We start from the raw sequence: 288,358 nt of genomic DNA, 5'->3' as shown, positions 1-288,358 counted from the left end.
GACGTGCATTGTCCTGTTGGAACAGCAAGTTCCTTTGCCGGTCTAGGAATGGTAGAACGATGGGTTCGATGACGGTTCGGATGTACCGTGCACTATTCAGTGTCCCCTTGACGATCACCAGTGGTGTACGGCCAGTGTAGGAGATCGCTCCCCACACCATGATGCCGGGTGTTGGCCCTGTGTGCCTCGGTCGTATGCAGTCCTGATTGTGGCGCTCACCTGCACGGCGCCAAACACGCATACGACCATCATTGGCACCAAGGCAGAAGCGACTCTCATCGCTGAAGACGACACGTCTCCATTCGTCCCTCCATTCACGCCTGTCGCGACACCACTGGAGGCGGGCTGCACAATGTTGGGGCGTGAGCGGAAGACGGCCTAATGGTGTGCGGAACCGTAGCCCAGCTTCATGGACCTCACGCCCCACGTGTTGAGCAATTCGGCGGTACGTCCACCCGGCCTCCCGCATGTCCACTATACGCCCTCGCTCAAAGTCCGTCAACTGCACATACGGTTCACGTCCACGCTGTCGCGGCATGCTACCAGTGTTAAAGACTGTGATGGAGCTCCGTATGCCACGGCAAACTGGCTGACACTGACGGCGGCGGTGCACAAATGCTGCGCAGCTAGCGCCATTCGACGGCCAACACCGCGGTTCCTGGTGTGTCCGCTGTGCCGTGCGTGTGATCATTGCTTGTACAGCCCTCTCGCAGTGTCCGGAGCAAGTATGGTGGGTCTGACACACCGGTGTCAATGTGTTCTTTTTTCCATTTCCAGGAGTGTACATGTGTACACTTTGACTGAAGAGCAGTTTTGTCCGCTGACAGCCTGTCCCTTTGTGGGGAACTGAAATAATAACAATAAAGAAACAAAAGCTCCCTAGGGACCAGCTCCTATCTGAAACAATCACTCCTGTTCCGTTCCTGTGAAAATAATGGGAGAGATTCACAGAACCACTATTTCATCTAGCAGCAATTAACCACCACAAGATAAGATATTTCTTGTGCCTTACATCATTCGGAGAGAGTCCTCCTTGCTGGTAAATATGACAGCATCATCAGTCGCCCCTGTCTGTTGCTGAGCATCTGAAGGAGTACAGGTGAGACAGATATATGTCCCAAGGAACTGAAATACTATTGTGAAAGTTAGTATGAGATTAGGGCCGACTCTTGAACAAAGAGCCCATTGTTCTCTTCATGTAATCAAACCATGTAATTTATGGCCCTAATGTAAAGAAACTGCTCAATTGTGCTCTTAGTTTTGTTTACACAAATGTTATTTAATTGCCAAAAGGCTTTCAGCCTAATCTCCATAACTGTTATCTTAATTACTGTGGTTTATGACCCAAAATGGCCACCACCGTCCAAAGTTATGTTTATGCTAGTCTGATCTTAATTACCATTATTTCTGATCCTAAATGGCTATCTCGCCTTTCTCATTTCTGTAGGACACTCCTATTGGTGCCCCCACCACCACTCTTTGGGATACAAAGCATCATGAGGTGGAGTTAGCATTCACCCTCCGTGTGTTGGTCAATCAAAACCATGAAGCATCAGCATCAAATTCATGTAATATTTATTTTTTTAGGACATTTTTAAAGGACATCCTTTTTGCCATTGACTGCTGAAATTCTTTATTTCACAATTGAAATTTGAGCCTGAAGGCCATTATCAAGCGGTATTTCAAAAGATTTTGCATCAACATGTGTTAAACTTTACAATCCTCCAATATGTTTACATTTCACAATTGGAAATGAGCCTTTTCACTGTAAAAATACAGTAGCATTGAATGAGTGTGAAGCTCCACAATAATGTAAATTATTTGAACTATTTCTAATATTAATATCATTAACAGTAATTGCAGTAAACTGATGTTGTTATGCACTGTTTACGTGTGAACTGAGGTAGGTTTTTTACCAACTGACAAATGTTGAACATGTGCCACCACACTGGAACAAAAAAGATTAACAATTAACACTTTGCAGCAAAATATGCTCATGCTAGTTCATCATTATCACTGTTTTAGAAAACATTGGCTACTCTGACACTGTAAAATTATAGTAAATAATGGCTGGAACATTCCTACATTGGGATAGGAGATCTATGCACTTAATTATAAACAGACATCTTTCATGATCCGCATCAGCATTGCTCCTGGCCAGGGTGGGGGCAGTCCCTCTCTCTCCTCCATCCATACTAATACTTCTATAGTGAAAGTCTCAATCAGCTGGCCCAGGAGGTGTGATAATGCGCCACACTTTATTACCGACTTCATCTTCCCCCTCCCAATTACCATCTGCTGGAGCTGTAATGACCATACATTTTTATGTGAAAGAAGAAAAGAATAACATGTATAAACCAATTATTTTATTTGTTCCCTTTACAGCCTTCACAGCACACGTTAATAAGAGGTGGTCCATGTTGCTGATGTTCTCCATCTGACTGAAAATGTTTATCACAATAGTCATATTTGGAAATAAACAGATCACTTTGAAACACTGGTGGTATCTTGTCAAATCTGTGAATAATGTTCCATAAATCAGGCATGAGTTGTTTATGATACAGATAACTGTATTGTACATATTGTATGTTAACCGGAGGCCTAGAAATGATGGAGAGGCTACGTACCCACCACAGCAGCAGTGGTCCACAACCCCACAATGACTACCGCAGTCCACTTCACCCCTCCGCTGCCCCACACTGAACCACTCTTTCAGGGTTATTGTGCAGTTCGGCCCCCGTTGTCAGACACTGACAGTGTAACATAACATACGCAACATACAGAAAAATCAGTGATATCTCACCACCTGAAAAAGTAAAGCCTAACAATCTCATTATATTTGAACATCTTTCAAACAGACAATATAAATTTAAAATGTGTTTATTGGGCATGTATAGGAACTGGCGTGAAATTCAATGAATTTATAATTTTATGTGGGGATTGCTGGAATCACACACAGTACAGGTTCCTGGTCATTGATAGAAGAAGAAAATTGAATGATGGGTGATATAGATAAAATTTCTGAAGTTTCTGTTTGAAAGATAGTATACGGAGTCTGCCAGAAAAATGCATACACTCTTTGTCAGGCTCTATCGAGATATCGCTATTATCATTAAAATTGAGTTATGAGTGTGTTGTAGTATGGTCTTTGACTCAAAAGATGTTAGTACTTTCATCTCAGTATTGAGAACACAAGATGGCTGGAGCACGCTTGACATTCGAGCAACAAAAATGTGTTGTGAAGTGGTTTTTCAAGTTTGATAATCCCATTGAAGTGCAACATCAGTGGAAGCAGGAGTTTGAAACAGAACTGCCAACCTGCTTAACAATTAAATGTATCATTGACAAGTTTGAATTGCATGGAATGATTTGTGATATTTACAAAGGAATATCAGGAAGACAGCATACAGCTACAAGTCCTGCTTCATTGGCTCTCATATTGGAAATGTTTGTTAATTCTCCACAGAAGTCTGCTATGCAATGTGCACAGGAAGTGGGGGGATAGCAGTACAAGTGTATGAAGAATTCTGAAAGCTGCAAAGTGGAAAGTTTACATTCCATGATTACTGCACAGAATTAATGATGATGATCCTGATTGCCGAATGCAATTTCGCGAATTATATCAGCAAATGGTACCTTATGATGAACAATTTGTGATGAAGTTAGTGTGGAGTGATGAGACACAATTTAAACTTAATGGAACCGTGAATCAGCATAACTGTGTACTGGGCACCAGAAAATCTGCATGTTTATGTGGATAAAGCAGTCAATCTACCAGGGGTTCATGTGTGGTGTGGACTATTATCTAGGGGCTTAGTAGGACCCTCTATCGTTGATGCTACTGTCACCAGAGAAGTATACCTGGAAATGTTTCACACATCAATTTTGCCAGGTATATGTGTGCTTTATGGAGCTGATGAAGAGGTCTTCTACCAACAGGATGCGGCGCCACCACACTACCACCTAGCCGTACAAGCTATCCTGGTTGACAATTTTCCGGGGCATTGGATTGGACTAAGAGGGCCCATTGAGTTCCCTCCGTGGTCAACAGATCTAACACCTATAGACTTTTACTTGTGGGGAACTGTGAAAGATAATGTCTATCAACATAAGCCGTGCATGCTGGAGGAACTTCGCCAGGAGATTACACTGACATGTGCAGCAATCTCCACTGTAACATTGACTGACGTAGTTGCAGTGACCGCTCATCATTCTGTTATGTGTATAGCTGCCAATGGTGAACATTTTGAATATTTAAAGTAACCATGTGCTAAACTGAAGGTTGTACAACATGTGTGATCAATTATTAAATGCAAAATAAACACATAAGTAGTACTTTTCGTTCCTTAAAGTGTGTATACATTTTTTTTGTGGGCTCTGTATGTAACTGTGTCAGTATATTGCATACTACAGCTAAGTTTGCACACATCATGCACTCATTCAGAGGGGGCAATGCATAGGCCAAACATCCATTTATACATTGATAATAGAAAATTGAAGCAATAAATGAAAGTCTTAAAAGCTGTACTATGGAAATGTCAAATATGAAGAAAATTCCTAAATGTCATACTGTGGAAACACAATCTTAGGGAGAGGACATCAAATGGGAAAAAAATATTAGAAGATATTTAAAGAAAGCCTCCTGTAAATATTAAATAAAAAAATGCACAGGAAGAAAGCACTAGAACCATTCAGAGGTTAATCGATATAGTAAACGCAAAGGTTGAGGAGAGTGAACAAGTTTGATGTATTAAAAGAAAGCCCAATTCATTAGTAGCTAGAGTACATAATTTGTGTACTACATTGAAGTCATTTTAGTACACAACAGCTTGATGATAAAATACACAGTTGTCAAGGTGCACCCACCTGGATAATCATGTATGTTAACATGACTGCTTCTGGGTCAGGGAAGTATGCTGGCCCTGGATTGAATTCACCCAGTGGATTAATGGTGAGGAGTCAGTGTACCATTTGTTTTACTGACACTCCAAATCATGTGATACAGTTGCTTCTCAGTTTAGAGAAAACTTAAGTCTCGTTTCAAATAGGTACCCCGCTCATACAATTATAGTTGGTTGTGACTTCAATCTACCAGCATTATGTTGGTAAACAACATCCAAATCATACTGAAAGCTTTCTAAAAAAATTATTAACAATTAGTTCAGGAGCTCTCTCGAATCATGAGTGACTGTGAAAACATACTTGACCTCTTAGGGGCAAATAATCTGGCACAAATAGGGAGCATCATGGTGGATACATTGAAAGGTTGAAGATGATAATATTCAAATCCATCAAAAATAAATGAAAATATATCTATTTAGAAAAGCAGATAAAAATGCACTTTACACTTTCCTAAGAGACAGTCTCCATTCCTTATAATCTGATACACAAGTACAGACCACATGTGGTTTAAATTAAAAAAAAAAAAAAAAAAAAAAAAAAAAAAAAAAAAAAAAAAAAAAAAAAATTGACAGCAGTCGGCAGATATGTACAAAATAAATTAATAGTAGATGGTCCTGAAGCTACAAGAAAAGTATGACAAATTTGAAAGAATGCAAAATCTCCAGGATTTGTGATCTTTCACTGAAGCTTGAAATTTATTGCAGATTCCAATGCAAGATGCTTTTAATAGTTTCCACAGTGAAACTCTGTCTCGAAATTTGGCAGAAAATCCAAAGAGATTCTGGTTGTATGTAAAGTACACCAGTGGCAAGGCACGGTCAGTACCTCCACTGTGCAATAACAATGATGTTGTTACTTATGACAGTGCCACAAAAGCAGAATTACTGAACACAGTGTTCTGAAATCCCTTCCCCATAGAAGATGAAGTAAATATCCCAGAATTCAAATTAAGGACAACTGCCAACATGAGTAACTTAGAAGTAGATGTCCTTGGTGTAGCAAAGCAGCTTGAATGACTTAATAAATGAAAGGCCTCTAGACCATATTGTATACAAGTTAGGTGCCTTTCAAAGTGTACTGATACAACAATAGCTCAGTACTCATAGGTGTCACCACCACTAAATTATTGAGGGGGGAGGGGGCAATTCAATAGATAGGGTACAGAGCATAAGGGATCTGAATGGGAGATTCCCTTGAAAAAAATTCAAAAATTAGGACCTAAAACAATTTTTTGGGCATTCTGGGTGCCTCAGACCATATATTTCAATGGCACTTAAAACTGCTAAAGCATGACAAAATAAACCTCGATTAAAAAAAGTTACATAATATAAACATTTAAATTTATCGACCGTGTGTGTATAACTATTATGTATTGTATGCTAAACAACTGTTGAAACCATTTTGGATTGATTAGTTTTTGAAACTAAATTCCACTTGATTTATACTGTCAACAAATAGCCTATTACATACATAATTTTCTTTATTTTATTTTTCAGATATTAAAAATACGTTTAAAAACACCAACAGGAAACTATGAAAATTAGGAATAAATATGTAAACAGTGAAAAATTTGCAAACAATACTTAAATATGGTGTCAAGAGCATAAGGTAAAAAAATCTTACAAGGTTCATCCTATAGTGATCCTGTTGTCAAAATTGTCAATAAATAATCTAGCAACATTTTTTAAAGTATTTTTCATTCAAAAGTCATGGAGTTGAGCCTCTGCTGTGTCACTGTTGAACACAGATATTTCTTCTGCATTCTGCTTCACAGCTTGAAGCTGAATGCATAAGAATGAGTCTTACCAATGCTTCAACATTTGCAAATAATTCTCAAACTTCTATTTTCATAGAAATAAAAACACCTTTAGTGCCTTTCAGGTATTTTATGTTGTTTCATAGAGGAAAGAGTTCAAGTTCTGTTTTCAAAGACTGAACATCAGTTGCCATATGTTGAGCTACCACATCAGGTCTTTTTTACTCCAACAACACTTTTCCAAGAAAACTTGTTTCTTCTTGCCAGGTTGGTCAAGTATTAAATATCTAAGCTCTTGGGCAGCCACATCTGAGATTTCAAAATTTTTCTGCCTGTAAAGTTCTTCAAGCAGTACAAATTCTTGTAGATCAGTACCCTCAGACAACCACGTAGGAACTCTCTCTTTTTTTTTTTTTTTTTTTTTTCAAATGATGAATTAATTCCTGAGGCTTTTTCTCCTTGGCAATTCTAAAAACACTAAGTAGGCCAATGGCTCATTTGCATCCCTTTTCTGTTAATTCACCCAGTGTCTTGAGAATGGAAGTATGTATATTTTTTTAATTTCGTTGATTTGTGACTGCTGGTATAGCCATTTAGTAGGACATAAAGACTTGATCTTGGCAACATTACTGCAGGTCCTTCAGCTGTGTAGTCAGTCTTCTGTAATACCCACTGTCCATTGAACCCCCTCATGGTGATGCCCATATCCACACTTAGAAATCAGAAACAACTGCTCACTTTATGAAAGATCCATACCTAAAGACAAGAAAGTAGCACAGATTACACCAATCTCAAGAAAGGAAATAGGATTAATCTGCTGAATTACAGACACAGATCACTAACATTGATTTGCATTAGGATTTTGGAATATTACTGTGTTTGAACATTACAAATTACCTCAAAGAAAGTGATTTATTGGTAAATTGCCAACACAGATCAGAAAATATTGTTCTTGTGAAAAGCAACTAGTTATTTATTCACATGAAGCAACACACTATTTCTCCAAGCAACTTCTAATCAAATTGTGTGCCTATGGAGTTATCTCAGGCACATGACTGGATTCATTATTTCCTGTAAGAAAGATCGCAGTTCATAGTAATTTACAGAAAGTTATTGAGTGAAACAGAAGTGACATCTGCCAGTCCCAAAGGAAGTAAAATACACCATCTGCTGCCCCTGATCAGCATCAATGATTTAGGAGATATCTGAGCAGTCCTCTTTGAGAGTCTGCAGATGATGCTGCTATTTACCATCTTATAAATGGAAACCAATTGGAAAATAATTTAGACAAGATATCTGTATGGTACTAAAGGTTGCAGTTGACTCTAAATAATGAAAAGTGTGAAATCATCCATGTGAGTACTAAAAGGAATTCGCTAAATTTCAATTACATTATAAATCACACAAATCTAAGGGCTGTGAATTTAACTACAGTAATTACTTAGAGATTACAATCACAAATAACTTAAACAGGAACAGTCACATACCATAGATAGGTTTGGGGGGAAAGGGAACTGAAGACTGTGATTTGTTGGCAGAACACTTAAAAAATGCAACAAGTCTACTAAAGAGACAGCATACACTACACTTATCCCTCCTCTTCTGAAGTACTGCTGCATGGCGTGGTATCTGCATCAGATAGCATTGATGGAGGACATTGAAAAATTACAAAGATAGGTTGCTTGTTTTGTATCATTATAAAGTAGGGAAGCAAGTTCCATGGATCTGATACATTAATTGTGGTGGCAATCATTAAAACAAAGACTTTTTTGCTGTGGCAAGATCTTCTCCTGAAATTTCAATCACCAGATTTCACCTCCAATTGTGAAAATATTTTGTTGGCACCCGCATAGTGAGACATGATCATTGTAATAAAATAAGAAAAATCAGAGATCACTCAGAAAGATTTAAGTGTCTGTTTTTCCTGCATGCTGTTTGAGAAAGGAGTGGTAGAGAAATAGCTTGAAGGTGGCTTGATGAACCTTCTGCCAGGCACTTAATTGCAGAGTATTCATATGGATGTATATGTAGGTTTTAGACTGTTTCCCACATTCCATTACACAAATATTGGACTGGTTCCCAAAAGAATTTACTCCATACACATACAGGCTGGGTACAGTGCTTCTTTCCCGGTGGGTGAATGGGATGTTAATGACCTTAGCTGTTTGGTCTTGTCAAAAACATTTACTCAGAATCAGCATTGGGACATGGAGGGCTATTCATTATATGTTACATGTTTATTTATCATCTGTTCAGCATTTTTATCATGCAACTGGCTTCATCAAAATAAATTTTATGGAAATTACAAATGCTACAATTAGGATAGTTTGAGCAAGACCATTCTCTCTCGGGAACATTTAAGCCAGTAACTGAAAGCCTTAAACAGCTCTCACACATGATGTACAGAGGATGAGGAGGATGGGGATGATGAGGATGAGGAGGATAGGGATGAAGAGGATGGGGAAGAGGTGACGGGGAGATGGGGACAGGGGGAGATGGGGACGGGGCAAGACGGGGATGGGGGGAGGGGATGGGGGCGACAGGGATGGGGGGGGGGGGACGGGTGGCTGGGGGGATGGGGGGGACTGGGGGATAGGAGGATGGGGAGGTGGGGGGGGGGGGGTGAGTGGGAGGGAAGACTATACTATACTGATTACATTATCCATACAGTGTTAACAAAATAGATTTAACATACGGAGTCAGTGAGGATCAACCACATATGTAAGGAAATCATCCTGTATGTTTAACCAGGCATATAATACAGGTTGGGGATGAGTAATTTGGAAAAAATGCATGGTTTAGCAGCTCTAATATTCTCAAAAACTTTGGATCCTGACAAGTAATTGCCAAAATAGGTACAATCATATGCTGAAATATTACGTATCACTAATGCACATTGGCAAAACAACATACCATGTGGAGAAATAAAATGCCCAAATATTAGGAAATACAAGAATATTGCTAAATCTGTGTTAGCTGCCGCACACAGCACAGCTGAAGGTACTGACATTCAGAATAAAAGAATGAACAAGTGACCTCTGGTGTGTGTCTCTACAGGGTGAAAAGTATTTAAACCGGCAAACTCTGGGAGGTTGGAGGGGACACCAAAACAAATATTTTCCCCTAATGTCATTTTTCCTATGAGGAATATTTAAACTGGTAGAGGAAGATTTCTCTGGCGGCATATTAATTAAACCAACAAACACTTTTCCATTTTTTTATGACCAGGAGACAACACATTAACACAACCCAATTTCAATTACAGTAGATTTTCAAAAATGCCTCCATTGACACGTAAACAAATGTTACACCGTCGGCTCATGTTCTGTCTGACACTGGCAAAAACCCCAGGAGTATCCTGAATTGTTCCTGTTGCTGCTACTATCCGGGCAACTAGATCCTCTTCTAATGCAACAGGAGTTGTGTAAACAAGGTTGTGCATCTCTCCCCTGTAAAAAAGTCCAGAGGGGACATATCTGGGGATTGAGCATGTCATGGTACAGGACCACCTCTGCCAATCCACGTTTCTGGGAACCGTTGGTCCAGGAATTGATGCACACGATGACTGAAATGTGCTGGTGCCCCGTCATGTTTGAACCACTTGCGTTATCTTGTAGGGAGCGAGATGTCTTCCAGCAATTCTGTCGATGCTCTGGTGAGAAAATTGTAGTAGTGCCCGCCATTTAATGGCCTAGGTAGCAGATATGGCCCAGTTAAACAGTCCCCAACAACACCATCCCACACATTAATGAAGAACTGCACTTGATGAGCGCTAGTAACTGTGGCATGGCCAGCCGAAGTGGTCAAGCAGTTCTAGGCACTACAGTCTGGAACCACGAGACGACTACGCTCGCAGGTTTGAATCCTGCCTTGGGCATGGATGTGTGTGATTTCCTTAGGTCAGTTAGGTTTAAGTAATTCTAAGTTCTAGGGGACTGATGACCTCAGAAGTTAAGTCCCATAGTGCTCAGAGCCATTTGAACCATTTGAACTGTGGCATGTGGATTATCCTCACTCCAAACATGTGAATTGTGCATGTTGAAAACTCCATCACGCCCAAATGTTGCTTCATCGGTAAACAACACAGAGGATGGAAATGTAGGATTCATTTCACACTGTTCCAGGTACCACTGCAAAAACTGTGCTCTGGCTGGATAATTGACTGGTTCCAGGTTATGGAAACGCTGTAAGTGACATGGATGCAACAATTGCTCTCAAAGGACTGTTCTTACATTCGTCTGATTCGTCCCCATGTTATGTGCAATAGCACGAGAGTTGATTGAAGGATCCCGCTCCATGTGCTGCAAGACAGCTTCCTCAAATTGCAGCGTTCTTAGCGTGTGACAGTGTGTCTGTCTAGGTAATCTGCTAAATGACCTGGTCTCATGCAGACGTTGGTACACAGCAGCAAAGGTCGTATGATGCGGGATACAGCAATTGGGATATTGTTGTTGATACACCCGCTGTGCAGCTCGTCCGTTGTGGTGTGCTACATAGTATGCACCAACCATATCAGTGTACTCACTCCACGTGTATCGCTCCATTAGTAAACAGAGACAATGCACTACTACACTGGTGGACAGCAGTTGCCTACAACTGGAGAGAGTAATACGGCCTCTAACAACTGAAGAGCGTAATATGGGCTCCACCGGTTTAAATAATCCTCATAGGAAAAAATGACATTAGGGGAAAATATTTGTTTTGATGTCCCCTACAACCTCCCAGAGTTTGTCAGTTTAAACACTTTTCACCCTGTATACAAAATGAGTCATTAACTATTGCAACCAGAATAACTCCGAAAGTGTGATAGGAGCTGAATAGTTTATGGGACAAATGTTGCATGGCAAAACAGCGGCCATAATATGACATTGCTTTTTTGTTGCTTGGTGGTGTCGCGTCAGAGATATAAAAGTCAACTTCGTTTTTTTAAATGGGGTGCTATAGTTTGGTACTTATTTTCTGACAGCGGGTATTGAGACACATCCAATGATGTGTAACAATAAGGCTTTTGAAGGTCAACAAAGGTCAAAAAGGTGACATGAATCTCCGTTTACGGAAGGTGTTTGAAGTGATGACCATTGGTATCAATGCAGTGCTGCAATCTTCTTATCATGGATTGAGTGGTGTTCCTTATCACTTCGGCACTTATCAAAGCACATGCCCTGACAATTCTCTCTTGTATATCGGGCAGATAGTAAATATTAGCTGAATACAGCATATCCATCTAACATGCCATTGACATATAAACTCCATTCAACATTTTCTCAATACAACATTAATAGGAATGGTAAGACTAGTATCGTCAAATCAAACGAATGTGAATGCTGTATTCCTTTAAAGAACAAGTTGATATGCTTCTCATTTACAGAGAATGCCAACGAAATTCAGTGAGAGCTAGAGACTTATATGCTGAAAGATATCGTCAACATATTCACCCAACATGTGGTACATTTAAATATTTGTATGATTAATTGAGAACAAATGGGTTTTTAACACATCGGAAACATATTCAGCAGAGGAAAGTTACTAACAAGCAAACAGAAATTGGTACTCTTGCCACTGTGGTTTGAGATCCTTGTGTTAGTTCATGTCAAATCGCAATGAATCTGTCATGAGCCAGGGTAGTGTTGTTCATGTTCTGCATCACCTTAAATCCACCAAAAATTAACTGGTATGGATTGTGTGTGTTATATTGAATTCTGCTGATGGGCTCAACTTCAGATTCAGAGGGATGACACATTTATTGATTTGATTTTGTTTACTGACAAGGCTACATTCACAAACCATGGAAATGTTAATTTGCATAACATGCATTATTGAGCAACTGAAAACCCATGTCGACTGTGGCTAGCTGCATACCAAAAACTGTGGTTGGTGAATGTATGGTGTGGGATTCTGGAGGACAGAATTATAGTCCCCTATTTCACTGAAGGAAATCTTAATGGTAGGAAGTCCACCACATTCCTGGAAGAAACATCAGGGCTGTTATTGGAAGAAATACCTTTAGAAATAAGGAGCAGAATGTGGTATCAACATGATCAGCATCCAGTACATTTTTTTGCTGATGACTATGACTGAGTTGCAGAGACAATTTACAGATCATTGGATTGGATGCGGAGGAGATATGTGATGGCCAGCTCATTTGCCAGACTATACGCCTCTGGATTTTTTCTTGTGGGGATTTGTAAAAGACATTGTTTATAAAGGATTTCCAACTACACCTGAAGATATGCGAGAGAGAATTGTCAGAGCATGTGCTTAGATAAGTGCCAAAGTGACAAGGAATAACATTCAATCCATGATAAGAAGATTGCAGCACTGCATTGATACCAATGGTCATCACTTCAAACACCTTCTGTAAATGGATGTTAATGCTACCTTTTCTACCTTTGTTGACCTTCTAAGACCTTACTGTTACACATCATTGGATTCATCTCGATAGCCGCTATCAGAAAATAAGTACCAAACTATAGCATCCCATTTAATAAAAAAAAAAGTTGACCTTCATATCTCTGACGCAACCCCACCTAGCAACAAAAATCCAGCATCATATTATGACCCCTGTTGTCCCATGAAACTTTTGTCCCACAAACTTTTCAGCTCCTATCATACTTTTGGAGTTACTCTTAGTGGCAATAGTTAGTGATGCACCCTGTATATTATGTTGACCCAATGGAAGAATACAACAGCAGCAACTGCTCATGCCACCACTCACCACAGGACATAATGCTCATGTGAATGAAATCGTATTAATTGTTTCAGAGCTTTGAGAAAAATGCATTATTGAATAATGATGGAGACAGTGTTCTGAGAACTCCACAAACCAGTGTGCAAAATATTCCTGTGTAGACATGTTATTGTACAGGGTTTGGATGATTTAGGGCAGATGGGTCTCATACATATGAGGTAATAATCACTACTGAATAAAAGTTACAAATATATTTTAGCAGTTATAGATATATATTCTTAAGTTGCCTGAGCCCTATCTGTGATCGTGCAAGGTGGCACAGTGGTTAGCACACTGGACTCACATTTGGGAGGATGACAGTTTAAACCCGCATCCAGCCATCCCGATTTAGGTTTTCCATGATTTCCCTAAATCACTTCAGGCAAATACTGCGATGGTTCCTTTGACAGGGCATGGGTGATTTCCTTCCCCATCCTTTCCTAATCCAATCACACTGATGACCTCACTGTTTGGTCTCCTCCCTAAAACCCACCAACCTACCTGTGAAAGCAAAAATGGGAATGGAAGTTGCATTGGTTATTTAAATAGTTGCTGCAGACACAGACATTATCCAGATAACCTTCAAACTGACCATGGAGGTTAATTTTACAATAGGTATTTCAAAACAGTAATGGATTGTTATGGAATACACTACTCGACATTCTCCCACATGAAAGCGAATATGTGGAGCATTTCAACAGAACAATAAAAAAATTGTATGTGGATGCATTTTAATCTTCAAGGATCATATTAATGACTAGATAGTCTCTCATAAATAATTGGGCATCATACAACCAAAATGAAACTGATAGATGTCCATTATAATGAGCTTCTTAATACAGTATACATTTTTATGAAAATGTATCCATGCAAGCAGCAATTTAATCTAGGTGATTTGGTACCTATTTCAAATTACAAGGCTTCATTTTTAAAATCTTACCTACTGACCAGAGATATTTACATTTCCCAAAGTCAGTGAACAAACCCAAGAAGTTCCATTTAAAGTGACAGTGAAGGTAAAGAAACTTGTGGAAGTTTTTCTGCAGAAGAATTACACAGAAGTTCTAAACCTGATGTGTTTTTCATTGAGTGTGTCATAAGATGTCAAGGGAACAAGACTTTAGTCAATTGGCTTGGCTTGCTGTCATCCCATAACAGCTGTGTGATACTTAAGATGTAGTATACAGGTTGATTCAAAAGTAACTGTACACACTTCATGGGTGTAATGTACACATCAAAATAAGAGTAAAAAGTGAAATAGTTTTGTTTGAAATTGCTTTATTTCAGAGTTATGAAGTAAAGCAGGGGTCACAATTGCAACACAAACAAAATGAAATTAACTCTTCTCAGAATGAAATTAGATGAAGGGACCCAAAATTCTACACAATTATGCTGTTACCCCAGAACATGTTCAAAACAATTTGTAGGCAAAGATAGTGATGTGCTTGACAGCTTACAACTCTTGGAATGTCCATCCATCTCATTCTGCACAGGTTCACAGCCATTTACAATTCACTGCTGTAGTTGTGCTACATTCCCAATTGCAGCACAATACACGAACTCCTTGAGATGGCCCTTAAAAGGGTTAAGATTTGGAAATCTGGTGGGCCAAGCAACTGGCCCTGCATGACCTATCCATCTACTGGAATAAGCAGCATTGAGATACTCTCATGTCTTGTGACTGAAATGTGCATGGGAACCATCGTGCACAAACCATAAGTTGGTTCGTGTAGCAAGTGGGACATCATGAAGCAGACTATCCAGTTTGTGTTGCAGAAACAGTCTATACACTCCATCAGTCAGATGCTGTGGAATAACACGCAGTCTGAGTAACTGCATGATACCCACATGGGTAAACAGTATGCAGTGATTGAACAGCGGACCAGCAGCAGAGCACCTGAGTAACCATTGACAGAAATTCTAATGTTTAGGATAGTCTACAGGTATCAGCTCCTGAACCATCTGCAGCCAAAATGGGTGGAGTTGCTGTCTCCAAAGCAGGCACCATTCAGTTGATTGAGGAAACCATATTTATACGGCAGGTACTTATGGTCAGATCTTCACCTATCGTTTCCAGGATGTTCTCAACACCCACTCCTTCCAGTTAAGGCTGACCTAACAGTGGTGCATCAAAAATGCTATATTGGCTTAAATGCCTGTCCACAGCTGTGAAAGTCTGATGGTTTGGAACTCTTCTATTTGAAAACATTTCAATATACTGTCATCTTGCTGTGCATGCATTGCCTTCGGCTGCGCTGTAAAGAAGATGCATATCCACGTATTCACCACTTGACTACTGTACTGTGCACAATGATTGCAGTCTATGAACTATTAACAGCATGAATGTATGAAGTACGTCTGTGCTGCTACACTACAGCAGCACCATAGAGTACAATGAACCACACAAAGTCAGGCAACCAAAGGCATTTCTTGCCAGAATGTATGCAACTGAACACGACACACCAAAGCCTGTACTGGCCCACGATGTAATGCCTACTACAACTGATGTTATGCATCATAACTTGCAAATAAGGTGGTTTCAGACAAAACTTTATCTAACATTTTACTCTTACTTTGATTCATACATTACTCACATGAAGTATGTACAGTTACTTTTGAATCACCTTGTATAATAAGGCAGGCAAACTCTCCAAGTGTGCAGTAACATAACGTTTCTGAAAGGTCATGCAGTATTCTCAACAAATTACCAGTTGAATGACATGCCACTGGATATAATTATTTTTGATCTGGTACAAAGATGCAAAAGCAGCAAGGACCTGGTGATAAGGGGATTAATTTCTTGGATGAGGCCTGCAGGGAACATGCAAATAAAAGATTGGCAGAGCATCATGCTGCAGCTTGCATTTTAACTGACAAAAGCCAAATAAATACATGGAAAAGGGGCAGCTGCATAGGGCATCATATAAAGGAATTTGAAGTTGACAAGGCAATGTACACCAAATTTAAACTGGGTGCCACGATAAATTACCAATTTATGAGTGCCTCTCATTGCTCACTAAAGAAGCTAAAGAGACCTGTAGGATGTTTATAAAATTTTCGTCCACAGCTAGAAGTGTCCTGAAGTGGAAAAGAGTAAGAAGATGCTGACTTAAAGGTCTAGGATTCTACTAACGCCTAAAACATCAATTGGAATTAGCCCATTGCTAATTGCAGCACTGGCCAGATTACCAGCTATTGGCTCTTTAGCTGGAGGGGTGACAGCCATAGCTCAGACACTGAAGAATGCACAAAGTGCACAGGGGCAACTACAGGAGATGAAAAGACATAATAGGATGATGGAGTTATCCACTATCAGAGATGGAATTTATTTTAAACCACACAGAAAATGGCTTGGGCTATTCATAAAAAAAATCTCATATGTGTACTACCAAATAGACCACTTATAAATACAGATCTGCTTAAATTCATCAAAAGATTCCATAAGCCAAGATTTCATGGAATTGACATACAGGTCATGATAGACTCATTAATTGTATTGATGTGTAAAACACTTCTCATTTTTCCTTTGTTTCAGTTGCATGTTTTTAATTAGTGACAAGTTTTGATATCTCTGGATCTTCTTCAGATCTAAAATGAGGTAAAACTAAACATGTACCATCTAATATTTTACAACAAGTAGAAAATAATTGTACAAAAATGTAGAATTTATCAGAGTAGTTGTACCAGCAATCTGTTTTGTCTGTCAGAACTTCATATCAGAGTACTGTGTTTTGCTGCTGTAGTCAGTGTTTTAAATGGATATCTGGTGGGGGCAGATGAGAGGGTTGAGGGGAACAGGGAATGAGAAGCAAAGGGGAAGAATGGAATGAGAGTGATTGAGAGAGGGGAAAGGAAGCATGGAGGGAGAGTGGTAAGGGTGTGATGAGTTTAACAAGGGAGGGTCATATGCTAAAATTATAAAAAGCATATTATATAAAAATTCTTGTTAAAATATTAATAGTGTACAACACTGGGTGTGTAAACTGCAAATGGCACAAGACAGTGAAATTATCTCTATTTCTCCACTGTTCTCTACTGTTCCACTCTCAAACAACGCATGGGAAAAACAAACTCTTAAATCTTTCTGTGTGAGCTCTGATTTCTCTTTTTATGGTGATCATTTCTCCCTATGTAGGTGGGCACCAACAAAGTGTTTTCACACTATGAGGAGACAGCTGGTGATTGAAATTTCTTGAAAAGATCCTGCCTCAATGAAAAACACCTTTGTTTTAATGACTGCCACCCTATATGCATGTCATATCCATGGTGCTCTCTCCCCTATTTTGCGATAGTACAGAACAAGCTACCCTTCTTTGAACTTTGTTGGTGTCCTTCATTGATCCTATTTAATGTGGATCCAAGACCATACAGCAGTACTCCAGAAGAGGAGGTACATGTGTAGTGTAGGCAGCTCTGGTTTGCTTTACCCACAACATTATCTACGTAATTGTTCCAATTTATATTATTTGCAATTGTAAACTCTAAGTACTTATTTGAATTTACAGCCTTTAGATTTGTGTGATTTACTGCATGACCAAAATTTAGCAGAGTCCTTTTGGTACTCATGTATATGATTTCACACTTTTTATTATTTAGAGTTAGTTACCACTTTCACACCATACAGATATCTTGTCTAAACCTTTTTGCAATTTTAAAAGTGGAAATTAAATAACTAAAACTCATTTACTGTCTTAAAATGTTCAAAGTGTGAAACACTCAATGTATAAAAGGATCTTGCTCTGAAAGTGTAAAAAGTATTGTGTAAAAATTTAAAAGTGTATAAAAATGGATGTATAAATAATAAAAGACACCAGTCTAGCAAAATTATATAAATGGAATTATGTAGAGTACCTGAATTAAGTGTAATTAAATATTAAAGATTTTAAAACATTGAAAGTATAAAACTATGAAAAGTAAAAAACAATAAATTATAGAAGAGAAACTATGTGCAGCGACTGAAGTTACAGGGAAGAGGTTTTGACAGTAATGCTTCTTTCTTGCGGCATTGTACAGCATACAGTTTTTGGTATGTATGGAAGCCAGTCTGCTGCTTGGATAGTGTGTGAGCTGATGAGCCATCATTGTCTCTTCTTGGTGAGTGGGGCTCGACTGAGCACAGCTTTGCCAGTGCCATTTAGCAGTGAATGACCAAACTCGAAACATTTAGGGTTTGTCTGAAAAGGCATCTGAATTGAAAGCACACAATTAATTTCATGACATCTGAGGAATTATTAATATCTTATTAGAATGGCAATGTCATGAGAAGTTTCATTTATGGAAACATATGTAGGTGATTCAGTCACTAAATTCTCAACCCTCTCTTTGATTACATGTGGAGTAGGTAAAGAAGTCTGATTAAATTGCTTTTTTTGGTTGTTGTACAAATACTAGATTTGATGTATAATGCTGCATTAGGAAATAAGTACCACAAGTTCTCCTCCCCCCTTTATTTAATTTTTAGCTGTAATGATTCAGAAATGAATTAATTGAAGGATATTTACTTTTGGTATTACTGAAAATCAGTGAGTGAATGAAACTTTTGCTATATTGTTGAACTATCTAATCTGTTTGTCAAGTTAGAATTATGTCTAATAAGGTGGAAAGTATTAAAATATTTTTTCAATAAGTAGAAACAATTGGTTTTGATAACTATTAATTACAATCTCTATTTCAAAAATGATTGCAGTAGAACTCCAATTATCTGAGCTCCATATCTCGATCACTTTCAGGAAAATTAAATTTGTACTGTACGACTAAAATTGTCGGTTTTGTTCAATAGGTATTACAGTATATGACATTCTACACATTTTGTTATCATTCTAAAATGAATCCACAGTGAATGTACTAAAAGACAGAATCTTCCAGTGAACAATGAACACACTATGCAGGCAATATACCAATCGCCATGTTGTGGTGCCCATCATTCAGTGTGGCCCATATCAGTCTGCGTTGTGACATTAACATAGGCCTACACACTGACTTGTTGTTGTACATTCCATCTCCTGTATCCTTTGTTTTGTTTTGTGTGTGTGTGTGTGTGTGGGGGGGGGGGGGGGGGTGTCTTTTACTGTAATTTACTGTGTGGCATATGTCTTCTAAAAGGAAATGCATTGTCTAATTGCTGGCAGACAAAATAAAAGTCCTTAGGCAATTATGCAAAGGTGTGAGTGGTAGGCAGGTAGCAGAGATATTTAGTTTGGGAAGATCAAGAATTTCAGGCATAAAAAAGTTCTCAATTTTAAACTTTGTGTCTGTCTTTGAGAATGAAGCTGGGCGTTCATTGAGAAAAGCAATGAGAGCAGTGGACACAATGGGCTGAAGTGAGCAGATTCAAGTGGTTTTTGCAGCTGTAAGCATTGGGAAACTCTGTCTCAGGGCTGATTGTTTGCGAAAAAGTAAAACTTTTAGCCAAGAAACTCAACAGAAACGTATGTCTTCATTTAAGACAAACAGTGGCTGCCTACCAAATTTCAAGGCAAGGCACAATATTCATGAGTTGGATTTAAGTGAACTATCGGCAGACCTGAAAGCAGCAGGAAATTTTATTGAAAAATTCTAAATTGAAGCAGACTCTTATGACCCTGAATTTCTGTACAATGCAAATGAGACTGGCCTTATTTGGAAGGCTCTGCCTGAAACAACTTCATCTGCAAAATAGGAAACTAATGCTTCTCGTTATAAGGATAGTAAAGACTGTGTTACCCTGCTGAACTGTGCTAACTCTACAGGAAACCATAAAACACCCCTTCTGTTGACAGGAAAATTGAAAAATCCCTGGATTTAAAAAATGTTAAAAACTTCCCACCATTTACAAGAATTAGCCAAAGGCCTGGATGACTGCTATTTTGTTTTTTGAGTGATATGATTCAATTTTCATATCTGGAGCAAAAAACAAAAGCCAAAAGGCAATAGTGAAAGAAGTCAATGTTAATTCTGGACAGTGCACCTACCTACCTCAGAGAAAGCGTTCTTAGTACAGAAGATGGACCATTCAGAACACTCTTTCTGCCACAAACTGTAATGATTTTGCTGCAGCCAATGGACAGATCAGTTACTGTAACTATGAGGTGAAATTACAGAAGACAGTTGTTGAGGAAGTTTTTGATAGCAGATGGAAATGGAAAAGGTATTATTACTCATCATCAAAAACTGAATTTAAAGGACTACTCTTACATGGTAGTAGAAGCATGGAATTTGGTGAAGATAACCACATTAAAAAGAGCTGTATTGTGCTGTATTCGTATTTAGCTCATAATAAACATTTTACAGATAATCTGATCATATTCTGCAGGAGAGACATCAATTTTTGACTTATGATATATATAGCCACATAATTTGTTAACACTAATTTTACCCATGCAGGTTTATGTTGAACACATTATTAAACTGTTTTTCTCATGATGTACAGTACTTAGCATCCAAATTTTCAGACATTATTTTATACATACAATATTATACACAACACTATGATATTAAATACTCACACTGTTCAAATTATCATCTCACCATTCATAAATTCCTCATTCAAATAGCAGTAGTTTTCAGTCAAGAAATCATATAGTTTTCACTTCAGTGAACCTGTCTCCATGCTCAGTATATCTGTACCCTTGACTTTATTTTAGACTTTCATTCCCATGTGCTTGGGTGTCTGTTCGTGGAGTTTTAGGTGATGTATTGGAAACATGAAATTTTCTTCATGTTTAGTGTAGTATGCATGTTTGAAATGGTTTTCTTCAATTACTTCAGGATTGGTGTGTACAAAGATGATAATCTCAAATATGTACAATGCAGGGGTAGGGGTAGGTAATATTTTTAGGTAATTGAAGAGTGGGTGACAGGATGTTCTTGGAGAGGCAGCACATAGTTTTCTAACAAATCTTTTCTGAAGTAGTAGGATTCTTGACAAACATCAATGTTTCCAAACACAAGATGTTTGTAACACAAAGTTTGTCTAAAAATATTGATGGTTTTCTCTAATTCGTTTGGACCATTAGTCCCAGACATGCTTGAGACAAGCCATGTCAGGCAAATGTGCTGGCCATGGAAGCAGTGATATTTATTTATTTTAATGCTTCCTTTAGACCTACTCTCTCTGTTTATGTAATAGATCATGCTGACAACATTTTGTAAAGCTGTTACATGTTTTGATTGATTACAAAGTTGTGTCTCAGCACAATAACAATAATAATGATTTTATTCAGAGGTGTTACTTCCTCAGCAATTGTAGTATATATTTCAGAATAAAGTTCAATTGTCAGTCATTTTTGTTTTGCTTTACAGATTAATCTGTCACCTTCAGAAACACTATAGCGTTGGTTTAGCAAATGTCAGTATGTTCTTCACAGAAGCATAATGTCATGACATCTACAAAAATGCTCTTATCATGTATAATAGTTATAAATAGAGATTGATAGACTGATAATAATTTACAGTACACATACATGTGATTAAATGTGATTTAAAATTATCAGCCTTTCAACCTGTGTTTAGAATTATTACATACAATGTGTGCATTTTTGGAGATGTCATGGCATTATGCTTCTGTGAGGAAGATATTAATATCTGCCAAACCAATATTAAGCTTCCGAAGATGACAGATTAATCAGTTGAAATTGGTAAAGTGAAATAAAATTACTGTGCAACTTACGACTTATCCTGAAATAATAATAATAATAATAGTAATAATTACAATAGTATTACCCGTGGAGGCCCAGGAAATGAATAGGCCTCCGGTATGTTCTGCCAGTCATAAAAGGTGACGAAAAGAACAAACCACTAATAGGGCTAACCCCCCTTTTAGTGTGATTAAATGGTTCAGGACAGAACTAATGAAGCCTCGGACAAGCGCTGTCATGGTCGGGGACGACGCTTGAACCCTATGCCCGTCCACAATGGTAACGACACTGCTAGCCACACGGAAAATGATTTAAATCCAAATAGAGGTGATTTGCAAGATATGCTTCCTGCAACCACTCTAGAAGGAAAACAAAGAGAGAGATGAAGTTAACCGACACCTCATGTTCTGTCAGAATTAGAAAACATCAAACAACAAGTACAACAAATACTGGAACAAAATAATGTGCAATCAGAAGAACCAAGGAACAAACTTAGGAACCAACACAACTGGATACAGATCACAAGTATACACAACATTTATTACCAAGGAACAAACTTAGGAAGCAACACAACTGGATACAGATCACAAGTATACACAACATTTATTACCAGATACCCAGAATTAAAATTTTTAACAGATGAATGACTAGCTGATCAGATCTGTGTAATTATCAAAAATAACAGGATACCCCAGTCAGAATTAGAAAACATCAAACAACAAGTACAACAAATACTGGAACAAAATACTGTGCAATCAGAAGAATCAGAAAATACAGTAAGGGACTCAAACATCCCAGAGCAAACAAACAAAGAACAACACGCATCAATTAAACAATCAGAGGAAAATGAAATCTTAAGACAGCCACCAGAACAAGCACAACTAGAACACGAAGTGACACACATGTTAGATACGGAAGAAAAATTTCAGCTGACATATATAAAATATAAAGACACAAACACAGACATTAGACCATTCTTGCATAGACCACCAAATAAGCCACAAGTCGAAACAACAATAAAAACTATCAACACAATCATTCACAACAAAATAAATGAAAACACAACTATGGAAGATTTACAACTACTGGTTTATATAGGAGCACTCACTACAATAAATATACACACTAGGCAGAGATCAGAACCAACCAACACACAGAAGAAACCCACAAAACCAGCATGGCAACACAGGCTACAGATCAGAATAGAAAAACTGAGAAAAGACATCAGACAGCTAACACAATTTATAAGAAATGAAATATCAGACAAAAAATGGAAAAGGCTAGGTAAAATCTCACAACAAGAAGCGATAGAGCAATTAGATGAAAAGAAGCAGAAATTACAAGCATTGGCCAAACGACTTAGAAGATACAAAAGAACTGAAAATAGAAGGAAACAAAACCAAACATTCAACACAAACCAAAAGAAATTTTACCAGACAATAGATAACACACACATTAAAATAGACAGTCCATCAGACATAACAGACATGGAACACTTCTGGAGCAACTTATGGTCAAACCTGGTACAGCATAACAGGCATGCACGGTGGATACAAGCAGAAACAGGCACATACAAGATGATACCACAAATGCCTGAAGTGATAATTTTGCAACGTGAAGTCACCCAAGCAATTAATTCTACTCACAATTGGAAAGCCCCGGGAAAAGATAAAATAGCAAATTTCTGGCTAAAGAAGTTCACCTCAACACATTTACATTTAACTAAATTATTTAACAGTTACATTGCAGATACATACACATTCCCTGATACACTTACACATGAAATAAGTTATCTGAAGCCAAAATATCAAGCAGACACAGCAAAACCCAGCTAAATATCGCCCCATAACATGCCTACCAACAATATACAAAATATTAACTTCAGTCATTACACAGAAATTAATGACACATACAACACAGAACAAAACTATAAATGAAGAACAAAAAGACTGCTGCAAAGGAGCACGAGGATGTAAAGAGCAACTGATAATAGATGCAGAGGTAACATATCAAGCTAAAACTAAACAATGGTCACTACACTGCGCATACATTGATTACCGAAAAGCTTTTGATAGTGTACCCCACTCATGGTCACTACAAATATTGGAAATATACAAAGTAGATCCTAAATTGATACAGTTCCTAAACATAGTAATGAAAAATTGGAAAACCACACTTAATATCCAAACAAATTCAAATAATATCACATCACAGCCAATACAGATTAAGCGTGGAATATACCAAGGAGGCTCATTAAGTCCTTTCTGGTTCTGCCTTGCTCTGAACCCACTATCCAACATGCTAAATAATACAGATTATGGATACAATATTACTGGAACATACCAACACAAAATCACACATTTGCTATACATGGATGATCTAAAACTACTGGCAGCAACAAATCAACAACTCAACCAATTACTAAAGATAACAGAAGTATTCAGCAATGATATAAATATGGCTTTTGGAACAGACAAATGTAAGAAAAATAGCATAGTCAAGGGAAAACACACTAAACAAGAAGATTACATATTGGATAACCACAGCAACTGCATAGAAGCGATGGAAAAAACAGATGTCTATAAATATCTAGGATACAGACAAAAAAATAGGAATAGATAATACAGATATTAAATAAGAACTAAAAGAAAAATATAGACAAAGACTAACAAAAATACTGAAAACAGAATTGACAGCAAGAACAAGACAAAAGCTATAAATACTTATGCTATACCAATATTGACCTAGTCATTTGGAGTAGTGAAATGGAGTAACACAGACCTAGAAGCACTCAATACACTTACACCATCACAATGCCACAAATATAGAATACATCACATACATTCAGCAACAGAAAGATTCACATTAAGCAGAAAGGAAGGAGGAAGGGCATTTATAGACATAAAAAACCTACATCATGGACAGGTAGACAATTTAAGAAAATTCTTTATAGAACGAGCAGAAACTGGCAAAATACACAAAGCAATCACTCATATAAATACACTCATATATATACACCACTTCAATTTCATAACCACTTCTACAACCCTTTAGATCACATAACATCAACAGATACGAAGAAAGTAAATTGGGAAAAGAAAACACTGCATGGGAAGCACCCGTATCATCTAACACAGGCACACATTGATCAAGATGCATCCAACACATGGCTAAGAAAAGGCAATATATACAGTGAGATGGAAGGATTCATGATTGAAATACAGGATCAAACAATAAACAACAGATATTACAGCAAGCATATTATTAAAGATCCCAATACCACAACAGATAAATGCAGACTTTGCAAACGACAAATAGAAACAGTAGATCACATCACAAGTGGATGTACAATACTAGCAAATACAGAATACACCAGAAGACATGACAATGTAGCAAAAATTATACATCAACAACTTGCCATACAACATAAACTAATAAAACAACACATTCCCACATACAAGTATGCACCACAAAATGTACTGGAGAATGATGAGTACAAATTATATTGGAACAGAACCATTATAACAGATAAAACAACACCACATAACAAACCTGACATCATACTCACCAATAAAAAGAAGAAATTAACACAACTAATCGAAATATCCATACCCAATACAACAAATATACAGAAGAAAACAGGAGAAAAAATTGAAAAATACATCCAACTGGCTGAGGATAGTCAAAGACATGTGGCATCAGGATAATAAGATTAACAGAATGCACAAATTCCATTATTGACCAAATATTCATCTCAGAAACAACTTACAGATTCACAAGCAGAGTACTGAGCATGGGTTATAGTGATCATGAGGCACAGCTGCTGTGTATAGAAATGCCAACAAGTAGTAGCAGTTCCAGAAAAGTAGTTGAAAAAAGAACCTTTTCTGAAAATAACATTAGAATTTTTAATCTCATACTGGCGAAGGAAAACTGGGAAAGCATCGCCACTCAGAACAATGTTGATAGCATGTACATGAGTTTTCAGAGCATCTTTCTTCACTATTTTAATGTAGCATTTCCAAAAGTAGTAAAAACAGTAAAACCTAACAATAATAAGCAATGGGTAACTAAAGGCATAAAAATTTCCAGTGAGAGAAACAGATTTCTGCAGTACTCTTGTAAGAAATATACAGTAACCCAAGAATTCGCAGATTATTCAAAAGCCTACAAAAGAATCTATGGCAGAGTAGTCAAAGAGGCAAAAATTATGTGGAATAACAATTTGATAAGAAACTCATCTAACAAAATGAGATCCACATGGAGAGTTATAAAGAAAGAAACTTGTAGCTCAGTGCCAAAGAAAAAGAATGTATCATTAACACTAGAAGGCTCAAAAGTCACAGACCCAAATTCAGTTGTGGAAAAATTCAATGAATACTTCACCTCACTAGCTGAAGACCTCAATCAAGTACACTGTCAAGGACCAGTCCCAAGTTTCTCCAGCAAGTCAGTGATCTCGACTGCTTCTATGTATGTGTATGAAACAAACCCCAATGAAATTATAAGTAAAATTAAATCATTAAGCAATAAAATGTCAAGTGGTCTTGATGAACTACTTGATATTATATTAAAAGCATGTGCTCACCACATAGCAAACCCCTTGGCAAAAATTTTCAACCTCTCTTTAAAAACTGGTGTATTCCTATATATTTTTAAAATAGCAAAAGTTTCACCAATGCTAAAAAAATGTTCTTCTGAAAAAATACTGACCCGTGTCACAGTTAAGTTCCTTCTCAAAAATTCTAGAAAAACTCTTCTATGACAGGCTTTTAAGTTCCATAAATAAATATGAAGTTCTTACAGTACAACAACATGGTTTTAGAAAGTCTACACAGACAGTAATTTTCGAATTCTTAGACTGCATTTTAAAATCCCTTGATCAACATAAATTAGCTGCAGGTATTTTTCTAGATCTATCAAAAGCCTTCGATGACCTGGACCATAATATTCTGCTCGAAAAATTAGAAAGACGAGGAGTAAGAGGTGTAGCACATAGCTGGTTCTGTTCATACCTAAAAAACCGCAGGCAGAAAGTATCACTTAAGTATGAATTCAACAAAATGAATAAAGCAAGAGACAACTCCTTTCTTTCTAGGGAATTACCAATAAAATATGGTGTACCACAGGGCTCAATCTTAGGTCCACTACTCTTCTTGATTTATGTGGATGACTTAGTTGAATATATGAGATCCACAAAAACTATCCTGTTTGCCGATGACACCGGCATATTGCTCACCAGATCCAGTCCAGAAACTTTGCGGTCCACAGCAGAAAGTTCTATGAAAAGACTTTCTGAGTGGTTCACAAAAACACTCATTATAAATACTGAAAAAACTGTGTGTGTCTATTTTCATTTAAATCCTCCAACTAATCAAATGTCTATTCAAGCCCAATTAAAAATTGATCCCCTAGAAAATGTAAGTGTCACAAAATTCTTGGGTCTTTGGGTTCACCAAGACTTAAAGTGGGACACACATATAAATAACTTGTGTAGAAAACTGTCATCTGTGTGCTATGGCCTAAGAATTTTAAAGGCTACAACAAGCAAAACAACAGTACTGCAGGCATACTATGCACAGTTCCACTCACTAATCAGAAAAGGGATCATTTTCTGGGGATGCTCAACTCACAGTGTAAAGGTTTTTAGAATGCAAAAAAGAGCTTTAAGAATAATTTGTGGCCTTAAAAAGATGGAGTCCTGTAAATCCCATTTTACTGAGCTTGGTGCCCTAAATGCTCCAAGTTTATTCATTTATGAAACTATCTTGTTCACTAGGGACTACCTCCTGAAAACAGGCAAACTGCTACAGAACAAAAGTGTACACAACTATAGTACCAGAAGGGAATCAAATATACATCAAAAATATCACAGAACAACCACCTATCAGAGGAGCATAATTAACATTGGTGTAATACTACACAATAAGATACCAGAGGAAATAAAAAATATTACTTATCCAATATTTAAAGCTAAACTAAAGGCATTTCTAATAAAGCACTGTTTCTATTCTGTCAGAGAATTTCTGAATAAGTAACAAAATTAATTGTAGTAGGTACCTAATTTTAATTGCTAATACTATGTATTATTGTAACTTATCTTTGACCTGTCCAATATCAATTGCACAATTTGTGCTATATAATAAAACTGGACCAAATCAAATCAAATCAAATCAAAGTTGACATTATACCAATTATGCTATCAACTACAGGAGTCATACCACACAATATCCACCAGTACATCAATGCAATGCAGCTACATCCAAACTTATATATACAACTACAGAAATCTGTAATTATTGATACATGTTCAATTACCCAAAAATTCCTAAATGCAATGTAACATATACCATACAGTTAAAAGGAAGTCACGCTTGATCAAGGTCCATGTCACTTTCCATTTTTAACCAGACATAATGTCTGAGAAAGGGAAAGAGTAATAATTAGTAAATATAATAATGGTTAAGGAAAGGTGTACACACACACACACACACACACACACACACACACACATTATGAAACGGTAATAAATTTAGTTGAGACTATATGCATATGTGTTGAATAAAAGTGGAGAAAATGAAATTTTAAAAAGAAGATTGGCTACTAGCCAGACAATATTTGATAGAGAAATCCATTTTTCACAAGGTTCTAAATAATGGTGCTATAGACAAAGGGAACCAGTTAGAGTTATAACGTCACCTGGAGCAAGGTGGGGCTGCTATGAGCCAGGATTGTGCGAGCAGGTGGCGGAGATGAGGTGGGAGAGCAGGAGGCTCCAGAGAAAGGGAGCTGCAAATGTAACAATGGTGTGGCCCATTGTGCTGTGTCACTAAGTCTGAGGATGAGCTTGGAATGTAGAGCTGCTGCCCTGCCATGGCCTTGAACTGGTGACTTCTACTGGGGAGTTCCATGTCGCATCCTTGTTGGGCACAGCCCCATCATTCTGGGTGGGCTGCAATACTCAGAATAATCATATTACAAAAATGACTAGTACCTACAGATTGCTGCAGTATGCTAGTGCAGATGTGTCACTACCAGTTATGTGTCCTAAAATGCCACTGCCACTGTCAATGTGGAAATCTCCCTTGACCCTGGCTGCACTAGTATGTGTAGTACTGATGAGATTGCTGTTTGAGCTAGCTAACCTACCTCGCAACATTGCAAGGGACTTGTCGAATTATTGAGTGACAACATTCTGTGCTTGCCTGCTGACAATACTGCTCCACACTGCTCAGGTTCACCCTAATGTGCCCATGTATGTTTGTTATGCTACATTACCCCTCTCTATGAACAAGACCCGGTCCCTCAGATTGACCCTAACACCAGTTTCATATTCTACTGGATGTTTGTACAAAATGCAGAGAAATTTTAACCAAAACAACAGGAGGCTTGCCTAAGGGGGTTATATACTGCATCCAACCTTACTTACTGTGTTGCTTATTGTTATTTGTTTATGAGTTTACTTAACATAATTATTTCTGCTTTTGGCAATTTAAACATTCATGGCTTACCCCATTTCTTCCTTTTCTCTTAACCCTAAATTTGCATCTAGTCTGGATTCACACTGAAAGATTGCACCCTCAATCCTTCCTATGCTGTATGGATGCGTAGCAAAGTAAGAGCCACTATGACACATGGTATCATGGCAATCAGAATTGCTGTCGCACTTCAATGTCCTTGTCTGAACTGCTACACATGTTGACTTAACTGCTCAGGTGAAACGCGCCCTTCCATGTGGCAACAAATTGATACAGGTGATGGATTAGGTCAAGTTCTAGAGTTTGATTTAGGAATGTTATATTCAGTACTGGGAATAATTCCAAAGATGCATCTGGCCAATACAACTGTGGTTGTTAAATGTTCACTTGTCCGATTCCCATTACCATGGCTGGTAGATGGAAGGTTTGCCCTGTTATGTTGCATGTAGTCCCACTCAGTAATAATCCATTTCCCTTCTATTCATTCCATCTGGCCTCGGTGAGCCTCCCCTGCTTGTAACAACTTGTCACTATTACTAAGTCATCATATGTGGAGTAAATCCAACAAAACCATTTTTTTGGAAATGCATTCTGGGTTCCATGATATCCCTCAGACAATCCAACCCATTCAGTCTAACTAAGAACACCTGTACTGCGCATGTGCACTTGCTGGTATTTACAATGAGGTGACAAAAGTCATGGGATAGTGATATGCACATATACAGAAACTGGTAGTATCATGTACACTAGGTATAAAAGGGCTGTTTATAGGGGGAGCTTTCATTTGTAATTAGGTGATTGATTTGAAAAATTTTCTGACATAATTATGGCCACGTGATGTAAATTAACAGATTTTGAACATGGATTGGTAATTGGAACTAGGCACATGGGACATTCCATTTCAGAAAGTGTCAGGGAGTTCAATATTCCAACATCCAGGGTGTCAAGAATGCACCAAGAATACAAAATTTCAGAGATTACCTCTCACCAATGACAATGTGGTGGTGGATAGCTTTCATTAATGACCGACAGCAATAGTGTTTGCGTTTAGTTGTCAGCACTAACAGACAAGCCACACTGTGTGAAATAAATGCGTCTGTTAGGACAGTGTGGAAAAATTTTGCTTTAATATGCTATGACAGCTGACAACTGATGCAAAAGTGTTTGCTAACAGCACAACATCACCTGCAGTGCCTCTCTTGGGCTCGTGGCCATATCGGTTGGTAAACTGTGGCCTGGTCGGATGAGTCCCTACTTCAGTTGTTTAGAGCTGATGGTAAGCCCTGAGTGTGGTGCAGACCCCACAAAACCATGGAGGCAGGTTGTCAACAAGGCATTGTCCAAGCTGGTGGAGGCTCCATAGTGGAGTGGTCTATGTTTGTGTGGAACTGAACTGATCATTGAATGGAAATGATTATTTTTGGTTATTTAGGCAACATCATGGACTTTATGTTCCCAAACAATCATGTAATTTTTATGGATGACAATGTGCCATGTCACTGGGCCACAGTAGTTCACGATTGGTTTAAAGAACATTCTGGACATTTCGAGCAAATGATTTGGCCACCCAGTTCACCCAACATGAATCCCATAGAACATTTATAGGACATAATCAAGGGGTCATTTTTTGCACAGAGTCCTGTACCACCAACATTTTTGCTATTATGGATGGCTATAGAGGCAGCATGGCTCAGTATTTATGCAGGGGCATCCATCAACTTTTTGAGTCTACGCCACATCTAGTTACTACACTACACCAGGCAGAAGAAGGTCCAACATGATACTAGGAGGTATCCAATAACCTTTGTCACCTCAGTGTATCGCCCTGGTTAGACACACTGTTGTGTAACTCCTGTTGTTGTAACTCCTCTTCAGTCATTACTACATGCCTACTACCATCTTCAGAAATTATTAACTCCCTGCAGATCCTCACCTACATGAATTTTCCGAGAACTCCCCATTTCACTGTGCACATGAACTGCACAACACTTGAACTCTGCATGTCTTCCTGTTACCTGTAATTGAATTAAAATATACAATCATGTTCAGTCAGTTTTCACTTCTACTGATGCTGTGTCATAGTAGAAGGGTAGGTTTTGTTTGTCAGGTTATGTAATTAGGCTTGACTCAGGCAGGAGCTCACACCATGGTTTCAATAACCCTGACAAGTACTGTTCAGGCAATAAAATGAAATACCCCTGTGGCTCATATTCCTTCCGCTCTTGCCCTTGATGTCTCACAACTGGAGGACAGGGATAAATGTCATCCTTCCTCCCTTCTCAGGATGCTTCCATTATCAAGCTCATTCACAAATAACAAAAACAACAACAAAAAATTTCACTAATGTAACTTATTCACTACAATCCTATACATACACAAACATATTAACAAAGAAATCCTTGACAAACATCCCTCATCTTCTTGATTTTAACATATATGGTACTTTATGTACAGGCTAAAATGCATCTACTTGTGTCTTCCTCTCCAACTTCTCTTCCTTCCATTCTTCTCCAGCTCCATGATTGATACTCCTGCAATTGACTCTGGAATACCTCAAAAAGACTATAGATGCTCTACATGTACAGTTCTTGTAATTGTTGGCAACTGAAGTTTCATGTTGCATGGCAAAGTAGTCTCCACCATCTGATAAGATCCTTGATACCTTGTGATGAACTACTTTGTCTTCTCTTTTGGAGTGTAATGAGTAGATAACATCACCCATTGCCCTACTTTATATTGTGGTAAACCTGTTGTATGTTTCACTGATTACTCCTGCTTCTCTAATGCTTTTGTATTGGCCTTCTATACTTCTTTTCACACTTGCTGTTCTATTTTTGCAAACTTATGTACTGACTCCTCACCTTTACCTTTTGTTACCTTCATCAAATTGAATGGTATGGCATTTTGTGACCATAAACCATGTCATATGGGGACAACGCAGTATTAGTGTGCTTTTCATTAAAACACTGACATAACATACCTTTGATTTGTATCCCAGTCTCCATGATGTTCATTCACATAGTAAATTAGCATTTTCCTTACTATTCTATGTACCCATTCCATTCTACTGTTGCCTGTGGATGAAGAGTAACAGTTCTTAACTTCTTCACACAGCTCCTTCAATAAGTGTAACATGAAATTTGTACCTTGGTCCATAATTAAAATATCTGGTCTCCAAACTTCAATATCCAGTTTGTAAAGTGACACCATCCTCTAGCATTAACTTTCTTTAACAGAAGTAGTCGATACCAGGAATATTTTTGAGTCTTGTAAGGTGAACATTATCTCAGCTGTTTAACTAAATGAATTTCATATGATTTTGCATGTGATGTATTATATTTCAGGCTAAAATGTACAGAAAGAAATTACTTTATTACAACAGATATGTATTAACTCTGTATGTACAGTTAAAATTACTCTTCTTTTAGAAACATTTGAAATTACAAAATATCTGGCATACCTAAAATTTCTATTATTAATTGCACAATCTGACAATATTTATTAAATTTATTTCTGGACTCAGTTATGAAATAATGGTATAACTTGGTGAAGAGTCTTCTTTTGTCAAGAAAGTCTGTAAACTCTTTTTGTTTTGTGAACTCTTTGGAATATTGTCAGTACCACAGAAGGAGTAATAGTGGGCATGCTTCTGATAAAATAAGACGTGTTTTTATGTCAGGCAATAACAATGCAATTATTGGTTTGATGAAAGTGGAAATTGTAAAGACAGTGTGATATAGAGGAATGTGACATAATAAAAAAGGAAACAAAACAAAAATTTTGCAGCAGACTTACTTAACAGTTATCAAGTGATGTGGAACCCACAAAGCCAAAAATTTCAGCCACAAGAATCTACCCCTAGACGTGACTAACTGCAGCCAACAACAAGAAAATGAAGATAAGTAAAAAAGTTTATTTGTAAATCTTACTCCTCTCAAAGCTTGATAAAAGAAGTTAAATTTTATGAAGAGACTGAAAATCTACTGGTGATGTGTGGGAGGGTAAGATTACAATTTGTTAACAATTGCTTGTGCGACTGTCATTGCTTGCTGGTTCGTCAGAGCAACCATCTCCATGTACCAAGAAAAGTGAACTATTATTGTTAATACGAAGTGGTTTCCTGCTGCTGTACAACCGAACGATACTAATACCCCAATCCCAAGCATTTCAAACAGTTTTGATGCTTCTGGCAACCTCTGCAATGGTACTTCTTTACAATTCAAGTCCGCTCTCTGTGCACACTATATGCAATTTCTCATGTATTGATCCACATCAATTTCTTTCCTTTCCAGCAGTGCCTCTCAGTGGCTCTCCAGTTTTTTGCTCTGTACCCTCCATGACCAGACAACATGTGATCGTATGCTTCCTCCAAAATCTCCTCCTTAAACTTTGCTGGTGGTTCTACTACCTCTGGCTGTAGCCCCATTCCCTTGTACAATAGTCTGTCACATGTACTAAACTGCAACTGTGTCCTACACTGTTTACAGTCATTGTTAGCTCTCTGCACTGCCTGCCACTTTGCAAGACCATGACCCACAACTTTTAGCTCTACTCCCTTCCTGCTTAATGTGTCTCCATTCATGTGCTTATTCCCTGACTTGAGTACTGCTTCATAGTTGAATATGGTAAGTCTCAGGGCCCATCTTGTCACCTGGCTAGATGGGTCCTTCAGTCCCAATAACCACTTCAAAGTGGCATGGTTGTTCACTACCTGAAAATTTTTCCCTATAAGATAACATCTAAAATATGTGACAACATATATGAGGCTCAACATCTCCTCCTTTGTCACTGAATAGTTCTTCTTTGCTGGATCCAGCTGTCTCAACCCTTAGACTACAGGATGCTCTTCACTGTTAATCTAGTGGCTTAACATACACCCCAAAGCATGATCAGATGCATCACATGAATGGATAAAATCCTTCTGAAAATCTGAAAGTACTAAAATCAGGCAAAACTCTCTTTAATTCATCAGACACACGCTGATACTCTTCTGTCCATATGAGTTTACCATCTTTCCTCGGCAACTGCATGAGTGATTATGCTATGACAGCAAACCCTATCATGAATTTTCTATAGTAAATTGAGCTTCCCAGAAAATTATGCAGCTTCTTAATTGACTTAGGCAATGGGAACTTTCATACAGTTTCCACTAACCTTGTGGGCAGGGCTATCCTTACTTCTACTAATTACATGACCTGAATAACCTAACCCTTTTAATGTGAAATGGCACTTTTCTGTACTTAGTGTCAGATGCACAGCCCTTATTCTGTTAAACATTTCCTTCAGATATTGTCTGTGCTATTCGATGCTGGAAGCCAGTGAGGGCACTCCAAGGCATAAAAACTGTAACATAATGCAGAGATCAGGCAAAGTGTCGGCATTTAGGTCACCAGAGGTAATTGCAGACACTCTGGACAGCTGTTCCAGAGTAGAAATTTAACTTCAGAGAATTTAATGATAACTTCATGCACTGCATAGATACTATTGTAAGGCGTCACAGTAGAAAATGGTCACAAACAGACATGTATTAGCACAAGCATCAGTATATTTATACAGGTTAGAGTGAGACGCCAAATGGGTAAACCCGCTGCAACAATGGTCCTCACTTACTAGAGTGCTCAGGGCGGTGAGAACACTTTTGTTGCTAGCCATAAAAGGAAGGACAGTGACACTTAGCTTTGAGCTAAATGCTGTTGCTACCACATATGGAGTTTGTTAATGTAAGGCAAGAGACACCCCTACCTAGAAAGTAGGAGAAGGGGTGGAATCTGAATTTTGCTGGCTAGAGATACTGTGGAGTTGCAGGGGCACAAGTCATATTGGTTGAAGCCCATAAAGTGCCAGTGGATTGCTGCGCCAACTATAGGAAGGGAGAAATAGTGTGCCACCACAATTCTGTAAAAACCCAAGTCCTTCATATTAGAGGGAGTTCTCAGTCAGATGATTGGGATGCCAACCACCATTCACACTAAATGACTTCCTGGTGCCTCCTGGCACACAGTCATGCAAATAAAGCCTTAGTACAATTGTATGCAGTTCATATGGATTGTCCAATATGCTAATCACATCTCACAACAGTTTTACCATTGGCAACAGCTCCATTAGCTGGATTGTCATTCCATTAATTTCTACTGTACAATGTACAGTTTTAAAACAATGTTGATACAAAAAGCCTAACCCCAGGATAATGCTGTAGCACCCGCTTACATGTGGTACTACTTCTATATACTGCTTAAATCGAACAGACCCTAAACGAAAATCTGTGTCCACCAACCCCAATGGTCTTACATCATTATCCCAGACCCCATGTAACCTACAGTATGTCGGGATCCACTGCCTTTGATCCACTAAGTCTCTGCACCGGCCGGAGGGGCTGAGCGGTTCTAGGCACTACAGTCTGGAACCGCACGATCGCTACGGTCGCAGGTTCGAATCCTGCCTCAGGCATGGATGTGTGTGATGTCCATAGGTTAGTTAGGTTTAAGTAGTTCTAAGTTCTAAGGGACTGATGACCTCAGAAGTTAAGTCTCATAGTGCTCAGAGCCATTTGAACCAACTAAATCTCTACTGACAGCTGACACATATGCCCATGTGTCCATCAAAATCTTGTGCGCCTTATGTCTTACAACACCTATTACTGCACACTCAAACCTCTGCATGTATATTTGTTGCAACTAATTTTAATGGGAACGCCTTTAGGTGGACTTTGGGTTCACTCCTGTGTTTAACAGCTGTTTACCACTCCTTCATCCACCCCTATGTCCATTACTAAAATTCTGCTGCTGATACTTTTCCACATTTTCTCTATTCCCCTGTGGATGACACTACTATCTTTGTAAAAGCCCCTTCTGTCCACACCCGTAATACTTAATGTTCACAGAAAATATCTGACATCTATTTCATACCCTGTTGATACGTCAATTAGAAAATATCTGACATCTATTTCATACCCTGTTGATACGTCAATTTCTTTGCATTCCATCGCATTCCATTCTTGTATGCACCCTTGTTGAGATGTCTGACGGTACTCCCATCAGAAAGGCATCGAGCAACCGCTGCTCAGCTTCTTGCAACAAAACTGCATTTTCTGCATGAATTTGGCCTAACTTGTGTGTGTGTGTGTTCGTTACATTTCCATATCCTGTCCACAACATTTTCTACAGTTTCCCCATGTCTCTTCACAACAGTGCTCAACTGCTCCCGAAAATACCTTGCACTATTCTATATTTGCAAAATCCCTTTCTCCAACTGTTCAAAGCCTGCTGGATTTTTTAGTGCTTCCATACATCTAACGAACTGTTTTGCTTCCCCAACAAGCCGTATTTTTGCTACCCACAACAACTGACAATCAGTCCAACCACTCAACTCCACCTACGTCTTACGGTCCTCTAAGAATGACCGTACATCCTCGAATTATTTTTCAGAACGGGGAACAGTTAATCTTGCGGCAGATGGATCCACCTGATCCTGCAGTACCTGAAGCAATTCTAGCAGTTCGATGCTAGCTGTCAACTGCCCACGTAGCTGCGTCTTTCCGTTGTTAGCTGCGCTACCATTTCCAACGTAATCTGTACTGTTTCCTGAAACAGCAAACTTTTCGTCTCTGACTCTGCCTTTGTGATACTCTTACTCTATAAATTTAAGCTACCATGGATCACTATAAATTAATCTTTACATCTTATAGTGAGCCACCTACTCTCTACACTGCCTAGCAACATCATCGTATTGGCGATATGTATAAAATGCTACAGGTACTGACTTGGTGCATGGCGCAGTATGCCCAAGTAAGTCACACTGTATACACCTTATAGGCACCAAATATGCTCTCTGCAATCACCCTGAAACTCAGATAAGTCAAACGGCACTACCGGTCCAAACAAGGTAACCTTTACATTATGTTGACAGTCAGCTGTGTGCATATACTGTATACAGCTGTCTAAGGCGTGTGACCTTGAGCGGGACTTAGCCACTGGACGAGGCTGCCGGGCAACACGGGCCCTAGTATTACTAGGCCCGTGTTGCTGGAAAACTCAGCTTCCGGTTGCGCAATCGGGACTTGCTTCCAAGTCTATTACACCCTCCAAAACATAACCAAATGGTTCATCACTCACAGCACCATGTTGACACCATTGGTCGTGGCTGAGTGAAGACAATGCTGCAAATTCCTGCACCAAACTATATAGCCTCCCGGTGCAGGGTGGGGCAGTTATGAGTCACGACTACGCGAGCAGGTGGTGGTGGCTAGGTGAGAGCGCAGGAGACTCCAGAGAAAGGCAGCTACAAATGTAACAAAATCTTTCATTGACGCAATTGTACCGCTTGATATCTGAGTCAGTGGCCGGCTCGCTGCTGAATTCTGGTTGGCTGGCTGCCTGTACGCCCCGCGATTCTCACGCAGTACTCCACCGCGCTAGTGGCCAAGCCGACTGTTTGGTTTCCACGTCAGCGGCGTGTTTTCGACTCTAAATGTGGTGTATCTGCCACGGCCCCTGTCGACGCCCGGCTGTGTCATGGTGGGGGCTGCCCGCCGCACTGAGGCGCACATCTGGCAATGGCGAATGGTGACTGATGTACACGGGGTGCAGCCCACTGACCCCTAGGCTGGAGTCGGCCGTGCCGGTGGAGATGACCAGGCATGGCGCGCTGCGTTGTGTCATTAAGTTGTTGGAGGTAATTAGTCCGTAGAGCTGTTGCCCTGCTATGGCTCAAACCGGTGACCTCTACTGGCAGGTCAGTGTGGCACCCTCGTCTGGCACAGCCTCGTCGTCCTGGGTAAGCTGCGAGACTCAGAATAATTCTGTTAGAAAAATTACCAATACTTATAGCCGACAGCGGCGCGCTTGAGGGATTTTGAAATTGCCGCAGTCTGGCAAACAGATCTTTTTCATGCACGAAATGGTGTCCACCATTTCTAATTTCTTAGAAGTTCGTACAGTGGTACGTTAGTCTCTATCGGTTCCCTAATTTCATCACAGGCGTCACAGTTAAAAATAATGTGTCTGAGACCTCTCGTATGACCACAGTGACAGATGACATTGTCTTTCCTATTGAACCTATACTCGGCAAGCCACCTCATGGTGTGTGGCGGAGGGTACTTCTGGTACCACTAACTGATCTCTCCTACCCTGTTCTACTTGCGAATGGCGCGTGGGAACAATGGTTGTCGATAACCTCTGTATTGGCTCTAATTTCTTCAATTTTCTCGTCGTGGTCATTACGTGAGATGTGTGTGGGAGGAAGTAACATGTTGTCTAACTCTTTCCGCAAGGTGCTCACTCTCCGTGATGCACAACGCCTCTCTTGTAACGTCTGCCAGTGCAGTTTGTTGGGCATCTCGGTAACGCTCTCGCACCGACTAAGCGATCCCGTGACGAATCATGCTGCTCTTCGTCTGATCTCTCTCTCTCGCTCTCTCTCTCTCTCTTCTATCAGTTCTACCTGGTAAGGATCCCATATTGATGAACAGTACTCAGGTATCGGTCGAACAAGCGCCTTGTATGCCATTTCCGTCGTGGTGAATTGCATTTCCTTAAGATTCTTCCTATGAATCTCAGTCTGGCATCTTCTTTCCCTACTAATTGCTTTATGTGGTCATTCCGTTTAATGTCGGTCGGGATAGTTACTCCCACATATTTTACGGTAGATATGGCTTCCAGCAGTTTCTCACCAATAATGTAGTTGCACAGTCGTGGCTTTCTTTTCCTATGGGTGCGCAATATGTTACATTTATTTACGTTCAGGGTCAGCTGCAAGAGCCAGCACCATTCATCAATCTTCTGCAGGTCATTCTGAAGGCAAAAGTGAAGCTGTGAGGACGGGGCGTCAGTCGTGCTTGGGTAGCTCAGTTGGTAGAGCACTTGCCCGCGAAAGGCAAAGGTCCGGAGTTCGAGTCTCGGTCCAGCACACAGTTTTAATCTGCCAGGAAGTTTCATTCTGAAAATTGATACTGTCTTCTGGCGTTGCTACCTTCTTACATACACCTGCATCATCTGCAAACAGTCTTAAAGAGCATGCGACGCTTTATACTACCCTACCACACTTCCTTTGAGTACTCCGGAAATTACCTTTACATCTGTCGGTTTTGTTCCGTTAAGAGTGACGTGTTAAGCTTTGTCTGCAGGGAAATCTTGAATCCAGTTGCAAATCTGGTCAGATACTAGATAAGCTCGTATTTTTTTTTTTTTTCACTAAACGGCAGTGCGGGACGGTGTTAAATGCCTTCCTGAAGTCAAGGTACACGATATCAATCTGAGCGCCACTGTATACAGCGCTATGACTCTTGTAGAGGAACAGCTGAGTTTCGCAAGATCTCTGTTTACGGAATACATGTTGATATTTTTATAGTGGAGACTTTTTTCTCCAAAAACGCTATAATTCTTGAGCGTAAAACATGTTCCACAATCCTTCGACAGATTGATGTCAGTGATATAGGTCTATAATTGTGTGCATCTGTCCTATGGCCCTTTTTGGAAACGGGAATGATCTGCGCCTTTTCCCGTCGCTTGATACCCATTCTTGCTCCAGCAATTTATAATAAACTGCTGCTACAAGGGAGTAAGTTCTTTCGAATACTCTTTGCACAAGTGTATAGTTATCTCAGCTGGTTCTGACGCCTTTGCTTGACTAAGCGAAACAGATAAACTGGATATAGGCCGTGTCTCGTTAGGTAATGTGCCATTCCCTGCCTGGGGTTTACATGGCCAACGCCTAGGCATTCTCGAATGAACGGGAAAAGTTGGTTGACTCTTCAGCTCATTCCACAGTTGTCACGCCCGTTCTGCCATGTACTCAATTTCCAATTCAGGAGTTGGCCTTCGGTTTAAGATTCGTTGGATTTTTGTGAATTCCTTTTACGTAACCAGTAGATGGCTGCATTACTCGTTACCATAATGTCTCTTGGGTAGATTCCGAGGGTCACATGTAAAGCGTTGGTTGGCGTGCTGCCAAAGGCCCCTGTGAGTCCGAGCAGCACATCCCTCTGTGTATGCCGCAAGATTAGCCTGTTCCACTCTTACTGCGAAGCCTACGATGGACGTAAAAATGGCATCGTGATAGGTCCTCACCACATGAGCGGTAGTTTGCAATTAGCTGTAGAGTGCATAGTATTGCTTGCTCTGTGTGCGATTGTCAGACTGTGGTGTGTGATGTTATACTTTTCGTCCAATTGGACTCCAATGCATCAGGTGACTGTTTGTCTGGTGATGGAGATGTTTTCTAATTTAACTGTAGGATATCTGCTTAATGAAACTAACCTGCAAACTACAGTCTGGAACCGCGCGACTGCTACGGTCACAGGTTCGAATCCTGCCTCGGGCATCGATGTGTGTGATGTCCTTAGGTTAGTTAGGTTTAAGTAGTTCTAAGTTCTAGGGGACTGATGACCTCAGAAGTTAAGTCCCATAGTGCTCAGAGCCATTTGAACCATTAACCTGTAAATGTTAGGGTGAGTTTGTTCAAACAACGAGTTAAAACGAGATTGAAAACTCTCTCACGCATATTTTCAAAAGCGCAGAGGACTCTTCAGCCCAAATACGAGGTCAGGTAGACTCTTCAGCCCAAATACCAGATGAGAAAGATGCATTTTCGTCACCAATATAGTTTTCTATGAGGCGGTCAGCAAACTGTTGTGTAGGTGATGCCAGGAGAGAGGGGGAGCTGAGAATCTTTTGCCCCCCATCCCAGCAGCACATGCACGAAGCAAAGTAGCCCACGTCTCTGCATCTTTTCATATATTTGGCAGAGTTGCAACTTAACGATAATCAGTCTACCTGACTACAAACCCCAGTCAGCTAGCCACTTCGAAACGAGACGATCAGTGAGAGAGCGAAGGGACGGCGACCAGTCACACTTTGCAGTAATGCTAGTCCCTAAATTTCGTCTCTTTTAAACTGGCGTTTATTTGATAATAAATATGCAATCAGTCGCTTTTTACGACATGACTATCTCCACTCACAATAACAAGCATACCTTCCAAATAAACAGAGAACCCACTACCAGTGACATTACCATTAACAATACCTCACGCCAGCTGAACCAACATAAAACTGATTTCTTCAGATCATCAGTAAACCGCATGCTCCACACCCCTATCAGTGAAGAAGATGCATGTAAAAAAATGAACATACTTAAATCTATAGCCCAAAATAATGGTTAAACTGCCTCTTTGATAAACACCCTATACGAAAAAATCCAAAGTAAACTCAAGCAACCACAATCTTCCATTCCTTGGCAAAGTGTCATATAAACTTGCAAATCTTTTCAGATCACACAACATAAAAATATCCTTCCACACTGCAATAAACTACAAAATAAAAATGTTCACAACGATAAATCCACTAGAGATTGGCACAAAAATTCCGCCATATACAAACTCACATGCTCCTGTTTTTCCTTGTACAAAGACCAAACAGGGAGAAACTTTGCAACCCACTACAAAGAACATATGGATGCCCTTCGACTCAAAAACTTAGGTAAGTCCAGTTTTGCATCACATGTTGCTCATCATGAACACTCTGTTGATGACAGTCTTTCCATGCTACACATTGCTGAGAAAGGACTACAGATGGACCTTCTTGACAATTAGAAATTTTCATCCACAAACTAAAATCACCCCAAAAAATCCTGAATGAACAGACTGAGTCAACGCAAAATCTTTTCTTCCAGAATTTCCAGGATATCCTGACACCAAAAAAACAACAAAATGACAATAATTCATCTTCCTGCATAAATAATGTTCTTGGTGTGTAACGACTATGGTATTCTGTAACTCACAAAAAGTTTGTAATTATGTATTAAATATTCACATCTAGCTGTTTATCTTTTGCATGCAGCAAGCAACATTTACTGAAATGTAAAACCTGTATTAGTAATATTGGTATCATAAGACAACGCATCTCTTGCTAAAGACTATTATGTAGTAAAAGTGCAGTATCTGTCATATCCGTATTCTTTGTAAAAATATCAAATGTTTGCATCCTGTAAGCCAGTGTAAAGCCAAGTGTAGCTACATACTGTGTTTATTTGTGTACATAGCGTAATAATGCACGTTATAAGAAGCAATCTGATGTGAATTCCACAAGACAGTGCACTGTAAGCACCTAAAACATAAAAAACTTTCGGATTCGTAAATGTTTCGTCACCGATTACTAAATTTCCGCCAGCAACACCAGCACTGCATCTAGCTACACTTGGTCCACAAGATAACGTTTCTGTAACACCTCCATCTGAAGATGAGCCTGTAGTGGCTCGAAAACATGTTCATCGTTGAATAAAGCGTGAAAAGCGACTGGCTGCATATTTATTACCAAATAAACGCCAGTTTAAATCACAGTCGCAGTTCGTCGTCCACAATGGATATACTGAAATTCATCTCTTTTGTTCGTACTATGTTGTCACAGCAGAGCAAAAATACATAGAATGCAAAAGGATATGAGAAACAAACATTGCTAGAGGAGGTAGACAAATCTCCTCTTTCGAGAATGCTTGGACAAACGTTTTAAAATTTACCCTGACGCGAGAGAATTCGGCATATATTTCGAAACGTTTTGTAAAGTGCCAACATTTAGCTGAGCATATTTTAACCGGATACAAGCCGGAAGTAATACGAATATTTACCCTGAGCGCAATCTTGGTACTCTACGTTATGCAGCACACAGTTCATGGTATCACTATTGTGTGTACTGTCTCTAAGGCAGTCTCTGAGAAAATTACTGCAAAAGATGTCGCTCGATCTTAATGAGAGTGCTATACAAGTCAATAACACGATTTCTATAGCCGGTCGTCGGGGGAAAATGTGGACGTTAGTTCTAACAACGTCTGGCATCGTGCGGAAAATCTAGCCAATCAACTGTGCGTCGATCTCAACGTTCCTCGTACGTCTTTCAGCTATCATATTTATCCTAGGGAATTTTGTTAAAAACTCTCGAAGTGAAAACGTCAGAGTTACGGAGTCCCTCCTCGACCAATTCCGATTGTTTCATGATGTCGTTAAGGGTACTGCTTCCGTTCTGATAAAAGCTGAAATGTTGCAGGCGGCAAGAGAAATTGATTCAACAAAAAGAATGGAAAAAGAGATTCCCATAATTAGTCTAGATATATTGGGTAGGTGCGGCAAGGATGCATTTCCTATAATGTATGAGCTCGTACAGATTCCTGCAACGCTTCCAGTGACAAATGCAGCCGCCGAGAGACTATTGTCGCCGTTGCGGCGTCTTAAGACATATTAAAGAGCAACCATGACTGAAAACTGCGTTCTCGGTCTTGCTCTTATGCGCATGCATCAGCATATCCCCGTTGACATTGAAAAAGTAATTACAAGATTTGAAAAAAACCGGCTGTAGAAGTAGAATGGAGTTACTTACTTCATATTAAATATTTTCTCTATATTTCTGAGTTTTCATTTGATAGTACGAGGGCTTTTCGGTAAGTAAGAAACGATAGGTCGCGAAATGGAAACCATAGTGAAAATCAAAACTGTTTTATTTGCAACAGTTAGCTACAACTTCCAGCTACATACCCCTATAGTCGCCGATGCGACTTATTCGTTTGTCGTAGCGTTGTACCAACTTTCCAATACCCACGTTATAGAAGGCAGCCGCCAGTGCTTTCAGCCAATTCTCTACGCTGGCCTTCCGCTCGTTGTCTGTGCCAAAATGTTGTCTCCATAGCCAACGGTTCATGTGGGGAGAGATGAAACTCAGAGGGAGACAATTACGGGCTGTATTGTGGGTAATCAAACATTTCAAACTGAAAATGATGCATGAGCATCTTCATTGCCCCTGCAGAATGCGGCTGAGAATTGTCTTGAAGAAGAAAACGCATGACAATTATGTAATGTTGGCTGCCTAGCTTCAGGCGAAATATCTCACCAGGCCCTCGTACTTGGCGGGAGACACTACAGTCCTAGGTATCTTTATGTGCTCCCTGTGCGCTCAGAACTAAAAAGAACGACGTAACGCGATCGACAGGCATACTAAAGACACTGTCCAACACACCTGTGCAAAACTACATCGGATTTTCACTGTGGTTTCCATTTCGCGACCCGTCGTTCCTTACATTCCGAATAACCCTCGTATTTGAAAGTTAGTCAATCTGAGTATAATTCAAGTACAAGTATTGTATATATAATAAACTTAAAATTTTGTGAATATTGTTGTTTTGAATTACTTTTTTGGGAGATAGGCAGTGGATGCAAAAATTGCTCACCCCTAAGAGAAATCATGGATCCATGTCCAGGTTGAACGAATGGAGTTTTGATTTAGTGTGTCAGTTTATTTCCGGTTTATGCCACACATCGGCCTGTTCGTGGCGATCAAGCAATTCTCTGTACTGGGGCGTAAGATTTCTGTATTGGGTCAGTCGGGCTGCTTTGGTGGTCGCAGTGGAGGACCTCTGGTATCCCCATCTAGCTCGCTTTTGTCCGTCAGGTCAAGAGTTCAAGGCCTATTCTTTAATGATGTAATGGCAGTTTTCAGGATACAGTTGCGCATTTGGTATTATTTCTTGTAATACTTGAGCCCTTAGACCTACACGGCCTGATATTTGGTTGACATTGGATACTATTTCGCCCTACTTGTTACAGTTTGCTTTCTTAAAGATAAATCTTTCTACCGTAATTAGGTTTCGCTCGGTATTGCTTCTACCGTTAATCGTTAATGTAATTCTGTCGTTATCACTGCTGGTCTATCCAGAGTGGACTGCCCACTAGGAAATTTTGTTTACGACTTTCCTATTTATTATTGAGATGTCTTTGTTGGTAGCTGCACCGGCTCTGTTGTGATTGAAGTCTCTCGAGCACGCCACGCCCCGCTATTGCGTTTTCTAGTATGAATGCTCAGAGCGGGCAGGCTGTGCTCGAACGAGGCGCCAGTGATTTTGGGGGTGGGGGGACCATCTGGTACGAACGTTGCGGTAGCTCTGTGTCTACAGGCTGGCGTCCCCCCCCCCCCCCCCCCCAGCTGATGGAACTACCTCAAGATCAGTTTAGTTATGCTGCAGACGTATGCTCCTGCATGACAGCGTCTAATCGCAACACCATTATGACGCCTGAGAGAGAAGACAGCTTGCTTTGCACAATAGCAAGCTTTGGAAACAGTTAAAAGTTTGAAAGAAAAACTGAGGACCTACTAACTTTTGTAACGATGGCCGATCTCGGAGTGACAAAGACACCTTTGTTCTTTTTATAACATCATCTGTTTATTGGTTCAAATTTATATGTATGAAAGTTACCACATAAAAAATTAGAAATCTAGAAACAAATTGTCTCCTAACTATTCTTCGTTAGAATTTTAATTGCAATGAATTGTTTGAATATCATCGACTCGTTTCTCATCAAGTCTGCTTTGTCCGTCTGAGGTAACATTCTCTGCAGCACTGAAATTTCTTTCACTAGCTACATTTGACGCTGATACACAAAACACTCTTTTCGCTGAAATAGCTAGCTTTGGATAAAGGCTATTGTTACGCTTTCACCAGTCAAACGGATCGTCATCACCACCATCCATTCGCGTTAAATATAGATCAACCTCATCCGTGGATTGAGCATCAGCTGGCCGACAGTCCAGCCACTCCGTAAACATGGACTTAATTTTTTTGGCTGGTAAGCGTGGATGACATTCTCCAGACGCCCCTAAATAAATATATAGCAAGTATCACAAAAACAGAATGAGCAGGGTAACATCTTACAGTTGGGTAAATGGAAGAACTGTAATAAGTAAACTTAAAATAGCTATAGGCTATATGAGCATTATATCAGTATATACCCGGGAAGAAGAAAGAGAGTATTTGAAAAATTTCACAAGAGCCTGCAAAATTTCTTTGATTCTGTAAATAAGAAAGACTATATTGTCAAAGGAGAAGATATGAATCCTAGAATAGGAAAATAGTCCAGTAAGGTTCTAATCGGAATAAATAGAGAACTAGCAGTTAATCAGAATGGATAAATGTTACGACACTTCGTGAACTTAAACTCACTGTGAATAGAAAATAACTTTTTCGAACATAGAGAGATTCGCAAATTTACCTGGGCATCTCGCGGATGTAGATCAATAACAGATTATTTAATTGATACAAAATGAAAAACTGTTCTCTAAAAGTCGGTGGCCGGAGGAAGAAGATAAATTGGAAGTAAAAGAAATCAGCTGCTGTCTTCCGGAAATCGATAAAATTGACTTTAAGGAACTTGAAGACGCCTTACAGAGTTGCAAAATCCGAAGAGCTCCTGGAATGGATAATCTAAATATGGAACTTCCTAAATACCTACGAAAAGGACTTAAGTATAAGCTTTAGATTTTGTAAATAAATGTTTGCAGTCAGAAAATTTCCATTGTAATCGTGGAAAGCAATAGCAATACCCATTTTCAAAAGAAGATCAATAAGGTACTGTAGAAATTAGATATGTAAGTCTCTTAACTACGGCATATGCTACATATGTGACGATAGAAATACAATGACAGTATATTACTCAAACAACAAATTGCTTTTCGGAAAGGAAGGTCCTGCTAGGATAACACTTTCTGATTAAAACGACTGATAGAAAAAAGAAGAGAATGCGATTCACTAACCTGCGTAGTCTTTACAGGCTATAGGAAAGCTTTTTGCATAATGTAGAAAGGAAAACTACGGAATGTTATGGAAGAATAGGAATACCACTACATCTCATCGAAGTTATACGAAGTACATATATACCGGAACGCACATAAATTTAATGCTAGCTTGGTAATATCGCCCAAGGAAACAATAAAGGGCTCAGATTGGAGTGTATTTCTCCGATACATTTTCAGTTTAGACGACGTTGTGAGGGAATGGACACAACGAATTATAAAAATTTGAAGACAACTTCAAAGAAAGAAATTTTATGAAAACTTTATATTTTACGATGACGAAGATAATTTACAGAGAGCGTTGTATGAATTACACAGAATAGTAAAGCAACATATTTTGAGTACCTCGACAAATAAAACGAAGTCCATGACATGCCAAGGCTCACAACCTTTAAGATGTATATTCATATTGGAAAACAAAACTATTGAACAACTTAACATCTTCAGATTCTTGAGATGCGGATATAGCCCGGTGAAGTGGATATTGCAAAAAAAGGTTTAGACATTTAATATGATGTGTGGCACGATCAAAACAACTCTCAAGGAAAAAGTGCGAATGGACCAATGCTAAAATTTTGTTAATTATGGCAGTTTCCTGTGGACTATGTCGAAGTGAAAACTGGACTGTGAACTCTATAGCACATAACAGACTCCAACAGCCGAGATGAAAGTTTAGAGATCAGACCAGAAGAGAGATTAAAAGTGAGACCATGCGGAATAATGTAGGAATTTAGAACTTAATTGTAAAGGTTAGGGAATACAGCAAAGAATAGAAAGAATATATACAAAGAATGGGTGATAAACGTATTCCAAAATAACTGTTACGGTACATCTCGAAACTCAAGACAAGCTGGACTCATTCAGATTTCGCAGTGGCCAAGTGGTATAATACTTCAGGGGATGAAGGAGATAAAAACAGAATGGCATATTACTGTCAAGTTACAATTTTATTCTTGTTTACTTGGCACTGATATTTCGTCACAAATTTCACGCACAGCATTCAAAGTCTCGTCTCTATTACCAACTAACATAATTTACAGTAGTCGGAGGGGTAGTCACAGAAATGTTACTATTCTGCGCAAAGTCTGAATTTCTACTTTGTCATCCATGAGAGGGAGACAACGCTCTTTCAGCGTACATATTAAATACAGTTAACATAAAATAATGCGACATTCGCACTGCACTGTCAAGTACCACTGACGCTGAAACTGGTGTTTTGCAACTACATTAAATAGTTTGTAGTTTCTAAACGCGCAGCGTGTGATCAAACGACAAAAAGTGGATCTACAGTAATTTAATGAAACCTGTCTCCGTATCGTTGTGCCCTGCGTAGCATTGACTTTTCAGTTTATGAACCCATAGGAAAACAAATTGAACTGTAGGAAATTTCTAGCCCTCGAGCATTTCTGTTGCATCCTTGAGGCCTCCAAAAAGTCACGAATTCTTTCGCAGTTTCGTTATTGTAACCACTAAATTTTTCAGGTACTTCCTTCTCAGCAAGTACCTCAATGTTTTTGTCGTATTGGATACCTACAGACTGTAGTATTGCAAATAAATTATTCCACCTAGTCTCCGTTTCATGCTTCAAGCTCGTCTGTGACGTATTCACATCACCTGTCTTCTTCATGTAATGAGCAGTGTCTAGGCAGAATAAATAAACCGCTGCTAGCTCATTTTTCAAATAATCGTCATCGAAAACGTGTTTTAGGACTATATTCAAAAGATGAGCAATACATGCGTAATGTGGAATTTATTTCTGTGCCTTGCATATATTAGCGCCTCGGTCGGTGGCAAACGAATTCTTATTGAGGTGCTGGGGATTTACTCCTAAATTAAATAATGTTTCCTCAGTATCGTTCTTAATAAATTTCCCAGATTTTTTCTTCTCAGAAAAGTGAGTTGTTGCCAATACCATGTTCTTAAGTGTCCAATGTAGATCGACGAATTGTGCATGGCGTGGACAATGTTTGGCGTCATACTAGCCCGTATTTCATTGGCTTGTGTTTCAATATTTCGTGCCATCATCGTATTATGAGGCAGAATGTTGGAGACATCCGCCTGTTCAAATTCAGAACCGACATTTCCAAGTTTCTGACAAAGAGCGAAATCCTCCTCCCAATTTTAAAGTAATTGGACGAATGTACCTAGCACAAAATTTCTATGCACTTTTTAGTTACAGAGTCTTTCAGTTAAGCCGGTAATGCTTCATAATTCTGCAGACATGTGTCTTCAGATACGGCGTAGGTAATGTCTAAGAGATGAGAGCAGAGAACCTACCACAGTACATGTAACCAACACGATTTCCATCCTTATTAGTAACCAATGAAAATCTCTCCCAAACATTGCTGCGAGCATCTACTTTCACTCAGGATATATTCTTTCAGATTAAGCTTCCTTCAGACACGCTCCTTCACCTCACGTTCAAACGACGTAATGCTGCAGAAGGTGAATGGGCGGCGATCGGGTAAGAGTAGACAGCTGCCGAACTTTCCTGTGACTACATGCACACCTATTATCGTATGTTTTCTAAACCAGAGTTCACTTTTCTGCGTTTATGTCTGCTGTTATCAACAGGTTTTTACCGTGAGCTAAGTTGACAGCTTCCTAATTTTTTTCAGTGTATGATTCTATGTGACCCTTCTGTTCTTTTTGTAAATTCAGCCATTACAAAGGAACTTTCCATTGCATTAATCGGCAGAATTTTTAAGACCCATCATAGGAAGTGTGTTCTTATGTAGTACTTTAGCACTCTAGAGAGGGGGGGGGGGGGTGTTGGGAGTAGGGACTGGAATTCATGTCGCCCATGGTCATGTCGCCCATGGGCGTTTACAAGGTCTCTGGACACGTTGTGTAGATCCAGAGGTTCCGATATTTTTGTGCGGACTTGACGTCGCCGGTCACATAATTCTTTAAAATCTGTGGACAGATTGTCTTCATTATTAGTCAGTCTGCTGCCTTGTGGGGACAGTGACTGATTTCCCCTTTGCATGCCCTATTCTTGTTATGCATCGGAGGACGTTGTGTATAATTATTTCGTCCTCTAGGTTACTAAGTTTCGCGTTGATGTCTATATTCTTATAAATATGAGTAGGTTTCACTGTTCCTAAATGTTGTCTAGTGCGTGTACTTGTTAATGTGCTCACTTTGTTTCGTATTTTTGACGCTTTCTCTACGGCGCTGTTCATTTCGTTGCGATACCTATACATTTCTCATTACACGTCTCTAAACATTGTCCTGTCGAAATATGGCATGCTGCGTTGATAGAATAGAGGCAGAATCTCGGAGGGGCATATTTCTTGTGTAGTGGCATGCACAGGATAGTTTGCCATCAGTCCGCGCAGAGATGAATAAAACATTCCTAAATTGAAACGCGAATTTGCTTCGTATTTGTTTTCATTCCTGCAAAATAATTATATTACTGAGTATATCTTATAGGCTAGTATTATTCTCCGTCAAAAGACAGAATACCTTTTAGTTGATGTCATCTCGATCTCATTAGTTAACAAAGCTGCAAACCTTATTTTCTCCTTTGCTCCATCAGTCATTATTTTATGAGCATGTTGTGACTATTGATATTGACTGAAATATATTACCAGCGTCTTTCGCGTGTCAAAGCTATCTGAGAACTAGTGTTAGCAAGAAGGAGACGGAGAGAGATAGGGAGAGAGGGAGAAGTAGCAAAAACTATTTTTAGGATACGCGCTAATAACCCCCGTAAACTGAAGTGATGGAATTAGTGAAGTGATTTGCATGTTCTTCGGCTTCTATACAGTATGAAAACATTCCTCATATCAAATACCAAAGAAGGATGAGATAATGTTGGCCACTGTATATGAAGGACATCTATTTCGCAAGAGCAATATGCTTAATTTTCTTCAAATCACCAGGCCCATTATGCAAAGGCGGTATGAAATTATTGCAAGGCACAGGAACAGAAACTTCTCTCGCAGCATCATACTGTTCCTCGTGTTAAGGATCCAATTTATGCACACGAACGCCTGCCCCTTCACTTAAATTATGATTTACCGCGTTTAATCCCACGAAATAGGTAGAATATATTACGTAAAGTTAATTCGTAGTAAACTTATTTGTGGCCGAGAGCGTCAACTACATTTTGTGCAAAACGCTTCAGGGGTTCACCGTTTCTTTAAGTACGCAGCGCCGCGTGCTGTAAGACGGACGCGCTGCTGGCAGTAGCGACGAGGTTGGCAGCACTGGAGCGCCTCCTTTCCGGAGGCAAGCGTTGCGCGATCAGTCTTGCGGTGGGAGTATCTGCGGCAAGTCCGAAGCCGAGGTGGTAGATAGCGGCACTGACGACTCTGACAGAGAGCTATCGCCAAATCGACTGGAATCTCGCGAACCGTCACCGCCGCCCAACATTTCTAAACAGCAGCACCCAAGGGAAGTTCGACGCCAAATGTCGCCACAACCGGGTACTTCAAAACAACAGCAACCAAGAGGAGCTCGACGCCAAATGTCGCCACAACCTGGTACTTCCAAACAACACCAACCAAGAGGAGCTCGACGCCATCTGTCGCCGCAACCTGGTACTTCCAAACAACAGCAACGAAGAGGAGCTCGACGCCAAATGTCGCCACAACTGGGTACTGCTAAACAACAGCAACTAAGAGGAGCTCGACGCCAAATGTCGCCACAACCTGGTACTTCCAAACAACAGCAACCAAGAGGAGTAAGACGCCAAATGTCGCCACAACCTGGTACTTTCAAACAACAGCAACCAAGAGGATCTCGACGCCAACCGTCACCGCAACTGGGTACTTCCAAACAACAGCAACCAAGAGGAGCTCGACGCCAAATGTCGTCACAACCAAGTACATCCAAACAACAGCAACCAAGAGGAACTCGATGCCAAATGTCGCCACAACCGGGTACTTCCAAACAAGAGCAACCAAGAGGAGCTCGACGCCAAATGTCGCCACAACCTGGTACTTCCAGACAACAGCAACCAAGTGGAGCTCGACGCCAAATGTCGCCACAACCTGGTACTTCCAAACAACAGCAACCAAGAGGAGCTCGACGCCAAATGTCGCCACAACCTGGTACTTCCAAACAGCAGCGACCAAGAGGAGTTCGACGCCAACTGTTGCCACAGCTGGGTACTGCCAAACAGCAGCAGGTATCGGAGTATCAGGAATTTCATACACAGAGCAGTCCGGAGCCTGATGAACCTCCTCCAGCATATGAAGCGCCACAGAACGAGAACGTACTTCCTGAACGGCCAGAAACTGCTCAGAAGCCTCCAGAAAGTGCGCGTTCAGAACAAGAGCAAGAGTCGCAGCTGTCGAAGCTTCACACAGACAGGCTGTCGGATAGCCCACGTTGGTGGCTAGAGAAGAAAGACCGCTTGACACGTGTTCGCTACTGGCGAGTTCTCACCCGTTTTTGCAACATTCTTGGTGAGTATTCTACAGATATAAGATTTGGAATTTCACATTGACGGGGTTGTCCTTTGACTCACGATTGTGTCCTTTTGCGGGAGGCCACCTCAGTGAGTGAGGTTCGTGGCGTACCAGTATCGGCGCTCGACATTTTAATTCATTACGTTTTCTTTTCTGAAAATAAGCAATAGAAAAAATAGGATTTTGTGTGTTGTGTGGTCTCTGTTCAAACAATTAGCTAGGCTGTTTCAGTGCTTCTGTTACCGGTTATTACGTTTAAGGTTTGTTTCCTTATCCTTTTTGCTTTTCGTTTTATGGTGGATCAGCCTCTGATTTCTGAGGGATGTTGGAAGGAAATCGCACGTGTCCTTTACAAAGGAATCATCCCAACATTTGCCCTAAGTGATTTAGGGAAACTACGAAAAACCCATATCTGGACGATCGGACGGAGATCGGAACCACCGTCCCTCCGAATTAGAGTCTAGGGTATTAACAAATGTGCCACTTTACTCAGTGCTTTTTATATATATCTTTAACAAAGTCTTAATTCTCATAATTATACTACTTAAGCACTTGCATATTGAACAGCGCGCATCTGTATCATTACATATTTAACAACCATCAGTCACAGGAAAAAAGCAGATAAACAATTCAGGTGCTAATGAACTGCCTGTCGCGTGATCAGGAGACAAAACCATCGTAACCATCTTCGTTAAGATGTGAAGGCTTGTGGATATTTTAATTGTTGGAAAAACTCTAAGAAGTAACGTGAAAGATCACACAGTTGTTGTAGAGGCTAGAGCTATAGCATCCTAAATCGTAAACTATAGCGAACTGAATGTGCTTTGTCCGTATTCAATCCAGTCTCCGAGAGCTGAATGTATTGCATGAATTACGTGCGTTTTCACGCTTACTGTACTGAAAATAATCCACTACTACCGTGTAAGAGTTATTGAATTATCGAAATTAGGTAAGAATTACAAACATATAAAGTTTATTTCATATGTTTCTCATCTACTCCGTGTCCGCAGCTCGTGGTCTAGTGACTAGCGTTTCAACCTCTGGATCACGGGGTCCCGGTTCAAATGGCTCTGAGCACTATGCGACTTAACTTCTGAGGTCATCAATCGCCTAGAACTTAGAACTAATTAAACCTAACTAACCTAAGGACATCACACACATCCATGCCCGAGGCAGGATTCGAACCTGCGGGGTCCCGGGTTCGACTCCCGGCCGGGTTGGGGATTTTCTCTGCCCGGGGGCTGGGTGTTTGTGTAGTCTTCATCATCATCCTCATCATTCGTGACAGTGGCGGGATTGGACTGCGAAAAAAATTGGACTGTGAAAAAGTTGGGACTTTGTACGGGCGCTGATGAACGCGCAGTTAAGCGCCCCACAAACCAAACATCACCATCATCATTTACTCCGCTGCTACTTGATAGTTTATGCAAACGTGAAGAAACATATTCCTCGAAACACCACGTTCGACTTATATTTTTGCAGAATTCTCTCTTTTCATTGTGTTTATCAACCTATTTCCTTAATTTATACCTTTAATTAGATGAAAAACCCTTTGATCTGTGGCTTGCACCTGTTATTTAAAGTAAAAGTACATGTTTCATATTAAGAATTGATAGTTCAAGTGGGATATAAAAGGCAGAAAAAGAGAGAATGGAGAGAAAGAGATCCAGTGCACTGCAGCTGAAAGCAGCGAATATTTTCCATTGCTACAATCTACAGTATTCGCATTAAAACTGTAATTGTCACAGAAAGTGCCCCTACCAAAAAATTCGTCTTCGCTCCCTCTTGTTTGCTTTATTGGTTCCTAACTACAAATTTGCCCAGTTATATCCATTTACATTTTATCTGAATCTTACCTATACAAATAATAAAGCTTCTCAGTATCGTGCATCTGTACATTAACTTCCCTTCATGCGTTTAGTTTCATTAGCCATTTTCGGTAGCACTTATTGCAATAACTGTTAAAAATATGGTTGCAGATTTCCTCCATGTTATGGAAAAACAGTTTGCACCCAAAAAAATATCGCCACTGTTACTGCAGTCTTAGTAGGTTATCTTTATTTTTTCCTTACGTTGATGTAAATATTTATTACAACTAATGCCATACTGATTTTTCCATAACACATGTTTCTGCTTGTTTTTACCTGACGTATTAAGTACGTTACAGGTTTGTAACTTGCATATGCGTACAGTACATTATTTTCAACACAAGCATGAAGGTCATAAAAAATCTTTAAAGCATTTTTGCGTTATTTGCAGTATAAGAATCATAACCGTCCTCTGTTTGCTTATTCCAAGTGGGATCCTTAATATAACTTATTTTCTCTTTTTTTCTCTTTTTGTGATAGCCCATAATAGAATGGTTTGTTAAAAAGGCCAATCATGTCTCTCATTCTTCTCCAGCTTTTTTAATTTAATTTTATCGGGTTTTTGCTGGAATCAAGACAGCCATTAGAATGGCTTATTAAGGTTAGTGAAGAAGTTAAATCTGAAGTTTACCACTGTTTTATAGAAATACGTGAGAGACTTATATCCGCTTTTTGCAGCTAACGTTGTTATCACTCATTAGTGCTTTAATATTTACTGTCAAGTGAATCCACATTTTTGCAGTGATTCCATACAGTTTATTTTGATGTGGGGCATATTTAGAGCATCTCAAAGTGACGTGGTTAAGATCTTTGTCGTCTCTTGGAAGATCGCTGCAAGCAGGAACGTCTATCAAAATGGTTCAAACGGTTCTGAGCACTATGGGACTTAACATCGGAGGTCATCAGTCCCCTAGACGTAGAACTACCTAAACCTAACTAACCTAAGGACATCACACACGTCCATGTCCGAGGCAGGATTCGAACCTGCGACCGTAGCAGTCGCGCTGTTCCGGACTGAAGCGCCTAGAACCGCTCGGCCACCGCGGCCGGCGAACGTCTATCACTCCAGTCCCCTAGAGGTGTGCAGGGAACCATGTGGGTCCCAACCTTTTTCGAATAAGTGATATCACGTATCTCCGCGGAAGATTCTTCTGGCTGTACAACGGATTTGCTGGAATAGTGTCTTTGACTGAAGCAAACGAAAACCCCTTCCTCTGCTGCTATATTTGGCACTCTTGTTCCCATTGCTCGCATGCCTCATTTCTTGAAAAATGGAGAAAGTAGGAAAATAGAAGCTGCGCAAATAGTCGATCGCCTTCTTTGATGTTGTCTTTTGCAAGACCATCTGCCACTTTTTTGCGCCGAATACCGGAGTGCCCCTTTAACCACATTAGATGAACGATCTTTTTATCTGTTAACTGTCATTATTAATTCCTCCACGTCATAAATACAGTAATTATCAGATTTTCACTTCGAGTGCTCTAATTGCTCCAGAGTACTTCTAGAGTCGATTAGAATAAATATTTTGTTCTCTTTTCCTGCTCCAAACATAATACTTCTTTCATTGCGGCTACTTCTGCAGCATAAACAAGACTTCCGTGCGGTAATGAAAAATTTTACGCTATCCACAACGCAAGACAACAATATCCACAACCGACTCCATCATGTGTTTTAAATTCGTCGATATATACGAATATAGCTATATCACACCAAAAACACTTTCCATTTCCGCAATATTTACGGTGCAAGTCTTAGGTGACTGCTATTGAAGTGCGGTTTTCACAGAATGTGTTGGTAGTAAGGGGCTCGTATTGTTAGCCAATCAACAGAATGCAATAACGCTTAGAAAGTTTATTTTTGTGCAAACATACACTTTTTAAATGTAACAATGCCTATTGTCATTAACAGACTAATAAGTATGGTAAATTAGAATGTCGGTGGTGTTTGTTGCCGGATTCTAGTGCGAGTCGTTTACGAGATATCGTATTTTGAAAACTTCCCACACCGAGACTTGTTTGTGCCATTCAACCCGGATGTCAGGTAGCAACAATCGGTACATACTTTGTTGTATCTTTTGTCTAAACAGCACGAATGAGGCAGTCACTCCCTTCGTTTGACAAAGTAATAACGGTTAACTCATGACAGGTCGCCTATTAATGTCGTCACACGCTATTATTCTTCATGTGGCACTGAATACACAATCCTCAATGCAATCCAAATCATGGGTGCCCGGCGTGGTTGTCACGTAATCACAGTGTACAAATGAACCCTTAAACACATCAATAAATCACTCATTTAATGCCATTTAGGTATTTGCTGGAGGTCAGGCCCACAGCGTTGTGTGACCTTGTGCGACGTTGTTGCTACCTGACATCCTAATTAGCTTTGTTGCATTTGATACGACGTTGTTATGTTTGCTTACAGTGTGCTTGTGTGTTCTTTGACTGCATTGCGACTTGCGAGTCAGTGCCTGACAGTCCAAGCAGTAGGTCGTGAGTGGACGATGAGATTTACTGTTGCAGAAAAAGCCGACATTCTCGTGGTGTATGAAGCAGTCACCTGCCTTGATATCGTGTATATGTTTGCCATCTGCAACCACCGTATAATTTGATAAATTGGCTGTCTTTTTAATAGCCTGTCGCTGTGGCCGAGCGGTTCTAGTCGCTTCAGTCCGAAACCGCGTTGCTGCTACGGTCGCTGGTTCCAATCCTGCCTCGGGCATGGATGAGTGTGATGTCCTTAGGTTAGTTAGGTTTAACTAGTTCTAAGTCTAGGGGACTGATGACCTCAGATGTTAAGTCCCATAGTGCTTAGAGCCATTTGCCAATCTTTTTAGTAAGCATTTAATAACTTTTCCTTCGGGAAATAGCTACTATTAAATTACCTGTTTTTCATTTTCTTATTCGCTAAGAGAAATAAAAGAGAGGCACCCTGCTCATCACTCCATGACTGAGCCAGAAACACGGAGACGCGGCAGCAGCAGCAGATTAAAGCTGCGGCAAAGGAGCAACTTCTCTTTGCAGTAGCGCCGCGCAGCGCCGTTCGGCCCGGTGCGCTGTAGATGCGCTTCTCAGTGGCTACTGTAACAAACAGTGGAAACATTTTTACGACCTTACGGTTTGATGCATCCATCACTACTGAAATAAAATTAGCTTTGTGTAAACCAGTTTCTAGTTGAGAAGTGGCAAATGAGGTTAAAACGTTTAATATAACTGTCTCGGTTTTGCTACGGCCAGAAGTAAATTTTGGGTCAATAATACAATGGATAAGGGATAAGCTTAGCAGTACAGTCCGCTGATCTGAAAGATTGTTTGTGCTGGACAGTATGGTAAGCGAACGCTCCTTCAACAGCTGAAAAAAAAGAAGAAAAGTGCTAGAAGAAGCACTTGCTCGCACCGCACCCCACCATTCTTTTATGTTTATCGCGGATTGTATGTTGTTGTGATATATCCAATCAGCGCTAGCCCCCCTCCCCCCTCACCTCAGAGTGGCTTAAGTTGAAAGTAGATGCACACTCGTTGCATCGGATATATGAGTCGGAATTTTTTTTTCACCTTTTGTTGGTCACTATTTAAAAAACTCTTCCATTTCGGCGGAGGCATATTACTAATTTCAAATGTTGTAGCGCTCGCAGTTTACAAAAGTTCTCTGTCTTTTATTATTGTATAATTTTAATTAATATTGTGTTTATACTGGTTGCTGGTGAGGAGGAAAATTAGTTATTAGTATTTTTTTAATGATCTCATTCATGGGCAGCCGTATCACAGTCATCACAGTCGCTCAATAAAGTTATAATTAAGCTTTACTTGTTTAATCAGAATTGGACGATGACTCTCCTTGTCCGCAATCTCGATGATTCGAAGCGATATGCAAACCTGTGTAAATAAATAAATAAATAAATATATATATATATATATATATATATATATATATATATATTCTCTAATTGGAAATTTGCACGGAGGGGTCGTTTCGTTGGTAATCAGAAGGGAACTTCCGATGAATTGGAAACGAACCTGCAATTATTAGATCCAAGAGCTTCATTATTTCATTGGATGATTAAACTCTATCAGAACAAACTTTCCGCTTGATCTGAGGTTTCCCGACTGACTACGCAACGCAAGAAAACCAAGACATTTTATTTACACAGGTTTGCATATCGCTTCGAATCATCGAGATTATATATATATATATATATATATATATATATATATATATATATATATATATATATATATAATTCCTTACACACCCTTGATCTTGATGTAAATGCTCAGTATATATTTTCTTGAGTAGCATACAATATATTTTCAATCTCTTTCTTCCAGCAATCTCAATAGCAAAATTACAATTATTAAATGCGGCTATTCGGCACGGAGAAGATCCTATAAGTCCTCTCAACACACACCAGAGAGAATATTACAAAGAGTAGTTATGCGCTCATGGAATAGTAATAGTACTATACTACTTTGCGCATCGATTCTGCGAGTATATAGATGGTTAAGTAGGAAACGTAATTCATTCATAGAATTGTGCACGGATAATTAGTAGAATATAAAGAGATATTACAATCGCACAAGTGCAGAACACAGGACTGCACATTCACGTGAACGAACGTTAAAGTTAATGTTTGGGGTTATATGTTTCAGGTAAATGACTTCGTTGCTTCTGATGTTTCTTAAGATACTACGAGAGCATTATATTACGTGGGTAACTATTACAGTGTGAGCTACTCCCTTTCTTCACTATTTGTTTCTTCACTTGTAGAATATGAGGGTGACAAAATGTACTTGGCATACGACTGGTTATTGTATCATCATCGTAGATAATTGTTTCTTTCTTCGGGGGGGGGGGGGGGTGGGGGTGGGGGGGGGGGGTGGAAGGGTTTGATTCTGTTCAAGGACAAGATGTCCATTCAGATCAGTATCGCAAAATATCAGCAAGTAAACTGTCATAAACTGTTTCGCCCTATGTAATTGGAGCACAGGTTGCATCTACTGAAAATTCTGATATTTTGGCGATAGGAGTGGTGCTGCCAGGTTGAGCGGTGTGCAACAACATTCAGGAAACATATAACATCTTAACCGACAAGTCAAAATCAAGACACACCCCTTCCCGGCCCTCCCCACACTTAACCATATAATACAATACACCGCATATAGAGACCTCAAAACACGTCCACCAAAAGAAAATACCGAAGAAAACTACTTATACAGAATCTGTCAAAATTAATTATCACACTAGCCAGTTTGAAATTCCAAAATTAAAAAAATCCTAAAAGTATCAGCTTTGTGGCGGCATGTACACTTGTCTTTTTAAAACAATTATATAGCGTGCATCATAATTTCAAATCCAGTTAGATGCTTTAAAAAGGAAAACAATATCAAATAGTAATCGCCAGAGGTTAAGGAAACACAGTGTAGTTAAAATAGGGCCTCCAAAAATACTCCATACTCACAACGTTAGGAACAAGGATGATTCCAGTTACCACAAATGGGTTTTAAAAAGAAAAACACTTCTACTGCCATTTAAATGATAACGTACGTTAACATGAAACTTCATAATGTCAGTAATGAATAGAAAACATTTGTGGAAACAAACAACACAGCCACCTTTAAACTTGTCAGTAGCGAAGTTTATAGAACGTTCGTAACCATGTGCCTCCGACACTAAAGTTCTTAGTGTGCCATTTCATACACGCCAATCTGAGCAGAAACCAACCCAAATCTTGTTGGTAAGTGCAGCTCGTTGCCATGTCGAGGCACATGGCACACTCAACCCAGGGGTCGACGCTATGATGATAGACGATGTTTTTTTCTTGCTGATAGCTAGACAGGGGAGACCACGCTCGCTCCGTCAATAGTTGCGGCGAGCGTGTGTATTTCTCCGGCGGCGCGCGCAGGACACGACAGTCGTTCGGCGGTCGTTCAGAAGTCATGGAATTGAGCCGTCAAAGATACAAACGAATGTAGATGAAAGCACTGTAGTAGAAAAACTGCTATGCGTATTGATGTTGACGCGTAACGTGAGTATTTAGCGCCTATAAACTGCATGTTACGCAACACTCCACTTAAAATTATTTCTTTCTCATTATAGTCGATCTCGAAAGAAAGCACTTAACATCGACACCGGGAAATAACAAGCATCTTCTCTATAATGACATATTAAGTTCCTTCTTTCTCTTTGCGAGGTTATCTCCTTCCATTGGTGTAACAGATACTGAACGAAGAATGGACAAGAGGGCTAATCCATTTAGTATTCTCTGAAAGGATAAAACACAATTATTAACGTAATTCAACTGATACAGCAGCATAAATTATTTATTTTTAGAACGTGTAAATTTTAACAAACGATAATCTAATAACTGTTATGTGGCTTAATGTGTGACAATAATCTTCAAGACTCGCCTGTCCTGTTGAATTTCACAGGTATGTCTTGATTCTCTTTAAAGTGAAAATGACCTCTCTGCTGCAGATGTAGCTACAGGAAGTGCGACCAATGTCTTCAGAAGGTTGCTGATATTTTGAATCATGTCGTTGTTGCTTAACTGCAGTGATGTCATGGCAGATGAAGGTCTAGAATCTTCTTTAACAGGTTTCCTTCGCGATAAATCTAATTCAGCAAGAACGTCTTCAACTCCGCATTCCCTATCTTCAATGCGGAATTCGATCAGAGCCTTGGCCTCTTTTCGTACTTCACAACTGAACAGTACTTCACTGGTAGAAATCGTGAACAGAGAAGAAAATCCAGACGACAGTTTCTTATGTTCTGAAAACTTTAACTCTGTTATAAAACAATCTAAAAATGGAATAAAGACCGCTCCTAAGTAGTACTGATCAAGACCACGCATAAAGTAGTTTGATCTTTTCTTTTGGATCTTAACGACCCGGGAAATCCAGATTGAGATGTCCAGCTGTTGCCAAATTTCAGTGGCTCTCTCAAAAAGTCCCGAAAGTTTTTATAGCATCAGACCTCAGAATTTCCAGTTCTTCTGGGGTGTCTTCAACTACTTCCGTAATTTCTCTAAAACACAGTTTGGTTTTCTGAAGTAACATTTCCACGCTTAAAGTGCTTTATACCCAATGGGTCTATCTTATGGGACATTACAGTTATTTTACTGCATTTAAAAAATATTTATGGTTTATTTAAATGATGACCCCATAACCTTAATACTGAATGGGTGGTAAGAAAGTTGCATTTAATGTCATGTACCGTTAGCGTGATTAAATTAACGCAATTATTTAGTAGAATCTCAATCTTCCAAAATATAAATAATAAACTTACCCTGAAGTATCACTTCATATGAACTAGGGAAGCAACACAGTCTCGCCGCTCGGGGTAGCCGCGCGGTCTGGGGCATCTTGTCACGGTCCGCGCGGCTCCCTCCGTCGGAGGTTCGAGTCCTCCCTCGGGCATTGGTGTGTGTGTTATCCTTAGCGTAAGTTAGTTTAAGTTAGATTAACTAGTGTGTAAGCTTAGGGACCGATGACCTCAGCAGTTTGGTCCCATAACACCTTATCACAAATTTTCAAAAAACACAATCTCAATCACGCAAAGTACTGCAATTCCCTTGTTGCTATCAGTTTGACGAACGTTTTAAAACTTCCACAGACTCTATTCGCCGTTTAACCCTCATGTAAACAAACACGCTCTCAGTGATTGGTTAGTGTTCCTAGGACACAGTTTCCGGGTGCTGCTACGCCACTGGAAATAGGTCCAGCCTGTGCATTGGGTATGTCATAAACTCACCAGAAAAACAATTAGGCTGTCCTAGAGACATCATTACAAGCATCATTTACTACCGTTTAATTCCGCCCCTGGTTTGGATTCGCTGCTTAGGAAGTGAGTCCACAAGGTTGTGCAGGTAAGCATCCAGGTTAAGCCACCCGCTAAGGCTTTAAAAGATCACACAGTTCCAACAAATCGCGGGGATGCTAATGCTGGCGTTTTACCCGCTGTTCCTACATGTCTCACAGATTTTATAGGGGATTCACGTCAGGTGATCTTGTAGGCCAATCGAGATGTAATAGAGCGGAGAAGTGCTCAGAAAACCAGTCACATAGTTTTCTAGCCCCATGAATTTTGCTGTTGTCGTCTTTATGTGCCAGTAGGAGCAATACCCTCCTGTGAGGTGACCGACTCCAAATGTTCATTGCATGCAGTTCCCGTCGCAATGTTCTCTCGTTAACGCGTTGGGATGTACCTTCGTTCACCACCTGCAGCAGTTCCTGTCGGGCTTGGATGCGATTTTGATTCACAAGCTGCGAAACGCGTCTCCGGTCCCGCCCAGTCAGGATCTTTTCCGACCACAATTCTGACGTCATGTTTGGTGGCCACATGTGTTCCACCACTGCTTGTACATACGTTAAACAGTCCGCCGCGAAACACCAACAAATCCAACAACTTCGCACACTGTATGGACATGAGCACTGCCGAACCCGATTGCCACTTCTTGCCATTTTGTCACATCCCTACATTTGCTCACGTTTACGTACAATTTCGCTTGTAACATTAGTAACTCACTGATCGCTACTGCCTTATACAGTACTTACGTAGAGGCAGTCATCTGTAAAGACCTCATGCTTCAGCTGCGCGTGCGCACTTGGATGTGTATTTTCTTGTCTGGTGAGTTTAGTTACATCACTACCAATGAAACTCTAACACGCTCTAAGGTTGAAGGCATTACAAGTCTTCACTTTTTTGTAGCCACTATGTTGTTTAAGCCATGTTTCTCTTATCTGAGGTTTCAATGAAGTCAGACACAGTGGTTCCACTCTCTAGGTATCGATAAAGTCTATGTAAGATGTCCGTGCTGAATTAAGCTTCGACGGTGAAGTGTGAGGTGTGGAGAAAGCAGGAAGAACTTTGTCGCTACGGAAGGACATGGCATGGGGACATGGGAATTTTGTCTCTTTGCTAAAAAACGATGCAGCTTCAGACAGAAAACAGCTATTTTTAGCAGCTAGAGATTGTGTGCTGTATTATTGGAATGTATTGAAGAAGAGAATATTTTCCATGATTAAATCTTCCCTGAAGCAATGATTACTGTTGAGGATGAACACATTTCGCAAAATTCGTGTTTGTCAGTGATAATCAGTATTCTCCGTTGGCATCATGCCCACTATTCGTCCAGTTGTAATCACTGAAATGTTTTTGGAACATAATCCCAGATGCTTCAGGATGCTTCAGGATGATGTGCATCCATATTTAGTCACTAAAGAATGTGTTGTCAGAGAAGCTTTCCTTACATGTTATGATGATGACCCTTACAAAGTCGATTTGATTCTGCGATCTGTTCCGAGCATCATTTTAAGGATTGGCACTCCTGATGCTGTCGGATACTTTGAGATGTTTTCACATTAGCTGGTACATCCGATGATTTGTATAGTACAGTCACTAGGTTATATACCGGGATGACAATGTCCCATTACCGTTCCCAAGAGTGTTTATGTCTTCAGCGCTGTGTTTATGTTTATGGCGTGGGACATAAGCTAAGTCTAGGGAATCAGAAAGGCTTTCTTCATTCATATTCATTGAGCAGGTTTTTTTAGTTACGCGTCAATAATGTGTCTCAAAAATGACTCTTAGGTATGGGTGACTGTGGAATTTTGGAGTGTAATGTCAGATTAAAGGAAGAGCATGAAAACACATAGCCTACACTACAGTAGCACAGATGGGGGATGGGGCCATGGGGCCGCAGTGTTGAGAAATTTAGAATTTATTCCAGGATATTGGGAGAAAGTCTGGTGATTAGGAACATTGTGAGACAAAGTGATCTCCATTGCTGTGCCAATGCTAAGGGTGACAACAAGCTCTGTCACCAAGATTCTAGCAGATTATCCCCGAATCAAGTACCACTGCATAAGCTATCTCGACACGGATGCTACAGTAACACGTGAATAATTTATAATATGTGCTGTTATTCGAAACGGATTAATAACTACACCCATAGAAGTACTAGGAATGGCCGTCTACACATATTGACCTGAACATTGTTCCCTGCTGCGTATCTTACAATTTTGTTAAGACACCTCACATACACATTAAGAGTCATAGTTTTGCACATTTTTTATTAAGTCTGCATCAGTATATGTAATAGTTTTTTTCTCTTTCTAGCACCACGGCGACAAGTAACTCCACAGGCCGGCAATGATGATCAGGGAGCGCAAGGTAACGTGTGCAGAGACTTTTGTTGCCTACAGTTTTAAATTCTAGAAATAACAATTTCCTGTGTGAGATGCCGTGATTTACCTATCTATTCTAGTTCCAAAAGATGTTTTTCTTTTTCTAGCTGCCCAGCAACAAGTAATTGTACAACCCAACGCGGCTGCACCAGGACAGCAAGGTATGGTCTGCAGACTCTTTTATTGTGTTTAAAGTTTCGTAAGACATAAATAATATAGCTTCTTATATGCAATATAATTTTCACGTAATCCGTGCTAGTTCCAAAATATGGTTTTTTCCTCTTGTTTCTAGTAGGCCCACAGCTAGCAGCTGTAGAAGAAATGGCTGCGCTACCAGGTCAAGGTAAGATGCACAGGAAACTTTGTTGCGTAAGCAACTCTTAGATTCTGGACAAACGCAGTTTGTAAATGCATTGTCCTCTTTCGCGTTAGTAAACACGATCTGTACGATGTCCAGATAGTTCTGATTCTCTCTCATTGCTCGTCTAGTAGCTCTCCTTTCATGTAACGTCTTTTAATATTAGTGCAGCTTTCCTTTGGGCACCTTTCACAACTTTCTTATCAGTTCTCCTTTGAAACGCCTTGTAACGTAAATCATTCGTTTTTTTCTCGTGCTGTTGATGAGTATTTTTATGAAAAAATAAAAAGGCTACAGTGTATATTAAACAGTGGCAGAATTAGCACAACTACTCGTTGGTAAGACTTTAAGCGTTCCTCACAGTGACGTGGCAGAAATTGCGTCGCTACCTCCGGAGCATTTAAATTTGAATCCGAATTTTGTGTCAGTTGGCGTGTAATGGGCTTGCCTACACCGACGACTGCTTAACAACGTTTCCTACCTTGCGATCGCTGTATACAGTTTATTTTCCGGTGTGGATGTGTTCATAATGTGCACAAGGGACCTAAAACTTTCTCGAACTGTTTGGACGAAACTGTTCCTTTAAAACAGTTGATAATTTCTCGTCTTATTGTCCCACACCGATACTTGACAATGGGCTAGTTATGTTTCGAGCATTCGTCATAGTTATTCCAATGTTTCGAAAGTAAGTAACCCAGTCATAGGTTCCGCATTGGAAACGTAGTCACTAGTTACATTGGACTTGGTTCACTTTAGGTCACATATTGCTGCATCAAAACTGTGACTAACACCTCAAACTTACTTTTCAAGCTGAAAGCAGAATCATATATTGATAATGTAGATGAAATAGATTTTAAGTAGTGGAAGTATGCCACACACTGCTGTGCTCGAGACTACACTCATAGATTATCATATATTCGGCTGTATATGTATCTATACAAAAGCGTTACCGATCGAGGTGGCGCAATGGTTAGCACACTGGACTCGCATTCTGGAGGAGGACGGTTCAAATCCGCGTCCGGCCATCCTGATTTAAGTTTTCCGTGATTTCCCTATCGCTCCAGGAAAAATGCCGGGATGGTTCCTTTGAAGGGGCACGTCCGACTTCTTTCCTCACCCTTCCCTAATCCGATGGGACAGATGACATCGCTGTCTGGATCCCTCCCCCAAATCAACCAACCAACAAAAGTGTTCATTCCATTTTGGTGCTGCAGTGTCAAAGTTCTATTCATAAAATAACATCTAGAAATTGTTACCGCAAGTAACACATTAACAGCAATTTAAAGAAACAGTAAGAACACACGAATTTAATAATGTTCGATACACGCACTATATAAGGGGAAATGATAAAAGATAAGAGCATGTAGGACTGTTCGGGTCTATTGCTGGTGTTATTTTCATAGTATCAGTCCAGTTTGTACTGAAGTGATGGGACAGAAATTTAATATGATATAATTTCATAGCCAGTGATTGTTTGGAGGCTGTTGATTCATTATAATTCGTTATATGTTTTCAGCACGATTAGCGAATACCTAAATTAAAGTAAAGTAATCACAGATCATTCTAAATCAAACATAAAAACTACGTAATGGATTCACATTTTGTGAATTCAGCTGTTTGTGATAAATAAAAAATTGTGCCGGACGGGGACTCGAATCCTGTTTTCCCACTTATTGTGAGAGGTCGCCTTAACCATTTCGCTTATCCGAACATGCTTTCAGCACTGACCTAAGCTTCCACATGTCATGGAATCCACAACCCTTACGCTTTCACACTGTGTGATTCCCGTACAGGAAGAGAGAAATATTATATCGTCATACATGCAAGCATATCTGACGGAACACCGTTCTGACGCTTATAGCTGTGATAAACACTACAAAATGGAAACGCATTTTACGAATCCAGATTGACATTAGCTGTTTGTGACAAATGAAAGTTCGTGCTGGACCACGTCATGAAACCAGATTTCCCGCTCATCGCGAGCGGTCGCCTTAACCACTACAGCTATCCGAGCATGCTTCCAGGACCGACCCAAACATCCATATGTCCTGGAGTCCACCACTCTTTGCTCGCGCATTTCGTGATTCCCGCACAGGGAGAGACAAATATCTTATTGTCATTTTAGCCCCTTAAGGCAACCCTACAACACTGAAAATCCAATTAACCATCAATTATGTATCCACGCCTCAACAGGCTAAACTGACGATAAAATATTGGTCTTTCTCTGTGCTGGAATCACGAATTGTGCGAGTTTAATGGTTATTCACACCTAGACATGTGGAAGTTTGGGTTGGCCTGGAAGCGTGCTGGGATAAGCAAAGTGGTCAAAAATTTTGGTTCGTCAGAGTATATACTGCAGAATTATGGACGCACTTCCATGTTCCAAATTCAAATAAACCCCAGACTACGCTACAGCTCAGTCTGGTACGACAATGACTTCATCTTTTAAGCAAAGAGTCCCCTTCCAACCTAGCCTAGAACTCGAACTACTCTACAGATCAGTCATTCACCACAACCTAGATTTAATTTTCACATTCGTTGCCTTCGCCGACTCACTACCCAACTGCCACCTTCCACCCTAATCAAGACCTTGGGCTAGGCTACAAATCAGTTTGTTATCACAAATGAGATAATATTTTCATAGATGTTGACTGCACCAATTCACAACCAAACTGTCACCTTCCAAACTAACTTAGACCATTGTCTACACTACAGACCAGTCCGTCACCACAATCTACATTTCACGTTCAAAATCGTTGACTTCTCCAAATCATAGCAAACCTAGCACCTTTCAATGCTCCCTTGTACAAGGGCTAATCTGTAGATTAGTCTTTCACCACAACCTAAATGTTGTGTTCGCCAACTCATGACCACCCTATCGTCCTCCAATCTAACCTATATCTCTGGCTACTTTACGCGTCAGTCTGTCACAACCCAGATTCCAGTTTCATATTCATTGTGTTCCAGAATTCAGAACCGAACTTTCTCCTTCCAGTCTAATCTAGTGCTTAGGGTCCGCTACAGATTACACATTTATACTTTCACCTTCGAATCTATCTAGAACTCAATTAAGTTAGAGATCAGTGTCACCACAACCTTGATTTCACTTCTACATTTCTTAGCATCACCAACTCACTACCAAACTATCACCTTCCAACCTAACCCACACCTCGGGCTACACTACAGATCATTCTGCCACAATTATGTAATTTTCACATACTGTACACATTCGTTGGCTTTGTCATTCACTCTGTCACCACATCGCAGATTGTACATTTCAAATGGAAAAGTTAATATTTCAAAACAGATAGTGCATGAGATCTGTATACATCAATAAAAGAGACGCCCGTCCATATAACGTGACTAATTTGTATCAATTTGTCACCACAGCCAAGTTTTGTATTTCACACGAAAGCATTAATAATAGTTCATCAGTGAAGATGCAAATATGCTATATAGGTTTTTTTTATATAGAAATAATAGAAATGTTTCGATGTAACGGAGAAACAGTTCCCAAAACAGTATTGATTCGTATGTTAGCGGCATATATACACTCAAAAAAGTTACTACAGCAAAAAATAATTGAAGTAGAATAATGACATTTCGCGAATACATTCGTGTAGGTAACATATTTAAGTGATTAAAAGTGTAAGATCACAAGTTAATATACGCGCGAGATAAGCCATTGCAAATGTGAAATGCTGGTACATTAATAACTGGTGTAACCTCCAGAATGCTGAATGCAAGCATGCAAACGTGCATGCATTGAGTTGTGCAGGTGCCGGATGTCAGTTTGTGGGATGGAGTTCCATGTCTGTTCCACTTTGTCGGTCAATATAGAGAAGGTTAATGTTATTTGTGGATGATGCTGGAGTTGTCGTCGATGATGTCCCTTATGTGCTCGATTGGATCTGGTGATCGCGAAGGTCAAGGCAACATGACAACTTTCTGTAGGGCAGGTTGGCTCCAACAGCGGTTATGTGGGTGAGCGTTATCCTGCTGGAAGACACCCCCTGGGATGCTGTTCATGAATGACGGCCGAAGTGGAATCACCATATTGACCTACAGATCTGCAGACGGATTGCATGGGATAACCACGAGAGTGCTCCTGCTGTCATGCTAAATCGCGCCGCAGACCATAACTCCAGGTGTATGTCAAGTGTGTCTAACACGCAGAAAGGTTGGTTGCAGACCCTCAACTGGCGTCCTTCTAACCTACACACGCCAATCATTGGCACTGTGGCAAAACGGCATTCGTCAGAAAACACAACAGACCTACACACTGCCCTCCAATGAGCTCGCGCTTGACACCACTTAAGTCGCAAATGGTGGTTGTTTGAGCTCAGTGGAGTGCACACTACAGAGATTCTGGCTCGGAGCTGTCCTTGAAATAATCGGTTTGTAACAGTTCATTCTGAGACTGTGATGCCAAGTGCTGCTCAAATAGCTGCTGCAGGTGCAGTACGATGCGCGAGAGCCATGTGCCGAACACTATGGTCCTCCCTCTTGGTAGTGCCACGTGGCCGTCTGCAGCCTGGTCTGCAGAAAGACGTTTACCAACTTTCGGTTATGTTGTGCAACTACTTCTTGGTGTTGCGATTTTTTCCGTCGGTGTATATATAGAGTTAACAGATATTCATTGGCAAGCACGTAACATCTTTCTACTGGATGACTCAGCTTGACACAGAGATGCATTGCCAGTTTTATTCTGTACCACAAATTTCAATTAATTATCATTTATCCTAGAAAAGTTGCACGGTCATCAATGATATCTGTTCTTTCGAGAACAGCTACTATTTTCATACAAATAATTGCATTGTGTGGCTGATCCTTTATAAAGTTTAGCCTCATTCATCTAACTTCCCGGTAACATTTGTCTTCTCACGTCATTTCCGTTTAGCGTTAGGTTTAAGGTCATAGACTGCTCGGGTCTGTAATTCATAATATGTATAGTGCCCGAACTTTGACTTCCATAGAAATGTACCACGGAAGCATGCAAGAGAGAGTGTTGTACCTTGGTGCACTTTTCAACTTTTGCCTCTGCGAGCCCTGTAAGAGAAATTTAATATCTTTTCTTATTCCATGTTTAAATGAAGGTACGCAGTCTTGGTCTGAAATTAAGAAAATTACCTCGGAAAATTAAGGTTTTTCCAAACGTGAAAACATGTACTAAGGTCATGAACCGAGGAACAAATATTCCAGTGAAATTTAAAAGCATAACTGTTAATACTATATTTAATAGTATATATGTTACATTACTACTCTCCTACACATCAATAATCAGCAAGTGAAATCAAATTAAGCAGAAGTTTCATTAAAAACTAGTTACAAGTTAAATACATTTTGAAATAGAAGTTATCGGAAACTAACACAAATTTCTATTTTCTAGACGTGAAAAATTGATAATAGATTAAAGAAACTCGGTTCATTTGCGACTATCACATGTTTCAAGGTACAAGACGGTGCACGACCGACGAAATCTGGCTTAACCGTTCACATGTTATATAAATACTTATAAGGATATATAGCATTTTACTCATCGTAAAATTCTGTGCCTGAAGAATTAGCAATAAATCTCAAGTAGCTTTAATCTATTACTGAACACTTAAACGTGTCGAACGGGAAATATTTACAAACGTAGGCTGAACGCGAAATATTTACAAACGCAGGGCATAACACAACCTCATGTCTAACAACAACAAACACTGTAGAAAATGGCGGAAACTGCTTATGGCTGTCTGTAGTGCGCATTCCGTCATGTGATTCTAAAATCAGTCGCTAAACTGAAATACCGACCAAAGAACATCCTGTATTCCTAGAAACACTTTCCTTTAGGTACAACTCTTTCCCCTACATGTGAAAGCAGTCTCTTACATTATCCTTTAGCAAGCGTGCATTTGTTAGTCAGTTTCTGCATCTGCAGAATGAAGTGTGTAATTTTGTCTGTTTCTAACTGTTGACTGTGGTGGTCTCTGTCAAATCAGGCAAGCTGTCAGCACGTAGTATTTCTTCACACCAAATGATTTCATGTGTTACTACACTTTGTCCATCGTTGACGAAGAAACTCCTGGACTCTACTGAGTTACAGTTTGTATTGGCCTGACAGGAACCAGTTACATGTGTTGGAAGGACTTTATTTCTTTAATCAGTTCATCACCTACGGATTACAGAGTGCTCCTTTCGCACGAAAGGTGTTTATAGCACGTGCTCAATTAACCTGCTAATACACAAATGACATTAAAATACAGAAGTTCATACCGGAACCGTTCTAAGCACCATTCACAATAAAAAGATCCACGTTATTGTAAATCCCCAGAAAATGAGCACGGCAGCGCCGAAAACTTCACGTTTGGAAAAAAAATTTAAGCTATTCCAAGACATGTGACTGGTAACAGCTATTCCAATACAGCTTCCATTCTGTGTAGGTCATTATACATCTACCAAATGCAAGCGATGGTTGTTTGTAGGTCCTGAAAATCATCTGTTATAAATGCAGTTGGAGATATTTGCTGAAATGGTTCTCAGATACAATGGCTGGGGCGCAGATTAAGAAACTTTCCAGTTTTCAGATTCATATGTGCAATGGAAATTAAGAGTAGTCTGATAAAGGATAATCGGAATGGCAGTCTGAAAAATTCCTTTCTATGGAGTTAGGTTACTTTTTAGTGTTGTTATGTTCTAAATCTGTTGCGGCAAAGATTACTTCAAATTTGTTGACTGTGGTTGTGTGTTAAGTGCAGATCGACAGACTTATCTATTATAAGAGTATGTATGATTTTTTGTCATTGTAGGTGCAGCACAAGCCGTTGATGGAGCTGAAGGTGGACCTGCTGCAGCTCTGCCGTGGATGTAAATGTAAGCTACAGCTAAGCAAATAGCCGCAACTCTCCGTTTCGTCATACACGACGTTTGAAATACTCAAAGCTCGTCAGAGCATATGCTTCATAAAATGTGTAAAATTTTCATGTAGCTTAACATTACGTCGGAAGTGTTCATACTAAAACTTTTCTTGGGTCAACAAAGATAAACAGTCAGTCGTCAGCGGCAGAAGGAAACCTTTATTTGGTTCACTTTCCAGTGTCGACAGTTTAAACTATCATCTTCGGTTTATGTTCAAAGTTTGGTGGCGGACTTTTCTCGCACATACTATGTACGATGCGAAATTTGACATTTAATTGTTTGCTACTCATCGCAGGTATCATATACTTTTAGAGATGTCACTCTGTCTTATTGACTCTGTAGCAAAGTACACTACCGCCTAATTCTTATTTTGACGCTGGCTTACCAATGATCTGAGCTTATTTTACTTCTGAAGATGACAGTTTAAACTGTCAAAACCCGTAAAGTGAACCAAATGAAGATTTTTTTGTGCAGCTGACGGCTGACTTTTTAACATTTTGGAAATATTCTGCAGCTGCCGAAGTACAGTTGAGAACAAAGTCACTTTTCTTGGTATTTGCTAGAAAACAAGTAGTTTCATTGCTCTTACCTCTGTTTCGTATTCCAAGGAGTATAATGTGCACAAATATTCTTTCAAAAATGGTAACTTCAGAACGAAATAATTTAGGAATAATTCGAATTCCGGAGTTTCCCTAATTATACAGTAAAACGGGATTACTGAAGCCTGTTTTCAACTTGAAACATCAGCAGTTCAAAAACTGTTTACTGAATTCAGAGAGCAACTGACTGAGTTAAAATTGGAGCTACTACTCTACTTCATATTACACTAGTTGCAGTAACCGGCGTTGCCCTGGATGTTTAATATCTGCCACACAAGGTGAATGGCACCGTGCCCTCTTGACAAGCATAAAGAATGCAAGCCGCATGCAAGACTGCACTCTGTTTAAATCGAAGGGCATATTTAAATCACTGGGTATCAACGGAATGCAAGGAATGATTACGTCTTCGCCTGCCACATACCCAGTGATGTTGGTACCATTTATTAGGTTCGGCAATAGGTTCTTCACGATTAGCATTGTTCCGCTGAATATGTAACAACGGCATCTAATCAGTAAATGAGACCATACAGTGCAAGCTTTTATGGTTGGTAATGGCATCACTTAAAACTTCCCGGCTAATACACCGTGGTCGATGTATTTGAAGAAGTCTCCTGCAATCGGAGAGGAAACGTTAGGGGAGTTTTATACATCGACCACGGCCTGTTAGCCCGGAAGTTTTAAGTGATGTCAGTAAATAAGAGTCTGCAATCATGTTTCTGTCAAATTCTCGAGCTTTCGCTCGTCCCGCGATCTAGTGACGTCTGATGGTACAATCTCCAAGGCGGGTATTGCCACTGTAAATTATTCACGATAGAAATGATAGTTAGTTCACCACGATATATTTCGTTTGTTAGGCCATTAATTTTCATTAATTTTCTTAATTGTTTCATCTGAATGTAGAAAATGGAAGTAAATCGTCCAAGAACATAACAATCTTTCCCCTTTATATATTACGCAGATAGATGTTTCAAGACAGATTACGAAAACTCTGTAGGCAAGTCATCTTCTTCTTGTCTTGAAGGTAAAGTGTCCAAAATTTTATCAAGACATAAGCTGTGATGTGGCGTGTCGCGAAAAGTGTCGAATTCATATCGGTGCATTACCCCGTAAACATTAGCGTCATGGGAGCTATAGTTTTGACTATATGCGCTAGGAGCTCTGCTACTGTGTTACGTGACAAGGCGGCCCGAGAGCTTCAGTATGTGAATCAAGCCCACGGGTAACCAAAGGTTGCCCATATTTGGTGTAAATAGAGGATGACTCAAGCAGAAATGACAATCAATCTTACCCTTGTCCCGCATAATTCTCTGTTGATATTAGGTCTCCCGTTGTTTCCTTGACATTCTCCAGAAGCAAAGTGCATTTATTTCCCCATCGAAGCCAAAGATAATGAAATAACCAATTTTGTCACATTTTACAGAACACTAGTACGGTAGTGCACAAACAACTGCAACCTAATTATGTTCCATAAATGCATACATCTTTTGTTAACAGCCGGCCGCGGTGGCCGAGCGGTTCTAGGCGCTTCAGTCCTGAACCGCGCTGCTGCTACGGTCGCAGGTTCGAATCCTGCCTCGGCCATGGATGTGTATTTCCTCATTAAAATCAGCATTGCTACCACAAAATTGTAGTACTCTGCAGTTGTGTTTAAGTCTTGGCTCTGGATAAGTAAACAAACAAAATACTTTAAGAAAAGATTATTTGAGTGTTTTTCCTTTACATACTGTTTGTTTCTGAACACTCCTGAGTTCATTCTTTATGTTGTGGATTTGCGTTTTGGTTTTTTATGATATCTTACGCAGGTTCTTTCTTTTTAATTTCAGGTACTGAATGCAGTGGCTGTGATAATAAAGGACAAATTTGCCAGATGGACCTATATGACTGTCCTGCTTTTAGTTCATTTAAATATTGTTAAAAACAAATCTATTTTTGGAAATTTATTTTGTCTAACTAAATTTATCTACCCAAAATGTTACTAGTCTTTCATGTTTTGTGATGGATAAGTAGTCTGTGCTTTACTGTGTGCTTCAGATGTATTTTTAATTATGTGTGTTTAATGTAAGAAGAGTGGTAATAAATATTGAAACCAAAAATGCCAAAATAATGTGACTCAGTGAAATGAACTTTAGTGTTTTATAGACTGATTGTGGAAGGAATGTATAACACATCGAAATTTTATTTTTATTCAGTTGAGCTCTGTCTCTCTCATACATGATCCAGATGCAGATAACGAAAACTGAAAAATATGGAATACAAAAAAACAATACATATTTAGGTTGATTTTTGTTGAATGCTGAAAATAAAAAAAATGACAGATAATACTGAAAGGCATCGAAAAGTTACGTAACATCTTTCACATGTATAAATATTTATGGAGCTTTCATTATTTTACTGTAATTCATACACAACAACTTGTAAGAAAATAAAACTTAACAATGTACCCATACTACTGTTTGTCCTCATAATTACAGAGCATGGCTGCCTGTTGGGGCCACAGTCACTTTCTGAAGGTTGTTCCTAGAAACAAAATACCTTTATACTGACTATTGATTAAACAAAATTGGACTAGGAATTCTCATCAGCAAATTACCTGTACTTTCTGCGTGCAAACATTTCCATACATACTGAAAAGTCAACCTGCACATACACACACACACACACACACACACACACACACACACACACACTGACAAATATATATGTGCCTGTATGTGTGTGTCTGAGTAAGGAACAGGTATTACCTTCAAAATATGCAAGCAGAATGTACTTCATTGGTTTTTTCATTTTTTTTCTACAGAGGTTAACAATCTTATGTCATGAAAAGGATAGACTGCTACTTACCACGTAGCTGAGATGCTGAGTCACAGATAGGCACAAGAAAAGGTGGTCAAAGAAGCAAGCTTTCGGCCAGAAAGACCTTGATCCGAATTAGACAACACACACTCACTCACACACACACACACACACACACACACACACACACACACACGCACGCAACTCACACGACCACATCCTCTGACCTCAGACGCCAGAGGCTGTGTGTGTGTGTGTGTGTGTGTGTGTGTGTGTGTGTGTTTCTAATTCAGGTTAAGGCCTCTCTGACCAAAAGCTTACTTGTTTGACCATCTTTTTCTTGTGCCTATCTGCGACTCAATATCTCTACTATTTGGTGAGTAGCAATCTATCCCTATCATAATATTGCCATTATATATTTATATAGTTTGGTGACTTCTGTAGAAAAAAATGAAAAACCAGAGAAGAAAGAGATACATTCTACTTACACCCTGTGAAGGTAATACCAGTTCCTTACCTTGTACTCAGAATACATAAAATATTATTTTAGTGGGATGATATGAAGTGGTATTCGTGGAGTTGCAATCACATAAAGATAATGATAATAAGATATGCGTAAAAGCTATGAAAAAGAAAACTAATTCTGTTTCACTGTAGTTGTAATATTTTCATATTGCTAAGCTATTAATGTGCCCATTCAGCTACTCATTCCTATATATGTGTAAGGATAATATTCTGAAGAAGTCATAACTCGAAAGTAAAACAAAGAGAAAGAGTCGGGGGGGGGGGGGGGGGTCCTATATACATCTAAAAAGTCGACAGTTTCTCTAATCAAACTGTTGATATTGTTTTTGTAAAAGTAACAATGATATATGAAATTACTAATTTATGCAATTTCAATGGTCATTATAGTATACCACTGAGGAAACATCTGTCTCAAATTCAAAGATTGAGATGATTGGAAAACACTCATGCTGTAATTACATGAAGGTATGAAACTGATACGAAGATGCTAGTAAGATACCATAAGTGCATATCTAACAAATAATAATATAAAGGATAGTTAGTGGAGGAGAGAAAGGAGGGAGGACAGTTTTACGACATGTCATATATTATGTTATGTTATGAAGTAGATGATTGCATTAACTCTGCATAGTTCGAGGCTGTCCTATTGATAATTATTAATGATGTAGGCAAAATGCCAGTTAGTGCACATCTGTGGTGTTTTTAATCATCAAGCTTATGAAAGAATCCTAAGAATACTATTTGTAGAGGTAACTTTTACAGAAAATTCATCAGACTTACATGTAATCAGATTCCAGAAATAGGAAACAGGTATTTAAACTGATTCTCACTAGCCATACAGTCAGGGAACCTGTTGACGATACACGGTAAATGTTAATAGTTCATAACTGGGGTTTGAATGTTATTGTATTTGTTCGACACTGCTGGGTATCTATCAGACTGAACGTTTGTTTCGTAACTTACAAATACAGCACTTAAATTTTTTGATAACATTAACACATTAAATGTTGGATTAAAAAGATAGAAAGCTAATGCAATGAAAAACTGTAAACTGACATGTCATTTCGGTGAAGTAGAATGGCTCACTGCAATATTATGTGCATAGGCCTTCACAAGAATACTACTACGGGCCATTATTCGTGTCATAGTCTCAAAACTGTCCATAACATCTTTTATAGGCTTAGAAGTACTTATCACACGTGGAATGAATGTGGAAATAAAAAGTTAACGAATTCTTTAATGTACACAAGTTACAATAAAAAGTACAGTGAAATCCCGTCAACTTACACTCTAAAACTAAAAAAATAAAAGGAAGGAAGGAGGTAGATGTGTTGTACATGTATAAACAAAGAAATGATAACAACTTTAGAAAAACTGAATAATTTGTTCAAGAGAAAGAGCTTTAAAAATTGAGCAGGTCACTAACACAGTGGTCCAGTTCTGGTCCTTATTCGAGTACTTATTCCGCTTCGCACTGGCTATCACGATTTCCCTCAGGAGCACATCCAACAACAACTCTGTCAATCACGCCAAGCCGAATAACTGCTTTCATAAGAACCAGAGGTAAACGAACATAGTATGTACCTGTTAAATTTGTGAAGCTTTTCCTCTTGAATAAATGATCCATTTTTTCTGAAAATGCAATAATTTGTTTGTTGACGGATCATGGGATCTTTCGCAGATATATTCTGGGATAGTATGGTTTAAATGAAAAGAATTAGTCATGCACCTAATGAAGATTTGTACCCCCAAACGTGGTAGCTAAAAGAGACTGGCCTTTTCTAAGGTCTCATCCACAATGTAAAAAGAGAATACCACAAATGATGGCCAAGACTGCTGAAAACAGAATGACCCACCACGACAGTGAAAGTGGCGAAAAGCCAGAACAAATGCAAGCAGCATTACGCTAAAGTAGATTAGTTGCGATCCACGGATCCCGTGGATCGTGGTCTCTGGGCTGTGCCTTATTTAATATACATGCGACACAATAAAATGACTTAACATTACGAAAGACTACTATGAGGCATGTTTTTATAAGTAATTATCATTTTGAAATAAAAATAAAGCATGTAGATTTTTCTTGGCAATATCATTTTTGCACGAAAGCCTGTACTTTAATTACTTTCCGCCTAACTCCCACCAATATTGAGGCAATTATCGTATCGTACAACAAGAGTTGAATACCATCCTTGTAGAAATCTGTCGCCTGAGGATAGCTTTCGATAATTTAAACTTCAGTAACAATTGCATAAAGCACATTTCTCGACACTTATGAGCGATGAGCAGTGGGGTTCGGAAATGGGTGAGAGCTTTTAAAGATGCCAGTACTAATGTGCGTAATGAGGAACGAAGTGGACGACCTTTAGTCATTACTGCCGATCTGGTGCAGAAAGTTGATGAAAAAGAAAAAGAGAACAGAAGCTTTACGTTTCCGAATTCATGTGATGAGTTTCCCCAAGTGTCAAGAAATGTGCTTTATGCAATAGTAACATAAAGTTTAAATGATCGAAATTTTTGTTCAGACAGTAGATATCTACGAAGATGGTATTCAAAGCTAGTACGATAAGGTAAGTGCCTGAATATTGGTGAGAATTTTGTAGAAAAGTGGATTAAAGTACGGACCTTCATGTAAAAATGAAATTGCTAAGGAGAGTCTACTCACTTAATTTTTTTTTCGAAACTGTGTTTACTTAAAAAGCACACCTCGTACATTATAGTGCAAATTCTGCTTATGAAATGAGTTGCAACACTGAATTTTAGTTTCTGTTCAAACAGGGAACCGTGCAGCAGCCGCCTGAAAAGGTATAGAAGCAAGTGGTATAAAAGAAATGTGGCAAAAGCAGGCTACTCTGTAGCAAACTAGAAATGGAAGAGTCTTATGCTTGGACGATGAGCAGTCAGGTGACAGCCTTCTTGTACGAACTGACGTGTACTGTTTGTCTGTGAAGACAAAGCTTGTTTTATTCTGTTATGCAAGCGGGATCACAAGATATTCGTGCCCGTAGAGCCATAATATCCTGGTAACAGGAAGTCAGATTTTGCAAATAAAGACTCAAGTCAAAGGCTGCCTGTGTTGGTTAAACACAGTCCCACAGCTTCTCTGGCCCCACGATGTGTGCATGAATGGATCTGAACTAGCTCTAACGTGCCATGAATAGCTTCGAATTTGGATGTGTTACATAAGTGTTAGGGTTTAAGGGAAAAAAGGATGAGGAAACCCGAGAAAGACATGGGAAAATGGAATATAAGAGGTAATGCAGGAGAGGAACCTGTCGGTGAGAGGCATTAAGCATGGCTGCAGACAGGGAGAGAGGGAGATCTCTCTTATCCTCTGTACTGTGAGGTAGACCAGCACCGGATTAAGTATGTATATTTATTTTACAGGCTTTGGCAAAATAATTAGTAATTTTTGTTAAAGAACTAGTCTGTCCATGGACAATTGATCACCTAAGTTATTACTATGAGGATTAGCTCACAATGTGTAAGCCAACATTTGAAATACACACATGACTATCCGGCTGGGTCGAAACAACTAAAATAGTGATTGGCACAAACTCCTAGAATAAATTAATAAAGCACCAGAGCAGACATTAGGATTGGCCACGAATAAAAAAAAGACATGTTGCAACAAGGAGTGTGATGAAATACTAGAAAAAAGAGTTGAATATGGAGAAACTGGGTGCCTGAAAAAGACCTACATCAGTTCAAACAACCAAGAAATGAAGCATCAAAAATAACCTGGAAAATCAAAATAACTTCTGAACAGTCTCAACTTATAGAAATACAAGAAAACTGCACAAGAAATGTTACTACAAATTTTTATCAAAATATGTAAAAGGTATTAGGTGCCACATACCTTTTTCAAATTTGAAAGTTGAAAAAATTGGATTAAATAAGAAGGAAAATTATGAACTATTAGCAAATTTTTGATAGACTCGTAAACTTTTTAGTTCCAATGATTAGTTTAGAATTATCAACAATGCCAGAAAACCTTGACGAAGATTTTCCATCATCTGAGCTAGATCCCATCGAAGCTAATAAAGTAAGTGGTGAATATTCAGTGACAGCAGAAGTATTGAAATGGCCATAACTGAAAATTATAAATGATCTACACTTGGTATTTGAGAACATTTGGAAAAGAATACAGAACAGTGAAAAATAGCACTAACCCACTCACTGTATAAAATATTACACAAACCAAATGTTGACAGTTACAAAATTTTGTCACTTCTACCAGTGAAATACAAAATATTATCAAAAATTATCTTGAACACAGTTGAGAAACCCAAAGAAAAAAACTGAAAGAATATCATGTTGGTTTTTTAAAGGGAAGATGCATTTAAGAACAGATTTTTAACTTAAAATGAATAAAATGAAATGACATGACATTATTGTCCAGAAGACCCCATCTGGAGTTGTTCAGCCACCTGGTGCAAGTCTTTCTATTTTATATCACCTCGGTGACTTGAACGTTGATGAAGATGAGATGAAACGATGAGCACAACACAGACACCCAGTCTCCGATCAAAGAAAATCTCTGACCCAGCCGGAAATCAAACCCAGGACCCCGTGATCTTGGGACAGCAGTGCTAACCAGTAGACCATAAACTGTGGACAGTTCAGCATAGAATGTCAAACAGAATACTTGAAATAAAACTAAACTGATTCATAGACAGAAAATCAATAGATGAAGTCATTAGAGGATTAGTTGTTGAAGCAAAATTAGAAAAAAAATATTCCATTAAATACAGCAAAGACGATATCTAACGAGAAATTTACGGGATCTCTTAGCCATCTGAAAAGAAATATGATTTAAAACAACGGGTCAGCTTACCACCTTCACTTTTCAACTGTGTTTTAGAATAGAGGTCCTTGGATTTGGAGCCAAAAAAAAGTCACAAAATTTAACCAATAAGTCTACGAAGGAGGTAAAATGGAATTAAGGTGAACTACCCACATTTTGCAGACGAATTTCCAATGCTTCCAAAAAATATAACAGGAACAGTCACTTTAAAAAATCTCTTGGAAAGAATAGACAATAGAACTGGTCTCAGAATTACAACTGATAAACGTAACTTATGAAATTTTTTTAAAAATGCACCAGAATATTTGGAAAAACAAACAAGTATAACAGAGTCAGTAAATATAAATACCATGGTGAAATCGTCCAGCAGAATGGACTAGAACAATTTGCTCTTTATGTAAGAGATGTATCATCATCGATTTGTTGTAGAATCTTAGAACATCTTGTGATCTCAAACATAATGAGGTATCTGGAACAAAATGAGCTTCTACATGCCAACCACCGTGGATTCCGAAAACAAAGGTCATGTGAAACCCAACTCCCACTTTTCTCAGATGATGTTCTGAAAGCTTTCGATCAAGTCAGTTACTTACGTGGAGTATTTCTTGATTTCCGAAAATCATTTTTACTCAGTACTTATCAAAAGTACTGTCGTACATGGTATCAAGCGAAATTTATAACTGGATTGAGAATTTTTTGGTGGGGAGGACACAGCAAGTTATCTTGGAAGAAGAGTCATCGACAGATGTAGAAGTAGCTTCGTGGTTGCCCCAGGAAAGTGTGCCGGGACCCTGGCTGTTCATACTGTATACTAATGATCTTGCAGACATTATTAATAGTAACCTCAAACTTTTTGCAGATGATGCATTTACCTGTAGTGAAGTACTGTAGGAAACAAGGTGCACAAATGTTCAGTCATACCTTGATAAGATTTCGAAGTAGTGCAAAGAGTGACAACTTACTTTAAATGTTCATAAATGTAAAATTCTGCACTTCACAAAAAGAAAACTTTTTTTTTTTTTTTTTTTTTTTTTTTTTTTTTTTTTTTTTTTTTTTTTTTTACTGTAACTTAGAACTTAGTTGGAACCGGTCAGCTCATAGAAATGTATGGGTGTTACACATTGTGGCGATATGAAATGGAATGATCACATAGGTTCAATCGTGGGTAAAGCAGGTGATAGACTTTGGATTATTAGTAGAATACTGGCGAGATGCAATCATTCTGCAAATGAGATTGCTTACAAATAACTCATGCAACCCATCCTAGAATATTGCTGAAGTGTGTGGAACTCGTACCAAGAAGTACTAACAGGGGCGTATGCAAAGAAGGGCAGAACGAATAATCACAGATTTGTTTGATTGTGGGAGAGTGTCACAGAGATGCTGAAGAAACTGAACTGGCGGACTCCTGAGGATAGCGATAAAGTATCCCGAGAAAGCCTACTTACAAAGTTGCAAGAACCTGCTTTAAATGACGATTCTGGCAATATACTTCAAACCCCTACGTATCGCTCCCATAGTGATCATAAGGACAAGATTAGATTACTTATAGCACTCACGGAGGCAATTAAACGGTGCCATATGTGAGTGGAACGGGAAAAACTTTAATAAATGGTACAATGAGACGTAAGCTATGCAGTGTACTTCACAGTGGCTTGCTGAGTATAGATATAGATGTGTACCTACCAACAGCACTAATTTTGCCGGTTCTCATTAAAAAAGAAGTCGTAGACCACTAAAACAGCAAGACAAGTAATAGTTCAATTATCGAAACCTGTGGGATTCCCATTGTAGTTTCTCCTCGTGCAGTTGATGTGTATCTCTTTTTGCTTTGCTCAAACAGCCTACGGTAACTTCCTGCATTCTGTTTAAAGATTTTACACGGTCCAGTCACATTAATGTACAGTAACCATTCAGAGACGGCAGGTAGCAGCAGTAGCAGTCTAGGGCACATAAAGCGTGTCCAGGGGACGCAGAAAACTGTCAGTCGTTGTCGTAATGCAGAAACGGAGCGATTTATCTTATGTCCAACGATCATTTGTTTTCGGGCCAAGAGTGGAAGCATTTCCGGAACGACTAAGTTTGTGAACTGCTTGCGTGTCACTGTGGTTGAAATATACTGTGCATGGTAAAATGGTGGTGTCCAAAACCGGCCCTGAGGCACTGTGGTTCACTACGGGCCATATATGACAGGGTGAACTACGGCTGCGGAAATGTGTATGGGCGAACAGACGTGCAACTGTTGAGCAGCTTACCGCCCAGATGAACCACGGGACTGCCAACGGTGACTCCTCGACTACCGTTCAGCGAACGTTGCTGCGCATGGGCTCCCACAGCAGGCACCTTGTACATGCATCCATGCTGACTGCTTGTCATCAGCGACGGAGGCTGGAATTTGCACGCCAGTACCGCATCAACAAGTCCACTGAGTGGCGACAGATGGCCTTTTCAGATGAATCACGTTTTATCCACCAGCAGACAGATGGCCCTCGGCGTGTACAGCGTGATGCGTCTGAAAGTACAGGATCCAGGCTGGAGAAGAGAGCTTTATGGTCTGGGGAATGTTTTCGTGGTATTCCCTGGGTGATCTCGTCATTTTGTAACGCACAATGGATCAAGAGAAGAATGCATTTGTCCTTGAGCACCATATCCACCACCACATGCAGATTGTTTCTCCTCAGGACGATGGCATCTACCAGCAGGACAGTGCAAAGTGTCACACAGTTCGCAGCGTACAGGCATGGTTCGAAGAGCGCCAGGATGATTATCTCATGCTCCCCTGCCCACCAAACTTCCCGGATTTAAGGCCAGTCGAGAATCTGCGAGACCACCTCAATGGGCTGTTCGCGCCATGGATCGTCAACCGGGAAATCTTGCGCAGCTGGCCACGACACTGGAGCTGGCGTGGCTCCAAATCCATGTCGGTACCATCCAGAACCTCACGACACCTACATCTACATCTATACTGCGCTGGCGCGCGGTACTTTGTATTCCACGGTCACTTACTCCCTTTCCTATTCGAGTTGCGGATCGTTAGGGGGAAGACCTATTGCCAGTAAGCCTCCGTGTAGGCTCGAATGTCTCTAATTATGATCCCTTCGCGAGATATACATGGGAGGAAGCAATATATTTGTTGACTCTTCTAGGGACCTACGCTCTCGGAACTTTAACAATGAACCTCACCGTCCGAGCGGTTCTAGGCGCTACATTCTGGAACCGCACGACCGCTACGGTCGCAGATTCGAATCCTGCTTCAGGGATGGATGTGTCTGATGTCCTTAGGTTAGTTGGGTTTAAGTAGTTCTAAGTTCTAGGGGACTGATGACCTCAGAAGTTAAGTCCCATGGTGCTCAGAGCCATTTAAACCATTATTTTGAACCACGCCGTAATTCAGAACGCATCTCTTGCAGTGTCTGCCAATAGAGTCGGTTGATCACCTCTGTGACGCTTTGGTTCCTACTAAATGAACCTGTAACGAAACATGCCGCTCTTCTTTGGCTCTTCCCTATTTCCTCTATCAGTCCTATCTGTTATGGATCCCATACTGACGAGGAGTATTCAAGTACTGATCGAACTAATGTTTTGTAAGCCTCATTCTTTTCTGAGGGACCGAATTTTCCTGAGGAGTCTTCCAATGAGTTACAGTCTGGCATCTGCCTTACCAGCGATTAATTTTATTTGGTTGTTCCATTTCAAATCGCTCTGCAGGCATACTCGTAGGTATTATATGGAAATAACTGCTTCCAGTGATTGCTCTGCAATTATGTAATCGTAAAATAAAGAAATTTTTGTCTATGTATTCGCAATACTTAACATTTGTTTGTTTGAGGGTTAATTGCCACTCCCTGCATCAAGCGTCCATCTTCTGCAGGTCTTCCCGCATTTCGCTGTATCATCCTCGAAAACCCTCATGTAAGTTCCGACGTCATCTACTACGTCATTTATATATATCGTGAAAAGTAATGTTCGTATAAAACTCCCCTGGGGCACTCCCGAAGCTACTTTTACACCTGAAAACTTCTCTCCATTCTTAACGATATGCGGTGTTATGTTTGCAGGAATTTTTCAATCCAATCACACTGTTGGTCTGATATTCCGTACGCTCGTATTTTGTTCATTAGGCGACAGTGCGGAACTGTAGAGAATGTCCTTCGGAAGTCAAGGTACGCGTCATAAACCTGTGAACCTGTATCACCCTGGAGCACATTACAATCTTAAAAATGTTAGGAAATGGTGTGAGGAGTGACGTGAGCGATAATTACTGACTTTCATGGCGTCTCCCTTCTTGTGGAGATGGCTAACTATGGCATATTTTAATGATACGTATCTGTTGTGGAGAACATCCTTTTGCTTCGAAAACTCCCCTTAAGAGTAGAAGCTCACCTTGCAGATAGTTCTCGTCACTCTATGGGTAGATTTCATATTTTTGGGAGTCGGTGGTGAAATAAATGGCTAAACTTCGTTTGGTGAAGAATTTAGTTCACAGAGATAGCGACTTAAACATAGAAAAATCATTCAATTTGGCGCTTTCTTTAATAAGCTCTATCGCTTAGCCACAGATTCAACATGTGCATACACTTCTCTGCAATCAGCCTCTCTGGCATGTGTGTATATGTGGTTTAAAAGGACGCAACGAATACTGTAGATTCAGGGAGAAAAGTTAGTTTCACCCAAAGCTTCCTGGGAAGTGACGTCAAAATGTCGTGCACTTGTCTAGCATAATTGTCGAGTTTCGTTGTCGCACATAATTTTACGGGAGTAAGGTGTGTGAGTGAGGAGTCATTCGAAGGTTGGTTGTTACTCGGTAGTGATGACTTTAACGATGCGGCACCGTGAATGTGTTAATACAACGCCAGTATCTAAGGATAGCTTTTGTAACGTCAGCTGTATTTAGTTCCACCGTACTCTAACACTAATGTTGCATCTGGTTTACTTGCTGCATTGTGCCGTGAATGGAAGCAATGTGACTGGTTGCTGTTTCAAATAATAGTGGTAAAAGTCATGTAGTAGACTCTCCTTGCATCACTCCGTCGCCACCATCAACAATCTACACTCTAGCATAGAAATGGAAACACATTTATAAGCTACATACGAGTGAATTCGTCATATCTTTGGTTTTTTAATCAGACTGAAATGTATACTTTGCAACAAATTGCCGTGTCTCTTTTTCTGCCAAAGTAATTACAGCGTTTCTTTTGACATCAGTTCAGCAAGAGAAACGTGTAGTTAATGGTGGATAAATCATGAAGTGTCTTCTGTTGTCATATTCCAATTAATTGTACTGTCTTTGTTGATTCATTAACGGTCCAATATCCATTCTATGTATATCTTCCAGCTACAGTTACAGAATACTAAATGCCCTCTATACCTCAGTAAAGAAATGCAGTATTAATACAGTTACTCTAGAAACAACGTATGTATAATTAAAAATACATGTAATTGGTTTGGCAGGAAAATAAATGAGGCTTCTTTTTGCAAAGTATACACTTCATTCTGATTAAAAAACGAAAGTTGTCACACAACTGTAGCAGATTATCTGTATTCACCAAATGAATATATGAAACTATTTATATCAACGCATCACTTATAACGTTCATTATCACGCTATCTCGACAATTTTCGCAGGTAATATGGATGTGGTTCATCTATATCTACCTCTACATGGATACTCTGCAAATCACACTTAAGTGCCTGGCAAAGGATTTATCGAACAACCTTCACAATAATTCTCTATTATTCCAATCTCGAACAGCTCGCGGTAAAACAAACATCTATATGTATCCGTGCGAGCTTTGTTTACCCTTATTTTATTATGATGATCATTTCTCCCTATGTAGGACAGCGTCAACAAAATATTTTCGCATTCGGGGGAGAATGTTGGCGACTGAAATTTCATGAGAAGATTCCGCCGCAATGAAAAACTCCTTTGTTTTAATGAAGTCCACCCCAAATCCTGTATCGTGATTGTGACGCTCACTCCCCTATTTCTCGTTAATACAAAACCTGCTGCTCTTCTTTGAACTTTCTCGATGTATTCCGTTAAACGTATCTGGTACGGATCCCACACCGCGCAGCAGCACTCCAAAAGAGGCGGACAAGCGTAATGTAGGCAAGTGTGAGGGTAGGCTTCTGCGATTATCAGTGTCAATATAATTCTTCTGTGCTGTTGACCGCATTGCCGATATACAAAACTGTCCGACGTTTCGGCCACTATTGCAAGTGGCCTTCCTCAGAACTTCGTGGTGAGCTGACGGCTGAGTGAGAGACTTTAGATCTTATATAGTAACAGAGGGAGCTGTTTACGTACTTTGATAGAGTATTTGAGGGTAGGAGGAGGTCATTCTTTATTGGTCTTTATATTACTCCTTGTCATTGGTGGATAAAGACGTGCTTGATTGATGTTTACATTATTTCTTACCATTGGTGGTAACAGGTGAATTAGAAACGGGCGGTAGCTATGACGTAGCGCCGTTTACTTGTTGCCAGGTTCAGGCTGCGGCGTGCCTACGCTCTGTGTACGCACGACCACAGCGGTCTCCCGAGCACCTGTGTGATTTATTTTGCGCGCGCTGTCCTCCCGTAGCGTTATCACTGCTGGCAGCCAGGACGCCGGAAGCCTATACTCGTCCTCTCTATTCATGTGGCGGGTCGCTTGGCAATATCTGTCACCTCTCCAATCTCCTCCTCAATGTAAATGGCTGTTTCGCCAGTACTCGGACTTCACGGAATATTATTTCTTTATCGCACTCATCCAGGTGGAACACCGCTAACCTGGTGCGTTGTCCTAGACGGATATATCTTGCGTGCTCTGCAATTCGTTTGATGATCAGCCGCCCCGCCTCGACTACATACACCGGTCCAGATTCGTGACCGATTTCGTAGACTTCTGCGATTTTTAACTTGTCCACCACACCTTTAGTTGGGCCTAGAACATCCTTTATTTTGTTATTGCTCCGAAAGATTGGCTTGATGCTGGCTCGGCAGAGAATTTTGCACACACGTTCAGTGACCCCTTGTACATATGGTAACAGGGCTATGTTCCGTGCTTTCTTCTGCTCTTCCCTGTTGCCTTCACCCTTTGTCGTCATAGTCTTATCTGTCATATTCTTGCCATGACCATTGGCTCCAAAAATAGATCTGAGGTTTCTTAGTTCCGCCTTCAGGTGTTCGTCATAGCTGATCCTGTGGGCCCTCCTGGTTAAATTTGTGAAGGGCGGACTTCTTCTGCACAGGATGATAGCGGGAGGAGGCGTGGTGATACCTGCCCGTGCTGGTACGTTTTATGTATACTCTGTGGCCAAGTTTACCATCAGGCTTTCCGTAGACTTTCCGTCGAGGAAAGGCAGCACCCCATTCTTTTCATTCTCCATAATAAACTGTATTTTGCTATTCTGTTGATTGAGATGTTGGTGGAACTTCTGTAGTTCTTTCTGTCGATGTGGCCAGTTGACGAAGGTGTCATCAACATATCGGAGACAGCAATCAGGGCGTAATGGTGCGGACTGGACAGCTGTTTCTTCAGATGCCTCCATGAAGATGTCTGCTGCAACAGGCGAGAGAGGGGAACCCATAGCTACATCGTCCGTCTGTTCATAAAATTTCCCTTTCCACCTCATATAGGTGGTCGTTAAACAGTGGCGCATTAGATTGCAAATGTCAGTTGCCACACGTTCCTCTAAGATGATGATCATGTCTGACACTGGTACATTCGTGAATAGAGACTTCACTTCAAAACTGACCATCATATCCGTAGCTAAGACGCACTTTTCTTTTAAAAGTGTCACAAAATATGTGGAGTCCTTGACATACGAATCTATGTGGCTCACTAGACGTCGTAGCTTCGGTGCAAGTACTTTTGCTAGTCTGTAGGTCGGTGAATTAATACTATCCGCAATGGGTCTCAAAAGAAAATCCTTTCTGTGGATCTTTGGTACCCCATACATCCTAGGTAACGGTGGAACTTGTGAGATGAGTCTTTTGGCCCTGCTGAAGTTCATTCTAGATTGTTTCAGCAGTGCTTGTGTCGATTTAATTATCTTGGGTGTCGATCACCCTATAAATAGATTCTCTAATGTAGTGCCAAATTCTTACAGCTGACGGCCCGTATAAAATAGAAGAAGGTAAGAATATCTGTTTGCAAGTGCTTTTTTTTTTTTTAATGAGAGGAGGCAGTACATTTGTATTAGCCTCGACAACAACAACAGGAAACTGGGTGAATCGTACCTCTTCCTGACAGGGAAGCTGTAGATGGAAGACTGGGAGAAGGTCGACAGGTCAACCTTTCAACAAACCACAAGATCGAGAGACAATATCACTGTCCGTCAGATGAGGAAGTTCCCCAAACTGCAGCCGAAATCGATGGAAGAAGAACCGATGTTGGACACATGATGGACAGTGGTAAACCTCCCCAGCCACACCTTAAGTGACGCAACCACTCAAATTCTGGCTAAGGAGTGAATTTGGGAATTGCACCACAACAAGTCCCGAAAGAGGATATAATTGAATCTGATGAGACCTCGGTACGTCATCTGCCACAAGCTGAAGTGGAGAAGATCCGACAAGAAACGGTACAAGTCTGACTCAGGCACAGCCACCCAAACAAAACATCAGCAGGGACGAAAGCCATGCTATCGTGGAGCTGAAGAAGAACCCTCATTTAGCAATGATACAGGCAGACAAGGACAATGCCACCATGGTACTGGACACAATAAGTGGGACAACAAGGGCATCAGCAAACGCTGTGGGTTACCTACATCAGGGGCAAGTATACATTCAACCTATTGTTTCTTCGGATTGACAGGTCCTTAATCTATTGTCTGCTAAGAGTATTTTTGATTGAGAGGTCCTTAACCTATTGCTTGGTTAGGTGCTTTTCCAAGAAACCCGCACCCATCCTCCACTCCCTCCTCCTTTCCCTCCCTCTCCTCTCCCCCTCCATCCACCAGGGAACTCCCCCTCGCTCATACAAACAAGCTTTTGATATCAATTTGATTGGCTAGTTAATTAAATCCATCAATTAATGAAGCCCTCCCCATCTGGGAAACCCCACCGCCCCCAGCCCTCCCCATTCCCCACCCACTTGCAAATTGAAGGAAAAAGACTCAGATGATTGGTCATTTGTAGGGAAATCGATTGCACTCTATGGAATATATTGTTCAAACAATTTAGACAATGTGTGAAATATTGTTTATTTAAACAATTTATAGGATATGAGACTGTGTACAGAATATAATTTACTTATTTATGTAAAGAATTTGGCAGGAAATAGATTGAAAATAGATTGCAATGTATGGAATATTGTTTAAATAATTTAGACAATGTGTGGAATATTGTTTATTGATATAATTTACAGAATAAGAGGTGATGTATGGAATATTTATACAGCTGCGATGTTTTTTCATTCTGATCGCATAAGGAAACATGTATTTACACTGTCACACAAAGCTTAAACATATCTGAAAACTTTCTCGTGTCTCACGATGTGTGCAGGCTGCATGGAGTCGGGACGCACCGAAGGGATTTTGGAAACGCCAGTGGGCTCGCCGCACCACTGTCGGCTGCCGGCTGCCATCTCAGGTGGTCTGTATGCATGAACCAAGCTGTCGAATAGCAGCACACGCGAGAGATGCCTTCCTTCCAAAGCAAATATCTAATTGGGAGCGATCCTGAAATACTGCTGAAGCTTACTGGAAGAAATGCTGTCTGTGATTTGGAATCAAGTCTATCCATTCAACCTCATACTTGCGTTGGATCCTATGGAGATGTCTTTTAATGATTACAGCCACTGGTAATCATATTCGTGATACACTCATATCCCAAAAAGAGTCACCTTTTTTCAAACCTATCTGCTACAGCAAAACGAATGGCGGTTTTTAGACAGTCCCTCTGCATCTTGTAACTGTTCCTCAGTCTCTGCCCCACCCTCCCTGCAGCTTTGTGCATGTGATCACTCCAGTTTTTGTCGGAACTGAACAGATGCTGGAAAGAGGTATATTTACCACCTTCTACAACCCATGCAGAAACAGTTCGCGCTGAGTAAATGCGACCACACCATGTTTTGACCACTCAGTGGAAATGGGAACATCTTGTCGTAGATCAGCCAACTGTGTACGATGTGTACGGCCAGCGCCAAATGAAGCTTTCTGCTGCAACGTGAGGTAGTATAAAAAGACAGTATGAGCAGTTATAGTGGTGTTTCTTATTGGGAAAGTAGAAAGACCCCACATCACATAGGAACTGGAAGAAAGAACAGGATTTTGCTACAGCATTGTGATGCATCTCCAAACTACATACAGGTACTGCAGTCTGAAAGAGGTCTGCATCCCTTTGGATGCATTCATGTCTGTCACCCAGACATCCTTCAATCATCGTTATTTTGTACTGTCCAACAGGGATAAACTGCGAACTATAAAAACTCTGCAAACATCATCTAATACAGAACTCGATAAGATATTACCGTGTACCTCTCTTCCAATATATACACTGCTGGCCACCGTAAATGCAACACCCTGAAGGAAGTATCCGAATGAAGTGAAATTTACACCATAGGTTTGCAGCGATGAGATATGCAACTGATTAGAATTTCAGCGCAGACGCACATCACGCGCGCCTGTGGCGCCACCTCATAGCGCCATTTAAGGCTTGGCGATTTCGACGAGTGTACGTTCGGCACGTGCGTTTATCTTGTGGTTGTTTCACAAGACGATCAGTTATGCCTCGTAGACAACAGTGAACATCTTTTGATTAACTATCCGAGTTCGACAGAGGAAGGATAGTGGCTTACCGAGATTGTGGATTATCATACAGAGAAATCGCTCGTCGTGTTGGACGAAACCAAACAACTGTAATGCGGATATGTGACCGTTGGATGCAGGAGGGTACGACGGACCGACGTGGTCGATCGCATTCACCTCGATGCACCACTGCACGTGCTGATAGGCAAATTGTGCGCATGGCAGTGACGGATCGCTCAGTGACATCCCGAACCAAAGCACAGCACATTCCGTCTGTAACGCATTATCCAGTGTCTGTGCGTACCATTCGACGCCGTTTACAACAGAGTGGTCTGTCCGCAAGACGTCCATTGCTTCGTCTACCATTGACGCAGAACCACAGACGTCTCCGTCGCCAATGGTGTGATGACAGACGGATGTGGACGCCAGAATGGAATGACGTTGTCTTTACTGACGAGGCACGCTTCTGTCTGCAGCACCACGATGGTCGGATTCGAGTGTGGAGACACCGTGGAGAGAGGATGCTGGACAGCTGCATTATGCACCGCCACACTGGTCTTGCGCCGGGTATTATGGTATGGGGAAGTATTGGATATTACTCTCGCACACCTCTAGTACGCATTCTACATCTACATCTACATCCATACTCCGCAAGCCACCTGACGGTGTGTGGCGGAGGGTACCTTGAGTACCTCTATCGGTTCTCCCTTCTATTCCAGTCTCGTATTGTTCGTGGAAAGAAGGATTGTCGGTATGCCTCTGTGTGGGCTCTAATCTCTCTGATTTTATCCTCATGGTCTCTTCGCGAGATATACGTAGGAGGGAGCAATATACTGCTTGACTCTTCGGTGAAGGTACGTTCTCGAAACTTTGACAAAAGCCCGTACCGAGCTACTGAGCGTCTCTCCTGCAGAGTCTTCCACTGGAGTTTATCTATCATCTCCGTAACGCTTTCGCGATTACTAAATGATCCTGTAACGAAGCGCGCTGCTCTCCGTTGGATCTTCTCTATATCTTCTATCAACCCTTTACTTTAAATAGCCGGCGCTACATATCAGAGGTGCTGGAGCCAGTTGTCCTTCCTTACCTTCAGGGCTCGGCCACAGACATATTTCAACAGGATAATGCGCGACCACACGTGGCACGCATTGTCCAAAGGTCCTTCGTCAATAACCAGATTGAATTGCTTCCCTGGCCGGCTCGCTCTCCGGATCTTTCGCCGATAGAAAACATGTGGTCCATGGTTGCTCAACGAGTGACCCAGATTACATCCCCAGCTGCCACACCAGATGATCTTTGGCAACGTGTGGAAGCTGCTTGGGCTGCTGTACCCCAGGAACACATCCAACGTCTCTTTGACTCAATGCCGAGACGTGTGGCAGCGGTGATCTCCAACAATGGCGGCTACTCTGGCTACTGATTCTGGCAGGAACCACATGTCACAGACGTCTGTAAACGTAATCATTTGATACTTAGTCAACATGTTATCTACAAAATAAATTTTGTTGTGCTACCTCTTGTCTTTCTTGGTGTTGCATTTACGGTGGCCAGCAGTGTATTTCGAAATCAAATGCTGTCTGCGTGCTGACATCAAGCATACGTGGCGATCCTATTAAATATTCAGGTACTGGTTGATTGGAGCAGGTGACCAGTGATCAAAGTCCATTCCACGGACCAGTGTAAAGTTTCATCACATGTGCTGTAGGAGGACCATATCCCACAGACTATCAGTCGCAAGAGAGAGTCTCTGTGTTGTTGTTTGATACAGTGTTTTTTTCTGCTGTGCCACGTCCAAGTAGTGTATGATTACAGCTACATACACCGCCATCATTTTGTTTTTCCACTACGACTTCAAGGTCTGTGTCAGGTGCCAAACCAACATTAACACATTTTGATCCATTGGCTCTCACAGAAAACTGAACCTCGCTTGGTGTAAATTATGCTGCTGCTGCTTCCACAATACACAGGATGATTGAAATAGAAAGCTAGGGGCAGTGTTTCTTATTGACAAAAAAAATGTGCAAGACATCGCGACGTAGGGAAACTGTAAGTCTTTTGCGGCATTGTGGGGCATTTCCAAACAGCTGCTCGAATGTGATTGATGACCTCTGCATTTAAAGTTGTCTTTCGCAGTGACATGGTAGCAGATATCTAGGTGTCCCATTTTGATTGATCCCCCATTGATGTCCTGTACATTTAAAGTTATCTTTCACAGTTATGTGGTAGCAGATACCTAGGTGTCCCATTTCGATTTATACCCTATACTGCAGTCTCGTATGCGGTCACTGTTTCAGTGCAGGCCCTCCCTGGAGGGTGTCGCTTCCACCAAGACTCTCCATGTCAAACAAGTGATGTCTGTCAACCATTATGTGGCAATCAACAGCATACTAGTGGACGGATGGGATGGAAAACACACCTTCGATGTACTGTAATAAGCACCACAGTTGATAATGCGATCAATTTCAGCAATTTTACCAGTTTCTTCCATAATTTCAATACCAACCAATGACACGGCAACGTGCTTTCCAATTTCTATATCATCGCTAAACCACCCCTCTACTACTTTGCGAGCACCATATACTAGATTGTGAATGTAGATAGATGACAGTGCAGTACGTCCATTCATTATTAATTCTGTAACATATATATATAACAAAGAATACCAGACAATGATCTACGTATTTATAGTACTGTGCTTCGATCATAGTGCATAATTTACGATTACGATTGCCGATCTTTCCCTATGTGGGTGAGAGTCACAGAGCATTCTTGCATTCTTAGGATAAAGTCAGAGATTGAAAGATCTCCCGGCATTTCCTTTGACCAACCCTTCCTGCAACACTGTCACTGATTTAATTTGCAGCTGGCCAGAAATAGGAGGCTACATTCCACGTCTCGTCAAGAAACAGAGCAAGCCGAGTCAGTAATTACTGTTCTGCACCAATCTTCCTCACGGCACCCATCCAAGTGCACAAGATTTCTACAGATGTGCGCATGTCGAGAAGGTCCCAATCTTCCTCATGGCACCCATCCAATTGCACAAGATTTCTACAGATGTGGGCATGTCGAGAAGGTTAGTACTCCTTATCAGCATATAGTAAGTGAGAAAGTGTTTTGATGACATAAAAGATGGTTACGGAGAACAAACGTGTGGTTTTTAGGCTTAATGGAGCTCCAGACGGTCATAGTTTTTAGCATTTTACATAAATCGGCGGCGCTATCAATTCCAAAGTATTATTCTAGTTTCCAGGGTCAGTACCAAGAATATATTGGTAAGAGAAAATTGATCGTGGAACATAAACACATACATTAATAAGGATACACGGTTTTGTACTTAACACGTGCTATAATGCTAGAGCAGTGCGGCTTCCGACCTATTAGTCGTGAGGAATGCGATGGTGTTAATATTCCAGTGTAATAAATATATTCCCAGCGCATGACATACATTCTCCCTGCAAGCTTCTCTACAATAAACTATGATGACAAAGTGATAAAAATACTACCTTTCACACCAAACAACACATCGATTCTATGTAACGCAAACAGTAAATAGCTTTCCAGAGGTGTAGGACGGCTACCGTTTACGAAGTTCAAGAACAATTGTGGTTCAGAATTATGATATGACCACAACAGCACTATAAAATGATAGTCTACAGCCAAAAATGCGTAGGAGGTAACAGTCTTACCACACTTTACCACTATGTCTTTTTCCACAGCTGTTTCAAAGAGGAAGACTGCACTGTAGTTCCTTCTCTAGTTTGTCGCACAGATGAGAAAATGGTAGATATCGAAATAGACGACAGAGGGATAGCGAAACAATTAAAATCGTTCAAAAGAGGAAAGGCCGCTGGACCTGATGGGATACCAGTTCGATTTTACACAGAGTACGCGAAGGAACTTGCCCTCCTTCTTGCAGCGGTGTACCGTAGGTCTCTAGAAGTGCGTAGCGTTCCAAAGGATTGGAAAAGGGCACAGGTCATTCCCCTTTTCAAGAAGGGACGTCGAACAGATGTGCAGAACTATAGACCTATATCTCTAACGTCGATCAGTTGTAGAATTTTGGAACACGTATTATGTTCGAGTATAATGACTTTTCTGGAGACTAGAAATCTACTCTGTAGGAATCAGCATGGGTTTCGAAAAAGACGGTCGTGTGAAACCCAGCTCGCGCTATTCGTCCACGAGACTCAGAGGGCCATAGACACGGGTTCACAGGTAGATGCCGTGTTTCTTGACTTCCGCAAGGCGTTCGATACTGTTCCCACAGTCGTTTAACGAACAAAGTAAGAGCATATGGACTATCAGACCAATTGTGTGATTGGATTGAAGAGTTCCTAGATAGCAGAACGCAGCATGTCATTCTCAATGGAGAGAAGTCTTCCGAAGTAAGAGTGGTTTCAGGTGTGCCGCAGGGGAGTGTCACAGGACCGTTGCTATTCACAATATACATAAATGACCTTGTGGATGACATCTGAAGTCCACTGAGGCTTTTTGCAGATGATGCTGTGGTGTATCGAGAGGTTGTAACAATGGAAAATTGTACTGAAATGCAGGAGGATCTGCAGCGATTTGACGCATGGTGCAGGGAATGGCAATTGAATCTCAATGTAGACAAGTGTAATGTGCTGCGAATACATAGAAAGATAGATCTTTTATCATTTAGCTACAAAATAGCAGGTCAGCAACTGGAAGCAGTTAATTCCATAAATTATCTGGGAGTACGCATTAGGAGTGATTTAAAATTGAATGATCATATAAAGTTGATCGTCGGTAAAGCAGATGCCAGACTGAGATTCATTGGAAGAATCCTAAGGAAATGCAACACGAAAACAAAGGAAGTAGGTTACAGTAGGCTTGGTCGCCATCTGCTTGAATACTGCTGAGCAGTGTGGGATCCGTACCAGATAGGGTTGATAGAAGAGATAGAGAAGATCCAACGGAGAGCAACGCGCTTCGTTACAGGATCATTTGGTAATCGCAGAAGCGTTACGGAGATGATAGATAAACTCCAGTGGAAGACTCTGAAGGAGAGACGCTCAGTAGCTCGGTACGGGCTTTTGTTAAAGTTTCTGGAACATACCTTCACCGAAGAGTCAAGCAGTATATTGCTCCCTCCCACGTATATCTCGCGAAGAGACCATGAGGATAAAATCAGAGAGATTAGAGGCCACACAGAAGCATACCGACAATCCTTCTTTCCACGAACAACACGAGACTGGAATAGAAGGGAGAACCGATAGAGGTACTCAGGGTACCCTCCGCCACACACCGTCAGGTGGCTTGCGGAGTATGGATGTAGATGTAGATGCCCCTGGTAACCTTCTTCTTGCACACAGAAGTCATGACATGATGTTAGACTGTATTGCTCATGTGTGGGATAATATTTCCGTTTTGCCTTGGTGCCACTTCTCTAGAATACCTCCTCTCTCCGCTGTTAAAATCTGTATATGTAGCACCAGTCTACTCTCCTCCTATAGAAGACACAATTTATTGATTTTGCTCAGTGACCATTTCGTGGCATTTGTCTCTAATTTCACGTATTCTCAGTCAATTTCTGTAATTTTATTAGGTTTTCGCGATTTTACATATTCCACGGTATTTACCTCAATTTTTACGTATCTCACATTAATTTTTCGTGATTATACCAGATTTTCCTCGAATTTGACCGATTTTATGTCATTTTCTATATTTTTTCCACACTTTTCCATATATACATGGTCATATTGCTGACGTACGAATGTGCTGTTTGATTTTACACGAGAAATATTTGCACGTTTTATGCACCAACCTACTAAAAAATCCTAAGACTTGCCCTCTCCCTGATAAACCACTTGTATGTATTTAGGATAGCACGAACATGAAAAGTGTAGTAACAGTCGCTTCGTACCTATATGAAACTGAATACTCGATTTACGTCAAAAATGGAGAGAGCAATGGACTGCTTCATATACATCTTCGTTCGTCTAGGGGAGGGTACTGAAACAGTTTTTCCACCGATGGACATGTTTCATCACACATGAGTTTTAAGTCCTTTGATGACTGTGGTTTGGAGAGGTTTGCTGTTGATTATCGCAGATAGATAGTGCTTTAAGTTACACGCAGAACACGCAGTTGTATACGAGTCGATCACAGGTTATACCACACAACTGATACACCCCGACAGAACAATGCAAAAAACGGTTAAATGCGTGACGAATTGCCTGCAGCAACATATCCCTCTCTCCCTCTCAACCGATCAATCCATCTTCTATCTATAGTCCTTTAACGCAGATCCGTATCAGTTTAGCGGCCGATGGCTCTCTTTTCCAGGAAAGCATCAAAGACAGGAGTTGTCTTGTATGTATCACAATTACCTCAACAGACATACAGTAAAATGTTGTTAAAAAACGATATAGCAACTGTTTGTTAGCTGACACCGCAAGGTTGTGATTCGCGGAGAGTACAGAGAAGCACATTGTAAATACTGTTTGTTGGAGTTTAAAACGCCTAATCAGTGCTGCGCAGGGTCAAACACGCGATCTATTCTGTTGTTGTACATTGAAGTCACCCAGCTCGTAATACAACTCTCTCTAGCTAAGGACACTTTATAAAAATCTATAAGGTGTTTACCGATAACTTTGGGGTCACATTTGGCTTGTGATCCGACATATATAAATGTATTACTCTGCATTTGTGGTCAACCACGTTAAACATTCTATTCCAACTGTCTTATCGCTGCCGAAAAAAAAGACTGGTTCCCTGGTTCCCGATGCTTCCATGCCAACTGTCTCGTATTCCTCTTGCTGTCGCATGTTCGATCCCATGTACAAGAATTGTCCTGCACCAAGCACAAGACATGAAAGTATTTCCCCAATTTCCTCGCATTTAGGCGTATTTTCCCTCAATTTACACCTGTTTTCCTTCATTTTTCGTAATTTTACAGATTTTATGTCACTTCTGCCCATGCCATCATGACATGACGTCTCGCTCTGTGTTCTAAAATTGCTTGTAAATGTAGTACAATCGTCAACACCTAGCGCAAATGCACTATTTCTCTGGTCGGACGGCATAATATAGCACTGTACTCGAATGCATCCAGTCACCTCCAACCAGATATTCGACAGTTGCAGTGCGTTTGCTCTGTTTTCTGCATGTCTTTCTGTGCGTGTGATATCAGTGATGTTCCGCCTGGCGGGTGGAAGCGGTGGCTAGGGTACAACTGATATGATTCTTGACTTGGAGCGGTAAACAGACTTTTTTTGTTTCATTGCGGCGATTCCTTTTAGAGATATTTCATTCTGTGACCTACATAGGTAGAGACGACCATCGTAACAAAATCAGATGTATTACCGAATTTGTAAGCGGCCGGCCGCTGTGTTCGAGCGGTTCCAGGCGCTTCAGTCCGGAACCACACGGCTGCTACGGCCGCAGGCTCGAATCCTGCCTGGGGCATGGATGTGTGTGATGTCCTTAGGTTAGTTAGGTTTAAGTAGTTCTAAGTCTAGGGGACTGATGACCTCAGATGTTAAGTCCCATAGTGCTTAGAGCCATTTGAACCATTTTTTTCGAGTTTGTAAAGTGATGCATGGTATAAACCTGATATTTATAGCTTCTCTGTGCTGCTACCTTAAGAGACGTCGTACGTGGCGACGGATTTGGTTACTTTAGGGGAGTTCGAAAGTGAGGAGGCGTCCTGTGATAGAGGTAGATCGTAGCACTTAATCATGAGCCAAAAATAAATTTAATATTCTATTTCTGTGATACATGATGTAACAGATAAGAAAAGATTTTTTTCCTATCTGATGAGAAAATACTTAGAGGAGATGCAGGCTATGCCATACTGTTACAGGATTTTCACAACAAATAACGATACTTCAGCAACGTGAGAACGCGTGTAAGCTTGTCTTCTAAAATAGCCCGTATAAAAGGCAGAAATCTACTTTTCACGTGAGAAATACGAGTTGTATGGTCAACAACAATTGATAACATTCGAACTTGTATCACTGCAATCATCCCCGGATGCCCTCCGTGGCCAGGGGTGGTGCACTCTGGCATAAATGCGCGTCCACGACTGCGGCTGCGACCGCAACGGTAGTTTTCACTGACTATGGACATCGGGAAATGAGTGCGCAGGATGTGCGAGCGTTTCAGTGATCTCCGAGATCAAGCCATGACAGCTACTGCTACAGACTGGAATGTGGTTTAAGTGTGTCGTGTTTAGTGTTTCTCAATACATTTCAATGGACTCTGCCTTCAGCGGTATTTGTTGTTGTCTGTACCCTATCACGCTGTAGTCCCTTCCTTCTTCCCGCCCAGGAAAGACATATTTATTGAGAGTTGACGCCCTGGTACCAGCGAATCCACCTATGTTATTAAGAAGTACGATGTAATGCTCCTTCGGACCTGCATGCAAGCAGGCTCTGCTCTTTCGTACTGTGTTGTTTGTCCAGTCCATGACAGATGATTTTTGACGGCAATTTTTTTGTCTATATTTGGGATGAGTGAAGTGTTACTAATAACTGTGTTAATTTAATAATATACATGACAATAAATGTATCTTTTGTATCGTCCTTTAAACATTAATGTTAGAAGCTTAACATTTAAATAAACCATAAATGGTCTTTTTGTAGTGGCCTTTACCATGCATTAAAAATAAGGATAAATCTCAAGAAGACAGAACCTTTGGAGAAAAACACTTTAAGAGTGAAAATGTGACTTTATACAATGTCTAGTCGCATTACTGTGACCCGGGGTAAAAACTGAGTAACTACTTTTTGCAGCGCGGATCGCTGCGAGACGTGCAGCAAGTGTCAGTGAGGTTCTGCAAGATACCGGAACCATGTCGTCCAGTGTTGAGGTCAGCTGCGCTTGGGTTCTCGGTTGAGGATCTATGGCGCCAACAGCCCGATCGAGATGGTTCCACAGATTCTCGATTGGGTTTAAATCTGGGGAGTTTGGTGGGCAGGGAAGTACCGTAAATTCATCCTGGTACTCTTCGAACCATGCACGTACACAATGAGCTGTGTGATTCGTTGCATTGTCTTGTTCGTACATGCTAAGGAGAAATAGACTGCTTGTAGTGGTGGTCATGGTCCCCGAGGATAGATGCATACTTGTGTTGATACAGTGTGCCTTCCAGAATGACGAGATCACTCAGGAAATTCAACGAAAACATTCCCGAGACCACAACGCTGTCGCCTCCAGTCTGGACCCTTTACTTTCAGGCATTTCAAGCTGTACACGCCAAGGGACACCTGTCCGCACGAACATAAAACCATCTGTCGCCACTCAGTGGACGTCCAGATGCGATATTAGCGTGAAAATTCCAATCTTCGTCCCCGTTGAACAGCAGTCAGCATCGGCGCATAAACCAGGTGCCTGCTGCGGATGCTCATAATAAGCTACGTTAACTGAACAGTCGTTGAGAAGACACTGTTGGTAGCCCCTCGGTTCATCTGGGCGGTCAGTTGCAAGTCTGTTCGGCCGTTCAAATCTCCACACCCGTGACACAGCCCTGTCATATATGGCCCGTGATGCACCACTGGTTTGCCTCGGCACCGGTCTCAGATAGCGCCATTTTGCCATGCACAGTACACTTTAACTACGGTGGCATGTGAACTGTTTACAGACTTAGCCGTTGCGGAAATGTTTCCACCCTTGACCAAAACCCAATGACCACGTCATTTAGACTGCTCTGTTGAAGCATAACGACTGAACTGTTTTCTGCGCTTTTTAGACCCTCCACTGCTGGCGCTGCCACTTGCCGCCAGTGAGTGGTTATTGGATGTTGACGTCCAACATACGTGGTGGTCACATTAATCTCATCTGACCGTGTAATTTTGCTTTAGATTCATATTTCATTTCGGCAGTAGTTCCAAAGGGTTGCCAATCCTTTCCCTGACAGTACACACCTACAAATTATGCCTTAAAACAAGAAATTTTGAGATTATTTTCAAATTATGTTCACCAGGAAACAGCAAAAATTGATAACATTGTGAAGGAAACTGAAAACTGTTGAATATGGCGAAAGCACTCAAAGTCACCACGGCGGACCTTTTTTTCTGCCATAAGGCAATAGCAGTATAACTTGTTCAACGTAATGTTATGGGGTGAAATCTCCCAAATTACTGAAAATATTTGCAGCTCGCGTTACGATCTGACCACTTGCTGTTTTGGAAATGACGCAAAGACATAACAAGGTTTCATGAAAGCGCCTTACAAGTATGTTCATGTTCACATCCAGTACTTATTTGTCGCTGTGAATATGAAATTAAATTATTGCTACAGCTCAAGGCGAAGCAGTTCACTGCGTAATGGCCCCTGCAGTTAGTCAGGCAGCGATCAATGTAAAAATTTGTGACACCATAACATTTGGTATATTGCTTTTCTTTCCAAGGTGAAAGTTAGACATGAAAGAATTCATATTCTGGAGGATGCCACTTTGGCACTCTTGAGCATGAGTTTTTATGTCTTCATATATTTCGTCTTATTACATAATATATGGTGTGGATTATTTACTGACGGTATTGAAATATCACGAAAACCATGCGTTGGATCGAAGAAAGTGAGTCATAAAATGTGTTACACTAGTAGTGGGAAAGAGAATGACAGGAAAAATTTTCCCACCTCGCTCCCTCTTCTCCATTACGAGTGTTATGGGGGTGGCAATTTTAAACTCTTAAATTACACCTTTTATTCTTTTGTTGCAGATTCGGATTCCTCATGAAAATTATATAAAATTTACCGATGGCTGATGTTCCTTTTTTACATATATGTGTTCTCACTATGTTGTCAGACAAAGCACGGCGAAAAGCAGTTAGACGTTTACATATGGTAGTCACAGCTCTCCCTTGCACTTTCTTTCCTACTGATCTCTCTAATACAGATGAACTTCAGATAACTTTGGAGGAAATTAGAAATAATCCTATCAGTAGGTTATGGATGGTATGCTTATTTACCGCGTGATAATTTTCCATCTCCTCATAATATGGCAAAGAGAAGGGGACTGGTTGTTAGAAACGCATTGCATAAACGTATGCATCCATACTTTTTTGCAACCGCTCACTGGAATTATGCTAGCTATATGACAACTCACGTACCAGAAATGGAAAATTTTATACATTGCCAGAAGGTACGAAAATTCTTCTAAGAAAAGGAGCCAACATACGTCGACACAAACCCGAGTTTTGAAATTCTGTACCTCTCGACCAGTTTGGTGAACAGACCTACATCCACTGTGGGAAAGCGAAAGGGCGTCTTGCAGGGATGACGCTGTATACTGATCAGATAGCTGGATGCGTACCTTCGCAACACATAGGCAGTGAAGTATGCTTGTCAGTGGGCCTAATGTTTCGAATATCAAGAGGAGTAGTAGCCATTTCTCATAACGAGACGAGAAGTCGTAGACAAATGTTAGATGCTCACGGCAACAAGATAACACAATTCGCTCTGTCACAATACATGCATCCTTCGTTTGTTGAAGATGATACTGCAGTCAACATTCTGGCCAGAAATCTGGTAAAAGAGTAAATGTTCACGATGCTCTAGATACTGGTGATAGAATGGCCACTGCTCTCAGAAACAGATTACTTGCTCGCTTATAAGACATGATTCACAAAGAGGTAACAACCACGGCTGTAATGAAGAAAACCAATACACTTGGAAAAAAAGAAATTTATGATTCAGGAAAGACATATTGTTAAGTTGTTACATTAATTTGTTATGAAAGCGGTGCTGATATTCAAGACCATAAAAGTGGGTTAAAAGCTGTGAGCTATCTGAGGAAGTTAACCTTGCATTACTGCGCAACTGTTTCACCAGGTATCCAGTCTAGCTTACCAAATTCCCAACCAGACTAACATTAATTATAATCTTTTAGTACTCATCTTACGATAACCGGTGATATATATATATATATATATATATATATATATATGTGAAGACAATTTAAATAAAAAGAAATAAATCAGTTTATTTTTGGACATTTATTTTAACATTGATCATTGTTCCGTTAAAATTTCAGCATATCAAACTTGATTCATAACTAAACTGGTGCCTTATTTAGGATTGTGTAAATGTGAGTTTGTAATCTTATGGAACACGTCAAGTAGGGAGCCAAGATTGGGAGACTACATACAACACTGCATTCATAAAATAACACACGAAGAACGTTGAAACATATGCAAGAGGAAATTAACCACAACCAACCGATTCAATTTTCACCAAAAGAAGTTACGTTCGTAGCGCAATCCTGTCCGTCATGAAATTACCACACACTGGTATACTAAATTCATAATAACTCTGGCCCGCATCTCGTGGTCGTGCGGTAGCGTTCTCGCTTCCCACGCTCGGGTTCCCGGGTTCGATTCCCGGCGGGGTCAGGGATTTTCTCTGCCTCGTGATGGCTGGGTGTTGTGTGCTGTCCTTAGGTTAGTTAGGTTTAAGTAGTTCTAAGTTCTAGGGGACTGATGACCATAGCTGTTAAGTCCCATAGTGCTCAGAGCCATTTGAACCATTTTTTTCATAATAACTCTCTGTGAAATCTTTCCGAAAAGAATAGCTGAGGGCTACTTTGATGCTTACACCACATGCTTCACGTGGTCAACTTGGTTTACACAAAGAGTGTAATTCCACAATAATTTTGATAATTAATATAAATTACATCAAAACGCAATTTACAGAAGGAAAACCTCGAACTGGTTACTATCGTCTCACTATTAACCTGATGGGTCAAACAATTGTATAAGCACGTGGTACTGGTCTCACAAAGTACGCCCCACGTGGGTTGAACATAAAGAAAAGTTGCTATATTGAAAAATATCGTCAAGACAAGACGTTATAATCTCACGCACATTCGCATTTAAGATTGATAATCTTAGTTAGACTTACTGATCAACACATGGTTCCACTTTACTCACAAAGTAGTGACAAAGCAACTACCGGAAGATATTCTGAACTTCACACTCGAATTACACTGTGTTGCAATTTAAGATAACATTAGATATTTTAGAGCTAAACCTGAAATAAAGGTGATTAAATTTTCAGTTAGGCTGAACTTAAGAAATCCATTGTCCTACGGACTTAGCAGACACGCGCTTAGCCGGAGATCTTACCACTTCAGACGCTCGCCGCGGACAGACTGACTTGGGCTCCTACCGAGCGTGCTAACAGATACAAACGGAAGTGACCAGAGAGGCAGCTTCCTATACCAACATGACAAGGAACGGACAGGACCATACTAAGAATAGAAACCTCTCCGCTTTTAGAAAGCGTAGCTACCTGTTCCGACGTTGGTCCTACTGTTCTCTTGCAGACAGGCTTGTCTGCTACCCTCAAGCATGCAACTAGAAATACATTTGCTCATTCATCCTCTCACACAGAAGGGAAGGGGGATGACAGTATCTTATCATATACAGTATATAATAGAAAGCGGATGTAGGTTCCGTATGAGACTGTGTGACATGAATTACATATAAACTGTGTTTTAAAGTGTAGTAGTGTGACAGATCGTTCTTGTTTATGTGTAAAAGTAACACGTTCCACTGCTCAGTCTCCTCCCAGATAGTCAGAAACATCACAGTAAATTTAGAAGAAGAATTTATGCCGTAAATGACAACATATTTAAGACATTAACATGAAAGGAATCCAACAGAGACTTTTCAATATGTTCGTTTATTAATTATCTCCCAACAAAGGAAGTACGTTCTTAAATATGAACAGTGTGCAGTTTCATTGTCAGTGTTTGATGAATACGGCAATATACGAAAAGGACACAAAGCATTTCTGCTAAAGAACTACTTCAGTTACTAATTCTCCATGTGCTCAGCTAATTGATGGCAATGCTTGTATGTATCAGATGAGATCGCCAACTAGTTCTCATGTGTACCTCCTCCACTCCACTGTGAAAGGAGATTACAACACATGTATAGTTTTCGATAGTTATGAGACTCCATCTACTAAAACCATGTACGAGAAAGAGATTCATCCGTCAGCGCTGTTATACAACTGAAAACAGCAATTTCTATCGGAAATATTGTTTTAAACAACATAAAAATGAGGAACACCTTATTGATTTACTATGCTCCATCGAATACTGAGGTAATCAAGCACATTTCGTGAATAAAAAGAAGTCATTATTCTCTCATGAGGAATCTGATGTTACGCTACTTTCCCGTGCTCTACATACGTGTTTCCAATATGGCAAGAATAGCCAAATTGTTAGTGACGTTATAGACGTATTTGTTTTAATACTATACTTGCCAGAATGCCAGTGCCCAGTACCAAAAGGGTTCGAATTGTATCATAACATGTAACAGGGCTGAATATCTCCTTATAATCAGTTCCTTCCGTTTGGGAATGTCCTTTGACCACAAGTCGAACCTTGAAGCGAACATGCCATTTCTTGCCATCTTCTTGCGTAAGACCCATCGATTCCGCAAAATCTGTGCACCAATTTAACACTCAGCTAATACCCAAGAATGGTTCTCTTTTAGGGACTTTAGTTCTTCATGAATGGCCTCCAGCATCTGATTATTATTGCTACACTGCAAATCCTCAGTATGCTAGCTTGGATCCTTTTCCATGATGACAGGAGTTTGAGCTATGTACACATAATCTCCACTGGTCATCCATTCTGTTTCTTCTTTTCGCGTTTTTTTCTCACTTAATCCTTGGTTTCCACCCAAACCTGACAAAGGTGCCACAGCAATTAAAAATAAAAACAAAACAAAAAACATGAAAATAACATCAGTATTATAAAGCAGAACATTACAATGCACAATCCGCAAAAGCAAAAAAATGATAAGAGAAAAAAACATGTTTTGCAAAGAGGTTATCGCAAAAAATTCTATATCTTATAAAACTAATAATTTGTAGAATTAAAATAACTTTTTGGCACTAATTTAATCACTCTGCTATATTTAAGTTAGTTAGCAAACAATGATCACCGTGTCATTACATTGAAACTACAATTAATTATGTGATTGTTACCCTTATGGGGTTCCTCATTGTAAATATGCCCCATGCAAAGGCTAATCGATCACAGTCCAATGAGAATGAATACTTATCTGACTGATAAACGAAGCAATGCCACAGGAATGAATTTATGAAACAAAATATCACAAATCTAATACATCACACAAGAACAAACATTGACCAATAAAATAGCTCTGAAAGTACAGTAGTCGATGTCTAAAGAAAAACACCAATAAATAAAACACCTGCAAAATACAAGAGTCAAAGCCTAAAAAAAAACAATAAATAGAACACCTGCAAAATACAAGAGTCAGTCTAATAAACAACAATAAATCGAACCCCTGCAAAACACAAGAGTCAAAGTTTCTCTGACAGAAACACACGTATATGCATTGGACTAAGAACCGTATAATAACTGTTCACTGGCCCACTCAGTAGTTCCACTGTTCCGAGGCAAAATATAAGGGGGGGGGGGGGGGGGTTCGTCGCCGCAGCTGTCAATAGGGATTTTTGTCCATCTGTTGTGTGCAATCCCGCCGTCTCTGCCCTCTCATGAAGTTTCTCTTGGTGGCCCGTGTCACGTACATCTAGATTTGGTTCCATGTTTGTGTTGTCAAATTCGTTCGGTATCCTCGTTTGACACGCCAGGTTGATATTCCTGGGCAAGGATGACACTTCATGGCTCTTCTTTGTGCCACCCTTAGCAACCAGAGAACACCGAACCATGATTTACTGTCGCTTGACAATGGGCTTCCACCAAGAAATGTTGATTGTCGTCGTTGACATCTGCAAGTTTCTCTGGACAGTACCTGTCAAAAGGCTCCACGCCCCTTTATCCCCTGTCTTCTGTCGTTTCACCGCGGCCGTCTCGTCACGGTCGCGTGCGTGTGGTGCTTTGCCAGCAGATGGATTTCCGCGCGGTGGACCGTTCGGCCATCTCAGGTCATCGCCTCCACGAAGGGTCGCACTGGTGCGGTCGGCCATTAGCTCCGGGTGCAAGGGAGAGTGTTTGCCCCGCAGCCCTTCTTTTGTTGGCGAGCGTGCTCCGGTAGTGGCCCGGCTGACAGTGTGTCCTGCTGGGAAACCCGCCTGTTAACACCTAGTCCTCCTCCTCGCTGCTCCCGCTGTCTCGTAAGAGTTTAGCCGGTTCGTTTTCACGTTCTCAACTGCATTCACTGAAATTGTTCGTCATGGTTATGTGATTACAAAATGTCATACATAATACCGCTTAGTATTGTCTTTCATAATTTTTAAGAACAAAAGTGAAACTTATTCTTTTTTTTAAATAAAAAAGTTACATGAATCGACAATATAAAAATAAAAGTTAAATGACTTGACAATTTAAAAAAATTAAAGTGAAATGATTTGACAGTATAAAAATAAAAATTAAATGAACTGACAATATAATATCTAAATCCACATCACTAATGTGGTTCACTTGCGTTTTAAGAAATCAAATGCTACTTATTAATTCACTAAAATGAATAGGATTATGCCATGTGGAAGTATAGGTCAGGACAGCATAGGGTTCACATGTTATTTACACACACACACACATGCACACCTGTTGTCTATACTACAGACTAACTACCCATAAACATGTATTACTCAAAATTCTACTTCAATCCACTACTAATTAATCCAACAAGCTACTTCAATGCTACGTCAACACAGTGTTTATACCACTACAACATTGTTCTAATTCGTCCTCTTCTTGACGCTTGCGGCATATGTCTTGTCCCATGATAAATATGGAGAAACTTTCCTTAAACATACATAGTAAAAAGAACAATGGTTATTTACACGCCAGAACATTTATACCAGTTGACACACCTGATAAGAGACTCGCAATTATACATTTATAATACTCATATATTCACACATAAAACAGTAAGACAATTTAATCTAAAATTACGTTATCACAAGAATTAATCACACAGATGACTCTGAGAAGGGTAAAAATATTTTCATTATACAGGTTATACTACATTTTCTTACCAATTTCGTTCCTTCTTTAAGTTACCTTTCGCTTCCAAATCAGTTATTTCGCCTGTGGTGGTCATTCTGGATTCATTTCTCATGAATGGCAAAATTGTGGTCACCTCTATTCTGTAAAACAGTTTCATCTTAGCATCCTATTGAACTTACAACTGACACAAAAGATCCGAATCCTCCTGCAGTTTAAATGACAAATGTTTTGCTTCATCCTTATTACATTAAACCAAGCTTTCCTTCGGTCCCATAATCAAAATTATTTAATCTTCCTCTACCTTCAAGAGGGAAATTTCTTCAGTTCAACTCATATAGGCTGCAGTGCATCCCGCACCAGCAAAAACAGTAAACTGTAATGCTCACAGCATCAGCAAAACACATAAACGTCACTTTTCTAGGACAAGTATTAACGCAGAGTAATTTTTCAGGCTCTGGCTCAACATCAATCAAGACTACAAAAAGGATCCATATTTCTGTTCCATTCTCCATTTGCTGGAAAACTGCTCGTCGTTTGACTACCACAACAATATTTCAGGGCCACGTAAATTACACAAACCACAATTCTTCTTTCCCCTCAAGGGAATCAATCCACTTACGAAATCCACAGATAGCACTTTACGTACTCAGCTGTAAAGAACAAAAGAGACATATATCATCAATATTAACGTACATCGGATTTTGGGAAGCCATTGGTTAAACAATCGTATTATTGCATCCTGTTTTTAGAATTCTAAACTTACTCATTTCTTTCTCAGAGTTCTCCTATCTCAAAGTATTCTTACAGCACGCATACTATAGTAAGAGATCCTCATTTATACTGACAGATACAGAATAGCAATACATAGATAGTAGCACTGAAAGCAGAATATCGGAAACAAGGCTACTAACAGCTGGGGACCTGGGTTTGCCAGACCCATAATACCCACAGATCGGATATTCCCCTGGGTTTTGCATTAATTCAACACAGATCTTGCTTCTCTCAGGAGCGACTCCTTTCAATTTACACAAAAAAACCATAAACAGCATTTTACTCGTTGACAAAGAAACCTTTTATCTTTACATTTGAACCAACCTAAATCCTAATTGCACAAGGAAAGAAAGAAAACACAAACATCACTTCAATCAATCACATAGAAACATCTTTATCATTATTTTTACCAACATATTATTCACAATGCATAAATTACAAATGTAAACTAATCAATTCTTTCTCCTCACCGTCCTCTCTACTCCTCACTGTCCTTTCTACTCAATGTATGGTTTTACGTTTGACACATGGTGTAGCCCTTTTGATTTCTTCGATCGAAGAGTTTCAACTTCTATGGCGTTTTCATGGGGAATCTTCTTTATCCGATACGGGCCGTTAAAGAGATTAAAAAATTTCTTGCAGACACCTGACCGTTTGTTAGACAGCTTGTGTGATCTGATAAGAACTTTTTGTCCTACATGAAACACTGTTTTTCTCACGTTTTTCTTATACGTCTTGACTCTGGCTTCTGCTGCACGCTTGATGTTGCGTAAAGCTGAGTCAACAATTGCGTTCCGGCGTAGTCTCGGCTCTAGTGGCCAAGGCACCACCTCTTTGATTTTGCTTGGGGGCTCCTTGTTTTTTAGCACAGTGATTGGCGGAAGCTTTGTTGACGTATTAGGCAACTCATTAATTATGTTCTGAAATCCTTTTAGGTGTATGTCCCACGATCGGTGATCACGACTGCAGTATAACCTACATAATTTTCCTAATTCACGCATAATACGCTCACTGGGGTTCGAGCTGGGGTGAAATAGAGATATATATATAGGTTTAATTCTTCTCCTTCGAAGCATCCGCTGCCAGTATTGCGATCTAAATTGTGGTCCATTATCCGAGATAACCCTTTTCACACGCCCAACTTCATGCAGAAACTGCTTTGGAAATGCAGTTGCCACTGCCCTTCCTGTGGCTCGCCTCAATGGAGTCAGACACACAAACTTGGAGGTTAGCTCCACCGCTACGAAAACATATGCAAAACCTGCTTTAGATCGTATTAGTGGCTCAAATAGATCCACGACCGCGAGGTCACAAAGTTTGCTTGGTATTTTCTTGTGCAATGATGCAGCATACGTCACTGTGGCCGCCTTTGCTCGCTGACAAGGTCCGCACACTCTAAGTACACAACGAATACGCCGTAGCATGTTATTAAAATAGCATGCCTCTTTCAGTTTTTCACAACATTTCTGTGCTCCGAAGTGACCATAACTCAAATGTATGTCCCATATAATTTTGTTTACGAGTTCCTCCGGAATCACCAACACGCATCTGGAGTCGTCCGGGGCTCGTTTCTTGAATAGTATTGTATTGCGCACTAAGTAGTACTGGCGTATTCCTACATTCTCCTTGTCCTCCCACTTCTTCTTTATATCTTTCAACACTGCGTCCTTATCCTGTTCGTCCGCTATACTCCCTAAAGAGGTGGTAACAAAGTTCTCGAACGCTACATTCTGTAAGTATAGGATGCTAAAATTATTTTCACCGAGTTCCCCCTCTTCTGTGTGAACCAAACCTATAGGAATGCGCGATAAAGCGTCAGCAATTACATTTTTCTGTCCAGGAATGTATTCTACAGTTAAATTATATTCCTGTAGGTATAGTGCCCAGCGTCCTAGTCTCCCATGTGTGATTTTTGTGCTTATAAGAAATTGCAGTGCACGATGGTCAGTGTACACCCTGGTGGTCCTCCCAAATAAGAAATACCTAAATTTTGAGAATGCCCAAACTATCGCGAGTGCTTCGAGTTCTGTCACGAAATAATTTTTTTTCACATCGAGAGAGCACCCTGCTCCCAAACGAGATTGTTTTCCAAGTTGTAATATCATCATTTCCTTCCGTTTGAAACAGTACCGCACCTAATCCTGACAAGGAACTGTCCGTCATTAAACAGAACTCTTGTGTCAGGTCGGGATGCCTTTTTCAATTTATAAAATTCATCCTGTGCCTCTTGATCCCAGACCCACAAAGCGTTCTTCCCTGTTAGTCCACATAGACGGGATGTACCAAGTACACTACAATTTATAAATCGCTTATAAAAATTACACATGCCTAAGAATGCTTGCAACTGTTTTTTATTTGTCGGCATTGCACACTCCGCTATCGCCGCAATTTTCTCCGGGTCAGGTTGTATTCCATTTGCTGAGACAATATGGCCTAAGAATTTTATGTTCTCTCGTCCGAACTGTGACTTATCTAAGTTGACTGTTACACCTGCCTTCTCAAAAACATCCAGTAGTCTGTTCAGAACGTCATTATGATCCTCCCACGAGTTTTCCGCAATTAATATGTCATCCACGTAAATTGTCACTCGCTGTTTCAAATCATCAGGCAAAATGCTATTTAACCCCCTTATAAAAGCAGCTGATGAGACGTTTAGTCCGAACGGGAGACGCCGAAATTGGAAACAATTTCCATAACACAAGAACGCTGTATATAACCTGCAAGATGGCTGTAGCACGATTTGCCAAAAACTCGAACGGAGGTCGACAGATGATAGTACCTTTATCCCGTGGAAACGTTATAAGAGTTCCTCAAGGCTCTCAGGCTTGTCCGTTTCCGACATAATAATTGTGTTTATCTGTCTCGAGTCTAGTACCAAACGAACCGAGTTGTCGCGTTTTGGTACGACAAGCAAGGGTGAGTTATACGTGCTTACTGCCCGCTCAATTATTCCTTGTTCTAACATCTTGTTTATTTCCTTCTCCACCAGGGCTTTATACGCCACGGGAATAGGGTATGGTCTAACAGAAAACTTCTGATGGTCACGTACTCTGAATTGGTAAGTAAAACCCTTAATCGCCCCCGGAGTCTCAGAAAATACCCGCTCATGATTCCTAAGTAGGCAATATAATTTCTCCTTTTGCCTGTCCGTGATTCTGACACCCGCGACGCTCTTTCTCAGTGCATCATCAAAAACAACATCTTTCCCCTGCTCACCAGACGTAGAGCACGACTCACTTACATAGTTCACGAGTAGCTCCAGTCTGGGTTGCGACTCGGTTTGAGTTTGAAATTTTAGGCAACTAATTTCTGACTCGGCACGTAATATGCATTCATCAAATACTAAATTAATTGGCTGATCCCCAACTTCAACTGTCATTACTCCTCCACCCATGTCAATTACTGCATGGTGGGCATTCATGAAGTCATTTCCTAAAATCATTGCCACATTCAGCATTGGGAGCACAAAGAAGTTGTACTCAAACTCTCTTCCCTGGCAGGTAAAATTAAGCCGAGTCTGCCTTCGGATTTCTACGCTCTTACCGTAGATTGCGCCCTTCACCTTTATTCCTCGCACTTGAAAAACGGGCCAAGTCCAGTCCCTTCGCATTTTTGAAATGCTGCCTCGCTCACTATCGAGAAAGGGTTTCCAGTGTCAATGACACACTTAAAACATATTTCGTTTACTGCAACTGACACGACTGGATTTATTCCAGAAATTTTAGCACTCGTAGTTTCTTGCAACAAATCCTCTCTGATATCTTCCCTCTCTATATACCCTATGCACTCATTTGTCATGTCGCTCATTTGTTCCGATTGGGCGCCTTCTGCGCTGATCGTTTCTCATTGCCGGTTTTATTCATTTCCATTTGCTGGATTATGTCTAGGGTTAGCCGGTCGAATTCAACATCATGAGGTGCTCCGCCTACAGTCCTATTCCCACCGTGTTCACCGTAGTATCGATTCTGGTTGCCGTAACTGTTACGTTCACGATCCTGTCCACGTCCTCGATCATTTCCGTTGTTCCACCTGTGTTTGCGACTGTTACCCCAGTTTCTATACGGCCGGTCCCGATTATTGTTCCGTTCGCGTCGCGACGACCAGTCACGCCGTTGATTAGTACTACGGCCACGACTGCGATCGCGCTGCTGTGCCCCGTAATAACTTTGTGCCTGATTAGGCGGGCATTCTCCTGTATTATATTCCAACTCTTGGAGAAGTGTCTTAAACGTTTCCACGTCCTCTTTGCATCGTCCCGCAAGAATGACGTGGCGCAAGTGCATTGGCAATTTGGTGATGCATATCCTAATTAGTTCCGCAGGCCCGTATGGGTCGTATAAAAATTGATTTGCCTGCAGCATGTGGTCGAGTAGGCGTGCTGGGCTGCCGAAACCAGACTGGTTCAAATTTGGCAGCATAATTGTGCCATGCTTGACCCTATCTTGTGCCGCTTCCGACCAATAGGCGGACAGAAAGGCTTGTCGAAACTCCCGAGTGGAGTTGCAGTGACGCGCTGCCGACGTCATGCGAATCGCCGGTTCGCCTTCCAAATAGCCACACATATATTCTATCTTATGTGAACCTGCCCAGTCGGGGGGAAGACAGAATTCAAATTGCTCGAGCCATGCTCGTGGATGTATTCCTTTTTGCGAATTTCGAAATATCTCAAACTTTCTCACCGAAGGAAATGTTTGAAATCAAATCCCCGCATTTCCTCCCGGCGAGGCCCTTGAATGTTTCTATTTTTCTCATGTCTGCCCCTCAAAATACATTCTTCCCTGTCATCAATATCTCCCTCGTGGCCGGAGTACCTCTCTGCACTGTTCGTATGACTATTTTTAGTGCTATTGGCGAGTTCGGAATCACACCCCATGCGGCTTTCCAGATGCGCCACGCGTTCTTGTAATTCGCCTGTTACAGCTTCATGTCGCCTGTTCACTTCGAACTGTCCCTTCTGAAATCTAAGAAGCGAACGCACTTCTTCGGTCTCTGCGACCGCTGCCGGTGTATTATTGTTATCGCTCTCCGTCACCTTCATCGTGTCTACGATGTCTGCTAATGCCGCAATCTTATCATGTATTTGTCTGTTGTCCTCCGCCTCAGTCTGCTTCAATTGTTCTACTTGCTGTTCGAGTGGGTGAATCGCTTGACTATTGTACGCTACTGTGTTGCTAACGGACGCGGGACAGTGCCTTTCCACCTCCTGGACCCTGGAGAGTACCTGCTGGCGTTCCCTTTGGCATTCTTCTCTCAGCGCTTGGAAATTCCTAAGTAGCTGTCCTTCTCTCTCTTTCTATTCCGCATCGCGACTCGGCTTGCCCTGTTCTAAGACGATCATCGATTTGTTCAAATGTACGGCCTAATTCTTTCATAATATCACTTTTTATTTCACTTGCCAGATTGTTTATTCTTTGTGAGATATCATCGGACTCTCTCTGCATCGACTTGTCGACTTTATTTGTCTGCTGGATTAGTTTTTCGTCTATTTGTTCGCCTAGCTCACGGATCGATTTTTCAGATTTCTGCGTCATTTGTTCGCCTAGCTCACGGATCGATTTTTCAGATTTCTGCGTCATTTGTTCGCCTAGCTCGCGGACCTATTTTTCGGACGATTCTTTTTGTTCTCGGAACGATTTTTCTGATTTCTCTGCGTTTTCTTTATTTTGATGCAATAAGGCTTTTATGTCAATTTAATTAGTTGCAGGCAAATTAATTTCTGGCTCTGCTGTGAGCCCGTTCGTCCTGTTTTGCATTTCCTCTGAAGTATTCCCAATTGCATTTTCGGAACCATCCGACGCGTTAATATTCGAAATCAAATTATCCCCTTGGTCCATGTTGCTTAAGTTGTTGGACCGCCTACTTTTAGCTTGCTTACGTGTCTGCATTAGTTCAATTTATACCCGGTACGCAACACACTAATCAGAATAAATGTATCCCCCAAAAACTTACGACAGTCACACGAAAGGTACCCAACCTAGTACGCACTTTTTCACACGCAAAACAAATTTATATCTTTGACCGAAGTCAGTGCAATTTGCAAGCCAGAAAAAAACACATACATATAAAACCCACAAATATAGAGAACAAAACAAGACAAATAACACAACGCCGCTCAACAACGCCGTGAATCTTTTGAAAGTCTGCTCAGAAACAACGCAGAAGTTGTTTGAGTGCTGCAGGGAAAAAAATTAAGATTATACAATGCTCCAAATCTAACGTTTCAGAGATTCCAGAGTCTAGCGGAATCACAGAACAGGGTCGCCATGTGTAAAGTTGTTACATTAATTTGTTATGAAAGCGGTGCTGATATTCAAGACCATAAAAGTGGGTTAAAAGCTGTGAGCTATCTGAGGAAGTTAACCTTGCATTACTGCGCAACTGTTTCACCAGGTATCCAGTCTAGCTTACCAAATTCCCAACCAGACTAACATTAATTATAATCTTTTAGTACTCATCTTACGATAACCGGTGATATATATATATATATATATATATATATATATATATATATATATATATATATATATATATATATAAAGACAATGTTCATCTGCTCCAAGATGAATTTCACGTGTTGATTGGGTTGATGACCGAATCTATCGTGATAAACTTGCAGCATATGGGAAGACGTCTCCAAATTCTCTTGAACTAGCTGCGAAGGTTTAATGACATGTACGATAAGAGCGCAGAGACCACGGCTGACATGAGCTGACATGAGCATCCATCCTAGTCACTTTGCCTTCGTTCCTGAGACTTTCGTTGTCAAGTCTCGTTCAAAAAGCTTTTAGCACAGCTATTTTTAAGGAGAAAAAGTCAGCACATGCTTCAGAAACATGAAGCACATCTTTCAAATCAGCATTTTTTCTGCCATTATTCAACTGAGTTTAAATTTTGACAGTTCCCTGTCAACGAGCCAACATGATTGCACCTCTTTTCCCACCTGAAATCTTTTCAGGAACAGCAAATTCTGTATAAGAAACAAAATATTGTTTATTCGCAGTGATAGCACCACTGTCGCAGTACCAACTGTCCACTTTAACACAGTTACTGACTGAGGTACGGGTACCGAAAACATGTCACAGAAATGCAACTTTTTTTCAGACAGATTCCTGCGAATGCTATTATCTGTCTTTTTCATTGGACACTCTGTTGCTCAGTAGCCTTCCAGTCCACACTGATGACAATGAAATTTTCGTTTTCCAAGTTCAATATTGTTTTTCGATTTTTCACTGTAGTCACTTTTATTTCGCTGAATTTTCTTCTTAGGACCGCTGCATGCAGCAGACACGCCTGATTCAATCATACTTTAATCAGTTGTGCACAATTTTTCGATCAAAAGGTTCGAACTTTGATTTTACAGCAGAGACGTCTCCCACAGGTCTTTAAAAAGGTCATTTTCTTTGCCTAGCATGAATAAAATTCGACAATTTAAAATTCTTGCCGACAAAAAATTTCCTCATGTTTCTGCAATTCATCGTTCAGATCCACGAAAAACTTCTGCAACTTCATGGCGTGCGTGCTAATGATCTCTTTGTCGTCACCCTGAAGTATGAAAAATTCTTCGATCAACATGTTCAGTTGTTGCGTGCTGCTATGTTTGGATCTTACACATAACTTGTCCCAAATTTTTCTTGTATGAGACATATCAACACGAGCTCGGCTACGAATTTTCCTAGTACACTTGCTAATAAACTTTCCGCTTTTGGGCCGTCTCTTAACCACTGCCAATGTACCGCCATTTTCCGCGATCGCGTCCTCCACCAACTCAGTACACTTATACATACTGTTTGCTGTATCGAGGCTTTGCACTTATTCAGCCAGCATCCGACAACACTGAAGGATTATGTGGGCACGGACCTCGCAAAGGCTGCTCTTCAGATGACACACAAGGAGTGGCCGCACTCCACCCGGTCGCTAGGCAGCAACCCAAGCGCAGCCTGAGGTCACTGGACCAATTTTCTTCTGCAGGCCACGTGACCGGCGGTAGTAGCTGCAGTATCCTTGCGCCCTGGCAGTATTTAAGTCGGCCCTCACGCTACTCTCCATAGATCACGGGGCCCCGCTAGGAAAACCCAAATACAGCACATCCAAGTTTTACAAAAAAAAAAAGTCCTCCGGTGGATACTTAGGACTTCACACAATAAACGTGCAGCCGAACACTGCATGAGGAGCTCAACACAGAACTTTTTGTAGAAATGATCAAACTCAGGTCGACAAAAATTCGTGAGAAATTAGATCAACTCAGACATGGCATACTTCACATTCGAGAAGTAGGTATTACCAGAGCAGAACCCTGGCATCGGTTCAGAGTCCCCAAGGCATTAGTCGAATAGGAAAATTAAAAATGAGACACTACATAGAAAGAAACAAACAGTCAGAGGAGAGGCTTCCGGACCTGTGGCCCTTACAAGTCCTACCCAAGTGAAATAAATTAAGTGGTGAAAAATAAACCTTAACCTGCTAGAAGCGATGGGACATTAAAAAAGGCTACTCTCCGGTAGTTGACTCCGAGTGAGATTCCTCGATTACAGAAGCATTCCCAAAATCAGTATGTCACTCTGGAGCCGCCGCTACAACAACGTTGCTGTCCTCATCGGCATTCGCCTCCAGGAGCTGCCAGCTGCGAACGTACACCATTTGTGGCCTCTACAGTCTGGAACGGCGCGACTGCAACGGTCGCAGGTTCGAATCCTGCCTCGGGCATGGATGTGTGTGATGTCCTTAGGTTAGTTAGGTTTAAGTAGTTCTAAGTTCTAGGGGACTGATGACCTCAGATGTTAAGTCCCATAGTGTTCAGAGCCATTTGAACCAATTCTGGCCTCTACACCGAACAGATTTGGCCTCTGAAGCCTTGACGAGCAACTGGACATTGTAATATTTGTCTTTGTTTTTCCACAGGCAATACGCCAGACTTAACCTTTAGTGCGTTTTTCAGGACTGTAACTTTTGCTCGTCCTCTCGGAACTTTAACTTTTGCACATCCCTTCCGGGCTCTGACTGTGGGACCCTTAGTGTATGGACTTTGTATTTTGAACCTTCCAACTTATCGTGGCATTTTCAGACTTTCAGCCTTTAGATATCTTGATGTTCTATCAGTATTCAAGAACTGACTTGTTTCAATCACTGTGTTCCAAACTAACTCCAATCTGAGAGGATTGTTTATGTCTCACAATAAACTTCATATTCATTTTATACCCGGATATTCTTCCTGCGCCGACTTCTGCGGACACATCACCGTTAATGACGTCTTCAAGTGCATATGGTCGACACATGCCATTTCCATTTTGTGCTGTCTTCGGTGCTTCCAATTTATCTACTTGAAATTAGTAGTCACCAACGCCGGTTGCTATTTTACTCGAACAAAAAAACAACGGGCATGTTCACATTATTTCACGAAAATTTATTCACAATCGAAAATAAATTCTTTGCAGCAGTTCATCCACGACCTGGAACCGTAACCTGCTGAGACTGTTTATTTCAAACAGATTAAAAAGATTTCCTGAGCTCCTCAGTGATACGCTCACAAGAAACACTGTACCAAGCACTTTCCGTCTTGCAAGTTCAAAGATTCCTTTGCATTTGGATAACAAAAATGTGAAAAGTCATCTTACACTGATGTGATAATACACTTCGTATTTTTCTTTTCATTGTTATCATAAGTAGTAGAAAAAAGGAGAACAATGTTCCAGATTTTTACGACTGCTCGAAACACCAGGAAGCACAACTGACAGGTGGCCGCTGTTGCAGACTGTCTCGAAATGGATTATAAATTATTGCAGCCGACGGTAAAAAGTAAACAGCATTAGGTGACACAGTAGTTACCACCCTCTTAGTCGAAAAGGCATCACTGACGGCAAAGTAGAACCTGGTTTCATCACTGAACACAATCATGCGACAATCATCAAACCAGTCACGTCTTCCGCTACACTATTTGAGGTGAGCTGCAGGTCGACCGTTGTGGACGAGCGGTTCTAGGCACTTCATTCTGGAACCGCGTGACCGCTACGGTCGCAGGTTCGAATTCTGCCTCGGGCACGGATGTGTGTGATTTCCTTGGGTTAGTTAGGTTTAAGTAGTTCTAAGTTCCAGGGGACTGATGACCTCAGATGTTAAGTCCCATTGTCCTCAGAGCCATTTGAACCATTTGTGCATTATACTCTGAATGTACTGAGTAAAAGACACTTGTTCTCCTTTGTTATTTGGTAATTTCCAAAAACCTGATCGATCTTCACTGTATTGTTTATTATTTGCCGAGTTTCCCATTATAGGAGGCCTGAATCTTCATTCATAATTGCTTCACTTCATACAAACGCGTAACTCTATCAAAGCAGCTCTTTTTTTTTTTGTGGTGTGCTGGAAGACGAAAGCAAGGTACATTTTTGAGAAATAGTGTTGTGATAAAATTGTTATCGACATAGACAACGATAATTTGTTGCCAAAGTTTGCCCACTCACTAGTTTTCTAAACGTTAATGACTTGACTACCTACCAGTAATGCATAGCTAACTGACACAGGACATCACTCTGAGGACGTCCAAGTCAGATCTTTAGACAAAGTCAGAAAACAGCAACATCATGGTCAGGCAACAGAGAAGCTGGAGGCTAACGTAATAACAGGACTGGTAAGTACGACATAAAACTTGAGCAACATATCATATTTTTCATAATGTTGCCCCCACGTAATGTTTCATTTGACAAGTATTGTGCCTGGGAACACGAATATTCTATTGCATACCAACCACAGGCTTGGCGACCACGAGACAGAAGGTTTTCTCTCTGCACCTCCAAAACCCAATTAAAACGATGCTGAAATTAATGAGATCCGAGGCCGTCGGAACTTCACAGTCTGCTTTCTCGTCACTTTTCCTGTGATATTCTAAACGGCAAGCAATAAAAAATTGTATCTGTAGTAGCCACATTCACTATAAAGGCTCACCGCTTTTATAATAATTTTTTTTGTAGATGATGTCGATATTTGTATGGCGCGCTTGTTACGTGATACGCTAACGATTTCCTCGGTATCAGAATTAGCTAACAGACCAAATACGGCTGAGAATTCTTTCTTCCGCCAACAGAGAAACTGACACAAACAATCGTATCGTTCTCTCTCCACTTAAAATGTTATCGGATCCTTTCTGTGGCAGCACCATCATTACGCGCCTGCCTACTGATACAAAAAACTGAAATGTATTACGTACAACACGTGTGGCGAAAAAAGAAAGAACAAATAAGAACATTTTTGTGACTCACCATCAGAGTTCGCCTACTATAAAGGGTGATAAAAAAGTTACCATTCGACAGCAGTACAGACCGCAATCGGAAAAATCAGGCAAAATCGCCTTGAGCATTGAGGCAATCATCCCACCGACGCACCAGATTGAAGATATCCGTTTGATAAAACATCGTGTTCTGTTGCAAAATTCTTACCTGCAGCGACAGTGACCAGAGGCTTGCTGCATCCTCGTGAGGGAGCCTTGCGCCAATAGAGAACAAAAGTGATCTTCATTCAATCTATCCGGAGGAAAATATGTCCACAGTTTCTTGAAATTCCTTAAGATCTTCCAACGACGATACTTTCCTCTACACGACAGCATCAGCACCGAAAAATCTTTTAGTGCTGGTGGCCCTATCTGCTAAATTGTTTATGTGTAAGGGGCGATCAAAAAGTTTCCATTCCAACGTCGTACAGTCCAGAATCCGTATGGCAATCAGGCAAAATCACCGTGAGCATTGAGTTATTCACCCTACCGATGCATCAAGTGGAAGATACCAGTTTGCTAAAACACCGTTTCCTACTGTGTCAAGAAATCCGTAAATGCTTGCTGCACATTCGCATCCGACAGGAATCGTCGAGAATTCAAGGCCTCTTTTAAGAGACCGGATGCTCAATGCGTTTCACATCGGATCGAGTAGCTTCTGCGTTACGACATTCGCCACATGGGGGCGTCTTGTGTCGAATTGCGACCAGCACGGAACTTTTCGCACCGTTTCACAAGGGTGATTTCCGACAGAAATATTTTTCATTCTCCACTGGATATCTATCAGTGTTGGTCCTTCGGCATCCAAGAAAAGAATAACAGTACGTTGGTCCTGTTTGGACGCATTTGGTAATAACATCGCCATAGTTCATGTTTACGGATTGACCGCACGTTCATCGAAAAGACACGAATGCCACCCTAAGACCTTGCCTACACTTCGGTATCAGATACTTGTATCGGAGTCGCGTCACGTTGAATATACGCTGTAGCATCGCCCTAAAAAGGAAACTGTTGAGGGTCCCTTACATTTCGGTTTTCGTGGTGCTTATATACTTAGAATTTAATACACCTTTAACAGACGTTATGATGGAGATGTGAACCACTGAACGTGTGATTCGGAAAAACTGGATAGTTTGGTCAACCACTTTTGAGTTATCTGTTGTTTTCCTTAATCACACCGAGTGAATGGAAAAGGTTTCAGACGAATTCTGCTGCCAGTTTTTTTCAGATCAGAAGTAGTCAGTTGTCTGTTATGACCTAGCTGTCGAATTGATGCATAACACTCAAACAAAAAGAAATGAAGTGAGTTTGTTTGCTCTCACCGGCCAAGAATCGAAGACATGACATCAGCTGATTCGTACTGTAGCTACGTTATGTACATGTACTGCTACCCATCGTTTTGCTAAAATAGTTATGAGGGTGTATTTAAATGAGCGAGTGAATAGTTTTTGGATCAATACTACGCAGACAGGATGTTCAAAAAGACCCGGCGACGCCCTCTCGTGTATGGTCCGAAAAGTCGGTGCTACGCAAACGAAAATCTAGCAAAGAGCGCAGTTCCAGCACATGAGTGTGTTCCACACTGAGGTGACAATAGTCATTGGATAGCGTTATGCACATATACAGATGATAATAGTATCACTGGCGGAGCTGTGAGTCATGTGAAAAGGTTCCCGGCGTGATTATGGCAAAACGACGGCAGTTACCAGACTTTGAACACTGAATGATAGTTGGAGCTAGACCCATGGGACATTCCATTTCGGAAACCGCAAGGGAATTCAATACTCCGAGGTCCACAGTGTCAAGAGTGTGCCGAGAATACCAAATTTCAGGTATCACCCCTCACTGGGAGCAACCACTGGCCGACGGCCTTCACCTAACGACCGAGAGTAGCGGCCTTTTCGTAGAGTTGTTAAAGCTACAGACAAGCAGCATTGCGTGAAATAACCGCAGAAATCAATGTGAAACGTAAGACGAATGTATCTGTTAGGACATTGTGGAGAAATTTAGCTGACGACCGAAGCAATTGTTTATACTAACAGCACCTCTCCTGGGCTCATGATCTTATCGGCTGGACCCAAGACGACTGGAGAACAGTGGCCTGATCAGATGAGTCCCGATTTCAGTGGATAAGAACTGATGATATGGCCATGGACCGAAGTTGTGAAAGCTGGTGGTGGCTCCACAATGGCGTGCGTTTTATTTACATGAAATGAACTGGGTCCTGTGGACCAACTGAAATGATCATTTAACTGAAATGGCTATATTCGGCTACTTAAAGACTAGTTGCTGCCTTTCATGAACTTTATAGTCCTGAACAACGATGGAATTTTTATGATTGAGAATGTGCCATGTCACCGAGCCACAATTGTTCGCGATTGGTTTCAAGAACATTCTAGACAATTGGAGCAAATGATTTGGCTACCCGCCCGACATGAATGCCATCGAACATTTATGGGGCATAATGGGAGAGGTCATTTCGTGCACAAACTCCTGCACCGTCAACACTGCCGCACTTATGGATTGTTACAGATGCAGCGTGGCTAAATATTTCTGAACGGACTTCTAACGACTTGTTGAGTCCATGCCACGTCGAGCTCGTGCACTACGCAGGCAAAAGGAGGTTCGACACTATATTAGGAGGCATCCCATGACACCTGTCATCTCAGTGTAAGTTGGCAGAATGTTCCACCTCTGAAAAGTGGATCTGACATTCTGAGATATTTGGCCGCGTGGGATTAGCCGAGCGGTCTGAGGCGCTGCAGTCATGGACTGTGCGGCGGATCCCGGCGGAGGTTCGAGTTCTCCCTCGGGCATGGGTGTTTGTCCTTAGGATAATTTAGGTTAAGTAGTGTGTAAGCTTAGGGACTAATTACCTTAGCAGTTAAGTCCCATAAGATTTCACACACATTTGAACTTTTTTTTTCTGAGGTATTTGTGGTGGATCAAAGCACGTGGGACTGGTGGTGTCCAATGGCTCGTTACAGTGCACCTGCACTTCATTCGATTTCTTGCCCCATTTCTCATTGTATCCACACTGCATTGAAAATTCCGCAAAATAGTGGAAACGCTCACGGTATGCCATGTGTGTCTTGTTCGGAAGCAAAAGTGTTTCATTTAGCGACGGCATTTGCTGTTGACAACAGTAATGCGCATTTTACTCTTCGTCCATAAATTTCCTTCAGTACTGCTCTATTCTGTCTCCGGTTTCTTTTTCTGGCAGCTTTAGGTGTACGTCAACAATGATACATAGCAGTGAAGGTAGGTTTAATAATGAAGAGTTGGCCGATCTGCACCTTCTGTGTGGTATACAATGGACTCAGACCATTTTATGTGTCGTGTTTATGATATTTATTCACTCATTATGCCTTACGCGTTTCGGCTTTCTCCATTTTCAAAGACTACTTAAATATAAACTGGTATCAGTGAAGGGTAATTATGGCAGTACCACAATATGTCCATTACATGTTGAAATAAATCTCTCACCAGAAACACATTCTTGCATAATAAACCAAACGGATATGTCCAGCATAGATAGAAAGTATCTAGTCAACATTCAGTGATGACAAGCAAGTGCAAACAGATTTTATACTATAGTGATAACGTGAAGTGAAGAAAAACGCTAGATGAAATTATAGTCGGGGCGTTTATGAGATATCATTTTAGATATACGAAAATAATGTACAATTAACGAAAATACTAGCAATTGTGACGGTATTTGCGATAACGATAGCTTTAAGAGGTAGCAATACCATCAGTTCTTCAGTATTCAACTTAAATATTTTTAGTCTTTGTAGTATTGCTACTTGTAAAATTTAGCGTTGTCACAAATATGGTCACAGTATTTTACTCCTTCCTCTCCTACCGCCGTCCGCAGCTCGTGGTCTTGCTGTAGCGTTCTCGCTTGCTGCGCACGGGGTCACGGGTTCGATTCCCGGCGGGGTCAGGGATTTTCCCTGTCTCGAGATGACTTGGTGTTGTTGTGTCGTCTTCCTCATCATCATTCATCCCCATTACGGTCGGAGAAAGGCAATGGTAAACCATATCTGCTAGGACCTTGCCTAGTCGGCGGTGCGGGTATCCCGCGTCGTCCCGTACGCTTCTTGGAGTATGGGACCTCATCATTATCTCCTACCACCATACCACGTTTCTATTACTTTATGTCTATTTACGCAAGCTAGACTACAGGAATTTATATAAAGCATCCTGTTGGATATTATTCTGGGAACGCAACAGCGTTCTGACCAGTTTTGTGTACCATGGGGCATCAGATCCGTCGTTTGTTACTTTATTTGATCTAAATCTCTGAATTACTGTCGTTACTATTTCTTTGAATTCAAACCACATGTGGTCTACACTTACCGGTACATTGTTAATTTGGAAGGAATGGAGATTCTCTCTCAGAAATGGGCAAAGCGACCTTTTGTCTACTTTTTTGAATTAATATATTTTTCGTTCATTTTCGGTGGATTTCGGAGCTACGGTATTCAGTCTCGCTACGACAAACCTGTGTTCACCAATTCCTGTATCCATTTTGATGTATTAGTTCAGGATTATTTTGCTAAGAGGCGTTTTCACAACCGTTTACTATTCGAATGGGCTCATAAACTACTTGCTCGAAATAATTTTCAGAGAAGGCGTTTAGAACTATTTCGATTTATGTTTCTAACGTACCTCCACTTCTTCTGCTGGCTATTTGCATGAGTACGTCCATGTGATAATTTGCGCAATGGATACTTTAACGCTACTGAAGTCGCCCTGTCACTTATACGTCCCCCAGTAGGAGTACGTTATTCTCATTAATTATGTAAATTGTCACGTGATAACCGACCTGTTTCCTAATCTTATCCTGTGCATACGACAAAATGTTAGGATAAGCCGACAAAATTCAGCCCCCTGTTTAATGAATAAGTTATTAAATGTACACAAGAGACAAGATTAATTGGTACAGGAAAATACTATCTACTACAGGATAAATGCCGTGATTTTAACACATTTATACATCATAGAAACAATTTAAAGAATCTAAATAATAATTACAAATCTCGTGTTCTCCCTGTCTTGTATTAATACTGGCCCTTAAACTGCCTGGCTCTGCCCTATAATGTACTCGCGATCTGTGATTAGACGCAGATTAACTGACATCCCCCGTTGTACTAAATAGCAAGAAGGAACTACTATCTCAATGAGCAGTGTGAAACCTCAGTGCAGAACGGAATGGAACACGTGATTCATCAATGTAAATTCACTTTCCTACACACCGGTGCATAAGCAAGATCATCGTAATGAACAGAAGCTATAACCGCATAACTTCTCGCCTCAGCGAGATAATAGCAAAATTGTACTTCACCAAAATTACAGCCGTAGACGTTCGTCGACTGCCGTGGACCTCCAAGACGACTCTCCTCCTCCACGCCCCCGCAACGACTCTCCTTTTTACTTCTCTCCTCTTTTCGCTGCTCAAAGTCTTTTCTACCCCTTGAATTTGGGTGGCGAATCATCTTTCCGGAAGGCGCTCGTTTCTGAACGCCGACCAATCGCAGTTTAGAATCAAGGTCGAAGTTCCTGGAAGTTCTTTCTATGTTCGTAGGAAAGTACGCGAATACCTGCTGCCATGTGTTTTTGGCTGACCAGGTCGTTTTCTCACGCCTGCATGCCAGCCACGTGTTCCCGTTTTGTAGGTGGTCTAGCTCACAGGCGGGTCCCGGGATTAGCGTCAGAAGCGGCTGTGCCGTCCTATTGTGCGAAGGAATGTGTGAGCTTCCTGTGTCCTTCCGTTCTGCCACGAGTTTCACAGTTCTGCTTGTTCCCCAATCACCCAACATGTATACATTATACAACAAACTAAGTGTACTAGACGATGTCAGTCACATACATGTTTTTAATGAACGAACACAGGCCTGTATTTTCTATCATTGAAGGGGCTTACTTATGTCGTAATGGATGTGAACGCGGTTTGTAAGTTGTAAAATAACGCCACCTTACATGTTTTATTAGCCCGCCCGGTTGGCAATGCGGTCTAACGCACGGCTTTCCGGGCGGGAAGGAGTGCCGGTCCCCAGCACGAATCCGCCCGGCGGATTAGTGTCAAGGTCCGGTGAGCCGACCAGTCTGTGGATGATTTTTAGGCGGTTTTCCATCTGCCTGGGCGAATGCCTGCTGGTTCCCCTTATTCCGCCTCAGCTGCGCGAACAAGTTCTCCCCATACGCGCACACCACCAGTACTCTCCCACGCAAACATAGGGGTTATACTCATCTGGTGTGAGACATTCCCTGGGGGGTCCACCAGGGGCCGAACCGCACAATAACCCTGGGTTCGGTGTGGGGCAGTGGAGGGGTGAAGTGGACTGCAGTAGTCATTGTGGGGTTGCGGACCACTGAGGCTGCAGCGGGGACAGAGACTCTCCGTCGTTTCTATGTCCCCAGTTAATATAACATAACATACATGTTTTATTTGCACCTCCGGATTTAAACATAAATTTTCGCCAATGTACCAATGGTAAATTGTAGTCACCACAAACTACAATTGTATGAGGTGCGTACATGTTCGAAACTAGACTCAGTTTTTCTTTGAACGTTTCAGCAATTGTATCATTTGTGTTCGGAGGTCGGCAGAAGGATGCAGTTGTTATTTTATTCCGATTGCCAGGAATGACTCACAGGAATAACTCACAGGAACTATCTACTTCAATTTCGCTACAAGATAAACTACTTCAACAGTAACAAATATCCCACCGCCAACTGTATTTAGCCTATCCTTTTTGAATGTCGTTACGTACTCCGCAAAAATTTCGGCTGACTTGTCTTCAGCTTTAGCCAGCTTTCAGTGCCTATAACGAATTGGGCATCAGTGTCTTCTACACACATCAAAAAAGTTTTACATCACCCCAGTTCCCAGAACTCCTGAAGATAGACGTTGACTGTGGATATTGTATCACAGACACAGTTCTTTGACTGTTCAGAGATGTCACTAAACCTGCCCAAAGATGTAAACAACCATGCATGAGCAGTGCCTATTAGATGGAGAGGATCCGACAGCCGATCAGTTCCAGTCATTCCACCAGGAAGGAGGTACACGGCACGTTTTTTGTGTAGCTCAACCATGTCTAGACCGTCAATACCGCGGTTCGATCGCGTTGTTTGTTTGTGCGAGGAAGGGCTCTCAACAAGGGGAGTGCCCTGACGTCTCACAGTGAACCAAAACGATGTTGTTTGGACATGGTGGAGACACAGAGAGACAGGAACTGTCGATGGCATGCCTCGCTCAGGCCCCCCAAGGGCTACTACTGCAGTGGAAAACCGCTACCTACGGGTTGTAGCTCAGAGGAACCCTGACAGCAATGCCACCTTGTGGAATAATGCTTTTCGTGCAGCCACAGGGCGTCATGTTAGGACTCAAACTGTGCACAATAGGCTACATGATATGTAACATCACTCCTGACGTCCATGTCAAGGTCCATCTTTGCAACCACAACACCATGCAGCACAGAACAGATGGGCCCAACAACAAGCTGAATGGACCGCTCAGATCTGGCATCACGTTCTCTTCACTGATGAGTGTCGCATATGCCTTCAACCAGACTATCGTCAGAGACATGTTTCGAGGTGACCCGGTCAGGCTGAACTCCTTAGACACACTGTCCAGCGAGTGCAGCAAGGTGGAGGTTCCCTGCTGTTTCGGGGTGGCATTATGTGGGACTGACATATGCAGCTGATGGCCATGGAAGGCGCTGTAAAGGGCTGTAGGATACGTGAATGCCATCCTCTAACAGATAGGGCAAGTAGTGGAACAAGGCAAGTGCAGCGGCACTTTCCATTGTTTCCGGATGTAACCAAGATGGCGGCGATGACGTCATCCAAGATGGCGGCCAGTGGAGTTGGCAACAGCGCTTGATGTCATCCAAGATGGTGGCCATGGCATCATCCAAGATGACGGATTTTGGCAGGAAGATAGATCAATTGGGCTACCTCCACTAACCTAACCCCTCTCACCTCTCCTCCCCCAGAAAATAGCGATATGTTCAAACTCCATCACGACAGTGCAACACAGCACAGCTGCCTATACTAACCTAAGAAAATGGCGGGAAGATAGGTCAATTGGGATTCCTCCACTAACCTAAGTCATCCAACTGCCACCTGCTCCTAGGGATTGGAGAGAAATTTGAATTTTGGCAGTGAAGAGAGGCTACTTGGGCTATCTCTACTAAACTAAGAAAATGGCAGGAAAGAAAGGGCACTTGGGCTACCTGCACTAACAAAAGTCAGCCGACTGCCACCTCTTCCTAGGACATTGTCTGAAGAGGACTAGACCTGTGCTGGACATAAGTCCTTATTTTTCGTGCACTATTTATTTAAGCAATTAGAGGCAGTACCACCATCAAGTGTAGTCGCCATGTGGTCCAGAGTCCAACTGACCTAGTACACAGTACTACCACCAGAGGCGCTGCCGTCCATTCCAGTACATAATCCAAAGTGTTGAGGGAATATGGCGGGAAACAGTGTCGTCACTATGGTGTCAAGAATCCTACTGACCTAGTACACAGTACCACCACCAGAGGGATCTGTCGTCCATTCCATGACGTAATCCAAGATGACAGTATGGGTTGGGGGAAAATGGCGGGAAACTGCGTGCCCACCATAAGGTCTGGAGTCCAAATGACCTAGTACACAGTACTGCCACCAGAGCGTGCTCACATCCCTCCTGTGGTGTCATCCTAGATGGTGGGGGGGGGGGGGGATGGCGGGAAAATGACTCAGCCTGTGCTGGGCTACTGGAGAGAGGAAGGAGTGTACTTTGTTTATTTTTGAGCAATTTATTTAGCGACGAATTTCACATAGTTTATTTACTACCCTGATATAAAACACACACTCTGACATGCTTGGGGTAACGCCACACAGCCTACAGACCTGCAAACTACTCGTAAATTACTGAAATAATGTATATATAAAGCTCTGCCAACAAGCTCACAGTGCTTAAACAGCTGGAAATAATGTAGTCCGCAGAGACTCATTGCACGTAACAACACTTTCGAGCTCCTGTTAATATATCAGAAACTCCAAGGATGTGCACGCGTCGATGCCCCCGCGAGCTGCCGCCAGACGCAAGCCAGGCCAAGCCATCACTTGCTTGCTACAGCTGCCTACAGCAAGCAGATGAAAGTTGGGTCTATTTTCGAGTATAGGGTTACAGCTCTTTGAGTGTTATACTGACGTCACATAACTCCAATGCGCGATGGTGCCATACACGAGACGCCTCTGGACAGCACATGAGTTTACCATAGCTGACAGAATAGCACAGGGTGCATTGTTCCTAGCGATTCTAAAGGGACATACGAACTGCGTATAGCTGTGTACGTATACCCAGCGTGGATGACACATTGCCGCAAGATGTTCATCCTGCTGTTCATGTTCTCAAATTTCCACTTGATCACGAAAGCTATCCAACACATACTAAGTATTAGTTCGATATTCGGCCCTCTAGAGGACAACACGGCTAAATCAGCTACATTCCTACACTCCAACCTGCCTCTGCATTCGGACGTCTCCTACAGTTAACAGGAAATGTGAATCATTCCCGCCACAGGTCACCAGCACTGCATGCAAGCACACATAGATAGAATCGTCCTAGGAAAAAAAACTAGCCTCATATATATTTTAACCCTGTACTTACAACTAAATGTTACGATTGCAGTCTCAGTTGAATGACATTCGACAATGAGCAAAGTATCGGAAATATACCCTGCTGTCGGCTGTGGCTCTGGAAATAAAAATATCGGTACCATTCTTATGACTTGATATACTCTTTCCTTTGGTATCATAGAACTCCACGTGAAACCCATACTTTCCTTACGACTGGACATAGTCATTTCATTTGAGCATGTTCGAACAGAAACACAGCTGACCGGCGTGGCTAAGCGGTTCTAGGAGCTTCAGTCTGGAACCGCGCGACCGCTACGGTCGCAGGTTCGAATCCTGCCTCGCGCATGGATGTCTATGTTGCCCTTAGGTTAGTTGGGTTTAAGTAGTTCTAAGTTCTAGGGGACTGATGACCTCAGATGTTAAGTCCCATAGTGCTCTAAGCCATTTGAACCATTTTTTGAACAGAAACACATACTTTATAAGTCTGATGCTCAAGGCAAACCTATCATGAACCCCCTACTACTAAGTATAGTACTTCGTCAATAAGCAAATGCTGGTGATACAACATAATACTGACCTAAAATGAACGATGGGTGGACATGTCTCATGAGTTTTTCTTGCGAGTGCTACCACCATATCTTAGAGAGGCATAATCATCTTAAAAACCAGTATATGTTAAAAAAATCACAACCATATTACCATCACAAGCGGTCTTGGTTCTACAGGTGCACACAAGTATCCAAGGTAAAAGCTATACCGTCTTTATAAATCCACATATGGTATTACCTAGGAATGACGCGGTTTTTCCAGAGAAATACCGTGACAATGAATATAGATAGTGATCGCTGGAGTGTATATTATCACATCAGCAGTGCGATTACACATCACCGATGGTGCACCCTCATAATAAAATTACCAAATTTTGAAAGTGATTCGGCTAAGGAGCGTGGTATGCAACTGGTATTTGCAATCTCCTCATGCCGCCATCGCTAGGTATTTCTCCAGTATTTGTAGCGCATTCTGTGTCGATGCAATGTCAGAGCATCGGTGATATATCCAGTGGGCTCAGAGCATCGGTGATATATCCAGTGGGCTACATGCAATGATTGATTGAGAAGGATCACAAACAGTAGGTGGTCTGATGACTGAGGTCATAAGAAATGTACACTAGCTTTTCAGATCACTAGTGCTACGCTATCCGCTAGAAATGCTGTCTGGAATTTGAAATCAAGTCCCCCATTCAAGCACTACCTGTGTTGGATCCCATGGAGAAGTCTTTTAAACACTGCAGCCATTAGTGAATCATATTTCTAGCACTCTCATATCTCGAAACGAGTTACCTTTCTCGAGCCTATCTGCTACAGTAACATTCCAAAATGGTTTTGGGAAGCCCCTATGCATCCTGCAACTGCATCCTCAGACTCTGCACTTTAATCCCTGCAGCTTTGCGCATGTGATCGTTCCAATATAAGTCGGAACTGAGTAGGCGTCAGAGGAAACTATATCTACCACCGCATGTAACCTGTGTAGAAGTAGGCGAAACTTAGTTACTGTGACAGAACTGTGTTTTCACCATTTGCTGGAAACGAAACCTGCTCCTGCAACATGAGGTAGTATAAAAGTCAGTATGGAACCTGGAGGAAGGACGTGGATTTTGCTACTTAATTGTGGAGCTTTCCCAAACTACAGCCGACCGGAGTGGCCGAGCGGTTCTAGGCGCTACAGTCTGGAACCGCGCGACCGCTACGGTCACAGATTCGAATCCTGCCTCGGACATGGATGTGTGTGATGTCCATAGGTTAGTTAGGTTTAAGTAGTTCTAAGTTCTAGGGGACTGATGACCTCAGCAGTTAAGTCCCATAGTGCTCAGAGCCATTTTGAACCAAACTACAAGCAGACACTATAGATCCACGTCCCTCAGGGCTCATTCACGTCTATCGCCCCAACATTCTATAAATGTTATTCTATTCCATGTACAAGAGAAAAATTACCAACTATAAAAGCTCCACATCGTCATCCAATAGAGAACTTGATAAGATTTTTACTGCATCTCTCTCCTCCCATATATCAGAAACAAATACCCCATGCCTGCCAGCATCAAGCACTTGTGACGATCCTATTAAATATACAGGTGTTGATCCACTGCTCTGACCAGTTTAAAGTTTCATCACCTGTACTGCAGGAGGATGACCGTACCCCACAAATCAATCTGTATGTCGAAAGAGACGCTCCCTGTGACCCTGTGTCATTGTTTGAAACATTGTTTTTTTTTCTGCTGTAACACACTTTGGACACTGCCATACATTTTGCTTTTCCGCCAAGATTTCGAGGTCTGTGTCAGGTTCTAAACTGACATTAACACGTTCTGGTTCATTACCTCTCGCAGAAAACTAGACGTTGCATGATGGAAATCATTTTGTTACTCCGGCTACCATAACACGCCACACACACTGGATGATTATAAATAAAAGATAGTTACAACATAAGGAAACTGGAAGAGTTTGGTGGTGTTTGGAGAGTTTCCAAACTGCTGTCCGACAGTGATTGACGAACTCTACATTTAAACTCATCTGTAACAGTGACAGAATAGCCGATGGCTCTGCATTCTGTTTCGACCGATTCCTCACATTGCAGTCATGTACGCGATCGCTGTTTTGGTGCTGGTCTGCACATCAGTGTATCGTTGAACCGTAGGTAGAGAGAGGGATCACACCAGCAGCGGTGAACACATGTGCACGGTCGAGAGTGTGACTTGGAGCCTATTTACATAGAGATGTGATATCAGTAGAACACTCGAAGAACTAGCTGTAGCAATGACTTTCACATGCCATCGGCAGTGGCATGAGAGCAAATGGCTTGCGTCCAGCTGGTCCTGCAAAGTTCGTGTGCACTAGAGTCTGTGATAGTTGCGGTTTATTACAGTTCAAAAGCGTTTTTTCGTGCAATAAGTGTTTGTGGACTACATTATTTCCGGCTGTTTAAGCATTATGAGCGTGTTGGCAGAGCATTATATATGCATTATTTCGGTAATTTATGAGTAGTTTGCAGGTCTGCAAGCTGTGTGGTGTGACTCCAAGCATGTCAGAACGTGTGTTTTGTATCTGTGTAATAAATAAACTGTGTGAAATCCTTCCCTAAATAAATTGCTCGAAAGTAAATAAAGTACACTGCTTCCTCTCTCCAGCAGTCCAGCATAGGCTGAGTCATTTTCCCATCATTTTTCCACCCAGACCAGCATCTAGGATGATGTCACAGGAGGGACGACAGTGCCCTCTGGTGGCAGTACTGTGTAATATGTCATTTGGACTCCAGAGCTGATGGTGGACACACAGTTTCCCACCATTTACCCCACCCCAAACCGCCATATTGGATTACGTCATGGAATGGACGACAGCGCCCTCTCATGTTAGTACTGTGTACTAGGTCAGTTGGACTCTGAACCCCATGGCGACCACACTGTTTCCCGCCATTTTCCCCGACATCTTGGACTATGTCACAGATTGGACAACAGCGCCCTCTGATGGCAGTACTGTGAACTATGTCTCTTGGACTCTTGACCCCATGGCGACCACACTTGATGGTGATACTGCCTATAATTGTTTGAATAAACAGTGCATGCAAAATAAAGACCTATGTACAACATAGGTCGAGTCCTCTTCCCACCATTTCCTAGGAAGAGGTGGCAGTTGAATGACAGGTTAATGGAGGAAGCCCACCATTTTCTTATGTTAGTAGTGTCCTCTCTCTACCGACAAAATTCTAATTTCTCTCCAATCCCTAGGGAGAGGTGGTGGTCAGATGACTTAGGTTAGTGGAGGTAGCCCAATTGACCTATCTTCCCACCATTTTCTTAGGTTAGTAGAGGTAGCTGTGCTGTGTTGCACTGTCGTGATGGAATTTGAACTTACCGCTATTTTCTGTAGGAGGAGAGAGGAGGGGTGTTAGGTTAGTGGAGGTAGCCCAATTGATCTATCTTCCCGCCAAAATCCGCCATCTTGGATGGTATCATTGCCGTCATCTTGGATGACATCAAGCGCTGTTGCCAAGCCTACAGGCCGCCATATTGGATGACGTGATCGCCGCCATCTTGGATACATTTGGCAACAATGGAAGGTGTTGTTGTACCCGCCTTGTTCCACTACTAGTGCAACCATATTGGCAGCATATTGGTGAGGTATTCGTCTACATGGACGTCAATTCGCGCCCCCATCGTGCACATCTTGTGAATGACTTCTTTCAGGATAATGACTTTGCTGGACTAGAATGGCCAGGATGTTGTCCAGACATGAACGCTATCGAACATGCCAGCAATAGATCGAAAAGGCCTTTTTATGGATGACGTGACCCACCAACCACTCTGAGGGATCAACATTGTATCGCTGTTGAGGAGTGGGACAATGTGGTCCAACAGTGCCTTGATGAACTTGTGGATAATATGCCATGACGATCCCAGGCATGCATCAATGCAAGAGGACATACTACGGGGTATTAGAGGTACTGGTGCATACAACAATCTGGACCACCACCTCTGAAGGTCTCGCTGTATGGTGGTACAACATTCAATGTGCAAGCAAAAGGGCAGAAGTGATGTTTATGTTTATCTCTATTCCAATTTTCTGCACAGGTTCCAGAACTCGCAGAACCAAGGTGATGCAAAACTTTTGTCAATGTGTGTATTAGCACTCCGAGCTCAGGTAGTTTCCCAACACAGCCACAATAAGTTACAGCTGTTATACTGATATTGCCTATATCTATGTTCTTATTGTGTTCGCCCTGCACACTTTCAGACTAATGGCCCTTCTGTGCTTCTCCAAGGCCCTCTAACGTATAAAACTGCCCAGTTCACGCCATGCAACCCCCACTGTTGGTGTAGTCCTCAGTGTTAGGTGAATGGGGTGGGGAAAGGGATACAGGTTCGTCAATGTGGAACGATGTGCTGAGGGGAGGGGTGAGGGAAGAGTAGTGTCAAGATCTGGCCCTGCTACTGGAGGCTCAGGGTATTGATGGGCCAGGTAATTACCATATCATAATATTTACGATTTGGATACGTTAAGTCCTGCGTTTTGTGCTCATGTTCACACACATGTATACATACATACACTTACATACACACACACACACACACACACACACACACAAACACACACACACACACACACACACACATATATATATATATATATATATATATATATATATATATATATATATATATATATATCATAGTAATAATATTAAAATTTTTTAAAAAGTTACAATATATGTTTAATATTTAATCATGTATATTACTGTTGTTCCATACAGTAAACTTTATATATGAGACATAACTCCACATTATTAATTCAGCATGACAGACATGCATAAACAATCCACTCTTGTCTGTTTGTCTCTGCTGGGAACTGGTCTTGTATGGTTCTCCCATGCATACCTGTTTTGTGATAATGTTATTGTGTATAAAAGTTAATGGTCAAGTGGACTCACCTGGAAAATTAAAGAAGTGATGGATAAAATGGGGATGTGTGATTATTACCTAACGCCAAGTCATGACTTTTGTGTTGGTGTGTGTCTGTATGCGTTATGGGACTATCAAGAAAGTTGCAGTATCACTACGCATTCCAGTCTGTTCGTCTCTCTGGTGGACTGTTCAAGTATGTTAAACGCCAACAATGTGATTGTGCAAAAAGTCTATGCTTGCTTCTCGACGCAACAGTTTTGAATTTTATTGCAGACATACCACACATACCCTAGTGGCAGAAAAGTTTCCTACACAACTAATACATCACAGACAAAATGCAAGCAACAATTCTTTTTAAGCAGCAACGACAGACGGCACACACAGGAAGCAAGTCACTTGGTTCCTACATCTCAACCTGAGACTATGTACTTTGCTATTGCGGCTCCATAAACAACGTACATACCCACAACAATATAAATGTATTCCCTTGTGCACATAACTTGTCTCCTGATATCATACCACTGCTCATCATCTATTGCTTAACTAAAGTTTTGGGGGTTACATTAATTGGGCAAGACTAGAACCACATTGGACATTGATCAGATTCCTATAGATGGAAACTGCTGTAGTATAAATAGTTAACAGTCAAATACAAGGTGAGACTTGAATCGGTGGTTTCTTTTTTCTGAAACCGTGACCAGATCACCGCTTTCTTTCTGTTTTGAGCTGCAAATCTTTCTTTCCACACAGCAGCGAAAATACACAACATGAAAGACATGATGAGCAGTATAGAGCGATGACTACGAATCATTGGAAACAGTATCAATCGTAAAATATCCAGAAGTAAGCATCTGCTGCGGCCAAAAGTGCAATGCCTACACACAGCAAATAATAGGAAAAGCAGATGCCATGCTGAGGTGGATCTTATGTATGTTTTTGTTTTTTTGTTTTTCCAGCAGACATACCATTAATGGAATGGTGGAAATCAATGTTATGCTTTCGCTCTCATTGATTCTTTGTGCTATAATCCCTCTGTTAATACATATTGATAAGGTGAATCTCACACTAGACTAATTGGAAGCCAGCATCTTTGAAGTGTTGTGCTGATAAAACAGCAACTTTGTCTCACCCTTCCACTTAATGTAAACGGTGCTCTAATTATACCATTTCGCCCAATTTATGCATATGTATAAGAAGAAACTGAAATGTTACTGTTGTAGCTTACATCTTATACAGGGGCGTAACGCTAGCTAAAATGAAATTTTACCAAATCCTATGTTTTAATGACAAAGTACTTACCATTACTGGTGTGTCAGTTTTGAGGATCAAGAGTGATTAGAAATGTGTAAGTATAATGCTACAATATAAGTGGGAGGAGACTTTAATAGAGATATTCCATGAAGATACACAGTGTAGGTCATGCACTTGTTTATAAAATAAGTTTTGGATGCTTTAGGTAATGAAAGATTTGTTAAATCAGCGAGGGAAAGCCGAAATAACGTGTCTGAAAGATACACATGAGAGTGTCTGCGTGCAGTGCACTACCACAGTCACACTGGCTACCCATCATTACTGGTTTAAAATATAACACAGACAACATAGACAACCTTACTGCATATGTCTTGCTATGGAGAAAATGTGTCAGGCTGATGGGAAATTAATATCTCATTTCTGAAACTATCCCCAACGACTAAGAGATCAGGTATATTAGAAAATCCTAAGTGTGTGTGTTTCTTAAGACTAATGGCTGTGGCTTGCCTTGCAGCAGCGAGCTGTGGGCTGTATGATGAGTCATGGCAGAGGCAGTCATGTGTGTGGTGGTGGGGTAGGGCAAGGCAAGAGCATACACCTGCACCAGCAACGACACAGGCACACACACACACACACACACACACACACACACACACACACACTGGTTTGCCAGTTGCAAGGAGCACAGCACAGCATGTTGGAGGTGTCCAGATATTTTTAATCACGCAAAGAGGGGTGCAAGTTTGACCATGTGCTTGGCTCGAATATGTTTTGTAATTAGATGTGGCTTTTATTACATCATTCTCTCAAGAGTATCTGACTTGTGGTTTATGGCCCACGTTGTCTTGTGTCTGTCACTCCAACTGCCGGCATGGAGAGGACAGAGGTTCATTTTTACAGGCAGGAGCCGCCAGCGTACACGTGAGTAAATGTTCAGTGCTCAGTCCCCTCCTTCACTCTCATCATGCTACCAGAGGCTATGGTTGCTGGCTGCATCTTTAGATGTGATTAAATTGCATGAGCGACTGGACAGGACATGCAGCGATAGTGGCAGCTGTGGCGGGGTGGAAATAATGATTATACGCTAAGCATGCACTGAGTCAGGTAGAGACCGGGCACAGTGATGGGGTGGTCGGTGGGTATGGAATCCAACATTTTTATGTGCTTTTACATAAAGGTGTAACTGACTGTCCTCGCCCTCTTCCTAGCCCAGTGATATGGACGAAAATGTACACTGTGATAAAAAAAATTTCATGGGATACCTTTTAATGTCGCGTCGGACCTTCTTTTGCCCAACGTCCTGCAGCAACTCGATGTGGCATGGACTCAACAGGTTGTAAGAAGACCCCTGCAGAAATATGAGCCATGCTGCCTCTGCAGCCGTCCATAATTGCAGAAGTGTTTCCAGTGCACGATTTTGTGCACAAACTGGCCTCTCGATCACGTCCTTGCAATGTTCGATGGGATTCGTGTCAGGCGGTCTGGGTATACAAATCATTCGCTCGAATTGTCCACAGTCGTGAACACTTGTGGTCCGGAGACATGACGTACTGTCATCCATAAAAAATCCATCTTTGTTTGAGAACACGAAGTTTACGAATGCCTGCAGATGGTCTCCAAGTAGCTGACCATAACTGACGACTTACTCCAATCCATGTAAACATGGACCACACTATTACGAAGCCACCAACAACTTGCACAGTGCCTTCCATGGCTTTGTGAGGTCTGCATCACATTTGAATCCTACTGTCAGCTCTTACGAACTGAAATCGGGACTCATCTGATCAGGCCACGGTTTTCCAGTCGTTTAGGGTCCAACCGATATAATCATGAGCCCAGCAGAGCCGTTGCAGTTGACGTCGTGTTATAAGCAAAGACATTCGAGTCACTTGTCTGCTGTCATAGCCATCAATACCAATTTCGCTGCAGTTTCGTAACGGTTACGTTCATCGTACGTCCCATATTGATTTCTGCGGCTATTTCACGCATTGCTGCTTGTCTGTAACATTAACAACTCTACGAAAACGCCGCTGCTCTCGGTCGTTAAGTGAAGGCCGTCGGCCAGTGCGTTGCCCCCGGTGAGATGTAATGCCTAAAATTTGGTGTTCTCGGCTCACTCTTGACATTGTGGATCTTGGAATATTGGATTTCCTAACGGTTTCCGGAATGGAAATCCCATAGGCCTAGCCCCAACTACAATTCCGCGTTCAAAGTCTGGTAATTCCCGTCGTACTGCCATAATCACGTCGGAAATCTTTTCACATGAATCACATGAGTACAAATGAGAACTTTCCCCCTTCCCAGTTCCAGTGACAAACCGTTTGCAAAACTATTCCTGGTAAGCCTCAGTGAGAGCTCGAATCTCTCTAATTTTAATCTCGTAGCCTGTTTGCGAGATATACGTTGGAGGAATCCTTATATTTGTTGAATCTTCTACGAACGTACGCTCTTGGAACTTTAACGGTAAACCACACCATGATGCATAATGCCTCTCTTGCAATGTCTGTCTCTGGGGTTGATCAGCTCTATGACGATTTCGAGCTTACTATACGAATCTTTAACGAAACGGGCTGTCCTTCTTTGGATTTCCTCTATTTCCTCTGTCAATCCTCTCTGATATGTTTCCCATGCAGATGAGTAATATTCTAGTATCGGATGGACGAGTGTTTTGTAAGCTACCTCCTTTGTTGGTGCCGTAACTCTGCACTACGATCTACATAATGTGCCAAGCTGTTGGAGTTTACTCGGGAATACTGGATTTGATGTCCGTGAGAGTGCCCTCGTAACAAGCAGTTTACAATCTGGGTCAATAGCAGTGAACAAGCTACTACTGCTGCCCTCTACCATTCTTGGTAGTGCAGTATTACGTAAGTGGCCGCACCGGGACAATGGCCTTGAGAGACTGCTGAGTACACACGTCAGCACGTTCCATGCTGCTGGGACGGAGAAAGTGATTCAATTGTAACACTTAAGTCGAATAAATGTATGCCCTGGTAATGCTATTTCAGTACCACACAGAGCACCAACTGGTGTTCACCAACATATTCCACGCGTCGCCATCCAGCAATCGTTAGTGTCTCAACTCAGGCCCTGACAAATTTTAGAATTGTTCACGATGGCTGCCGCCGCCGTAGTGGGCCCATGTCTGCAGCATCGTCGTCGTATCGGATGGCGTGGTGATAGGGTAGTGATAGGGTAGTGGTATTTATGGGTAGCCATGCTGGCGGAACGTTAAATTATAACAGGTGTGTGACAGAAATGTATCTGAGTATCTGCATCGTCGTTCTGGGATGTCTCTTTTGTTAGGTTTTGTATAATTGTTAATGGGACAACTACGCCGCTTTCGATTCCACTGAGGGCTAGCCTGGAGGAAAGATTGAGAATTTTATCAGCTGCAGTAGCCAGTTGACGGGAGTGCAGTGCAGAGCAACCCGCGAGCACTAGGAATCTGGTTAAAACAATGAATGCACGTAGCTCAGGTTTAGAGCAGAAAAGGAGGGTAGAGAAGGGGGAAATAGAGAAGGAAGAGAAAAAATGGGATGCTTGTTGGGAGGAAAACGCTAGCTGTGTCAGTCCAGCAGTAAAGCCAGCTGTCATTATGAAGAAACAGGAAGTAGATTGAAAAGTGCTCGTTTGAGACTAGAAAATATGAACAGGCGTTAGGAATCAAAAGTTATGGAAGTTCCTGAAAGTTTGCTCGTTACACAAAGTGGCTCTGAGCACTATGAGACTTAACTTCTGAGGTCATCAGTCCCCTAGAACTTAGAACTACTTAAACCTAACTAACCTAAGGACATCACACACATCCATGCCCGAGGCAGGATTCGAACCTGCGACCGTAGCGGTCGCGCGGCTCCAGACTGTAGCGCCTAGAACCGCTCGGCCACTTCGGCCGGCGTTACACAAAGTAGTCGGAGAGTAATGTAAAACTATCAGCTCCAATATCGTGTGAAAATGTAGAGCTTGAAGTATCCGTGGTGGTGGACGAAGTAAGTTTGGGCTGTTCGGAAGTAAATGAGTGTGTGAGCAGCAACATGGATATTTAGGTGCAGTAGTATCTATGTCACTGAGTCATAATAGTTGTTCATGGAGTCTGGGCCAGAGGTACACGAAAGTAGACCCTACATGTGTCGTGCAGAGTGGAACTGCAGACAGTGATTTTAAGGTGGATACTACGGAGGATGCACAGGAAGCTATTGATAAAGGTTAGTTGAGTAGCAAATGTTGGGATAATGAAGTAGTTCAGACATATTTATTTCCGAAGAATGCAGATTTGTTGATACATGGTGTGGCACCACATTCTACAAACGAGGGAGAGAAGAAGACAAGAAGGATGAAAAAATGCTCGTAAGGCTAAAGATCGATCCGACAAGACTGAATCCTTTCAGGAATGTGTGTCTGAGGATAAGGGTAAATTTGACAATACAGTGTTTTAGGAAAAGAGGCGAGCGGGCTACAGGAAGAAAATTATAGAAAATCGTATTTGGCTCGGTAGACAGTGAATATTTACAAAATCTAAATAATGAAATAGAGCAAATATGGGTAATAGCGGATACCACCAAAATTAAAGTAGAATGGCATATTACACAGCTATCAAACGTGGAATAGAATGTGTTAAACACACTCCTGGAAATGCAAAAAAGAACACATTGACACCGGTGTGTCAGACCCACCATACTTGCTCCGGACACTGCGAGAGGGCTGTACAAGCAATGATCACACGCACGGCACAGCGGACACACCAGGAACCGCGGTGTTGGCCGTCGAATGGCGCTAGCTGCGCAGCATTTGTGCACCGCCGCCGTCAGTGTCAGCCAGTTTGCCGTGGCATACGGAGCTCCATCGCAGTCTTTAACACTGGTAGCATGCCGTGACAGCGTGGACGTGAACCGTATGTGCAGTTGACGGACTTTGAGCGAGGGCGTATAGTGGGCATGCGGGAGGCCGGGTGGACGTACCGCCGAATTGCTCAACACGTGGGGCGTGAGGTCTCCACAGTACATCGATGTTGTCGCCAGTGGTCGGCGGAAGGTGCACGTGCTCGTCGACCTGGGACCGGACCGCAGCGACGCACGGATGCACGCCAAGATCGTAGGATCCTACGCAGTGCCGTAGGGGACCGCACCGCCACTTCCCAGCAAATTAGGGACACTGTTGCTCCTGGGGTATCGTCGAGGACCATTCGCAACCGTCTGCATGAAGCTGGGCTACGGTCCCGCACACAGTTAGGCCGTCTTTCGCTCACGCCCCAACATCGTGCAGCCCGCCTCCAGTGGTGTCGCGACAGGCGTGAATGGAGGGACGAATGGAGACGTGTCGTCTTCAGCGATGAGAGTCGCTTCTGCCTTGGTGCCAATGATGGTCGTATGCGTGTTTGGCGCCGTGCAGGTGAGCGCCACAATCAGGACTGCATACGACCGAGGCACACAGGGCCAACACCCGGCATCATGGTGTGGGGAGCGATCTCCTACACTGGTCGTACACCACTGGTGATCGTAGAGGGGACACTGAATAGTGCACGGTACATCCAAACCGTCATCGAACCCATCGTTCTACCATTCCTAGACCGGCAAGGGAACTTGCTGTTCCAACAGGACAATGCACGTCCGCATGTTTCCCGCGCCACCCAACGTGCTCTAGAAGGTGTAAGTCAACTACCCTGGCCAGCAAGATCTCCGGATCTGTCCCCCATTGAGCGTGTTTGGGACTGGATGAAGCGTCGTCTCACGCGGTCTGCACGTCCAGCACGAACGCTGGTCCAACTGAAGCGCCAGGTGGAAATGGCATGGCAAGCCGTTCCACAGGACTACATCCAGCATCTCTACGATCGTCTCCATGGGAGAATAGCAGCCTGCATTGCTGCGAAAGGTGGATATACACTGTACTAGTGCCGACATTGTGCATGCTCTGTTGCCTGTGTCTATGTGCCTGTGGTTCTGTCAGTGTGATCATGTGATGTATCTGACCCCAGGAATGTGTCAATAAAGTTTCCCCTTCCTGGGACAATGAATTCAAGGTGTTCTTATTTCAATTTCCAGGAGTGTAATACGAGAATGATAAGAGAACTGATTACCGAATTGGTACAGTGTACCGGAAGTACTATGCGGATAATAAATAACAACATAGAAAGAATTCAGACTCAGCTAAGAACAATAGACGAGAGAATGACTGTTGCCAGGTTATTGCGAGCATTGGCAGATAGCTTGAATGATGCAAAACTGGACGTAGCAACCCCTCAAGAAGCGGTTTACTAAGCAGTACAGAGCCAACTGAGTTCTGCACTGCTACCTCCACAACAGTTCCTAGCAAAATTACGCCAGACAAAAGCAGAATTTCCCGCCAAACTGCAACATGTAATGAACTTAAATGAGAACATCCTAGCACTATTCTACCATTTAGCATGCGTTAAAGACAGTTCAGATAGAGCAAAACTGCATGTATCCATTCAATTTCTGATAGTGGTCACGAACGCACGATACCATTGTTTTATCGTTCACTCGTATCTGATAAAGTGGGAGACTATACGCAAGTGGGTACAGGTACAAACGCAGAAGTACTATTAATATCAGAACAGAGGGAGGCGAACGTCCTCACGTCACTAGCGTGACAGTTTGTTCAATCAGAGTAATGCAGACTAACACACGGGTATGTGAGGTAGAGCTGTTCTTAGGAAAAGCAGAAGTAGCACAATGCCGCAGAGAAGTGTTGGCCCCACGACCGTATTTCCAGAGAGTGGGAGCACACTGGATTTATTCACTTTTCTCTCCGGAAGTTGTGATCGTAAACCGTTACAAAATAGGAAACCCCACATACGTAATCAAAGTAGGGCTATGAAACGGTTATATGGTGATAAACTTGTGGTACAGCAGGAGTACAATTTCGCCTTCCAGCTACCGTCACCGGTACGACCACGATCAAGGTATCACAACCCACGTCGTATTGGTCGAAAAAACCGTTGAAGTGTCAGCAGCACAAGACCTAACGTGCCTTAACAACTTCCTACACCCTGACCTGTGACACTCATTAGACGAACTGATAGCATCATAAAAATGGCGAATTAACATAGAACATTTGTTCCATTATATTCAACAACATACATATATAAAACGGTATAATATCATGACTTTAAGCATTACCACTACAGTGCTTCCATGATTCTACTAACGGTATATGTACTCTACTTTCACTTGGGATATGGAGCCACTCATCCCCTTTGATCACCGATACATCAGATACCTCTCGAGTGGCTAAACAGTATTAAAAATGAACGAAGAAATTAACATAAAATAATATTATGAACTAGTATTGGTGCATACAGTATCAGTCAAAAGTTTTCGCTCACCTATTACAACAATGGGTTTGTGGTTAAAACAGGGATTTCGTTTTGAATATTACATCGTATCCCCGTTCTGATAATTATACAAGTGTAAACATATAAAGAATAAGCGCCTTTGTTGTGTATTTGACTGGCTGTTCGCGTAGAGAACCGCTGATGAGTATTCAGAACACCATTGTGCTACCTTTACCTACGACGATTCCATTCGAATAGGCCTCATTCATTCAGCTCTCTGTATAGCAATCAGTTGGCATTAGTTTACAGGATACTGTGTGCATCTAGCAGTGTGCTTGTATACCTGATCAGGCTCATAACACATTACGTCCTAATGGGACAGAAGCAGGAGATTTGAACTGAAAACGTGATGTAATTGTAGCTCTGCTTTAGAAAGGCTGTTGTAGTAGAATAATAACAACAGAAGTTGGTGTAGTCCAATCTACAATTGTGTATGTATTGCAGCGGATCGAGCAAACTTGTACCAATGCAAAAGTTTTGCGGTCTGGAAGACCCTGAGTAACATCACACAGGGAAGATCACTTCGTATGTGTACAGAGTAAACTTCAGAGGACTCGTGCTGCACCTGAAATGCTCAAAGTAGTAAATAGTATGCGAACAGGTCCAATCTCTGTCTCAACAGTGCAACACCGTCTTTGTGAAGGAGGTTTAAGGGGCTGCATAGCGTCCAAAAAAACTTGATTACTTAAGGGGCTCCAGAAAGGCTCAAAATCATGAAAAGTTCAATTTTTACTTTTTTGCGTTTTCTGAATCTGCAGACTATTACCTTTTAATAGATATATAATTTATTCAATTCCGAAGACTACAACTATTTTTAAATTTTTTTTAGAAATGTGTTCTACATGGGCGTGACCGACTGTGGCGCTGTTAAACTGCTGTCAAATGGTGTTATTATTAACGTCCGTGTTCATCAGGTACATTTTAGTGATGTGAGATAAAGTATGTGTTGTGGCTAACCTGTGATGGTTCAATATATATCGCTGGTGTGATTGTTGATTGTTTCATGTTTACTTACTCTGTCGCTATCTCGAAAATATTCGTAATTAATTCTGTTTCTTGAGTCTCTGTTTTGTTGAAGTATAATAATGAGTAAAAGTAAAGTTATTAGAAATCCTCTGAGGGCTTTTAAGAAAAGGAGAAATGTTGGAAAGCCAAAGGTATGTGTTATTACTGTAAACAATAAAGACGATAACCAAGTGAGTGAACCTAACCTCTCAAGTACACCTGCCCATAGCAGTCAAAGTGGTAAAGAAAATACTTCACAGAAGAAGCTTGGTTCAATGAGTGAAAACTATGAATGTTTTATGGGCGAATCGGATGTGAATGAAATATTTGATATGTCGGTTCTCAAAGGAATTTTTTCAAACTGTGTAAGATGTATTCATTGTAGTGAAGTTGGTCTGGAACTCTCCATAATAAAGCATGTAGGACTTGCTAGTGAAATACAACTGAAATGTGATAAGTGTTCATACATGACCACCTTTTGGAACAGTGTTGCAGTAACTGCAACTGAAGAAAATGGTAGCAAAATCTACGAACACAACAACGAGCGATGCTTGCTTTAGACAAGGAACGCCTTCGGGCTGCAGACAGGGCTGTAAAGAGTCTAGAAATACAAGCAAGAGTAAACAGGAGGAGGAACAAGAGGAAGCTGGAGGAGGAGTTTGCAGAGGATGAAGATAATCCATCCTATGTACCTGGAATGCACTAAAAAGTTCATCCAATCTTTGTCGCTCGATTCCCAAAACTTTTATTTTCTCATACTAATTACATGTTTTCTAAGGATCTTCCAAACATATTTGTTTCAAACTTTCAGTAGATGTTACACAGTACCTTCTGCATAATTTAACACAGCCTTTTTCCAAAAAACTGTGTATTTTTGAATATATAAATAAAAAATTGCAAAAAAATGTTGTGAATTTTCATTACAATTGAAAAAAAAAATCATCTTTAATAACTGAACTAAAATTTTGTAAAATCCCTGTGTTAAGTTGTAGCCCATATTCCAATAAATAATCTGTAAAAAGTTCAACTTCCTACCTCAAATACTTTGTGAGGAAAGATGTAATTTATAAGCGTTATTTTAACATTGCAAGTATAGGGCGTTCCGGGGCCCCTTAAACAAAATAAGGTGAAAAGGTTGCAGTGGGTGCAGAAACATAAAAAGTGGAGCGCGCAGCAGTGGTCCAAGGTGTTATTCACTGACGAATGTAAGTCTGAAGTATTTGGAATTTATCATCGAACGTTTATTCATTGACTTCGTGGAGATGTATGAAGAGTCAGAGTGTGACGCGAAAGGTGAAGCACGGTGGAGGATCGGAATTGGTGTGGGATATTTTGCGGGTGATAAAGTCAGTGATGTAGTGAGAATTAAAGGAACGTTAAAGAAGGAAGACTGTCACAGGATATTAATGAGCAATTCAGCTCCTTCTGGCAAGAGACTTGTTGGTCGTGGGTATGTTCTGCAGCAGGACAATGATCTCAAACATGCTTCTAAGGCGAGCAGGGAAAATGTCAATAGAAAAGAGAAATGCGGGGACTGAAAAATATGGTTTGGCCAAGTCAGTCACCGGACTTAAATCCCATTAATCTCATATGGGATAAACTTGACAGGGATGTCAGAAAAGTGAGGCCATCTAATGTTGAACAACTGTGGAATAATTTACACATAAGTTGGACTGCAAAATCACTACAAAATCTTATCAAGAGTGTGTGTAGCTGTTCTGACGGCAAATGGTTGATACCTCGAAGATGTTAATATCTGCACCCTATTGTACTGTATTCAATGACAGAGAGAGAAAATACTTATATATAGTTTGTACGATACGTCTGTACATGAAAATAAAGTATGTAGTATCGGAGATCGAAAACTTTTGACCAGTAGTGTAGAGATTCAACAGAGACAATATAGGATCAAGAAACAAAACAAAGACTTTGTGAATAAGTTTCCACAAAAATTTGAATAACAGGAAATTGTGTAGCGTTTAATTGTCCATGAAACATATATGTCATGAGATTGTTCCACAGGCAAACTGTAGGGCGAATCTTTCCTTTCTCTCTTTCTCTCTCTCTCTCTCTCTCTCGAAGGAGTGTTGTATGTTGCATCACAGAATGATATCATGGATATATTCAAAGTTCTCTTAGCTTACTCTAGCCACAACTAACACAAGTCAAACAAGGCCAGCGCACCATATAGCAGTCAGAATGACAAACAAGCGGACAACCGATACTCCAAATAATATGGCACACCCAAGAAGCGATTCCTTCACCGCACTCGAATGAGAATTCAGATTTTTTAATTCAGCAACGTGGCATTACTGAGGAGGGATCATAACATCATTCTGACAGCACAGCGCGATGTCACAACTTCAAGTAGATGTTCCATAAGAACACCTATCAGCTCGCTAACATGATGGGAAAGCTCCAAGCTGAAGCCCTTGAAAGCCACTGTAGTGACACTGAGGTGCGGCGCAGAATGCTGATGAGCCCAAAATACGACGACACTTGCGGTCATTCTCGGCAAGACAGCGTCTATGAATCAGATGGACAGTAATCAATACTCAGGTTTCCAAGCCCACATCCAATTCAGTTCAGCATGGAGCCCCTGTGATGTGCTGCCTACTGTTCGCCAGATGACTTCTACCTTCGAGATTACTTCCTGCCTCGTTTGCCAAAACTGGTCGCTGTGAGCTACCAACATATCATTCGCTGATGTGAAGTCTTGGAAACTTCTGCGTCCCGCTTGTTGGGAGCCAAACTGATTGTATTTGGCGCATCGTCAAATTGTCGCTGTATTAAGGAGGAGCGCTAACGTCTGCTGCCCCCTACTTGCATCAGTGACCACACAGCGGCGTTCATTGCCTAGGTCTGGTGGAGAAGTCGTGCTACAACTCTGCACTGTCACTTTATCATGTGCAGAGCTGTTGGAGTTTCCTCGGACACACCCCTCCGATGTCCATGAGAGTGCCCTAGCAACAGACCTCTACGATCTGGTGGTCGACGTCACTGTGCGAGCTATGCCTGCCGCCCGCTACCATGCATGGCTTGGTGGTGAGCAAGCGCAACAGAGACAATGGCCACGAGAGACTGCTGAGCAATCACATCAGCGTACTACACTCTATGTGCTGTGTCCGCAGCCCTCCACGTAGCTGCTGCAGAGAAGATGATACAGTTGTAACACTTAACTCGATTAAATGTACGTGTAGCTAATGTTACTTCGTTAGCGCACAGAGTGCCACCATGGAGGCTTAGCCATTCTGAAACCTTAAGGGTCTTAGTTCAGGCCCATACAGCATCACTACTTCGAAACTTCCTGAAGGCTGGTCACTACTCGGAGGAGCGGGTCGCCACTGACGACGCTGCCAGCATGACAAAACGCTGTGTTGGCTGGCTGCAACCCACGCCCTGGTTCCCGCATGGCGTCGTTACAGAACTGATAATCCAGTGAAAAGTTGATACATCTGCCTTCAGTAGCGTAATTTATTTTTGCTTTAGGAGCTTGTAGATTTTGTTATCTTAGTGTAGAGTGAGAACTTTGCGGAGCAGATTTTAGTGTTTCTTTATTCTTCTCGTTCTAATTTGTTCGCATCCCAACTTCATTAGCACAACAGTCAGTTGTTTCATCTGTGTCTGAGGTATGTTCGTTATTTCTCAATTAGTCCTGACTGCACTATTCATATTCTTTAAAGATTTTGTGCAGATATGGTTAGGGACTATGTTGTGTGCAGACACAAGGAGAATTTGCCACGGTCCATCAACGGCTGGAAGGTACGTTGGCCACAATCGACAGGTTTCGGGCTATTGATCAAAACTGCGACGACATCAGGGCACCAGTGACTAAACCTGTGACATAGTTGATACCGCTAGAATCCCCTGGTAACACTGTTGTTGCATCACCTTCTGATAAGCGACGTCTGACCTGTTTTGTTCACTCGAGGGAAAATGCCAGACTGCGGCGGTTTCTCTTATCGCTGGGTGGAGGGGGAATGTAGGAACTGGCTGTATGGTTGACTCCTTGCGCCTCAGCAACAATTACGCTGTGCTACCAAGAGTTGATAACACTTCTGAGCTAGCACAGGGAGCCTCTCTTGTTAGGTAAGTGGTCAGTTTTGGTGCCCCATCTAGAGAGGTGCAGAGATCTGGTACGTTAGTCGTTGGGAGTAGCCTGACTGTTGGCTGGCAGATTGACAAATCACGGACAGTGATAACACGCAGGTAAGCTGACTAGTGCCGAGATGTCGCCACTGCAAAGGGCAGCGCATTGAAGACCGGCAATGAAGCATTGGATGGGCTCTTGTTAGGCAGGAAGTAGATGAGACGACTGTGAGCTTTCTGAAAATTTCCGTGGGACAGGTCACTGATGTCCATACTCTGTTACAAAACATATTTGTGAAGGCACGAGGCTTTTAGCGAGTTTATGGCCGTTCTTTGGAAACTTCAAAGTGGACGCTATATGGGAGATAACAATCTTTTTGTGGAGGGCTGTGGTGCCATCCTGGTCATGTTGTTAGCAAAGACACGACGTAAACGCGTGGGAAAGAGGCCACACAGCTGAATCTTCTTTTCCTTTTCCCCCAATTAACTTGATTCTGATTGGTCAAATCTGTGTATGCAGAGGAAGGGGCATCTCCCATCTTCGAATGCGGCGCTCCAGCTCGTGATTGGTTTGTGTTAAAGTGGGAGTAGTCTAAGATGTAAATGGGCTTTGCTACCGAGCTGGTGAGGAAAGCAGAGAGAAAGAGAAGTGATCTCTCTTGTACTGGCACTTCACTAGTAAAGAACTGCAGGTCTCTACCTAAATAGTGAGACTTGTGTCCTTTGCTAGTGTGCCGCTTAGAGCCTGTGCAAGTCACCTTCTGAACCTTCAGAGGTGCTGCTTATAGCATCACACACACAACGAGTATTGGTTGGGTGTACTGAATTGTCTTGAGTCGGCCACCAAAACATTTCACATATTCCGTCATGCAGAGTCGTGAGACGGAGTCAAATTGGTTTGGCAGAACAGCAAACGGGTCCACCTGCACAATGGAACCCACCAGGGTTTCAGAGGCTCATATGGAAGTGCCTACATACCGAATATGCCGAATGCGCGACCGCATACTTGCATTTTTCAGGTGCATGCCATTAATAACAGATTGCTGCCGTCCATGATTTCAGTCTCCAAATGCATCGTGGTATGCAGCCCTAACCAGCAGAAGGGTGAAGTATTCGCTGCTACGGCGTAGGGCTGCAATAGACATTTCTCAGCACCCTGTTCTTTCGAACCATATTTTTCATTTGGAATAGTAGAGTATAGATGCTTGATGGTGGCGTAGGTTTTGTGTCATACCCTGGATTCACGTGTATGAAGTCAGATAAGGCGATTAGTGTTCTGGTTTGTGTCGTGTGTCAAACGCCAGCTGATCACTGTGTAAGCCATAGACCCCATATTAGTGAAAGCATTTGTCAAATGAAAATGTTTGTGTGACGTTTCTTTAGCCATTTTTTTTTGTCTTGTGATGTTAAGAACGAATAAATCTATTTTTATTTAGATCACAATTCCTCCCTGTGTTCTCATTAACATTACCTTTGCCATATTTATTGAAGTCCTGATTACAAAAGAAGGTAGCAAGCTTACAAATTGCCCACATACAAAAGGCGATAGCTGAAGGAAACAGATTACAGACCATTACACTATGCACTGGCACACTGTTAAACACATTAAATAAACTATACAAAATAAACACACATGCACACACAGACACACACACACATGGATAAAAAATTTAGGATGAGCAAGCACACATGCACACTCACATATAAATAATAAATAGAGTGAGAGAGAAAAAGAGAGAGGGGGGGGGGAGTCAACCAAGTTCAAATTTGGTGCCAGACCAAGCAAAAAAACTGCACTCCAGTGTAGAACATGTCACAATCGCTGCATTGAATTTTATATATTACTGAATGTTCGTATTGTTTAGATTTTCCTGTTCTATGTATTGTGTTCATTTTTAGATTTTTCTCTGTGCAAAAGCTAACTGAAACTGTAACATGTTCCACATTGGACAAACAAAACGAATATTTACAAGGTACAAAGAACATTCAAACAAAATAGAAAACAAACTCTCCACGTTTAGTATGTGTCTTCTACAAAATCGACACTCTGCTATAGAAATAATCACTGATCTCTCCATTGCTCATACACCCAAAAAAGAGAGCTGTATGAAGTTCATAGAGGAAATAGAAACCTCCACACACTTGGCAAAAAATTCAAACAACATTTTAAACGAATGTAAAAGTCCTTGAAATATAAAACGTATTGAGAATTTAGACAAAATTCTTACTGTTGAGAGATATTTCAGAACAAATGACGATCCTAATTTTTACATATGACACGAATCGATTTTGATCAACAAAATAAATTTAAAAGCAAACCATATCTCTCATATGTAAATCGTTATTGATATAGTCATACAGAAATATTACAGAACAGAAGTAGATTAGAACTGAGAAATAACTGTAAAAGTACGCCAGATGCGGCCTTCTACGTGGGTGTAGGATATGCAAGATGAGGTGGAGTGGTGTGGTCCTGCGGTGCGCAAAGATGCTAACAAGAAATCATTCAACTAAGTCATTTATTTCTGAGAGTTAAACAGTTACACTGTCTTCTTCCCAGTGCGACCTAACAGCAGCCGTGCTGTGCCCACGTTTGACGGGGATGCAGGGTGGTGCGTCAGCACCGGCGAGCAATTTGCTGGTGTGGGCCCTGGTGTAGTGTGAGGTCAGTGCCACGACCCTCACAGCAGGGTGCGGTGGCCAGCCCTTATACGGAGGACAGCCTGAGAGGCCTTTCTGCCATGCAGCCGATAAGGCGTAAGGCTCTACTTGTAATTCCCAGGAATGGTGGCACAGTCATACTACTCCCAATTTGAACAGCTCACAGACTGGCTGGTCAGCTCTTCATTCACGGAAGATCGGCCCAGCACTCATCTTTGTGTAGTCATGTGTGGCATTCACTGGAATGCAACTCACAGATTTGAAGTTGCCTGCATAGCCAGATGGCTATTTCACTCAAAAATGGAGCAAGGGGAAAACGACTATCTAATTTCTCTTATGTCTGTGGTCCTGACACAACAAGTACGTTGGAGGCAGTAGGATCGTTGTGCAGTCAGATTCTAATGTTGGTTCTCTAAATGTTCTCAGTAGCGCTCCTTGAAAAGAACGTCACCTTCCCTCCAGGGATTCCTATTTGAGTTCCTGAAGCATCTCTGTAATACTTGTGTGTTGATCGAACCTACTGGTAACAAATCTAGAAGCCTGTTCTGAATTGTTTCGATGTCTCACTTTAATCCAGCCTAGTGGGGATCAAAAACACTAGAGCAGTACTCAAGAATAGGTCACCCTAGTATCCTATATGCTGTCTCCGTTACAGATGAACCATACCATCCCAAAATTCTCCCAATGAACCAAAGTCGACCATTTGCTTTCCATACTGCAATCCCAACATGCTCGTTCCATTTCACATCGCTTTACAGTGCCATGCCTAGATATTTAACCGACCTAAAGGTGCGATTCCGAATGCAGCTACAGCGACTGACACCAGTTGTAGATGGCAGATGGCAACGCTGTCACCTGCAGTTGGTGCGAAGCAGAACACAGCAACAGACAAACAATACAGTCGCTCGTAACAACTTCTCATGGAGATTTGTCTGATAACTCTGCCACAGTTATTTTACTGTTATTGCAAGAGGAAGACAATGACATTTTTATTGTTACAAACTAGGAAAAGATGAAAGCTAGTAATGTGTTTATATATCAGCAGAAGAGCAGAAGGTAGTTATACAGCGTTGACCAAAAAAAAAGAAAAAAGTTTAAATAATGAAAACACATTCAGAAGTTACTGTCGTTTAAATAAGGCAGTTTAATTTCGTCCTTAATTTTATTAAAGATGCCTAAGAAATTCAATAAGTGCAGAAAGAATGGTTCAAATCGCTCTGAGCACTATGGAACTTAACATCTGAGGTCATCACTCCCCTAGAACTTAGACCTACTTAAACCTAACTAACCTAAGTACATCATATGCATCCATGCCTGAGGCAGGATTCGAACCTGCGACAGTAGCGGTCGCCTGGTTCCAGACTGAAGCGCCTAGAACCGCTCAGCCACTCCGGCCGGCGAAGTACAGAAAAAAATTGTATTTAAAGCGGATGTAACTGCACAAAATTCTATGCATTGTTATGTTGTGCTGCACTTCCAAGACTAATTGAGACTGGTGTTAGGGTTGAAGGAGTGCTGGTATCACTTGACTGGTGTGTGTTGCACTGTGCAGCCATTACACTGACGTGACAAAAGTCGCAGGATACCTCCTGATATGTTGGATCTCCTTTTGCCCAATGTAGTGCAGCAGCTCGACATGGCACGGACTCAATAAGTTGTTGGTAGTCTCCTGCGGAAATATTGAGCCACGCTGCCTTGATAGCCATCTGTAATTGTGTAAGTGTTGCCAGTGAAGGATGTTGTGCACCAACTGACCTCTCGATTATGTCCCATAAATGTTCAATTGGATTCATGTCGACGGATCTGGTAGCCAAACCATTCGCTTGACTTGTCTTTAATGTTTTTGCAAATCAATCACGAACAATTGTGATGTGATGTCTTATGTATAAGGTGATGCATGACTGATGTGTTCAACGTTTTATTTTCTTTTTTTATTTAGGCAATTTGATGTTACTGGAATTGTTGTCAGGCATGTTTGTACGACTATGATTGCAGTTTGTTGTTTTATTTATTTAAACAATTGGGGTCGGCATCCATAGACCACGCTAGCCGTTGCATTGATGTGAGGTGCTGACCACATAGTGAGGCTTCTGCCAGCCGACAGACACAGGCCACACCACGCCGTGTTCATAGGCTGGTTGCGTTAAACAACAGCAACAGAGCCTACTGCACTGCAACACTCATCCGACTCTAAAGTCTCAGAGCAAATGCCACTGGCTAGTTGTACAAGGTGTCGCAGACTCACCATATGGGTACCTGGCTCACTGCATGACATCAGGCGGTGCTCGACTCGGGCAGCTGTCAGCACATCATGCGAGCTAGCAATATGCGTCTCCATAGTGCATGTCAGATGCTCAATAACTCTTATCAATCGAATGTCCACGACAAATGAGAATCCATTCAACCCAGCAAGACACAACACCAAGCTGGCCCCAGGAGGAACAAACAGCTTTCTAAAGAGGCACAAAGTTTCTGCAAACTGATATTCAAATTTCTGCTTGTATACGTTTGATGGGAATGAAATAAAAATATAATTACTTGCTGGTTCAGTACTATATCTACATTTATACCAAACGCAGTCTAGAGCACTACAAGAAGAGTGCAGTGATACACAGATTTATTAATTTTTCTGCATTGAAATTTTTTGGAAAAAAGACAAAATGTGGAGGTGTAGTCAGCAGTTTTTAGAACTACTGCCATGGAAATGTAACACCATGAAACTTTGTTACTTCAGCAAACTTGGTCACTAAATGCAGCCTAGATTCTTCGAATTTAGCGAAATCTTTCTTGTGAGTAATAGATACAAACGCTATGATACTTCTGAACTGCATCTGCCTCAATTAGTGTGTTAACGACATTCAAAATCAGTTGGACAGTTACGAACAAACCTTACTTTCTCCCATAGTCATGCATTACTTACGTTAACCCTTTGTTGCCTGACGGTACTTAAAAGTACCAGTAAGTTTTGACTTTCATTATTTTCTCCTGGTGCAGTTTCGTGATCTGAGAGCCTGTCGGTACGTAACAGTAACTCTGCTCTACTGTTTCATAGATGTTATTGTGCAATACATAGACCTCTCTGGCGGTCAGAGCTTGAAATTGTTTTTCGCGCGCTGCTGTGAAAGCAGAAGATTGTATGTGCTTGTTTCCATGGTGTTACCTGAATTTGTGCACAATTTATTGAAACTTCCGTTGAGTTTTCCATTGTACGTACTTACCTTCTTTGTTTTTTTTATAATAGTTTGAAGAATTACGTTACATGTGAATGAGATAAAGTGGAAAATATAAGGCTGACTTATTAGTACCGTCAGGTTGTGTGAACACTTTATTGTAGCAACAATGCATTACCTCTCACTAGTTGTTCTGTCCACTTTTTCTCACATAGAAATCGGTAAATACATTTGCCTTTGGAACAATTAGAACAAACGGGAAAGGTTTGCCAGGGAATTTACCTAAAGAAAAATGTCTAAATCAAATCACAGAGAGTCATCTTTAGACCTAACAGTATTTCAATGGAACGAAAATAAAGTAGTGTATTTTGCGTCAAACTTCCATGGCACTGAACAGAGCGTAGTGACAAAAAATCAGAAAGATGGAACTAAGCTGACTATACCATGTCCAGTTATTGTATGTGATTACAATAAAAACATGGGTGGTGTGGATCATGCAGACAGATTACGTTCAACTTATGGTTTTGACAAGCGATGAAAGAAATTGTGGCACCGTCTCTTCTATGGAGCAATAGAAATTGCTTTTGTCAATGCTCACGTCATTTTCAGTGATCTACATGGGGCACTGCCACTGCTGAAATTCAGGCGTGCTGTGGCACTAGGGCTAATGAATCAACAGCAAGTGCCAAATCTCAAAAAGAGAAACTCTGGTAAAGATGAAATAACTCTCCCAAAGGGAACGAAGGATAACTTTTCTGTTCTTAAGGATGTACGTCTTGGCAACCGAGATAAACCATTTTGTAGTGTTCAGTTGTAAAAGAGGACGATGCGAAATGTGTGCAAAAAATAAAATTCAGTCGAGACCACATTCACAATGTAGTACATGTAAAGTGTATTTGTGCTGCAATGAAAAAAAGAACTGTTTCCTACAATTTCATGAGGTATCACTAAATATGTGATATGTATACACTGTCAAAAATGTATAGCTAAGTTACTATGCATTGTGAAGTTGCTCTAGAATAAATTTATGCGAAATTAAAAAAAAATCAGAAATATCATATTTCTGTTAATTAATTTACTAATGTAAAAATATTTAATATTTATGTGGAATAAAATACAAGTTATAAAAATTGGAGCATTTTTCTGCGCATGTTGTGATTCTGTCCATGGAGTCTGATGGTACTTCTGAGTACCAGGAGAGAAAAAGTTGTGCAAAATAAAATAAAATTTTACAAACAATCCTACCGTCATTTGAGGCCACAATAGCATAAATTCTGCAAAGAAAATGTTAAAAAGCAAATTTTTTCTTATGTCAGGAAACAAAGGGTTAATGACCAAGTGCATAGATGCACATCGGTTTCTTTCTACAGTGACAATTTGATGGCAGTGATACTGAAGTATTATATTTGTGAAGTATGTTACATGTGACCTGTAAACATAAGTAAATGAATAAAAATGTATTAGTTACAAAAAGTAAGTTATTTATAAAAATTTTAAACTGTGAGCATAAGTAAAAAAATAAAAATTTACTACTTAAGAAAAAGCAAATCATTTTAAAAATTATAAACTGTAGAGGTAAGTAAATTAATTAAAATGTATTAGTTAACAAAGTACATTATTTTAAAAAATCATGTTGTGAAAGTATGTAAATTAATTAAAATGTATTAGTTGACAAAGTACATTACTTTAAAAAATCATATTGTGGAAGTATGTAAATTATTTAAAATGTATTAGTTAAAACAAAAGCACATTATTTTAGAAATTATAAAATTATGAACTCCATATAGTGAAATTCATTATTTATATTTTTAAGTTTTTTCAATCCCTTATATTTCAATTTCATTTGTCCTTTTTAATTATGTCGAAACGAAAATCATCAATTAATTAAGAAAATTTATTTGGTAAAATAACATTAAAATCGTTAATGAGTTCTAGACAAATTTGTTGTCCATATCTAGTATTTAAATACAGTTCATAATATTATATAAAACATTTATCTCTTGCTCATTTACTTTTTAATTTCTTTAGAAATACTTATATTGTTGAGCTTCTTGATTAAAGAAGTTTACATTTACATAGAAAAATTTTTTATTAGTTTTACAAAAAGAAATTTGTAGTTTACATTAAACATACTTTTAAAAAATTATAATTTTGAAGTTATAGCTCAAAGATACAATAAAAATTATTCTTTTTTATTTTTAAATATTGTAATAAAAGTTATTTCCTATAAATGGAGAAACTAAACGAAATGCAAACTAAACTAAAAGAAATGTATTATCTAATTAAGCAGTCTGAAAAAGATATTGATTGTCTTATTTGTTTCAGTAATGAAAATATTTAATTTGCTAGAACAAATAGCAATCATATTTTTCACAAACATGTATGGATGAATCGCTAAAGAAAAAAGAAAATTGTCCACTTTGTAAAACTATTATTAAAAATAAAGTACCAGAAAAAACATGAAGCAGAGTATTAAGGTGATTAGCATATTACAGTGAAGCAGCATATTATGCTGCTGGTTAATTATATATTTAAGTTGTAAAAATTATAAAAACTATAAAAATTTACTTTTTCTTAAGTCTAATAATTTTTTATATATAAATGGAGCAAGTTCAGAAAAATATTATTCTGTGAAACATACATTTTGTAAATATTGTAATACAGAGACATCAATTTATAACTTTACTTTGCAATAATATACGAAAGATGGTTATAGAAATATATGTAGGCCATGTATAAATAAATATCATGTAAAAATTTACAATAAAAATTGAATTCCTTATGTATGAGGAAAAATGATCCTAAATATTATTTTAAGGTACATTTACGATGAAATCCAAGTTAAGAACATTCAAAAATAATATTAACAATAAATAACGAAGAAAAATTTACATCTCCAATGAATAAAGAAAGAAATTGTAACTGAAAAAACATCTATATCTACATAGAAATGTAAAAGTTGTCAAGAAATCAAAAGTGTTAATTGCTTTTAAGTAAATCCTTCAAATAGAGATACACATAGTAAGAAATGTAAGAAGTGTAATCTAGAATATATTAAGAATAAGAAACCTTAAACTTTATGATTTATTATCTATTAAATAATAACCCATTTTGATTAATTAAACAAATAATTAGAACTATTTTATTGTTAAACTAAATAGTAATCTAATTGATTATTGAACTAAATAGTAAACTAATTCATTTAAAAAACTAATTGTTTGAAAGATAACTGATTGTTAAACTAAATAATAAATTTATCCTCTTTTTGATAAATTATCTATAAATAATAATCGTTATCCATCCATTAAATAATTATCATTTTTTAAGAGATTTTTTTACAAATTTAATGAATTCTTTTTGTAATAAATAAACGAGTAAAATGGAAACACACGTTGCTACTGAACTTCAACAGATAAAAATTCTTTGTGAATTTTGTTGAATAAATAATTTATGAGGAGAATCAAAATTATGTTATGCTGAATTAATTACAGTACTTTTTAGAAATGGTCCAATTATTGTCAGAAATCGTCTAATTATTTTTGGAAATATACACCTGAAGTAAGTGATTTCACATAAATATTGTTAAAAATTATACACTTGAAGTAAGTGATAATAATACAAATAGTGTTAAAATAGTGTTTAAATCTGAAGTAAGCGAAAATCATAAAAAAATTGTTTAAAATTGTATAACAGAAGTAAGTAAAAATTATACAAATATTGTTAAAATTTATATGCCTGAAGTAAGTGAAAATCATACAAACATTGTTAGACATTATACACCTGAATGCAGTTCTATGACTGCTGCAACTGTCACTGAAGTGAGTGAAAATTTTTGAAAAAGTAAAAATATTATATTTCTGACATATATCTACCTAAATGAGATAAACCATTAATAATATTTCCATTTTCTACAAATATATTTGTAAAACATAAACCAAGATAAAGAAAAATAATCAAAGATTACTTAGTTGAAAAAGCATTTGAAAAACAGTTTACAAACCATAAATTCTGAAAATAGTAAAGATATAGTTGATCCTTATCATTTTTAACTACAGAAAAACAAATATTTTTAAAATTGTTAAATACTACTTGGAAATACATAATGGTTAAAACATAAATTTAAATTTATATTGTGAATCTTAACTACAAACAAATGAAATAAATGAAAACCATCAAGAATTTGGACAATAAATATGAAACTATACTATTTTGCCAGGAAAAGAACTAAGTAAAAAATTTAACGAAGGTAAAAGAGATGTTTTAGAAAAAATATCTAATTTCCAAGCACAAGGGTCAGGATGGACATTAGTTAGATTTATTGGTTTGCAGCTAGCAATTGAAAATATATTCCACTAAAAGGATCACATTATATTGATTAGCCAGATAAAATTAAAGAAAAAAAAGCTTGTACTAATATAAAAAATAATGATGAAATTTTTTATGGTCTATAAAAGCAGCTTTGTACCCTGCAGACAAAAAACTGCAAGAGTAACAGAAAATAAAGCAGTTGGTCTTGATATTGATAAAAATGTTGAAAATATTGAATTTCCAGTATTAGTTGATTATATTCCAAAAACAGAAAATATAATTAATGTGTTGATGAATGTTTATTCATTTGATGATGAATAATATCAAGTGTATGCATTAAAAATTACAAAATCTAAAAAGGAAAAACATATAAATCTACTTTACTTAAAGAAAGATAATTATACACACTATCGTCATATAAAAAATTATCTACACCTGTATCAAGTCAAATCACAAAACATGAAGAAGCGTAATTTATTTGATATTTATGTTTATTACATTTTAATAGTAAAGAAAATTAGACAATCATCCACCAAACTGTTTAACTAAAAAAACTATAAAAACTAGAAATGCCAAATAAAGGAGAATGTGTATATTTTAAAAATTATCAATCAATGCAAAAAGAAGCATTTGTAATATATGCTGATTATGAAAATTTACTTTTTAATATGGCTTATTGTGAACCAAATCCAGAAAACTCATGTACAATGAAATACCAAAACCATGAACCAAAAGGATTCTTTATTATATAAGATACATATATGGAAATTATAAAGATACTGTTGTTTGTAGAGGACCAAACTGTCACAAAAAATTATTAAATGTACAAAACAATAAATCGAAGAAATTGGAAAAATTTATTCTGAAATTGAAGAAATGAAACCATTTACTTTTTAAGAAAACAAAATATGTAATAATTCTAAATTTTGTACATTGTGTAAATATCATTATACAACAATAATAAAAAAGTTCGTCATCACGATCATATAACTGCAAAATATATTGTTCCATTGTGCAATAATTGTAATTTAAAACTACAACAACCTGATTTTGTACCTCTTTATGTATATAATTTATGTGGTTATGATTCTCATCTTTTTTAAAGGAACATGGTTATGATAAAGAATTATTGGCTTAATACCAAACAATGAAAATAGATACATTAGTTTTAGTAAATTTACAAAAAATTGATAACGAGAATTGTCAATACAATTAAATTTATAGCTTCTTCACTTGGCAAACTATCATCAAAATTAAAGAAAAATCAATTAAAAAATATAAGAAGGTATTTTTCTCCAGAATTTTTTAATTTAGTAAATAGAAAAGGTGTTAATCCATATCATTATATGGGTTCTCAAAAATAATATGAAGAAACACAATTACAAATGAGAGATAACTTTTGAGATAAATAAAATGGTTGTAATATAAATGATGAAGATCATAAACATGCAAAAATAATTTGACAAAATTCACAAAATAAAATTTTGTTGAATATGATGATTTGTTTCTTAAAACTGAAGTATTATTATTAGCTGATAAATTTGAAAATTTTGGAAAAACAATTATAAAAACATATAATCTAGATCCTTCTTGTTATTATACAGCACCACATTTTCTTGGGATGTAATGTTAAAAATCACTGATCAAGAATTTGAATTATTCTAAGATTATGATATGCTCCTAATGGTTGAAAAAGGAATATGAGAAAGAATTTCTCAATGTTGTAAATGATATTTAAAAACAAATAATAAATATTTAAAAGATTTTCAGAAGAATGAAATATCAAATTATGTAACATATTTACATGCAAATAATTTATATGGTTATGATATGAAGCAATATTTACCATATGATGAATTTAAAGGGAATAAGCAAATAATTTTAATTAACCAAAAATAATTGAAATTTCAAACAATTGTGAAAATGGTTATATATTTGAAGTAGATTCAGAATATCCAAAAAATTACATGAATTGCATAAAGATTTAACATTTCCTCCTGAAACAAAAATTGTACCAGGTAGATATGAAAGTAAATTAATAACTACTTTATATAAAAACATATTTATGTAGTACATTACAGAATTGTTATATAATATTTATCTCTAGGAATGGAACTTATAAAAGTACATAAAGATTTAAAAGTTAAACATACTAATTGGTTAAAGAAATATATCGATTTGAACACACAGGTAAGAACAAAAGCTACAAATTATTTTGAAAAAGATTTCTATAAACTAAAGTAAAACACTGTATTGGGAAAACAATGGACAATATAAGAAATCGCCAAGATATAAAATTAGTTCCAATATTAAATGTTGTGATAAACTTGTAACTAAACGAAACTTTAGATGTAGAACTATATTTAATGAAAATCTTGCTGCTAGTCATATGCATAAACAAAATTCTTGTTTGATAAATCTATTTATGTTAAATTAAGTAAACTTGATTTATCTAAAGAATTAATTTATGTTATTCATTATGCAGATATGAAAACTAAATATGAAGAAAATACTAATTATGTTAACAAGATATACATAGTTATAATATAAAAATTGACGATTTATATGAAGATTTAAAAACAATGATTAATTATTTTGATACAAATGATTATCCAACAGATAATATATATATATATATATATATATATATATATATATATATATATATATATATATATATATATATATATATATATATATATAAATTATTCCACAAATAAACAAAAAAGATGTTGGAAAAATGAAATATGAATGTAGCCAAAAAGTAATTGAAGAATTCAGTGGTTTAATACCAAAAATGTATGCTTATAAAGTTGGTGACAATATAGAAAAAAATCTACAAGAATTAAGAAATGTGTTGTTAAAAACAAAATAAGTTTAGAAGATTATAAATATTGTTTGTTTAACAATATTGAACAACACAGAAAAATTAATGCAAGTGAAAAACATGAATTCTATACAAGTAAAGTAAACAAAAAAAACCTCTAAGTCCTCATGATAATAAAAGATATGTACTAGAAGATAAAATAGCTACAGTACAGTATGGTCATTGTAAGTTGTCTAAAATGTAATAAAATTTTTATATAAAAAATTAATAAAATTATTTCTATATAAATTTACTATCATGTCTATATACATGAATTTTTGATATATAACTGGCAGATTTTTGCAAAGGTCAAATAAAAAAGAAAGATTTTTTGTACAAAAACCAAAAACATTGAATAAAATGAAGAATAAAATAATAAAAATGAAAGATGACAGAATTAAAGCAGACAATGAAATAATTATAATAAAAGACTACAGATCTAAAATGAAAGATGAAAGCCTTAGAGTAAAAGATGGAAGAATTAAGGTTAATAATGAAATATTTAAATGAAAATATAATCAAAATTAAAAATTTGCTGGAAATAGTTAATACTTTTTTAAACACTAATTGATTGTTAAACTAAGAAGTATACTAATTCTTTTAAATCTAATTGATTGTGATATTTATAGAAAACTAATTCTTTTAAAAATAATTGATGAGAAACAAATGGATTGTTAAACTAAATAGTAAACTGTCCTTTATAAAATTACTCGATCTTAATTTTTCCAACTTTAGTGAGAATTGTCAAAACCTAATCGTTTAACATAAACTTTGGTACCTTTCTTTCATAAAACTTTTTCACTTCACAAAATGTTACTTATTTTTGTATGTTTTTCACTAAATTTTATTGGTTTCATTTTTATTGTAGAATGTTTTGTATTATTGTATTCATCAATTAAATTGTTAATTAAATCTAAGAATTTATTATTTCCTTGTGAAGCAAATTTTTTCCAAATTTTTTCTTTAAGTGTTCTGTCAAATCGTTCAACAACAGCTGCATTAAATTCTGAAAAATTTGAATAAATGATTATTGTTTTATTTTTTCAATAATTCTTTAAATTCTTTGTTATGAAATTCTTTATCATTATCTGTTTGTAAATTATTTGTCTTTCTAACTATAAAATTTTTTTGAATAACAACCACTATTTTTTAGCTTTTTTGCCTTCTTAGGAACAGCAAATGCATATTTTGAAAACATCAATTATTGTGAATAAATATTTATTTCCATAAATTAGTTTTGAAATTCATGTTAAATTACCTGAATCCATATCAACTAAATCAGCTTTTCATAAATTATCTATATAAAAAGAAACAACATTTCTTCTTTTAAATTTCTTTCTAATTGGTTTATGTAGTTCATTAATTATTTCTTCACGAATATTATTTTCGTGAATATTATTTAATTCTTCACCATCTACAATTTTTTTACAAATTTGCTGTTTCTGGATTTACAAAGTGTGAAATACCTTCAATTATTTGTGTTCCATTTTTAGTTGTTATTCTATGCGGATCATGTGTTTCTGTAAATTTTTCCATTTAAATGATAAATATGATCATCTTTCAGAACTAAATTTGAACTATGATTTTCCATTTATAGATAAAAAATTTATATATATTAAAAAATTAATATCGATAAAAGATGTACTAAAGTTAAAAATAAATCTAATGATTTCAATACTTCTAGATCTTCACCTACTTTTTTGTCTAAGCTCTTACACTCCTGGAAATTGAAATAAGAACACCGTGAATTCATTGTCCCAGGAAGGGGAAACTTTATTGACACATTCATGGGGTCAGATACATCACATGATCACACTGACAGAACCACAGGCACATAGACACAGGCAACAGAGCATGCACAATGTCGGCACTAGTACAGTGTATATCCACCTTTTGCAGCAATGCAGGCTGCTATTCTCCCATGGAGACGATCGTAGAGATGCTGGATGTAGTCCTGTGGAACGGCTTGCCATGCCATTTCCACCTGGCGCCTCAGTTGGACCAGCGTTCGTGCTGGACGTGCAGACCGAGTGAGACGACGCTTCATCCAGTCCCAAACATGCTCAATGGGGGACAGATCCGAAGATCTTGCTGGCCAGGGTAGTTGACTTACACCTTCTAGAGCACGTTGGGTGGCACGGGATACATGCGGACGTGCATTGTCCTGTTGGAACAGCAAGTTCCCTTGCCGGTCTAGGAATGGTAGAACGATGGGTTCGATGACGGTTTGGATGTACCGTGCACTATTCAGTGTCCCCTCGACGATCACCAGTGGTGTACGGCCAGTGTAGGAGATCGCTCCCCACACCATGATGCCGGGTGTTGGCCCTGTGTGCCTCGGTCGTATGCAGTCCTGATTGTGGCGCTCACCTGCACGGCGCCAAACACGCATGCGACCATCATTGGCGCCAAGGCAGAAGCGACTCTCATCGCTGAAGACGACACGTCTCCATTCGTCCCTCCATTCACGCCTGTCGCGACACCACTGGAGGCGGGCTGCACGATGTTGGGGCGTGAGCGGAAGTCGGCCTAACGGTGTGCGGGACCGTAGCCCAGCTTCATGGAGACGGTTGGGAATGGTCCTCGCCGATACCCCAGGAGCAACAGTGTCCCTAATTTGCTGGGAAGTGGCGGTGCGGTCCCCTACGGCACTGCGTAGGATCCTACGGTCTTGGCGTGCATCCGTGCGTCGCTGCGGTCCGGTCCCAGGTCGACGGGCACGTACACCTTCCGCCGACCACTGGCGACAACATCGATGTACTGTGGAGACCTCACGCCCCACGTGTTGAGCAATTCGGCGATACGTCCACCCGGCCTCCCGCATGCCCACTATACGCCCTCGCTCAAAGTCCGTCAACTGCACATACGGCTCACGTCCACGCTGTCACGGCATGCTGCCAGTGTTAAAGACTGCGATGGAGCTCCGCATGCCACGGCAAACTGTCTGACACTGACGGCGGCGGTGCACAAATGCTGCGCAGCTAGCGCCATTCGACGGCCAACACCGCGGTTCCTGGTGTGTCCGCTGTGCCGTGCGTGTGATCATTGGTTGTACAGCCCTCTCGCAGTGTCCGGAGCATGTATGGTGGGTCTGACACACCGGTGTCAATGTGTTCTTTTTTCCATTTCCAGGAGTGTATTAATTTTAGATTCTAATGATATAATGTAACTTTCTACTGAATCAATGCATTAAGGAGACTATTCTTCATATTGTTTATGTCTTTAATATAATGTACCATAATACCATCGATAATATTTCTTTCCTTTATATCTAAAAGAATATTGTTGTAATCTTCGATATTATTAATAGTTATTAAGCTATGTTAAAATGCTTGTGTATTCTGGTTTTGTAACAGATTCTTTTTCTAAGTATTGTTTGTTAATTACATCTTTTGCATCAGTTAGATCATTAACATTATCAAGTCTTCTACTTTTAAAATCAATATAATGTTCGCTTGCTTTGAAAATAGTATAAAATTCTATTTGAAACTGTTTAATTGCATTAGTTGTCTTTGGAACTTGTGATGATTGTACCTGTTTAATAATATTTTAATTTTTTAACTTTTTCTAAAGTTAGTGTGGGTGTACTGCTTTAGTTAGTTTTGTTAGATGACGTCTACAGACGATGAAGTAACCTCTGGCATGCCACAGGGGAGTGTTATGGGACCATTGCTTTTCAAAATATATATAAATGACTTAGTAGATAGTGTCAGAAGTTCCATGCGGCTTTTCGCGGATGATGCTGTAGTATACAGAGAAGTTGCAGCATTAGAAAATTGTAGCGAAATGCAGGAAGATCTGCAGCGGATAGGCACTTGGTGCAGGGAGTGGCAATTGACCCTTAACATAGACAAATGTAATGTATTGCGAATACATAGAAAGAAGGATCCTTTAATGTATGATTATATGATAGCGGAACAAACACTGGTAGCAGTTACTTCTGTAAAATATCTGGGAGTATGCGTGCAGAACGATTTGAAGTGGAATGATCATATAAAATTATTTGGTAAGGCGGGTACCAGGTTGAGATTCATTGGGAGAGTGCTTAGAAAATGTAGTCCATCAACAAAGGAGGTGGCTTACAAAACACTCGTTCGACCTATACTTGAGTATTGCTCATCAGTGTGGGATCCGTACCAGATCGGTGTGACGGAGGAGATAGAGAAGATGCAAAGAAGAGCGGCGCATTTCGTCACAGGGTTATTTGGTAACCGTGATAGCGTTACGGAGATGTTTAATAAACTCAAGTGGCAGACTCTGCAAGAGAGGCGCTCTGCATCGCGGTGTAGCTTGCTCGCCAGGTTTCGAGAGGGTGCATTTCTGGATGAGGTATCGAATATATTGCTTCCCCCTACTTATACCTCCCGAGGAGATCACGAATGTAAAATTAGAGAGATTAGAGCGCGCACGGAGGCTTTCAGACAGTCGTTCTTCCCGCGAACCATACGCGACTGGAACAGGAAAGGGAGGTAATGACAGTGGCACGTAAAGTGCCCTCCGCCACACACCGTTGGGTGGCTTGTGGAGTATCAATGTAGATGTAGATGTAGATCTTATTTCCAAAAATTTCAACTTAGCGATAAATCATCTATACTTAGGAAACGATTAACTGCTCAATTACATGATAATTATACTAATGTTTCTTAATACCAAATATTAGAACAGAAAGTAATAAACTTTATTGTGATGGAGAAACAATAGTAATTCTTGCAGGTCAATAAATTTAAAATATTTAAAAAAATTATACATGTCAAGAAACCTAATATACACATTAAAGCAGATGACACTTCAAGCAGAATTGTTACTGAAAGTGATGTAAAACTGTATATGGATATAGAAGATAGTATTATAAGTTTATTTGGTTTTAATAATCAAACTGTTCAAGCAAATGAAAAAGCTGTAGCTAAGAATATTCCTATAATGATTTCTTCTGAATTAATAATAAAAGTTTTGAGCTTGCTGATGAAATGTATATAAAACATAAAGATCATTTTCATAGGGAAACTAATATTATCACTTCATTCAAACATAATGCAGAGTTTGATGGACCAATAATTTATGAAACAAATTATCCTATAAATGTTCCTATTTTTAATGCAATTCAAGATTTAGAAATTACTATAACTGATGAAAATGATAATTTAATTAACTTTCATGGAGCTACTATAACAGTTATTTGAGAAATATCTTAATATCTTAATAAATTTGTTCCATAATAAATCATGAATAAAACTTAAAGTTATAAGTTTTGTTCATTTCCTGTTAATGAAAAATGTAAAAATAATTTAAATGTTCCTAACAAAGATAAAGAAATTGAAATAAATATTGGTGATGGTTGGCTACATCCAAATCATTCACAATTATACATGAATTTTAGTATCATTAGAAATAATGCTACAGATTATTCAACTTATGATGGAACATCAAACACAAATTAATTGATAATTATGTAATTAAAATGTTTGACTTTATAACAATTAAAAAGGAAATAATATATCATCTAGAATTGAACATCGTTTTATTTCATCATCAGTTTTATTACGTCTAACTTCATCTGTTACTGATAAGTTTAGAAGGACATATTTTTAATACAGGAAAAAGAAATAGTAAAAAATATAAAGTAATTTATCCATTATCAATGTGTGGTGGATATCTTAAAGATTATAAAGGAATTATGTTTGACGGAAACTTAACTGTAGTTTTTACACGTAGTTCATTTCATGGAGATGCAATTCTATGTTGGTTTGATAAAAATGACGCTGGTGTTGAAACAAAAGATAGACTTCCAAAAGAAGATAAAATTGTTATAGAATCTATGGAAATTCGTGTACCTGTTATTAAATTTGAACCAAATTATGAACCTGAACAACGTGAAAATATTTTAAAATCCTAAACTTCCTATTTCTGTTTATGAACTTCAAACAGAAGATGTTGCTGGATTATCTGGTAAAAACAAATTTAAACTACATATAACAAATTATCATAACATTATAGAACTTGATATGCCATATTTTGTTTTTGTTGTATATCAGGCAAATCGAAAAAATAGTCAATTATTTGATTCATCATTATTTGATCATGTTAAACTACAGAATATGTATTTGAAAAATAGTAAAAATGAAGTTTTTCCTCAAGAAATGTGGAAAATTAGTCCACCAAATAGTTTTCTAAAAGCATATGACGCATTTCTTTTAAAAGAGTTGCTTTACTAGAATCAGATATTGATATTGATCCTTATAGTTTTATAACCAGTTAAACAATTTATGTAATTAATATGACACGTAGAAAGGAAGTTATAACTACACAAAAAAATGAAACTTTATGCAACTTTTGATGATAAAATTCCAATTGATATACTTGCTTATATAATTATGTATGGTAAAAAGAATCTAACATATGATGCACTACATAGACTACTTACTGAAAATTTTTAATTATTAACATTTGCTTCTATATAAATGAATGAGAAATTTAAACAATTTGTAAAAGTGTTAACCTCATTCATATATACATTTCTGAAACATTCTAAGAATGATAGAAAAAATAAAAAATGATAATTTTAATATAATATCCTTTTTTAACTAATACAGCTTAATGAATTTACTTATCTTCACAATGCGATTTTTTTAAATAATGTACTTTTGTTTTAACTAATACATTTTATTATCTTACGATCACAGTGTGATTTCTTTAAGAAAAGAACTTACTTTTGTTAACTAATAGATGTTATTTGGTTAAAATCGTGTTGTAAATGAAGTTAGAAATCAGTTTGTTACTTTAATTAGTTGTTTTATTGTAGAAAATAGGTATTTAGTTAACATTATAAAGTTGGTTTAGCTAATTAAACATACTGATTTTTACTGATTTTTAAAAGTCAGTTGTGTTATTTATAAAATACAATATTTAGTTTAAAATTTAGTGATCCAGAACCTACAATATTATGAAACAAAATATTACGACCACCTAATACAGCTACGATTCTCGGTGGCATGGATTGTACAAGCCCTTGCTAGGTTTCTGAAAGTACATGGCTCCAAATGATTATACAATTATCGTAAATTGTGGGTGCAAAGCTGACGTCCAGTAGCATCCTAGCTTGCTAATGCTAATTAACTCGAAAATGATGTAACAAATAGAATTTTTCTCTTAACAATTATTTCTCAGCACAATCTACCTGCAACATCCTTACAACCTTTTCATACTGTTCCTAATCACCCTGTGTAAGTGGTTATAATGTTTTAACTTACATTTTCTGCACTGAAAATGGCCACACAGTGATGGATTTTGCAACTGATGGCTGTACTTTTTACTGCTTGAAAAAAATACAGTCCCTAGACATATCTGTGTCCACATGTAATCAACCAGATATAGCAGGTGATTGACCCCTACAGTTTCAGCAGTATGTACTCGGGCACACTAGCCAGTTTACGAGTTCATGTTTCTCATTTTTTTTGTCGTTTATGCCGTCAGTTACCGTAACACTATGAGTTAACATTGCATTATGATCTGTTCTTAATTTTTAAATAACTAAATCCTCCCACTCCTGCCTATTAAGTAATACGGCTGATAAAGACACCTTCTGCTTCTGGAAGAATGTTGCTGAACAGGGGAAGAGAGATCATTCATAAGCAGCTGTCATTGTATGAAAGTGATGACATTCAGAATTTTATTCATAGCCCTACACAGTGGCCCACCACATAAGTCGTCCGGCTGTAGATACACTATGTAATCAAGAGTATCTGGGCACCTGGCTGAAAATGACTTACAAATTCGTGGTGCCCTCCACCGGGAATGCTGGAATTCAATATGGTGTTGGCCCACCCTTAGTCTTGATGACAGCGTCCACTTTCGCAGGTATCCGTTCAATCAGGTGCTGGATACTTTCCTGGGGAATGGCATCCCATTTTCCACGGAGTGCTGCACTGAGGAGAGGTATCGATGTCGGTCGGTGAGGCCTGGAACGAAGTCGGTGTTCCAAAACATCCCAAAAGTGTTCTATTGTATTAAGCTCAAGACTCTGTGCAGGCCAGTCCATTACAGGGATGTTATTGTGGTGTAACCACTCCGCCACAGGCTGTGCATCACGAACAGGTGCTCGATAGTGTTGAAAGATGCATCACCATCCCAGAATTTCTCTTCAACAGTGGGAAGCAAGAAGGTGCTTAAAACTTCAATGTAGCGTACTGGGACAGTTCCACGCAAAACAGCAAGGGGTGCAAGCCGCCTTCATGAAAAACACCACCACACCATAACACCACCGTCTCCGAATTTTATTGTTGGCACTACACACGCTGGCAGATGACGTTCACCGGGCATTCGCCATACCCACACCCTGCCATCGGATCGTCACATTGTGTACCGTTATTCGACACTCCACACAACGTTTTTCCACTGTTCATTCGTCCAATGTTCACGCTCCTTACACCAAGCAAGGCGTGATGTGTGGCTTATGAGCAGCCGCTCGACGATGAAATCCAAGTTTTCTCACCTCCCGCCTAACTATCATAGTACTTGCAGTGGATCCTGATGCAGTTTGGAATTCCTGTGTGATGGTCTGCATAGATGTCTGCCTATTACACATTACGACTCTCTTCCACTGTCGGCGGTGTCTGTCAGTCAACAGATGAGGTCGGACTGTATGCTTTTGTGCTGTGGGTGTCCCTTCACGTTTCCACTTCACTATCATATCGGAAACAGTGGACCTAGGGATGTTTAGGAGTGTGAAAAACTCGCCTACAGACTCATGACACAAGTGATACCCAATCACCTGACCACGTTAGAAGTCGGTGAGTTCCGCGGAGAGCCCCATTCTGCTCTCTCACGATGTCTGATGACTACTGAGGTCGCTGATACGGAGTACCTGGCAGTTGGTGGCAGCACAATGTACCTAATATGGAGAACATATGTTTTCGGGGGTGTCCGGATACTTTTGATTACATGGTGTAGTGAGAAGGTGGGCCTGGTCGCTAGTAAACAAACTCGAAAAAATCTCGACCGATTTGCTTCAAATTTTCATATGATACTGCAATAAATGTTCCGACAGACGTGGGCTGCACTGTTTTTAATACATATAGTATATTAATACGTCTATAGAAAGCCTATATTTCACTATATATAGACAAGTCGTTATTTAACATAGTTACCAGAAATCTCGAAAAGATTGGGACCGTGATTTTTATACATGCAGGGAGCTTAAAAAAAGTGTCGAATACTTTGAGAGGTGATAGTACACATCGAAAGAAGAAAAATAAGGCCAATAAACGTAGATCCGGAAAATCACACTTTCTGAGACAAGTCCAACAAACATGGGTTCGAAAAATGTGTACTTTCTCCGATAAACACCTGTTTACAGGAGGTGTTTAGCGTGGCGTCCATTCATGACAATGCACCGTTCTGCCCTCCGCTGTAACTAATGACGCACCCTTTGAAGTATACCCGGTTGTTGTACCTGCTCGCACGAATTGAAGACGCTATCCTATAGTTGCCACACATCGTTGATTGGCGTAGCGTAGACCAATTCTTCAAGTGTCCCCAAACCAAAATCTAGGGGATTGGGGTCTGGGGAACAAGCAGGCCACGGTGACGAAAGTGCGCTGGTGAGCTGTCATGCATGAATCACATTTGTATTCGTTGCTGCAATGGCACGACCTCCAGCAAGGTAGGCAATACATTAATGAGAAAGTACAGATAATGTGCCCCAGTTAACGTCTGTGGTAGCACGTGTAGCCCGATTAATCTATCACCAAGTACGTCTGCCCATACGTTGATTGAGAATCGGTGTTGATGCCCTCTTTCCTGAATTGATTGGGGATTTAAATCTGGCAATACATACTAGTTATGGAAATTTATAACACCATTTCTTGTGAAACTTGCTTCATCGGTAAATAAAAAAAATCCTGGATGTGAACAGTGAATCTGCTACAACCATTGACAGAACCGCCGTCTGCCATAATGATCCTGTGGCCTTAGGGCCTGCACGCGCTGTAGATGATATGGGTGCAGCAACTGTTCATGACGTACCCCCAGATAAGAGAGTAAGACACGCCTTCTGCCGCAGCTAATCGTCGTACACTGGTCCCACAGGTTTCTTCCACCAAACATTGCACACGATCCTCCTTGTCAGGCGTGCGGCCTGTGGAAGGCATTCCATCATCAGTCTTCCGAGGTGCAAGGGAACCTGTCCCTTAGACGCTGGAAAAGTCTGTCTAACAGCTATCAGAGAGCACTCTGCGCTGCATGGGCTCGCATGCTACATCCATCTGCTAAACCATAGCAGAATATCATATCCGCCGTTTCACGTATCAAGTAATAGGCTTCTATTGCTAACAAGTGGTGGAAGAGGAAAAATGTAAATGTACTACACCATTTGTACGTACAAACAGCGCAATAACAGTAAACACATTAGTGAATCCGTGTTTGGAAGAAGGTAAAACACCATGATACGTACTCAGGGTTGACATTACTGTACAATAAGGCACACAAACACGATAAAAACTAACGTAGCCTACAACACTAGTCGTACCACACAACTGACTGCAGACCACCTTTTGGTAGGTAGAGTACTGTGGGTAAGACACGCTAATACCCTGCCGACATATTTGACGAAGCGCCAATGCAACGACTGGGCTAATATCGGCAACGAAGGGTCGCGCAACCTCACCTCCAATCACGTGTTTATCTCAGAAAGTATGCGTTTCCGGGCCCATCTTTATTGGACTTATTTTTCTTGTTTCGAGGAGTACTACCATATCGCAAAGTTCGACACTTTTTTTTTAACACTCTGTATGTACTGCATATAAATACATGCATTTGTTTAATGTTGTAACGAAAAATCTCGAAAAACTCTTGACAGGTTTTCTTACCTGTTTCACTCGAAACTCTAATAAATATTTGGACAGATATAGGCTACACATCTTTCACGGATGTGTTATATATATGTATATATTGGAGAAAGGTTATTGGCAGTCGTCTCGGCTGATTTACTTTAAATTTTTATATGCTACTCCAATAAACGTTCGGACGAACATGGCTACATTGTTCTTAATACACTGAAAAGACAATGAAACTGGTACACTTGCCTAATATCGTGTAAAGCCCACGCGAGCACGCAGAAGTGCCGTAACACGACATGGCATGGACTCGACTAACGTCTGAAATAGTGCTGGAGGGAATTGACACCATCAAACCTGCAAGGCTGTCCATAAATCCGTAAGAGTGCGAGAAGATGGAGATTTATCCTGAACAGCACGTTGCAAGGTATTTCAGATATGCTCAATAATGTTCATGTGTGGGGAGTTTGGTGGCAAGCGGAAGTGCTTAAGTTCAGAGAGTGTTCTTGGAGCCACTCTCTAGGAATTCTGAACGTGTGGCATGCCGCATTGTCATGCTGGAATGGCGCAAGTCCGTCGGTATTCACAATGAGCATGCATGGATTCAGGTGATCAGATGTGTCACCTGTCAGAGTCATATCTAGATGTATCAGGGGTCCCATATCACTCCAACTGCACACCACACGCCTCACACCATTACAGAGCCTCCACCAGCTTGAACTGTCCCCTGCTGACGTGCAGGGTCCATGGATTCATGAGGTTATCTCCATGCCCGTACACGTCCATCCACTTGATACAATTTGAAACGAGACTCGTTCGACCAGGCAACATGTTCCCAGCCATCAACAGTCCAGTGTCGTTGTTGACGGGCCCATGCGAGGCGTAAAGGTTTGCGTATCGCAGTCATCAAGGCTACACGAGGGGGTCTTTGGCTCCGAAAGCCCGTATCGATGATGTTTCGTTGAATGGTCGCACGCTGACATTTATGGCCCACCATTGAAATCTGCAGCACTTTACGGAAGGATTGCACCTCTGTCACGTTGAACGGTTCTGTTCAGTAATCCTTGGTCCCATTCTTGCAGGATCTTTTTCCGGTCGCAGCGATATCGGAGATTTGATGTTTTACCCGATTCCTGATATTCACGGCACACTCGTGAAATGGTCTCACGGGAAAATCCCAATTTCATCGCTACCTCGTAGATGCTGTGTCCCATCGCTCGTGCACCACGTTCAAACTCACTTAAACCTTGATAACCTGCCATTTTAGCAGTAGTAATCGACCTGTCTGCGCCAGACACAGGTTCTCATATAGGCGCTGCTGACCGCAGCGACGTACTCTGTCTCTTTACATATATCTGTATTTGAATACGCATGCCTATACCAGTTTCTTTGGCACTTCGGTGTAGATGAGGCATCTAAATCTACATGTAAGTCTGTACTACTGTATGAAGACAAGTAGTTGATTAAAGTTTTTACCAGAAATCTCGAAAAGTTCTTGACTGGTTTACTTTAAATTTGGTTCATGCTTCTATCAAAAGTTATTTACTGGTTTACTGCAAATTTTTACACGATACTCTAATAAATGTTTGGTCAAACATAGGCTACATTTTGAAAACATTGTAACGAAATATTTCGAAAGTCATAGATCTATTTACTTAATATTTCTACACAATACTCGAATAAGTATACAGACAGACATAGGCCAAAATTTTTTTTAAACAGCAGATTGCGTGAAAGGGAATCCGTTGCGCTGTGGAAAAGTGCAGTTTCATTTTCTGTCTTGCAGTCAGTTTTCACGACAATAATGGGGAATTTAAACCACTGGACATATTATTGCTCCCATATATATTCTTTCTTTTTATACACAATTTTAAATAAAAATTGTATGTGCTATTTTGTTTTCTTCCTCGGAGTAGGCTTTCATAGAAAACAGGAAAGTTATATTTATGGTTCATTGGCTTGTGATTAGAATACTACTACGGAATCTGTATCGTGCGACACTTTGTAACCCTAGGTGTTTAAAGATACATATTTTGCGAAACACTGTCAATGAAGCTACTATCCTCACACATCCAACTGCAGGGGACATCTCTCTTACGTCATGTATAGCAATGATCCCAGCCGATTTACCCATTCATTGTAAGCGACTTCCGTTCCCAGTCAAGGATTATTTGGCTATAACAGCGAACAAGGCTCTAGATCAAAAAGAGGGGGAAGAGGAGAAGGATAGAAAGGGAGGAGGTTATGAATAAACAGAGAGGGAAGGAGGGGACGGACAGAGAGAGGTGAGCAGAGAAGGAGAGGACGTAATGGACAGAGAGAGGGGAAGGAAGAGGAGACGGACAAAGAGAACGCGAAGAGAAAGAAGGGAGACTCAGTTTAGTACGCGTATCCAGTTCCCGTCCCTATTTAGCAATTGCGAAGAATTTCTGGGTTCGCAACTATGTGTATAAAATTCACTATTATGACTTCTGTGCTGTGTTTGCCCTTTAACTGGAACTAAAGTTTTCCTCAGTATTTTTCTTTGTGTGAGTAACTGTGCTTACATCATCACCTTTTTGTTTAGAGTTAAATATTCTGCCACATAAAATGTTTGCAGGTGAATTACTGTAGATCAGTAAGTAAGTTCGGCATTGATCGATATTGATTTCCTATTATATACGTCCTTGGTGAGGTAGTATGCTGTTTTCATCTTATTAATTATTGGTTTAATGGCTTTTTCAATTACTTCTCCTGTTTGGGGCTGCTTAATGTTCGCCATAAAGTTGGTTTTCTCAAAGAGTATTTGTAAGTGTGTTCACTCAGCTTGTTCTTCAAGAAATTCTATTTGTCTAATGGCTTTTTGCATTGAGTCTGAAAATGTGTCGAAATCATCCACAAACGATGAACAACCTATTTGTTGGTTGGCCCTTTTATGACGTTCTTTACATTGCTCACTGACTGGGATTTCTGCTTATGACCTTTTCCATTCCTTTATGACTATTCTAGAAGACGATCTCAAAACTTATAGAAATTTCGCCTATAAATTTCACTTTAGAATTGGTGTTTACTAACGTTTGTTTAATTAGACGTGTGGTTTTATTACCTAAGCATAGTTCACTGAGTACTTCAAACAGTGACTTCCTATCAACTGTGTCATAGGCTTTCCTGAAGTCAACAAAATTGAATACAAAGTATTTAGATCTTCTCTTCAAAAACTTTAAGTTGAGAATCTGCTACGAACATTATCTTTTCTTTCTAAAACCACGTTGATATTCGTCAAATTCAGGGTCAAGTTGCTGTTCTGCCCTAGCTGCAGGGTGACAATTATTGAACTATATGAAAAAAAGTAAAATAGTTACAAACTACGGCGTGCACAAACTTTATTCAACATGTAACCGTCACTACAGATCTTCAGATTTAGGTCATGACATGTTCGATATGTCTGCCATCATTGGCGATGATGTGGCGCATACGAATAGAGAAATTCTGCATGACCCTCTGAAATGTCGGAACGTCGATGCTGTCGGTGGCCTCTTGAATGGCTGTCTTCGGCTCAGCAATGGTTTTGGGGTTATTGCTCTACAGCTTGTCTTTAATATAGGCCCACAAAAAGGACTCGCATGTGCTCATATCCGGAGAATATGGAGGCCAATCGAGGCCCATGCCAGTGGCCTCTGGGTACCCCAGAGCCAGAAAGCGGTCCCCAAAGCGCTCCTCCTGGAAATCAAACACTCTCCTACCTCGATGGGGTCTTGCTCCGTCTTGCATGAGCCACATCTTGCCAAAATGAGGGTCACTTTGGATAATGGGGATGAAATATATTCCAAAATCTTCACGTACCGTTCGGTAGTCACCATGCCATCAAGGAATATGGCACCGATTATTCCGTGATTGGACACTGCACACCACATACTCACCCATTGAGGCTGAACAGACTTCTCGATAGTGGATTCTCAGTCCCCCAAGTGGGCCAATTTTGTTTATTGACGTGCCCATCCTAATGAAAGTGTGCTTCGCCGCTAATCCAAACCATACAGCGCATACTAATGCCCATCATGCCCCTCGGCCAAGCGCGCGGTTTGAACGTAATAACATAAACCGTTCAGAAGTTATACAGATTTTATTTCATAAAGGTCAATAATTTTCACCGTGTAATAATGCTTTTGTTTATACTGTGCAGGTAACCAGTAGGAGATTTCCTTGATTTCCCCTTTTGTTGTGGGATCTAAGACCAGGTAGTGAGTATTTCCTTGTGGAAAGTTAAATTTTTATTTCCGTCATCCACAGGTTAATAAATTTTCAAAATGTTTTGCTAAAATGTCATAGTTTTCTTACTTATTATATGCTATTTTCCCATTTTTCTCTTTAAAGCATAGCTTTGGTGGAGAATATTTACTGTGCGGCTGGTCCCGGCGGAGGTTCGAGGCCTCCCTCGGGCATGGGTGTTTGTGTTTGTCCTTAGGATAATTAACGTTAAGTAGTGTGTAAGCTTAGGGACTGATGACCTTAGCAGTTAAGTCTCATAAGATTTCACATACATTTGAACATTTTTTTGGGAGAATATTTACTTAAGTTTCTCTTCGAAGTCTTATCGAAATTTCTAGTATTGTTCATTTTGAAATCGTGATCTATTCGTTTTAATTGGTTTTTATCATAATTTCTCTTCTAGTTACTAATCAGTTTGGCAGTTTCCTTCGTCGTTTGAAGGAAACTTGTCCTGTTTCTGCATTGTTGTCTTCTTGTGACTGCTTCATCATATCCCAAATTCCACCACGCATGTCTTTTGATTTTGGTAAAGAGTATTGTTTCTTTTACTGTTTGGACAAGAAATTATTTCAGTTGTTCCCAGTTTTCTGGACTTTCGGTTTCTAGTTTGTTGCTAAATTTACTATCTTGTTTGGTTTTTTTCGGTCTCATGTTTCAAAGTCCTTAGTTTGGCTGATCTCTTGATATTTCTTGGTTGTAATTTAACTATGATTTTAGGTACATAGTGGTCAAGTGGTCAGAATCTAACTCAGCATTTCTTATTACCTTGACATTTGGATTTCTTAGTATGATTCTCTCGATATTTTAACATGGTCTATTTGAAATTCCCCTAAATTGGGGTTTGAAGAGATCCATGTTTCCTTTACTGGGGAGATGCTTAAAAGCAATGGATCTAATTATTAGGTTGTTTGCTCTGCAGACTTTTATTAGTCTTTATAGTTTCTTGTTTGTCCTTCAATAAGCTGGGTAGCTCCCAACAATGCACCTGATTTTTTCTGTCTGCTCAGGTGTGCATTAAAATTCGCCCTGTGTATTATAGGATATTTCTTTGGGACGTTCGTGATAATTTTTTAAAATTCTACCCAAAATTTATCTGTTTCTTCGCTGTTTTTTTTTTTTTTTTGACCTGTTTGATTGGTCATGGACATTTACTATCGCATATACCTAATCTGTGCATGTGAAAGTGAGGATGCATATTGTGCTTGCAGTGCAGTTTGTTATTATTTGTTTCCCTAACATCTGTAACCCTTTTTATGTAACGTTGTGCGCAGCTGTCTCGGGTTACCTCAAGTGTTTCAGAATGATGTGTTTTTTGTATGTATCAGAATTGTTATAAGCAGAATAATGTGAATACACGGTGTCAAATTGATAACCCTCCTCCTATTAAACTACTAAAAATTTTTTAAATGAAATGAAGTAAACAATTTAATGTACATGTGTTTTCGACTTTCTTATTAGAAGAGAAACAATGTGTAGTAATTACAGCTCAGACAGTTAGGTGGAGAACGGTAACCTATTTTTGTGTGTGAATCAATTATCGTGAGCTTTAGGGATTGTATTCTTTTTTTTTTTTTTTTTTTTGCGTGATAATCTATCACTTTACTGACTGTGCTACAAATCTGATGTGGCTTTATGACCTTTGATGAGCACATTTTCATTAGTAAGTTTAAAAAGCGATGATTTATCGAAATTATTTGCTTCATTATACGGAAAATTCTACAAGAATGTGCAGGAGAATGTTAAAATAGCGTGTCTATCACAAGGAGACGAAGTCTCTTCAAAAGTTAAAGAAAGCACAGCTGAACCATACAAGATGTCTGTGGAAGGCTGCCCCATCGAGTGTCACCCCTACACACTGGATAGTATGATGTGGTATCCAAGATTATGCAGCACAATACCTAATAAAAGGCTGGATGATACCATGAACTTTACGACGCTATACGCCAGGTTATGCGATGCGAAACTAGTAGTGGCACTTGAAGGAATAGACTTACACACGCATCTTTTACGTTTCTAAATCTTCATATATACCCCGCAAGCCACTATACGGTGCGTGGCAGAGGGTACCTTGTATCACTACCCGTCATTTCCTTTCCTGTTCTACTCGCAAATAAAGCAAGGGAAAAACTGCTGTCTCTATGCCTCCATACGAGCCTTAATTTCCCTTATCTTCTCGATCCTTAAGCAAATTGTACGCTGGGAGCAGTAGGAACATTCTGCATTCAGCTTCAAATGCCGGGTCTCTAAATATTCTCAATATCGTTCCCTCTAGTGATTCCCATTTGCGTCCCCAAAGCATCGCCATAATACTTGTGTGTTTTTCGAACCTACTGGTAACAAATCCAGCAGCCTGCCTCTGAACTGCTTCAATGTCTCCTTTAATCCGACCTGGTGAGGATTCGAAACACTCGAGAAGACTCAAGAATGGGCTGCAGTAGTGTTCTATACACGGTCCCCTTCACAGATGAAGCCACATTCCTAAAACTCTCCCAATAAATTGAATCGACGATTCACCTTCCTTACCACCGTCCTTATGTGTTCGTTCCATTTCATATCACCATGCAACATTATGTCTAGATATTTAACAACGTAAAAGTGTCAAGCAGCTCACTAGTAATGCTGTATTCGAAATTACAGGACTGTTTTTCCTACTCATTTGCATAAATTTACATTTTTCTATATTTAGAGTTAGCTGCCTTTCAACACAGCAACTAGAAATTTTGTCTAAGTCATCTTGTAGTATCATCAGCAAACAGCCACAGATTGCTGCTCATCCCGGTCCCCCGAATCATTTATGTATATGGAGAATAATAGCGGTCCTGTCACACTTTCCTGAGGCATTCCTGACGATTCCCTTTTCTCTGATGAGCACTCGTCTTCGCAGACAGTATGTCGGATTCTATTATTTAAGAAGTCTTGAAGCCACTCACATATCTGGGAACCTATCCTATACACTCGTTCCTTCATTAAGTGTACTCAAGCACACCGTGTCAAATGCTTTTCAGAAATCTAGGAATACGGAACCTGCCTGTTGTCCTCAGCCGCCACATGGGCCCCGGCACAGGGGGGCAAATTCGGGCGGCGAAATCTTACTGGCGGTAAAATTTTGAGCATACAAATTTACTTGTGCAGAAAAAAAACGTAGCAATGGTTGCGAGAGTTATTATTAGGTTTGTTCTAGTTAGCGCGAAACCGTTTCGGCCGCGCTAATGCGTTCGAGTGCACCTTTCCACAGTTGCCACGGTTGATTTCTGACTGGCCATTTGCTACTCGATTTGTGGCCAATGGAAGGCCGAAACTGTCTCCCACTGACGAGAGGATTTTCTTCTGATGGTTCCAAAGCGTTTAAAACCGTGCCCCAAATAGACCATCGCGTATGCGCATAGCATAGTTTTCTGAATTGAGCAAAGGTGTCAACTAGTGCTACGGGAGGCCAAATTAGGAAACACACAAGAATCGTTCGAGTTTGTAAAGGAATAGAAACGAGCCCAACAGTTTCTATAGTTCGTGATACCTTAACTCGAATGAACCAGAGGGGGAAATCGTAGGTAGACGGGTGGGATCTCTACATCATGCTATTGGCAGCGCTGCCTGTGTATTGTTTTGTGTGGCAAGGCACGAACGTATTATATGTAGAGTTGATGTGACGTGGTTTCAGTTTAGTGCTTTTATTATTGTTTGTGTATCTGTTCCCCCCGTTTCATTAATCTGTCGAACTTTTGACATAACGTAATCTTGAATATGGACGGTAGGAAACGGCTCAGTGGCGGCAGGCTACAGAAAATTAGTTGCACAAAGGAGGAAGAGGGAAAAGGAAGTATTAGATCAACCGCCAAAGTTACAAACGTTTTTCTGTACCCGCAAGTTTTTCCTCTCTTGCGAACTTGACACCTAAAAATTATTCACAGTGCAGCAGCAATTGTGGTGAAAGGCTCGACGATAGTGACTCTGAAATTGATAGCAAACATACAAACAACTCCACAGCAAGTGAACCAGAGTTGGGGCAAGGGAGAGTTTCTTCACACTTTACTGTTGATAAAGATCCGTACATTTGGAAAATCAGTGATAGAACACTAGCTCACGTAGTACGATATGGATTTAATCAGAATAAAGACTGCGATTTTGTGAAGTCAGAGCGTGCATATTCTGATAAACGAAGATTATTTCCAAGGATCTGTTTGAAAGGAAATTGTTGAATGGAGACATTGTGCAACGCAATTACTAGATTTGCTCACCCAGTCAGGGATCACTTTACTGTGCACCATGTAAACTGTTTGGGGTTCATCCTAGTTCGCTACTAGTGGCTTTGGTGATTGGAAACGCGCTAATCAACGGGTAATTGAACATGAAAATTCCAGGGCACATCGCGAGTGTGTTGTAAGTTTCAGACAAAGGGGAAACACTCTATGTAGAGTTGATAAACAATTTATTACTCTGCTACAAGAAGAAATTAAGTATTGGAGAAATGCACTACAGAGGGTAGTGGCTGTAATGAAAAAACTTTCCTCAAGGGGATTGCCATTTTGTGGAGATGAAGAACAGTTTGGTTCCTTATAGAATGCCAATTTTATGATGTGTTTAGAGCTGATAGCTGTATTTGATCCATTCTTAGCAGCTCATATAGCTAAATATGGAAACCAGGATAAGGAAAACACCTCATATTTATCATTTAGCACTTACTAAGAAATTATCAATGTCATGGGGAAGACTGTCACAGAAAAGCTCATACAAGAAATAGTTGATGCAAAGTATTTCTCCATTATTGTGGATTATACACCAGATGTTTCACACCGTGAACAGCTAAGTTTCGTTGTACGATATGTAAATAACGATGGTCAATCACAAGAGGGTTTGCAGAATTTGTGAAAAATGCTGGACCTACCGAGAAAGACTTGTCATATGGTATATTTATGTTCCTCAAGTCCCATGGACTAGATATAAGCAATTGCTATGGCCAAAGCTGTGATAATACTGAAAATATGGCGGGGATATACTCTGGCGGTCAAGCCCAAATCAAGTCATTCAACCCCTCGGCATTTTTCATCCCCTGCTCCACTCATTCCCTGAATCTAGTAGGATCAAGGGCAGCCACATGCTGTAAATTGACTACAACATTTTTTGACCTGCTACAAACGATTTACAGGTCTTTTTCGGCAGCTACACAACAAGCAGCGAATTCAGGGGAAGGGGGAGGGCTAAGAGGTTCAAGCCTATCCCCCCCCCCAAAAAAAAAACATCTTGGTCCACCCGTAACAAATCTCAAATTAAACGTGATATTATCCTACTGTCTTAGTACTATACTACCTACAGTACAATTTTCATCATTTGTTACGAAAACCATTTTAAGTAGATGTAGTATGTCTTCAAATTTTACATTTCTCTAAGAAGATACTTATGTGACTAGTTTTTAAATCGCTCGTCACCCATGCGGAACGCAGCTACATAGACACACCACTGCCACCGCCACCCGCCCGTCTGATATGAGTGTGCGGTTTGCGAGTGCGCGCGCCGCACTGCTGTACACATAGGGCATTGTTGTATGGTTTGTCGAATCAGACACAATAGAATGCGCTGTTCCAGTGGCTTTTAATTGTAATCAAGGCGTGCTTGTGTTTGCATTTGTTGGATTTAAAAAAATATTTTATTTAATTTTTTTATTTTTTTATTTTATTTTATTTTATTTTATTTTATTTTTTTACTGAAAAGGAAGAAAGAAGAGGTAGAATTGAGCGAAAATGAACCAGTATTACCTGGAAACAATGTCGGTGACTTATCATGATTATTTTGTATGTACTTAATGAAATTTATACAAACAGGATTAGTCGAGTTTGTGACTTTTTATCGTGTTGAGTTCGTTGATCTTTCGGTCGGTGTGATGTGGGTGGTTGTAGACTGGACTGTGGATCAGTACTGCGAAGTTAGTGATTTTCCCATTAAATTTGGTGGTTTTGAGTACCTGTCTAGTGTGCAGACTTTGCATCTACTGGCTGGTGTGAATTATGGTGGATTTTAAAAAGATTTGGGTGGTTTATTGTAAAATTATTTTTTAAAATTACTTGATCCATTCTACATACAGCAAACAGCACTATTTAATTTGTTAACGTCTAGTAGCTCATAAATTTATATCACTTAAACCTTTATAACAGACGGTATTTTGTCTACGTTTCCGTGTTGTTTTGTGGCCGTATTGTTATGCACCCGTTTTCAGCTCTTGTCAAACGGTCCGAAACAGACGCTGTAAATTTCTGGTGTGAAGTGCTTCAACACAGAGATGCAAATGACGTCAACCCATTTCACGATTTGACAACTTTTCCGCTATCACGACTAATGTTACCACGGTCGAATGCGGAAGTGGAAAGAATTTTTAGCCATATGAGCATTATTAAAACTAAAACGAGAAATAAAATGAAACCCGAAATGATGAATTCGCATTTGTCGATTCGAGCAGGAATCGAGAGGAATAAACAACGTTGCCATAATAATGAACTGCCAAAAGAAGTGCTGACGTACGTAGGAACTTAAGACTTTGTAACTTGGGCAGCCACAGCCGTTAAAATTCATGGTGACTTGAAACTGAATGAAACCGTAGACAGCTGTTAATTGGTGGTTTATTGACCGACCAGTTTCGCTGCGTTGAAGCAGCGTATTCAGGTGCAAGCGGTGTCTCATAAATTAGCACATGGAGATGCTTCCAACATTCGTAGTCAGAGAATCCACTAGTGCTTTACCCTTACCACTTCTGACGACAGATGCCGCATCCCCTGCACTATTCGCCCCAATGTTTCGCCGATTTCTATTCGTTGAGCACTTCCCCTCGTCATGGGGTGTCTCCATGTGCTAATTTATGTGACACCACTTACACCTGAAAATGTTGCTTTATCGCAGCGTAACCGATCGTGTTAATAGACCATCAATTAACAGCTGTTTGCGGTTTCACTCTATTTCATGTGACCTTACAGGAACTGTTAACGACGTATAAAGCATCTGGACATACTTTATCCGCTACTACCTCTGCCTCTGGTGTTGAACCTTCTGTTGAGGAAGACGTTGATAACCCCGAGCTCTTCATTTTCACTTAGGTAAATTAGCTGTGCTACATTTCATAATATTGTTCTAGATTTAAACAAAGGGATAAATTGAATTGTCTCATACTTTGGGTTACTCAACATACTCAGTGCTTAAAAATTAACAATCCAATGGTTTTGTTAGAGTCACGACAAAGAATGTAGTTGTTTATAGTGGTTCTGTGTAAGTTCTTTTAGCGGGAAATCTCATTTCACTATTGACATCAAAAATGCTCTGAGCACTCGATCCTCTCTGACTGCCCTACAAGGGACAGCGTACAGTAATATTTAGAGTAAGTGATTAATGTAATATCAATCATCGGGTTTGTTCGGTTTTGAATTCTTTTTAAACTAGCTTTCTTCGCGCGCATGCCAGTGTTGCCGTGAATTTCATACTTTTATACCGCGTTACTTATCTAAAATCGATAAATAATCTTTTAATGGGATAAAGTACTCATCAATAAGAACAACTTTTACTGTGGGAGAAACTTCAAAATCGCGAAAAATCAGCTGTTTCATACAGTTTGGACGAGTAGGTTGTTAGTATGTAACTTTTACAGGGACTAGCTGATTTCAACTTTGTTCCATAGTAAAAGAAAAGCCTCATATTAATGAGTTTTATTTTAAACCCTTAAATGGTTATAAGCTTGTTTAAATAACACTGTAATATAGTTCCAAAGAGTTATTTTAGTTGTTGGTAAGTTGTTGATTTGCTTATGTATGATTCTCTGATTCGCGTACAAGTTGTAGTTTTTGTTTGCTATTGTTACAGAACCGGAACCAGTGTCAGTGGGAGTGGCTAGTACATCGACTGCTTGCGCTGAAAATTCTTTTGATATTTCTTATGTGATAGGAAACGTACTCAGTAACGAGGAAATGCATAAGCATCTGACGGAGTCTTCAGAACAACCCCGTAATTATGAATATCAGGAGCAGACAAAGGGTGGACAAAAAAAGAAACCTCCGTTCTGATTGGCTAAAGGAATACTGCTGGCTAGTCTATATTCGACAACAGAACGGTGCGTATTGTTTGCCTTGCGTACTATTTTCTGGTCCAGATAGTAGGGGCAAGCATTCTGTGGCTTTAAGATCTTTAGTCACTCGGCCATTTTGCAAATACAAAAAAGCACTACAAACCTTCAGAAACCATTCTGCTACAGATTATCAGAAAATGGCAGTTTTAAAAAGTACACATTTCAAAAGTTCATATGAAAACCCTGGAAAAGCTGCAAAATAACTTAATCGAAATTGAGAAACTGAAAATTATTAAATCAAACAGAGAGCGGCTGATTCCCATAGTACAGACCATCATATTATGTGGTCGAGAAAACATACTGTTAAGAGGCCACCGAGAAGATGGTACACCGAGTGATGACATCACCCAAGAAAAATTTCAAGCACTTTTAAAAGTTCGCATTGACTCAGGTGATTCGTATGTCCAAAAACATTTAGACAACGCTCCAAAAAACGCAACATACCTGAGAAAAACAACTCAGAATCAGCTGATTGATTGTTGCCATTCTGTCATTGTGAAAAGGTATTCGACAAAGTCAAAGAAGCAAAATATTATGCTGTCCTTGGCCACGAAACAATAGATGCCAGTGGTGCTGAACAACTCAGTGTCTGTATCGGGTATCTGAATTTACAAAAAAGCACAATACACGAAGACTTCATATGCTTTCTAGCTGCAACTGACATGACTGGTGCAGCATTAAGTGATCAAATCGTTCAAGAATTAAATCAAGTCGGCCTACAAGTTAAGAATTTGAGAGGTCAAGGTTATGATGGATGTGCCAACATGTCTGAAAAGTTCAGTGGCGTACAATTCCGAATAAAGCTGCTCCAACCGCTAGCGACTTACATGCATTCTGCAACACATACTAAACCTAGTTATCATGAGGGCCTGCAACTTGCCTAGTATTCGCAATATGATGGGAGTTGTAAGTCGTGTTACCAATTTTGGGCGCGAGTTAGCGAATTGGTTGGAACTTATCAAGTCAGCTATCTTTGAAAAATACCCAGGGGCGAAAAGAGTTATGTTACAAAGTCTTAGCGATACACGCTGGCTTGAAAGGCATGATGCACTACTTCAGTTGAAAGAGCTCTCGCAGAGTTCCTTGAAGAAATGGACAGCACTTCTCCGTCATCGGAAAGTGCAAGTCTTCTGGCTTCTATTCATCGATATGGCTTTGTCTTAATTTTGATGGTACCCGCTGCTGCATTTCAAATTATTGTTTCGCTTTCACGGCAGCTTCAGGCTGTTGCATTAGATCTCAACCTTTGCTGTGAGATCGTAGACAGTGTAATAAGAACTCTGGAATGATACACAGAAACGAAATATGAAAAAAAATTTCGAGAGGCTTGTCATATTGTAGAGCCTTTGAACATCCTAGTGAAGACACCCAGAATCGCGAAACGTTCTGCTCATCGCTCAAATATAAAAGCTCCTGATACTAAGGAATACTAAAGGGAAAATAAACCTTTAATACATACACACGCTTTTTGCTTGATGCAGCATTTCTTTCTTTTATGTTCTTTCGTGTTCAAGAATAATGTAATGTCGTGTTTTGTTTCAGATTGAATGTATTCCTTCCTTTCATGGATTTTATATTGGGACAGTTGAGGAGTCACTTTTCGAGAGCAGAGCACTCTTCGGTTCTTGACCTGTTCACCCTTATACCAAGTGCCATCGTAAAAACAGAAAACCTGAACTCTTTAGTGGCTGCTGCACGTGTTTACAGCAGCGGCTTGCCTCATCCTCGCTCATTATCGGGAGAAATAACTCTTTGGAAGGAGCTCTGGAGAGACAGGGAACAAGTCCCGCCCCCCCCCCCCAAAAAACAATTTTTCCATAATATAAAAATTCTTTTACAAATTCTCGCTACATTACCAGTATCTACTTGTAGTGTGGAGCGTAGCTTATCTTCGGTTAAAAAGCAAAATCCCGGATCCGCCACTGTACGCAACGCTGAAAAATTCTACAGATATTTTTCGAAGATGTAAACTTGAGTTTAAAGTCTCCCTGCATTACAAGATGGTCAGCTTGAGAAGATGCCTGCAAAACCTTAAATACTAGTTGGGATGCAGTCAATAAAGCTTTTAAACGCATTTGTGAAGAGAAAAGCGAGAAAGCTGTTATTAAATCAGAAGCAACAGGGATATTGCAACAGCTAAACTCTAAAAATATTGCATTCATGGCTAAAATCTGGAGTTGTATTTTGGAACGTTTCAGTGCAGTGAGTACAGCACTACATTCGAAAGAAGTTGACACATCTGCAGTATTCAAACTTTATAATTCACTTCTGACTTTCACAAATGAGGTGACTAAGTCTTTTGAAGTGTACAAAAAATTGGCAGAGAGAAAACTGTAGACCACCCCGACCAGACAACATCCGCGAGTCAATGAAACTCAAGAAAAACGTGTGAAGAATCGAAAGGAGTTATTTGATGACTCAGACTCTGAGTCAGAAAATGAAACAGTGGTTTGCAAATTTGAAGGTGGCATACTGAAGATCAACTATTTAATTATATTGAACAGACTATCTCCAGAGCTCAATAATAGTCTTGGTGTCTACAAAGAGTTTTCTGAAAAGTTCTCTTTTTTATCCAGTTTTGATGGAAAAGGATCCTGATGAAGTCTATAATGCTGCAAAACAGGGGATGTACAGGATACTTCTGGGACATATTGTGTCCATGTCAAAAGCTTCCTTTTGAGTTCTTGATATGAGAATGGTCCTTTTTCACCAGTCTTAACTAAAATGCCAAGAGAGAAATATCTCTTTGATATTTACCCAAACATCAGAATCGCTCTGCAAATTTATTTGAGCCCACCAGCAACGAACTTCTCTGCTGAACGATCCTTCTCAGTTTTTGGAAGGGTTAATAACTACTTGTGTGCTTCTCAGACTCTAGATCGTTTGAATCACTTGGCTGTGTTAGCAATAGAAAATGATATGAGTTTGAAAATGTGATAAATTTGTTTGCTGATAACTAGGCAAGAAGAAAGTCATTGAACTGATGACATTCTTTGTCGATATAATAATTTCCTTAATTCCATAGAATATTATCCATTTATTTAATTTCTTAAATGTTTTTCAAAATTGACTATGTTTGTTGTTCGGGGGAAGGGCTAAAAATGTTATTGGGCCCATGGGCGTAACATTTTATAATTAACGGGCTGGTTGTCCTTCGTCCATGGTTCGCATGATAACATGTCTATAAAAGACAAGCTAGGTATCAGACGAGTGGTACTTTCTACACTCAAGAGTCAAATAAACTGGTTTAGGCATGCGAATTCAAGTACAGAGACATGTAAACAGGCGTACTACGGCCCTGCAGTCGGCAACGCCAACTGGCGCAGTTGTTCAGGTTACTGCTGCTACAATGATAGGTTATCAAGATTTAAGTGAGTTTGAACGTAGTGTCATAGGCAGCGCACGAGCGGTGGGACACAGCATCTCCGAGGTAGCGATGAAGTGGGGATTTTCCGTACGACCACTTCACGAGTTCGCAGCTCGTGGTCGTACGGCAGCGTTCTCGCTTCCCACGCCCGGGTTCCCGGGTTCGATTCCCGGCGGGGTAGGGATTTTCTCTCCCTCGTGATGACTGGGTGTTGTGTGATGTCCTTAGGCTAGTTAGGTTTAAGTAGTTCTAAGTTCTAGGGGACTGATGACCATAGATGTTAAGTCCCATAGTGCTCAGAGCCATGTGAACCATTTCACGAGTGTGCTGTGAATGTAAGGAATTTGGTAAAACGTCAAATCTCCGACATCGCTGCAAGAACGGGACCAACGACGACTGAAGAGAATCGTTCAACGTGACGGAACTGTAACCCATCCGCCGGCCATTGTGACCGAGCGGTTCTAGGCGCTTCAGTCCGCACCACGCTGCTACGGTCGCAGGTTCGAATCTTGCCTCGGGCATGGATGTGTGTGATGTCCTTAGGTTAGTTAGGTTTAAGTAGTTCTAAGTTCTAGGGGACTGATGACCTCAGATGTTAAGTCCCAAAGTGCTTAGAGCCATCCTCGATGTAGGCTTTTTGAGCCGAAGGTCCACTCGTGTATCCTTGATCACTGCACGACACGAAGCTTTAGCCTCGCCTGGGCCCGTCAACACCGACATTGGACTGTTGATCACTGGAAACATGTTGCCTGGTCGGACGAGTCGCGTTTCAAATTGTATCGAGCGGATGGACGTGTACGGTATGGAGACAGCTTCATGAATCCATGGACCCTGTATGTCATCAGGGGACTTTTCAAGCTGATGGAGGCTCTGAAATGGTGTAGAGCGTGTGCAGCTGGATTGCTGTGGGATCTCTAATCCTTCTAGATACGACTCTGACAGGTGACACGTACGTAAGCATCCTGTCTGATTACTGCATCCGTTCATGTCCATTGTGAATACCGACGATCATGCGCAATTCCAGCAGGACAATGCGACATCCCACCCCTTCAGAATTGCTACAGAGTGGATCCAGGAACTCTCTTGTAAATTTAAACACTTCCGCTTGCCATCAGACTCCCTAGACATGAACATTATTGAGCATATCTGGGATACCTTGCAACGGGCTGTTCAGAAGATATCTCCACCCCTTCGTACTCTCACGGATTTATGGACAGCACTGCAGGATTCATGGCGTCAGTTCCCTCCAGCACTTCAGACATTAGTTGACTCCATGCCACGTCGTGTTGTGGCACTTCTGGGTGCTAGCGGGGACCCAACACGATATTAGGCAGATGTACCAGTTTTTTTGGCTCTTCAGTATATATCCGCACTCACTGGTGGACAGTAGCTTTTATTATTTTCGAACTGAGAATATGTTCAAGAGCTCTGTTCAATTTTTGAGCAAGACGTCACCTCACCGTAACGCTATCTTAACTCTTCTCCGCCATATTCTTCCAGAGTGTTCCGCATAGTGGAGTAGATCAGTTCAGTGAATGAACGCTTGTTAAACCTGAAAATTTCTGTCAGATTAAAACTCTGTGTGGGACATGGATTCGAACCCGGGACATTACTTTCAGGAGTGCACGTGCCGCAAATAATGCAGAACTCGTGCGAAGTTTGGGAGGTAAGAGATGAAGTACTGTTGGAAGTAAAGGTGTGAGCCTGGTTCGAGAGTCGTGCTTGGGTACTTCAATCGGCAGATTACTTTACACTGTAGGAAAAACTGCAACGAACCACGAGTTTGTTTGAAATGATTTTATTATACCATTACTAGTTTACGGCCTGAGTCCATCTTCATATTTTAACCTTGACTTCTTGCAAATACTACATTTGTGCCCTAAAATATAACAAAATTTTTGCGATGCACAGTTTACAAAAGGTTTTTCATTTTACATTTTCGCCCTAAAATAAAAAATATTTTGTAACTGTGAATCACAAAAATTTTGTTGTGTTTTAGGATACAAATGTTAAACTTAAAAGAAGTCAATGCTCCCATTTGAAGATAGGCTCTGGTCCGAAACTAGTAATGGTATAATAAAATCATTTCAAGAAAACTTGTGGCTGGTTGCAGTATTTTGTACAGTGTAATTTACGAAAACAGCTGCGGTGTTCTCCAACCAAAATGGATAAAATAAGATAGACCACTTGCCTGAGACTGTCGAAGGTCCCGCGTCTGGCATACAGTTGTAATCTGCCAAGAAGTTTTATATCAGCGCACTTCCGCCTGCAGAGAGAAAAATTCATACCGGAGGCATCCACCAGGTTGTGACTTTCCTCCAGACACGCTTATCCTACAATATCTGCGAAGTTTGGAAAGTAGAAGGCGAGGTCCTGGCGGAAATAAAGGTGTGAAAACAGGTTGTGAGTCTTGCTTGGGTAGGTCATTGTCCAACAGAAGAGTATATGAAACTTCCTGGCACATTAAAACTACGTGCCGGAACGAGACTCGAACTCGGGACCTTTGCCTTTCGCGGGAAAGTGCTCTACCAACTGAGCTACCCAAGCACGACTCACGGCCCGTCCTCACAGCTTTACTTCTGCCAGTATCTCGTCTCCTACCTTCCAAAGCTTCTGTAAAGTTTGGAAGGTAGGAGACGAGATACTGGCAGAAGTAAAGCTGTGAGGACGGGGCGTGAGTCGTGCTTGGGTAGCTCAGTTGGTAGAGCACTTGCCCGTGAAAGGCAAAGGTCCCGAGTTCCAGTCTCAGTCCAGCACACAGTTTTAATCTGTCAGGAAGTTTCATATCAGCGCACAGTCCGCTGCAGAGTGAAAATCTCATTCTGGAAACATCCCCCAGGCTGTGGCTAAGCCATGTCTCCGCAATATCCTTTCTTTCAGGAGTGCTAGTTCTGCAGGGTTCGCAGGAGACCTTCTGTAAAGTTTGGAAAGTAGGAGACGAGATACTGGCAGAAGTAAAGCTGTTAGGACAGGGCGTGAGTCGTGCTTGGGTAGCTCAGTTGGTAGAGCACTTGCCGGCGAAAGGCAAAGGTCCCGAGTTCGAGTCTCGGTCTGGCACACAGTTTTATCTGCCAGGCACAATCCGCTGGCACAATCCGCTGCAGAGTGAAAATCTCATTCCAGAAGAGCATTTGCCTACCAAAGGCAAAGATCTGGGGTGGAGTCCCTGTCTGGCACTCAGTTTTAATCTCCCAGGAAGTTACATGTCAGCGCACACTCTGCTGCAGAGTGAAAAATTCATTCTGGCTTATTAAACCTGCTAGACGAAAATGTGCCCATAAAACCTCATAAGGACGCGTGGGAGTTTGAGTACAGTCAATAATGAAGTACATTCTTAAGCAAAACATGAGTTACGGTAGTTGATTTGTACACAAAACAGATTATATTCGCCACCCCATCTAAATGGTTGGACTGTAGCCATACACATTTCGTCTCTCCTAATAGGAAAGTAGAAAACACAAAATACATTAAATTTGTTTGTTTTGTTTCATCTGAAAGTCCCTTTTTTTTAGACTGTCTGTAGTTCAGTTTAATAGGAGGAGGACCATCAGTTTGATGGAAGGAAGGAAGATTAGGGTTTAATATACCGTCAATAATGAGGTCATTAGAGGTGGAACACAAGCTCGAATTCCTTCAACGGTAGGGAAGGAAATCGGCTGTATGCTTTCAAAAGAATCATCCCAGCATCTGCCTGGAGTGAGTTAGGAAAATCATTGGAAACCTAAATCAGTCCGGTCAGACGAGGAATTGAACCGTCATTGTTCCGTATGTGAGTCTATTGAGCTAACCACTGTCCCACCTCGCTTGCTCTTCAGTTCGACACTGTGCATTCACATTATAATGTGTGTAACAATACCGATGCTGAGAAATAAACACATCGTGCTGAAACACTTGGTGTATTCTGTGAAGGCTTGCGAAATATCACATATAGAAGGTAATAGTCGTTGGGAATCAATTAATGGAGACGCACAATGAGGTCGCTCTCGAATTCTGTCAGATGCTGGTAACGCTGTCTCACGCCAGTATGCGGTATCTCCGTGTCCTTCACAGTGGACAATCAACATCTGGTGCAGTTCAAGCCCTTTATATACTCTATCAGGGCTGATGACGACATTAATGCAGTCTGATGGCTGTTATACCTGTCACAGAGAATTGCGACTCTAATCATTTACATACCCTCCTATGATAAAAAAGTAAAGTCGTATTGGATGAATGTCTGAAACACCCCCAACGGAAGGTTCAGTCCCCTAATTGGAAAGGTTTAACCTAGCCTTCGCGCCCGCAGGTACCTTTCCACTGCGAAGTATGAAAACTCCGTGTGTAAGTGTGTCTGCGCACTCCTGCTTGGCTAAGTGATCTACCCGGGTTCGATTCCCAGCAGGGTCGGAGATTTTTACCGCTTGGAAACAGGGTGTCGTGTTGTTCTAATTATTATTTCATCATCGTCGACTCGCAACCACCCAATCACACCACTCACCGTCCTTGATGCGAAACCGCTCCCCAGACCGCACGGCCACGATTTCACGCAGTCATCGCGAAAAAACAATCAGACTGAGTGCAATTCGTCATGTACTTGTGGGAAGAACACAAGAAGGCAAAACAACTCGCCAAATACCGGTAGACTTTCCAAAATTTCGTGGAGATCGTGGAGATCGTCTTCAAGGACGCTCCGTCTGCCGCCACGTGACGTGACCGCCGACGCCGCCGCCCACCATCACAAAAACCACGCCCTCGTCGCTGCCGACGCCCTCCCACATCCCTCACACCTCACAAGATCAAGAATTGCTACATGTGTCCCAAAAGTGCTTTTTTCCTTTAAAGTTCTCACATGTAAACTTTTCTTATAGTACCATAGTAACCTTTGTTGAGTGCGTTTTATTTTCCTTCGTATGTAAACAATACTCGTGCCAAACAGTGATTAGTACAGTATCATTACAGCTTACCAGTGAAGTAAAGCAGTGCTTGCACTGAAATCAATTAGTGTTTATATGTTTAAATATGCTCTGTCTTTCACCATGACTGTCTCTCTCTCCTCTCAGTCTCTCTTACTCTCACTCCGCACTTTTGTCAAATTTGTTTTTACTCTGCTCTGTACATTGCTTCCCAATGTGCTGTTTCTCACGCGATCTGTCTAAATGTAGCACGGTCTGTTTCATGCCCTAGTGTAACGTGTTTCTTGCTTCCCCTTGCCTACATATAATATGCAAATAGTTAAAATACCGCGTCATTCTAAATACTGAAACATTGTTTTAACATATAGTGAAAACAAGGAAACATCCAGCATTCATGTACTAGCAAATCTATAAGAAAAATTCACAGAACATTAACTGCCCTTGCCATACGGAAAAAATAATTACCTGCGCTCTATTCCGTTGATGTATGCCACAACATAGAAAACATATATAACATAAAATATCACTATGGCCAAAGTGGCAAAGAGTGAAAAGACATTACTATTATTATTAATATTATTTTTTCCTCTCACTTGTGTAATTTAGCTCCTTATTGTATTCAATGTTTTCTGATTTCCTAGTATTTAAACGTAGAAATGTAGTGTTTCCCTTTTCAGAAAAAGCTAAATTAATGTACTAAATTGCATAAGCTAGCACTAAGGAACTCAGTTCGAGGAACACTCGCGAAAGGTCTGCAGCTCGTGGTCGTGCGGTAGCGTTCTCGCTTCCCACGCCCGGGTTCTCGGGTTCGAGTCCCGGCGTGGTCTGGGATTTTCTCTGCCTCGTGATGACTGGGTATTGTGTGATGTCCTTAGGTTAGTTAGGTTTAAGTAGGTCTAAGTTCTAGGGGACTGATGACCATAGATGTTAAGTCCCATAGTGCTCAGAGCCATTTGAACCATTTTTGAACACTCGCGAAATACACAGATCCATGAAAACAAAGACAGTAACCCAAAAAAAAAAAAAAAAAAAAAAATCAATTCGTCTTACTGAAGAAGTGTAACATGTTAAGTGATTTGTAGAACATAAGTCCTTACTTCGTAAATAAAAGTTTATATATGTTAAGAAAATGTGGTGCCAACTGAAAAGATTTGCAACTCGGCGGTGGAACTTTCTTACTTGTAGCCGGCCGCGGTGGTCTCGCGGTTCTAGGCGCGCAGTCCGGAACCACGCGACTGCTACGGTCGCACGTTCGAATCCTGCCTCGGGCATGGATGTGTGTGCTGTCCTTAGGTTAGTTAGGTTTAAGTAGTTCTAAGTTCTAGGGGACTGATGACCACAGCTGCTAAGTCCCATAGTGCTCAGAGCCATTTTTTTTTCTTACTTGTAGGTGATTTAATGTGTGTGTGTGTGTGTGTGTTTGTGTGTGTGTGTGTGTGTGTGTGTGTGTGTGTGTGTGTGTGCCATTTTCGAGATGGAGGCGATGAGAGGGGGCAGAGTGTGAAACCTGGTGCCGACTCCTTTCAAACAACATCGATGTGACTGCCAAGCTTAACAGCCCCTTCCGACGGACGAATCACCAGCAATAATGTCGCATGTAATCACTTGATGAAACACTGCAGAGAAGTTTCGAATGTAATCCAAGACATTGACGCAACGACTGGCCATCAGGGGCTTTGCACCACTAACCCTCCTGCCCCTTCTGCCACAGAGACAGAGGGAACGTTGTTACCGGCGGGCGGCGGGGAATGACTCGAGTCAGTAAAACGTCTGGCTGCGCTGGCGTTTCGGGCCGGAAATTGACATCACGTGACCATACTCACCCGGCTTCAGAGAACATCTCGCTGCGCGTGTTCCGCCTTTCTGAAAGTAGCTGCTAAGGCGTCTATTACGCTCGCCTACTCCCACATCGCTTGCTTATTCTCATTTCGCTTGCTTTCTTTGTTATTTTTTGCTTGTTTTGTTTTTACTGCTGGAATTTACTTATTTTTATATAGTAGATGAATGCAGTAAGTAGGTTCAAAATGATGCAGGTTGTAGTAGGTATTCGGAGGTGAAGGGGCTTGCACGGAATAGAGTAATGTGGAGAGCTGCATCAAACCAGTCTTCGGACTGAAGATAACAACAACATCGTTAAGGTGATATTTGTCACTGTTTGAACAGTCTGCTATTCCTTGCCTATTATGTTAGTTAAAGGAATCCGAGTCTCCTTGACGTAAATATACGGTAAAGGTAGAATACTTGAACTCTGAAACAGGGGCGTACGGGAGGTTCTAGGTTTACATCCTTCGTCATTTTAATGGCATTTTTTTTTTGTATTCTGGAAATTCGCTTAACTGCTGCCAAATTATCCCAGGATATGACTCAGTATTTAAGGTCGGAAAGTAAGTACACGCAATAGGTACTCTTAACTGTTTTTTCACAAGAAATCATTATTTTAAATAACAATGACGTTGATGCTATTTACATTTTCCATCACGAACTCAGTGACGGAGTTCATAAATATGCTCAGTCAGATAGCTAGTCTTACACCTACAGTAGATCTCAAATTGGCATGGTAGGCACACACTTTGCAGGTATATAGCAAGCAAACTATTAAAAGTAGTTTCACCCTTCACAAATTAGGAACCGTTGTAAGTGAAAGACCGTTACTTACATGACACACTTTCTTCCGTTAAAATTTTCTTCTTTGTATTAGTCTCTGTGGAAACTATACTGTTCACTAACAGATACCCTGTGGCAACAGAAAAGAACCAGAATTATCAAAGGAATATTGAATACGTGACTGAATCATTTAGGCCGCCAATCACAATGATTTACAACAGTAATTTTGTTATCATTATAAGATAAAAATTGCATTATTCCAAAAGCAAACAAGAGTTGGGTGAGTCATCATCAAAAAGACGTGATGTTCACAGATATGGCAGTAATCTAGATTTCACTTTTAGACTGAAATATTAATAGTTTTAACTTCACTGGGATGAAGATGTTTACCAATGATAGAGATGCATAGAAAAGTATGACAGTTTCGTGGTATACACCAAGCGCTAACAGAGAAGTACTTACGAAATTTGAAGGTTGTTTGCTTGATTTAAACACACAGTTATACAATATCAAAGTAATTTTTGCGCATAGAGTAATATTGAAATTTAAAATATTTGTATAAATGTATTTAAAGCAATCCACAGCGTACCAGTAGCGTATGGTATGGTCTTGCATTTATTTGCGAGAAATGCTTCAGTACTGAAATATATTTCTCAATGTTTAATGCAGTATGATAATTAACTTGACTACGTACAGTACAACAAATGATAATTATTGTTTAATCTTGAGTCTACTTCTACAACGGTATTACACACATGTGTTACAAAAATAGCAATCACGCGCTTTCTTTCTGTCAGGTGAAAAAGTTCTCAAGCACAACTGAAATGTATCTAGCAGCACATTTGCCCCTTGAACAGCAGTCTACCATTTTCGTATACTCGCTAATTTGTTTAGTGCATATTGATAACTGAGAGGTCAAAATGAAGAAAGTGCACGAATTTTATAGCTCCGAATATGCAGTCATATTCCACCCGAGCATAAAATTCCGCCTCAGCTGTTCGTTCACCTGTGGCTGCAGACAGGAGCGTACAGCAGCTAGTTACGAGTTGCCGGTTTCCGGTCTTAAACGTCAACGCAGCCAGAAGTTTTATTGGCGCGAAAGTCGCCCGCGCGCGGCGTAACCCGACCAGCTACTTGCCACGTTCGACGGTGCTTAGCTGCGATGACCTGACGAGAACCGGTGTGTCCACCTCGGCACCGCCGTTGACGAAGTTACACTGACATCTGCCCATGTCTTCGGAGTGCTGCACTTTTTTCTCAGGCAGTGTATTTTCTCAAAGTGTCTAAGAAAAAGAAGCACCACTAATATTAGAATGAATACTTTAGATAAAAATTCATAGCCTCGCTTGAAAATGGAATACTACCATAGTAGCTAGCTTGCGAAGAGACGTTTGTAAATCAGGGTCTGAAGCCTTCCAGACCAATTGATCACTTTGGAAAATTGTATTATGAGAAAATGGGTACGTCTGTTTTATTTCTTCAAGCTTAAATACCAAAGTTGTGGAAGCGGAACACTGGATGCAAACTACTCACTCACTCCCAGCGGAGATAAGGGTTTCATTATTAATGGCGAAATGTGATAAATCAGATACTGCCGGGGAAGTACTAGTAGTATCCACAGTTACAGAAGTTTTCGGTACTATGCAGGGGCTGACGTACGTGGCAGGGTGGGGTGCAGGGCATCATTCCATAGCAATAAATGGTTGACAACAACCGCAATGCCCTAGACACTACCCAGTCCATTCAGAGGATCTTCCAAGTCCTTTACCGTGTCTTACAGAGCACAATGTCATCATATCTCAAAGTTTTCATTTCTTCTCCCTCGTCTTTCTCTTTCCACGCATCTGTGTTTCATTTACAGCTTGCTCAGTGTGCAGATTGGATCACTTGGTCATTCCATTCTCAATTACTGTCTCGTTTCATGTTCTTCGAACCTAATAACTGCAGTCTTGCGCAAGTTGTAGATAACCATTTGCTCTGTCTCTTATCCCTGCTATCTTCAAAATTTCAAAGAGTGTATTATAGTCAACAATGTCAAAAACTTGCTCTGAATCTAAAAATGCTATGTATACACTTTTGTCTTTACTCAGTCTGTCTTCTGAGATACGTCGTAGTGTCAGTAACGCGGCACATGTTCCTACATTTTACTGCAACCCAAAAAATTTCCAATGGATCAAACCAGACCAAATTATTGACTTTCCAAGTCTGTTTCTATCAGTTTTTCGTTTTTCCGTAAATGATTTGTGTTGGTATATTGCACTCATGACTTATTAAACTGATGTTTCAGTAATATTCATGGCTGTAAACACCTGTATATTTTGGAAATGTAATTACTGCGTTCTTTTGAAGACTGATGGTATTTCACATGTCTCATATATCTTCCATACCAGGTGGAATAGTATTGCCACGAGCGGCTCTCGCAAGCCCTAAAAGATTCTGAGGTAATGTCGTCTACTCAAGGTGCCCTCAGCGCTCCGCGAAACTGATATAGTACCGTATGCCCCATCCCATTTTCATTCATATCCGCTTCTCTTTCCCTAAATATTGTCTTCACATTTTTCTTTTCTATAACTCTCCCATATATTCCTTCCACCTTTCAGCCTCCACAGTCCTTTCCTGTCATCGGAGCTCTTGATGGTTATACTGCTGCTTACATTGCCTCCGAAGGTTCCTAGAATTTTCCAGTATGCTGCATCTACAGGGGGTGGACAAAATATGGAAACACCATAAACAAAACACATGACCATGCCTAATACGGTGTAGGAAACCCGGTGCCATTAACGAAGCGTCCAGTCGTATCGGAATAGTTAAATGAAGGTTCTGTATGGCTTTCAAGGGAATCTTATTCCGTTCTTCCTGCGAAACAGTGGCAAGTTCACGCAACGGTGATGGAGGCGGATAGTGATCACCCGTCCTTCTCTCCAAAGCAGACAACAAAGCCTCGATCACATATATTACCGACTGTGGTGGCCATGGAAGATGCGACTAGTCATCCTCGTGCTAACAAAACCAGTCCTGGATGGTGCGAGCTGTGCGAACAGGGACCCTGTCATCTTGTAACACAGCAACACTACTGGGAAAGAAACATTGTACGGGGGATGGACTTGAGTTGCCAAAATGGGCACATAATGCTCGGCAATAATGCGACCTTGCAGAGTAACCATGGGGCCCATGGAATACAACACTATGCTGCAAATGATCACCAAACCGCCCGCCTGCTTAGCTGTGTGGTTACGTGCTTGCATACCATGCAGCGCGCCCGGCTTCGATTCCCAGCCCGGTTGGAGACTTTCTCAGCTCGTGGAGTGGATGTTGTGTTGTCCTCATCACCGGCACGCAAATTGCCTAAAGCGGCGTCGACTGAAATAAGACTAGCACTCGACGGCCGAACTTCCCCGGATGGGCCTCCCGTCCGGCAATGCCATACGATCATTTCCTTTTTTAACGCCAAACCCCCGCCATGTTTCACTCTTTGGATGTAAACTCAGTCAGAAGCCTGAAACAGTGTGAGACAAGACTCAACCGATCAACTGACTCTTACATTGGTCCGTAGCCCAGGTTTTATGGCACCACATTTTCGTATTAAGGTTGTTTGTAACACTAATGAGTGATTTTGGAGTTACAACTCGCCCTGCAATTCCCTGCTTATGGAGCTCCCTTAGTGTTGTATTTGATGCTGACAGGATTCGGGAGTGCCGCATTCAGTTCGACAGTGAGCTTTGCAGCAGTAGCCCTCTTATATTTCGTCACAGTTCCCTTCAATCACCGTTTGTCATGCTCACTCAACACGTACATTCATCCGCGTCGTGACTTAGCGGATGTGTTCCGCTTACCCTGTATATGGTATAAATCTTCTATTCTGTGCCTCTTGAAACACCAAACCCTTCGTCTCCCTTTGTTACAGAAACACATACCGTACAAGCACCAACAATTTTCCCGCCCTTGAATTCGCTTAGTTCAGACATAATGCACTCACAACTACACAGAAAACTGTTCTGACCACGACTGACATTTGGAACGTATTGAGGATATTGGCCGGCCGGAGTGGTCGAGCGGTTCTAGGCGCTACAGTGTGGAACCGCGCGACCGCTACGGTCGCAGGTTCGAATCCTGCCTCGGGCATGGATGTGTGTGATGTCCTTAGGTTAGTTAGGTTTAAGTAGTTCTAAGTTCTAGGGGACTGATGACCTGAGCAGTTAAGTCCCATAGTGCTCAGAGCCTTTTGAACCATTTGAGGATATTGCAAAAGTGCCGCCGTTCATGGTTAAAAGTCAACAGCGTAACCTGTAGGCTTGGCTAGCATCTGCATTTACGTTCCACCATGCATCGTTTCCATATTTTCTTCCAACCTCTGTGTCTTTCTTGTAGTCATCCATCCCCCCACAACTTTACATTTCTTCTTACGCCATTCCTGTTTGCCACTTTGCACATTCGCTCAGTCTCATCCTTTAGATATCTGTAATTCAGCTGGCTGTTTCACTTACTTAATCTGCATATCTATTTCATTCATCAAATAAATTTGATATCTGGAGAGTTATCCAAGGACTTCCCTTGCGCCTTGCCTTTCTATCTAGTTGCTCCTTTGCTATCTACACTATTTCAGCTCTCAAAGCTACCTTTTACACTTCTATTGTGCTCCTTTCCCCTGTTTCTATCAACAGTTGTCTAAAGCTCCCTTTGAAACACTGAAGAATCTCTCATTCTTTCAACTTATCCAAGTCTCAGCTCCTTAATTTCCTACCTTCTTCAGATCTAATCTGCACTACATAGCTATTGCATTATGATCAGAGTTCACACATGCTGCTAAAAGCAATGTTCACTTCAAAATCTGGTTTCTCAGTCTCTGTCTTACAATTATACTACTATCTGAAACCTATCAGTCTTTCCATGTCTTTTCCACGTATAAAGCAGCGCGGGATTAGCCGAGCGGTCTCATGGCGCTGCAGTCATGGACTGTGCGGTAGGTTTCGGCGGAGGTTCGAGTCCTCCCTCGGGCATGGGTGTGTGTGTTTGTCCTTATGGTAATTTACATTAAGTTGTGTGTAAGCTTAGAGACTGATGACCTTAGCAGTTAACTCCTATAAGATTTGGCACACATTTTTCCACATATATAAACATCATACGCGATTCTTAAACTAAGTGTCTGCAATGACTAAATTGTATTCTGTGCACAATAATGCCAATAGCTTCTCCTTTCATAGCTTTCCCTCGCCCCTGGTACTCCTACTACTTTTGCCTTTCTTTTCGTTCCTACTGCACGCGGCAAAAAATGTTTTGCATCACCCCGGTTCAAAGAACTCCTAAAGATAGATAGACGTTGACTGTGGATAGTGTATCACAGACACAGTCCCTCTGACTATTCAGAAATGTCACTAAATTCGTGCAAAGCTGTAAACAATCACGCATGAGTAGCGCCTAGCCGGCCGTTGTGACCGAGCGGTTCTAGGCGCTTCAGTCCGGAACCGCGCTGCTGCTACGGTCGCAGGTTCGAATCCTGTCTCGGACATGGATGTGTGGGATGTCCTTAGGTTAGTTAGGTTTAAGCAGTTCTAATTCTAGGGGACTGATAACCTCAGATGTTAAGTCCCATAGTGCTCAGAAACCATTTGAACCATTTTGAGCAGCGCCTATTAGACGGAGGGGGTCCGATAGCCTATCAGTTACAGTCATTCCACCAGGAAGGAGGTGCACTGCTCGTGTTGTCTGTACTTCAACCATACCTAGACGGTCAATACCGCGGTTCGATCGCGTCCGCATTGTTACTTTGATCCAGGAAGGGCTCTCAACAAGGAAAGTTTCCAGGTGTCTCGTAGTGAACCAAAGCGATGTTGTTCGGGCATGGAGGAGATACAGAGGGACAGGAACTGTCGATGACATGCCTCGCTCAGGCCGCCCAAGGACTACTACTGCAGTGGATGACCGCTACCTACGGATTATGGCTCGGAGAAACCCTGACAGCAACGCCACCATGTTGAATAATGCTTCTCATGAAGCCACAGGACGTCGTGTTACGACTCAAACTGTGCGCAATAGGCTGCATGATGCGCAACCTCACTCACGACGTCCACGGCGAGGCCAATCTTTGCAACCTCGACACCATGCAGCGCGGTACAGATGCGCCCAACAACATGCTGAATGGAACGCTCAGGATTGGCATCACGTTCTCTTCACCGATGAGTGACGCATATGCCTTCAACCAGACAATCGTCAGAGACGTATTTGGAGGCAACCAGGTCAGGCTGAACGCCTTAGGCACACTGTCCAGCGAGTGCAGCAAGGTGTAGGTTCCCTACAGTTTTCGGGTGGCATTATGTGGGGCCGACGTACGCCGGTTTTGGTCATGGAAGGCGCCGTAACGGCTGTACGATACCATGGATGCCATGCTCAGATCGATAGCGCAACCATATCGGCAGCATATTGGCGAGGCATTCATCTTGATGGACGACAATTCGCGCCCCCGTCGTGCACATTTTGCGAATGACTTCCTTCAGGATAACGACATCGCCCGACTAGAGTAGCCAGCATGTTCTCCAGATGTGAGCCCTATAGAACAAGCCTGGGATGGATTGAAAAGGGTTGTATATGGACGATGTGACGCACCAACCACTCTAAGGTATCTACGCCTAATCGCCGTTGAGGTGTGGGACAATTTGGACCAACTGTGCCTTGATGAACTTGTGGATAGTATGCCACGACGAATACAGGCATGTATCAATGCAAGAGGACGTGCTCCTGGGTATTAGAGGTACCAGTGTGTACAGCAATCTGGACCACCACCTCTGAAGGTCTCACTGTACAGTGATACAACATGCAGTGTGTGGTTTTCATGAGCAATAAAAATGGCGGAATAGATGTTTATGTTGATCTCTATTCCAGTTTTCTGTACAGGTTCCGGAACTCTCGGAACCGAGGTGATGCAAAACTTTCTTTGATGTGTGTGTTTAGTTCCAGTCTCACACCACTATTAAATTTTTGTCTCTCTTAACTTACTGAACAATTTCTTTTTTCTGATCATGTATTTTTTTAAATCTTTTCGTCACCTGCAGACCTAGTAGGGATATATCATTACAGCACTATGGTGGTTCGTGGATCTGTGTCTTTCTTGGCGATGATAATACGTTCACTGTGCTGTTAATAGCATTTCACTAGCATTTCTACTTTCTTCAAAAATGGCTCTGAGCACTATGGGACTCAGCTGCTGTGGTCATAAGTCCCCTAGAACTTAGAACTACTTAAACCTAACTAACCTAAGGACAGCACACAACACCCAGCCATCACTAGGCAGAGAAAATCCCTGACCCCGCCGGGAATCGAACCCGGGAACCCGGGCTTTCTACTTTCTTCTTCACTATTAGATCTACTAGCCGGCCGCTGTGACCGAGCGGTTCTAGGCGCTTCAGTGTGAAACCGCGCCACTGCTACGGTCGCAGGTTCCATCCTGCCTCGGGCATGGATGTGTGTAATGTTCTTAGGTTAGTTAGGTTTAAGTAGTTCTAAGTTCTAGGGGACTGATGACCTCCTACGTTAAGTCCCATAGTGCTCAGAGCCATTTGAATCATTTGAATTAGATCTGCTCTTGCATTACACCTATTTGATTTGGTTTTCGTAACCCTGTACTCAGCTAAACAGAAATCCCGTTCTTCCTGCCACAGACTTTCTTAATTCCCTCTGTATCTAACATCAACCTATCCATTTCCATTTTCAAATTTTCTAAGCAACCAACATCATTAAGGAATGTGACATTCCACGTTCCAGCTCGTATAACGCCAGAATTTTGTTTCTTCTAACGACATACCTTGAGCAGTCCCCATCCAGCGATCCACATTGGGTGCAAATGGCTCTGAGCACTATGGGACTCAACTGCTGAGGTCATTAGTCCCCTAGAACTTAGAACTAGTTAAACCTAACTAACCTAAGGACATCACAAACATCCATGCCCGAGGCAGGATTCGAACCTGCGACCGTAGCGGTCTTGCGGTTCCAGACTGCAGCGCCTTTAACCGCACGGCCACTTCGGCCGACATCCACATTGGGGGGAGAGAGGGGAGGCTTACGACGTACTCTTTTTGAACAGCAATCGAAAGCTGTTCGAAAGATATAACTTTCCTTAACGTTCGCTTTTTGGCAGAAGTATCCTAGAAATGTGCTAAAGTTGAAAGACAGAGCGGCCCGAATGGGCTATTGTTGTGAGAACAGTGCGAAGGGCTACTGGTGGATTCCATATTCCTAGATTTCCGTAAAGCATTTGACACGATGCTACAATGCCGACTGTTACCGAAGGTATAAGCACAAGGAATAGGTTCCCAGCTGTGTGTCTCGAAGACTTGCTAAGTAACAGAAGCCAGTATGTAGTCCTCGACAGTGAGTGTTCATCAGAGACAAGGGTATCATGAGTAGAGCCCCAGGCAAACGTGATACGACCATTCTTATTTCCTATATACGTACGTAAATGAGCTGGAGGACGGGATGAACAGCAGTCTGTGGCTGTTTCCTGATGGTGCTGTGGTGTGTGGTAAGGTGGTCGTCGTTGAGTGACCGTAGGACGATACAAGATCACTTGAACAAAATTTCTAGTTGATGTGATGATTGGCAGCTACTGACTAAATGCAGAAAATTCAAATTAATGCAAATGAATGGGGAGTGTGTGAAATCTTATGGGACTTAACTGCTAAGGGCATCAGTCCCTAAGCTTACACACTACTTAACCTAAATTATCCTAAGGACAAACACACACACCCATGCCCGAGGGAGGACTCGAACCTCCGCCCGGACCAGCCGCACAGTCCATGACTGCAGCGCCTCAGACCGTTCGGCTAATCCCGCGCGACAAATGAGTGGGGAAACCAATCCTGTAATATTCGAGTACAGCCTTAGTACTGTGTTGCTTGACACAATCACATCGATTAAATATCGAGGCCTAACGTTGCAAGGCAATATGAAATGGAATGGGCATGTAAGGATTGTAGTAGGGAATGGCGAATGGCTTGCTTCGGTTTATTGGGAGAATTTCAGGAAAGCGTGGTTTATCTGTAAAGGAGACCACGTGTAGGACACCAGTGCGACCCATTGTTGAGTACTGTTCTAGTGTTTGGGATCCGCACCAGATCGGATTAAAGCAGTTCAGAGGCAGGCTCCTAGATTCGTTACCGGTAGGTTCGAAAAACACGTAAGTATGACGGAAGTGCTTCGGGAACTCAAATGGGAATCACTGGAGGGAAGGCGACGTTCTTTTCGAGGAGGGCATCTGAGAACATTTGAGTCTGACTGCAGAACAATTGCCGGCCGGAGTGGCCGAGCGGTTAAAGGCGCTACAGTCTGGACCCGCACGACCGCTACGGTCGCAGGTTCGAATCATGCCTCGGGCATGGATGTGTGTGATGTCCTTAGGTTAGTTAGGTTTAAGTAGTTCTAAGTTCTAGCGGACTTATGACCACAGCAGTTGAGTCCCATAATGCTCAGAGCCATTTTTTTGCAGAGCAATTCTACTGCCGCCAAAGTACATTTCGCGTAAGGACCATGAAGATAAGGTTAGAGAAATTAGCGCTCGTAACAAGGCATATACGAGTCGACAGTCGTTCTCCCTCGATCTAATTGCGAATGGAACAGGTAAGGAAGTGACTAGTAACTGCACAGGGTTCCCTCCGCCACGCAGCATACCGCGACTTGCGGAGTATGCACGCAGATGTAGACGTAGAAGTGGGGCTGTCATGTCAGGCCCCGTCGTTCTATGCAGCAGTAAGAGAGGCCGACGGTACTAAGGCCGGTATTACACTATCAAAGTTGATATGCCAAATATTTATGTCAAAGGAATTTGACAGTGTAATAGAGAATTTCGACAAATCTCGCCTTTCGTCAAAGAAATATGATTTGATCATAAATATCGTATGTTCACTGCAATGTCAAATGTAACCGGTCAAATGTAACCGCTTGGAGCGCTTGAATCGTACAGCTATTTGAAGTCTCTGTAGTGTGTTTGCAAACATGTCTTCAAAGTTGGTACGTTCCTTAGACTCTTTTTAATAGCCGGCCGGTGTGGCCGAGAGCTTCTAGGCGCTTCATCTGGCACCGCGCGACCGCTACGGTCGCTGGTTCGAATCCTGCCTCGGGCATGGATATGTGTGATGTCCTTAGGTTAGTTAGGTTTAAGTAATTCTATGTTCTATGGAACTGGTGACCTCAGATGTTAAGTCCCATAGTGTTCAGAGCCATTTAAACCATTTTAATAACATTGCTTCGACTGGGGTCGGGGGTGAGCAAGGGCACAATGCATGCTATTAATCGTGTACTGATGGGCACGTGGAATATGCTGCTAGCGACTTCATATCACAGCTTCAGCCATCGACATCTACATCTGGAAACATCGAGGCAGTTTTTCAGCAAGATGGAATAGAGGATGTGGTCACTCTCTAAAATAAGTTTTTTCTTAGTGTTCCGTTATACTTTGTCTCTTTTCTGAACTCTGGATGCCTCAAGTTAAAAAGCTTTTCATCTGTTTTGTACTCTTTATTAATTTTATAGTTGTTGGAACACTAATTCTATTACTTAAATTATTCAAAAATAGAAATAGTTCTTATTGTCAATATGGCGTGCTAAACATTTATTTACCCCCAGATATTCCCCCGTCAGTGCTTTATGAATCGCTTCACACGTTTCTGGAATTATTTTGGTTAACGCGCACTGCGGTATCCGAGTGCTGTATTGTAAACTACAGTAGCTCTCTCTACATGAAGAAATCACTGTGTCACGGTTAGCCTGTGTTCTGCGGATATAGCATTTTTCAACTAAATATTCTGCTTTGTAATATGAGAAGCCACTTTAATGAGCAAATACTGAAATGCACTCTCATCCATTCCTAAAAAATCTATATAAGACTTGACGTTCTCCAGTTGGAGCTCTCGTAACCAGTTTTGTTGAATGTTTTTGTTATCTCGACGTAATACACATGGTTTCACCCAAGTATGTTTCCTTTTTTCCCTCCGCTTTTCTTCCAAATGCACACATAATGCAATTGTGGTACCAACTGCAGCGCAATAATAACAAGTTGTCGTTGTCCGTCATCTTAAAATTTGACGAATAATATGACGACAATGTAATACCCCTTTTTAGCGCCACGTCAAAGACCTTTGTCAAAGACATTTGACGAATATTTGATCATATTTCTTTGTCAAAGAAATACAATAGTGTAATATCGGCCAAAGATAAATCATATTTCTTCTTGGCACCACTTCTTGATATAGAGATACATTTTTTTTGTGGTTAATGTGCACTGTGTTTGGGATCCGCACCGGGTCGGATTAAAGCAGTTCAGAAGCAGGCTCTGGCTGCCTTACCTTTCGGTTTTACATATCTCGGATAATTTTTTGCAAAAAGTTACAGCTTCAGCATTAAAAAGCGTTGTATCACTGTACCCGTGTTTTCAAGAGCTTTCGAAAGCCGTTAAAAAGTTCACAGTTCCATTTAAAAAACCAGACTTTCGTCAGCATCGCGACTGCTACAAAATTTAACAAAATTACGTGTCTATCTATCTAATATCATTCGACGAAAATCTCGTTTAAATATCTTGCAATTACGGTAAAATAAAGGGAGTGTAAGTTTTAGGTGATACATTCTGTAATACGAAATAAAGCTGATACGAACAATTTTACCCACAATGAACTTCTCTCACAGTTTATATAGCCAGTAAACGGATCCCAGTTTTTCAGCTTGAGAGAAGCAGTGCAGAAGCCGCTATTGTGAGTTTGAAACGCTAACGTCCGCTAAGACCCAAAAAGATGCCGCAGTGTTAGGAAGCCAGCAGCAGAACGGTTCCTGTGAGATGACGCTGCTGGCGAGCACACGGCGGCTCCTTGTCAATGTGCGGCAGAATTACGACTGCCGGTAGCTGACAAAAGCGCCTCAGCTGCCGCCGCATCCGGCCTCACCCGTTACCGTCTTCACGGAAGCGCCGTGGAGGACTTGTGCTGTTTCAACACGGTGACCTTTCCTTTGTCACAGTTATACCGGTCTGATTTTTCCCAGAACTACGGTTGGCAGTAAAAAAAGTAGCTCTTCCGCCGGTCTGTTTTAACGTCCTCACACGACTTCAAGAAGTCAGGCAGATGCGATCCATGGTCCGATTCTGAGAAGGAGAGCGCAGTTATAGTCTCTCCCCTCCCACCCACCCCCCTCCCGGAATTATATATAGTTAAAGTTCCAGTTTCACAACTCTGTAGAAAGAGAACCACTGCTCAGAACGATGTCAAATTTCATGAGCATTTTATTGACGCTGGATGAAACGTCATGCAACAAAAAAGAATTTAGCGAAAATTTTACCAACAGATGGCGCTCTAAGCGTAAACGGGGGCGGCTACAAATGGTAGATGAATTACAGTACGACGGCTATGGTTTGAGTTGCAAATTACACCATCCGTGCTCTTCGATGCGCAAAACTGCGCAAGTTCGGTAATCAACAGTTGCGACACTGTTAATTTCGTAAGCCCATCCACTACGGCGAGGTCGTATCATAGCTGACGGAGAAAATCTGTTTTTAATTGTCCTGAGGCCAAAAAACACATAAAAAACAAAATGACATCGGTTTTTGAGTGTTCTGGTACTAAAAACCGCATAAAAAGCAACTGACGTCGATTTCTAATTGTCGTGAGTCTTGCGCGAAACATGTTCAATATGCCGTCCACCGTTTTCTGCCACGAGTTGAAATCAAAAAACAGCATGGTCCACAACAGATCGGAGGGTCTCGGGGGTCACGTTCAGTATGCGTTGCGCAATGAGTGACTTCAGTTCAGCTACGTTCGTAACTGGAGCACTGAACGCAACATCTTTTAGATAACTCCGCATCCAGAAGTCACACGGATTAACATCAGATGATATGGACAGCCAGGCTGCAGGGAAATGGCGGCTGATACTCTAGAATTTCCGAAACGCCTCTGCAGCAGCCGCTTCACTGACTGCGCAATGTGCGGAGGAGCACCCTCTTGCATAAAAATGGTCCTACCCACACAGTCACAGTGTTGAAAGGTCGTAATGGCGTTGGAGCGCAAAAGACTCTGATAGCGTTTACTAGTGACGGTGCTGACCTGCAGGACTCATCTCATCGAAAAAATACGGCCCTGCGGTGAATGGTGCCGTCGACCCACAGCACAGAGTCACCTTTGCGAAATGAAGTGGTACCGGTTGGTGTGTGTACTGATTTTCCATCACCCCTATTCTGATATTGTGCATATTGACATTTTCTTGGATATGGAAATGGATTTCGTGTGTCCACAGACTGTTCCATTGCCATTCATTGTCCATTTCCACGAGAGCAAGAAATTCCAGGGCGAGCGTTTGTCTTGCTGCTGGCATCTCAGCAGGAAGCAACTTCTGAACATGGATGATTTTGTAAGAATGTTTCGTAGGATTTTATGCACCTTGCTAGGGGGCATGTTCAGCATTCGCACAATTCCCCGTGCACTGCACGTTTGCACACCACCCTCGACCGCTCTTGCAATGTTGTGGCTACATCTTTGACAACTGATTTCCTCCCTCTGCCACACTGCACTTCAAAAGAACCTGTCTTTTCGAATTTTGTAATCATTTTCTATAGACTCTCAGCAGATTTCGGATCAATGCCTTTTTTCATACCCTCGAGGATCCGGAGCTTCCGCAGGACTACTGATTCACAGTTATGGTTCTTCTAAAAGAGCTTTACCAGCAGCGAGCGATCCTTCGTGGAGACAGTCGTGTTAGATGCCTTGGACGCAAACTGTGGAACAGCTGTGTGCTGCGCGTCTGTTGGTTTACTTATTCTGACGGCTTAACGCCATCTATTGGTAAAATTTTCGTTAGTTGCATGTTTCATGACGTCTCCCTCTGGGTCAATACTATGCTGTACAAATTTACGTCATTCTGAGTAGTGGTTCTTTTTCTACAGCATTTTGAAACTGGAATTTTAATTATCTGGGCTCTCTCTCTCTCTCTCTCTCTCTCTCCCTCTCTCTCTCTCTCTTTCTCTCTCTCTCTCTCTCTCTCGTATTATAATCAGTGCTTGATTTGTGGCTGTGCCTCCCCCTCCCGGATGACGAACTTCGCCGTGACATATACCCTTCCTTCCAACTATAACCCGGCCTTGTCCCCCCCCCCCCTCCCCAGGGCCCCCTTCTCCTCTTTCCTCCTTCTCCCAGAGCGGATTTTCCTCCATCTCCCCCTCCCCTGAGACCCTGCACCCCATACTTGCCTCTCTCCTTCCCACATCCCTCCCTACCTGGCCCTCTTCCGAGCGCCCCCCATTTCCCCTCCCCCATCTCTTCCCCTCCCTCCCTTCTTCAGGTCTCCCTCATCTCCTTGAACCTGGCAGATCCTCTGTATTGATCAACATCAGTGTGCCACGTCAGTGTTGTGTTTCGTGCTTTTCTCGTGTGCGTCAAGAGGTGTGATTTTAATTGTGTGCTGCCTTGAGGTTCGCCGTCAGTGCTACGCTGTGTGCTATGCCAGCCGTCAACACCTTTATGCTCCAGACATACTGTGCCTTGTGTTCTTTTAATCGTCGCAGTGTGTGGCTTTTTGTGTGTGCTACTCCATTTTACAGTCACCCCGTTTTTTGTATATTGCCTTCCATGATGTTCTCCCTTTTTATATCTATGTTCGCCTTCTTCTCTCCTTTGCTGTTTTTAAATGTCTTCTATTGTTTTGTTCTATGTCTTTCGGCTGAAGAGCAGCGCCTATGCTGCTGCCAGCCCGCCCCGATAGGGGAATTGAAATACAATAAAGAAAAAAAAAAAAAAAAAAAATTGTGGCTGTTCACACCGGTACTCCGTACCTCTAATGACAAAAAAACAGAAATGCAGATTTTGAGATGCGGTACGGCAGAACTTATATACAGTGGCGGCTGCAGTGTAATAGCACAAGAGTACGCGAACACCCTAACTTTCGACACCTTGTGGTTTTATTGGTCATTGTTCTTTGAATACTGTTAAACGTAACATAGATGGTGCAGTCCCAAAGATACGGCACTTAAATCTACTGCGCTGTTCCTCCTCTAGACTCCGTAAAACTTTGCATCAGAGTCGCGAGCACACCTTCAGTTGTGCACATTTTAAGGACCTTTTGCGCATGCGCAACTCGCGTGACATAATTGCCTAACGGGCGATATACATTAGGATTTGATAAAGAACGTGCACAGATCACAATGTGTGCCACTTAACTAGATGTTTACATCAGTGCCAGGTGGTAGCACACTGGGGCAGAGTTTTATGCCCGTTCGCTCGGCATAAATACCGCCAGATGATAGCACATTCCTTAGGTACGGTAATACACTCTCTATACAGTAAAATTAGATCGGACGTCAGTATACGTTAAAGTTGTACTAACAATAAACCTATTTTGTGGGTTTCTGAATGAGTTATAGAATATTAAGTTATGAATTTTATCATACAGTAATGCATTTGAGGCGGTGAGAATCATAAGGGCCTAAAGCACAAAATGGTTCAAATGGCTCTGAGCACTATGGGACTTAACATCTTAGGTCATCAGTCCCCTAGAACTTAGAACTAGTTAAACCTAACTAACCTAAGGACATCACACACATCCATGCCCGAGGCAGGATTCGAACCTGCGACCGTAGCGGTCGCGCGGTTCCGGACTGCGCGCCTAGAACCGCGAGACCACCGCGGCCGGCCCTAAAGCACACCACCGTCGATTGTGAGATTGTTGCATTTATTCATGCTTCCGAAATCTGTTGATCTTATTGTGAGCTAGGTTTATCTGTGCTGTAGGCCCTCATTGTATATATGAAAATTCACGAAAAACTGCATCACTGGTTTCTCTGATATTCACTTAAATGTGGGATCGACGGCGGCGTGCTTTAGGTCCTTATGGATCCCAGCGCCTCATTTGTACTCGTGCCAAGTGACCATGTTGGTAGACATTACTACTGGAATTTAATGATTTCCACAAACGGCAGTTTGTGTTTGGAGTTGGTTGTTTACTGTATGGGAATTGGCTTTCATGTGCAGTGTAAGCATGAACTATGTTGAATCTATTTTAAATGTTAACAGAAAAACAAAGCTGTGAGGAAGCGTCGTGAGTTGTGTGTGGGGAGCTTAGTCGGTAGAGCATTTGTCCGCGAAAGGCAAAGGTCCCGAGTTCGAGTCTCGGTTCGGCACACAGCTTTAATCTACCAGGAAGTTTCATATCAGCACACACTCCGCTGCAGAGTGAATTCTCACTCTGGGAACATAAAAGTAAATTATGAGGAAAAGTTAGCCGTAAAATAACTAGGGCGTCCGAGAACAGATCCTTTGACTGAGAGAGTGACGAATTCAAATTCGCGTGACTACAAGTAGACATTTAATAAGGGAAGTGTACAGTTAGCACAAGTTGTTCTGAGGGTGCACCGTAAGAATATCTGACTTTCAGCCCGGAAGTAAATTCGTGAACTAATACATCTGTTAGGGGTCTTGTACATTTGTCCGAAAAAGTTGAAGCACGGAAACTCCCACTTAAACTTTGTTTCGTTATTGCCCTAAACTGTACCTAATTATGTACACAATAACAAAATTCCACAAAAACAATTCCTTCGTTTGTCAGAGCAGTTACGCATTTTATTATTATTATTATTATTGGCAGTGGCTGTAGTTGTATAAACTTGTTGATAAGCACAACTGTTATACAGCAGATGCTATTACTTTCACAATCCCATATTTATCTGAATCTAAAATTTGTGAACACCCAGAATGTACACTCACGAGTCGCCACGGAACTTACGCCCACTGCCGGCCGCGGTGGTCTCGCGGTTCTAGGCGCGCAGGCCGGAACCGCGCGACTGCTACGGTCGCAGGTTCGAATCCTGCCTCGGGCATGGATGTGTGTGATGTCCTTAGGTTAGTTAGGTTTAAGTAGTTCTAAGTTCTAGGGGACTGATGACCACAGCTGTTAAGTCCCATAGTGCTCAGAGCCATTTGAACTTACGCCCACTAATGCCTAGAATTTTAATAATAATTGCTATAATACATTCAAAAGGATTACCTCAAAGAACATAAGATCGACGAATACCAAGCGGGCACGTGTGCGGAACAAATCTTCAACCTAAAAAGAACACTGAAATATAAAGCAAGCCGAAACACCCAGTCATGTTCACTTTCGATGACTTCGAGCTTGCATATTTCTCGGTTGATCGTCAGTCTCCTTCTGACATCCCAGAAGGGCAGAGTGTAGATGCAGAGACAGTACGCCTCATCAAGCAAACACTCACACTCACGATTTCGAAAGTAAAATCTATGGGAGAAATATCAGAGCCCTTTGCAATTACTGTAAAACCGGTATCGCCATGGTGATGGTTCAAATGGTTCAAATGGCTCTGAGCACTATGGGACTTAACATCTGTGGTCATCAGTCCCCTAGAACTTAGAACTACTTAAACCTAACTAACCTAAGGACAGCACTAACATCCATGCCCGAGGCAGGATTCGAACCTGCGACCGTAGCAGTCGCGCGGTTCCGGACTGCGCGCCTAGAACCGCTAGACCACCGCGGCCGGCTGCCATGGAGATGGACTGCCACCACTCCCCTTCAGCGTCATCCTAGATAGGGAATCGGAGGTTACAGCGCCAACAGTTATCATGACAGACATCCCTCACATACATGACTTAATAACTTTTCTGTAAAGGAAAGCTTCTAAGAAACAAGTAACGCAGAAACACACGGCACTCATTTCTACATGTATACCCTTAAGTCACCAGAAAGTAGGAGAACTCTGCCTAATGTCGCACCTCACTCTAATATCGCATCTTTCTAAATAACGCAAAGTAGCTACTATCACATGGCGGGAATGGGCTCATCAGATGCGTAACAGTAACCGTTCAGTACGGCGTCATTGTGGGATGGATGTGCAGCTGCGTTCAGCTTGTGTAATTTTTCGAATGCCTCGTCCGAAGCAAAAAATTTTGACGTTTGACAGACACAGTAATAAAACATAAAATCAGAATATATTTTAATTAGACATCGGCATATTGTCGTTTGTATTGTTTGTTTTGTGAGTAGAGTCGACCATAATTGAATGCTGCTTTGCTCCTAATACCGCACCACTATTATGATTTTAATATCGCACTGTGCGATATTATGTTCACTATTCTATATATACCATTTCTAACATTTAATCGCTCTATCAGTACCTGCAACAAGTTGTAACGTATTGTTACAGAGGCCACCAAAAAGAGAAAGTAATGGACCGAGGAAAATATGAAATAGCTATCATTGCTGTTAGGAACAAAGAGATGGGCCTGGAACATGCATCAAAGCAGTCTGACGCTCCAAAATCAACTTTGAAAGACAAAGTTAATTCCGAAGACACTGATCTAAATACGTTAGCGTCAGTTAAACTTGCAAGAAAACCTGAGCCGTGCGGGGTAGCCCTGCTGTCTAGGGCGTCTTGCCACGGTCCGCGTGGCGCCCCCCATCGGAAGTTCGAGCCCTCCCTCGGCCATGGATGTGTTTGTTGTCCTTAGCGTAAGTTAGATTAAGTAGTGTGCAAGTTTTATTGTTTGACTGCAAAAGATATAAAGATAATGGCGTTTCATTTGCTAGAAAAAATCTTTACTTAGTTCCTTTAATAAAGAGAGAATAACACTGAGGTGACAAAAGCCATGGGATACCTCCTTATATCATGCCGGACCTCTTTTTGTCTGGCATAGTGCAGCAAACTCGACGTGACACGGACTCAACAAGACGCTGGAAGTCCCTGCAGAAATAATGAGCCACGCTGCCTCTATAGCCGTCCGAAATTGCGAAAGTTGCAGGATTCTGTGCACGAGCTGACCTCTCGATTAAGTTGCATAAATGTGCGATGGGATTCAGGTCGGGCGATCTGGGTGGCCAAATCATTTGCTCCAACTGTCCAGAATGTTCTCCAAACCAAAAGCTAACAACTGTGGCCGGTGACATAGCGCATTGTTCTCCATAAAAATTATATCGTTGTTTGGGAGCATGAAGTCCATGAATGGTTGCAAACGATCTCCAAGCAGCCAAATATAGCCACTTCGACTTAATGATCCATATAAACACACCCCCACCATTATGGACTGACAACCAGCTTGCACAGTGTCATGTTGCTAACTTGGGTCCATGGCTTCGTGTGGTCTTCGCCACATCAGAATCCTATCATCAGCTCTTACCAACTGAAATCGGGACTCCTCTGACCACGCAACGGTTTTCCAGTCGTCTGGGGTCCAGTCGATACGGTCACGAGCCCAAGAGAGGCGGTGCAGGCGATGTCATGCTGTTAGCTAAGACACTCGCGTCTGTCGCCTGCTGCCATAGCCCATTAACGCCAAATTTCGCCGCACTGTCCTAACGGATACGTTCGCCGTGTGTTCCACATTGATTTCTGTAGTTATTTCACGCAGTGTCGCTTGTCTGCTAGCACTGACAAGTCCATGAAAACGCCGCTCCTCTCGGTCGTTATGGGAAGGCCGTCGGCCACTGCGTTGTATGTGGTGAGAGGTAATACCTGAAATTTGGTGTTGTCGGCACACTCTTGACACTTTAGATCTCAGACTATCGAATTTCCTAAATATTTCCGAAACTGAATGTTCCATGCGTCTAGCTCCAACCACAATTCGGTGTTCAGTCTGTCAATTCCCATCGTGCGGCTATAATTGTGTCTGAATCCTGTTCACACGAATCACCTGAGTACAAATGACAGCTCCGTCAATGCACTACCCTTTTATACCCTGTGTACGCGATACTCCCGCCATCCGTATAGACACATATCGCTATCCCATGTATTTTGTCACCTCATTGTAATTGCCGGCTGGAGATGTCTCCACTCATTTATGTGGAGACATCCGGAGCTTAGTTTAAGAAAATCTCAAGAAACACCAGTGAAACGTATTAGAGGATTTATCACGGAAAATCTTCAACAGTTCTTTGTGATTTACGAACTCCTTCTAAGAAACAAATATTTAGCCTCTGAGAGACTACAGTTGTGATGAGACGGTCTGACATTCTATAGCATAAGACAAACAAAATTTTTGCATTGAAAGGTGAACGAAAAGTTGGACCTGTATCCTCAGAAGAGGGAGAATCCTTAAAGGCGCATGTACACTATCACACACTTCAAAAAAAGTTTTGCATCACTTCGGTTCCGAGAGTTCCGGAACCTGTACAGAATATTGAAATAGAGGTCAACATAAACATAATTTCCGGCCTTTTTATTCTTCATGAAAACCACACATTGCATGTTGTACCCCATACTTCGAGACCTTCAGAGGTGGTGATCCAGATTGCTGCACACAGGTACCTTTAATACCCAGTGGCCAGCTGCGGTGGCCGAGCGGTTCTAGGCACTTCAGTCTGGAACCGCGCGACCGCTACGGTCGCAGGTTCGAATCCTACCTCGGGCATGGATATGTGTGATGTCCTTAGGTTAGTTAGGTTTAAGTAGTTCTAAGTTCTAGGGGACTGATGACCTCAGATGTTAAGTCCCATAGTACTCAGAGCCATTTGAATACCCAGTGGCACGTCCTCTTGCATTGATGAGTGCCTGTATTCGTCGTGGCATACTATCCACAAGTTCATAAAGGCACAGTTGGTCCAGATTGTCCCACTCCTCAACGGCGATTCGGCGAAGATCCCTCAGGGTGGTTGGTGGGTCACGTCGTCCATAAACAGCACTTTTCAATCTATCCCACGTATGTTCGATAGGTTTCATGCCTGGAGAACATGCTCGCCACTCTAGTCTACCGATGTCCTTGCCCTGAAGGAAGTCGTTCACAAGATGTGCACGACGCGGGCGCGAATTGTCGTCCATGAAGACGAGTGCCTCGCCAATATGCTGCCGATATGGTTAAACTATCGGTCGGAGGATGGCATTCACGTAACGTACAGCCGTTACGGTGCCTTCCATGACCACCAGCGGCTTACGTATGCCTCACATAATGGCACCCAAAAACAGCAGGGAACCTCCACTTTGCTGCACTCGCTGGACAGTGTGTGTAAGGCATTCAGTCTGACCAGGTTGCCTCGAAACAACTCTCCGGCGATTGTCTGGTTGAAGGCATATGCGACACTCATCGGTGAAGAAAACGTGATGCCAATCCTGAGCGGTCAATTCGGCATGTTGCTGGGCCTATCTGAACCGCGCTGCATGGTGTCGTGGTTGCGGCCGTCCGAAGTGGTAGAGCGGTTCTAGGGGTTACAGTCTGGAACCGCGCGATCGCTACGGTTGCAGGTTCGAATCCTGCCTCGGGCATGGATATGTGTGATGGGGACTGATGAACTCAGATGTTACAAAAAGTCCCATAGTGCTCAGAGCCATTTGAGCCATTGTCGTGGTTGCAAAGAAGGACCTCGCCATGGACGTCGGGAGTGAAGTTACGCATCATGCAGCCTAATGCGCACAGTTTGAGTCGTAACATGACGTCCTGTGGCTGAACGAAACGCATTATTCAACATGTTGGGGTTGCTGTTAGGGTTTCTCAGAGCCATAACCCGTAGATAGCAGTCATCCATTGCAGTAGTAGCATTTGGGCAGCCTGAGCGACGCATGTCATCGACAGTTCCTGTATCTCTGTATCTCCTCCATGTCCGAATAACATCGCTTTGGTTCACTCCGACACGCGTGGATACTTCCCTTGTTCAGAGCCCTTCCTGGCACAAAATAACAATGCGGGCACGATCTAACCGCGGTATTGACCGTCTAGGCATCGCTGAACTACAGACAACACGAGCAGTGTACCCCCTTCCTTATGGGATGACGAACTGAGCGGCTGTCGGACCCTCTCCGTCTAATAGGTGCTGCTCATGCATGGTTGTTCACATCTTTGGGCGGATTTAGTGACATCTCTGAACAGTCAAAGGGACTGTGTCTGTGATACAATATCCACAGTCAACGTCTATCTTCAGGAGTTGTGGGAACCGGGGTGATGCAGAACTTTTTTTGATGTGTGTAAGTAAACTTCCGCAAGTCGCTTGCATAAGCTACTTCCGCAAGTTCTTTGGAGGTGGAAATACCCCCTGCAAGTGAACTTCCGCAAGTTTCGTCAACCTGTACAGAAGCTACTTCCGAAAGTTAGCGCAAACGGTTTATTGAAGCTTGCTGCAATTATTTGCCGAACTTGGAAGTTGCTGAAAGATTTTGTAAACTTGCAGAAGTTTTGTGTATATAAACAATACGAAATGTCAGCGATGAAATTCGCGTGGACCAGAGAAAAAAAGATACAGTGGTTAATTCAGAGAGTCAAGTGTTTTCCTGTGTTGTGTGACACACAACACATAGATATCAAAAATAGGCTTAAAAAAAAGAGGATGCGTTCGAAAATATTGCAGCAGAGCTTCTAACTACAGAGGCTGAAATACGTAAAAATGTTCAGAATTTGCGGACACAGTACCGTCAAGAAGTTAATGAAGTTAAGAAACAAAAAAATGGACAAAGTCCAGACGACTTATAAAAAGTAAATGGGAGTTTTCCGAACCAATGAAATTATGTTTCGCTCCTGCATAACAATGGAAACAGAATATAATTTGGTATGTGAAACAAATTTTATTTTCTCCAAATAGTATTTATTACTTTTATTGCCGGCCGCGGTGGTCTAGCGGTTCTAGGCACTCATTCCGGAACCGCGCGACTGCTACGGTCGCAGGTTCGAATCCTGCCTCGGGCATGGATGTGTGTGATGTCCTTAGGTTAGTTAGGTTTAAGTAGTTCTAAGTTCTAGGGGACTGATGACCACAGATGTTAAGTCCCATAATGCTCAGAGCCATTTGAACCATTTCAGCCATATTACTTTTATTACAAATGTACTGATGTTAGCACTAACATAAAAAAACCAGTTGAAATTCAAAGACGTCTGTATTGCCATTCTACTTCTCCTTCTTGTGAAATAAAGTGATCGGTAAATTCATTTCGCACTTCCTTGGCTGACTGTGGCCAGTTACGTAGGCCCTACGCTCATGGCTTCCAACGTAATATGTGTTTCTACCCATGTGTATTTTCCCCATTCTCCTTGAGTTTGTAAATCAACTGCGCCAAGTGAGGCATAAATGGAACTGCTGCTGTCCACTGATACTAAAAAAAGTTGTGTGGAGCTCAAATCGCTTCGACAATTTGCCTCGTTTTTTTCTTGGATTATAAGAATTAGCATTCGTAGTACTCGAAAACGTGCCCATTTAAGTCCAAAAAAGTTGTCAGACACATTTCTTGCTCTAGATAGGGCCGTTCAGCAAAGCCGATTGGGAGGGCGGAGTCGCGAGAAGTAAACAGAGCGACAGGCGGGAGCAACGGCTATGGTGCAGGCCGTGTCAGCCGCCAGTCCCACCGGTCAGCGCATGTAGACATGACAAAAGCAGAAAGCAGCTCTAACAGCAGGCTCTCAGCACCACCTTGTTTGAATGCTAAATGAGAGCCTCTATACCTTTTTACTGAGCACGATGGTCGTGTAAAATCTGTAGCGTGTCACAAAGTATTAAACCATATAAAGAAATTCAGTTTAAGACGTCATTAAGCAGTAAATCACGTTTGGAGTACGACAAATATCTCGACGAAGAACGGAAGGCAATAATCCTTGCACTGAAAGCCAGCTTTTCAAACGAATTAAGGTATCACGTAATAATAAGTTTTGTTTGTAATATGGTGGCAATGGAAGTAATAAGACAAAATTTCTTCGTTTTAACAATTATCATGTCAGTTCAAAAAATGGTCCAAATGGCTCTGAGCACTATGAGACTTAACATCTGAGGTCATCAGTCCCCTAGAACTTAGAACTACTTAAACCTAACTAACCTAAGGACATCACACACATACATGCCCGAGGCAGGATTCGAACCTGCGACCGTAGCAGTCACGCGGTTCCGGACTGAAGTGCCTAGAACCGCACGGCCACCGAGGCCTGCCATGTCAGTTCCGAGAGCACATACTAGTGACATTATTTGATAAAAATATGCAACGTTATTTGCAGCACATTGATCATCCTGGAAGGGGCTCTTCTGTGAGAATTAGCTACAGAGTTTCTCATCAGATAACTGTACACTTGAAGTCATTCGCTGAAGGTGAATTTACCTTGTAATATCGGTGGAAGACCTGTGCCCGCAACTGGTTCCCCAGCTACAGACCGTGTCACTTTCTCGAGCCACTGCAATGCGCCGAATTGAAGAATTAGCAGAAGATTTGGAGGCTCACCTGACAATGAATATTAAAGCCAGTGTTGCATTTTCTTTGTCTTTGGATGACTCTCTGGACATGTCAGACACAGTACAGCCGGTAATTTTCATTAGGAGAGTAAACAAAATGCTGCAAGTTCACGAGGAGACTTTAGATTTCATCCAGTTGAAGGACACAACAACAGGTCAAGACATGATCGATGCTTTTGAAGCAGTTATGGAGGCGTTTGGTCCGCCATGGGAATAACTAACTTCCGTAGCAACAGACGGTGCTCGAGCTATGACTGGAGAAATCAGTGGCGTAGTAGGGTGCGTCCAGAGAAAAATGAAGAATCATGATCTCCTGGTTATTCCTATACATTGCCTGATTCGTCAACAACATTTGTATTCCAAAACCATAATCTAATGAGCTTGGTTGTGACATTCACTAATTTTATTCGAGCAAAAGGATCGAATCATTGCTTGTTCAAAGCATTTCTGGACGATGTCGGTTGTGAATATGGAGATTTACCTTATCACTGTGAGGTTCTCTTGCTCAGTCGTGCTAAAGTTCTGGAGCGCTTCATGGAACTGTGCCAAGAAATAGCGTTATTCATGGAAATGAAACGACTTAAATGTGTTGCTTTAAGGGAAGGATATTCTCATCATCCATTTCTGTGGCAAGATATGGGCACTCAAGATGAAACTGTTGCTCTGGAAAAGGCAGCTGGAGTCTAGAAACGTCTCTTACTTTCCAAAACTGTCAGCATTAATAAACGTTGCCAGTACTTCAGATTTTAGAGAGTATACAGATCTTTTAAGAAAACTGCGTACTGGATTTGAAACAAGATTAACTGATATTTCACACTTGGAAACGGATTTAGGAATTTTTGCTACTCCGTACTCTGTGGACGTCTATTCTGTAAGCCACCCTCTCCAAATGGAAATCGTAGATCTTCCGTGCGATTCAGAATTGAAAGATAGATAACAGAGTAGAAAGATTTTAAGTGACTTTTGCAAATATTTGTTACAGGAGCGTTACACATAACTTCGTAGACATGCTTGGTAGATGCTTAGTCTGTTCGGATCAACTTACAGTTCTGAGCAGTTCTTCTTGCTAATGAAACAGTGTGAAACACGACTAGATGCTCCACATCAGATTATCATCTGAAATGTATTTTGAGACTTAGCTGTCCTGAATCAATCATTCCCAGCACTGAAGCTCTTACGCAAAGAAAAGTAGAAGGCAGCATTAGAAATCTGAGGTGGATTAATTTTGTATATTTTCTTTTTATTCAGTTTCCTAGTCTTGATTCCAGTCTGCCATCATTGATTAACTTTCGTATTTAGTACGTATTTACATTCATTTTGGTCTTCATTATTTACTGCCAATGTTTTTCTGAATTCTAAAATCTGTTCGGTATTAAGATTATTGTAATAAGCGTCTTCATTAAATGTTCAACATGTTTAATTGGAATTGTGGTTCCTTTTTACTGTTCCTTTAGTATCCATATCCCCAGTTGTTCATCAGAGTATCGATTTACTTGTGTCTAAATAATTTAAAGTGCTGTCTTATATTTACGACACCACAGTCTTCCACAAAAGCTTTGTGCAGCGCCGCTGTCAGTGTCAAGCGAACAGTGAAGTGCTCTGCACTTCCGCTCGCAAAGTTCCGACGGAGCCGGAGCAAAGAGCAGAATCACGCTACTCCATAGCGCGGTACTTTTAACGGCACTGCTCTAAAGAGCCGACAGTTTAACAACCGATTTTGCATTGGTTGACCTCTGAAGGGATAGGGCTTCATAAAATATTTTTTTAGAGCAAAATCATCATAAGTAACAGTGGCGTGTGGTGTCTGTACAGTTATACCTGGCAAGGTTCGAGGAGCTGGTAAATTCAGAGAATTAGACTCAAGGCATTCTGACAGTTTACAGTTATTATAAAACTCCGTCATCAGATATTCCACCATTAGTGGTTACATGGAAGTGTACAACTCTTTACTGCTTACATGGAAGTATACAACTCCGTAGTTAGGACCAGTGAGTGCTAATAACATATTACTATGGCTGCCTTCATAATGAAAGTACACACGGCCTTCTTTCTTGGGAGCCTGTATGACTATGTTTTCCATCCATAGCACCAACGCAGTTTGGAAAATTCTATTTATTTTCAAAACCATTAGCGATTTGTAACCATTCTTGTTGTGTCGAAGGTACTTAAAATTATAGAACACAAAATTATGTCTGAAATTTGTCCCTTTGGAGATACATGCTACCTTATGATATTAATTTTAGGTATCAGAAAATGCCAGACAGGAGAATGAGTTTGAGACAATTTCTGTTCCGCAAAACACACTCGGTGACACGGAAGGAACAATAAACAGTGTAAATAAAATAAATAAGGGAGGGAAATACCGACGCTATTCTTATCAGGGCTATTGAAGCCATACAGAAGCCTGTTGATGAGTGTCATGTCTTTATGGATTACGTAGCATCAGAGTTACGTTCATTATAGCAGTCATCGACTGAAAACAATTAAAAAGGATGATACAAGAGGCAATACTGCAAGTTTCTGCAGAGTATGAAAACGTAAGTGCTTAGTGAATGCCAGTAAATTTTATGTGGATGCCATAGGAGGACGTTATTATTTTATCTGACATTACCAAACTGCATCATCCAGAAGTTAATTGTTTCGTAAATTTTCTGCTTAAGTGAATTATTTGAGTGAGTTATGAAACATCAAAATACTAACCAAATATTCTCTTTTCAAACATTCAAATAGAGCCACACAGCAGTCCATAAAAATTCGAGAGACTGTGCACACCGGGACTCAGAACAAATACATCAGCGAGTTGAAGCTTTCACCTAAAAATTTAAAAAATTATTTAAATAAGTATAAATGTGCAGTTATGGATAATAAATACCATTCATTTGGTATTTAAGTTTTTTATTCTCTTACTGTGTCTAAAATTGAAGAGTAATTAAAAAAAGGTCTTTTGATGATATAACTTGTCGCATCTGTGTATCTTGTTTTCGAATTACTTGATCCTACAATTGACAAGAGACGTTCAAAACTTACGTACGACATTCTCAGAAAGTCTTTAATCTGAGAAAAGTCCTCTGATTTCAGTTCATTTAGTAGTGCTTGATGAAAACTTAAGCATGTAAATTTTTTTGTCTTTCGACGCTCTTCGCCTTAAGCAATAACAATGCTACAACGGTGGCGGCTCCTCTGGTTTGTGCACACGTCGTTATAAACTACACTTGTCTGCCTCACTACGCCACTTCTAGTGGAAACAGTTCCACAATTACTTGGAGCAAGTTCCTGAAATTAACTTGTCACAGCGACTTGGAGAAGTAAACTTGAGCAAGATTTTGTTCTAATATAGACACATCAGAAAGTGCTTGCAGACGTTACTTGCGGAAGTTACTTGCTAGTGGACACGGTTGTTACTTGCACGAGTGCGTCAGGTCACTTTACACTGAAGTGACAAAAGTCATGCGATACCTCGTAATATCGTGTCGGACTTGCTTTTGCCCGGCGTAGTGCAGCAACTCGACGTGGCCGCAGCTGTCCGGAATGTTCTTCAAACCAATCGCGAACATTGTGGCATGGCGACATGGCGCATTGTCATCCATCAAAATTTCATCATTGTTCGGGAACACGAAGTCCATGATCTCCAAGTAGCCGAACATCACCCTTTCCAGTCAATTATCAGACACTGGAGGACCCAGTGCATTCCATGTAAACACAACCCACGCCATTATGGAGTCACCACCAACATGCACAGTGCTTTCTTGACAACTTGGGTCCACGCTTCGTGGGTTCTGCGCCACACTCGAATCCTACCATCAGTTCCTACCAACTGAAATCGGTACTCATCTGACCAGGCCACGGTTTTCCACTCGTCTAGGATCCAACCGACACGGTCATGAGCCTAGGAGAGACAATGGCTTCTACCATAGCCTATTAACGTGAAATTTCGCAGCACTCCATACGTTCGTCGTAAATCCTACATCGATTTCTGTGGTTATTTCAAGCAGTGTTGCTTGTCTGTTATCAGGGACAACTCTACGCAGACGTCACTGGTCTCGGGTGTTAAGTGAAGGCCTTCACCCACTGCATTGTCAGTGGTAAGTAGTAATGTCTGAAATCTGGTAATCTCGGCACACTATTGACACTGTGGAGCTTGGAATATTGAATTCCCTAACGAATTCCGAAATGGAATCTCGAATAGGTCTAATTCCAATTATTATTCCACGTTCAAAGTCTGTTAATTCCCATTGTGCGGCCATAATCAAGGCGGAAATTCAGTCACATGAATCACCGATTACAAATGACAGCTCCGCTATTGCACTACCCTTTTATACCTTGTGTACGCGATACTACCGCCATCTGTATACACTATTAAGCCAAAACATTAGGACCACTGCCCACCGCGACTTTGGATGCCACCTGGTGGCGTTGCGGGCACGCGACGCGGTAGCAAAAATATGTAAGCGGAGCAGACACGGACGGGTATTACCCTAGCGAAGATATTGGCTGCAAATGGGGAAATCCAATGAGATAAGCGACTTTGACAGAGGTAGATTATTATTACGTAGAACCCGTAAACGTGTATCTCGAAAACGGCGGAGCTGGTCGATTGCTCACGTGCTATTGTCGTGAGCATCTTCGGAAAGAGGCAGAAGGACAGTGAAATTACCACTAAACTCTAAACGGTTGGACGCCCACGACTCTCCACAGAACGTGGGGTTCGAAGGCTTGTCTGCTCTGTAAAGTATGATAGATGATGAACTGTGGCATCTCTGTCAAAAGAGCAAACTGTTTGTGCATCCACAAGTGTCTTGGATAATACTGTTCATGGTAAATTGTGGAACATAGATTTCCACAGCATACCACCCCTACGTGTTCACATGCTGACCCAACGACATCATCAATTGCGATTGCAGTGGGCGAGGGACCATCGAGATTCGACTATCGATCAATGGAAACGTGTCGACTAATCAGGTGAATCACATTTTTGCTACACTAGGTAGATGGTCGTCTCCACAAACGCCATCATCGAGGTGAACGGCGTCTCGAAACTTGCAGTGGACCTGGACGCAGGTGGTGGGAGCAGTATTATGCTATGGGAGATATTCTTCTGCGCTTGCATGGGACCTGTGGTAGTAATCGAATACGCACCGACAGCCGCGAACCACCTACATACCTTCATGCTTGATGTCTTCCCCAATGGCGCCGTCATCCTGCAGCAGTATAATTGTCCGTGTCTCGCTGCCAGAACCGTGCTAAGTGGTTTGAGGAGCATTGTAGTGAACCCACGTCGATGTCTCGGCGACCAAATACGCCTGATGTAAGTCCTATGGAACCCATCTGGATCGCTATAGGGAGCAATCACCACATACGCCGGTTACATGACCTGTGGGTGGAGATACATATCTCCACAAAACTACCAACAAACTGTCGGATCCCTGATAATCAGTGATGTATTTCGTTCCAAGGACGGGCAAACAAGCTATTAAGCAGGTGGTCATAATGTTTTGCATGTCGCTATCCCATGACTTTTGTCACCTCAGTGTGTACCACCTTTATTTGTATTTCCACAAAAAAATCAAAAGCCAGCGCTGTTAAATAGGACACCAAACGGAAGCATGGCTGTTTACCGCAAAACAGGATGGATATAATCTGAAAGTTTCCTTAAATGGTTTGAAGATCAGTTGTTACAAAGCCTGAAACCCACCAAGAAAGACCGTGTGATCCTGGTCGTACGTGGCCACTATTCGCACACAAGAAACTTACCCTTAATTGAGTCAGCCAGGGAAAATGATGTGAAGATAGTGAGTGTAACGCCTTACTGCTTCGTAGATTTCGACCTCTTGACAGAGTATTCATGTTTCCCTGAAACGTACGAGGCACAGGAAACAGAAAACCGGCTGAAAAATCATGTAGGTAGAGTGGTGACTCATTTCCAAGTTGCAAAGCTCTTTGCTAGATGTTACAAAAAATCAGCCACTGTTGCTACAGCAGAACATGGCTTAAGAGTAACTGGGCTGCATTCTTTGAACGGAAACATTTTCCAAGACCATTAATTGTCAGTGACTGAATCTTCCATGTCGATTGTACATCAAGACGACTTAGAAGACTGTGTCTGTTATTCGCCATAAAATAACAGATATCCAGCTCAGACAAGTCGCATCAGACAGGAATCACTTGAGGCCCAGACAGGTTTGAATCTTCCTTACCATCTGCAAATGACCGTAGCATTTTTCCAACGGATATAAGCACCTTGCCACAACTGAAAGTCCAAACTGTTCATTCAAAGAAAGAAGGGCAACCAAGCTGACCAGCAACTGCTCTGACAAGTACGTCAAATAAAGTCAAGCTTAGTGAAGACATTTCTAAGAATCCGAAGAAAAGTATTGTAAAATATATATTTGCTGATAAATCAAAGAAAAAAAACTCACTGGAAAATACAAAAAGAATAAAATCATGCCTATGAAAAGACATGTCCTACGTAAGTTTATTGGAGACATCCTCACAATCAAATTAAGGGTGAACAGACGTCCCGTATTTTACGGACTCGGCCCTTACTTAGCTTAGGTGTCCTGTTATCCCGACGAAATAGGTAAGGGACGTATATTGTCCCATTCTTCGCTAACTGTCGTGTATGTTTTCAAATACAGTGCTTTAAGTAATGTTTAGCATGGTCAAATGAAGAATAATTGTGGACGTACGCAAAACAAAATACACTCTTTGACTGAACCAAACTGAACGAGGCCTGTCACTTTCGACTTTCTTGCAGCTCAAGATATGTACTGCAAGAATCTGCGTCTCATTGCTGCGTTTGTGCTAGCTCTAGCTGCCTGTAATGCTGTTACAGAAAGACTGTTCTCTACAATAAATGCTTTATGGACTGTTGAAAGGAATAGATTTAATGTAAAAACCTAAGGAAAAACTTTAACTAAGACTCAATTTCAGGATACGTGTTGATTTTTAATAAAATTCTGTTTCAAGAAATCTAGCTTCTGAGTGACACATTATTCTCCAAAATATAACTAAAAATAATTTCCATAAGCTACCCACACCGAAACTTGTAGGACAATTGAGAGTGAAAAATAAGTAACCTAGGTAAATAATAATAATTTCTATCCCACTTAAAGTCCTCATTTTGTTAAAATAAAATATTTACTCGATTAGTAATGCAAGTTATTTTCGTTGTTGTTACTGCAAATTTTACCAAAACGATTCATTTTAACTTCTAATTTGGATCATATATTGTGGTTTTGGGCACCTGATCACCCTAAATTAGGATCCTGATCAACCACTGGTAGTATCTAAAGACGACGAAGGCAGCGAAAATGATTGAGAGCTTTATTTGATTGACAGGTCTGGAACTTGTACTACATGTCGCACGTGGTGTCATGAACAACGTTATCGAGTTACTGATTATAAAACATTTATTTGTGATTTGTGTTTGGAAGGATAAATTCCAACTATGTATAATTTATGGTAGTTAATGTCATTTTTCTGTGTCAAATTGCGTAATCCAATTGTAATTATACATGTGATTAAATATAATAATATTCTGAAATGTTCAGTTGATTTATTTTCATTTCATAACTGTATTTTATAACTGTCAGAGCTAATATTCCTAGGGTGGCGACCGCAAACCAAAAGTAAGTGAAACTAAACTAGTAAGTTAGCAAGAGAGAAGGAAATTGGTGACCGTCAGTCGAGAATACTGAGCTAGTAAATTTTTCATTTACTCCCTAAGTAAATTTATTTACTTCATAAGTGGTGAGGGGCACCGTCAGAGAGTACGCTGCTGCGTTAGTAACTTAAGGAAGAAATAAGGCCAAAATTTACTCCTAAGCAGTAGTAGGAGTAAAGTTACAGGGTAAGGTGTGCTCTGCGGTTTCTGTGTGTTAAATATCGAATTCTTTGCATTACCTGGACTGCCAAGGATATATGAAGATGGAGGAAGAGGTAGACAGCCCAAGAATAACGTTTTTAATGGAGGTAAGGGACCCATTTGCGATACACAGCGATAATGATTTGAAAGAGCTGTTCGGGTTGCGTAAGGAGTCTTTTGAGTCTCTGCTTGGTATGCTGGAGCCGTCATTGCAGCATAATAGTAACAGGAACCATGTTTTGTCTCCTATGCTGTAACTTCTTTGCGGACTGCGAATCTTTCGCACTGCTACTTATCAAATTCGTTGTAGGGGATCTCATAAACACCCATTGTACTACTGCGGTAAAAGCTTTTAATAGGGTGACAAACAGTTTAATTGCCTTAAAGCCGCTGTACGTGTCCATGCTACTGAGCTAAGAAAATATATCAAGGAACAAGGAGTTCTATGGACTGGATGGATTCCGAAAGTCACAGGGGTCATAAATTGTGTACTCATAGCCATACTTCGTCCTTCGGGAGCACAAGCAGAAATACACAGATATCGCAAGAGTTTCTTTTCTGTCAATACACAAATCATCTGTGATCCCAATATGAAGATTTCGAACATGGTAGGCCGTTGGCCGGGTTCCACACATGATGCACGCGTTTAGGACAATAATAGAGATGCTGCAGAGTTTGAAAATCGACAATATAATGGGTTACTTGTGGGAAATAGTCTATATGCTCTCTCCAGCGATCTTACATCTCCTGTGTTTCGATCCCACATAGGAGCGCAAGAGCGTTAGACAGTAGACTCCATATTACTACCGGTGTCTGGAAGGAACGTTTCCAAATTGTCACTAAAGCAATGCTACATTAATAAAAAAAATGTAAGAATGTTATTGTGCCTGCTGCAGTTCTGCACAACATGTAACAGAAGTTGGAGATGTGTTTTCCCCCCCGATGCTGTGGAGGTGAATGACGTATACCAATATGCATTTTAGCGAGAAGCAGAGGCTGCAGGTCAAGCTGTCATAAGGACAGTTACACTTAATTATTTTAACCAAAATTGTACGTAATCTGCTAGTAAAATAACAAGTTAGTGCAAAGACCTTTCTTTCTTAAATGAATAAGTAAGGCACTGGATTGTCGCTACGGTAGTGAAATGCGACACATTGTATTTGTGTATCATTTTTTAGTTATGTTATTTTCTTTTTTTCCATTCTTTTCTTCTTTCATTTTTTTTCAGATAGAGCATTAATATTTCCATTTTATTTCTTATTTCAGTATAAAAAAGTTACACAAGCTGTCAGCTTTTATAACTTCGCAAATACAAATAAATATTACAATATGGTAATTAGAAAAATTAAATGTGCTGATGGTGAAATAACAAACGCAATTTCTATGCCATGCGAAAAACAATAACATATTAACCATAGGAAAAAATTAAGCATATAAAATGTGTTTTATAGATTTATAGATATAAAACATATTCACATTCATTTATAAAAACCTAAATTTCTCGAGCATGTTGCCTAAAGAGTCGGGACCTGAAGTTTGCTCCATTTCGTTCTTTGCTTATTCGTTAACTTCTATTTTAAAGCTATGCTCTTCTTTGTGATTGCTCATTGCCTTTCAACTAAAAAAATTCTTGCATTATATTTCTCTCATATCAAACACATTTTCAAGGAATGAAGCTCGTCTGCTTTTTCCGACTCTCAGTTCTTCACTTGAAGCCTCCCCCCCCCCCCCCCCCCTCTCACCATAAAATTCAAGCCGAGTTTTTTTTTTTCAATTCATTGGTTTTCAGGCAGTGCTCACACAACCATCTCAATAGTAATGTCGATTATGATAATACTAAAGTAAGGACAACACAACCCCCTGTCCCCGAATGGAGAAAGTCTTCGACCCGGCTGGGAATCGAAACCACGCCCCTTCGATTACAAACCCGCACTGACAGAACAGCTGCCGAGGCGGACAAGCCGAGGTTCATGTCTGTGGGATAAAGCTTCACCTTCGTGAGCTTCATTGCCATCTTCTGAGTAGTTATCATCATCGATGTTCTTTGAAAGGACCACATTGTCTTCAGTTGTGTCATTGTCTTTAACTCCAGTTATCCATTCGAAAACTTGTGGGATCATATGAACAATCATTTCGCTTATAGCATCTATCTTCGTCGCAGCCACTCCACTGCCCGTCTGGAACTGTTCCCGATAACATTTACCTTCATTTCCTTTGCTTCGCTTTCATGAGTTAGTATGGACAGAGGTCATTGTTGGCAACCGGAATAAAATAATAACAGGATCCTTTTACCGACCTTCCAATTCAAACGATACAGTTGCTGAAAGGTTCAAAGAAAACTTGAGTTTGATTTCAAACACGTACCCGACTCATACGATAATAGTTGGTGGTGACTTACTTTAATTTACTCTCGATATGTTGGCGAAAATACATGTTTAATTCTGGAGGTACGAATAAAATATCATCCGAAATTGTGCTAAACGCATTCTCTGAAAATTATTTCGAGCAGTTAGTTCATGAGCCCACGCGAATAGTAAATGGTTGTCAAAACACACTCGATCTCTTAGCAACAAATAATCCTGAGTTAATAACGAGCATCAAAACGGACACAGGGATTTGTGGGGATTTGTGAACACAGGGTTGTCGTAGCAAGACTGAATACTGTAATCCCCAACTCCTCCAAAAATAAGCGAAAAATATACCTATCCAAAAAAAAGCAGATAGAAATTCACTTGACACTTTCCTGAGAGACAATCTCCACTCATTAGAAATGAATAATATAAGAGTAGACTAGATGTGGCTTGAATTCAAAGAAATAGTGTCGGAAGCAATAGAGATATTTATACCAAATAAATTAAACGACAGAGCTGATCCTCCTTGGTACACAAAACCGCTTAGAACACTGTTGCACTAATATGCCAAACTTAAACAGACGCAAAATCCCCAAGATTGGCGATCTTTTACAGAAGCTCGAAATTTAGCTCGGACTTCAATGCGAGATGCTTATAACAGTTTCCACAACGAAACTTTGTCTTGAAACCTGTCAGAAAATCCCAAGAGATTCTGGTCATATGTGAAGTATGTTAGCGGCAAGAAACAACATTGCCTTCTCTGCGCGATAGCAATGGAGATACTATCGAAAACAGTGCTGCCAAAGCAGAGTTACTAAACACAGCCTTCTGAAATGCCTTCACAAAAAAAGTCGAAGTAAATATTCCAGAATTCGAATCGAGAACAGCTGCTAACATGAGTAACGTAGAAGTAAATATCCTCGGAGTAGTGAAGCAACTTAAATCACTTAATAAAAGCAAGTCTTCTGGTCCAGACTCTATAACAATTAGGTTCCTTTCGGAGTATGTTGATGCATTAGCTCCATACTTAACAATCATATACAACCGTTCGCTCGACGAATGATCCGTACCCAAAGACTGGAAAGTTCCACAGGTCACACCAAAATTCAAGAAAGGTAGTAGGAGTAATCCAATAAATTACAGGCCCATATCGTTAACGCCGATATGCAGCAGGATTTTGGAACATATATTGTGTTCAAACGTTATGAATTACCTCGAAGAAAACTGTCTATTGGCACACAGTCAACATGGGTTTAGAAAACATCATTCCTGTGAAACACAGCTAGCTCTTTATTCACATGAAGTGTTGAGTGCTATTGACAAGGGATTTCAGATCGATTCCATATTTCTGGATTTCCGGAAAGCTTTTGACACTGTACCACACAAGCGGCTTATAGCGAAATTGCGTACTTACGGAATATAGTCTCAGTTATGTGACTGGATTTGTGATTTCCTGTCAGAGAGTTCACCGTTCGTAGTAATTGACGGAAAGTCATCGAGTAAAACAGAACTGATTGCTGGTGTTCCCCAAGGTAGTGTTATAGGCCCTTTGCTGTTCCTTATCTACAGGGTGTTACAAAAAGGTACGGCCAAACTTTCAGGAAACATTCCTCACACACAAACAAAGAAAAGATGTTATGTGGACATGTGTCCGGAAACGCTTAATTTCCATGTTGGAGCTCATTTTAGTTTCGTCAGTATCTACTGTACTTCCTCGATTCACCGCCAGTTGGCCCAATCGAAGGAAGGTAATGCTGACTTCGGTGCTTGTGTTGACATGCGACTCATTGCTCTACAGTACTAGCATCAAGCACATCAGTACGTAGCATCAACAGGTTAGTGTTCATCACGAACGTGGTTTTGCAGTCAGTGCAATGTCTACAAATGCGGAGTTGGAAGATGCCCATTTGATGTATGGATTAGCACTGGGCAATAGCCGTGGCGCGGTACGTTTGTATCGAGACAGATTTCCAGAACGAAGGTGTCCCGACAGGAAGACGTTCGAAGCAATTGATCGGCGTCTTAGGGAGCACGGAACATTCCAGCCTATGACTCGCGACTGGGGAAGACCTAGAACGACGAGGACACTTGCAGTGGACGAGGCAATTCTTCGTGCAGTTGACAATAACCCTAATGTCAGCGTCAGAGAAGTTGCTGCTGTACAAGGTAACGTTGACCACGTCACTGCATGGAGAGTGCTACGGGAGAACTAGTTGTTTCCGTACCATGTACAGCGTGTGCAGGCACTATCAACATCTGATTGGCCTCCACGGGTACACTTCTGCGAATGGTTCATCCAACAATGTGTCAATCCTCATTTCAGTGCAAATGTTCTCTTTACGGATGAGGCTTCATTCCAAGGTGATCAAATTGTAAATTTTCACAGTCAACATGTGTGGGCTGACTAGAATCCGCACGCAATTGTGCAATCACGTCATCAACACAGATTTTCTGTGAACGTTTGGGCAGGCATTGTTGGTGATGTCTTGATTGGGCCCCATGTTCTTCCACCTACGCTCAATGGAGCACGTTATAATGATTTCATACGGGATACTCTACCTGTGCTGCTAGAATATGTGCCTTTACAAGTACGACACAACATGTGGTTCATGCACGATGGAGCTCCTGCACATTTCAGTCGAAGTGTTCGTACGCTTCTCAACAACAGATTCGGTGTCCGATGGATTGGTAGAGACGGAGCAATTCCATGGCATCCACGCTCCCCTGACCTCAACCCTCTTGACTTTCATTTATGGGGGCATTTGAAAGCTCTTGTCTTCGAGCTCGTATTGTGGACGGCTGTGATACAATACGTCAATCTCCAGGGCTGCATCAGCGCATCAGGGAGGGTGGATCCATGTATCCTCGCTAACGGAGGACATTTTGAACATTTCCTGTAACAAAGTGTTTGAAGTCACGCTGGTACGTTCTGTTGCTGTGTGTTTCCATTCCATGATTAATGTGATTTGAAGAGAAGTAATAAAATGAACTCTAACATGGAAAGTAAGCGTTTCCGGACACATGTACACATAACATATTTTCTTTCTTTCTCTGTGAGGAATGTTTCCTGAAAGTTTGGCCGTACCTTTTTGTAACACCCTGTATATAATCGATTTGGGAGACAATCTGAGAACCGTCTTAGGTTGTTTGCATATGACGCTGTCGTTTATCGACTAATAAAGTCATCAGAAGATCAAAACAAATAGCAAAACGATTTAGAAAGGATACCTATATGGTGCGAAAATTGGCAATTGACCCTAAATAACGAAAAGTGTGTGGTCATCCACATGAGTGCTAAAATAAATCCGTTAAACTTCTTCTACACGATAAATCAGTCAAATCTAAAGGCCGTAAATTCAACTAAATACCTAGGAATTACAATTACGAACAACTTAAATTCGAGGGAACACATAGAAAATGTTGTGGGGAAGGCTAACCAAAGACTACGTTTTATTGGCAGGACACTTAGAAAATGTAACATATTTATTAAGGAGACTGCCTACACTATGCTTGTCCATCCTCTTTCAGAATACTGCTGCACGGTGTGGGACCCTTACCAGATGGGACTGACGGAGTACATGCAAAAAGTTCAAAGACGGGCAGCACGTTCTGTATTAGCGTGAAATATGGGAGTGTCACAGAAATGATACAGGATTTGGGCTGGAAATCAATAAAAGAAAGGCGTTTTTCGTTACGACGGAATCTTCTCACGAAATTCCAATCACCAAATTTCTCCTCCGAACGCGAAATATTTTGTTGACACCGACCTACATAAGGAGGAACGATCACCACGACAAAATAAGGGAAATCAGAGCTCGTATGGAACGATATGGGTGTGCGTTCTTTCCGCGCACTATACGAGATTGGAATAATACAGAATTGCGAAGGTGGTTCGATGAACCCTCTGCCATTCACTTAAATGTGATTTGCGGAGTATCCATGTAGATGTAGATGTCATTCCAAATTACTTTAAGCTGCTTTTGTGATCTTTGTCTAAGGGCTACTGCATTGTATTCAACGTGTATTTTTCTCCCAAGGATCCTTTTTCGTCTTTAGCTAGTTGACATCGTGCGTTTTACATTCATTGGTGGTTATACAGTTTTCATAGGCACAGACTTCTGAAAATCTTGGGATATGCTCATCATGTTACACTATAAAACTCATTGTTACCCCTACATAATTATAGTAAATGTAAATGCTGCAAAAGTAACTTAAAATACATGACCACTCACCTAAATATGAAGAGACTGGAACGTGCTCTTCCTGACAGTTGCTTTGTTGATGAATTCGTTGACTAGAGGCTCCAGGTTCAGTTCCCTTGCGAGATCGGATTGGATGTTCAATAATACTACATGATTTAACCGGTCTTGGTTCATGGTGGATCTGGTGTAAGTTTTCAGTCTTCGAAGTACAGAAAACGAATGTTCTGCAGTGCGCGTGGATACAGGTATCTTTAAAAGAAGTAGCAATGATTTTACGTATTCTGGCGTCATGTTCTTTAGAGCTACACACTAGTCACCCTCAGTCCTATTCACGTATTGCACTACACTTTCAATGCTATCTAGTGTAACATCTCCATGAAGGGTCAATCTTACACAGTCGAAACCGTCGCCGTAAAAAGAGGTAACGTCTACTACTATCTACTACTATCTTCTTTGCCCAGTAAAAATTGTTCTATTCTGATAAGGTGTGACATTTTTTCGTGTGGAAATCTGCTTTTAAAGCTGCTCACTACCTCAAAAAATAAAATTCATAAGTTTTCTCGAATATCTGATGTATTATGCCTGTCACCATCTCTTAATTTTAAAGGCAATTTTCTAGGGGGTGAAACAGTAGGGAGATTTAATTGCAATGCATCATACTTTTCTTTAGCATGGCCCTAAAGTGATAAAATGTATCTGTACTTATGGTTCCTTCTATGGAAGACAAAACAGCATCTACAGTATTAAGAGCAAGGCGGAAATTCAATGAAACTTTTTGAAGTACTTGGTTAAGTTTTTTCTATTCTTTGGAACACAAGAATTAGCATCTTGATATGAAATAGAATTTCAAATTTTTGCAGACATTTTAGAAATCCTTTAAGCTTTTGCACCATCATTATTTCTTTCATCTTGCGTATCATTAAGAAACTGCAGAAGAATTCATACTTATTATCTATGCACAACAGAAACACAACTCGGATGCACCATCTCCTTGGACAGAATGGTCTTAAACGTTGACCTACTTCAATATCATGAGAATCTGAAAGCAACTGTTTAAGATTTCCGAATTTTTCTAGCCTCTTGAGTGAACCACGAATAAATGAAATCAAATCTTTGAGAACTAACAGAATATCTCTTAATACTGGAATGTTATTAAATGAGTCTTGAACAACTAAATTTAGGGAATTAACCAAGCAGTGAATGTAAGTAGCCCTGGGTTCAATTTCTTTTATCCTTGGCTGTAATACTTGCAGATAATCGCTAACGTTTGTTGCCCCGTCATAGCGTTGCTCACGACAGTTGTTCACTGAAACAGAACATCTTAATAATATGTCCTTTACAGATTTAAACAGGATATCTGATTCAATTAATAGGAGTTCATAAAAACCACAAGGTAAATCATGAACAGAAAAATTTTGGTCAGCAGTCGGAAGACAGACAACAGTCGGAAGGCAAACAGACATCTCCTCTCTAATTCATATGTCGGATGTCTCGTCCAACATTAATGCATATCAATCGTATTCGTTTACTTGTTGAATCAAAATTCTCTGAGGAGACATGCTTATCAAAGTTATAATTTCACGAATTATGTCATGAGACATCCACCTGTAACTAGTCTGATTAACCGATAGTTTCAGTTCGGGTACATCCACGGAACGTAATTTCAGAAGACTGATAAAATTAGAAGACCCATCAACACGACCCCTTAAGACCAATACTTGGCAAACCAAGAACAATACTGAAGCAAAAATTTTTCTTAAACAAAGAGTAGCGGCCTGCATCTCTTTTGCTTTAGAATGACTAACTGATGACAGAATGCCTACTTCTTTTGTTTTCATAGAGTTATTTGTAATAACTGAACACATATACACATATGCAAATTACTTTTGTCATGAGATTTGAATCGTTCTAGAGCAACGGATCATTTCTTAAAGCCATACTCAACGAAGGCATTATAGGAATCCTTGTTCGCAGTAATAGTTTCTGGAGTCAATCTCTTCATTTCACACACAGACCTACACAAAAAACAATAATCTCTGTCCTCTTTTCCGTCGTACTGAATCCATGTTGTCGGGTCCGGCTCACTCGTCTAATATGGGGTGCCTAGGAAGCTGTTTTCTCGGATAGCTCGACAACAATTAAAGCAAATATTGTTAATGGAGTTTATTGCAGTAAATTAAATTGACAATAGTTAACTTTGTCTTTTTACAAAGAGGTGTCGCAAGCAGTTGGCGACATGCAAATAATCTATATGCTTCGATGTATACAATTTCCATGCAAACAATTGCTATAGATCACAAGTCATGGCTAAATCGTTTGGATCACGTCTCATCTTCTAGTGCGCTTTTATAATGCGGCCGCGGCTAGCTGGAGCGGCGCTTACATTCACTTCGAATAAGGCCGCTCTTGTCGCGGTGTTGTCCTAGTCAGCGTTCTACTGGCTGCTGCATCGTAACAGGCCGACGTGCCGGCGTTTGACGTTGCGCCGGAACACCTGCATATGTTTTTAACCTGGTTCAAATGGCTCTGAGTACTATGGGACTTAACTGCTGAGGTCATCAGTCCCCTAGAACTTATAACTAATTAAACCTAACTAACCTAAGGACATCACACACATCCATGCCCCAGGCAGGATTCGAACCTGCGACCGTAGCGGTCGCGCGGTTCCAGACTGTAGCGCCTAGAACCACTCGGCCACATCGGCCGGCTCAGTTGTTGAAGTCTGGAAATTGAAATTAAGTATAAGTTACACTATATATAACATGATTTCACAAGAAATAGTCTTTCGTTAGCTATTACGTTTTGTGATTGTTGCAGAGCTGCCAATTAAAGCACAAAGAACTTCGCCAAGTTGTTATACGTGCTATTCATTTACTGAATGTTTTAGTTAGGAGGGATGGGGGATTTTTCGGAGCAGGTATGTCAGCTCATTGGTAACGTATGTGGTTGTATCAAAAAGTTATCTTAGAAGAAACTGCTAATTAAATCCGTACTTCCTAGTATAAACGTTTTCATCGTATCGTGCCCAAACGGATTTATTTATAGTTATTTAACACAATAATAATGTTAAAGGCTTCCGCCTTCAGTTTACATTATTGACTTAATAAATGGCATTCTCTTAATATTCGTACTTTTTAGAAAACGATCACTTATATGTCCATGTGAATCTTAATTCCTACGAATTCAATTAGCCGTTTGTTTTAAGATAACCTTTTTACAGCGGTGTATTACAAAAGCCAGCCGCCCATGAATATTATGAGTGAGTCGATTTTAATTACGGTCAGGAAGCAAACCGTTACAGAGCCGGTTGGGTACGATGAAAACGTTTATTTTATATATTTATTTTACAGAATACTAACGTGAAGAAAAATAATAGTGCAGTTTTCAGTGAGGTATGGTGTGCAAGCCCACTGAAATTTTGGGGTTTTCTTGAGCGTCCGAGCACACCCGTCGTCGGCGCCTATGATATTTTTTCATTATTTCAGGAGACCGCTCTTTTTCACATTTTGATATGTTGGTTTAACGTTTCTTAGCACTTAAATTGCCCTTGGCTGCCTCCATGTTGCTGTTATCTCGTATTTCGATCTGTAAAAATTGAATACCTGAATGAAAAAATATCAATTGGTTAATTTTCACTTTTAATACGAAACTGAATGTACATGCTTAGAGCTACGTCCCTGAAGAGAAGACCTTTCCAGGTCCAGCTCTTTCCCTTTAAAGTGACAAAGTACATTTTCAAATTAATGAAATAACATCCCAAGTCCATGACTTGTGCAGTTTTTCCATTCAGCAAAATCTTGGAAGCCACGTTCAGTTTTCAGTGCCTCATGGCAGCTACAACAATCTATAAAAAATATTTTTTCTCAACAACGGACCGTCTTACTACATATTGCATTGTTGATATTTTATATATTTTACTAACCCTCAGTTTCCTTGAAGCCTGTGTACTGAATGCACCATTTGTGGAAGTTGATATTTTTTTCCATTCTAATATGGAGGTTGTTTCAAGTGATGGCGATTCAGAAGTTTGTGGTAAAAAACACAAAATGCCTGACAAGTGGGAAAAAACTGTGGCGAAACAAAAACGCGATGCGGGAGACTAACACACAGGAGAAATACACCTGGGTCGAAAAACAGGCCCTAACTGTAAGTGCAAAAGAAAATGTGAATTGTTCACTGAAGAAGAAAAGTCAGCTATTTTACGTAATTTTAATGGTTAAGCTGTGAAAAATAAGCAAGATATTCATCTCTTCGGGCTGATGTCTCCTACGGTAGTTTCTCGTCAAAGACCCCGCACATCGAATGTTCCCAGAAAACCTTTACAATGAAATATAAGGTAAGTAAAATGTTAATGCTTTCTTATATTTACGTCCATGATCAAACATTGTTCTCTGTTTCTGAATTTCTGAACTCTTATATAAAATACCCATAATAATTTCTCCCTCTCCCCCCTTTTTGCCTCTCAGCGTTCTCCCTTTCTTCTGCGCCTCTCTTTCTCTCTCTCCCGCATTCTTAGCCAGGTTTTTTTTCTGTGAAATTAATCATCATGAGACATATAATACTATACAGTATATTGTTTTAGGTAACCGCTCCAACAACTAGTCATCTTGTATGCCACATGGAATTTTGCTGTCTTCATGGCATCGGAGAAGGAAGAATGAAACGCCTGCTGACACTAACTGCAATGGGGGAATCTTCTACTGATAAAAGAGGTGTACATAGTAGCAGATCCCACAGAAAATCTTCAGAAACTACAAGTCAGGTAATACGTCTTTTTTGTCGCATTATTAATTTTCATGACTTCATCATCTACTTAGTGCAGGTTTGCATGTAATAATTTTTTTCCTTTATCAAATATAACAAGTTCATGAACACATACGATCTTTTCTTATAAAGTGAGGCACTATAGGAGGAATAAAAGGCTTTACACTCACTATCTCGAGAAACATGAGCCAGAAAATTACTAAAAAATCAAAAGGAATGCTTCACCTGAAAAAGTAAATGCAGAAGTGAAAGACCGGTGGTTTCATAAATATTATACAGATAGTTTTAATTATTGGTTTGGTTGTCCTGCTAGAGACATATGTAATTCATGTGCCGAAAAAGAGAACAAGTTGAAATTGTGCGCAAATGATGGATTAAAGAGACAGATGACACTAAAATTAGCAATTAACAAACGCAAACTTTTGTCTTCCACGACAACAAGAAAAAGTTCACAAATCTTGCGAGGGAAAAAGATAATGTCGATATTCTCTGTTTTGACTTACAACAGAATCTGCCATGTTCTTTACTCCCCGTAAATGAAATATTCTACCTCCGTCAGCTTTTCGGAATGCAACTTTTGTATTCACAGTGGAAAAACAACGAAAAGTACAATGTTTATGTCGGACAAAACACTCTGTCATAAGGGTGTCGATGAAGCTATTTCATGATTTCCAGGAATACAAACGACATTTAAATCAGTATTACAAAAGTCAGTAAGAAGCACAAGTCAGAAATGTTCTGAGTATAAAATACTTAAATACCCATACAAATATCCGGGGAAAATTTCTGTTGCAGAAACAATGGGAGGAACAGACTTCATAATAATTATATTCCTTGATGAAAGATCTTTCCCAGCAGATTACTTTCAACACTCTGTCACTGTTCACCAATACACTGCCCATAAAATCAGAAAAGCTGGGAAATCTGAAACGTCTGATAAAGTACTCATCACTAGAGGGTGCAGCTTTTTATTCATCACTCACACGCTATTCCCAACCGAAATAACAGCGATGGAATCAGGAGAAGAAGAAGAAGAAAAAACATAATTAAAGAAAAATAAGTTCTTTTTCACAACAGAAAAAAATTGTATTACATTTTTTTTTATTTCCAAAGATTACGATGTTTTATTCATGTATTCAATGCCATAAACCATGTTATGATGTGAAAAAAATAATTAAAAATAATTTTCCTTTCACCAATGTCTTTTTTTTTTTTGCCATGCATTGAAAAACATCCCACGTCCATGGTTATATATTGATCATTTTCTCTAAAAGTATGCACTCCAAGTGTCTAAAACTTGCATGGAATATAAAAGTAAGTAATTCACGACTAAAAGTTACGTTGATACTGGGAAACTGTCTCCAATCATAACGTTTTTTGCCTCCCCTCATATATTTTGTTCAATGGACTTAGGATGTTTTTCCATTCAGACCTTCAGTTTAAATGGTGCCGCTTCAATTAACACGTGTCACCCGACAATTGCCTTTATGGACGGTGGTAGCTGTATATAGCGGGGTTGAGGACTGAACAATACATTCGTCCATTAATAGCACGTTTCTTTTTCGTAATTCACCGATCTTACAATTAACACAATAACACTTAGCTTCTTTCAGTTTTAATAATCCTTTCTAGCATTAATTACGTTAACACGATGTTGTTGTCGAAAGGTGATGCAATGTTGTCTGCCGACAATCGATATTCTGCAAGAGGAAATGAAATGCTCGTACCAGCAATGCGCAGAAACAGCTTACTTCTTTAGTAAAATGGCTTACTACTTTAGCTGCAAAAAAAGAAATAAATAGAAACTGAGCCTTCCAACAGTCACTAAAAGAGTATATTACTATGGAAATAATTTACTACAGTAGTCAAGACTAAATAAGTAAGAATTACCACAACAGGAATTTACACTAGTTTGGTGCTCGCCACCCCTACTAATATCGCACAACACGCTATTAGCACGATACCTGGCGGAGTATCAGGAATTCCCTTTTCTGAACTACCTAAGTTTCCTTATTTTTGTTGTTTTTTTATTGTTTATGGAGACATTGACTTCATTATTTCGGGCAAGGAACAGCAATAATCATCGTGCCAAAAAAACTAATAAAGCAACTACACACATAAAAAAAGTTGTGCATCACCTCGGTTCCGAGAGTTCTGGAATCTGTATGGAAAATTGGAATAGAGATCAACATAAACATCATTTCCGCCCATTCAATTGCTCATGAAAACCACACATTGCATGTTGTACCACCATAAAGCGAGACCTTCAGAGGTGGTAGTCTAGATTGCTGTACACATCGGTACCTCTAATACCCAGTAGCACGTCCTCTTGCATTGACACGTGCCTGTATTCGTCGTGGCATACTATCCACAAGTTCATCAAGGCACTGTTGGTCTAGGTTGTCCCACTCCTCAACGGCGGTTCGGCGTAGCTCCCTCAGAGTGGTTGGTGGGTCACGTAGTTCATAAACAGCCCTGTTCAATCTATCCAAGACATGTTCCATAGGGTTCATATCTGGAGAACATGCTGGCCACTCTAGTCGAGCGATGTCGTTATCCTGAAGAAATCATTCCCAGGATGTGCACGATGGGGGCGCAAATTGTCGTCCATGAAGACGATTGCCTCACCAATATGCTGCCGATATGGTTGCACTATCGATAGGAGGATAGCAGTCACGTATCATACCGGCGCTTTCCATGACCATCATCGGCGTACGTCTGCCCCTTATAATGCCACCCCAAAACAGTAGGGAACCTCCACCTTGCTGCACCCGCTGGACAGTGTGTCTAAGGCATTCAGCCTGACCAGGTTGCCTCGAAACAAGTCTCCAACGATTGTCTGGTTAAAGGCATATACGACACTCATCGGTGAAGAGAACATGACGCCAATCCTGAGCAATCCATTCAGCATGTTGTTGTTGGACCCATCTGTACCGTGCTGCATGGTATTGTGGTTGCAAAGAAGGACCTTGCCATGGAAATTGAGAGTGAAGTTGGGCATCATGCAGCCTACTGCGCACAGTGTGAGTGGTAACACGACGTTCTGTGGCTGGACGAAAAGCATTCAACGTGGTGGCGTTGCTGTCAGCATTTCTCCGAGCCATAATCCCTAGGTAACGGACATCCACTGCAGTAGTATCCCTTGGGCTGTCTGAGCGAGGCATGTCATCGAAAGTTCCTGTCTCTCTCTGTATCTCCTCCAAGTCCGAGCAACATCGCCTTGGTTCACTCCGTGATGCCTGGACACTTCCCTTGTTGAAGAGACCTTCCTGGCACAAAGTAATAATGCGGACGCGATAGAACCGCGGTATTTACCGTCTAGGTATGATTGAACTACAGGCAACACAAGCAGTGTACCTCCTTCCTGGTGGAATGACTGGAACTGATTGGCTGTCGGCCCCCCTCCGTCTAATAGGCGCTGCTCATGCATGGTTGTTTACATCTTTGGGCGGGTTTTGTGACATATCTGAACAGTTAAAGGGACTGTGTCTGTGATACAATATTCACAGTCAACGTCTATCTTCAGGAGTTCTGGGAACTGGGATGAAGCAAATTATATAAAAAAATAAAGATGGGTGTGATATTAGGCATAATTGGCCTATATAGTGGAAAAACACTGTGCCGCTGTTAGTCATTCCCTATCCTGATCCAGTCTCAGGTAAGGCAAGGGAAGAGCGGCTATCTATATGCTCACGAACGAGTCTTGATTTATGTTATCCTGTCTTCTCTGTCTCCAAGCGAGGTGTATTAGGTAATAGGAACATTCTGCTCTCTGTCGCAACAACCTGTTTCTAAACTTTCTCAGTAGTATTTTGCGGAAAGAATGCCTTCTTCCCTGCAGGGATTTCCATTTGAGTTTGTGGAGCATTTCTGTATCATCTGCGTATTGGTCGAACTTATCGGTAACAAATCTAGCGGCACACCTCTGAATTGCTTCGATGTCTCTATTTAATCCGCTTTGCAACGTTATGCCAATATATTTAATCGACCTGACTGTGTCAAATAGCATATCAGTAATGCTCTATTCGAATACTGTAGGATTGTTTTTCTTACTCATCTGCGGCAACTTACATTTTTCTCGATTTAGAGCACACTGCCAGTTATCGTACTAAATAGAATTATGTAATTTTATACAGGTAATCCTGTATCCTCCTACAGTCAATCAAAGACGACATTTCAAGTATACTACAACGTCATCCGAAAATAGTCGCAGATTGGTGCTTACTATATCCGTCATATCGTTCATTTATATAGAAAACAAGGATGATCCTGTCAAACGTCCCCGGGACACTCCCTAAGACTAGTTACTCTGCGCGAGAGTATATTAAGAGATGTTGAACTGGGAGGGGTGAGGGTAACAAAACTCAGTGGGCGTAATTTAATGTTGCATGTTGCCTTGATAGTTACATCAAACAGCCTGAGAGCAAAAATTAATTGCGTGGAATCGTTTAGTATCGGACACTTGCTGGTAGATGAAACCGTTTGGGGACAGTAAAGGCAATCTTGGTTCAGGGAGTTGGAAATGTTCATTGTTTAAGAATGCTGATATCAGATTTCAGTGTAAAGTTGTACGTTTTCTCGCATTGCTTTGTTTCTTAAACAAACATCTCCACTGTGTGTAGAAAAAATCTGGTTTCGTCCAATACTTCCTTCTAAAACCGAGTTCAAATTTTTATCATTTATTTCTCAGCCTATTACGATGTTAGACGTTTTTGCTGAGTGCTAGAGAATATGTGTCAAAACACTTGTTACCGGTAGTGAAGGAGGTGCAAATTTTAAACTTGCATTAAATATTATGAAAGTCCTGTTTGGTCTAGTACAAATCGTGGCTATACACTCTCCTTGACACAGGATATGACACTTCAAGATGCAAGCATCACCTAAGAACTGCACATCCCAACTGACCTTCTATGCAGTAAATAGCTTTTAGGGGGCGTGACATTTTGATGTGCTGCTCTCCTCTTCATCAGGTGATAGCTTCCTTCATGGATAGGCACCTTCATAAGCAGGACTGGATTGCTTGTTTGCTTCATACATCCATGATTTGGAGATCCTTATGTATGAAGAAAGTCAGAAACATTTAGTACAATTTATCTTTTGACACATGATATGATATGCTTGGACTTAACATTACATAGATCCTAATTTAAGTGAACTTCAAGGATATGGAACATACCAAACAAGTGTGTGTGTGTTTGTGTGTGTGTGTGTGTCTGTAGATACACACAGCTATGCGCATGAGGATGGCTCACTGCCCACCAATCAGGAGAGGTGCTGAGTGACAGAGAAGCATGCATAAAGAACTTCCTGTTTGCCAGTTGGGTGGTCAATGCTTTCTCTTCTATTTGGTGAATGGTGACCTATCCTCATATGTATATAATACAGTGTCGCAGGTTTTGCATCATTCACCAGTATTTGTTTTATTTTATCAATATAACAGAGTCTAATGTTGGAAACAGAGTAATATTTTGGATAAACAGAAAACACTGCCTCCTTCCCATCTTAAAGATTTTTTAATCAAAAGCAGAAAGAAAATGAAGCACATATCAGCTATGAATGTAAAAATCTAGAAGTTCATACCATTATTCAAATAAGCATTTCAGGAGAAATTTCCTAAAATGCTCTGTTGTATTGTCTAGTATGAGTTAGGTTACTAAAAACAACAGCAAATCCTCTAAACATCTTAAGAACCTCAGCTCTGTTAAAAACAATTAGTGAGACTACATTTTTTTCTTATGTTTCTACACTGCAAACTGATGTATTGGCAAAGTGTAAATTGTCTTTGAATGCAGGCCACAAAATCAATATCTCTGTTTGTCAGCAGTCAATAATCATTGAAATGTACATAATTACCTTTACAATTAACAACTGAATTAAAAATTGGAAAACAGTCCCTAACTAGAAATGTGTCTATAGGGAACACACATAATTTGTGTTTAAAATTCTTCTACATTGTACACACATTTGTTAGTTAAGAATTAACTGTGTGGAATAATGTTGAACAGGAGGTTTCCAACTGAAACTAAAATAACTAAATACAAAACAGAAATAAAAATGGTTTAATACTTAATCTTAAAAACTTTAAAATTTTGTAAACACACGTTTAGCAGTCGAGAAATTAATCTGCACCAGGATCGGACAAAAACATAGCTTGTAATAACACAAGCCATTTATGATACAATACCCCATATATAATTCCACTGATCAGCCGAAACATTACGGCCACGATCCACCGCAAGATTGAATACAGCCTGGCGGCGTTGGCGGTCATGTGATGTGGGAAGAAACATATACAATACTGGAGCAGAGATGAGTGGGAAATCATTCTAATGACGGTATGGGCCACAGAAGGGGAAATCAGCTAATGTAAATGACTTTGACAAATTTCAGATTGTTATGACCCAGTGCCTTTAGATAAAGATCTCAAAATCTGAAGCTGGTTGGGTATTTATGCACTATTGTTGTGAGCATCTATGAAAAGTATCTGAACAGCGATCAAATGACAAGTAGGCAATGAAGTAGTTGCCTTATCACAGAACACAGAGCTCAGAGGCTTGCCCGCTGTGTAACATAGGATAGGCAGTGATCTGTGGGAGTTCTGATAAGAACTTGCAAATCCAGTTCAGGCTGTAGCGTTTTGGAGCAGACTGTTGAGGGTACATTGTTGAACAGGGGGCCCTGTAGAGCAGACTACCCCTAGCTGTTGTCATGTTCACCCAGCTATAAACACTTAGCTGCTATAGGCATTGAAATAGTTCAACACATACACTTGAAAATTTGTGACCATACCTGGACTTGAAACTGAATTCTCCACCTCTTGCGAATGATCACCTTCACCGCCTCACACATCTGGACATACTTCCTGTCTGACTCAAATTTCCAAGTGCTGCTCACCATTGATATTGTGACCCCATTCATTTACCCCACTGCTTGCAGCCTCGCTGAATTCCCGCAAGGGGGCGAAAGATGATATGCATCCACACTGAAATACTCATACTGCCCATCAAGGCATATTTATACCATTACACAAATTACGTGTGGCGTCTGTTCTTTCAGACATGTCCATGGTCACTCCACACCTCTACACCATAGTGGCCTCACTCACCCTGGATCACCATAGGGTGGTGTCAGAAGTGTTTGTGGACCTCGCCTGGCAGCTGGTGCCAGCGCAGTCATCTCGACACAACACAACTTTGCAACAAAAGTATGCAGTTTCGTCAAAGAGTGAGATGAGTGAGCAGACTATTGGTTTTTGTCATTGTTGTTTTTCCCATTTTATGTGTCCGAAACATGGAGTCTAAGCGAGTGATGCATAGGTGGTACAGCCAGGGAAACTGGCTTATCTTTTGCAGTTCTGTGGTACTACAGATTATGATCTGTGAGTCATGGTCAGTGTAATTTGTAACATAGTATATGGGGTCAGAAGCAGTAATTTCTGTTAACTGTCATTGCTTCAAGCATATGGTTAGCAGGGAACGAGTCAGGATGGGCTATGATGAGATGTAAGACACAAGCGTGTATGGGTTCAATTTTGTATCCTTTGATGTATATTGAAGTTTTAAGTTCCACAATAGCAGTGTCTCAAGCACAGAGTATTACTATTCGGGAGGCAGTTCAAGCATTAGTTAATGAAATGGTACAATTGAAAGCAGATAATGTAGACTTGCAGCTAGGAAGGAAGAACTGAAATTAGCTGAGAAACCTACTCATTTATTAGTTCCAGCCACAGCCAGTTTGATCACGCCATTCTCTGGAATGTTGACTGATAACCTATTTTCTAAGTTGGATGACCTGCTGTTAGCAGCTTATATTGGGTGGTGTTCATGAGATCAATTATTGCAGATAGCAAAATTACATTTAATAGGAGAAGCCATGACGTATGTGAGATGAGCAGAGGAACTAAGAGGCACACAGGCATTTTATAAGTTGAAGAATGCCTGCTACAAAGGTGCATGAAGCAAAACTGCATGAGGGTTTTTCACAAGCAGTTGGGTAGTATGTCAAAGAAGGAAAATGAGTCAGTAGAAAATTTTGTAGACAGACAATGGAAAGTGAATGTGCAGAAATATGAATCAGGGAAAGGTGATGAGGCAAATAGTCATAATCTACACAGCAGAACAGAGAGCATTGAACACATTTTTAGTGGCATGCCACCTGGTATCTCTAGAAGAATTTATACTCTGTGGTCAGATTAGACATGGAATTTGATGAAATTGGTGTAATAACAAGAATATGAGATAACAGAGGAGTATTTTCCATTGACAAGAGCTGTTATAGATGTGAGAAGATGAGACACATTTAGAAGCAATGTCACCAACCTTTGTGTAGTAGATATGGTGTGGATGGACGCCACCAACATGACTGTAGGAATAGTAAGGGAGTATTTTCCATTGACAAGAGCTGTTATAGATGTGAGAGGATGAGGCACATGCAGAAGCAATGTCACCAACCTTTGTGTAGTAGATATGGTGTGGATGGACGCCACCAACATGACTGTAGGAATGGTAAGGGAAAAAAAGAGTCAAATAAGGAGTTGCTAAATGAAAAAAGGGAAGCCCAGGCCCACCACACAGAGTTCTTGATAAATTTTGATGCAACAAGTACGGATGCACAGACAGAATGTAATATAGTGGGAATAGTGAAGGGTAAAAAGCATTAGTTTTTATTGAGCACACTAGCGCATGTGTTGGTAGCAAGTCTGGATGACATGGGTCAGAGACAATTAAGGTGACTGGCTCATGAACATAAGGGACAATATTGAAAAATTTGTCAGTTTTCTAAATAGTGTAGCTCAAAGAATGAGAGTTGTAAGTCAATGTAATGCTTACCATCTTTTAACAGATCTGTTGGAAATATTTTGAGGTATGAACCACAGCTTAAGGTCTTAAACTTTTTTCTGGACTGTATTTTGTGTTGCAAGTGAAGTAAAGCATGTTAATTATTTATGCACAACATATATACACATATCTCAAAATAAAAACAAAGTGGAAGCTTGATTTTTTTCTGGAAGTTCTCTATACTCTTATCTTTAAAGCAGACTTTTAAAAAGATGTTGCTACCATAAAGTATGGTTCGAAAACTGCTGTAATTAACCCATAGTTTTTCTATAAAGAAGATTTTAATTTTCAAGTTTAAGTTGTGAGAATAGTCTGCATTTTAGTTAAGGATGTTTTAAGACAATATACAAAACTTCATCCATCTATCTTTAATGTTTTTACCCGATATGTACCAGAACAAAAAAACTGAGCATCTGGAAAATTCAAGTTAAAATTAAAATTTGGTTTCCTACCTACCTTGCATAACACTAATGCATCCCAGGTCCATATTCATCTTATTTCTAGTGTTGGTCTCCCTCCCTTTTCTTTTTCAGATTTCTGCTTCTTATTCTTGTTTCTTTGGTGGCTTCGAACACTAATTTCTGTGTTTTGATGAGTCTCTTGTGGTCAATGGCAATTAAAGTTCTTTGGATATTTAGTCCACCAAGGATTCCCACCAACTTCATGACCTTAAACCTTGACACTGCACCATCACTGAAACAAAGCAGAGCATCCAGCACACCTATTTTCAAAGTGTTTAATCCTACCAGAGCAGTATTTTGTACCCATTTCCATACAAAGTTATTAAAACTCTCATTTGGGCTTTGAATCCTAACATGTAATTACTTCTCTAATAGTCTTGTGTCACTAAGAGATTAGAGACTAACAATCAATTAAAAAGAACCAAGTGAGAATAAAATTCTGTTCTTAACAGAACTGTATGCGTGAAATGGTGTTGTCATCATGTGAGCAGACACTTTTAAATTCGTCTAATTTTTGGACTGTGTTTGGTACAGTTTCCTTGAAGTTAACTTTCTTTTGTTCAGAAAGCTACAGAGAACTTTTTAACACAGTAATTAAAAATTGATTTTTTTGGCACGTATTCATTTATTAATTCGACCTGCCAGGTTAGCCGAGAGTGCTAATGCACTGCTTCCTGGACTTGGATAGGCGCGCCGGCCCCAGATCGAATACGCTTGGTGCATTAATGATGACAGCCGGTGTGTCGGCCAGCCTGGATGTGGTTTTTAGGCGGTTTTCCACATCCCCCTAGGTGAATACCGGGCTGGTCCCCACATCCCACCTCAGCTACATGGCTCGCAGAGATTTGAACACTTTTGCACTATTCCAAGGATTACACTAGTCACAGACAGTTGAGGTACACCAATTCTGTCCCAGGGGGTGTGGGGTGGTGGCAGGAAGGGCATCCGGCCACCCCTTAAACTAACATTGTCAAATCTGATTAAGCATGCCGACCCTGCCTAACTGTGGGAAAAGGCACAAGTGAAAGAAAGAAAGAAAGATTCATGGTACAATTTATGTGTGGCTGGAGATGGTGATGTGGAGTCTTTGGGTTCAACAATGATAGATTTTTCAGGAGAGGATACAGTGTTCTAGGCAATGCATTGAAGTTGAACCTCGTGTAAGTGATGGTTTATATCATGATCTTAGGACTGGAGTTTCTGACAACATAGCATGCCAGAATTGACCTTACGTGAAGTATAGTTGAATTAGGGGAGCAAGATTCCAGCTATGGGAGTGGTTGCCAGTCAAGTATGGACACAAGATGCACCAGTCTTAAGGGGTGAACCATTTAAACTGCAGTCAACAGCACTAAGAATTAATTCACACATTATTGTGCCACAAGGTACAGGAAAGTTGGACTGTATGAAAATGTGGGTAGTTGCTCAGTCAGTGTGCACCAGGGTAATGTACAAACCACCAATAAAATTGAATTGCGCAGGAAGTTAGAGGTATGGATAGAATGTAAATGAAAAAACTATTGTTTGAATTTGTGGATTTGTTTTTCTCCTCAAGGGCCTTTACCATCAACACCTATAATGCAACGTTGTATCTCTGCAGGAATTGAGTCACCAGTATGTTGTAAACCTTCCTGTGTACTGCAGTGTAGGCAACCACTATTATAGGAATTCATTGAGCAACTACTAGTGAATGGGGTAATAGTGGAAAACACTAGGATGTGGAGTGCAGTCATTGCAGTTGTACCAAAGACGTCACTGGGTGTATCCAAAAGATGTAGATTCTGTTGTGACTAAACATCTAAACAGCAAAACAATGACTGACACACATCTGATCCCAAACATAACTGAAACTATTGGCAATTTGAGCCATTTAGAGTACTTCTCTATCTTAGGTCTGAAGTGTGTTTACCATCAGATAGAGGCACACCTGGAGGATACAAAAACAGGCTTCTTGGTCCCCTAGGGCAATTTCCAGTACTATGCAATGCTTTTTGGGTCCAAAAATGCTCTGGCAACATTTCAGCTTTTACTGGATGGAATGCTGAGGAGGTTGAAATCTTGATAGTCCATTGTGTACCTGGAAGATGTAATATTTTTTGCGAAGGATATACCACAGCACATGCAACATTTGTGAAAGGTTTTTAGAAGATTATGAGAAGCAAATTTAACATTAAACTTGGAAAAATGTCATTTCGTATTAGAAGAAGTTATGTATTTATAGCATGTCATTAGCAGTGAAGGGGTTATGATGGATCCAAGCATGATGGCAGTATAGAAATTTCTGATTTCTAGTAATACCAAGGAGTTACAATCTTTTATGTGCTTAGGGAACTATTTTAGAAAATTCATAATAGAGTTTGCAGATATAGCAAGAGCACTTACATGCCTGTTAAAAATGGGGGTAAAATTTGAATGGGCAAAGGAATGCTGAGACAAATTCGAATAGTTAAAGAGAGCATTGAAATAAAGTCCAGTACTAAGAAAACAAGGATTTATGTCACACAATTCATTTATTAGAGATAGTGCCTACAAAGAAAAACTGATTGTTTATGAAACTGGTATGAGCTGCCAATACTCAGATAGACAAAATTGTCTGCTCTGAATAGGACCAGCTCTAAGCCTAACACATTGTGCAATGTAACAGACCAAGATACACTAAAATGAAGAGCCTGATAATATAGTTCTGAAACTATACAACCCACCTTTTATTTTGCACACAAATGTTTGTGTTTTTGTCTAATTATATATGTTGATTACTTATGAAAATGGCACAATTCATTACAATTCATATATTTTTTCACTGAGAATGTGAAAACTGAAGTCCAATGTGTTTGTAGACATACTAGCAATTCCTGTTACAGAAGTAACATAAGATGATGATGTTTATACCAAACACTATGAAATAATGGTACAATGTAATACAAACATTAGTGAAATTGTCATCTAGTAGCTGCATGTTTAACAGTTAAGTAACAGTATTACTGTACTTATACAAAATGATTTTTTCCACTGTGTACAAACTCTAGGGATTGCTTGATGAGAGGATATGAAACAAAACAAGTCTAAAGAACTTGTGTCCAGAAATGCATGGTGTCCATCCTAGAGGCTATTTATTCACTCATACTTTGTTGCAGAGACTGCAGTCTAATACACACTGTACCATGCAGCCACAGTCACAGTATGTGTGGAAAATGGTTGCCATGTGCCTCAATGCAGGTGTGTACACACAGTGTAGCATGTTCTGTCTCACACTTCATGTCAGCCGGGCTGCATATGAACAGTGTGAAAGGCAGCATCAATATGCTGCCCCAATGTCTCCAAATCTGGAATGGGCTTTGCATACTTGATAGTTTTGAGATAATCCCATAACCAGAAATTGCACAGGTTGAGATCCAGTGAATGAGCAGGCCATTCAACTGGACCCCTCATCCAATCCATTGACCACAGAAAAAACAATTGAGATGTGTCCAGACATTAATGCTGAAGTGGCTGAAGCACCCTCGTGTAGTAGCCACATAACCCTTTGAATCATCAATGACACTTCTTCAAGGAGGAGAGGCAGAGTCACCTACAAGAAATGCTGATAGTTCTGGCCTGTTAGGTGATGTGGAAGGAAGACTGGTCCCATGATATGGTCACAAATTATCCCAGCCCACACATTCCAGCTGATGCTGTCACCATACGATGAGGGTTCTGCATACCATTCCACAGGTGACTGTTATGAAAGTTGAAGATATCACTCTGTGTAAAGGTGACCTCATCTGTGAATAGGATGGATGAAACAAATCCCGGAATTAAGGTTGCCAGGTGAAGAAACCAGTGACAAAACTGCTCCAGATGTGGAATGTCTGTTGCTAGTAAGCCTTGCAAATGCTGTAATTGATAAGAGTATTAACAATTGTCATGAAGAATTTTCCACATGGTTGTCTGGCTTACCCTGTACTGGCTGGCCTACTACGAGAAGACAGTGGCCTTCCATAGTGTTAGTCACATTTTCCTCCCAGTCCAAACATTTTGTGTATGTCCTTCATGATTCCCTGTTTCCTGAAATGAGCTTGTCTCAGACAAATGGTGAAACACTGTTCAAACATTGAATGCCATAGTTCGTGTTGGTGGGGTAGGCCTCATGGTACACCTTGCTGTCTGCCACCCATTTCCATTTTCCATTTGCTATTTGCCTTACCATAGGTAAACACCATGTTGGCAAGCTCTTGATCTGAATATGGAACCATTGCGTACAGTACTGTATCACATCCACTACAAGGTGAGTCACCAAGAGAAGTGAATCAGATACAACATTACCAATTACTGTGGCAGGAAAGGGCGCTAGGGCCTGACGTATGAGGAACAATACCACCCTCTAGGAGGAAACCATGCTTACTGTAACTGTTGCTGCATGGTATAGCGCATATTACACTGCAGCCTCTGTAACAACGTATGATTGAATAACTTTTCTCTAGCATCAAAACCATGCATTTCTGGATATAAGTTCATTAGACCTCTTTTCTTCTGTATCCTCTCATTGATCAATCCCTAGAGTTTGTACATGGTGGAAAAAAATCACCCTATATATATATTTCAGTTTTTTGGATGTAAACCTCAAACAGCTCATTATTCTCTCTAATTAATATACGCAGACTTATTACTTGGTTCACCAAATTGTGATGCAATTAATCTGAATTGGAAGTTGGTAACCGTAATAGTCATTAAAAATTGTAGATGCAACAGTATATGTGAAGAATTGGAGTAGTTAGATATAAACAGCCAGATGCTTGAGTCCATGCAGTTCATTGTTACTCAGAGTTAATCTGGCTGCATTTTTGCAAGGGTAGTGCTATTCTGAATGATACTCTATATGTTGTATTCAGAAAACTTTCTGAGGTGTCATGAGGTGAGCAAAATTACAATACTATCTTTTCATTAGCTTGTCCTGAATTTGTAGTGTATATCAAAATCCAGACATATGTTAGCTTTGCAACAAGTAGTTACATGTCCCCACTGTCAATGACAGAAGAAGACAAAGTTAAGGATTATAATTAAATGTTGTCAAATTCACTGCTAGCATATAAAATTTAAATGTTATATACCTCATAACAGGTTATACAAAGAAGAGCAATACTGAATCATAACTACTTGCTTTCACGTAATAAAATGGTAGTTAGTGAAAGTTTTACAATGTAGTAGGGGTTAGCTGCAGCTCTTCATGTGTGAGACTGAAATTCTACTGAAAACTGTTGAAGTTCCAGCCAATGAGCATTCCAGCAAAAATATTGGAAAGCAAGCTTTTTGTGGAAATTAGGGCACTGAAACTTGAAATGGGCCTGACTGTGTGCTGCCTGACAAAAAAAAATTACTGCACCAAACTGAAACTGCAGCAACATGTTGGATGAAAGATAGGTACTGATGCTACTACTTTATTGTGTCTCTGTGCAGTGACCATCAGACTTTGAATGTGAAATTTTTTCCTTGTATTATTGTACTGCAAAAACTTTACAAATATGATTAAAGATGAACAAACATCTTACTATTGGGTAGGGGACAATTCAGGTTATGAACAAAGATTCACCAACTTCTTTAACAGAGACCAGGGGAACATACCTAGCAGGTCATGGGGACAGGCATTAGATATTGAGCAAAAACAAAGATGGGTGTCTGACACTTCTAGGGAGGTGAGAGCAGCAGTTTCAAATGTGGTGCAAGTCCCCCTCACACCACCTGGCTTCATTGGTATTGTATAGTGGTATACATAGAGCCTCGAGCTGTTGTAGCAGTTTCCATTTTCTTTTTGTGTACCATATCTTTTTCGCCTTTCCTGTCCATCTGTCAAACCTATTCTTTCTATCATATCTATCCTATCTTTGCTAGGAAGTAGCGGTAATTATCAGAGAATTTTATGAGTATCATTAAATAAGACTTCACATGAGCTAAAAAAAGACTTTTCAAAACATTGTGTTTTTGCCATATTATTATTTGTGATAAATCTGTCATTCTTCAAGGGATATGAAAAGTTATATGATACCTATGATGATATTATTCTTGATACACTATGTGATCAAAAGTATCCAGACACCTGACTGAAAATGATGTACAAGTTCTTGGTGGCCTCCATCGGTAATGCTGGAATTCAATATAGTCATGGCCCACCCTTAGCCTTGATGACAGCTTCCACTTTCGCAGACATATGTTCAGTCAGGTGCTGGAAGGTTTCTTGGGGAATGGTAGCCCATTCTTCATGGAGTGCTGCACTGAGGAGAGGTATTGGTGTCAGTCGGTGAGGCTTGGCGCAAAGTTGGCATTCCAAAATGTCCCAAAGGTCTTCTATAGTATTCAGGTCAGGACTCTGTGCAGTCTAGTCCATTACAGGGATGTTATTGTTGTGTAACCTCTCTGCCCCAGGTCGTGCATTATGAACAGGTGCTTGATAGTGTTGAAAGATGCAATCGCCATCCCCGAATTACCCTTCAACAGTGAAAAGCAAGAAGGTGCTTAAAACATCAGTGTAGTCCTGTGCTGGGATAGTGCCATGCACAACAACAGGGGGTGCAAGCTCCCTCCATCAAAAACATGACCACACTATAACAGCACCGCTTCCGAATTTTACTGGTGGCACTACACATGCTGGCAGATGACGTTCACCGGGAATTCATCATACCCAAACCCTGCCATCAGATCACCACATTGTGTACCATGATTCATCATCCCACACAACATTTTTCCACTGTTCAATTATCCAATTTTTACACTCCTTACATCGTTCGGCATTTACAGGCATAGGTCCGCTGCTTTTTATGATTTACATGAACGATCTGGTTGATGGTACTGACAGCGTCATTAGACTGTTTGTCAATGATGCTGTAGTCTACAAGAAAGTAGTATCAAACGAAAGTTGTGAACAAATCAATGAGGATTTGCAGAAAATAAATGCATGGCAGTTATCTCTCAATATTAGTAAGTGTAACCTACTGCATATAACAAGGCGAAAATCGCCATTAATGTACAAGTACAATATAAGTGCCCAGTCTTTGGAAGTGGTACCATCTGTCAAGTATTTGGGTGTGACTATTTGAAATGATCTCAGATGGGATGATCAGATTACACAAGTAACGAGTAAGGCAAACTCTATATTGTGATTTATTGGTAGAATCCTGAAGCGATGCAGTCCTCCAACAAAGGAAATAGCTTACAATACATTAGTTCATCCAGTCTTAGAGTATTATTCATCTGTATGGAACCCTTACCAGTTGGGTCTGATTCAAGAGATTGAGAAGGTCCAAAGAAGAGCGGCAAGATTCGTGACTGGTACATTTAGCCATTGTGAGAGCATTACAAATCTCATAGAAAGTTTGAAGTGGGACACACTTGCTGATAGACGGCAAGCTAAACGGAAGGGTCTGCTCACTATATTCCAAAATTCGATCTTCACCGAAGATGTAGAGCATATACTTTTACTGCCATCTTTAAAATTGTGCAATGATCACCATTCACAGATAAGGGAAATTAGAGCTCCTACTGAGGCGTTCAGACAGTCATTTTTCCCTCGCCCAATCCGCAAGTGGAACAGAGGGCGGGGAAATATGACTTTGGTGTGAATTGTGCCCTCTGCCACACACCGCTTGGTGGCTGGCAAAGTATATATGTCGACGTAGATGGTGTGTGGCTTATGAACAGCCACTCAACCATAAAATCTAAGTTTTCTCACCTCCCGCCCTACTGTCATAGTACTTGCAGTGGATCCTGATGCAGTTTGGAATTCCTGTGTCATAATCTGGATAGATGTCTGCCTATTACACATTAGGATCCTCTTCAGCTGTCAATGGTGTCTGTCAGTCAACAGATGAGGTTGGCCTGTATGCTTTTGTGCTGTAGGTGTCCCTTCACATTTCCACTTCACTGTCACATCAGAAACTGTGGACCTAGGGGTGTTTAGGAGTGTGGAAATCACAAGGACAGATGTATGACACAAGTGACACCAAATCACCTGACCACATTCGAAGTCCATGAGTTCTGCAGAGCGCCCCATTTTGCTCTCTCATGATGTCTAATGACTACTGAGGTCGCTGATATGGAGTAGGTGGCAGCACAATATACCTAATATGAAAAACATATGTTTTTGGGGTGTCTGGATACTTTTGATCACACAGTGTATGTGACTAGCCTGCACTTCGCAGACCAACTAATTGCCCTATGGTACATATTTTTTTATAACAATGAAGGCAGTATTTATGTCATAGTGAGAACTTAAATGATTAACTAATGATTTATTACTACGAGGGTCACTCCAAAAGAAATGCACACTTTTTTTTAATCCATCTTTTATGCTGCTTGTTTGAAAGTTTTACAGTGTGTAGATACATCCTTTAGGAAAAATATTTTCATTTCTCCACATTCCATCCCTCTCAACTGCCTTAAGCCATCTTGGAACCAGCGCCTGTATACCCGCACGGTAAAATTCTGGACCAACCTGTTGGAGCCACTGTTTGGCAGCATGCACAAGGGAGTCATCATCTTCAAACCTTGTTCCATGAAGAGAGTCTTTCAGTTTCCCAAAGAGATGATACTCATATGGAGCCAGCTCAGGACTGTAAGGCGGGTGTTTCAGTGTTGTCCATCCGAGTTTTGTGATCGCTTCCATGGTTTTTTGACTGACATGTGGCCGTGCATTGTCGTGCAACAGCAAAACATCCTGATTTTGCTGATGTGGTCCAATACGACTCAGTTGAGCTTCAAGCTTCTTCAGTGTCTTCACATATGCATCAGAATTTATGGTGGTACCACTTGGCATGATGTCCACAAGCAAGAGTCCTTCAGAATCAAAAAAAAAAAAAAAAACCGTAGCCATATAACTTTTCCAGCAGAAGGTATGGTTTTGAATTTTTTTTCTTGGGTGAATTTGCATGATGCCACTCCATTGATTGCCTTTTCATCTCTGGTGAAAAATGATGGAGCCATGTTTCATCAACTGTCACAATTCTTCCAAGATATTTATCTCCACCATTCTCGCACTGTTCCAAAAGTTCGCTGCATACCATTTTTCTTGTTTCTTTGTGAGCCACTGTCAACATCCTGGGAACCCACCTGCCACAAACCTTTTTGAACGCCAACACTTTCAGTATTCTGCAAACACTTCCTTCCCCTATCCCAGCGTAGCGTGACAATTCATTCACTGTGATGCGTCTGTCAGCAGTAACCAATTCATTAACTCTCTGCACATTGTCTGGAGTGTGTGCAGTACGAGGCCTGCCGCTGCGAGGACAATCCTCAATATTGCCATGCCTGCTTTTGTCACATAACCTGCTTACCCACTGAGTAACTGTACTGCGATCGACAGCAGCATCTCCATACACTGTTTTCAACCTCTTTTGGATGTTTCCCACTGTCTCGTTTTCACAGCACAGGATTTCTATGACAGCATGTTGCTTCTGATGAATATTAAGTGTAGCAACCATCTTGAAGACATGCTGTGAAGGTGCCACTCATGGGAACAGGTTGAACTAAGTTTGAAAATAAGTGGGAAGGATGTATCTACACACTGTAAAACTTTCACACATGCAGAATGATAACTGTATTTATACAAAAATAGTGTGCATTTCTTTTCGAGTGACCCTCGTATTTACTGCTTTATCTTTTTATGGTGTTGTCATTTTATTTTGTGGTGTGATTAATGTAGAGATATAATTACTATATATGTGCTTTTCATTATTTATGAATCAGTGTTGAAAGATCTGTAGGATTTATGCGAGGGACTTGTCTGCATGATTTTTTTGTGATAATTTATTTGAGAGTCCCGTTGATAATACTATATGATAGCTAGAGCAAGAGCTTCTATAACGATGATTGATTTACTGCCCATACTGTAAGTGGTTTGAACAAAGACTATGACACATGTTTAGTGACAAAATGTCAATGATGTTTGCCTAATGGTTGGTGTTAAGAACAGTCTGAAATCATGATGATTAGAGGATTTATTATCTAACAGTTAGAATTACAATGTGTTACATTTTGTCAAATTGACAATAATTTCGGCTGCATAATAAATGCAAATGCTACACTAATTATAGATTAGTAACACGGGCTTGTCTATGGAAGGTAAACTTGTAATCAATCCAGCAAATGAAGCTATACTACAAATCTGTTTCTTCAGAGTATATTTAAATAAATAACAGCTTACACTCAACGACATGACAGTGGTTCACATAGAGAAAAAGAAAGAGCATCTGAAAAATGGCAGTTAACACAAACCGAAAAAGAAACAGTGCTGCTGTATTAAAACAACATTAACTTCGTACCACTAAAACCCTCCCTGAGTGTTAATTATCAGTGTTACAAAAACTAAACTACAATCTTTAAGTAAGCCCTAACAAGACTCTAAATTTTTCATATTTTATTGTACCTAGTGGTTTTGTCAGAACATCAGTTTGTTACTCATTTGTGCTAATGTACTTTAATAGAACTTTCTCACCAAAAAGTTTCCCCATCACAAATAAAATTTTGACATCTGTATAGTTTATGATGGAACTGTGGTTTCTTTTGGAAGCTTATTGTTGCCGTATTGTCTTCATCAAGTACAACAGCTTTTTTACTACCAGAAAGACTATAACACAAATTACTGTGCCAACAGGCTTCACTAGTTGCACCTCAAGGCTACCATTTCTGATTCTGTTGATGACAAAGACACTGTGGTTGCTTCTCAGATGTCCACGAAACATTACAACCTAAAACTTTGAAAATATAATGGACTGTGGATTTTCTATCTATTCCGTCACCAGCACAATCAGAGTCAACATAACCAATTATGGGATCGGTACATTTTTTATCCATAGTATACAACAGACTCAGTTTTAGGGTACCCTTCATATAATGCAATACATGGGTAAGGCATTTAGTAAATTCAGACTTGCACATGATAGGTAGCTGCTTAGAATAGTTATTGCCACACAAATATCTGGTCTGGAAGCTAACGTGACATACATCAGTGTATCTTAATTTTCTTCATCTTTTCTCAACATCTCCATTTTCAGATTTTTCTCTGTTTAACACACTGTGATCAAAATTCTCCTTTATGGGAGTTGAAACAGAATTACATTCAAACATGTCAAACACTTTCGATACTTTTTCAAGATAGGTACTTTTACAAATAGTAATAGTACTCTTCCTTAAATTTTGAACAATATTCATTTCCAAATATTTCCTAATCAGACTCAAATCCTTCATTTAATAACAGCTTTAAATTGTCAATTTCACTCTAGGAAATTGAATCTATCAGCATATCATCAACGTAAACAATTATTTATGTTTTCTGTCTTTATATACAAGCAATACCCAAAATCAGTTCTTACGTACCTCAAGCCAGTTACTACTGTGATGAATTTAATATTCCAATTTTTGGGTGAGTACTTTAAACCATACAGAGCCTTTCTAAGTTTACGAACTTTAGCATTTATTTTATTGCAACATCCAATAGGTATTTTAACATAAAAGTCTCAAACTATCTCTTCATGGAGAAAAGCACTAAAGAACATACAACTGATAGATGGGAAAGTGATTTTCATTAAAAAAGACCAGAAAAGGTCTCACTAGAGTTAATTTTGCTACTGGACTGTATACATTTGAATAAGTCAGTCTTTGTTGGAAATGCTTAGCTACAAGATGAGCTTTATAAGAAACACCATTACCTTTCTCATCTCTTTTTCACCTAAAAACTCCCTTTGTATCAATAACATTACAATCATTTGGCTTACATACATAATCCCATGTAGCTCTCTTGCTATGCTATCTTTCCAATTTTCAGCATCACTATAAGACATCACATCAGTGTAGATGCTGGAGTAATCATCATTCACTGCAGCCAAAAGATCCAACTCATAATCCCTTAAGTAATTCAGGAGTTGAATATTCCCCCTGTGTGTCAGATTGTATGTCCTCTCATCCTCATCACCTACATTTTCCTCTGCATCGGCAAAAGAAATTCTCTGTTTTCTCTGTCTTCACTGATTTCTTGTTCTTCTCTAAGCTGAATTCTAGTTTCTTCTGCAACCTCAATCCTCGTTTCTTCTTCCTGCCCCTCTGATTCTGAAATTTTGTCTATGTTCTCTTCATCACAACAAATAGTATCCAATTCTATTACAGGAATATCAGTCTTCTTCCCCCTTTCAGATACTGCTCATGGCAAGAAAACTACATCTTTATGTACCTCAATTTTCTTTGTCGAAGGTATAAATATTCTGTACCCTTTCATATCATTATCACAACCTATAAATAAACCTATTTGCTCTTGGGGTCTAGTTTCAATCTCTTTTCTTTCAGTACAAGGTCAGACACACTAAAGTCAAATATTTTCGAATCTTCTAAGGGTACTTCTCTGCCACAAAAGGCTTCAGAAGGAGTTTTACCTCTGACACAACTTGGACCAGTCTGATCTAGTAAAATGGTTCAAATGGTTCTGAGCACTATGGGACTTAACATCTGTGGTCATTAGTCCCCTAGAACTTAGAACTACTTAAACCTAACTAACCTAATGACATCACACACATCCATGCCCGAGGCAGGATTCGAACCTGCGACCGTAGCAGTCGCGTGGTTCCGGACTGCGCGCCTAAAACCGCTAGACCACTGCGGCCGGCCTGATCTAGTACACAAGCCACCATGTTAAGTGCTTCAACCTAGAAATGTTTAGGTATTCCTCAAATCATTGAAGGGGTAGCTTCATCCAAGGTGTGCATTTCTCTCTCAGCTCTTCCACTTTGCTGTGGTGTGTACACAGGTGCTTCTTTGATGGATTACTCTATTTTCACTCAAAAATGTACCTAAGTCAGTATTGATAAACTCCAGTCCATTGTAACTTCTTAGAACTTTAATTTTAATGCCAGTCTCTGTCTCAGATTTTGAAATATAGTTCTTGATTAAACCATTAGCTTCATCCTCCAGTTTCATAAAAAATACTTTGCAATAACCAGAGGAGTCATCCTCCAAAAGCAAAAAGTATCTTACTCCTCCAAGCAAATGTATATCCATCAGTCTGCAGGTGTATGCATGAACCAATTCAAGTGGGGAATTAGCTCTTGACAAACGGACAGGGAAAGGCAAGCAATGTTGTTTACCAGCCAAACACTCTTCACGAGTGACAAGGTTGTCCATGAGGTCCACTCCTTTATATGAACAGAACTCTCTCACATGCATAATGCTCCGCTGGCACAATTTTTTTGTGCCAAAACTAAAATTTTCTACACACTGAAACAAATTTAACAAATCACTATCAATATCGACCTATGAAAGCTCACTAGTGTCATTACTGTCAACTACTGAGTGCATATTATCTGCACATGCCGGAGTAACTGTTGACAGTTCTGACTGTGTTTCATTTAAGGAAAACAGGATACAATACATGTTATTGACACATTTGGATAATGCACAAACTTCCCCTCTACTGTTCAAGATTTTACATTGTTCCTTGTTTGACATACCTTTGTCCAACACAGTACATACTGAACACAGCTTGAGTGTCATTTCAGGAACAAAGGCTCTAAACTAAGTACTGTTTCGAGAAATTTGACCCTGTTCCATACATACAGTTCCCCAGTACTGCATTCAGTCATATCAAGAAGTTTACTGTCACCCACAGTAACTTTCATTGATCTTTGCACACTGTCCAGTTTCTTACACAATTCTCTCTTATTGCACATATGCTCACTAGCACCTGTATCCCTGAACTGATAATCTTCTAGGGCAACTTATCAACTCATACACATAAAGGCATTTACATCCTGAGTCTTTTTGCCATCCTTGGACTTCAAAAACCTGCAATCTAACTTCAAATGATGTCGTTTCTTACAATATTTGCAGCTTCTTGTTTCTCTCTTCACTTGATTTTGGCAATCCTTTGCAAAGTGGCCCTCCTTACCACAAGCATAACAGGTAATTTTTTGCTACTGGCTTACACAGGCCAAAAGTATCACCTGCTAATCTGACTATTTTTTTCTTCTTCAATAAGCAATCCTGAACTTAACTCACTAAGTGTTTGCTTCTCAAAGGGGTTGGACTCCCATGCTGACTGGAAATGTTTATATCTCTCTGGCAGTAACATCAACATCTTGGCGATCATATTTTGTGATAGTGGTTGACCTACTTGCTTCAATTTAGTGTTGATTTCTTTTATTTTTGACATAAACATCACCAAATTGGAATGAGAAAAACTTTTGCTGAAGTAAGTGAATGCTCATTGTGAACTCTTTCTCATGCACAGTCTTCAGTTTGGTCCACATGCCAGTTGACATCATACAAAAAGGTAAATGAGTGACTGATGCTACCTCCACCCACATCGCAATAAGTTCCTGTGCTTTTGCATCCTTTTCCAGCCATGTTTTTTTCCTCAGTTTCTTTCTTTCTCATAAGCTATGCCATTGACAATATCTAAAAAGCCATTTTCCTCAATATCACTTTCATTTGAAGTTGCCACACCACCCCCCTTACAACTCAAAACACTGATGTGTAATCTGTTCCATTGCTCCCTGCCAACACTATGCCAGTAATGTCAAATTTGCTGTTACTCATGACATCACCAACAAACTCTGTCACTACAGTGAAAAACAGATGCGTGCACCTGGGCCCATAACCTGTAATCAGGTGGACTAAATAAAGCTGAATTGTAAGACTGTTTGTACAGAGTTTATTTAAATATGTGACAGTTTACATTCAATGGTGGACCACAGTAGTGCACACAGTGGGTAAACAAAAAAACAAAAGCATGTGAAAGATGGAGGTTGATATAAGCCAAATAGAAACAGTGCTGTTGCCTTAAAATGACATTAACATTGTACTGTTAACAAAACTAAGGCTGTTTGTAGAATTATTAGCAAGAGGTTAAAAAGCTTTATGTTACTTTTAGATGGAGGTGTTGTCATTTTTACTTGTGATCATATTATGACCTATGTGCTACTAATGTAAAATAAGTTGGAGGAAGGTATGGTATGTGGAAGGTACAAATTAAATTCATTTTCTGTATTTTTCATCACATGAATAAAATAGTCTTATGTGTATGTAAATAAATTATACATAAGTAGATTTAGCAGAGTATTTCATTTACTATTATTGACAAATTGATATGTGGTATCCAGAATGAATAAAATTTCACGTTAGGATTCTTTAGAGATTAATTTTGTCATTACTAAAAAATCTGTGATGTTTAGGGAAGATATAAGGATAAAGAGGTGGGTTGGATTTAAATGATTTTATTGTGAAATATTAAGTGTGACATCAGTGCATACGTTGCAATTTCTTTTGCCAAATAGATATGATTTTGGCTATGATGTGCTTTTTACCCACGAGAAACGTGAGGAATCAAGTGTGACACCAGTGCATTTGTTGTAATTCTTTTGCAAAGTAGATATGTTTTTGGCTGCAATGTGCTTTTTACCCATGAGAAACATATATTATTGCATTGTCTCTGGAGAAATTAGTGTGTATGAAGAAACTGAGTAAGTTTGTGTTAAGACTAAGAAATATTGAGAGCTGATCAGATAATGAAGTGGAAAGATGTGTTACCCTTAATGAACTAATAAAGTAAAAGTACAGTTGTAGACACTGAAGGGCAGGTCCAGCCACCAAATTGGATAGGTTTTTCCCTATCCTTCACGCCTGCAGGCAGCTTCACTTCACAGTGTATGGGCTATGTGTATAAGGGTATCTAAAAGGGTAAGTCACTGGAATGGGTGTGTGTGGAGTGCAGCATCATGTTTGTGTTGGAGATGGGAGAAGGAAGAGGGTGAAACATAGTGCCAGCACATAGCCTACTCCTCTCAAAAAGCACCAAGGTGGCTGTCAAGATGTCACCATCTGACAGATGGATCACTATCAAGAATGTCATGTGCCCTCACTGCATGAGGCACTGCTGAGAGGACTGGCATTTAACCCAGGACACTGATGCTAAGACTGGTGATCAGGAACTTTACGCCACCACATCTGCCCTCCTTTCATTCACCACCAGGATTCGAACTGGCTTACCTCAGAGTTATGTGCAACTGCACGAGTATGAATTAGGGACTTGGACTACAGAGGTTGGTAATGAAATGAGGATGTAATGGATGTTCATATTTCTTTCATGCTATAATAAATAAGTGTGAAGTAATTATGATGAAATACAGTAAATTACATGGAGATATTTTGTGAATTAAGGTAATGATGAATCTGTGGGGAGGGAGGAAGGTGCCTCCACGTGTGCATTTTGCTTACATGCTACATAGAAGAAAGTAAAATGCCGGCGCTCCCCGGAAACGTTGCCCAATTGGACAACGGCCAAACCTTCCACTACCGGAAACCAATGGAATTAAAAGTCAAAAACAAAAACAGGTCCTCTACAGGGCCAACCCTGACGATCGTCAGCCTGAATGTCAAGGGAATCATCAAGAATAATGAGGATGTAATATCACAACTATGCCAATCAGAAAAGTGGGACATACTGTGCCTGCAGGAAACGCATAGAGATGAAACAGCAAACAGACCCAATATCAAAGGAATGCGCTTGACAGTAGAAGCACCCCACAGAAGGAATGGGAGCGCAATATTTACCAGACCCGAGATGATGCTCTCTTCCACGAGTAAGACAGCCACCAACAACATTGAAGTGTTAGCCATAGAGAGTGGATCATTTACAATATGCTCCGAATATAAACCCCCCCCCCCCCCCCCCCCCCCCGGCCAGAACTTACACTTTTCAATGCTAGAAAGCTTCAACAACCAAAGGACACGCTTTGTTGTGGGCGACTTTAAGAGCCACAGCACCACCTGGGGCTACGACAAGACAGACGCCAATGGCCAGCTGCTAGAACAATGGGCTGAGGCAAATAACCTCTCACTTCTCCATGACTCCAAGCTCCCATGCTCCTTTAACAGCAAAATTTGGAAGCGAGGTTACAATCCCGATATTTGCTTCGTCAGCTGGAGCATCTACGACACCTGCTGCAAAAGAGTATATGATGCAATCCCAAAGACACAACATCGACCTATTGGAATCCAAGTCTACTCAACAATCAAAACAACCAAAATACCTTTCTGTAGGAGATTCAACTTTAAAAAGGCTAGGTGGTCAGAATATTCCCAAGCGTTGGATGAGGAATTAGCCAGTCTGACCCCAACACCAAATAATCATCTTGTCTTTGTTGAGACTTTGCGAAAGGTATATAGACGCTATATACCTAGGGGCTGCAGACAACACTATATCCCAAGGCTCTCAAATGCCTCAAAGGATGTCCTGGAGAAGTATCAAGTATTGTTCGCAGAAGACCCATTCAGTGACAAAACCATCACCTGCAGCACAGCTTTAATGTCAGCCCTCAGCAAAGCACACAAGAAGAAGTGGATAGCAACCCTAGAAAGAATGGATATGTCCCACAGTAGTAAAATAGCCTGGAACCTGATTAAGAAACTGGATGGTGACCCAAGGCTAAGCAAGGCCCCGACCAATGTAACTCCAAACCAGGTGGCCAACCAACTCCTTCTAAATGGCAAGTTCAACTCCAAACGTCAGAAAACTAAAATCACATGCCTACTGCCAACGGAAAACAGTAACTTCCAGAAACCATTTACCGTGAGAGAGTTGAACAATGGCATAAATACCATGAAGAATGGCAAAGCCGCTGGGTTTGATGATATTTGCGTGGAACAGATTAAAAACTTTGGCCTTGGCGCCAGGGACTGAATACTTGGACTTTTTAATGTGTGCAGTGAAACCTTTCAAATCCCGAAACTGTGGAGGAAGTCAAAAGTGGTTGCTCTCCTTAAACCCGGGAAGGACCCACAGTCTCCGAAGAGCTATCGACCCATAACCCTTCTCTGCCACCTATTTAAGCTCTATGAAAGATTGATTTTCAACAGAATAGAGAAGATCGTTGACTCGAAGCTAATTCCACACCAAGCAGGTTTTAGACCTGGAAAGTCCTGTACCAGTCAAATTCTGGCATTGACGGAACATATCGAGGATGGGTTTGAGAATAAACTAATCACCGGGCTGGCACTAGTCGACCTAAGTCCTGGCTATGATACAGTAGATCACTGGACACTGCTGTATAAAACCTGCGAGACCCTGAAAGACTACCACCTAGTCAAGATAATCGAATCCCTGCTCCAAAATAGACAGTTCTTCGTAATGCTTGAGGGGAAAAAGAGTCGATGGTGGAAGCAGAAAAATGGGCTCGCCCAAGAAATCGTGTTGGCACCAATCCTATTCAACATATATACAAATGACCAACCAACTCCAGACAAAACCAAAACTTTTGTATATGCAGACGACCTGGCAATAACAGTTGAAGGCAACAGGTTTGAAGCCATCGAGGAGAAACTAGAAACCGCCCTTTCTACAATGTTAACCTACTACAAAAAGAATTCTCTAAAACCCAATCCCTCCAAAACTCAAGTGAGTGCATTCCATCTGAACTCGAGGCAGGCAAAGTACAGGCTCAATGTTACCTGGGATGGGACATTACTAGAACACACAGATACTCCCACCTACCTTGGCGGCGTGCTGGACAGAACATTGATATACAAATATCATTGCGAAAAAACACGCAAAAAAGTAGAAGCACAAAATTCCCCAATAAGAAAGCTGTCCAATAGCAAATGGGGTGCTAAACCTACCGTGGTCAGAACTTCAGCCCAAGCTTTGTGCTTCTCAACTGCTGAATATGCCTGCCCGGTATGGTACAGATCCGCCCACGCAAAAAAAGGTAGATATTAGCTTGTATGAAACATGCAAGATAGTGACAGGCTGCATGAAACCAACCCCCATAGAAAATCTTCACAGAGCAACAGGTTTCACAAACCCTGACTCACGCAGGAAAGCCCATGAACATACCAAGAAGTCTCTCATTAAGAGTTCTATGACATGTATAGTTGACTTTTCTTTTTTGTAACCAATCTGTGATGTACTTAATATATCATTTAGTTCTGGGTACTAATACATCTGCTGATGCCTTATGACTTCAAAGACTGGAATTAGTGAAATTGGCTTGTAGTTTGCTGGATCAGATTTAATACCCTTTTTGAAGACTGGAGTCACCTTGGATAGTTTAAGAGGATCAGGAAAAACTCCCTCTATGAGACACAATTTTATAGAATATGTTAATGGTGCTGCAATGCAATGTGTTATTTCTTTCAGTAGATTGTTTGCTGTATTAAAAATATCTGTACTATATGAATTTTTCATTTCTTTGAGAGTTTTAAGAACTTCATCTTGTCATACCACTTTGAAGTGTTTCAGTGAAGGTCTGGCCTGATTATGATTTAGTTTTCTACTCATAAGATAATCTATATATGTTGCATTGGGTTTACTGATCAACCTTTTGATATCAGCAGCACAGCTTACAAAATATTTGTTGAATGTATCTGCTGGTATTGGGACAGACTTATCAAAATTTCTAATTTCACCTTTCACAGTATTAATTACTGACCATGTTATTTTTTTATGAGATTAATGTTGTATCTTTGTTTAGCCAATTGTAACTTTTTCTTATACAGTTTCTTAGTGGTTACTTGCAGGTCCTTAACTTCATTAAAATTATTTATTTTCCCTACGCACTTTAGCAGTAGTTGTTTATTTTTTCAGTTTTCCAACTCTTTGGTGTACCACAATTTACCCTGTCTTGTTTTATGATATTTCTTTGGAACAAAATGAGCTTTTAAAATATGTATTAAGTAGTTGTGGAATGTTTCACAAACTGTTTGGGCAATGGAATCACATCTTTGAATTAATTTTTTCCAGTTGTTATGCTCAGCTGGTGTGTTAGTTTTCTGAGATTGTTTTTTGTTAGTATTAAGTTATTAGCTTTTGATAACTATTATACAGGCTTGTTCCGATCTCCATTTACAAAATGTCTTTACTCTATTGTTAACATGGAGTGGTCTGAAAAACCAGATTCCTTTACACTGGTGGAGTAGATATTTTTTAATTTTATTTATTTATCCATCCATAGACAATAAATATTGTATGGATGTTGTCCAAAAGTACATGTAAGTTTATGGAAAACAGTTTATGGAAAAGGAACATACAAAACTTTACATTAAGTAGAGTAAAGAATAATACATACAAAATTGCACAAAAAATGTACAAAGAATAATACTTGGTCATACAAGACACAGCAATACAACTTTTTATACATGTATATTACAGTATTGTAACTGCATAGCCTGTTTGCCCTTAGGCTTTACTTTTGTCTTCCCTAAACAGTAATCCCTTATAATCACTACCATAACTCAGTAAAGATTTTACCACACTCAACAGCAGTCCATCAGATATACAAAATTAACAGAGACTTTAGGGGATGAAAGACAGTGTTTTCAGTTTTGTCTTAATACAAACATTATCATAGTTATTTATTTCATTTCTTTTCATTTCATGTATTATCATCCTTTACATCATTTACATGATACAGGAATTGTCATAATACTGTCCAGAATATGCACAGCAGAATATTAAAAATTTCTATGAAACACATAAAATTAACATTATATAGTATGTTGAAAATTAAAACAATGAATTAATGGTTTGTTCTTTTACATGCTCTTTTAACATGTACCATATGTATTGAATTTATATATAGTTAGTACATTTTGGAAAAAACATATTACACATAATTTAGAGTTAGAAGAGTATAAACAAGACGTAGAACTGACAATGAGATCAACATGATATTGACAATACACCTATCAGTTATTGATTTAAGGATTCAAAATATTCCTCTTTGCTATAAAAACATTTATTTATCAGATACTTTTTTAATTCTGACTTAAATTTTCCTTCATCATCTGTTCCCCTGATGCAGAGTGGCAGAGCATTATAACGTTTTATTCCATAGTGGCTCACATGTTTTTGAGTTTTTGTTTCTTCTTGTTCTTTCTACATGCAGATTCTTACAGATACGTGTATTGCAGTCATGAAGATCTGAATTTACACATTAACTATTCAAGCATGTTCTTGTACGCAGTATGCTTTTTAATATGTACAAAGATGGTACTGTAAGTATGTTTAGCTGCATGAACCAGGGCTTGCAGTGTGTTTGTGGAGAGCTGTGTGTAATAATTCTAATGGCCATTTTCTGTCATTTAAAAACCTCTCTCAAGTGACATTTAGTTGCACCCCAGAATGTTATTCCATAGGATATAGAAGAATAGAAATAAGCCATATACTCTAATCTTGTACATTCTGCACTGGAAACTCTAGAAATTATTCTCAGTGCATAACATGCTGAATTGAGTTTTTTGTATATGTATGTGACAAGGTCTTTCCAGCTCAAGTGCTGATCAATGTACATGCCCAAAAATTTTGTAGACCAGGCTTTCTCTATTTCATGGTCACTCAATGATAAATGGTGGTCATCATTCTCATTTACATTACTGTACTGTATGTAATTTGTTTTATTTAAATTAAGTGTTAACATATTAGTGTTGAATCACTGTTGCACACTCTTCAGAACTTTTTCAGCTGTAATGAATAAGGATTTGCTGTCACCACTTATAATTATGCTTGTGTCATCTGCAAATAACATAATTTTTGATGATCTGTTGGGCCTTTCAATGTCATTTATATACATTAGGAATAATAGGGGGCCAAGAACACTAACGTGAGGGACACCTACTACCACTTTCGCAGCACCAGATACGCACTTTATTTTTTGCTTATTCTGAGATGAGATGAGTTCCGCAACCTGAGTTCTATCTTGGAGACAGGATTCAAACCATTTCCTCCCAATTCCTCTGATGCCTATTGCCTCCAGTTTGTCAAGGAGAATTCGATGATCTACTGTATCAAAGGCCTTGGAAAGATCTAGATTGATTCCTACCACACATTTGTTATTGTCTAAATTTCTAATAATTTCTTCTGTATAGCTGTTTCCGTGCTGTGACATGTACAAAAACCATGTTGATTACAATTTAGAAGATTGAAGGTGTCAAGGTAGCTCATGAGTCTAATTTTCATCAGTTTTTTAATCATTTTTGATAAAGATGGAAGGAGGGATATAGGTCTATAGTTTTCTATCTCATGTGTATACCCATTTTTGAATAATGGTTTAACCTTAGAAATTTTCAGCCTTTGGGGGAACACACCTTCACTGAATGATAAATTGGCAATATGTCCCAGTCGTTCCAAGATTTGTGAGGTGACTTTTTTTATTATTGTCACTGGCACTTCATTCAGTCCTGCAGACATTTTGGGTTTCATGCTGTTAATTACTTTAAATATTACATTTTTATTAATGGGACTTATTATCATGCTACTGACTACTTTTGGTGCTGTTGTTTTCTCTTCTTTGGTAAAGCTCTTGTGTAATTTATCAGGTACACTTATAAAGTAGTTGTTAATGTAATTGGTCAAGACTTCCTTCTTTATTTCAATCTTATCACTAGATTTAAGTACAATATCCTGGTCTTTAGAGCTTTTTCCTGTTTGTCTTAACAATTTCCCATGTGGTCCTTGATTTATTGTCTGACTTCCTTATTAGTCTATCGTTACTTAATACTTTTGCTAGATTAATTACCCTTCTACATACATTTTTGTAGTTACTAACATTTTTTTAGAATTAGAGACAGTATTATTTTTCATTTCAGAGGTTAGTCTTTTAATAGTTCTGGAAGGGGTTTTTAATGCCAGATGTGCTCCAAGAATTTATGTATCTATGGCTAGATGAGTTGATTTTAACTAATCTTTCTGGAAAGCACATTTCAAAATTTGTCATGAAAACAGAGGAGAAAACATTGTATACAGCATCTGTATCAGTTTGTGACAATACTTCTGCCCAAGATTGGTTAGTCAGTGTGATACCAAACTGGTTGCAGTTTTCGAGAGAGAAAATTGTCTTACACATATGATGTACTGTTTTTGTATGTACTGGGACTGCGAGCACTTTAATAATAAGTGCGTTATGATCAGATATTTCTAGATCAATATTCAAAACTTCTGTATCTGGGCTTTCTATATTTGAAAATATAATATCTATAAGACTTTTTGAAGTGTTTGTTACTCTTTTAGGCCTGTTTATATTAGAATATAGGTTGAAACTGTGTAGAATATTGAGGAATTTAATTTTAAATGAACTATCTACAAACATATTGACATCAAAGTCCCCACATACAATTATTGATGACTTCTCATCATGTAAGATGCTCAGTAGTTCTTCAAACTTATTTTAAAAAATTCTGGGTCACCACCTGGTGATCTATGCACTGACATGACTGTAATTATCTTATTTTTTACATTGATTTGCACTGCTGTTGCCTCAAAATGTTTTTTTTTCTATGCTCAGGAGTGCAGCTTCAGGGCTTTTTTTCACTTTAATATCTGATTTTACAAAAATGCAAACACTCCCATTCTTGGCTTCCTTCCTAGAAAAATGACCAAACAAGGTATATGGGGAAATATTAATGTTTTCTAATTCATAATTTTTGCACCAATGCTCTTGAATACAAACACAATCAACACAATATTCACTGGCCTCAATCTCAAGATCTAGAATTTTATTTTTGAGACACTGTATATTAAGGCTAAGTAATTTTAAGATGTTGCAGCTCAGTTGAGAGGAACTCTTACTTGTATTGTCTGGTGTCAACAGTTTCTTCGTGTTGAGGCTGGGTACTAAAAATCCTTTAGGGACGCAGGTTTCCTGCATCTTGTCTTTCTTTCTTCTACATGTGCTGCAACTTTTGATTCTGGAATTCCTGTTGTATCTGATGACATGCTGGCCATAAGCACATTTCTTGCTAATGATGCCACTGTACAGTCTGTAGCTGCTTCTGATACTGTCGAAGCTGTTAGGGAGGCTTCATTTTCTTTGGCTACTTTTGTGACAAGTGAAGATTCTACTGCTAGATCTGTTGCCAGTGAATCAGTTTCATTTTTATGTTGAAGAATTGTCTGCAGCTCGTGGTCGCGCGGTAGTGTCCTCGCTTCTCACGCCCAGGTTCGATTCATAGCGGGACCAGGGATTTTCTCTGCCTCGTGATGACTGGGTGTTGTGTGATGTCCTTAGGTTAATTCGGTTTAAGTAGTTCTAAGTTCTAGGGGACTGATGACCATAGATGTTAAGTCCCATAGTGCTCAGAGCCATTTGAACCATGTTTTTGTTGAAGAATTTCAGTTGCTGTAATGGGTGGTGGTAGTGGTATGGTATGGTAATTCTTGTCTTCAACTGCTAACACTGCATTAAGTATTTCTCGACTAATGAATGCTATTCCAAGTTTATTTCTGTGTAGCCCATGCCTGGTAAAATGACTTCTTTCTGAAGATGATACATTCACATATGTGGCATTCGGGAGGTTTCAGCACATTTTTTCAAATTTCCTATTAGTAACAGCAATTTCTTTGTAGACACAAGACTTTTCCATCAGATCATATCTTTGTGGTATACTTGCAATATAGAAGTTGACATTTGTAATTTTCTGTAGTGTGCTTCTTAGCGCTGTTGTTGCAAGTTTATCCTCATTCCTGTAAATGGCATTAGCACCCACGATTATTAAACAGTTTCTACCAGGCTCCAAAAAATGTTCACAGTTTTTTAGAATTTCACTCAAGGGAGCACCTGGTTTCATTATTCCACTAACCTTAAACATAGTTTGCATGTTACACATGATACCAGCTAAGCCCTTTCCATGACTGTCTGAGAGCATGTAAATATCTTCCTTGTTCTTTTTACTCGTTGGCCTAAATAGTTACTTACTGAGTAAAAACATTGTGCAAGTAGAAATCCTTTAAATTCTACTTTAAATCTGTTTTCTTCTTACAACTTTCTGATATTGGCTGGCAGTATCTTGTAGAGTTTTGTACCAATATGGCTCACATGCCCTTGTGTGTGTGTGTCCTTTTTGTTCATTGAGCATGGAGTGCTGTGTTGTTTTGGGTATTGTAGTTATGCAAGTCGGCATATTGTTAGAACTTTAAGCTTGTTGAATAAGAGTTTCCATTGTGTCTGTGGATGACTGTGTGTTATTATTCAGATAGGTGTATTCTGTAACAGAAAGACAATAATTCTAAGAGCAAAACAGGATGAGTTAAGTTTCTGCACAAGTTTCATTACAAGGTCATTAAAATTAAGTCTTTCATCTACATGAATTCCAAGCAATTTTGTTGATGCCACTCTGTCTATAGCCTTGTCACCCAACAACAGATCAAGATTTACATTTTGACTTATTTTTCCAAACTGCATATATTTTGTTTTATTTGCACTTAATGACAACCGGTTTGCATTGAACCAAGTGTAGACATTCTTTATTACTTGATCAGTACTTGTTTGCAGCATTTGCTCTGGTGCACCTATTATCACACTAGTGGCATCTGCAAATAGTATGGCCTTTGCTGCTCCATTTGAGGTATGAATGTCATTTATGTAAACAAGGAACAGTGAAGGGCCTAGAATACTGCCTTGCAGTGTTCCTATTTCCACTTCTTTTAGCATATGTTACTAAATTTATTTTGTGGTTGGAGTAATCTGACATCAGTTGTGCCATCTGTGTTCTGTTTTGTGGGTATGACTCAAACCACTGTTTCCCTGTCCCACAAACACCTAATGATTCCAGTTTTTCTAAAAGAATGCCATGATTGTCAGTGTCAAATGCTTTGGAGAGATCTAAATTTATTCCTACTACACAATTGTCTTTTTCTAGATTTTTGATTATTTGTTCAGTGTAGCACACTAGTGCTGTTTCTGTATTTTTACCTGTCTGGAAGTCATACTGATTTCTGTTTAGTAACTTATGGTCATTTAGATATTTGTTGATTCTGTGCTTCATTAATTTTTCTATTATTTTGAAAAATGCCAGAAGAATGGATATTGGCCAATAGTTTGCTACCTTATGCTTGTCGCCATTTTTTAATAATGGCTTCACTTTTGACATTTTTATCCTTTCCGGAAACATTCCTTCACTAAACGATAAGGTGGCTATGCATGCCAAGGGTCTTGCGATTTGTGCAGCTGTCATTGTTATGATATAAACAGGCACCTCATCAATGCCTGCTGACATCCTAGGTTTCAAGCTTTTTTTTACTTTGAACATTTCACATACATCTGTTGGATCTATCCTTATGCTACAAGCTGCTTTTTGAAATTCTGGTTTTTCTCAATGAAGTTGTTGCATTTATGAAATAATTGTTGATGTAGTTTGGCAAATCTTGTTGATTTATATTGACATTTTCTGTGTTTTTGAAAATGATATCCTGGTCTTCACATCTCTCTCCTGTTTGAGTCTTCACAGTTCCCCATATGGCTTTTGATTTCTTATCAGACTGTGTTATTAAGTTGTCATTACTCATAAATTTTGCCTTGGCAGTTACTTTTCAATACACCCTCTTGTAATTCTTAACATATTCTATGAACTGTGGATCTGTAGATATCTTCAATTTTGAATTTAGTCTCTTTAGAGTTCCACAAGAAGTTTTTATGCCAACTGTGATCCAAGAATTTGGCTTTGTATTGTGATGTGATTCTTGACAGCTTCTTTGGGAAGCGCATTTCAAAATACCCCATGAAAACTGAAGAAAGTGTTATATACATCATTCATATAAGTTAGGGACAGCACTTCTGTCCAGGACCCACTGGTTAGGATATTTGTACACAGTATCCAGTGGAAAATTTACTTTTATACACGAAGTACACTTTTTTCATTGCAGTGGATTGAAAGAATTTTGTGGACAAGAGCATTATGGTCTGATAATCCCAAATCAGTATTTGTTTCTTCTACTTCTGTGGATCATACGTTTGAAAATATATTATCTATGAGACTGTTTGTATTATATGTTATTCTTGAGGGTTCATGTATGTGCAGAAACAGATTGAAACTACATAACAGATTTAGGACTAGATTTTTTTTAGCCTACTTTCATTATGAGATTTGTGTTGAAATCCCCACAGACAACTACAGTGGCTCTTTCAGTAAAAAGAATGTTAAGCAGTGTTTCTGCTTAATTAATCAATATGTCTGTATCCCCAGTAAGTGGTCTGTATTTGCGATGACTATGACTTTTCCCTGTATTTCATACAACTGTATTACTGCTGCTTCAAAATTATTTCCCACACTCAATGATTCAGCTTCACACCTTCTTTTGTTCCTGATACTTGATTTAGTAAGGATACATACACCTTCGTTTCTGGCATTTTTTCTACAATACTGATTTGCCACTATATATGGATGAATATTAATGATACTCAGTTCAAAACACCTGCACCAATGCTCCATGATGCACATGCAGTAAATGTTTGCACCATTCTTTGCTACCTAAAGTTCTGGTGATTTATTTCTAAGGCACTGAGTATTTAAACTTAAAATCTGCAGGTGACTAGGATGAGAACTGGTTACAGTTTTATTTTCTTTTTGTGCTGTCATATTCGTTCCTGTGTCCTGGTGAGATACCCAAAATCATTGAGAAGTGCAGGTTTCCTGCATCTCTTGGGTCGTACCTGTACATCGGGCTGTGGTGAGTTGCTTGTGTCTGCTATCGGTGCTTCTGCTAATGTACTTAATACTGCGATTTCTGTTGTCGTTGTTGACGGTGATGCTGTTTCTGACACTTCAAATGTCGGTTCTGCACTTGGAGTGTTCTCGCTTTTTTTGTTTTCGCCTAAAAAAATATTTGGATGATGAGGAACTGTAGTTCTCTTGTCGTTCAAATCGCTATCCACTGTTCTTTCTGTGAACACTTCATCTTTCTTTACATGCTTTGCTGGTGCTGATGATGGTTCTAAAGCTTTTATCTCTTTTTGAAGTGCTTTCGTTATGGAGTCTGGCGATAGCGATGCAATTATCATTTTGGTTTTGAATTTATTTTGGTGGTTTTTTATTTCCTTCGTTATAAGGTTTGCCAAATATTCTTCCCCCAAGCAATTCGGGTGGAGTCCATGTTGTGTGTGGAATCTACGTCCAATATTGCTTATATCAACCCATTTCACGTTTTTAAACTGTCTGCAAATTTTTGCAAACTGATTGTTGGCAGTTTTTTATTTCCGTATTAACACATGACCATCTTACAAGATCATAGCGATGCGGAATATTGACCATTACTACATTTGTGTGAGTGACACTATTTAAGATCGCGCACAGCACTCGCTGTTTCATTTTTGTAGACGTCGTTTGCGTCTCCCAGAAGTACAGCAAAGTCTTCATCGTGCAGATTTTTTACCTCTGAGGATGCAGTCAGTTTTTTTTTTTAATTTCTCTAAGTGGGGCTCCGGTTTCACTATAAAACATGTGTATGTTTTAGTTGTTTCTTTTAGTTTACTCGCAAGTCCACGACCATGGCTGTCTGAAAGCACAAACAGTTTGTTGTTATTGGAGTTCACAATGAGGGAATCGTTTTGCATTGCTTTGCTAAACACTTGGATACAATTTTTAGTCGGCACACTTACATTGACCTCATTCACGCTTGTTTGCGTCAGTAAATTTTCTTCTCCTACGTCATTCACATTGCCTTTTTGATTTTCCCATCGTTCATGCGAACTATATATTGTATTTTCACTATCGGCGGTTGAAAGTACTTGAAATGTGTTTTTGTGCACAAAGCTTGCGTTACTTTCACAGGTTTTCATATTTTGCACTTTGGTCTTGCTGTTATTATACCTCACATTTGACCACTTTCCCGTAACAGACGAACTCCCGTATCTCGCGCAAATTTTAGCGTGTTCCTCCCACTATTTTCTTGTTGTATTTTCGAAATATCCGTTTTCAAACTACCAATTAAGAACTGTAATCTCGTTGTGCGTTCATTCAGTTTCGTAATTTCGTCCTTACAGTTTTCACACGATTTCTTTTTTACGGCCAAATTTACGTTTTTCTGGATGGACACTTGCTTAACTTTTACTCTAGCAGCCACCTTGAAAAAAAATCACAAGCATAGTTAAAAAAAGGCATTATCCAAGCACACCTTTAGTCGTGTCGGTTCTGAATTTACATGATGGAAGCTGTGCTGCCTTAGCATATTCAGTAACTTATTTACACCAGGTTTGTTACATATTACATTAAAGCCTGAATTAAAGCCTCCCCCAATTATAACTACACCTTGTTGCCACTTTGTTATGTAGTAGAGTACACTATCTAAATTATCTAAAAAAAGTTTTTCATTTGAGTCAAACTTGGCTTCAGCAATTTCAAAATGTTTCTCTACACATTCCCCAACTCAGATCCAGTGCTCTAAACTCTATTTATTTTCAAACGTAGGTAACAGTACCACCATTATGGTACTGAGATCTGCAAAAACTGTTTCCATGTTTATAGCCTTCTGGTACATAGTATTCTGTTTGTCCAGGTTTAAGCCAATGATCAGATAAATATAGGGAAGGATACTTATTTTGTGGCAATGATTCCTCCAGTATTTCAACTTTTCTTTCAATACACTGAATATTTAAAAATGAGATGTTTCTGTGACTTATCTGTGAGTTAGCAGGCCGATTTTTCACACTTCTATTTTCTTCTTTGCTTAAAGCCATAAAAAAATTATCATTGAGTGATACAAATGTATTTGGCCTTTGCCTCCTCCTTAAGCTGTGCTGTACTGCTGCTCCAGTTGTTGGTTCTGCTACTGCTACTGTTGTTGTTGTCGTTGCTGCTGCTGTTACTGGTACTGCTTCTGATGATGATGATGATGATGGTGGTGGTGGTAGTGGTGCTGTTTCACTTATTTCTGGTATTTTCTTTTCCACGACCACTGTGGTTTTCTGTGAGCTGCTTGTATTTGGGGTGTTCAACTGCGTTAACAAAATCTCACGTTTATCTTTGAGGGGTGTAGCTTCACTAACAGCAGATTCCACATTTGGGTCTGTAAGTAATACACACGTCTTGTCCATGAGAGGTATCATCCCTGTATCATCACACTGCACATTTGAGTTTTTATTTACTACATCAAAAATGTTTGTTACTATAACGTTTTTGCAAGTTTATTTAGGTGAAAACCGTGTGTTGTGTAGAATATTTTCTCCAAACTGCCAATGTTCACAAACACAGCATTTTCAAACCACCTGCAAATATTTTGCACCTCTGTATTTGCACTTGCAATTTCTTTATTTGCACAGGACCACTCTCTCAAGTCGTAACGATGTGCCACTGAAAAAAATTACGTTTGTTCCTCTCAGCTCATACAATTTTCTTTTTAACGAGATTAATAGATCCTTTTTTTCATTCCTTGCGAAATCGTTTGAGCCCGCCAGGAAGACGGAAAAGTCCTTTGTGCTCTATGAGGAAATTTTTTTCTAACTCACTGACGTAGCAGCATTGAATTTCGCTCCCAGCTTTATTGTGCAGTTAAAATTCTTACTGCTTGTCCGCCGAAATTCAAGGCTATGTTTCATTTTTACATGTATTTGCTGTTTGGAGCTTACCGATTTTTCGCTACCTTCCACGCGATGTCTTGTTTGGTACCGTACTATTTATTTTGTCTTTTTTTGTTAACATAAGACGATAATGTCTCAAGGGAACAGCTTATCGGTGGCAAATGTTGTGGGAGCACTTCCGCATCACTTCCGCATATGATCTTGTACATAATTGCGGCTGAGATATTCCATGTTCTAGCCTACTTCTTTCACAAAGTCGCTTTGTTTTTCACGTGGTATACTCGAACTGCAAAAAACCCTATCACAATCCGTTGTAGAAAGAGCTTGAAAGTGATTTTCTGCACTACATTTGTATTCACTTCGCAGTTTCCTATACCCTGTATTATCTGTTTGCGTCTTTTGAACTTTACTTCCGTCCATATCTCCGACAAAGTCGAACTATCATTCCGCGATTTTGTCGTGTTCAGTACACTTTTTTCTTCCTGAAGTTTCTTGATATCCGTCATCAACGAACTGATAATAAATTGTGAATTAGGCACATGTTACTTGAACTTTGTTATTTCGTCATTACAACTGTCACAGGTTTCCTTTCTAACAGTATAACTGACATTATTTCGCGGAGCTAGACATCGAATTTTTACAATATCCGCCATCCTGGCTCCATTATATGAGGAATATCCTTTTAGCAGCATAGGACCCATTATCTCGCAACTTGTGCTGCTTTTTTTCTTTTTTTTTTTAATGGAACAAGACCCTTGAGAGACAAACAAATCAGATCATCGCTGTGGGTGATGAAAAGGTGGTGTTACCACTTACAAATACTCCACTCACAACTGCTTTATTATCCTAGATCAGATTCTGAATGAATTTCTCAAAACAATAACAACAAATTTACAGATCAGCAGAACAATAGCAATTCACAATGCAGTTAGATCAAAACAATATACTAAGTGTGGCTTCACAGACAAAATAATCCTTAAACAGCTTATAATGCAATAAACATAGAGTTGCTCAATGCTTACTTGCACTGACAGTGTGTTCTTAAATCCTCTGGGCCGTACCTATCACAACAATTTATTTCTCCTGCTGTGTTAACCACATATTGCTCTGAAGTGGGATGTTGGTAGTGGCTGTGGTTGTGGTGGTGGAGGCTAGCCAAAACTCACACCTTGTAAAATGTGGAAACAATTGATTATAAGCAAAAACACCTAACTCATGTCTCGTTAAAGTCTCAGGGAACAAAGGAACAGTTGAGTCCCATTACAGTTGATATCAAATTGCTCAGCAGTCAAAGAAATGACTTAGTTAATGCAAGGCACTTGTGGTATTTTTGATTCAGTTGATGTAGTGAACAAGTTAAACGACATGCAAATCCCTTCTAGTGCAAAGCTAATTTCTTTTGCTGTCAGCATCTTATTCACTAATATATCTGTTCAGGAGTGTCTAAACATTCAAACAGACTTACTAGATAAATCAGGAGTTATCTCAGAGACATAAGGTTAGTTATATAATCATGCCTAACACAAAATTATTTCCATTTCAATGGCAGGATATACAATCATTTGCATGGCCTACCTATGGAAACTCCCCTCAGTCCAGTCTTTGCTGAAAATTTTGTCGACAATCTTGAAAAACAGTTTTTGGAAAAAATAATCCACTCTGTTACAATGCTGTTAGGCCCTACTGGTTTAGGTCTGTTGGTGATATGTAGTGCTTACGAATGGATACTACTAGACAATTTCATAAATTCCTCAAGCAGCTAATCACTGAATACAACAGTATAAACTTCGCAATGGAGGATGTGGGCAACTGCCTATATTATATAGATCTAACCATAGACATCAGTGATCCTATTCATGCTTTCAAGACTTACAGTAAACCTACCACCACAGTATCTGTGGTTTTGTAATACCTGTTTCTTAACTCCAAATGACCCCTAAACATGCTGCTTTTAATTCAGTGATACCTCACTTATTGTCTATCCTCATGAATGAAGACAACTTCGAAATGGAATTAAATTCAGTCAAACATATAGCATTAAACAATGGCTACCCTCCTACCTTCGTGGACTCCATAATGCACAAAAAGAAGAAGCAATAGCTGCACTCTGTTCTGTGCCCAGTTCTCGATCCACTACCCCAAGAACACAACAACTGGTGCACAATTTCATATTTAGGAAAAGTCTCACTGAATATAGCCCGAAAGCTGAAATTCAGAAACTGTAAAACATCATTTTATGTGCACAACACTATTGAACACTTTTTCCCAATGGTAAAGACAGCACTCCAGCTTTGAAACAGAGTGAAATGTTCCAAATCATGTGTAATTGTGAAAAACTCTGTATAGGTCAGTCTCGCAGGGCAACATTCACCTGCTTGAAGGAATATCACAGAAGTTGGAATCTTACAAAAGGAGACTCTACATGTGTGACCACCTACTTAAGGAAAGCCATAGGTGCAAGGTACAACAAGAATATTACACCACATCCGTAAAGCAAGGAAGATGGACTATCTTGAAATAAGGGAAATTAATAAATATGTGTCCATCAGCCTACACTTAGTACTGAATGGCCATACACAGCTCCTGTACTTGCCACTTCTAACTGCAGATAATACTCATAATCCTTTTATTTATTTATTTATTTCATGTTCCATAGATCTCGTATTGTGAGCACGTCACATGAGATGTGGAACGAGTCAAACATACAAAACAACAAACATAGAAAAGGATACAAAACAGTCTTCATTAAATATATAAAAAATGTTCTACATAACTGCATATAGTTAATACAAAGTTTAGAGGAAAAACAGATATTTTACATATAACATCAGATTTCTTTGAGTGTTAATACAAAATTTCATGTTTTAATTTGGAGAAAAATTGCAAGCACATTTCTTTGTTAACAAGATGGATAATTCTATCTAAATGCTATTTCCCTTTTTGCATCATAAAACACTTCTAATGTATAAACAGATATATTTAACAAATATTCCTTTAGTTTTGCTTTAAAAAGAGATTCATTTTCTCTTAAATGTTTTATCTGCTCAGGGAGATGGTTAAAAATCTTTGTTCCTGACCATTTGACACCTCTCTGAACAACTGTCAGGTTCATAAGTTCACAATGAGGATTTTCTTTCCCTCTTGTATTATATTTGTGATAGTTCTTATTTGATAGAAATTGTAAGGGGTTCTTAATTACAAAACACATCAGCGAATATATGTTCTGGGATACAGTGGTTATTATTTGCAGCTTTTTGAAAAGGTTACGGCATGATGTCCTAGGGGGTACTCTGCACATAATTCTAATAGCCCTTTTCTGGGCCACAAAAATTTTCTTTGCCAAAGCTAAATTTCCCCAGAAGATAATTCCGTAACACATAACGGAGTGAAAATACCCATAGTATGCAGACTTCATAGTGGTTAAATCTCCAATGGAAGACATCATTCTGATAGCATACATAGCCGAGCTCAATTTTTTTAGGGTCTGTTGTATATGGAAGGACCAGTTCATTTTGCTATCAATATGTACTCCAAGAAATTTAGACACATCCATTCTTTCTATTGGTTGATTTCCACATGTTACATTTATTTCTCTCACTTTTTTTGTTTTTGTATGGAACTGGATAAAATTTGTCTTACTTGAGTTTAGAGAGAGACCATTAACACTGAACTAGTTAATCACTTCAGAGAATATGTTGTTAACTGACTCCTCGAAATTATCATCTGATTTTCCACTCATGAAGATGGTGGTATCGTCAGAAAAAAGAGTAAACTAGCAAGGCAGGCTTGCACACAATGGTAAATCATTTATAAACATCAAGAACAACAGTGGCCCCAGAATTGAGCCTTGAGGCACACCACAACTAATAGAAGTCTATTCAGACTAAGCGGAGGTATCCCTTGACTCATCTGAGCTGTTTAAAATTACTTTCTGTTTCCTTTCCTGAAGATAAGATATGCAGCCAGTTACCTGCAACACCCCTTATTCCAAGTAGTTTGGCTTTCTGCATGAGAATGTGGTGATCTACACAATCAAATGCCTTTGATGAGTCGCAGAAAACACCAATTCCTATCATTTTTTGATTTATACATTCAAGTACTTCATTTGTAAGTGCATACACTGCATCCTCGGTTGAACAGCCCCTTTGAAAGCCAAACTGGCTCTTGTTGATAAGTCTGTTCATTATGAGATGTTCAGTAATTTTATTGTGCATTAATTTTTCTAGAATTTTAGAGAAGGCTATGAACAGTGAAATAGGGCGGTAGTTAGTGAGCTCAGCTCTATCACCCTTCTTGTGTATGGGCTTCACAATGGCATACTTGAGTCTTTCAGGAAAAATGCCTTGTTGAAATGAAGCATCAAAAATATGGCACAAAATATCACTAATCCATTTACATGAAAATTTCAATAAATTATTGGATACATTATCTACTCCTGCAGAGTTCTTACACTTTAAAGACCAGATGACTGTTTGAATTTCCTCTACAGTGATAGGATTAATGTACATTTCTGGTATTATGTTGGAGTATGCATCCTGACATAAAGTCATAGCTTCCTCAACAGAGGGCCTACAGCCAATTTGTTGGGTTACTGACAGGATATGTTTGTTAAAAATTTCAGCCACACTTTTTTTATTTTCTATTAAGTTACCCCCATGCCTTATTTTTAGATCATCTGTGTCGCTTGTTTTTGGCTTTGTCTCACTTTTTATAATGTTCCAAATTAATTTCATTTTATTATTAGATTTATCAATTTTCTCCTTATAGAAAAGGGCTTTTGACTTCTGTATTACTTTCTTTAAAATTTTGCAGTACAATCTATAATGATTCCATTTTTGTGTATCATTAGTTGTTCTGATTTTAGCATAAATTTCTCTCTTAGTTCTGCATGATTGTTTAATACATTCTGTGATCCAAGCCTTACTTACGGAATTTGGATCAATATTTTTAACCCATTTCTTTGGAAAAGATTCTTCGAAAAGGGCAGAAAAATCATTTATAAAATAGTTAAATTTGTCATTAGCATTATCAATGTTGTAAGCAATTTTGTAAATTACACCTCTTATTCAACTGCCCCAATTTTTTCCTTTATTTCAGTTACTGTAATTTCTCTTGGCCTGTTAAAAAATTTTACTTTGTGAAATCACAGTTGCTTCACTTACCCATTTAATCTCACTTGTGTATCTTATCTGTTCATAATTTAGGACCTGTTGAAGACAAGATTATTCTGTTCAGCTCTATCCGCTGAGTGGTCAGTGTGACAGAATGTCAATTCTATGGGCCCGGGTTCGATTCCCGGCTGGGTCGGAGATTTTCTCCACTCAGGGACTGAGTGTTGTGTTGTCCTAATCATCATCATTTCATTCCCATCGACGTGCAAGTCCCTGAAGTGGTGTCAAATTGAAATGTTTGCACCTGGCAAATGGTCTACCCGAAGGGAGGCCCTAGTCACATGACACTTACATTTATTTTTGTTCAGCTCCACCCTTGGAACATGTCACAAAAGTTTATTTCAAATTTATTTTCTTATAAGAACAATTTTTTAACCTGTATATAGTTCATTGGTTAATATGGCACATATTTTATCTTAGGTTTCCTTACATCACATTTTACAGCAGTAATTCCTTTAGTTTTATTCCTAAATCCAACATTATCACTTTTCATCTTTGGAAATAGAGATACATTGCAGATAGGATACACTAGTTTAAAAAGTTTGCTCATACAAAAATTTCATGGCACCACATGTTTGTCATAGTAGGTGATGATGACATAACAGCCAAAAAATGGTTTGTGAAACAAATAATATATATTATAGAATATTACACCAGTGCCATGTGTTTTCATTCACAATGTATAAAATACTCTACCAAGAACCAGCGGAACAATCAGTCATTGTAATCCTAAACTCATTTCTAGCAAAATATATCATAAAATTAGACACCAGTGCCTTCGACCAGAATAAAATTATCCGACTAAACAGAGTGTAAGCTAATATAGCACTACAAAAAAGGATATACTACAATCATCATACTTCTCACATGGTCTCTCAGGTAACTTTCACAGACAGTATGATGCTGTCACAATAAAATAGCATAAAACTCTGAATGGGTGTCTTATTTGGAATATCCTGTTCATGCGTCCTAGCAATAGTGGTTACTGTGTCCATTTCATTCACTCTCTTGTCCACATCTGTCTCTTGTATAATTATCTCCGTCTCTGAATTTATGCTAATAGTAGCACTCCCCTCACTTACTGGTCTCCCAAAGCTAGCCTCCTCTCCAGCAAGATCGCCTTTTCTTGCTTGACCAGGGAAGAAAATACCAGTCCCAGAGTCTAGTTCATTGTCATTCTCACCTAATTCAGTAACACCAGCTTCTGAAATCTGCTCCTGCCTGTTGCTGTTTACTTGGGACCTACAGGGTTGCGCAAAATTGGTATTACAAATCATTTATCTACCATAGTTTAATCAGATGTTGTGAATGGTTCTTCTTGCAATATGATTGTACTGTAGCTCTGAAAATTCTGTAGCTCTCTCATCGATTCTCAGTTCACATTTCAGAATGGAAGCACTAACACTGCAACAGCTTTCTTTTGTCATAAAGACATTTTATACAGAACCTGGATATAATATTGTGGTTATATATGCTTTCAACACATTTGGTCCAATAACAGCACCATACAGATTCACCATTTCTCAGTGAGATTACTGTATGGAATTGAAATACATTTATGATGACAAAACTTAAGCATTCTCTGATATGGATTTTTTGTAATGTTTCCATTAATTTGTACAGGTTGATGGAATGTTTTGAAAAGGCTGGATTCCTATATCATTCCAGAAAGGGTTGCTGTCAGGACGACCTGTCTCAGTTGCAACCATGGAGATTGTGGAATGAGTGAGAACACTTTTCAGTGAGGAGCCCACTACATCAACAAGACCTGTAATATGGCAACTCATGATGTCACAATGGTCACTCCAGAGAATAATTAAAGAGAAACTTTACCATTTCCTTACAAAATTCATCTGTGCCATCTTCTGAAGAACAGGAAAGTGGAGCAGCAACATTGTTTGGAAAATGAGATGACAGAAGCCTTTGAAAATCGAATAGTCAATGAACATCAGACATGATTTAGTGATGAGGCACACCTCCATCTCCATGGCTATGTGAACAAACAGAACTGTTACATCTGTGTTACTGTGAATCCACAATTTCATGCTGCTCCTCCAATTCATCCACAATAAGTCACTGTTCGATGTGTAATCTGTGCACAGTGCAATATTGGATACATTTATATTGAGAGACTTGTCACAGCTGACAAATACACACAATTCTTGAAATATGAATTTGTACTGACTGCATGATACCACTTAACTACTGGTTCATGCAGGATGGAGCATGTTAGCAGCATACTATGGATATCTTCAGTTTCCTTCAGGCAATGTTCGGAGATTGTAGTGTTGCCCTGAACACTTTAACATTCACTAGGTGTGGTGTGGAATGGCCCACTTATAGTCCCAATATCAACCCATGTGAGTATTTCAAAACTGGTTCAAATGGCTCTGAGCACTATGGGACTTAACATCTATGGTCATCAGTCCCCTAGAACTTAGAACTACTTAAACCTAACTAACCTAGGGACATCACACAACACCCAGTCATCACGAGGCAGAGAAAATCCCTGACCCCACCGGGAATCGAACCCGGGAACCCGAGCGTGGGAAGCGAGAACGCTACCGCACGACCACGAGCTGCGGACATGTGAGTATTTCTTAAGGGGATATCTAAAGTAAAATGTCCTTAAAGGTGCACCTAAAACACTCCAGGATCTTTGCACCGCAATTTCCAGATGTTCTTCAGAAAGTCATCATAGAGATCAATTCACAGCTCTACATGGTCAATGATGTAGAAGCAAAGCACTTAGAAAATATTCTGTATTAAATTTCAGGTTTTCTCATATAGCACAAATATGATAACAAGAATCTGTCACCCCATCTTATTTCATGGTACACAAAAGTTTTGTAACACCTATTTTGTGACACCCTGCAGTTGTCACACTCAAGAAGCAAAACAAAACAAGCGGGTAAATATACTGGCAAACATCCCATGGAAGCAAAAAAGATCATAAAAATGATCACTGTTACCATCAGGAATCAACAGAACAACGCAGAGAAAAATCTTTAGCTTCTCAAAAGAATTTTGCTACGATCCAGTTTATATGTTGTAGCATTTGAAACCAAAGTGGGGAGCAGCACTACACAACAACTCAGTACATCCACACAATCACACAAGAATCACAAGTTCTAGGGAAGAAAATCAGTCAAATTCAGCAAAGTATATGAAATGGCAAGAAATAAAAAATCAAAGTCTCTAATAACATAACAACAATATTAAAATATGTAAATCATCTAGGATAATTCAACCACTAAGGACAAACATAAGACAGCAGCATAACGAATTGTATCACATAAATTCGTCTTCTGTTCCCAAAGATTCAATTACAGAGAATAAAGCACAGAAATCATTCCAGTAAGTTCCATAAGTTCAGACAAGTTCTAAGGAAGAAAATCAGTCAAATTCAGCAAAGTATGTGAAATGGCAAGAAATAAAAAATCAAAGTCTCTAATAACATAACAACAATATTAAAATATGTAAATCATCTAGGATAATTCAACCACTAAGGACAAACATAAGACAGCAGCATAACGAATTGTATCACATAAATTCATCTTCTGTACCCAAAGATACAATTACAGGGAATAAAGCACAGAAATCATTCCAGTAAGTTCCATAAGTTCAGACTATTGTGACCATACATGTTGTAGGAGCCCACCAGATGTGGCCTTCTACATGGGCTTAGGACAGTTGAGTGGATGTGCGGAAGTGTGGTCCTGTGGTGCTAATGACATGTCATTCAATATCAGTCATTTATTTCTGAGAGTTTTCCAGTCACTCTGTCTTCTTCCCTGCATGGCCCAGCAATGGCCATGCTTTGCCTGCATTGGATGTAGGTGCAGGGTAGTATGCCAGAGCCCAGTGAGGAATCTGCTGGTGCAGCCCCTGGCATAGTCTGAGCTCAGTGCTGTGGTTCCATGGCAGGAGTGTGCAGAGGCCAGCAAATCTCTGCAGCCTGGCAAGACTATGGACATCTGTCAGAGACCTAGTAGTCTCATTCAGTGTATGTGTGCATAGGTTTGGCTCCAGAAATCTGCGTGTTGCTGATGTCAATAGTCATGATGAAATGTAGGGGGAACACCCAGCAGTAATGTGGAGGACAGCCGAAGGGGTGTTTCCAGCGTACAGGTGGTAAGGCAGTACTTGTATCATCCATACTGCCCAGGACTGGCAACACAATTTCCCTGCTTGCAAACTGAACTGCTCACAGAT

The sequence above is a fragment of the Schistocerca americana genome, chromosome X (genome assembly GCF_021461395.2).
Source record: "Schistocerca americana isolate TAMUIC-IGC-003095 chromosome X, iqSchAmer2.1, whole genome shotgun sequence".
NCBI lineage: Eukaryota > Metazoa > Arthropoda > Insecta > Orthoptera > Acrididae > Schistocerca > Schistocerca americana.
The sequence above is the reverse complement of the archived record's forward strand: the minus strand, read 5'-3'. Positions refer to the sequence as shown.